Below are 288,358 nucleotides of genomic sequence, written 5' to 3' on the forward strand. Positions count from 1 at the left end.
TTCCTCTTTTTCCTGAATTCCCTCCACAATTTACAGTTAGTGAGATGCCCTGCCCGCTTTTTCCCACACATACACATTTGATGTAAAGCTATGGAAAACTTCAGTGTTCAAATATAGGCTCTCCTTTCTTCACATTGGAAAGAAGTTGGTATGTATTTTGTGATCCAATATCCTTCCAAGATGTTCTGATTTTATTTTGTTTGCTATCAAAATTTTAAAATGACAATCTATCTGAATTATATAGTCCTATTCATGCTGGCACTTAGTAAACCATACAGAAACAAATGAATCCAAAGTCTTTCGTGAAATTTTTTTTATACAGTAGCAATTTTCACTGCTACCCATTGAGAGAGGAGGTTGTTGCTTTTTTTTTTCATTCATTTAAAAGAAAAAAAGCTTCATTGGACAGTTCTATTCACAAATGTAGAACACAATAATAAAAATTTAATTTGAAAAATTTAATATACAAATATTTTACATGAGAGTGTTCAGTTATCTCTTCCTTGCCTGACAACTGTCCGTTATTGATTATGTAAATGGGTCTGAATTACAACCAAGGATCTGAACAGTTTCAGCCTGTGATAAGTTGACAGGCATGCTTGAATTTTAATGCATATGTCCTATATTTCTCCAGTAAGCTTCATCAAAGCTAAGATACAACCAGCAAATTTTCCAAATTTTAATAAGCTAAGACAATTTGTGATAATTTCATCAGTGCTTGGTACCTTAATGCCCAGTGGCTTCATAGTTCTAGAATTATGACATTATGTGTCATCTCTGAAGGTAAGAGGACCTGATTTTGCCAGCATGTGAAAAGAAAAATATAGCTTACTTAACAGTGAACATATACTGCGTGGAAAATCTACCTATTTTGTCTGTGTTATTTCCATAATATTTTTTCAAAGATCAGATAATTAAGGGAAAATGCAGAAGCTTTTATCCAATCAGTTTAATTTCACCTATCTTTTAAATAGGTATATTAGATATCTAGATGAAGCTCCTCCTGTAGTCAGTGGACAGAACTCAGTGGTCCCAAAAAACAACTAACCATCTTCCAATGGCCAGCGTAATTGTCGTAAATCTCCTGCGTGTGCCTGGTTCTTTCCATCGATTTTAGAATACCCAGAGTTTAATTCTGAGAGATTAATCTCATCCTCAGCCTAATAAGTGGAATCTCCTGCAGTCAGATGACCAAATTGGTACAAAAATCTATTCTAACAGTATCACTGAGATTAGAAGAAATTATACAATGAAACAATTTACAAAATAAAAAAATGTTTACAGATATGGTGTGACCACAACCATTTAACTCAGTCCTTCTGTCTCTCCTCCCATGCCTCTCCCTTCCCTACCCCCATGGAGAAGGAAATCTTTTTTTGCAGAAAGAAAGCCCAATGGAGTAGAACAAAATAAATGCAAACACACACACACATTTTCAGAGCAAAGGGGCTCATTGCAGTCAATAACGCATAGGCAACAGAAAGCACACACTACTAGAGTTGAGTACATACAGACACAATCTGGTGTTCTAGTTGCCCATCATATTTGTTTTCCTATCCACATGCATAGTAGACTCATGAGAGCACAGCATTCAAAAATCCATTTTTATCTATCACTATCTCATGGTAGATTAGATATAACTACCATAAGGTGACCATATTTTTTCTCTTTAAATAGGAAGTCTTTTTCCAGAGGCTCTTCTGATGTGTTTATCACCATTCTATATGAATTCCTCACAAACAGCAACAGGTTTATGCTCATAATATCTCTGTGAAATATAAATAAAAATGTTGCTAGCAGGAGCAGATGTTGACAAAGTCTAATTGACATCAGTACAGAGACTTCTATGTCTTTCAAGGGGACAATGAACCTGGTAGCCCTTATCAAGTAGGCATTTGCAATTGCACACTGAAGTCTCATCGACTATAGAGAGATTTGAGAATACACTTACACATGTATGTAAGCACTTTGCTGAATGCAGATGCATGTCACAGAAGATTGGAAAAGATAAAAGATTCCCAAATGAATATCTCAGTGACAGAGTCATTCCTCTGACTGCTCTATCTGTTAGCTCTCTAATACAAAGCTTAGGATTAAAAAAACCAAATCCCCTAACCCAACAAGTACTGTATATGCTGGCAGAAATATTTTGTCTGACTAAAAATGTGAGTTCATCAGTTGCTACTGCCATTTCTTGTAGTCTAAATCCATGTTAATCATTCACAATGTAATGAAAAAGCCCAACAAAACCTTTCTACCTTTTCAGTCAATATGTGATGTGAAAAAAATAACATTTTCTATTAATTCAAAGAAATTTTGCTAAATAGAAAACTTTTATTTACATCTTCCCTTAGTTAATCCATAAAAGATCTTAATCTCTGGTTTGCAACTGAGTCCCATGCTCAGTTGTGAGGGCAGGGAGGGTAGGATAATTGAGATTTTAAGCCCCAAAGAGACATCAGTGTGATGTGTTGACCTATGGTTAAAATGTATCAGCTACTGGAACCGAAATCACTGTATGACAGTTTTCACCTGTGAGGCTTCATATGAGTCAGGGGGGATGCACAGATGTGGACAATAATGTGTGAGATGGAGAAAAGGACAGGGAATGTCCAGCTCCAGTGGCCTGCAGTCACAAAATCAAGGTCTGTGGCTTCTGAAATTTTCAAACCATGACTGTGGTAGATACATTTGGTCCAAGAACCAGACTGTATCTATTCCAAAATAACCCTGTGAAATATGTAAAATACAAATGTGAGGAACTTCAGCACATGCTGTTTTAATCCACCTATTTGCTCTTTTACATTGATTGGTAACGTATAATGTATTAACAGTGTACATTGAAGCCTATAGGAACACAGTGCATATGTATTGGGGAAAAATTAAAAGGTTGTGTCCTTTCAAAGACAGAGTTTCACACAGTGTAGTCTAAGACTTACTAGCAGTTTCTCACCAGCAGCACCACCATACAAACCATCATGCTTTAAAAAAAGGGTCTTCCTGTGCACTGAGTTTTTAACTCTTCTATTAAACAGCAGAGAAATAACAATATCAGAATAAGAGCAGTTATTTTTCTTCTAGAAGGCATAGCTTTATCAATTAGAAATAGTTACTTTTTCAGCCAAATTTTGAACCCGGGTACTAATCTATGAATTAGCTGCCTGTTGTCTGAGGCTATGTATCACTATGCAAATATGCATATTGCTAAATGACCTTTGTGGTTAAATTTAGATTATCACTTAAGGAAAACTGTCAGTTTCATTTAATTTCCCCAAAGTCTTTGTCAGTGCATTTAAGAATCTCAGTCACCCTGGAGTGTTACCCAAGGTACACGAATAATTAAGAAGAGCTTATAATTGAGTATTTTGAAGTAGTTGTTTAAAAATATGCTAAAATGTATTGAAGACATGATTAACAAAACAAACTTGACTAGTTTCCTCTTTCACAGTCGCTGTTGCCTCTTTTTGTTTGAGAGTTGTTCCTTGACTTGTTTTACTTAACAATATGCACTATTAATGCATAACTATTTTATGATAGGTACTGTTTAGTCTGCATTTTCCCCCAGAGACTCCAGTCAAATTTGGGGGCAAATTTTTATGAAGTGGCACCTTCTGAGACAAATGATGATGGGATTTTGTAAAGCTAAACATTCTATTGTAATGAACAGGTTTTACTTCTATATATGTGAAAGGACAATCCTTTCTGGTTTAGAAAAGAGGAAGTCTCAGTAAATGTTTTCATAAGTAATTGAACTTCATTTACCAGGTAGAAATGCACTGCAGCAGTGATATTTACCACATCAGTGATTACAAGGCAATTATAAAATCACACCAGCTTATTAAAATTGATGAGAAATGTTATACCTATACGCAATCTGTTAAAAGTATCACTGTAGCTGATAATTTTACAAAGTATGCAGTGAGAAAATTAACAAGTTATGCTTATAGTAAAACCAGGAACATTTAAATTCTTCAAAACATTTCTTGCTTGCATTTTTTTGAGTGAGAAATCACAGGGAAGAACTTACAGTTAAACTGGTTTTTTTTACTAAAGTTGTAGTAACAGGACCACTTAAGATCAAGGCCTTCCCCGAAAATGATTCTGCATATTTCACATTTCCTTTAACAATTTTGTAACAAAACCAACAATAGTGATTACTTATACTTATCTTTATGGTTTAGACTAAGATTTCAGCTTTTAAAGTGTGCATCTATTTAGGTAGGTTTTCTTAAGAAATTACTTAGGCTCTTCCATGATCTTAAATAAAATTAAATTATTTAGTACTTCAGGTACGTTTACTTAAGGTCTACTGAAGCTCATAGGAATGTTTCTACTGACCTGCACTGGCTTAGGACTTCAGTAAGCAAAGTTTTTGTGGTATTGTAATTGTTAGGGGTTGCCGAATTCGGTAGCCTTACAGGGGTGAGCCTGCTGTAGCTCTGTGTTCCCTGGTCCAGCTCACAGTGAGTCTGAGCATGTGGGTCTGTGAATTTGTATAGCAAGTGTACTGAAAAAAAGATTACTGCTGAAATTTTTATTAAAAAGAACAATATTCAAAGCTATGTCTAAAAATATTCTGAGTTATGTTTCTATAAATGCACAAGTGCTTAGCCAAAGAGCAGAAATATTAGCAGTATTACCTAGCCAGTATCCAGTGTGCAATATTTAAATTTGGAGTAATTGTAATTATTCATAATGTTTATATGAGAAATGTTGTATAAATGTAAATAACTAGCAAATCGAAGGAATTTGAGGTTTGCTCCTAAAATTTCAGAAGCAGAAACAGCAGCTAAACTAAACAGATTATTCTTTATGAGATGTCTGCTCAGATCTAATATGTAGCTAATTCAATTTTCATACCAAAGTAAATAAATTAACTAGAGAAATTAACGTAGAAAGTTCAGGAAAAAGTAGGGAATGATGCTATCTAATAGTTTCCTTTTAAACTTACTGTTAAATTTGCTGTTCATCCTAGAGTTATAAAGGTGACACCTTGTGGTAATAAAGAATACTGCTCCAGTATTCGTTAACAGCCGAAAGGGTGTTTTAAACTGCCTTTTCTATGTATACAAATAGAATAATGTTATAATTGAATCACGGATTTGGCCAGTAATCTTTCACTCTGAAAGATACTCATTATGCATCATATTAATACTATTTTGGATTCAAAGTGTCTTAATTTAAAAAATTTAAACAGTCTTCACTTTTACTTTTTTTTTTTCCTTTTTTTAACCTTGCTCTGGTGCTTTTCTAATAATTTTACATCTTTACAGTACTAAGTAGACTTAAACACTGCTCCTCAGGTTCAGCTGAATGTTACACCTGCTCCTGATTTAGATGAACACAGAAAGCACAGAAAACCTGAGAATCAGATTAATTGCATCTTCCCTATATAGATACCATGTGCACAAATATGCCCCTGAAAGGCAATACAGGGCACAGATCATGTAACTACATCTCCCATACACCCAGGGGCTATACAGTGATATCTATGTGTGTGCCACCTTCCCTTTTTTGTCTATGCACAGTCATTGCAGCAGCTAAAGGGATAGTTCGGTGGTCTTAAATGATGTTGGGAAAAGGGGTAGCCGGGTAGCCAAACTATTGCATGTTTAAAGATGCTCTCCTAGCAAGTGATCACAGCTGGATCATTACAGCTGGAACAGTGCTGAGCCTGAACTGATGAGGTCTCTAATCCTGATATGAGTCAGCTCCTTCTTCTACAAAACATGGTCATAACTTATTTAGTAACCTTATTTAGTAAGAAATCTAATTCTTCAGCCTTCTCATCCTAGCTTTCAGTCCAGCTTTAGCAATACTGATGCTTACTACAGATAAACCTATACATAAACCATCATCCCCTCACTTGGCAGCAGGTCACAGCCTACCCCTCCTGGTCTTGCAGAGCCCTGCAATTAGAATAGCCTCTGCCAAACCCCAGCTATTCCATTAACATTGCATGTTGGCAGGAGTGACCATGTGAGTTTGAAGTAAAGTTCTTCTTATTCCCTTCAATCTTAGCAGTGTGCTTAAATGATATGCTGAGATAACATTTACCATTGGATGTATATTCACTGCCCTGCATAAATTATAAAAGGTATGAATGAAGCAGTATATTCCAACTGCCTTCTCCTCATTAAGCTCAGAGATTAAAGAAGTTGAGGGCTAGTATGAGAAAAAAAGTTGGTAAAAAAAATTTAACAAATGGATGAATTTCCTGGAGTAGGTGGCCAGATATCAGCCAAAACCATATAAATATTAGTGACAGCAGTAGTTAAATGGATTCCATCTTAATGAAATCGCTCACCTGGGAAACAACATGGAAGAATTTAAAATATTGCATGACATCAAGAAATTTATGAAAGGAGTAACTAAAATGTGATGGAATGATAATTGTCATTCTTACTTTTAAAGCCTTTGTTCCACTGGGAGGAAAGATGAAAAATAAAGGTGATGTTGAGTTAAGAACACTGTAACAACCTACTGCAGAAACAAGACAGAAAGGGGTAAAGAAAGATCTTTTAAGGTTAATATAATTTTAGGAAAGGGTAGACAAAAATTTTACTTAAACCTGAGGATTTTTTGTGGTATTCCAGTGCCACATTTGGTTATAATAAATGATTCTGTAGTTCTATTTGAGAAATATTATCAGGCATTTTTATGTTGCAGCATTGCATAGATAGTAGAATTAGTAATGCCTTAGTAGGTGTCCTGGTTTCTCATTTTCTTTCTAGTACCTGGTGTAGTGTTATGTTTTATGTTCAGTATGAGAAGAATGTTGATAACACACTGATGTTTTCAGTTGTTGCTGAGTAGTGTTTAGTCTAAAGTCAAGGATTTTTCAGCTTCTCATGCCCAGCCAGCAAGAAGGCTGGAGGGGCACAAGAAGTTGGCACAGGACACAGCCAGGGCAGCTGACCCAAACTGGCCAAAGGAATATTCCGTACCATGTGATGTCATGCCCAGTATATAAACTGGAGGGAGTTGGCCTGGGGGCGGATCGCTGCTCGGGAACTAACTGGGCATCAGTCGGCAAGTGGTGAGCAATTGCATTGTGCATCACTTGTTTTGTGTATTCCAATCCTTTTATTAGTATTGTCATTTTATTTTTGTTATTATTATCATCACTAGTTTCTTCCTTTCTGTTCCATGAAACTGTTCTTATCTCAACCCATGAGTTTTACCTTTTTTTTCCCAATTCCCTCCCCCATCCCATTGGCCGGGGGGGGAGTGAGCGAGCAGCTGCATGGTGCTTAGTTACTGGCTGGGGTTAAACCATGACAGGAGGTATACATACTGATGACTGTTCTAGCAAAATTCAACATTAAATATCACTTAATTCAATAAGCAGATGTCACAGGATGATATGAATATGATTATGAGTTGATACAAATTACAGTGAAACAGTAAATGAAAGAAGATCTTTAAATGTGACATACAAATTATGGTGCAATGAAGTGAAAACTTGCAAAGTAGTCAATTGTATGTATGGTCACACTTTCAAGTCAGATCAGCTCTTCTTTCAGTGAAGGATTAGGCAGTCATGAGGTTAGTACAGGTGGTTACTGTGGAGCAGCTGACATGCTAGATTTCAGTGCATAATTTATACTTATTTGTATATCCATTCCATGAGGTTTTAATTTCAGAAGGCAACCTTTCATTCATAGAGGGAACCAATTAGTAGAATCAACTAGTTAAAGAAGCTGTACTAGATTATAAAAATTGATAAAACTATGAATAGTCAGCATCTCAAGCAAAAGGGGTGTGGAGAGAACACATACAATTGCAGTCTAACCTGATGAATTATCTTCTGCGAAGTGCCAAACAAGCTGATAACCTACATGGAAGAGAAAAATCATGTGAACAGAGAAAAAATGTTAACTCTCAGAGGTCATATGTATGGGTAATATGAAAATTGCCAAGATTCAAGGAGAATTACATCCTGCCAAGATACTAACATAAAGTAAAAAAGGCTTTTCTATTTTATATTAAAATAAATATAAGCTGTTCACAGCCAGTGCCAAGAGTCCTATTCTTGCTACCCAAGGAGTGTCAAAACTGGCAGGTGTTGCGTAGGACAAAACCAAATAAGTCAAGTCAACTTCCTAACAGCTGGGGGTAGTAGACCATCAACCTCATTGTGAAGTTGTAAAATCTGGCAGAGAGGATAGGGTTCAAGGCTGTTACCATCTTCTCTTTCTCCAGTGAAGAGACTTAGTGCCTCAAATCAATTTTTCAAAGAAAAAAATCCAGCTACACATTTATAGGAGAGCCAGCATATCCACAAAAGGAATAGTCTGCACACCTGCTACTGACCTTTGCTTATCTGAACTCCCAGTCCATTTCAGAAAAACTTCTCTGATTTTCAGGACAACAAAGAAATCGAGTAAATGGCATAATTTACAAGAACCTGTAGTAGATGCTGCCATGGGAGCAAAGAAGCAAAGCAGCATCAAATCTGGACCTCTTTGAAGGTCAGTAAGTAAATAGTGATATAGCACTGTCATAAGGTAGGTCTTAGGGCATATTTTGTATTGACTTTAAGCATTTGACTGATTCAGCGACTATCTCACATCAAGCCTGGCCAGCTGTGCAGCTGGCAGGTGGGAAACTGAATAGACTGGTTGTGCTGTGGATAATAGCAAAGGCTAACACAGAGACACATACATACACACACACACACACAAATCAAACAAGTGTAAATTCCTGAGAATGCAGGCACTTCTTACACTATTCTGTCACCATCACAAGAGCAGTCACCAGTATTTCTTCTGAATAATGATCTTAACATTTCTACTGATGGCTCCAGAATAGAACAGAAAAATTAGAAGTGGACTAATGACAAATACTACTAATAAAACAACACCATCAAGAGCTGGAGAGGACAGAAATAATACAATTGCAGAAATTAGTATAGAGTTTCAAAGTACAAGGTGGTGTACTGGCAGATCAGTGAGGAGCAGCCTTGCCATTAAAACCTCCCAGCTAAGCACAGCAGCCGGAAGCATCTCTGTGCGCTAATTAGTCATGGAGTGACTACTGCTGAGATGCAGCTGCAAAAAAAGAAAGCTTAGATATTTCAAACAGGTGAAGTATTTAGCAGTGCCAGGAAAAATCTAATTAAAGTCAGACAATTTTAAATAGTCTAGGCCTGATAAAATTTACTGCAGGATGCTTAGAGAATGGATGAAGTGCTTTTAATGCAGTTAGAGGATATCCATGAGAATCTTTGCAGGTTGGGAAACGTATCAAAGACTGGAGAAATCATGTTCTCTTTAAAAAGTGAGCGTGGTTGTAGTTGGATAGAAGAAAGAGGGATGGTGTTTGGATTCTAGCTGTTCAAAACCAACAAAATAGCCAAAATTTATAAGCTTTAAGGATTCCATAGGTAACAGATCCATGTTACTTTTCAGGTACAAGTTATGGCAACCTAGCTACTTTTTGTGTTAGGCTAACAGGTTTACTAGACAACTGAATCAAGTATCTCTTGGTTATTTTCTAGTCCAGGTAACAAATGTGGCTTTGGAAGTCCTTTAACAGTTTGTCAGAGAAACTGTATTTTTTCTTCTTGAACACAAGTAACTAGATATTCCATCTTAAAGAAACTGATAATCTTGAGTTAGGCATCAGTGCTCTTTGGGGCTCAGAAGAAAAAGTGTTTCACTGTAGTTTCTAAGAGGTTTCTCTGGAAAAAAGCACACTTTTCTATTTTTCTCTATGAGCTGATTTCTATTTTAGTTTATCAACTGTGAATCATGCCTCCCAGGTGATTTCCAGCGTTTTGTGTACTGTTTGTTCATAGAGCATAGCAGATGCTTGTTTAGACCCTTAGAGGTGTGCTGTTATATGTTGTTCTGCTACAAGATTAAAGTTAGAAATAGTCTTTAAATATCACATTTGTACTTGCTCCTGGGAAAAATTCTCTATCTATGTATGTGGTTCATGCAGCTGGCATGCATGTAGGTTTGAAGCTCAAGATACCAGTAGATCAGTCTGGGGTTCATCTTCTGCATGATTTCCAGCAACTTCAAAAGAACATGGTTAGTCACCTGAGAGAAAAGAACATTGGAAAGTTTTGATTAAATGTATTTATTTAACTTCTTTTGTTGCAAGGCACTTTCTACTTTGTGCTTTTGCTTTTGGAGGTTTTGGCTGCTATATAAAACAGCATGCACACTGCTGTAAAAGCTCTTCCCCAGGGTGCTGTTCAGAGCATTTATAAACAATTCTTTTTCAAATCTGATTTTTAGACAAGAGTATCATAAAGACCTTTAAAAAAAAAAATCTTGGTAAATGCGCATGTGTGGGTAGTTTAATTTTAATCCCTGTAAAATGGGGTAGGGAGGAGGAAAGAGTACTGTGAAACTCAAAATCCAGCTATAAATCACTGGTAATATCCAGCTAAACAGAGAAGGAATTTGTATGGTGCTTGGTAGTAACTTCTCTGTATCTTAATCTTTTAGTTCCTTGTAATTTCCTAATTATTGTACTTGAGCATACCCTGTTTGGCATTAACCTGGCTCAATAGTGAGACCTGCTACCTTAAGTAACGTTGGACTATTGAGCCTGAGTCAACAGAGCTGTCAACAGCTGAGCTGTCTGTCAAAACAAACAGAAAAGTGATCAAAATCCACTGATTGCTTCATTTCCTCCTCCCCAAGTGTATTAACTTAATTAAAATAATCAAAACAGCTAGAATAAAGCTGTAAGTGTGCTGCATCTTGTTCAAATAGCTGTTAGAAGAGGAGGTCGCAAAGTAAAGCCCTGCCAAAATTGGCAAGTTCCAGCATCAAGGCCTTAGCAGAAGCCAACATTGAAAGTGTGCATTACAGTATTGTTTTAAAATAATGCTTGCTATTTTTGCAGTGTACTTGTTCATAGTTCAGTTGTCTCTTAACAAGCAACTATTCTATAGTTCAGCTTATTCATTCTACAGCCCATGAGCCCATGTGTTATTTATCATACATTATTCAACATCTGCCTCTAACGTGGCTATTGTTAGCTTCCTTTTCTATGAATGACTTCACTAGAAACGTGTATTTCTTGAATGATCACATACCATGGTAAAGGAAGAAGGTATTTTATGGCTCTGGATCAAAGACACAAAGGTATTATTGTCAAATTTACTTGGTGAAGGAATACTTAACTTGAGATGTCTAGGATGTAATTTTTTTTTTTCAGAGTATGTGTATTCTGTGAGTCCGAAATGGAAATCTCTTTGGCTTCAGGTGGATTTCTGGCTTTTGAGCAATCCTGCAAACTGAACTATGGGTGTTATTCAGGCAACATAGAAGGAACAGGACCTAGAACAGTCTAGTGTAAATAAACTGCCTAGTATCATGTGAGAACCACTCTCAGATGCAAACAGATTCCAAAACTGCAAGTAAAACATTTTAACCAATGGGTTTATTGTTCTTTTCCAGCAAACTCCCACCTCACAGGGGTTCCCCTATACCTAATACTGCAAAAAAAAAAAATTTACTTCATTGCCAGAAAAGCTCTAGTCCAGGCTGCAGCCTATTCCTTCTCCCAAACAACTTCGACAACTTCTCTCACTGGGTTGATGTTCACAATTCCACTCTAAATTTTAATGTGACATTACTATATCAGCTAAGAACCACTAAGCAACAGTAGACAGTGTCTTCCTCACAGCGAAGCACACGCAGCTAAACTGGGTAATTTGGACCTGCTCTTGGGCTCCCCACAGCTTTAAACATTGATTCCAGCTGCCAGTTAACTACATGTGTTTCCCTTTGTGATTTCATTTCTCACACAGTTTATATCACATGCAATTTCATACCACATTACCATTTTTGTTGGAACAGAAATTTACTTTTTTTGTGTCCAAGACAGAACTCCAAACATTTGAGTTCTCCAAAGCATAGTGATTCCAGACTTCAAAGAAAAGGTCATCACAATTTGTTTTATTCTCTAAATTCTTCAAAATTACAGTTATTTTTGCAATAACAAAAACCCCTCTCGAGTAACTTGGCCAGACAAAATAGAATATGTTCAAATAGTACTAGTCAGTAGCAGAAATCTAACAAGCAAAATGTCAGCTCACACTGATATTTGAAACTTGGCAACTGAGAAGATGAGCTCTTACAATGAAGAGACCTAGGAGAATCTTAATGACAAACAGTGTTATCAGTCCAAACTGTAACTATTCAATGTTACCTCTAGTATTCAGATCCCACCTGCTAATGGAAACACTTTCTAAACTAAGCCCTTTGATGAGAAGCAAATGACAGCTGATAAATGAAGTCATCCTCCTGTGTGTGGCCCTAAACTTTCATTATCTTATGGCTGTCATCAGTCTCATGACCTCAGAAAAATACTATTGCCCTGAAAATAAGATAAAAAGGTAGGAGTTAAGAAAATTAATGAAAATCCTTCACAGGAGACAGGTACAGCTGCATGCTGCAGTTCCCACAGAATCCTTACTCGGGCAAGCTGCCTAAGGTAAAGCTTGTAAAATGGCAGTATAGCTGCTCACCCCTTTGTAAAGCCTAAGGCAACATTTGTGCTGAGTCATGAGTCACTTTAGGAGATCGGTGTCAGGGCCGTGAGTGATTTTTCCTCTGACCTTCCCGGGGGTTCTGCTGCCTGAGCTCAGGCCCAACTTAGAAATAGTACAGCTGAGGGCCTTGAAAGAAAGAGCAAGCAGATGCATCCTTGGAGGCTTGCTCCAAGCAGCTCTGCTAGGAAGACTGAGCTGGGGCTCCCTTTTCCTTCGCTTGGGGCTGCTGAGGTTCTTGTGGTTGAGCCCTGCCTGAGCTATGCTCCAGCCATGTTGCGCCTGTGCCCTGTTGATCCAGATCCTGGCCCACTGACTTGATGTCCCAGCTGGAGCACGACAAGCATCCCTGATGACAGGGGCTGTGGGCTGCCTGCCCCAGCCCTGCTCCCTCACAGGGGGGCAGTGGGACAGGCCCTGGCTGGCAAGACCCTGCCCTGTCAGTGCTGCTCCGTGTATGTGCATGCATCTTCGGGGGAAACTGTGGGGTGAGAGGGGTGTTTGTCATTTTCCAGAAAAGCCTTTAATACTGTGGACACCCAAAATCTCAGTGATTATAAAACCCTTTGCAGTTCCTATTTGTCTTCACAGTTCTGAAATCACATTATGGTATTTCATACTATTTCATACTAAGCAAGCTGTGCTTTCCAAGCACCCTTGAAAAATAAGGTTTTGCTCCAGTTCCTTTAGGTATTTCTATTACATCAATTTCAATAATAATAACAGATTAACTCACTGCTGCAAAATTATTGTTGGGATATATTGCCGAACATCTCCCAGAGCTGTACAACTGCAGTTTTATCAGCTCATGGCTCAACCTCAGCCTGGTGATAGGTTCACTTCCTAGCACATTTCCATGCTCTTGATAAAGTTGTTTCTGTAGTATTCATATGGCTGGAAAATTCCACAGATCTTATGCTAGTACGTTCATCTTCCAATGTTGTTGTCTTCCACTCTGTATGTTGCCTTGTACTGTGATTATATCTCCTAATTCACAGATAATAATTCTAATGGTTTAAGAAAAGCCAAAGTGTTTGTATAAAAGAGTGTATTTGCCTACTTCCCCTTAAAAATAGATCCAGATTGTATTCACGGGTACAGCTTGTGGACATCCTCAAGGACATCTCCCACAGGAGGAGGAATGTCTGGGAAGTGCCATTACAGAGAAAAATAAACTGTTAGCTCTGCTCTGTTCTAGGGACTGAGCTGTGGTGAAACAGAAAGGGGAAGTAAAATTCAGTCATACAGAGAAAATTATCTATGAAACTATTGTTTCCTTTTAAAAAGGGGAACAGTAGTTTCACACAGAATTTTAAAACTGTCTCTTCTACAAAAGAAAATTAATATTACCTTTCTTGAAGAAGTGAATTTCTACCATATGTTTCCATCTCCAATTCCTCAAAAATATGGATGCGGGTGTAGAACTGCAAACTATCTCTTTTCTACTGAGATGTTTCAGCCCTTTAGGAGTGCTTGCAAGCAACAGGATGCACGTCACACTTTCAGAAGGTCCCTTCCAGTCCTATTTTCTTCAGGAAATTTTACTCCCTTTTAAAGTCAAGGGAAGATAACTATATAAAACTGAAACTGAAATATTGAAAAAGTTCTTTTAAAACTCCATTTTTAATTAATAGTGAGACATTTGCCTCCTAGGATCTGGCATTACTTTGTAATCTGGAAATACTCTACCTGTAAGTTTCTCCGAGTTGTTTGTTATTTCTGTCACAAGTAGCTCTACAATATACATAGAAAAATAAGACAAAAAATCTTTTTATAGCTGACTATTCCCAAGAACTTGGAAAGTCTGGAATCATGTTGAGGCTATATTATACGCTGAAGCAAATACATTTTATGTACTCTAACACAATACATTCAGATTGTGTTGCAGTGACTTGTAATGAAACAGTTGGTTTTGTGGACACAAGTATTATTCTATTAATTCTCATGCCTGAAGGTTAAAGTAGGTTCTGACAATTTAGGATGGGATCGCCTCACATAAATGAGCTGGGATAGAACGGAGAGGATAAGATATTTTCTGATCTAGAATATGACAAATATACCTAAAAATGCATATAGAGCAAGGTATTTCTTCGGCTGACAAAAAGGCTCTTTTGGCTCAAAAGGGCTTCTAGTCAGAAGAAACTGTGGCTTCGTGACTTTCTATGTAATGTTGGAATTAGGATTCCAGAACATATTCCTTCAGGTAAAGTAGTTAACTTGAAGTTAAATCAGAGTTTTCTGTGTATATGCAACATTCAGAATGCACTATGATACTCCCCTGCAGTGTTCTCCCAGTAGTTGTTCCAGCGGTTAACCATCCTCACTTGCAAAGACATTTGGTTTTTTGCTCTGAATTTCTCTGTGTTCATCTGTAGTGAATTAAACTGAAGAGCTGTATAAGCACTCTTCTAGCCGCTCAACTTGTCTCCATCCTTTAAGATAAGCTGACAGAGATTCTTGAGGGGTTTTTTCTATAACAAATTTTATGTCTTCTACTGCTATGAGTAATTCTTTTAGTGCTTCATTCATCCGTCATCCTTATAACTGTAATTTCCTTAGAATCAGGGCTCTGAGCTCAGCTTAGTACTATAGCAGCTTCTCCCATGGGATGTGGGAGCATTACAATTGCAGGTTTCCAGCCTCTCAGCCCCATGGAACTGCCCCACAGCACTGGTGGGTCACGTCTTTTCCTTGGCAGTGACCTTTGCACCCCCTTCTGTTACGATCATTGGGACTAGGGTCCAGGTATGTTTCTGTGAACTGCTCTCGTGCACGATGTGTTGAGATCTCTGGGGAAATATTCAGGTGTTCAGGCTGATAGCAAAGGAGAAGAGACTGAGTTGTGCCTCCTTTGCCTGAGTCCTGCCTGGGGAACCTCAAACTCTGTCTTTCATACTGTAAGAATGGCCCCCATCCTCTGCTCCTGAATGCACATATTACCATATTGAATTTTTCCTTCATTGATTGAACCTGCCTTCCTTGATCACTCATTGAGTCAACAACTAAATTTATCAGCATTGACTGAATTATTTTTGTCCTCAGCTCTGTAAAAACATAAGTAAATATAAAATCAGTACCAGAAAAGTATGATGAAAGAAAAATAGCCACTTGGTGATATTCCCTGTTTACATTGCATGTTGAGATCTATTTGTTACTCAGCTGTTAATCCCATTAGTATATGCCTTGAAGATTTTTATCAACTGAATTTATAATTTCATAAAAATGATACCAACTTAATTTGACAAGATCTATTTTCCATGTACCCGTGTTGATTAGCAGTAATTATATTATCCTCCTTTAGTTGCTTATTACTTGAATCCCGTATCAGGCTTTACATAATTACAACAATCTCTTAATACTGCCAGCATGAGACCTTTCACTGATGACACTTAGCTTATCTTCCCCATGATAATGCAAGGTGGTTTTTTTCCTCTAAATATTCCAGATAGATGCTTAAATATCTATTTATCCTGTTCACTAAAATGTTATGATAGTGCGATAGTGCGAACATAATAATGAATAATACCCTGTTTCATGTTTTATTTGGTGAAAGATTTGACCAGAAGGTTCAGGATTGCTTCAGTCTGAGTTGTCGCTTCCCTGGAAACTTGGGGCTTTTCATATTCAAAAATCTTTTTACAAGATTTCAGTACATTAACATTTTTTTCCTAACAAAGGAATACATTCCAAGCCTCATTCTTTATTCCTGAGGATTCTTGCATTGTTGTATTGGAAGTTACAATTTGAAAGAGTCGATGACTAGATTTTACATAGCTTTTATGCAAGCATATATTACATAAGAAACAAAAGAGCCCCACTTACTGCAAGGACTACAATTCAAACTGACCCGTCATGAATGTTTTTCAGATGCACCTCCCAGAAAAAGCAATTGGCCTTAAAGCAGGGTGGTAAGGGAAGGATGGGGGATAGAGGGAATCTTAGTTACCTATCGTCTCCTTCTATCTTTTTTTCCTAAGAATTTAAGGTTTATTATACTTTCACTACTGGACTTCGTACATAGTTTAATATCTTCATGCATTCAGTAGCTAGAACGTACTTTGAAAATTTCATTTTATTTGTCTAAAACGTGTCAGGTCCCTGGTATGTTTTGCCTACAAAATACAGTTCAGTGAACATAGCTGCATCGACTATACATTTAAAATCGAGCATTATCTGTATTTTCACACCTACAGTAAACAGAAAATATTTTTCTGTATCTTTTTGTAAGCAGACATCCATTTCTGACATTCAAAATACCAAAGGCACACCTGTGTAAATAACACAATGAAGAACGAATTCATAAATTAAAGAACAAAGTCAACTGGACATTTTTATCCTTCATGTACTTACTGGGATTAATTTGGTCCAACAATTGTATTGTTTTGTTTCCAATTAGTAAAACAGTTTGCAATAGCCTAGGTCCTCAGATGACTGAAGAACTGATATTCAAGTGAATTTATACTTCTCCTGATTTGGTTTTGCTATGATTTTATTTTAATAATACAATATGATCAATTTTGCTTTGTTTATCACATTGCTTCATTAATTTTAATTAATGAAGTCATAGCATCTTTAATAGTAAGAAGCCTTTGAACAAAGTGGAAAATCAGCATCTATAGGATAAATGAAAGTCTTTGCAAAGTTCAGAGGCTCTAATTAGAAGATTGAATAGAATACATCTCTTTCCCAAAGTGATACTGGATTTTATACATGATTTATAAGATCTGAAAGGCCAAAATAAATGTAAAACACTTAACACTGAGCCTATAGATTGATCTCCCCTGAGTTTTTGAAAAGAGTATCTGAATTTACTTGAATGTATATAAATTATCAGGAACTTTGCTGCTGTTTCTGGAATACTTGTTTCTTTTTCTGAACAAAAACTTTGTTTAAAGTCTTTTGTTTAAAGTTCAGTGAATATTTAATATCCTTTTCTAAGTAGTTTCTTTCCTTTGGAAGATTCTCTTGAAAACTGATGTTTTTTCTGAGGTAGGTCTTAAGTATGTGATTAAAGAAATGAAGGACATCCATACTTCTGTCTTATGGTTATCACTGGCCAAGCTGCTACTCTTTTAATGATAATGATTTTCTCAAATGAAGAAAATAAGTGAGGTTTTGGTACTGCTATCTGGGGCATGATTTGCTGGATTTTTATCTGTAAGAAATAAATGTAATATTTTATATCACCTTTGTATTCACTGAGAAAGAACTTTTTTTAGCATTCTGTATTTCAGTGAAATCTTTGAGAGATACATGTGAACAGGAGCTTGGGGTGACAAATATGTGAGTGCTCTAAGATAATGGTGGTTAATGATTTTGAACTGAGAATGACATGTATTCATGTTTTAATGGTTAATCTTTCTTGATCTTTAGTGGTTTGGTGTCATAGGAAATTAAGTTGGTAGCTAAGTTTCTCACATGCAAAGGCAGAACTCCTGTCTGGTTGTAGATGCAAAAGAGCTACAATTATATGTAGGAAGCAAAATGCAGAGCATATTAAAAAGAAAAAGAGCTGTGGGTTAGATCCTTAGCTACTAGTGGAGCACAGTGATTAATAACAGGTAGGGACATGGTCCTAGATAAAAACCCCTATTTATAAATCTGATAACTGAGTGGGTTTATATTCTCTTAAATATTATTTGGAAAGTTTTTATTTTTCACGTCATTGTTTTCAGAAGATGGTGGGGAGGGGTGTTAATCTTTCTAAATTCCAAATCCAGAGTAGCACATCTATCTGGGATGTTTCCAAAAGGGAAAATAAAAAAGTCTATGCCTGCTAGAGTGTTTCGTATGGAAAAATTGCTATGTAGTGGTTAACACATTATTTTTCTTATTTTTTCCCTGCAAAACTTCTAAAGGGAAAATGACTAGTAGAAAGAAAGAAAATATTTACTGAACTTTTGAAATGGCTGTTAAAATCCAATACTTCAGTTCAAGCTGAACTGTATGTCATTGAATAACCCATGAAGCATCTTGAATCATCTTTCATATGTACCTTGAACATCCGTTTAGTAGGGTGGCAGAATTTGGTGTACAGGGAGGATTCATTCCCTTATCAAGTGTTTGAACACTGTATAAAGATGCAAGGCAACTGCTGCTGAGTCATAGCAGTTCATGCATCTTACTGAATTCAACCAGAGCGTAAAGTGAGTTGGACTGGCCAAGTGACAGCCTCATGCCAAGGAAAAATACCTGTATGTCAACGATGATGTTAAACTTTCCTATGTATAGAAGTAGGTGCTTCTAAGGCATATCACTTACTCTTAGGAAATAGCAGAAGGATGAGCTGCTCAGTGGATATTTTCCAATGTGAATCTTGGCATCCAGGGTAATTGGGACAGTGCTGGGAGATTAGGAGTGTTCAAAATGGAAATATTCTGTGTTTATACTGCAGAACAGTGGGTAATCAGTTCTCTAGACACAAGGTTTAGTTTATACCCTTAAATATCAGCAGTAGGAAGTTAAAAGCAACACTGTAGGAAGAGACATTGTACATGGATGGGACTGCCATCTGGAGAAGGCTTTTTCACTGCAATTTTCAGCAAAGATGCTGAGTTTTCAAAGAGAACATTCCAGGAAGAAGGAATTTGTTTCAGAGGCACAACATTTGTAATCTACAGCAGTGTCATATGATGACTTGCTTACAATTGTCCACCATGTAAACATGTATGTTTAAATGAAGCTTTCAGCTAGTTCCCGGGTCTGGCTTGAACAAGACAATTTGAAGATATGTAAAATAACACTGAAGTCATTGTTACCATCAGAAAGAGGCAGAATTAGCCTTGCTTATGGAATTTTCCATAAAGCAGGTTCTCTTCTGCATGAACAAGGAAACTTATTACCCTAAGTGCTTTTTTCATTTCTCTCAAAAGAGAAGACTATTTTGAGTTGTTCAGGATAAAAACGCAATAGAATTGCTTGCCCTAGATAAGATTTGAAATTTGAAAGGCTTCCTTTCAACATTCAAAAATTAAAATAGCAATAAAAAAAAATTAAATTCTTACGCCTAATCAGCTATTACCCCATTCTTAAAGTTTTGCAGTTTATTTATTTTTCCCAAATCTAACACTTGTGCATTGAATTCCATCATACTTTTTCTAAGGTAATTTTTTTATTCTGATGCTGTGCTTATAACCTTTCCTGTCTTGGTGTCGTACTATTTTTAGAGTGTATCCTTTATTGTGTATTTTACAGCATTAATGAAAGTGTTTAGTAGAATTTGGTCCTTGAGTGTTTTCTCTTCTTGCTCCCTGTCACAATCCATTTGTTTTGTCATCTTCATTGGTATTTATGCTCCTTTAGTTTCCTTCTTGCCTTAGGGATTTTTTCCATGTCGATTATTACCCCTTAGACAGTTCCTTTTCTCCTGGGGACTCTTCTCTTTTTCTGAGCCCTCCTAAACATTTACTGACTCACTAGCTTTACATTAACACCTTACAGTGGATGCTTCTTGCTCCACTTTCTTTAATTACAGTTATTTTTTTATATGGTATATTTAGCATTTCGTGACAAGCATTCAAGCCAGAAGATGACAAAGCTAAGGTTTTACTGTCAGCCTTTACTCTGTTGTTTTAAAACGTATCCAGTATTAAGCAATCCTGATGTGCAAAACCATACTCTTGTTTTTATACTGGTTCTTTGAAGTGCAATGCAGGCAAAATGTTCAGGAAAAAAAAAGTTCAGTGCAGATGTTATGGACCAAGTGCTAAAGGACAGATCTGATGGCATGGCAGATACTATACATCAGTTTATTCCATGAGTAGTATCCCACTTTCCCGAGGGAAATATTGAATTGCATGATAGTATTTGCGTGGTTGTGTAAGAGGATGTACAAAATACAGTGTAGTTCAGCTTTGTTTTTAGAGTGTTTGAACGTACACATTCGCTAAGATTTTTTTGGAACTCAGGAATGTCAGGCATGCAACATAGGACCAATGTCCCTCTGGTCTAATTTGACAATGGCCATAATCTGTTGCTCCGGGAAAGAATTGCTATGGCATGCTGTGATGACATATTTTCCTAATGCAAAGCTGTTAGTGGTACAGTTTGTGCTCTGAAGCATGGCCTAGCTATGTTCTAGGCTATTTGATTTTACCCTAAAGTAACTCTGGATGATGTTCTTATTCATGTGGACATCTTAGGCCTGTAGAGCTTCACTGTTGTCTCTAGCAGAGTCTTAGTATGGCAATTATACTTTAGGGTTTGGTTTTGGTTTTTTTTCCCATCTTCCCCTTAACAAAAAATATCTGTCCTAATATGCTCCCTTCTTACTATCTCTAGTGTCATGAGTACTTAAAAGAAATAAAAATGCTGGTTTACTTCTTGCAGATGCTAAATTTTTCAAGCTTCTAAGCAACGTCATGGGAGTGCAAACAAATATGATTCCAACTTGCACAGGCACATGGAGTTTGCCGAGGCTCCCAGTTACTGTTACAGATTGAGATCTGTATGCATGCTCCACAGTATTACCACTCTTCTGTGAACATGAGGCTTGGATGGACAGTGACCAGAAATGAGCACTTGGTCTCCAAGTACCAAGTGTCTTCAGTGCATTGGAAAATCAAATTCCAGAATCTCTAAATCTCAATTTTCTCAGATGATAGTGTATTTGGGGTTGTTTTGTTTTATTTTGTTTTTAAGGCAAGTCACAAAACCGCTCTCTTGTTTTACAGCTTCAGAGTTGCTGTAATTCTGGCTTTCTAGTAAGACTTAAAGAGAATCATAGAATCATAGAATCATTTAGGTTGGAAAAGACCTTCAAGATCATTGAGTCCAACCATCAACAATGCCCACTAAACCATGTCCTGAAGTACCCTGTCTACTTGCTTTTTGAATACCTCCAGGGATGGTGACTCAACCACTTCCCTGGGCAGCCTATTCCAATGTCTGACAACCCTCTCAGTAAAAAAATTTTTCCTAATATCTAACCTAAATCTCCCTTGCCTCAACTTGAGGCCATTTCCTCTCGTCCTATCTCCACCCACCTGACAGAAGAGACCAACACCCACCTCACTACAACCCCCCTTCAGGTAGTTGTAGAGAGCGATAAGGTGTCCCCTCAGCCTCCTCTTCTCCAGACTAAACAGCCCCAGCTCCCTCAGCCGCTCCTCATAAGACTTGTGCTCCAGGCCCCTCACCAGCTCCGTTGCCCTTCTCTGAACACGCTCCAGCACCTCAATGCCTTTCTTGTAGTGAGGGGCCCAGAGGTTTTGTAGTATTTGAGATCCATCAAATGCTGGTGGTTAAATTGCAAATGTAGCTGACAAAGAGAAACCCACTGCAGAAAATAAAGTTGGCTGCAATTCCATCATAGTTTTGAGTATAGTAAAAGAAGGAAGACTGCAATAGATTTTGAAGTCCCAACAGCACCAATTATGAGCACAAAAAATAAGTCAGGATTATAATTTGGCAGACTACAGAAAATATTGCAAATCTAAAAATTGCCAGAATAAGCCTTCTGCTTTGATTTACAAGCTCATTTGAAAGACTTCACTTGAACTTTTTTGTCTTAGAGGTTACATTCTTAGATGTAAATTGAATTTTTCAGAGAAAAGGGGAGAACTGCATGCTTTAATTGATTTATTTTTTTCTTGATTCAAAGTTTAAAGTTCTTGTGGAAGATAAATTCACCTTCTTTCATATAATACAGACTTTTATGGCAACTTATTGTACATCTCTGTTTTTTCCTCTTGTGCTTCATTTTATAATAAGAAACCCTCCTGTAGCTCAGGGAAGGATTTAGAGGCCTGTGGAGGCACAAGATTTTTAAACTCCTTATTGCAGTGTAATAGTATCATGGCAAAGAGGAAGAAAATAAATACTTCTCATCCACTTGCATGCTATCATTCTTTTTTTATTTTAAAATCATTATAACAACATATGCATACTTGAAGCATCTCATGAAAGCATGTTCTTAAGGCATTTCCATCTGTTACATGTAATCTCTACTCTCCCTGACTATTTCTGGAGTTCAGAAATAGTTGACAGAAATGGATCAATTCTCACGGAAAAAACCTGACTTATCTAATCCAAACTGGATCATGTTTCAGCCAGAGGATGCATGTTCCTGTCCCTTTGGATGTACCAGTGATAATATTTTTTTTTTCTGCTCCTTACATTTCTGCACAAAACTGGTATGGTTAGTTCTTAATCAGAGTTTTCATATCTTTTACACCAGAGTTTGGTCCTGGCCCTGACCCAGGTAAGTAGAGATAACAAAAGGTTTGCAGGTAAATACTGATGTTCCAAGAGGCCCAGCATGAATGCAGTGAACAAGGCATTCAGGGAAAAGGTGAAATTGGTATCTATACCATCAGTTTCTATACTGCTTGTTGATCAAATTAATTTTAGTGATGAAAAGCAATTGAAAGTAGAGAATTATTGGATGGAAGCATGAACAGCTACACAATGGGAAACAGAACAAAAATATGCACATCACGTGTCCCAGGTTGTTCAGAATAAAGTGAAAATGTTTATCTACCTTGAATTTAAACTATGGGAAAAAACATTAATGTAAATGCAAATGCTTTCTCCAAAAACTTGACTTCCCCCTCTCAGTACTCCCCCCCCCCCCCCCCCCCCGGCCCAGGCAATTAACTAAAAGTCTACCTTTATTCCAGTTTTCTATTCATTTTTCCTGCAGAGGTAAACTTTAAATTTATATGGAAATACAAACTCTAGTATAGAGAATCGTGATGTTACTACTATTTGAATGAAGTACAGATGCTAATCTATAAATTAAAAAATGAAGAAGTGATTTTGTATAAAACAGATTTTTATGTCGGTTAAAAGAAGCAAGGGGTTAAAGTATTACCCCAGCTAAATCTATTAAACATAAAATGGCCAGAATAGCTTTGACAAGCTCATTAAAATTAATATGAATATTTCAATGGGACAGACATGCTATTATAAATTATTCAGGAAAAGAAATCATGCCATTCAACAAAGCATGCATTTTTTATTAAAATACAAGCAAAATTTTAACTAGCAGCTAATTTCCATTTCACCCTGAATTACTAGTTTTATCTTCTTGGGATTTCATAACAAAATCAGTTACAATAAACACACCCTGTATCTGTGGTGTGCACTGTGGATCACCTAACTTTATTACATTTTGTAGCCATGGTTACCAGTCACTGAAAAAAAAAAGGAGACAAAGGCTTGACAGCAGGTTATTGTCAGCCAGGAAACCATAAATCAGATTAATTTTATACCTTTTTAGACATGAACTGAGGCTATTAGTTGCCTGTCAGGTTTAGGTGTGTATGTGTATCTGTGCGTGTACACAGTGTGTAATGTGACAAGGAGTGGCAGGAGCCCACTTGCAAGATGAGGTGGATTGAGCAACTGCTATAAAAGATATGTTGATAATTCTTGTCCAGTCTGTATCTATCTGTATAATCTAGGAACACAAAAAGAGACAGAGAATTCCTCTCTTTGTGACATCAGTTCTCCACTGTTGAAGACTGTTGTTATAAAACCTTTCATGAACTTTATAAACTGCATTTTACAATACTTTGGGTATTTTCTCCTATTAATCCTGCTGGAAGGTTGTGATGGTTAGGAAAGTACTTCTAATTCCCAATCTACATTTATGTTTATATTCAGGAACCAGTACTGTGTTTATCTAACTGAAAATAATTTTTCAAATTTTCCTTTCTTCTGGCTAGACAAGCCTTTTTTAGTTTCCTTTCAAGATACCTTCTCCTTTTCCATCATCTTTTAACTATTCCTTTTCTTCAGAAGGGCTCAGCAAAGAGATTCAGCACTTTAAGTTCATTCCTTTTGAACATACGTGAGCAGAACTGTGCATCATGCTGCAGAGGAGGTTTCCTCAACCTCTTCTAAACTGGCATTGACAGATTGCTGCCCCTCTTAGAAAGATTTTCGCAGTATATACTGGGATTATATTTACATTTGGCATGGTAATGATGAGAAAAATGTGAAGCTCTTGAGTAAAACTCACAGTACTTATACAGTATGTAATGAATGAATCAAAAAGACTCCCAAGGAAAGCCTAAGGGCAGAGTAAATTGAGCAGAAATGGTTCAGTAAACCCACAGTAGCTTTGCTGACTTTGCATGCTGAGTCAATGTAGTTTTACCTTGTGTCTCTCCTTGTTTTGTTCTAAACCATTCAGCTCTATGCACAGCTCTTGGTAGCATTTATTTCTGGAAGATTTCAGAAAATGTCCACATAGTTAAAAAAAATAGCGGAAGGCTGTCACTGTTTTACTTGCAGACTAACAAAACTCTTAAGACTTTTAGGAGTTTCTGTGTGCGTAAACAGAGAGATGAGCTAAAGTATTCTTGAAACCATTTGGATTTACTTTTATAAGTACCGTAAAATCTGTTATTGTATCAGCTTAATTCAATGCCTGACAGATGTTCTCAGAAAAACTTCCAGATTTGTGTAGCATCTTGTTTTCTTTAAGGAATGACAATGCATCAAAACTTCATAATAAAAAAAACCAGAGGACATAAATTGGCTATGTCTCTTAGTAATTACTCATTTACCCCCAAAAGTTTGCTAGGTTTTTAAAATGTTTGGAAGTATATGAAACAGTAAACTCTTCTGATACTGAGTTTCTTCAGTACAGAATAATTTCCTCCTTGTTTTTAGGAATAAAAGACTCCAAAATATTTTTACACATTTGATTCTATACTACTTAAATCTTTTCTTATTCCTTTCCTTAATGCCTCAGGCATGGACATGGATCTTAACAAAGTATTACTGTTAACACTTAGAAAGAAAGCATTCCTCTTTCTGTTTGCATAATACCTGCATCTAAAATGATTTGCATCCCTTCACCTCAAAAGACTCTAAAAGGGGGTAACTCATTGAGAGACAAGTGAATAATGCACAGTCTTTCAGGAATTTCTCTTCCATTACCTTAGTGAAGTGACTTTTTACGTGTTGATCTCAGGTTCGAAAAGAGTAGTAATAGTGACTTTGTAGAAGCTCTTCTCCGACATCTGCTGGTTACATTGGCAATTGCAGTTTTAAACTGGCATGTAATCGTCATAATCCCGGCTGGAATCCTTCCAGTTCTACTAAACTCTTTCAGTTTCTGATACGTAATTAGTCTGCTTTGGCCATAATCTGACCAAAGGCCAAAATTAAAACGGGTGATAACATTTCTGGAAGTCATACTATCAAAATTGGACTCCTAAATAGAGTGCAATGATGATAAAGATTATGTATAGAGTATTATAACAAGTTGAGAAGCCACTATTTTTTTCATTTGGGAAGCTACAGCACAAAAGGTCTTAACGGGAACACTGATGTGGTAGGTGCTTAATGGACAAAAAAGGTCAGTGAGATCTAGCCATGTAAGACCCCATATATGGCTTGGGAAAATCTTATGTCGAGGATACATACCCCCTGTGACATAAAGAATTTATATATGTAATGGTGTGTTCAAAAGCATATTTTTTTTTTTAAAGACTAAGAATAGGGTTACAATAGTAATGACAAAGGGTTGTCTTTCACTTAGATAAGGACAAAGTCTTACTCTTGCATATTGTATTATAGAATATTTTTTCTTATATTTATGATACTTTCATTGTTCAGGGCAAAAGGATGAAACATGGAGTCTGCTTTTCTATTCTTGAGAGCTTTACTATGATTTATTACAATATTATAGTAGAGTACTAATTCATAACAAGCCTTTTGTTAACCTCTAATAGTATATGAGAAAATTGTTTTCGTATAAGTCTGTATTAACAATGGGAGCTCTTCAAATTGACAGATTATAACTGAATTTTTATTAAAATAAGACATTAACAAAGTAATAGAAGTACTAAGGCAATGTTTTTCAGTTTATTAGAATCTTGTAATGATGCAGGCTGTTGCAAAAACTGAGTTGGGTATTTGGGGGGGGGGTGTTCGGGAATTTTTTTTTTTTCTGTGCATTATGTGTTGTGACGACCGAGAAAGACTGTTGATTGTGAAATACAATATGAGGAATCAACCTTAAAGTTGCACTTTCTGTTTAGAATTTATCTAGTAATCATATTAATGATTCTTTTTTTCTGAAGAAAAAAGTATGTCTATTCACAAGAAAATTTACCATTAAATTCTTTCAGCTCCATAACATTCATTGTGTACAATATGATTCAACTCAATTTCAGATCAGCTGAAATAGGTGTGTTTGTGCTTTTCTAAATGTCTATGCTATCTAGAATTATTAGGAGACCTCCTAAGTATATTTTCAGAGTGTCATGCAAAGACCTTGTTTTTACTGATATATCAATAATGATTGCATAATTAATGGATAGGCAGAGTCATTAGAGAAAATATTCTAGAATATTAATGGATAAAGAAACTTTGAAGGAGTCTTGGAACAGGCTGGTACCTGGTATTCAGTATTCAGACACATGGTCAAGCTCCTCTACTGCTTAGAATCAGAGGAATTGCAGATAATGCGTTTCTTTGGTTGACAATATTTCTGAGATGCATCAGAGATGCTCAAGGACTTTTTGTTGTGTCTTAGAGTAAAGATTATATGGAAATAAAGGAGTGGTTTCAACTGGGCTATTTTGTGCCAGGTTCCTGAGTGCCCCTGCCCTTTCAGGACTTTAGCTCACTGCACTTAAGACCAGCTCACTGAAATGAGTTATTGAGGGGAGATGGAAGGAGCCTCTACTGAGGCTCCCTTGCCAAAGAGCTCTGCATGTGAGCTCCCTCCCACTTCACTTGGGAGCAGGTTTTAAGCTAAGACTCTCATGCTTGAAGATGACTTTGCTACAGGTAGTTATTTCTATAAAAACTGTACTTCTCCCAGGACTATTGAAAGGATAAAGTAAATCATTTTTGCAAGGGGCTTGGGTGGGATATTGATTATATGCCATCTTAACTTTTTAAAATTAAACCCATCTGTTGTATTCAACAGCTTACTGATCCTGCTTATTGAGCCTGTTTCACTAAGTAAAGAGAATTTGTATTTTAAATGTGAATATGCAAAGTCTGCTTTATACCTTTGCACTTCATCAGTCTCAGATACAGTTGGCAATCCATCCTGTAACAATGCTGCAAAAGGAATACACATGTTTCTTGCTTTCTTTTCTGCTTAACTGTTCAGTATTTACCTAATTAGCTTCCGTATTCAGTCAGCCAAATTATAGTTGTCTAGGTGATTTCTTTATGAGCAACTGGCTTCCTATTTTAGCTCCTTTTCTGTTCAGTTGCCTTCACTGTTTAGCAGAAGTGCGCAGCATCACCTTTTATTTACAGGTAGAAAACATACCCATTGTAAGCAAAAAAGGTCAGATTTTGCTCAGTCCTGCATATTTTTTACAGCCAATAAAAACACATAGCACAGAAACAGATTTGTCCCATGTAGACCGCATTCTTTCCTACATCCTGATTGCAGTTCAATAAGTCTAAATCTCACTGAGGGAACCCTTTAACTTAGGAGACAATATTTGAATGGAAAGCAAATGACAGGTTTGATGCTAGATAAGAAATTGGATTTTCCACAGCAATAGTTCAGTCATATCGGCCTCTGACTGGCATTTGCTATTTGGAAAGAAGCAGAGTAGTCAGGTATTCTTCCTTCTGTAAGGCTTACAGCCACCTCAGTTGACATCCCACTGCTCCTCCCTTTTTGACAAGGTCTCTTTGGATTCTGCTACAGCTTGATTTTGATTTACTTTAGCCATAAAGAGCTACATTTTGGGGTCTCATTGCTGCTGATGTCATTGTTCTGTTGCACAGAAGGCCACATTTTGGACTGAAACCTGTGTTGTTTGGAGGTTTTGTTTACAGCCTACCAACTTTAGAGGGAGAGAATCTCTTCTCTGACAAAAAAATTGGAATAAAAATTGTATCTGTATATAAACCCATTGGTTGAGACCTAACATGAAGTGAAACCCCCCATATTCCCTCCTCCTGCCAGGAGTCCCTGTGTTCAGGGAGATCTAGACAAGGAGGGTTCTTCTGTGGACAGAAGCTCTAGTAGAGCAAAGAAACAAAGTGGGCAGGCATAAGCATGTTTGTTTTGCATGTGTTGTTTATATATTTTTTGTTAAAGTGTACATTTTAAATATGCTTTTCTGTTAAAATAATTTTGTGAGCTGAGAAAGTGTGTGCTCAATGCTACCCATGCTCTTCCAGGAGATGAAATAACAAAAAAGTGGGAACAAAAGCTGTGATGGTTACCTGGAGCAGCTAGCAGGGAAAGCCCCAGCACAAGGCAGAACTGGTGGGAGAGATGAGGAGGAAGAGGAACAGAGGAAAAGCACATCACTGTGGGAGCAGCTCCGAACACCTGGCATTTGTTTTCAAGAGTGACCATTAGAATTTGTTGTGCTGCTTGTTTGCCAAGCCTTGAAGAACTAGTTTTACAAGGTCAGGTTGGAGGATGGTCTTGTGTAGGCCTGGGAAGATATGGCTGAAGACAGTCACGAGTATGTGTATGGAATGTTTTTATCTTTAACTGTTCTGAGGACTGGCAAACATCCCAGCTGAGCCAGATATGCACTCCTGTGTTAGTAGTATTGGCTGTATGCCGTTAGTTCGTTCTAGATCTTTGTTGAAACATATATGAGTTGGATTCTTTTGTGAAATGAAGGGAATCTTGCACAGAGAGCTTGAGTGCTTAATTCAGTCGCCGCACATCACCAGCCAGCTCAGCTTTCCTGGGACACAGCAAGACTGGTTGCAAGTTTCACACTCTAAGTAAGAGTTACTGTAGGAAGAGGAAAGTAACTAGCAGGCCTAAATGTTACCTCCTCAAAGGAGAACATGAATTGTTATATTAAAAATTGTTGTTAATTTTTTAATCTACCTTATTAGTCTTTTTGCAATCTTTAATAAAATATATGGTTTATTTAGTCACTTGATTAGTGTTTGCTACTAATAAAAATGAGCTTTTAACATGAGCAATTTTAATATAATTTTACCATTCAATTAACGTAAAAAATAATCTCAAATTCCTATGAAGAGGAGGCTGAATGCAGTTGCTCCTGTTGTATAGATGCTACTGAAATGCCCACAATTCTCGCTGCTTTGCACTAATGTTAATGATACTGTACAGTGGAGTATCGAGGTCTTTATGGATGGCTTTTAGTTTTTAGTAGCGTTTTAGTCACATATTTTTCAGCATGTGAAATACACGCGTTATGGTTTTGTTAGACACAGAGGCCATCTTGTGGCAGAATGTTGGTAGTTGTATTAAAATACTTTTATTAATAGATGGAAAAATGAAGTCCAATTTGTTGCAATATTTCCAGTATTATTTCTAGTACCATCAGACATTGAAGCATAATCATAATATACATATATTCTGACAATATCTGCTGATTCTGCAGCAGATTATTCATTCCTAAAGAGAAGGCACTGATGGCAAAAGATCTGATGCCAAAGTGTGTTAGGGCACTGAGAAAAGTGTGATAAAGAAGCCAGTTTACATTTAAAAAACATCTTTGTAGAAAAAGTTAAGAAAGGAAAAGATGGTTATGTCACAGTGAAGGGGTTAAATTCCTCATACATTCTGTTTTACAATTAAAAACTGATAATCCTACAGGATGAGACGTTACTGACTAGATGAATCAAACTAATGAATACTATTCCTATTTATCTTTTCTTTTGCAATGCAGTTTTCTCATTTATGGTAGTGATTTAGAAATGTTGCATGACCTCTGAAATAAAAATCCAGACTAGCAATATGTATCACGTTTAAGATTTGTCAGCAAGACATACAGGGCTAGTCTAAATACTAATAAAGTTCAGGTTAATAACTTTTAGATTTAGATTAATATTTAAATTTTATATAATATTATTAAGGGGGTGACACTGAAAGATGAAAATAATTTATGCACTAAATCCAGAAGAATAACAGTAATTAAAAAATAAGTATGCACAGGTGGACTTGAAGAAGGAGCTGCATCTATTGCATATTGCTGGAGCAGTAGGAAAATTGCACAGATGTGACAGCTTGTGTAATCACAAATTGATATTTGTATATGTAAATACCAAGCAGTTTTGAAATTTATTTTCAAAACTGTGTGATTCGCTGGTTCTTGCCAGCTACTTTAAGCCTTTAACAGAAATGTCAAAGTTTAGCATTTAGAGAAATTTTTGGTGTGTTATATGAGCTGGATTGAAACATAGCAGCAAGTAACAGAGGAGAGTAAATTAGAATATTATTTCAGTCAAAACACAGTTATAAGAGCCCAACCCTGCTATTGCTCTGACTTTCAAAAATTAGGTTAGGCTTACTTAGCATTCTGGAATGAAATGAGGTTTTAGAGATTAAAATACATGGCTAAGGAATGGCACAAATACACCTGGTTTACTAACTGTACCTTCAATACAAGAACTCAGGATAATGAATAAATTTCAAAACAATACATTTTAAAACTTGTGTGAAGAAATACCCCTTTTTCCAAATTTGATGGTAACCTGAAAAAAAACATTACCATGATAGATGAAAGTGAGGCAACAAATCCAGTAAATTCCGGAAATAGATTAGATATTCACATGTGGTAACACTGAAATATGCTATGACATTCACAAGGATAAAAAACATTCACTGAGAATATAAAAGTCAGGGTTAATTACTAGCAAACCTGAAAGTGAGAAGAAATTTCCTCTGTCTGTGCTTAGTAATGATGTAGTATGCTTTTGTCTGAAGAATCTGGTGGCTATTATTACTGGATGTAGAGTAATCCATATATCATGGAATGATTTATAAGATTTTGATAAATTATAGTGAATAATTCCTAGTGCTTAAAGTATGTAGAAATATGATTCTATGTCAAGTGAGTACGGTATGTACAAACAATTTAAGTCCTTAGAAACCTATGCAGACCAGTCTGTAATTCTTCATACCTATATTTTCAATATCTCACTTTTCCACAGAAGAAATGTTCACTTTCAGCAAGCGAGGGCATTGCTATTATACTTTGCTTCAGAAAAGAGGTTGCAAAGTAACAAATAAATGAGCACTCTGATCCCTGACTGGTATCCCTGTCACTTGTTCATCCAAAGATAACACGGAAATATTCACACCTTTCAACAAGAAAGAGAAATTGGGCTGTTAGTTGCCAGTGATTCTGTCAAGTGAACACTTTATTTTGCCACTTAAAACGAAGTTCTTCTGAAAGATCACTTCTGCCACTCTTCCGCAAATAGCGAGACAGGAGCTGCTGTTTATCAGCTGACCTTGGAAGGGTCTTTTTCCAGCAGCAAAGCAGCTCATAGATCTGGTGTGTTAAATTATCAGGGCACTTCAGTCTAACAAGCTGAAGTACACTCCGCCGAACAGGTAAGCATAAAGCAAGCAATGATGTATTATCTTCTGCAAGCTCTTCTGCAAGCCAATATAGCAAGTTGTCCCACAGGGCCTCTGAAGGGCAAAAATTAGTAAATTAAGAGCATTATTCTTCTGCTATGTAAATCTTTCCTTTGAAAAGCTTTCTAAAGTTGGAGGCTCAGTGGGTGAACTCCCCAACTAAATATGGTTTATTTTTCACTTTAACAGAAAAATCATCACTTCTTATTTCTAAGGCAATTTTTGGTAACTGCACCATGACATGAAGTGAATTTAATCAAGAGCAGATGATCTATAACTTATGGAACTGCATGGGGAAAGCTAGCAATAAAATAAAAGGGTTTGGGCATTTCTTATAACTGATACATCAGTTATACTGCAGCTTTCCAGTACAAACTGAATCTCCTTATACAGAAAATTATATGCTGTTCATGCACCCCACCACAACATTATCTTACCAGAGCTTTTGCATTTCTTGGTAAACAGATCACTTTTTTTTTGTCTATGAATATCTTTTAAGAATCTTTTAACACATTAACTACTCTGGTTCCTAAATATGGCATTTTAAAATGTCAGTTACAGCTGAAACAAATCTTGGCATTTAAAAAAAGTAAATAGCAAATATAACTATTATTTATATTGATATTAATATATTGTGTATGTGTTCTTACCCAGTGAATCAGAAGAAATTCTTTTTGTGCTTCGTGGACGGTTGATCAACTTTTCATGCTATCAAAGAAAATGTGTTGAGGAAAGAGAAATGACTGAATGAGTAAGGGATGAGGTACAGGATATGGGAGTGGATTGCAGTAAATCAGCATTTAAGATTGGTTCTACCTGCATAGAGGATTTGTGTCATTATTGAAAACCAGTTAATACCATCGGCAGGTATAAATCAGTATACAGCTATTAAAGTAATGAAACTAAGTCTTTTTACACCAAATGGATGTTTATTGCATCTTATTAAGAAGTTTATAACTTATGCAATTTTGCAAATGTTTCATCAGTAGCATTATGTCATGACTGGTGTATAGAAAATCAGTATGGAACCTTCGTACATGAAATGGATTTTAATTTTGAATACTGCATTAACTTTGCCTTGCTGTCTCTGTGTTATTACAACTGTGTACATACCATACTGTTTCAAGGAAAATAACAGTGTCTAGATATGCAGTAGCTGTTGTTAGGTCTAAAAATCATATTGTGTTTGAACTATTGTATGTATGTATGTACTGTTCATTTTACATAGTTCAACTTTTAATTATAAATCACTAAAAATCATCAGAATTCAAAAGACAAGTTCCATTAGAAAGTACAGAGTTCTCCCTCTTTCTTCCTCTGAACACTGCAGAGAAAGAAAAAAATACTATGTCCATTTTCCCTATGACTGAGAAAGAGTAAAGTCTTGTGGGCTTTACTGTGGTTTCCTACTCCATATAGAACAAAAAATTACTTACATAAGCACTGACCACAAGAAGAGATTAATTTGTATCAAGTGAAGTTCAGCTCTTTTTTTGTTAAAAGCTGTAATTGTCCTCTTTTAGTGCCCATATTGCTTTTGTCACACACATTCAGTTGTATTACCTGACTCTTTATGCACAGCTTTCCCTGTGAGACTTGCTCCAGGTTTATTCATTGAGCTTCTGTTTTCCATTTGTGAATTAAGAGCATGAAACTCTGACTGGATAAATTATGCTCCTTTTCCTGCTGGGCATATTGAGCCAGAGCCTTGCTGAGCTTATCTCAAATACTCTTATAATACAGGCTTTATATATTGTTCAATATTTGGAGTGTTTCATATGTACTGAGCTACCCATCCAAAAGGTCAATATAATCATAACTGTTACCTATTCACCTGTGAATTAAACACATTTTCATCAGGCCTGTACTCAGTCATCTTGTTAGAGGGTTTCAGTGTGCACAGGATACACACAGTATGCACTGCTTGGCAGTGCAAAACCATCCTGTGCTGTACTCATCTTGAGATCTGAATCTGCTTGTCCTGCATGCTTCTACAGCAATTCTGTCACTGGACGTGCCCTAGTGTGAAAGTAGCTTATCATGGCTAAAAAAAAGCCCTCAGAATAAAGGGAATATAAAGCTCTTCCAGAAGGGGGCATTGTTTTTCTTCCAAGTCTCAGCTTTCTTTGGCTTCGTTTAATTATGCATTTCTATTTAAACTTATTTTCATTCATTAATGAGAATTTAGCACCTCAAAGGTCTGTATGAGATTTTCAAAGTTATTGTAGATGAACTCAATTACCCATGCATTGACTTTAATCTGAACCACTTTATGCTACTTAATGTTAAAATAGTAGTAAAAATGGTAAGAATTGAAAATGAGTACTGTCTAGAAATAGTGTAATAATATACAATGCATTAGATCTAAAACATTAAAACTGCCTTTAAAGATTAAATATCTGTGGTGAAGCGCTAAATTCACCCACGGTTCAGCTGCACTGGCATGTGGTCCCACTGTTCTGGTTGACAGCGTAAGTAAAATACTCTTAGCGGTCAAAGCAGTTTTCTAGTCTGGAAGGCCCTTCAATTAGCTAAGCAACTGCCTTTCTGAAGCAGAGGATCACATGCTCTTTTGCTGTTAGACAGTCATTAGACATAAAACTCCAGCAGAACAGTAATTTGATAATGCTTGTATGTATTACAACCATCTCTTTTTGCAAAGCGTTCTGATTTCAGCCAGTAAGACTAAAGTGCTCTGTCAAATGGACCTCTCAGACATGACCAGACTCTAGTAGCATATCAAACAGGACAGACAGAAAAGGAGAAATTAACCTTTTAAACTCTTTAGCCCAGTTTCATGTAAATACAACTGCTTTGAAATCAGTAGAAATATTACTGATATGCACACACATACTTGACATCAGGACATAACCCACTGTATTTAACTTGTGTTGAAAATAACAGGTTTGACCAACCAGTGTTTTCTAATGCTGAGGAAATGAAAGCTCCATAAATAGGAATTGTTAGTGAAGACCAGCTTACATCTGTACAAGTGTAGCATGTTTAAACTAAAAACTGATGTGAGTGATTGCATACAAAGTAAACAACTGCTGCTTTGACCACTGTCAGAAATATATTTGTAAGAGAGTGGATAGTGTGGGCACATACATATAAAAATGGCTTATAATCTATATAGTTACTGTCTTGTCTCCACAATTCAAGAGAAATTTATGAAGGAATTTTACAGAAATAAGTGAAAATGTAGTCAGAATTGTTGCCTTAAAAAGATTCCATCTGCCTTTGTCACAACCAAAACCAGGCATTGTGGGTGGTTCTAACTTTATCACCTGGGGAAAAAAAAAAAAAAAAGAAAAACCCCAAACTTCATTTCATTTTGGTGAGAAAATTTCTATTGTTACTGGCAACACTGAGTGTTTGTGATCTCATGTGTATTAAAACTAATCCCTTAACATGGTTAAAGTAAACTTAAGACATTAACAAAGTAGCAGAAATGTAAATAGTTTTTGCTGTTCTTGCCCTGCATTTACTGCTGTTTGGGAGATTTTATTCCCAAACCATGAAAGACTCCCCCAGCATACTGAGAGCAAGTGAGAAGTCCATCAACAACGCTGCAACTTAGAGTCAACTAGTTCACAACCAAGACATGAGAGCCTTACTGTGACAACTGGAATTCTGTAAGCAGGTGTGTTAGTGTGAGCAATGCTATGAACAACCCAGCATTATCAATAGGTCAGATATGAACACTGAGCATTATGTTTTGATATGCTTGCGAGATCTGTGGCAGCTTAATTGCTGTATTGTAGTAGTATACATATGATAGAAACTAGAAAAATTTGTAAGTTGAGTGTATGTCTACACACACAAATGCGGTCAGATAGTTCTAGGTGCTTTGGCAATATATATTAATAGCATCAGCATACGACTAATTATGGACAGTGCCAATCTCGGTTCATATTATGTGAACATTAACACAAGACTTGTACTTTAATGAAGTGGTAAATAACAGTTGCATTTGACAGATGGCTGATGTAGTTGTTTATATAATTAGTGCATTAAATTTCTCCCTAACTGTCTTTTTTCATCCGATTTTAACTATTTCGTTCTATTTCTTTTATTTATTAGAAAGCCCACCTAAATGTGAAGATATATCTGATTCAAATATGTTGCTCAGATCATGGACAGTAAAACCAGGATATAAGTTCTTATGTTAATTTTTCCTGTCAGTGTTTTCATCACTGTTAATAATTTTAGAACACATGGTAAGATATGGTAAGTAATTAGAATTTCCTTTTCATTGCTCTGGCATTTAATTGCATCTGGATCATTATGTTTAATATATGGTTCTGTCTCTTCCAGTCAATTCCTTTTCTAGCTCAAACACATTTTTAACTGCAGCAAATATCCTGTGAAAATGAGTTCACCTTTTGATTACTTTTGCATGTATAAAGTATGTTCTTTTGTATTACTTGTTACACGTGCCACTTACCAATATCATTGTTCTTATATCCTCTGAAAGGGGATATAATCATTCCTTTTTCACTTCCTCCATAATATTCGTAAGTGTATACAATATTTCAACTTCTGTTGAAACTGCCTGAAGTATTGTCATCCATGTCTCTCTACCTAGAACCACTCTATGTTTCTGATCACCTTCTTTCTTTCCTCTTCTTCCAAATCCTCTGAGTTCTGTGACCAGAACTGCAGACTGCAGTCATGATGTGGATGCCTCATAGATATATGGCATAATCTTGTTTTAAGTTTTGCTCTCTAATAACCGGGAACATTCTGCTTACCTTTTTATTTGCTGCTGAATGCTCTGGAAGTTTTCAGAGAGCAAAATGACCAATTATTTTTTTTTTTTTGAGTGGTGATAGGTAATTTAGAGTCTATCAGCATAAAATTAGATATGTTCTTCCACCCCAGCTAAACACTTATTGACATCTAATTTATCTAGTTTATTTTCTAGTCGCTCAGTATCATCATATTCTGTGATTCTTCACAGACAACTTTAGTGCTCTAAGTATTTTGTACTGTCATCAGACTTTTCACTTAATTATTCAAAAGTTTCTGATGAATATGTTAGCATGGACCTATGCAGGACATTATTAGTAATCATCTTCCCTTGAGAAAATGAGCTGCTTTTTCCAACTCCTTTTATTCCTATCTTTCAGCCAGCAAACAAGCCAAAAGAGAATATTTTTTGTTCTTAAAATTTCTGTGAGTTTGTTTAGTGTGGAATTCAAGATTTACTTGACTGGAAGAAGGTATGAAGAGCAAAAGAGTGAACAACGTTATAACTTCGTGTTAATGGATGTTACGTACCACTAGATAGCGGTGTGGGTGAAATTCCCATTTGCCTTGTGTATTTTTATATCAACAGGAAGGTATGTTGTATTTAATTTACTAATTATTCACTAAAGTCAAATGATCAGCTTCATTGATGTTTTATATTTCTTCAAAAAGATAACTGAACTAGCTAAATTATTAAGGAATATTTCTTCTCTATTAAAAAAACTGACTTTAGGCATTATCAGTTTTAAATTATTACACTGAATGGATGGAGGATAGATCAAAAAGTAGGATGGTTCACCAACTATAGCAAAGTGTAACATTTTGTGTACTAAGATGACTTACAACATAAGGGAAGATGTTATTTTGATGCTGTTTTTCATTCTATAGATTGGTATTTCATTCTGTGTAAGACAGAAAATACAAATCATGTAATGGAAAAGTTATCAATATAAAGTTTTTGAGCATTTTGATCCCTTTTTTGGCTTAATATTTGCATTTAATGAAGATTCTGACTGCTTTGAAATACACCTCTTAAAATATATTTACCAGAAACAAAAGAAAAATTATTTGCAAGGTGCTGCAACACTGATTTTCTGAAGTGATAACTTTGCCTTCTCTAAGCAGACTTTTCATGCATCAAACTTGGGTCCTCTGAGCTTGAACCGATTCAGTTGAAAGTAGAGCCATTACTCAAAAAATAGACATAGAGAAAATATTCCCAAAGGCTATCACAATTCCTGAGGTTTGACTTCATTTCTAATTTCTAATTTACCAGCAATGATCATGTTATACAGTTCCTCTGTTTATTTCCATTTTAATGATTAGGCTGCTTGGGTGCTACTGTCTACCCACATATATATTCTTACACACTTACACAGACTGACCAGACTTCAAGATCTCAGCCACTCTGGGAAAGACGAAACTTAAATTTAGTAGGAGAAAAGAGGTAGTCAGAAATATTTGTTTTGAAAAGTCTGACCAGAACATTTAAGGACTAATATGTATAGCAGAAGACCATATATGCCAACCCAAATCTAAGCCACTTGATAATTACCTTTGTGGTTTAATACAAATGCAGTTCAATCCTTTAAATCTTGTTCTTATTACCCAATAAGATTAAATAAAGTGGAACAATGGGATGGAAGCTAGGCAGGTGGATGGAAGAAAACTAACAGATGCCTAGGGTGTGCCACAGATTTTTATTTTTTTATCTTTTTTTTAATCATCCCACTGGACCTCAAGAGTGTGTGTTTCCCTCTCTGTGAATACTGCACATGGAATGCTAGCCCTGTGGAACAGCAAAGTGCTTGAAAGCATCTGATTCTCAAAAGAAAACTTACATTTTATATGGAGATTGTCACTAAAAGAGATCTCTCAAAATCTCCTGCAGTTAACTGTTCTTAATTTTTACTTGGGAGAATGAAGATGAGAGAGAAATCAAGAAATATGCTTATGAAATAAAAGATATATTTGCAGGTGATAGCTTAAGGAAGAGTGAAGTCAATTAAATTCAAAAAGAGACAGACGCTACTGCTTGTCACCAGAGATTTAGACCAAGTGTTACTGTACATATTTTGATATGAAAATGTATGAAAATTTGATAGCAGTAGTCTAGTGGCAGCTTTTTGTACAATATAGGGTACTGACACCTAGGCTCTTTGAAAAGATTACAATGAGATTTCATTGCAGGAATATTAAAGATTAATTTATGTAGCAATAACTTTCGCCAGAGATGAAGATAGTTGCCCACATGGCTGTATTGCAGAGGCTTATCAGGCATAATAGGAGAATCAGGTGATAGGAGAAAGATAGGTTACATGAACCATTTTAATGCCCCTACAATTTGCAATTCTGCACTCCCAAGACAAGGATACAAGTATATAACTGAAACTTTAGTAATAATTTCTCAGGGACATACCATTTGGGGAGAGCAAATGGGTGAAAAACTCCTGCTAAACATTTTTTTCCATGCTTGTGTTTGGATGAGGGTCCCTCCCACCTGCTAAGAGAAATTCTGAGGGTGTTTGTACATTGCTGATGGATCAGAACTGCTCCATCAGTGGTTCCTGTGTGTATCTGTAAAGCAAAAATCATACCAAGATCCTTTTGCCTAATAAATATGTGGTAAGGGGAAAAGGGAAAGATCTCTAACATTATCAAGTGAGAAACCCACCTTTGGTAACGTTAGGGCTAATTTACACAGTGGAGACTGGTGTTGATATTCACCATATGGCAATGGTTGTTCCCAGTTTTTGGTTATCATCTCTCTGGTAATTTTATAAAACACTGCTGTTCCTTTGTAATGAGGTGAACTGTGGTTACCGAACTCATCCACTTCTTTAATTTGGAGGTCCAGCCTGGGTTTTCTTTGTGAATGAAAAATCAGCCTGTAGGCTTTTCCAAAATCTTTCCCATTCTCTGCAGTCCACACCAAAAAAAAAAAAAAAAAAAATTTTTTTTTTTTTTACACTGTATTTAGATGTGTGGCATCTAAAAGAATTCATTAGGGTGAGTCAAATAGAGCTAATCACATACCATTCGGTTGTTCGTTATCATTATTACTACTTTATATTGAACATCTGAGGTTCAAACACTCCTGCCAGCTGTCTGAGCCCCTGAATCGTTGGCATAAGGAATAAGTGATGAAGGCTGTGCTACAAGTTGAAAAGTAAGGAACATGGAAGAGGATAAAGTACATAACACAGACAGAAATAAAAACAAAAGTGTTGTGAATGGAATTATAAATATACGCTTTCTGGTTAATCGGGATGGATATCTGTCTATCTGTAACAACAAAATTAATGGAGGCAGAGAGGTAGGTGCCTCCATTTTTAGGATTTGTAATTCCATTTTATTTGATGCATCTATATACACTATCCTTTGCATATATGAGCAGGCATTCCTTGGGGGCTAGAGACTTCTCTTTTTGAAGAATAATCCTTTCTTTAGGGTAAATGGAGCTTTCAGTGTAACAGTTTATGTACAAAATGTCCAGAGGACCAAATATATATCTATATGTTCTTTCCAAAACTGACAGAAGAGCCTATACTTAATTCTGGGTGAAAACTTTACTGAGGGTTCTTATCTCTTTTCCCTTTAAGCAAATCTCCGAACAGTGGCAGCCACTGCATGGAATTTTCAAGGCTGCTGATGAAAACAGTGTAACTCTCTCTCATCACCTCAATTCATAGTGCAACTCACAAAAAGCAACATTTTGCCCTGGCTTTCTGTGTTTAATCTTGCTCACTTTAAGTGAATTTACACAGGTAAAATAGCAGACTGTTTCTTTTTGTTTGCAATCTGTTTAATTCCTATCAAATGTTCTTTATAGTAAAAAGCCATTGATGGAATTCTGCCCTTTTGAAATAAAAGCTAAAATAAATGTTTCCGAGGGACCATGTTTTACAGAATGGCAGAGGTTGGAGGAGGTCTCTGAAGATCACCTTGTCTAACCCCCCTGCTCAAAGCATGGTCACCTAAAGAAGGTTGCTCAAGATCTTGTTCAACTAGCACATTTTATTTTCCAGTTGGAGCAGTTTCCCATATAGTTCCATGCGCCTATCATTTACAAGAAATAAAACACTGAAATAAGTAAATGTGCTATGACTAACCACAGTCTGCTAGTGTTCACATACAGTATTTCTGAATAGCTGAGGTGATTGATAATGTTCATCCAGAAGCATGAATTAATTACCTTACCCGAAGCAAAAATATTGCCTCTAAATCTAAAATGAATCTGCTCTCCTTCTCTTAATGGGAACTGCTGCGTAGGTTCTGGGGGACCAAAGTAGCCCTCCTCATGGAGATTTTGAAGTTTGCAGGTCAATTCTTTGGATGCAGATAGCAAAACTACTATGTTATATGGGTTTTCTCTTTTCCGATACAGTATCACATTAGCCATTGTGCTACAAAGAGCTTCTTCTAGAGCCTGAGCAAAAAGGAGAAGATACGTGTTTTCCAAGAAGAACGAAAGGCGAATGATGACAAAGCTGTATTAAAAAAAGAGGCAAGAAGATAAATAGCTCTATCTTAAATCATGTCATCAACTGCTAACAATTTATTATGCAAAATAATACAGCGCTCAGTCTCCAATGGACCTTTTGCTATCTCCTTTTCATTCTTGTTTCCAACACATGAAAGGGTAGAAATTTGCCTGTTTCTGTAGTGCAGAGTATATTGACTCTGTATCTATGAATTCAAATACATACAAATTGTAGGTGAAAGTAAGAGAGTATTTCCTAATGAGAAATTCCAAAAAATATTATCGTTTAGTAGTTAGAGAGCTAAATAACATTTTCAAATTAAGATTAATATCTGCATTTCTTGTTTCAAGTTTCTTACATATTATATCGTGTACACTCTGTAGATGAAAAAATATTTAAACAAATTTATATTTTCTGTAATTATGAGTAACAAATCGAAATGATCTTATACTGCAAAGTGGAAGGCAGAGATGCTGGCAAGTTAATAATTAATAGCGGATGACTTCTGAATGCTACTAATTTCCATTGATCTATATACTTGGAAGTAAATATTTTAGTAAATAAGATTTTATTAAATTATTCATACATTACCTTTCTAAATGCTCATTTAGTTCAAATGATACAAGCCCATTCCGTGCATTCCGGATAGCAACATCATCAAACACCTTCCACCCCTCTTCTTTGTTTCTGTGACCTAATAATTTCAAAGTATCACTGAGATTCTCCCCATTTTTTCTCACAGAAGCACTCACAGCCCTGGAAAGCCAAGGAATTATAGGAAAAAAAATAATGAAAAATAGATCCTGTAGAAAGATTAAGCTTGTATTTGTAGCTCTGCTTTCCCTTCTGTTTTCCCTGATGACTACACGTGTTTTTCCCACCTTGCTGAAAATCTACATCTGGAACTATACTCTGAAGTACGTAAGTGATATAATTGTTAAGAGAGTTGTTTTGGTTTTTTTTTTCCAATTCTCCAGAAAGAGGAAAAAAAGCAAAAAGAAAGGTTTCTATCTAAATTAATCTAGTTTAATCTATCATGTAATATTTTGCACAGTAATTATTACGGATTGTTTTTGAGTCATTCATCAAGATTTAGATTCTCTAGAGGTTGATATCTGAAAAAAACACCAAACAACCCACCTTTTATTCCAGAGCAAATACTACTTGCTAAGCACAAAGGAATTTAGAAAGTAAGACATGACTGCTATCCATTATCTCTTTCAACAGAGAAAATAAAAGCACTTTCTCTTCAAATCAGGTGATTACTTTGATATCACACTCAGAATCAAACAACTGTGATACAACATGCTCTGGCTAATTTATTCTAATGAATGAAACATGAGGGGTTTTTTTGCAGAAGCCCATAACTCTCCTCTCACACACACCTCTTCTTATCAGTTTTTTAAAAGTGGATGTGAATAACCCATTCACCACAAATGCACACCCTATGTACAATCCAAAAAAGAAAATACTCAAGACAGCCTAAGCATTTCCCAAGCATACAGCCTCAGCCTATGTGCAAATACAGGAAAAAGTTGGCATCATTTTTTAAGGAATTTGTATAGAAATAAGCAATCAAGCCATGGTCTTTTCATGAATGTGCTTTGACTGAGAATCTAAACTGCCATTTAGACTGGTATTAAGAACAGACAGATGCCACAAGGGTACTGCCACACAATTGAATGCTTCTGGTAGAGAAAATGAAATTTGAATCTCCTATAAACTGACATGGGCACCCTTCCCAAATCTGAAGTTTGTGATAAAGATGGATGTCTAGTCTAGGAGACCAGTGTGAGTGTAGAGCTCTTTAAAACAAGTTCAGAAATGGAAAGCTAGAATATTGTCTGCCTTCTCCATCTGTACCTTGCTTATCTTCAAGACAATCATAATCTTGGCATGTAGATGAATTTTGAAAAAGGAATAAGCTAACTCTGTAATGACCTAAAGTAGAAGTACTTCAGAGCTGACTCTTGTCCTCAGCTAGTCCCTACCAAGAAATCCCAGTAAGCCTTTCTGAACCTGCAGTTGCCTATGACAGCAGAACTGGATGGACAACAATCAAATGGTAAGTTCAGTTTGATTTTTTTCCTGCATGAGATGGTAAAAACACCATTTATTTTGCTGACTATCAAAACAGATGAGGTTAGCTTTGGCCTTTTTTTCCACCAAAAAGTTTTATCCATATCCTCATATGCATCATGGATAAATTTTATTGAACTGCCAGTTAACAACTAAAATTTAGAGATTTTTTTAGGAGGCCCCATGTTTTAATGCTTTTTTAAGATGTTCCAAAATGTCTAAGTTTCAGAAATTTTGTAGTTAGTGCTTTGGAAAAATGTGGACCTTTGTCTAGTGTGGCAGTTACCACAAAAATGATCTACTCCAAACCATTGTGTCATAAATTTTGAGTCAGGTAGCCATTAGAATGTGTAGAAGTAGAGACCAGAAAATTCAAAGGCCAGGGTAGCCAAACCACCAACTGATAAAATAATGATCACAGGATCTATGTTCAATGTTTGGCTTTGGTCAAAATGGCTGAACACTTCTTACCGAAATCCCCCCCCACATTTTTCACCCTGACTTCTGCTAGAAATATAGTGGTCAGCATATTTAAAGATTATACATCAAATGTTATACGAATTTTCCTGGTGAAGCTATAGCATGAGAACTGTGGTGATTTGCTCTAGTGTTTCTAACAATGTTTTAAAGTATAGCAGACTGTATTAAAAAACTAACGCCTTTTTTATAAAAAAAATTATTAATCAGTAATTGCTAAAATTAATTCAATTTGATGTTTTGAAAATGCTGAATTTGTAGTGAAGTTGTTCTTACCGAGGATGGTATGCCGTAGCAACCCTCTTTACTGTAGCACTAATGGCTCTTGCATGTTCTGTCTCATCTCCTTGCCTTTTTTTTTCTGGGTTTGGAGGACAGGGTAGAGTAATATTGACTGAGCTGTTAAATGGTTGGGCTGAAGGATGCTGGATGTAAACCAGTGCACTAGTAGATACCACCGAGTGGTACATATCGTGTCTTGCTTTCAATGTCGAAACCAATGATGGTTCAATTGGCTGAATCTAAATATGGAAAGCAATTGTACAATTAATTTGTAAATGAATAAATCTTCTCTTACATGCCTGTTTTTTACAAATTGATTTATCTTTTGGAATTGAATCAGACTATCACAGAAGCTTTAGGCTCCTCTCTATAACCCAGGAACAACCCTACCAATGTATCAGCACTTTATACAATGCACAACCAGGTGCTTGAAAGTAATCAAAAACCGGAACCTTTACTGACTAAAATATTTTGATTGGTTTGTTCCTGTTTTCAGTTCAAGTTTTGAAGCCCCTGAGCTCCCTTAGATTTTGACAATTTTCTAAGATTTTTCAAATCTGTATTTTTTTCACTGTTAATTTTAGCTTCTCTGTACCTCAGAATCAATGGTTTTATGGGGGAAGGGAGAAACACATTATAACCGAAGCAAATTTTGAGATTATTCTCAGCCTAAGACTAAGAGGTGACAAAACCTTCTGTTGCACTGCCTAGTACAAATGCCAAAGTCAGGTGAGAAAAATTGTTCCATTAACTTAAACACTGGGCCAAGCAGTTGAAGTTTGGAGTTGGTGCTTATGTCATTATTGGAAACAACTGTAGTTGTTTCTGAAGTATATCAAAGAAAGATAGATGGTTCTTTTTAACTAGAGATGTTGCTGACTACTGACAATATGAAATATTTGGTTTTAACAGAGTTTACAGGAAACCATTTGCTGTATATACAGGATGTGGAACTGCAACCACTTTTCATAGACTTCTAATAACAGAACAGGTTGCCCTTTAACATTATTGGCATCCTTGCTTCAGAACTGATCAGATAACAGACTTATGGAATAAGTATTGCATATTTCAAGCTCACCTTTAACTGGATAGGTGCTGGAGAACTGAATGTTTCTGGATGGTAACAGAAAGAGATTCTAGAATCCACACTCAGCTTTTGTGAGAGTCCTACCTTTGGAACAGTAAATGTTTCTTTCTTTAAGCATGACAACACAGAAAAAACACCCAGCTGATAAATTTTCACTTCCGCAAAGGTTTCCTGCATAAAGAGAATGTGGGGTTAGAGTACATCGGAGGGAAAGGAAACTGTGTTCTGCAACGGATTAGTATTTTGGAAAGGCAAAATTATTTATAGACCAAAGTGTGAAATGAAAATAAATTCAATATTATTGCCACCTGGATGCCTAGTTATCTGGTTATCTCTAGTCATATGTGATGTCATTAGTATCCCAGTGTATGATTGGGGTGAAATGAAATAAGCTTGTAAACTGGGCGATGAATCTGGCCCAATACAATTCTGCGTTATAAAAAATAACCATCCTGTGTTTCTTTGAGATGGAGTTTGGACTCATACACAGCATTGTGTTACTTCTCTGTGACCTGAATGCAAAATAATTCCCTTTAAGCTTTTACTTTTATCAAATAATGCAACGTATTACACTTATTTACAAAAATCATGAACGATTACTCAGTCATTAGTATCGTGGGATCAAGTACTTGCCTTAACATTATGAGTGAAAAAAGGACCTTGTTAAATACTAGGTTTCAAATAGAATTAATTCTTGGAAAAGTAGGAAGAAAAGTTCAGTTTAACCCCACATGACAACTTTACTTGTATAACTCCACAGAGGCTTAACTGGGAACCTGGAATGATGTTTTTACAGTGCTTAGATGAGAGGTTACCAACCTTATGGTTTCCTTGGTGGTATCCCTCCAAAGAAATAGGAGTTAAGTAGTTTGACTGAAAGTTCACATCAGTCACCTTCACCATAATCTCCCGATAATTTCCGCTGAAGCATGATGTAAATGGGATTGCAATGTTGATAGGGAAAGGGATTGTTTTCTCATAATCAGAGCATTCAATACTGATTACATTGCTGACCAGCTCCTCAGAATCATCCACCACCAAGGAACTAGTGTCATTGACTATCTTACACCTCAGATTCTCCAGAGCAGTTGCAGGGGCTTTAATAAAACAAGCTACTTCACGTTCATTCTTACCACTCTCTTCCACTAGAAATCTGGAGAAAAAGAATATAAAATATTATTCTTATTCAGAACAGCTTACAAATTATTACAAAACTGACTAATTGGGGCCCTTTCCTACTGATTTCCAACAATTTGGGAATTATTGACTTTACTAGCTGTGACTCAGTCCCTCTCTGGCATAAAAAAAAATTATGCAATCAAATAGAAAGTTACAGTTTACTTTAGACCAAATGGAAGATCTTCATTGCGCATGCTTAAGTGGTAAACTGCTACTATGTGCATGACCAGCAGCTGTTCAATACATGCATATTGAATTTCTGGGCCCACAGAGGTTTATATATGTGCTAATAAGCAATATTTATGTACATCTGTTCCTAAAAAGAAGAATACATGCTTACTCTTTGTTCATCCAGTGCCTAGATTTTTGTACTTCTTCTGAATCATTCATAGTAGGATTCACAGCAGTAAGATCACATGTTTGTGCTGAAGATGTGAAGGTAATTAGGTCATTCCTACAAATCTCATGATTTGTGTCCATTTTACTGTCTTCCATTTGCTCTGTCAGTCTATGTTCTTCACTTTCTACCCCTTTCAAAGATTCGACTACTGCCTTTTTTTCCTGTCCAAAAACATTTGCGACAGTTCTGCCGTAAATGTCTTTCAATGTCCCAGATAGAGTGCCTTCCCCACTGCTCGTAAGAGCATCTTGAAAAGCCAGTTCTGGAGACTTTTCAGTAACAGAGCTACCTCCATGGGGTTTATCCATTCCATTGCAATCTTTTTTCTCTGTAACAGACTTTGTAAGTAGTCTGTGTTCACCATCTTCCTTTTTCATTGGAGGTTCTCTGCTAACATCCTGTTCTTGAGCACATATGTTTTCAGCTGATGATGCAACATCTTTTTCCACAGTTTTAGCTTCACTTGGCTGGATTTGATTAACATTCTGACTTTCCATCTTGTTCAGGGAAGGAGTTCTTTGGGATTGCTGACTGGGACTAGAAGATGCTTGCACAGACTCTGTTGTTTCTCCTTCAGAACAACAAACATCTGTTTCTCTAGAAGCGTTTTGAGCAGTCTGGATCTGAGAATCATCATCTTGTCTGCAGCTAGCAGCACAAAGTTTATTTTCTGCCTCTTGAAGGTGTGAGACTGTATTTATCAAACAATCCTTTACTTTCTGCAGACAATCTATAATTCCATTGTACTCTGAGGTAAAAAATAGGTAACCAATTGAATTTTGCTATGAAAGCTAGGCAAAAATGTGAAAACTCTTATACACATACCTAATGAATTCCATCTAATTCCATAGTGCCATTCAATACGTGAAGCACAATGTATTTCCTGGCTTCCAATTAATATTTTTGCATTTACTGCTATTCAATTTGAGGCAATTTCTGAAGAAATGAATATGCATGAGTACATTTGTGTACTTGTCCAAGTACAACTGTGTATTTGTCAAAGTACTACTGTGGCAACTGTAATGAACACCTTTCTAAGATCAGACACTAGCTAAATTCTTAATGATAATCAATCTAAAGCATGGAATTGGTAAATAATAGTCAAATCAATTTGGGAGGAACTTTAAAGCTAAACATTAATTATATATATTTTCTAAAGTTGAATCCCGCAAGATTCTGACGAATGGGTCTCTAACAAAGCTGTTATACATTGGCTTAATATTAAACATGCTTAGCAGCTTTGAATTTTTGCTATGGAGAATAGAGGATAACACAAAATCACCAGCACATGTGCAATACTGAAGTTCAGCAGTTTGTAGCATCCAGTTACAGGAATGGTGGAGGTTGCTCTTGCATATAACTAAAAACACTTCATGAAAAATGATGCACAAAAAGCACACAATCACTATGTGCCACTCATGTAAGATTTTATCTTTAACCTATTTATTTTATGATCCCTCATTTTTCTTATCTTACACCTTTTCTTAGAAATCCTTCCAGATATTTTCTCCAAGGATGTCAGATGTATTCCTTTCAGCTTTCCCCTCACCTTATGCTATCAATCTCTATAACTGGAACTGTGTCTTCATTAGTTAGGTATACTGCAAACCTCTCGGAAAATTTCTTGCTTATTACTGGTTGCTGCAAGAGATCCTGGAATGCTTTTTTTTTCAGGTTAAATCCAGTGAAAGTCAATACAAATAAGAAAATTGTACAGAATGAAACACAGTATGGTGTGCTGTCCACTTGTAATGGACAGAGACACACAAGGGAAGGACAATAGGAAGGGCTGATACAAGTCTTACAGGAAACCACTGGCTTACATTCACTTTTTTCAATAACATCATATGAGGTAAATCAGTATCTCAAGGTTTTCAACTTGGAAAATAATTCTATTGAGTAAGAATATCATCACACACCTATGTGTGATGTTATATGATCTCAATAGGCCTTTCACTTTCATCTCTATTTGCATCTGATTAATATAAACCTACAAAGAGTGTAGTTCAGAAAAAAAGTGTTTTTCTTGTTGAACTCAAGTCTAAAAATTACTCCTTTGCAATATTTTCTCAGTTCCCAAATGACTTGTTATTGGATTTTGACTATATCGGGGGGGGGGGGGAAGAAGCAAACACATTTTTAATATCTTTTTTTCCACTGGTCGTTCAAAGAAAAATATAAGTTTCTTCTAAAGTACTGCTGTTTTTCCAGGGGCACTTTTACAGTAGTGAAGAGGAACTTCTAAATAATTTAACAGGGCTGAGAAATAAAACAAACAAATTGGAAATAAAATAGCTTCGCTTGCATAGGAGATTGTAAAAGACCACTTCCCAATCTAGCCGTAAGGCGAAGTTCAAGCTTCAGCAAAACCACCAAAATTAACCTGTTTCCTCCCTGAATTTTGTATTCTTTAAACAAAAAAACCCAAACACATCATACTGCTCTTTAAACTTCCCTAAAATCAAATTTGAAGATAACAGTGTCATTCAAAATAATAGCATTTTTCTATGCTGTGAATGTGACTTTTCTAATACTGCAGTGCTTAAAGCCAAGCAAAGACGCGGCCTTGTAACTTTACACTACCCAACCGTGTTGCATGAAAAGACACTTTTTGTATTCTGTTACAAGATTAACCTCAAAATAAGCCTTCTTTTGTGTTACCCCACCACCACCATTGCTTTTCTAACACTTTGCTTTCTGTGCTTTTTTGGTGTTTGATAACAGGGCTTTAGAATACAGTGGCAGTTTATATGCAACTGTCTTCAAACCTTTTTGCTGACTGTTTTATAGGAAAGTGTCAGATGAGGAAAAGTAGCTTTTTGGAAGGAGAATGATAGTGAGTTCTTAGAAAACTAAAAAAAAAAAAATAAAAATCACATTGGCCATGAGGCCAACAGGGCAAAGTTAGCTTGATCTTGGAGCCTGGAAGTAGGTCCTTTTTTTTACAAAGATGTTCTTTTATTATTGCAGACACTTTATAAACCTGTATAACAAAGACTCATAAATGCAGGCATAGCTGAAGGTTTCTGCCTGGAGTCTCTCTCTCTTTCTCTGTCTATGCATCATGCTGTTAGACCATTATGAAATGCAGAAATGTTAATTTTCTTTTCTTTGATGAATGTTTGTTAAGATGTTGTTTCTGAGGAAAGAGAGTTGTTTCATTTGTCACAAAATGATCCTGCATTTTTACAGGAATACAACCTGGATTTGGTCCTTGCAATAAATAACACTGTTATTATAACCACATCGTTATTATAAATGCAAGAAATTAAATCCCATGTGTTTACTTATGCACTAAGATGGCAAAGTCTTTCTTATTCTGATTGTAATCTTTTAAACTCTGTTGTTATGTGTAGAGGACTGTAGACTATACACATTAGGTTTACTTGGCGAGGTGGTGGCAGTGGGGGGCTGCAGGGGCGGCCTCCGTGAGGAGAGGCCGGGGCTGCCCCGTGCCGGACACAGCCGGTTCCAGCCAGCTCCACAACAGACCTACTGCAGGGCTGATCGGAGCTCGTCAGCGAAGCTGGTGCTGCCTCTGTGAAAAGATATTTAAGAAAGGGCAAGAACACCAGAGAACAGTGAGGAGTGAAGAAAAACGTGTGAGAAACAGCCCTGCGAGCACCAAGGCTGCAGAAGAAGGAAGGGGAGGTACTCCAGGCATGGAGCAGAGATTCCCTTGCAGCCTGTGGGAGACCAAGGCTGGAGCAGATATCCACTCTGCAGCTGATGGAGGACCCCACGCTGGAGCAGGTAGATATTCCCTGAAGGAACTGCAACCCATGGAGAGCCCAGGCTGTGGGAAGGACACACGGTGGAGCATGGAAAAGTGTGAGGAAGAAGGAGTGGCAGAGGGGAACTGTTATGGACTGACTGCTACCCCCCATTCCCTGTCCCCCTGCGCTCCTCGGGAGCGGGAGAAGGTAGAGGGGTTGGGAATGAAGGAGTGACGGTCAGCTTGGAAAAAAAGAGGGGTGGGGGAAAGGTGGTGTTTTAATTTTTTGCCTTTGTTACTCATGATCCAAATTTACTTTGATTTGCAATAAATTAATTTTTTCCCTGAGTCCATTTTCCCCATGACAGTAAGTGGTATGTGATTTCCCTGTCTTTATATTGACGCATGAGCTCTTCCATCTTATTTTCTCCCCCTGTCCTGTTAGGGAGGGGAGTAAGTTGCTGGGTGGCCATCTGGTGTCTGGCCAAGATAAACCCACCAAAGTACAATATACATAAAACTTTGAAACAATTCTGTTTAGTTAATTTTATTTTTATTTTTTTTTCTCACATAGTGAGAATTATGAATCTCATACTGAATCTCATGTAATAGACTCAAAACCAGCATGATACAATTGTTTAAATATGAATTAATTTGGTCTAATGAATGACCAAGTACTGAAATACTAACAAATGAAAAGTAAGGTCCCCCAGCATCATCACACAGCAGAACTTAGCATCCAATATACCCAGTCCATTCTGTTTGCAGGTAAGTCCCTCCATACTTGCCTGGAATTGCAGTCAATTCCTTGTATTTGTCATGGAGAGCACTCAGCAAGTGGCAGGTGTCTTGAATACTTTCTGTAACATTCTCCAGCTGCTGACTGAGAGACCTGCTCAGCTCTTTTGTTAAAGAGATCAATCTAAGCACATACTCCAGTATACCCTCATTATCCGGATCACTTTTTAGAAGCACATCTCTTGCTAGCAAGTTCATATGCCAGATTTTTTCCAGGAGTTGGCCTGATTTGCCTGCAGGTGTAATCTTACCTTCAGCCATTTCCATTTTATGTTCAGAACATACTACTACAATTTTTCTTCTGCTCAAACACTTCCACAAGGTGTTGTCCTTGTTTAGTTCTTTGTAGCCTAAACAACCGTTTAAAAAGGTACTGTATTCCACACACACAGAGAAATCAAACTCTAGCTCAGAAACTGTTGAGTTGATGTTGACTATTGAAAAGTTACTAGGTGACAGAAAGGAGTGACTCTTCTGTAACTATGGGCAGGGATTGCCAAGAGATGCCAATGTACACCATGCACCTTTAAGGGAGGTTATGTAACTCAGTTATGTAGCAGTGACCGAAATTTCAGGAGCTCTAAGCAATTTCTCACTTCAGTGGCTGTAAATGATCAGTACCTATGAAATCAAGCTTAATTGTGAATTCATAATTATATAGTCACCAACAACGAGGAATTGTCTTCATTGCAAGCTAACATTAAATGCTGTGGGTCACTTGACACCATTTTGTGACAACCATCTTTTATTTGTTGTTCAGAGACATCAAATAGGTGGGACAGGTCCAAGCTGCTATGCAGTCTGGATGATGCATTTGGATTATACTTAGCTTTCAGCAATACAAGAATCTACAAATCTAATTTTGTGATTAGCAAAAATACTTATTAGCAATAGACATTTAAAGAAACTTGCAATGTTTTCTGGGGTGTGTTTTATAACGGGAAGAAATGTAAAGAAAAAGCAGTAACAGCTAAAAGTTCAAGTAACTAATGACTGAAACGTTGTTTGACACTTTTGAAGTTGAGAAGCAAACTTACCAGAAAAACATGAGCTCACTAAAGTTAACTGTGGCATCAAGAATCGACTGTGGCATTCATGGGGAAAAAGCACTGTCCTCGAGTACCCCCATGATAGCGGGCAGCACATGTGCTCCTGAAGGCAACCTGGGAGGAAGCAGGGAGTGCCAGACAGGGCTCCTGTGCTGCTCATTGTCTTCAGTGGGTGAAATTTGAGCACGTACACCTCAGTGATAGTATTTGCAATGATTTCCGTTTCACCTAGCAAGCTCAGGAAGAGAAGTCTCACCAGGACAGCAATGAAAACAGAGGAACAGCACCGACATTCTCTTACTGATGCTAGTTCACATCATGCTGTGCTAGGGGAGGACAGGCCTGAAACTCTCATTAGCAGAGTTCAGTACTGGGCTAAATCTGAAGTATCACATGGACAAAAATATTTTATAGTTTAAGAAATGTACTACACAAATTGTTGGTACAGTGGTTTTCCTACTAAACATTCCTTTTTATGGCCCATTATAAATATAATTAATGTAGCTTTAAATAGCAATTAAAATGGGACTGTGATAAAAAAGCACACTGAAAATTGCATCTAAGCATTGCAAGAACTAATAAGGTAATGTCAGCAAAGTGCTTTGAAGATGTAAAGCACTGTGTAAATGTTAAAATAACAATGAAAGATATAAAGTGTCTTTAATCAAACATGAGCTGAAACCATCTGTAATTAAATTCAAAAGGAAAGTTCCTTTTGACTCATTATAGTCTGCTTGATCACACTAGAAGTGTACTGCACAGTAACACAAAAAGGTATGAGAATCATTAACCTATTTACCATTTCTGATGGTCCAGCATCTCTACATTTTCCCAAATTTTTCCTAGTAAAAAGGGAATTCTGAAAAGAACATGTACTTTCATGTACAGGAAGTGAAAAATGTCATGTTCCTACCCAGAATTTTTGGGATGTGTAAGTGAAAAAAAAGATGGGCAAAAATGCATTATTATATGTTTACTGTATAGTATTGCATAGACCAACTTCTTGGTGTGAATCCATATCAACCCCCTAACCATAGTATAGCTGGATTCATCGGCTCCTGATCTTTTCCAATATATGTATTTGCCTAGATTACTTCAGAGTAAATCAATCAGTGATGTGCAGATATGAGTTACCAAAAACAGACATTAGTTTGAATAAAGGTAGAAGAAGATCTGATTTTTAAAAAGTAACATGTGAAATAGACAATAATAAATGGACTTGTTAGCAGAATATGCTATTCATTGAATGTTGTAGAGCTTACGAGAAGCTACTACAACACACTGTTACAAACAGTTTTAGAAGATATGACAAGAACTGATCTATATTCATGTTCTTTGCCATAAGCAAACTGTTTTGTTTTGCGTTTTTTGTCAAAAAATTATATATATAACTTCTGCTTCAGTTAATACATGCTATCTGTATAAAATGTCTATGCATATTTGACAGAAGACAGTTTAGAAAATACATTTGTCTAAAACATATTCAATAGGAGAAGAGAAACTATTCTGATTTTTTAATAGGTAGTTGAAACAATTTCAAGCCTTAGAGATAAAAAATTTTTATTGGTCATCTCTGTAAACATGAGTGAAACATGCAGAAAACCAAGCTTTTGTAAAAATATGAAGTACTATATGGTATAAGGGTCTGCGATTATAGATGGTCTGTATAAAAATTTATTGTAGAGGCAGTTAGGTAAGCTACATTCTGACTGAAACGGTTACTAACAAGCACTGCTATGGGGGGACATTTGAATTTAAACACATAATTATATATCAGATCTCATGACAGAAAATGAGGCAGTAATGGCCATTCAAATTACAGTTGACTCTTCCAGATTTTTACTCTTCAGCAGTAGTAAAGAGAATGTAGGTTGTCTGACGATCAACATTTGAAGGTCTTTAAATTCAGCTATTTATATAACAAAACATAGTTTTAGTTAAACAAAAATAGGTCCCCCACCCTATTTTAATTTCCCAGTGTTGGACTGTGAAAACCTGTTATTTTTGATATTTTGTTACTAATTCACTGTTTCTCCTTACTTGAAGAATGGAGATAAACTATGTAAGTGGAATTTCTTAATCTTTGATGCTATTTAGTGGATAGTCTTATGATTTAAGTCTTGTGTTTATGTACGATACTGGCAGGTATTAGACAACATAACTATAAAATCTGGGAACAATCATACATTTTTACTTGACATAAACACTTGCCCAAATTGATCCAATTGTAGTAGTAGCTTTCAGGGCCCTGCATGCACCCATAGGCCTTCATGGCCCAGACCAGCCTCACCTGGTGAGTGCAGGTGATTAGCTGGGCCATGTTTGAAGCTTTCTGAACACTGCAGATTGTAAAAGTAAATGTTGTGGAAATGAGTAAAATATAACCGGAAAACATGAAGGGTAAAGAAAGTAGAGAACATGAGTCATTCAGAAATATTACAGAAAAGTGAGTGTATACTCTCTGAAAATATACGACTCCCTATATTAATATATAGTACAGAGTATACTGAAGAAAATAAGATACTGTAATAGATGACACATGTGAAAGGAAGTCCTTTCAATGCAATATGATAAAGAATGTAGTACAAAGGTTATTTAAATAGAATTTATATCATACAGTTAATGCTCGAGTTTTACAATCACATTAAGCTTGTACTTCTGTGAAGTTAAATTCAGCCTGGATTAGTTGTCTGAGATGGTTTACTATACAGCACACCAGCTACAAAGAGGAGGTTGGGACAGTAGGAATAAGCAGACTTGATAAGGGCAATATTACTCCATTCCCCAGCAGAGTCAACTTTAACAGTGAAACTATAGTTTGATCTTTCAGCTTTTATTACAAAATCCAGAGCAGAAGAAAAAAAGACACACACACACACATACACACACACACAAAAAAAAGAAACACAAAGAAAACCATTTCTGGGATATTGTATCAGAAGAAACTCACAGATTTGGCCACTGTGGATCCCCAGCCTCACTGGAAATCCCTGCCTAAAATACAGTCTTTAACTGAGAAAGTATCAGGTGCATAGATGACGACACCAGCTATCATGTTTACTATTACGTATGGACACCAGCTCATTAGTCTTACAATAACAGGCTGACAGGAAAAGAGACATGGGTGTCCTGCAACCCAATTGCCAAAATAGGGCCCTATGCCTGGGAAGGTAATATAATATACAGGGAAAAAATGAAATTGATTAAGAGACAACATGTAAGAAAAAAGTTGAAAAACAATTGTGATAGATGTAGAATTGTTACTAGATTGTATCTTTTCCAGTCTTGGGTTGTTTTCTATTTATTTATTTTGTGTGAAAGAACTACTAACAAAAGAGCTGTGCGCTCATCCTCAGAGCTTAGTTCTCCATTGAATTTCACCTTTCTGAAGAACAATCCTACAGCAAAAATACATCAGCAAAAAAACAAAGTGGAAAATTGGCTCTGTGCTCGGTTTTGTTTTGAAACAATTCCTATCCCTGGGTTACTTTTACTTTTAACTATATTCTCTAACTATTCAAAGAGTCCTTAAAAAAGACAGCTTTCACATTCATATTAAATAGTGGCCTTGGATGTAGGAGGAACAAAATACCAAATTTAGAAAAACAGGGATCAAAGTATATGTTTAAATTGTTAAATTTTAGCAGATGTACATGTTCTTTTCAGAATACCTTAACACCGTTGCATAGTTGATAACAAAGGAAGTGGACTTTGTTCTGCTAGGAAAAGAGATTAGATTGTATGATGCAGACCCAGTAAGTTCTATCTTTATACCTGTGTATAATGCAAAGTTCAGTGTGTGACAATAAATGCATTTTTTGGCATTTATTGATCTATTAATATTTGAAAATGTGTAATGGTTTTTCTTACTCTCTGGTATTCTAAGGCCCAAGTGAGAAAACAATAATAGTGTATGAAAAACAAAGTGCTATAGATGTACCCTGTCATAGAAATAACATTATATGCTCATATGAATGGTTCATCTAGCGCTATAACATAGTGACCAGTGCTGGATGTTTTGAAGATAGTCATAATCCCCTTGAAATACATAATTATGAAATGACATGGTTAGAAAAGGTGTATCACTCCTAGTGTAGTAACAGTACTTGACATTAAGCCATCTTAACCATGAATCAGTGTGCATGAGCCTCACATTAGGAAAGGCAAAGCTCCAGAGTATAGGAGGGAATAAAGTCTGAGCCTGTGCTAAACCCTGGTGTAGGGCCACCTATGTACCTATATTCACTTAAATGGAGCATGGTGGTGTTGGCCTGAATTTGCCCTTATATTAGCTTCTGTGGAGGTTTCAGGCAACCAATATTGAGAAAACAAGCCATGCTCAGCTGTGCTGGGCTAGAGCTAACACACAGAACATGGGATCAGTGTGCTAACTGTGTTTTTCTCATTTCTAAGCCTGATCTATGCCAAACTGCATAGGTACAGCCTTTGGTTAACTTTGTGATCTGGGGAGGGGGAAAGCAGCTTATATTCTTTATATGTTCTCTTCTAGTTTAATTGTTGATAACTATTTGTAAGTAGTCTGAATAATATTCCATGGGAACAAATAATCATCTATGTACTGATCAAAGACAAAGAGATTGCAGACTAGGACATTATGAGTCCTCATCTTTGGAATGGCAAGAGGAACTTCTAGCCCATTTAATCTGTCCTTTACTACTTGAGCACAAACCTACAAAATATAGCAAGAATGTAGGGGAAGATAAAATTATCAATATATACTCTCAAATCCATACACCATATTATCCTATATACATTCTTCTACAGGAGATGACTTAGCTGAAAATCTACTCTGCCTGAAATCCAGTTTGAACTGTAATACACATTTCCTATACCTCCCTTTTGTGAAAGAAATAATACAAACCACTTTTACTGATGCTTCTCTTACAATGGACAATTCCTTGCAGGCACAAGAGAAGTGAGCTTTGATGACAGATATGAACAAAAAGTGGCCTTTCCCTAGCCAATGAAATACCCTAATCAGTTTTCATTACATTTTTTTCATGCTCATTTAGACCATTGGTGCACCGTAGAAATGGCAATGAATGGTTTTAGTGCATTAATTTAAACTAGAATTTCCTTTATTTTTAAATTTATTTCCTTTTAATTTTGTTCTGTATGCAAGAACTATAAAGGCCTCCAGGATTCTGAACATTCATGAACAAGCGGTAAGTTTTGTATTGCAGTAGCTGAGCAGAGTATGTAATTTGAAGTCCGTAGCACTGTGCATAAAGCAAAAAGATTTAGTCAAGGTTTTGGTCTTGCATAGGTTTTTTTTCTTTGTGCATACAAAATTGAATTATCTTGAATTAAGCCTTTGTGTGATACATTGGCCTTCCAATTATTTTGTAAGGAAAGGACAAGAATACCACAGTGTCTCTGAAAGGTCAGAAGCTTGATTAACTGTTTACCTGGAGAAGATCATAATTTCCACAGCCTCTCTGCTGTTTTGTCTCATTTTATAAGATTAAGTAATAACTTACTTAATTATAACCTTTGGGAAAAACTAATTCTTGGAACAGAAATGCCTTTTGATGTGATCAGCAATAGTATTTTGTAGTTGTTAAGCATAATTGATGTTGGTTTAATGTTAGTGTTTAATTACATAAGAAAAAAGTGCAGGCTTAGATAGAACTTTATTCTATCCAATATTGAAGTGACACTTATTTAATTGCAATTTTAATTAAATTTTAGAAAGGGAGAGGCTGTAGAAACATGACATGAAAGTGATGTTTTCACTTGATGGTATTTCTTTTCCTAATGACAAAGTCCTAATCTCAGTTATACTGCTGTTCTCAATAACAGAGTTAAAACTTCATTGCTCTTAAGAGATACCCTTGGCACAAAACAATCCTTGAAGGAAGTATGAAATTTTCTCAGTAGAAGAAGGTGAAAAAGATAGCGAGAACTATAACTAGCTGGATATAGAATGGTGTGGTATGACCAATTTCAACAGAGCTTGTAACATAAGCCAAATATTTGAATAAGATTTCTTAAATGGCAATCTAATTCAAAATTGTAGGCAGAATACTTATGCCATCCTTTGTTTACCTAAAATAACTAAGGTTACTGGTACTTCCAGTACCACCTGGTACTCCCCAGGTGGCTTGTCTGCTTTTAACTTTTCTTTTAGCATTTTACGTTTGAGGCTGTTTCTCAATTTATTATTTAGAAAAGAGATTGAAAACTAAGGAAACTGTATGTGAAATGGGATATATGTGGTAAAACTTCAAAGACTTGATACTTCTCAGCTTCTAACTTAACCTAGTAACTTCACAAGAAATCATTCATGGACAGATGGGGTATATTCATTATGAGTTTCCTGTTAAAGTGTTATTTGTATATACAGTAAGCCTCCAGTTTAGTCGCTTTAATAGCATCAGAATCCTGAGGAGTGAGCCAATTATCATGAATTGCTTTTTTTGGTTGGGCAGAAAGCAATGAGGAAAACAGAAAAACAGAAGGGAGATAATGTGTTTCACCAGACCTAAATAATAGTGTGAAACTATATTGAATGATATACAATCTTAACTGTGGTCGTACTTTGGAAATTTTTTCCTCTAAAAATAGTTCTGTGACATCTATTATGTTTCATTACTTTCCATACCAAATTTGCTCAAGCAACAAGTAAAATGAAAGAGGGAAGGAGGTATCTGAGATGGTGACCTTTAAAAGTAATAGCACCTTTAAATGTGTCATATGTGGTTTCTGTAGAAATTGGCAAGCAAGCCAATGCTGTGTGGATAAAACCTTAATGATGTGTGATTCATTACAATTCAATGAACTGTGCAAAAGATGAATATGGGAAAAATTTAGCACTTTGATGTGCAGGAAAGTTCCTCAGAGGGATTTATTTTCAAATAAGTTTAAGAATGCTCCATTAAACTTCTCAAAGATGACAGGAAGTTACGCCAAGGTAACTAGGTCCCCTAAATGAGAGCAATAGCAAAGAAATTAAAAGGAACTTACCACATGCTTTGAAGCTGTATTGGTATTCAAAAACAACTTGAAAACCTTTAAATATAAATGAGAGACAGAAGTGCTGGGATAAGGTCCCACACTGAACACAGGTACTCTGAAAAGAAAGTATTGAAGACACCCCTCTCGATTTTCTAGTGACAGATTTCTTGGAGAAACCCTAAGCAGCAGCTAGAATGAGAGATTGATGCCAGGTATTTTTTAATTATTTTTTTTTTCTTGTTTAAGTGCCTTTCATTTGAAGCAAGAGCTTAACCCCCCTGTCTTGCTAGAGTAAATTTGCTGTTTTCATTTCTAGGCATGTGAACTCAGGTGAATCTTATACGTAGGACTTGCTTTTACGTCCCCATAAGCAATGAATTCAAATAAAGCAGCACTGCAGACAAAATTATCAGGTTGTCTGCAGATTGAAACGCGTATCAATGTATATGAAAGTGGGGGATCACCAGCCCATAGGGCTGTATGAACAGGGTCGGGTGCTGGCTCAAGACAGGACATGGAACGGGTTAGTCCAGGGAAGTACTGTACTGTGTGCAAAAGGCAGTAGATAGACCCTACTTAATTTCCAGAAACCTTACGTTGTCCCAGGGATGTATTTTGAATAGCCATCTTTACAGACTCTGATTGAGAGTGAGGTCAAGTTCCACTTTTCTGACTCACCCATGACCACTAAACGAGAGGTGCTTTTAGAGCAAATGTTACTATTGGTTTTAAAGTGTTTTTATTCTCAGAAGGAGTATTTCAGTTAATCTGAAAAACTTTTGCCTATAGAGGATTTTGCATGTGCAGTTGAGTGCAATACACAATACATAAGCCAGAAAATTCACTCTGATTTAACTGTCACCAGAATTGGTAAGGGAAAGAAAAAAAATCGGTATATTGTAAAAGTAATCAGTAAACAGTATATCACCCTGTTACACCAGCTTTATGTCATTTGTTTCAAAAGTCATATATCAATATCAAAATAGCTTAAAGAGACTACCTCATGAGTCCATCAGTACCTTTAAGAAAACAGAGACTGCATTAAGGTCAAACATGTAACCATTAAAGGAAATAAGATGACAAAAGCCACAAACGTTATGTTGTCATACCTGTAAAGAAGAACATTAACTACTTTATAAAGTGATAGTCTAAAAAATACAAATCCATCATATGGTACAGGGAACTATCTTATGATGCTTCTTGGAAATCAGACAGGCTATGATACAATTACATTAAAATATTGGGTATGGGTCAAAGTGGCTTACAGATCTGAGTAAAAACGTAGGTTGGTGTCAAGTGAGACATGCAAAAGTAACTGAGGTATAATGCACTGAGTAACTGGCTGAGAGGAATCCCAGGGTCACATAAACAGTTGACAGCAAATGCAAAACCTGAACCTGGTATCTCAACTTTTGTGCTTATTCTTAACTACAGCCCTATCATTTTTCTGAAGCTTTGCAGCATTTTTGTCTTACCGAGTGAAATATGTTACCTCATGCTAGAACTCTGCTTGTGAAAATTGTAATGCATGATTTAATTTCCAAGGTTAGTTTTCCTGATATTTTACTAACAATAATATCGGCGCTATACTATAACAGTAGTGAAGCTCAAATCATAAAAGGCCTAGATACTCACCTGCTCGTTGTTTGAGATGTAGCTAACGTTTCATTTTTTATAATGCTTCACAAGCTCCAAAACCAAAATACATTTAACCTTCTCAACACCTTGAGGAGACTGGTGGATGAATTTTATTACTTCTGTTTTACAGAAGAGCAAATGAGACTGAAAAGATTGCAGAAGACCAAGTTTAGAACTTGCTACCTAGCTTGGACTGTGTTCAATGGGAATATGTGCTATTTTTACAGCAGAGAGAGAAATAATCTCATTACAAGTCACAAATAAACTCAGTTCTTCTGTGTATTTTTAGATAGCTGAAAAACTTGGTGTAAATATCAGAGCTACTTGTAGGCCATCCATAAAGGAAGGAGTAGCAGTTGTTTCCCCCAGTTTATCTTATCACTTTGCTGTTTGTGCAGCTAGTTTTGGAGCTCTTAAATACAATAAATATGCAGCAAGTAGAACTGATCCATAGTTTTAAAGACATACACATCCAAAAATTACAATATTTGAAAATTGGAAAATGGCCGACTAGTTTGAATCGGTTACATTACTAGCTTACTGAACAATAAAAAATGTGGCAAACATCTACTTCGACTTATGACAAACCACATGGATAGAGTGTGGAAATCTGGGGTAGATTCATATTCTAAGGATCAGTTCCTGTACAGTTTAGATAATATTATTCAATCTTCAGTTGAACACAGACTTACATGGTTATTCTTGTGGACTGATAATATTAAAAATTATCAGGCCAATACCATTACTGGAAAACAAGGTTATTTTAAAGGTTTTTGTAACCATAAATCTGAGCTGGAAGGCAATCTTAGCATGTTCACTATGAATGACTTTCTTGTATGGTCAAATGTATTTTAGGACACAAAAAGCCCTAATGTCTTTCAGAGGATATAGCAAAAGTCTTGCAACTTTTTTTATAATTTATTTCTAAACTGAAATTTTATCTTCACTTACTAAAAAAACTTTACCTACCTAACATTTTTTCATGATAGTAATACAGAAACTCCAGGGAAGAGGGAATTCTCAGATAATAAAATCTCTGCAGTTTTCAAGCCTGTCAGCAGATTTTCAAAACTCAGCAATATCAACAAGCCATAGAATAGTAGCGTGCCTTATGTCATATCTGAATTACATCAGAATTAGTAAGATGCAATTTCCTTTTAGATTTTTGTAAGGGTTTTTTTTACCATGCTGGTAGAAAGCTGCCATTCCATGTTCTGACAGAGAACTAACTATGTGCTGTAGATAAATCAGACACCTGAGAGCTTCTTTGAATCTGATAAATTACACTATTTCTAACAAAGAGTAAAACAGCATATAGGTTTACCTGATACTGATAATGTCATTTAGACATACACAAAAAGACAAGAAAAACCCCTAAACCCCCAAACACAACATGGCTTAAAATGAACTTGTGTCTACTGCAGTTTCTTTGGACATAACGCAAACAGAAGTATATAAACACAACTGAGTAGGTGTTTCAGACATTTAGCGCTTATTTCTCTCATTCCTTGCCCCCTCCCCCCCAAAAAAACCCTCCCAACCCTAGAAACAAAAAATAGATCTTGTGGTCTCGTGTTGTGGTCAAGAAAAATAGGTAAGTATAATTCTGGTTGAGGCACAGTGTGTCAGGGTGCAGTGTCACATTATGCTCTGAGGGGAGATGCTACTACTGCACAAGTGTAAATGTGCTGAAGCCAATCTCTTGTTCCATGTGAGACTGACATCTCTTTTAAAGACAAACACTGAAGGGACTGTTATCTGTAGTCTCTGCTGCTGGCCCACTTGCATGGGCAGATCACATGGGTTGGTCTCCTGGAAGAGAAAGAAAGGTGGACTTTATAGAAGGACTTAGGAATTTCTTGACAGAGAAGAGAGAAGAGCTCAAGGGTATTAATCAATGACCATACCTTAAGACTTGGAGGAAAAAGAAGTTCAGCCCAGCATAAACTGCTAACTAATTGGGGTTTTGCATGGTAGGGTAAACCTTACAAAGGGGGCAGGTCTTTTGTTGTTTACAAGACCTGAATCTTTCAAATATTTTAAGTTACTGTGGTTGAAATTCCCTTTCTAAGTCAGCATTCTTACTGTTCTGAAAGGAAGCTAGGCTTAGCTGGAAATCTTAGGCAAATCTGTGATCGGATGACTCTGAGTCATTAGGTTACAATCCAGAAAGGCTATGACCAAAAAGGGTGTTAGTATACTTACCTGAATCACATCTGTGCACTAAGTTGGTTCAGAAACATATGGGTCCCTTTGCAAGTAATTGGGAATGAACTAAGCCAGATGCAGCAAAAGCATTAATAAAAAGTCAAGCAAGAACATAATGAATTTCTTTAGGTTATCTAAAAAGGCAAACCCAAAAGTTTGCACTGGAGTGGGACTTTCTTGCCACAAGATTGGCTTGCACAATGCAAGTTTAGGAGGTAAAATTAACCACATTTTTTTGGTACACTGGTATTTAGGCATCTAATAATTAGGAGTTGCAGCAGGATATTCAGAAGTGCTTGGGCACTGGTGGAATTGGTTCTGTAATGCTGACCTTCAAACTTCTAATTGTTTTGACTGGAAGCTGGAGAGTGAAAAAGTTGTTTACATTCAAAATTGTGATCCTGAAACCTCATTTTATTACTACCATGGCACCAACAGTTTTTAACAGCCTTACTATTAGTAAGTCTATTTAGTAAGGCTGTATTTAGCATGTAGCAAGCAGTCTTTGAAGCAGGAAAAAGAACCCAGGTTTACTTGCTCCTAAATGAACACTTTAATTACTGGCCTCTGTTTCTCAATAAAATCTTTGCTTCTTTTCTGCTTCAACCGAGTGGCAGGCCTCAGATTTCAGCTACAACAGTGTGAGCCTCCTGGTCCGTTCTTGGATTTGATCAGAAAAAATCAGAACTGATACATCAAGAGGAAGATGCATATGTGCACCGATGGAGTGTATGAAGGTACTTTTCAGTCTCGTTTTGTGTAACAGAAAGCTAGTTTCAGCTGGGTGACAGTAATTCACAGATGTAGGCGAGTTCCTAGAAGTGGGGAAGTTATGTGCATTACTGAAAGCTTAGTGATTTGATTGATCGATTTATTTATTTAAAGCAAGTGGTCACGCAACAGCTGTGCCACGACTGTAAGGCAATACTGCTTCCTCGCACCTGCAGCGCCCGCCCTGAGCGTGGCTCCGTGTGCTGCCGGAGGTGATGGCGGGAAGAAGCCCTTTGCTCGCTGGCCGGGCTGCCGGCTGCCTCGTAGGGAGGGAGCCCCGACGCCACCCCAGCCCCGGCTGCGGGCCGCGGGCGCCTGTGAAGCGATGGGCTGGGGCAGCAAGCGCTCCCAGAGCCGAAGCCCGCGGCTGCGAGCGGGCTTCCTCCTGACTCCTCAGGAAATATGCTGCCCGGCGAGCACGCCCTGAGCGCCCGCCCCGGCGGCCCGGGCGGGGAGCGGCAGGCGCTCCCCGCCCGCGCCTAGGTGCGGCCGCCTTCTGCGGGAGCGCAGGAGGGAGGGAAGGAGGGAGGGAGCGAGCGAGCGAGCTCCGCGCCGCGGGCGCGGCTTGCGGCTTGCCGGGGAGCAGCGCGGGGGTGGGGTGTGGGGGCAGGAAGGAAGGAAGGAAGGAAAGAAAGAGAAAGCAAGCAAGAAAGCGAGCGAGCGGAGAGCCGGAGAGAGAAAAGAAAGCTGAAGCGATCTAAAGTCCTGCTCTTCCTTACCTCTGCCCCCTTCCCCCGCTGCTTTTTGCCAGAGGTAAGCCAGCCTCGGCGGGCTGCGGAGTTTGCGAGGTGGAGGGCAAGGACTGCCCGCCTGCTGCCCTGTGCGCGGCGGCCTGCGCCCCGGGCCGGGCCGGGCCGGGTCGGGCAGGGCCCCTGGCGGCACGGAGCTTCTCCGTGGGCCGCTGCTGGGATGCTGGAGGTCCCGGTCCCGGTCCTGGTCCCGGTCCCGCCGGCGGCACCGCCGCGGCCGGCGAAAACCGCCCTGCCGGAGAGCAGCTTTGAAGTTGCCGGCGAGTTCAGGGGCGAGGCCGAGTGGTTCGGTACAGGGCATGCCTCAGATAAGTGTCAGATACCGAAGTTGGAATCTGACAAGAAATAGCTTGTAGGCAGGTAGAAAATAAGGCGTGTATTTATCTTTTTTCCTCCTGTTTTCTTTTTAGCTTATATTATTTTAACGGTCTGTATGTAAATGTCATACTAAGGAGCAGTGCTTTACTCTTGCGTGTTTATTTACTCTATGAGTTGTTTTTGTGAAGTTAGACACAAACAGACTTCTTGTTAGCTGCCAGTATATTTCTGGAAATTTTATCAGAAAACACATGAAGTTCATCTTGAGAAAGTCAAAGAGCCACTAGGAAGTCCTAGACGGAAAAGACAAAGTGAATGAGACAGCACCCGAGTGTTGGCACAGCAACTTGCTAAAGTGTACTCAACCAATTCCACCTTTAGCTTGCTTATTCCTGCCATGCAGCTCCTAACTCTGGAGACTCTGCAAGTTGTTCCACTGGAATTTCTCGCGGTATGAGGTTTGACTCCAAGATAGCGAAGGTGGCTGAACTTTTCTCTGAAAGAGAACTGTTCTGAAATAAAAAAAAACAGAGAAACATTTTGACAGAGGATGTGATTAAAGGTATTTCGTAATTACCCCTACGTTGAACTACACTTAGTAACTTCCTTGCATTTGGAAGGGGAACAGTTCTATCAGAATTGTTGCAATCGGTTATCTTGCTCTGGGTTGACCCAAATGTTAATGAATTAAGTAACCACTTTACAAAGGTCTTTTGAGATTTTTTTTTTCTTTTTTTTTTTTTTTTTGAGCATGCAGTCAGTACACAGATTGCATTATGTAAATTTTTTGAAAGATCTTTAATGATCTACAGCGTTTTCTAGGCCTGTTAATCTTGTCAGTTTGTATGCAGTTAAGTACAATGGGAAGAAGATTAAATTCACTACTGGCAGATTTCATTCTGCACCGTGGTAAGTCCTGTTGTACTGTTTTTTTGTTTTGTTTTGGGTTTTTTACCTCTTAGTTTGGATCTTAATCTAGTAGTGGTTTAGCAGAAGCTGGGAGCAAGCCTGAACTTGCTGGTATTTGTTGAACTGATTGCTTAAAGTGTGATTATCTTGCCATGCACTTCTAAAGGTTTGACGCTTTCTTCAGGCTAATAGCTGTAGTGATCTTAAAAAGGAAAAAAGTCTCACTTGAGCGTTTCTATATTCAGCTATGTCTTACTGCTTGCGCATTTCATTATTAAAAGTTGGATTGCTTGCTTGCTTCAACATAGGTTTGTCTATCTTCCAATCAATGTTGTCCTGAAGACTTTTCAACTTGAAAATCATAGAATGGAAGAATCATAGAATCAACTGATACAGTTTTTCAGAATGTTAGATGCAGGTACTTATCCTCCATGTGAGGAAAGGTCCTGAAAGTTACGTATGTTTTTCTGTGCCAGTGTTGTCATTTTTCGTTGGTTCTATTTCACTGTCACTTTTAGTAAAACAAAAAGAACTGTTATGCCACTCTGAGTTGTTGTACCTCCTTGTCTAAGCCCCTTCCATAAGATGTGAAAAGACAGAACGTGAAAATCAGTTTGAAAAGAAGTGTGAGAAACATCATCTTCTGTGAAAGAAACTTGGATGATCCCATATAAGGCTTGGGATATGCAACACAAATTGCAATTCGTGCCCTGCCAAAACATATTTTCTTGGAAAAAAAGCCCAGATGGTTTCCTTTGTATTGTTTTTTCCACGTAGCAATTTAGATGTTTTACCCTTATTTCTATAAAATTGAATGGTCAAGTGTCTTCCAAGAAGCTTGATTTTTGTATAAACGCTACAGCATTTTCCTGTTTTTAGTAACCATGTTGAATGATGACTTTTGTCTTAGTTACTCTATATTAGAGAATGAGATAGTACAGCAAGAATCAGTTTTATTTAAGCAAGGCCAAATTCCCCTTGGTTTTTTTTTTTCTTTTCTTTTTTTGATATTTATTTCTATCAAAAACTGTAGGAAAAATCTATTTTGCCTTGCTGCTGAGAGGAAAAGTTTTGTTTTGCAGGATGTATGCAACCATGTGCACTGATGTTGAAGACTATTGTTTACTGAAACTTGTTGTGGTACAAATATGGATGTGAAAATCAATGTATGCATATAAATGTGTATATATCATATATATATATGTACCACATACCTAATGCTGTACAAACATTCCTTAGGGTTTGTTATGACTTATTCGGCAATTAAAGCTATGGAGGAGATTAAATTCTTTTTTAATTGATATTAATTACATTGAAATAGATTAATATACTGGATAAGGTGGTCCTTGAGTTCTGCTTTTCTGTATGGTTCTTGAACTTAAGCCTTTAGTAAGGATAAAACATTGTAAGAAACCATTCAGTGTTTCTCTTCTAGCCTGCGATGCAAACATTCATGAGTGTGTGTAGATTTGTTTAGCTGTTTGTTACTTGAATCTTTGGCTGAGTAGTCAAACTAAAACAGGTGTCAGTATAACCCTTTGCTCAGACCCACAAAATAGGTGTGACTGTGAACTTACTGGCATCTAACCAGCTGTATAGCTAGGCCAGATCTATAACATGTTTTTGTAAATCTTGATGGATGCATTGACAGTTTCTATCCCAGCTGAAACCCGGACAGTATAGAAACAGAAAATGGCTTGGGCTTCAGCTTCTAGCAGTGTTGGCATTTTGTGGTCAAACTGCCTTCTCAGCAGGCAGTTTCTTCCTTTCTTGGTCTACTGCATGTTTCGTTTATAAAGTACACTGCAAATTTGGAAACAAAGTTTGTTCTGTGCTAGGTAATCCTCTGCATTGTTATGTGGTTTATACAGAGATGGGTTGGGATCCAAATAACTGATAATACATGGCTATTTGAGTTCTTGAAGTAACAACACTGGAGGTGTTCCAGAATAAGGTGTAGGCAAGTTACCGCATGTAGAACAAACAGTATTTAGATACTGAAAAGAGTGTGTGGGGGTATAAATATATGTGTGGGGGTATAAATATATATGTTTATATAAAAATATATATTTATTTATGAATATATAACTAAAAGCTACTTTCCTAAGTGTCTTTTTTGTTACTGCTGAAGGTGGAGGGATTGAGAAAATGATACTGTCTGAAAATAAATACTAACACCTCAGGGGAAAAAAATACCCAAACACCACCATGAAACCCAGAACTGCCAAGGAAGGTGGAAGTGGCTGAGAACCAATTGCAACTCCAACTTTAAAATGCTTAGACTGATATGCTAACCTTGTAGAGGTTTTATACACTTGAACATGTGGTGGTTGGTTTTTTTTTTTTTTTTTTTTTTTTTCCCCATTAATGGGTACATGAAAGACTATTCTCTGGCACAAACAGTGCCTGCCTGATGCTTTTTGCTCACTTTAGTAGTTTCTGTACTAATTATTTCTCATTCTATACTCAGAATATATATTCAACTTCTTAAGAGACTATGTATTTATATTTGTATTTTTCAGGGTTTAGAGATGGGTGGAGGCCATACTGTTGAATTTTATCTTTTGTGGCTAGAGGCTTACATGAAAAGCTTGAGGAAATGTTGATGTCTGAAATTTTTAAAGGAACGATGAGTGTTTAGATAAGTACGCAGGTTGGGAAAGGACGAAGTTAAATCTAAAAGCTGATTGTTAATCACTTTAGCTCAATGCAAGGCTCTTTGAATTTAAATGACTTGGGAATCTTTTAGTGAGGGTTAACTCCCTAACAAACTTCATCTCTCTTGAGAGGTTGGTATCTGATTGGCCTGTAGAGTTCTCGCTGTAAAAAGTTTTAATTGTATGAATTTCATATTCAGGATAATAAGACACTTCTCAGACTTGTGGACAGTGATCAAAGCTGATAAAAAATACTGCCCCCAAAATGAAGTTAAAGAGATTAGCAAGAATCCAAAGACGTATTTTAAATAATAGAACATTTATAGTAAGTGTGCTGCATTGATTTTTACATCTCCCAGAAAAATGTGGGTTTGTTAATCTTTTTTTCTTCTTATTATGTCACATTATATATATATGTATGGTGTAAGGATGAAGAGGTTTGGTTTTTACCTGATTTTGATTACCACTTTTTGCAAGTGTGGGAGTAATAGTTATTCACAAAATTTTGCAAGAAAAGACTTCTAGTGATAGAGTTAGTGATTTTATAATTTATTTCATAATCATAATAAAGTGCAATTGCCAATAGCAGTGATAACAGTTGTGCTCCATTCAGTACAGGATTTTAAACTTATATTTATTTGTATGTGGCTTTGGGGAATGAGGTGTGGTGTAAAGATTTATTTATGACTGCTTTTCTGAATAATAACTTAGTTATTCAAAAGACATTGGGGAAATCTTACAGGAAGAGGTTTTGCCCTTTATTGGAGGAATTGATACAGTACAAAAGTAGGCAATCTTTTAAGCTTCAATTCTAGATCATAAGTAGTGCCCTTTTTGTCAGGAAATACTTTGAAGAATAAGGTATCAATACCTACTACCATGGATATATTCTGGGCATATGATTTCTTTTCTTTCTAATTGCTACTTAAGTCTTACGCCATTCTACTGAAGCTGTTCTTTCTTTTCCAGGCTGCTTAAGGCTAGTACCTGCACGCCAGGACAACTGCTACAGTCAGCAGGTTTCCCTAAGGCCAATTTACTCTTTATACAGGAAGAGGGAGGTGAAAAAACCTGTTGACTGCTGTTGATCAGAAACCTTCTTTAAAGAAATGTGATTTCAGGCTGTCTCAAACACCTTCAGAATGGTAGGTTCTCCGTCCGCTTTGGATTCTGTAAATCGTGAATTTGGATATGGCCCATGAAAGAAGAACTCAGGTGGAATCTGGAGAGTGCAAGAGCTGAGTTGGAAAATACTGAGGCAAAACTGTCATGGGCACTTGAGATATCAAATGTCCCTAGCATGGAGGCCAGAACTTGCCTATGGGGTTATGCCTCTGCTACTGTTTGTAGCCAAGGGAAAAATGCTTCCTTGACAGAGTTGAAAAGCTAGTAGTTACCTGTTTCCCCTCGTGACAGTTCTTTGAAGGGCCTGATCTGCAAGATGTATCTTGATCACCTCCATAGCTTTCTGACTGTGGTTATTTAAACAGTTAAGGCGCTTTGCCCCTGCCCCCCCACATACTCAGAAGTGATTCTACCTTTGTAAAGTATTTTATTGGTTATGGTACTTGTTCAGTTGGATTCTGAATTGAAGAGGGCTTGAACCCGCAGTTCACATAGAATGTTCTAGCCAGTCATTTTTCCTTTTTCCCATTGAAAGTGTGTTTCTGTGCCAAAAAGAGTTTAAAGCTCAGAACATAAGGAAGTAGAAGCCCTATGCTGTAGTTAACTGGTGCTAGCGTGGGAATAGGAAAGCTTTGGGTGCCAGCTCTGGTCTTAGATCACTTTTTCTCCCTCTTATATCCAAGTACTGTGTAATAAGAGAGTGTGTATGTAGATAAGTGGTTCATCTCTTAGCTGTTCATTTTAATGTAACTACTAGGATTATATGTTTTCAGACTGTATTCCTTGTGCTAAGACTTTGATTTCTCTATTCTCTTTATACAGGCTGAGATAAAAGGACGGAAAGATAAAAGGATGGAGAGGTTATGCTGTTTACCCTCCTTGAAATTTTCATATATAAGCAATTTAAAAATGTTACTGTAGAAATCACAGGGAGCCTTTTGAAATTTTATCCAAGATTAATGTGAATTCAGCTGGGAATTTTTTTTTAATGCCCTTTTTCTTTTCCATAGGTTTGCAGTCTTTAAAAAAATCAGTTTGAACTGAAGAAACTCGAAGAAGTGTCTTGAAGAAACTGATATTCTCCATTGGTTGGGTGACACCAAATTTAGAGAGCTTTGTTGCTAGTGAATATGCACACATCCTGACTATATTTCTACATGACTGTGCGGGGCAGTATTCGGAATGAAGCTGCCATCATGTCATCCACAGGCAATGACACTGATATTGAAGAATTCTTGGTCAATATTAACTTGGGGCAGTATCTTCCTAACTTTAAAGAATATGGCTATAACATTGTGACAGATTGCGTGGGAATAAATAACAGCGTGCTTCAGCAAATGGGAGTGTTGCCTACAGGGCACCGCAGAAGGATTCTCAAGCAATTAGGCACCACTCTTTCAAAAATGCAAGGAAATTCTCTTTTCCGTGAAAATCTAAAATTCAAAGACTTGAAAGGTTTGGAAGAGAAGCAGTATTCGTCCTCGGATCAGGAGTCTCCAATAAGCAATTCCAGTGTAGATGAGACTAGCTTGATACCTGCAACATTGTCAGAACAGCTTCTTAATAAACCTTACATTGATAAAGAAAGGTTTGAACTTGCAGAGCAAAACTTATTGGAGGCAAATGATGATAGCTTTACAAATTTGGATTTTTCTAGTCTATACCAGAATTCAGACAGCATACTAAAAGCTGTCAATCCAAGTGGAAGTATTAAGATGAATACTCAGCCAGATACATCACTGGAAGAAGCTGCTGCATACCAAGCTGATGAGCACTTGGCTTGCTGTTTGGCATTTCATGATCCTCCTTCTTCATTTGCTCATTCATGTGAGACAAACTACAATGAAAACAAACATCTGATGTTCGCAGTTGAGGATGATTTATCTGATAGTGAGTCAAATTCTCCATTCTTTAAGTTTAAAGGAGAAATGATAGACAATGACTTATATTATTCTTATACGCAAAACTGCATGAAAGTATTTCCAAGAGCAAGCCGGTCTTTTATATTAAGGCATCGACCTGTACCAGAAATTCCTGAATCAAGTAAAGTTCAAGCTTCATCAAGGTAACTGCTGTTTCTTTCTGATGAAGAATCGCTATCATTGTAGAAATTAGGTTTGGGGTTTCTCACTGTTTTTTTATGTCATTTTTTTGTGGATTTTTTTAATATGTGCTGTAAATACACTGGATCTGGTATGAATGTTGCCAAATTAACTGAAGGAGGATTAAGGTTCAATACAAATTAAAAGTGCAAATGAGAGTATAAAAGGAAATTTTAGAATAGTGTTTCCTTATAAGCTCCCCAATCATCTCTGTGTCTACATATTTTCAAATAAAGGAATCTTTATTGCTTTAGATATAACCCTTGTTAAAAACAACTATATCAAGCATTTTTTAAACTTAATCTGTATGCTGTTAAGACAGGGAAGAATGAAAATGCACAAGTGTTACAAAACCAGGATTGAAAAGTAACAGAAAAAGCTGTTGAATCTATTCCAAACTAAAACGTTGCTAATGATATTAATTAGACCTTAGCTCTAGTGTTTCTGATGAAATCCTGATTCATCACAGGAAAATGGTGACAAAATGATGATTTCAACAAGGCTAAAAATTCACCCTTAATTATAAAAATCTTTTTTTATGATGAGACAACAATTACTGTGAAACACAAGTATTTGGGTTGTATCTACCTTTCAAGAGAAACTGTTCTTGGAAAATACAAGTTTATTATTTTATATATGTAACTTACAAGAAAGATCTAGGAAGTTTTATATACCTACACATATTAATGTAGTTTTATCTAAAAAGTGGGGCGAAATTTAGAAAATCCTTCTTGTCCGTTTTGTGCATTGTATGCTGTAGCCACCCTGTAAACAAAGCAGGATATATCTGATATGATTGCACGCATAGGCATAACAAGACGATTACATGAGACTCTTAAATCTTAGCCTTAAAGCACATAAAATTTATATGTAAATATAAATATGTACATTTTTGTTTTAAATTAGAATAGGATATTTTGTGGAGGAGGAAATTACGTTATACTGTGGGTCTAAAGCAAGGACTTTCTTCAGGATGGCTCTTAGATTAATTTCTAAACTGGTTGTAGTTTAACTGTTAACTCAGAGAATGAATGCAACCAGTTTGCTGCATTAGGTGTTGGCTTTTGCTGGTTTCTCACAATAACAAAACCTTAGCTTTTAATGATGCTTGTAGTATAAAAATATTTTTGAGGCATTCCAGCAGGAAAAAAGAAGTGGAAAAAGGGAAAGAAAAAAAAAAATTGGATGTGGCAGGTTTTCAGAATTATGGAATCTTTGTAAGGATAGTTCTGTGCATCATTGGTAAGGATAATATTGGATAGTGTCCAATAAAGTTTGGTACGATAAATTGCATAGGAGAGTTTGAATTTGTTTCAAAATATTCATGTGATGTGGGTGTGGGTTTTTCTGCCTTCAAAATGGTTGAGTTCATAATTTGAATCCACAAATTAGTGAGTAGCACTTATTGTCTTGAATTAGTATTAGTTGTAGCTTGTCTTGCAAAAATATGAAGGAATGTAGAGGAAAAGGTCTGATGTTAGAACTTAACTCCAGGCCTATCTTAATAAAAGTAATATTGTTTGAATGTTAAAAATAATAGGCACTGAATGTGCAGTTGATCACAATATTACAGTCTGTGTAAACCAAGAATATCTCCCCACAGATTAATTTGTGATATTTTTGGTTTCTAACTATAAGTGTCTGAAACAGAAGAAAAATTCATGCAAAGGCATATGCAAAGTTTTGTCGGTGTAGTCATATCCAAATCATTAGGTTGCACTTTTTTTAGTCAATTTTCTTTTTTTTTTTTTTCTTAAACCACTAGCTATCCCTGGAAGGGACATGTCTGAGAATGCTTTGTATTTATCTTGTCTTTTTCATCTGTGTATCTCAGCAGTTAGAAACATTATTGGTGAGTTTATACATGCCCTAAATGCAGTTTTCCCAGCATTTATAAGTTTCTTTTAGATTATCGAAAGAAGCCAATATTAAATGTTGTAATACAATTGTTTGATTGAACAGATGGAGAGGCAAAGATTCTTTGCAAAAATTAAGAGATTTTTGTGTGCCTTAAAAAATGTTTCATCAGTACCTTCTAAATCACCAAAAAATTGTGCTTATTTAAACTTAAGTATAAACATTTTTTGGTGGGGAGTAGCTTTACATTAACTTTTGTGGAGTGATTATCCCTACTTCATATAATAAAGCTATTCCTGCTGAGCTGAAATGGGAATTTCATCCTAAAAGATAACAATAACTAGCTACTAAAATAGTACTGTTAATGTCTTATGAGAAACAATCATCCAGTAGAGAGAATATGCTATATTTGTAGTCTTACCACCATTAGAAGTAAATCCTCCAAATCCCAATCTATTAGTGATTGATATGTGACTGTGTCACTAACTTCATTACCCACCATTTTAATTTGTGAGCTCCAGCTTTTCTTCATCTTTATGCTCCAGTTATAACAATAGGGAAGTCCTGAAGGACAAGTAGCAGTTTGTCTGAGGAAGATCAAAGCTAAACCAGAACTTCAAAACGGAACTTAAACTTCATAGAAACATTCTTGATAACCTTGCTGGTTATTTTTTTAGAGGCAAAGAATTAATACAGAACTCTAAAATGGCAGCTTGCAGCGTCTTTAACCTCAGGAAAGATAGTGTCTGTCTTACAGAATTGCATAGACAAACACTCTCAACTGACTTTTATTGATAGATGCTGGTTTCATCCTTATTACATTGTGTGAAGGCTTTACCATAGAGGCAGAGAAATCCTGCTGAAATCTGGGAAACACAACATTTCCTTCTAGTTGCTCATGGATATTAGTCATTAAATTTTTATGTAAGGAAATGCTTTTCTCATGGTCTCCTATGTGCCTTCTGGCACGAAAAGTTCATACAGTGGACCTCCTTGTGGCTGTGACCATGTCACTTTTTATTACTAATAATGTGCTTGCCTCTCCTGCAATTATATCTGTTTTCCCTGTGCCTCACTTGTGCTCCTGGCTTTTGCCTGTAACGAAAACATGCTGTCAGCTGGTAAGACACCATAGCGTTTTAGAAGTTGGAAATACTTTGGTTTTCTTTCTTCTTTGAAGTATATGTGGCATCACTGTAGTACTGAGGGGTGCAGAATTTAAAAAAAAAAAAAAAAAGGAACAATTACACAGTGTTCTTGATAGTGGGGTTATTGTGCAGTTTTTAGCAGAGTTTTTGGTTGATCAGTATTGGAAGTGATGTGTAGTTATGCTAGATTCTCATCAGCTAGACTTTTCCTTCTTACCATAACATTATGAGCTCTGTTGGTACAGAATTAGTAAAGGTCACTCAAAAGTTTAAAAGCACTGGAATTGTTAAGGGGATTGCAAATAATCTTATAATCTGCATCCAAAACATCTTTGTTAGACAAAGTTGTCACTCTTTCTGAGACCCTGCATCCTATATTTAAGTGAGAAGTCTTAAAATTTTAATAAGGTTCCCCAGTCATGTTGTGGAACAGAAGAAAGGGTTAAACACAGTGGATTGGAAGTTTCATAGTCTCTCTTGATACTTTTGGTTTAAGTGACTTCTTCCATACAGACATGAGTGAAAAATTGAGGCTTTTGTAAGACAGAATAGTGAAAGTAATGCAATGGATGGAGATAGCCACTGACATGCCTTTAGCACAAGGTTAAAGATAGTAAGTGTAGAGATAGTTTTAGAGGCTTTGGATCATGTCATTTAGCAGTCACTCTTAGGTGAAGTAGCTAGTGTTGCATCATTCAGAGCAGCAATTTGTTCAAAGAAAAAGCTTAAGAAGATTTATAACATGGTAGACCTGTTTGTTGTACAGAATGCTACACAGATAAAATTTCAGGCTGACGAACTCTATATACTTTTAGATCTTTTCATATCCCCCAACTTTGTTACTTGTTGTCCTGGTTTCAGCTGGGATAGAGTTAATTGTCTTCCTAGTAGCTGGTACAGTGCTATGTTTTGAGTTCAGTATGAGAAGAATGTTGATAACACACTGATGTTTTCAGTTGTTGCTCAGTAGTGTGTAGTCTAAAGTCAAGGATTTTTCAGCTTCTGATGCCCAGCCAGCAAGAAGGCTGGAGGGGCACAAGAAGTTGGGAGGGGACACAGCCAGGGCAGCTGACCCAAAGTGGCCAAAGGAATATTCCATACCATGTGACATCACATCTAGTATATAAACTGGGGGGAGTGGGGGCGGCGGGATTGCTGCTCAGGGACTAACTGGGCGTCGGCTGGCAGGTGATGAGCAATTGCACTGTGCATCATTTGTATATTCCAATCCTTTTATTATTACTGTTGTCATTTTATTAGTGTTATTATTATCATTATTAGTTTCTTCTTTTCTGTTCTATTAAACTGTTCTTATCTCAACCCACGAGTTTTACTTCTTTTCCCAATTTTCTCCCCCATCCCACTGGGCGGGGAGGGAGGTGAGTGAGCGGCTGCGTGGTGTTCAGTTGCTGGCTGGGGTTAAACCATGACACTTGTATTGTTCAGCAGTGGGTTTGCTCTGATTCTTTATTAAGAGAAAGAAGAAGAAATAGACCAAAAGTAGTTGTGGGAAACATGTTGTGTTTGGAGGAGAATGGAAATAAATAGATAATGGTGCTTGGCCTGAGCAGGCACTATTCATTTTCTGCAGCTGGCAGATCCTGTGGTTGAAACTTCTTGTTTGGTGCTGATATTCTTTAGACTCCATTTCTTAACATGTAAGTGGTCAAGATTGCTAATGAGACGCCCAAGCTGGGGCTACTGTTACTCTCTACTCTGTGTTCTGTCACACAAAGCAATTTTTTTAGGAAGGAGAAGCTGCTCCCTCTTGTTTCCTATGGTCAAGCCTCACCATTAATTTACCTCTGCAAGCAGTCTGTGAACCCCAAAGCTCTAACACAGTGTGCTGGAGTGCTTTTGATGTGTTTGCATTATGGGAGTGTTAGGTCTTGAGATAGAAAAGAAAACATTTGAAATGCAGAAAAGAAAATGCATTTGAAAACAAAAGCTTCATTCATTTAAAACACTCAGCAGATGAATGCCAGTAAAGGCTGAAGCACTGACAGCTTGCACTGACCTCTCTCCCTCACTTTATTTGCGAGGTGACAGGAGTATATTGAATAAAACAGCTCAGCTCAGCCCAGTGTGAAGCTCTCACCTTTCCAGTCTCTCAGCCTTCAGCAAGACTAGTTGCTGCCTCATCACACCCTTTCATCCTGTTTATGCATAAGGAAAGGGTGGTGGGGAAGACTATGCAGCCTGAGCCGCATCCGGTACCTCTTAATATATGAAAATGGTGGGTCTTAATCTCCACAGTTGTAACAAAGTGATAATTTAATTGATATTATTATTATATCTTTGTAAAATTGGCCCATTTTGTGATTGGCAGACTGCTTGCACTAACCTTCCTTTAAAGAGCAAAATAAAGATGATCATTCATCTGAAGAGGTATTAAATTTGGAAATGGTTAAGGGAAGCCATAGATTGGTGTAGTTATAAGTTGTTTGGTTTTTTTTTTTTTAATCTTATTTGCCCCCAAAGAAGTCTTCAGTATTTTTCTGTCTTTTAATCCAGGTATTCAATTTGTATAATAACTAGCTAACTATTCTATTGAGCATTGACAAATTATTATAATTTTATAGCTTGCACTGTATGTTGTTTGTTATACATAATCTTTCAAGCAGATATTCAAAGTAAACTTGTTTCATTCATTTTATATCTTGAGATAGTTTTTTACCTGACATAAGTTAGAACTTCTTTTTTTCCGAAAATGATAAAAAGGTTTTATTTTTGATTGCTGGAAAAAAAGGCTATAGTTTGCTTATTAGCAGATTTTCTTGCCGTGTATGCATACATGTGGGTACATAATTAAAAAAAAGAAATACACAAGTCCTGAAAAATATATGAATTAAAAAAATGCAGGTCTTTGTAAGCTGATTTGTTATTTTTCATTTCCTGGTGAATTTATCTTCATTCATTGCCATTACTATTACCCACTTTTAAATCCATCCACCCTGAAATTAAGCCAATGACTCACAGTTTTACCTAAGGAAGAAAACCATAATTTTAAAAGCTCTTTGAGTCAAAGCTGCATCTCTGTATCTCTAATTTATTTTAATCCTATTAATGCCCTTAAAAAAACCCAACCTAACAATAGAAAATCTGGTCTGTGTTGAAAAAGTTGGTTTTTGGTTTTTTTTGTTGTTGTTTTTTTTTGGTAAGCATACCAGGTTCTTTAAAATTAGGTTAGTACAAATGCATGAAGTTAGTTTGCTAATGTAGGTTCAGAAGATGTAACTGCATGAATTCTAGTAAAATATATGAAGAAACACAGACTTTAAAAGTACTTGCTGTGTATTTTTTGTAATTATAGCTTGGGGGAGTAAACAGTTATGTATGGGAGCTAGGCCATGATCCACCTTCACTGGCCAAACTCACCCTGTGTTTTCTAAAACCAGGATTTTACATAATATCTTTGAGGAACTTAATTGTTATAACCTGGATAACATTTGAAGTGTCAAGTAACTTCGTAAGGTGTGGCTTCTGTCTTGAATTTAATAATTTGTTTGTGGCAGATTTAGGCATGGGTTAAAAATGATACAAAACAGTGGTTCATAAATGTATGCCTTCTGTCATAAAGAAACATCAGCCTGTAATATGGAGTAATTCAATTTGGACTTCATGGGACAGTATTTCTAAAGGTTTGAATATAGCTGATCTTAAAAGAATAAAATTTCTCAATATGTCAAGTGGGGAAGTGGGGAAGCAAAAATTAGGAATATTGATATTTTTAGTAAAACATACTTGCCTTTGGCTTTGAAGGATGGAGGACCTGCAAACTGTTAGGAAAACTTCAAGGATCTTGTATGGCATTTATCAGTCACTGAATATTCTATAAGGATGCACGAGGATCTGCATCACTGTTATTTCAAGCAGAGAAAACGAAATTAAGAGGAAAAATTACTAATTATTCATGTTAACAGGAGAAATCAGAGCGTGGCTGAAAACAGCTCTAACACAGACTGCTAGAGTAGTGAAGATGGGTTAGAAATGTACGAATTCAGGCATATTTGTTCCTGTGTTGTTATTCTAAAGCTTCTGTCTCAGCCTGAAATATCAATAATAATAATTAAAAAAATGTGGTCTTTAGCAGCATGATGAGTGCCACTATACATGAAATTTCTGAAAAACTTAGGGGCCAGCACAACACCAGTAATAAAATAATTTTTCTGTTGTGTATGAGGATACATTCTTACCTATCTACAAAATGTGCAGTGGTAGTCACAGGCAGTTGCAATGCAATGTTGTTTATGTCTCAGATTTGAAAACTTTCTGGGAAAAAAATTCACCTGAGGAAATCAAAACTTTACAGCAATTTTTTTTAGCGGTTGAGAGCATGTTTTGTCTGGATTCCCATGCTCAGGCTCCCTTTGAGCTTAATGTTAAATTAGACTTTCACATCACATCCTTCTTTAAATATTGTCCTTGGTAATCAGTGTGAAGGAGAAGGAAAGGTAAAGGATGGGGGAGGAGTGGGTGATCTCCATGCTTCCCAGCAATCTAAATGTATCATAAAATCAATTCAAAACAAAACAAAAAAAGCAAATTCAGGATGTGGTCTAGGATTAGAGAAGTATTCAGTGTCATAAAGGGAGGAAAACACGTTGTTGGGTAACTTTTAAATTAAATCAGAAATTTTCCCAAGACTTCAAATTGACTATTCTGTATTTCTATAATGTTAATAGTTTAACTGCATAAGATGTTTTTGCTCCATTTCTGGGAAATTTCACTTAATGTTTTCATTTTGTGCTTTGTTTTGTTCAAGTTCCCTTCAGAAAAGAAGAAATGTGGATCTTGTAAATATTTCTTACACTGGGAGGCAAATTTCACAAAACAGTGAGTTAAGCACGCTGATATTTAATCTTGAATATTGAGGAAAAAGAAACCTCAGACCAGAAGTTGTCTAAAATGAGTATTGACTTGCTTATCTTAAGAAATACTGGGCGTCTGGAAGAATTGATGTATATAATAACAGAGCATTTAACCACTTCTGTGTTTTTCCTTAGTTTTTGTTTGTGAACTAATAAAATGAAAATTATAAAATCCAGTCTTTAAACCTCATTTATTTTAATATACTTATTAGACTCAGTATTTTGAGTTTCTAAGATTCGATCCAGATATTTTTAAGCAGAATTAGCTTTTTCTTAAAAGATGCAAGGAGCGTATTCCTGACTAATGCTGCTTAATTTGTTAAGTCAGTGCTCATAGCTCCAGGAAATAACAGGAAATTAATTGTATTAAATGGTTTACTGGAAGAGTCTATCGTCTTGTGCAGTCAGTTGTAAACAAAAGTTCTTTCATATTTTAGAGGTATGTCTTGTTTGAAGTTATGCATATTAATTTCAAGCAGATACTTGGTGGCAAAGTGAAGATTGTGCACAAATGAGTTTTTATGTGGGTTTTTTTTTTTTTTTTTTAAATCAGAATAAAGGACACTTTGGAGCTATTGCTCCTAAGAGGATGGAATAAAATGTTTTGTTTTTTTTAACTTGATGCAGGGTAGGAAAGAAGAAAATGCCTGTGTGCAAGTTATATCCAAATTATGTAGTAATAGCAGTGTCTGAGGCGGGGGAAAGTGTCTGGAGTTCAGAAATGCAAAATTGTTTCTTGTTCTTCAAAATTTTTTCTGAGAAGGACAGAGAAATCACAAGCAGAAAAATCTGTGTCCCTTGTTGATTTTATTAGTACTTTAGTAGAGCATTGCACTGTATGACTGTATTTATTTATTTTTTTGCTTTAAGAAACTTTCACAGAAGAAAAGCCACCCATCATCTCTCCATATGGGGAAACCTTTATTTGTGACAACTCTAAAGATGCTGAAGTAAGTTGAGAAGTCTGGACATAAATGGTCTATCTTCACTTTAATCCTCATGTTAAGTATTTTATATTACCCTTAATTCTTTTTTCCTCTGCTTTTTCAGTTCCTGGTACCTTCTCTGTCTTTTTAGGTACATGCAGAAGGTTTATAGTGTAAATACTTGTGGACTAGTGACTTTTCTTAATCTCGAGATACACTTTGTACTCTTCAATAGTAGTAAGAAACTGTAGTGTGTGTTGGTTGGGGGTTTTTTAAACAACACAGGACAGATAACTGACTTTTTTTTTTTTAAAGCATAGAGCTGCCGTATCAAATGCAAAACTGTCATTACAGGCAATTGCAGACTACCTTGATGCCTTCCTTTTACTCTCGTAGGTACAGTGGTATAGTGTAATACTTTGTGCCTAATTGAGGTTAAGTGGTGGGTAATCGTTAGAATTGACTAGTAAAGGTAAAAGTGGCTTTTCTCTCTTCTGATAATTGCAGATCAAGACTGGGCATCTCTACACAGGCTTGTGTATATCCTATGACAATAGCTTACATGTTAGCTTAGATGATCTAATGGTCGCTTTTGGCCATACCCTTTTTTAATTCCTGTATATGAAAATTCTCAGGACTTCTGGTATTTTTCATGCATCCCCTAAACTTGCTGCATACCCAGAAAGTCACTTTCGTTGTAGGATTCTCTGAAGTGAACGTTTTTGTTGGGGTCAGTAATTGACGGTGTGAGTGCCATAGGTGGTGTGTGGACAGACTTCTGAATCATGTAGAGATCTGGGGGGTGAATTAGCTTAGTGAGGCATCCACCAAATGCCGTGAATCCCAGCTCCTGCTTCTGTCTCAGCAGGATGCAGACCAGAAATTGTTGATTCTGTGATTGCATATACTTGTCCCAGCTGATCTCAAGCCACAGAGTTAGAGAAAACAGTAAATTATTCTTAGTTTCTGTCCTGGTCTTCACTCTAATGTTTTACTTTTTAAACTATTGACTAAAATGAAAGCTATTCAAACGGATGCCTAGGATTTTTTTTCCCCAGTTTTAATTTCTTAAGAATTGGTTAGTGAAAACAAATGATTCAAATTTCATTTTCTAATGGGAGTGGTTTTAGAAGCATAAAAATGATCTCTATTTTTGGTGTGTAATTCCTTTTCCTTGGAAATATGTTGTGCTTTTTTTTTTTTGTTGGCTTTCTAAGGAGGTACACATAAATTCATGTCTTCTTTCTCCTAGTTCTTGTTACCTGCACACAAAAGTAACTTTTGAGCTTTTGTTTTCCTTCCTTGTGTACAACATCTTGTCTGTGCCAGTTATTGTCTGTGCCAATGTCTTTAAAAATTCAAAATTTAACTTTGTAATTAGTTCAATGGCATAAGCAGGTTTTCTAGAAAAAGTTTCCTAGCCTTCTTGTTACTTCTTAGCATTATTCTGTACCTTTCATTGAAATGGTTGGATAAAAAAAAGCATAACCAGGAAGGTTGTCAGCAATATTTCTTATCTTACAAAGGCACCAAATACAAAAATACCATGCTGTTAAACTGGATTAACTGCTTGAAATAAAATTGCTGTTTCTGCTGGTTGTAGAATCATGATTAATGCAGTACATTATAACATACTTTCCCTGATCTGAAGATTTGGTTTTTAATTATCACTTTCATGTAAGTGAACAGTTTTTTGAATTATATTTATCATATGCCTGTTGGAAACTTCATAGTTAATTTTAGTTCCATTAGAACTTAATTGCAGACAAAGGTCATAAAGAACAGCTATAAAACAAAGGTCCTAAGATACATTTCACTTTCAGATTTTTTCAGTAGTTATCAAGTATCCAAGGAACAAATAAGAAAGTTTAGATAACACTGTAAAGTATCTGAGATTTTAGAGCTTGTAACTGCTGCTTCATTTTAAAGGATAATCTCGCATAAGAATATAGTTTTGTCTACATAAAAGAAAATGTAGCAAATTATTATACTGACTGACTGGAGTTTGTTCTCAGGGCTTGTAAGTTGGCCATTACCCTTTTTCCTGTTTCATTGGTGTAAAGAAGCAAAGGTTTCTATAGGCTTTTATAAAGGGAGTGTCTGTAGCAATAGGTAATGAGTCACTACAGTCTGGAGGTAAGTGAGCGTGAGAGAACAGGTAATTAAGGTTGTAAAGAAAATATGCCTTTGACTTGGGTCAGGAAGAAAGACAACTAGAAGCAGAAACCTCTAAAGGGCAACCTGAAGAAGGAACTTCTTTTTTAATATTGATTTATAAATAACATAAATAAAAATCCAGATGTTTTAGAGCAGATTTACTGTTGTGTCCAACTGATGAGTCAAGTATATTAGAATCCTTCACAGAAAAACTGAATTCTAATGAGTTCGGGCCTCTAGAGTGAAGTATTGGCTTTATTTCTTGCTCTAGACTGTCAGACTAAATTAAACATGCATATTGAGTTCAGTAAACTATGTGAGCTCCTAAGTGTTGTGATGCTGTGGAATGCTGGCCAGACTGCAAATCTTACCACTTTAAAATAAGAATGCTTAATATATTAAAAGGAGGAATTTATCTTTATGGGCTTGTTACAAAATTTTATTGCCAAACCATGATTCAAGAATCAACCTGAGGAGAACTGTGTGACATTAGCTTTAATAGCAGATCAAGGTAGTACCTCTTAAGGAAGATGCCTGTCTGGAATGGCATTGAGTCTTTGTTTAATGTAGCCTCAGTCCCGATACTCTTCGTTCAGTCTGTGTTTTAGCATTCAGGTTTCCTGACTTCCTGTTGTGATCAGCAAGACTACCTGTTAGAAAAAGCTAAAACCAAAAATGTATCTGAATTACTTCCTGATTGAAAATAGGGGATTTTTATACAGGGCTGCAAGTAGGCAGTTCCATCTCTCTGGGATCCAGAAGCCAGATTTCTTCCTTAAGGGTAGATGCTTCCTATCCATAAGAACAGTACATATTTAGAGACAGTTTCTGTGTAATATATATACACCTATCTTTTAAGATATACTTCTCCCTATAAAGTTGTCTGTAGGAGAAAATGCTGTTGCTAACTACCTTTGTATAATACCTCAGGGATTTGCAGGAGGTGGGAGATGGGAGTTTTTTCTTGTCTTAGGTCTGAGCATCTTGCTCTTGTAATTCTGTAAACAACACACTGGAAATGCTTGGGTTTTAATTTGGGTGAAATATATCTCTTTGTGAGCAAATAGAACTCCCTGTCCCCACAACCTGCCTTCATTTGTGGACTTCTACATTTTAAAATCTACTGGCAATAGAAATGCATTTCTTGATTACTGCTTGGAAGTTCTCAGGCTCCCTGAATTCACTTGTCTAAGTGCTGAAGATTGCAGAGTGGGCACGAGCAGGACATAGAACTGTTATTGTAATGGTTCATGAGGGAGGAAGAGGTACTACCACATAGCTTCAGTGGGGATGGTTTGTGGTTGGTTGCACCCTGATAAGCAAATGAGGATAGAAGATACTGACCATTTGTACTCTGAAAACGTTTCCTGGGTGATGGTATTAGCCTCTTTACTGTTGTGTAGAAGTGGGACACTGGCATTTCCCCTCCTTTTGTGAGATTCCAGGCAATCCAAGCATTTGATAAGCACGGGACAGGTTGCTTTTGAGTTTTGTGTTTAGTTTGTTTGCGAGGTTTATGGATGTTTTGTTTTTTAATTTTTTTTTTTTTTTTTGTCTAATCCTTGGTGCTACAACATAGTTAATAGTGTGGTGTGTGGGTGGTGGTGGTTGTTGGTTTTTGGTGGTGGTGGTTTTTTTTTTTTTTATGATGGATCTAGCTGGCAGAGGAAGGCAGACTGTTCACCTAGGTTTATCCCAGTAGCAGCCTGCGATTTGCACAATTTTTGCTGCAGTGTATACATACTCAGCTTTGGACTATGTGCTTTTTTTAAGCTTGCCTTTTCAAGCTGCCAAGGTACAGCCCTCAAGTACAAGATGAGGTACTGCTGCTCAGAACAAAAATGGCAACTGTTGTGAAAGCTTATTCACTTTTTTCTGCCACCCTTCAGCTTTGTGACATACATATCAAAGCTTAAATGAGTAAATTAAAATGCTTCCATCAGAAAGAATGAAGATGTTCATTTTAGGTTTTGGTTTTTTTTTTTTTTTTTAAAGGAAGAAAGATGAGTAATGAGAAGCTTGGTAATGCAGTATGATTGTCAGATCAAGTTTAGGAAGTGTGAAATGTAACGTTCTTGAACAGTGTTAACCATGACATTTCGTACACTGCAAGCAGTTTGTGATTAAAAATTTCTAAACAAACATTAATAAATGTGCCTTTTAGGAAGAAGATCTTGGCAAGAAAATGTGAAATATTTCCGATATGGCTGACTACAGTGTTACTGTAGGAATTTGAATTTACCTTTATTTTATCTTTAGTGTACTGTGAAGGCTGTACATTTAATTCAGGGAAGAAATATTGATGTGACAGGCTAGCAGTGGCAAATCATAAATGGTATAGTTCATCCCTATGCAACATGTGGCTCTTGAGGTTAGAAAATTTCAAGGTAAAAATAATATTCAGTTGTACTTCAAGAAAAATCAGAGCACTGATATTTCTGTGCACTGGATTTCTTCATCTAATTGGTTTGTATCAGGTATTTTGGACTATGCTCAAATAAGTATTATTTAAAATGAAAATATTTAAAGTAACATTTCTTAGAATACTTTTAAAAATATGATCTTTCAAATGCATGTTTGAAAATGTGGCAAAGAATAGCTTTGCTAATTAGACTGTTGTTTGTGATCTATGTCTACAGTAATTTAAACATCACTTACTACTTCAGTGCAAGTGTTGCTTACAATATATTTCTTTTCTAGGAACTTCATGGAAATGAATTCCTGGCTTGTGGAAATAAATTGGATCTGGGAATGAATGAAGAGTATTCTTCTTACAAGAATCTATGGTATTAAATAAGAGTTATAGAGAAATGCAAAATGTAAAGAGGAAAGAGTTATTTACTGATATCACAAGTAGATCTCTACCTCTGAAGGCACAACCATGACTGTATTTATTTATTTTTTTTCTCCTATTTGAGCCTTTACCCCATGCTATAGGAGGCGAAGTTTGGCTCTGTGGCTGTCCTAAGGCTCTCTAACCCAGGTTTCAGGATCTTTTGTGGATTTGGAAGATGTCCCTCTTTTCCCCAGTCAGAACAAGGAAGACAAGTTTTATTTTTGCATGTCCCCTAGCTAACCATGTCTGAGTACTGTCATACTGACCTCTTCATTAGAAAAAAAACAAACACAAAACTAAACCCCATTCTCTAATCCTGTCATGAGGCAGTGGCCAGTGGTTTGATGAAATGGGAGCTAATGTGCTCCTTAAGTCTTCAGTCTATACCTGGCTTCTATTGAGATGGGAGAAGGAAGAGAGAGGTCATACCGCAAGTCCAATGAGTGAAGCTATTCTTCTGAGGAAGGAAAATCAATTTTAAATTTCTTTTCAGGCTTCTAAAGGAACCAGCAAGTGTTACCTTGCTACCAGACCTGTTGAATGGAGAAAGCAGGATTCAGTATAGTCATAATTAAAAGATAACATTGTGTTTAGCATGTCTGTAGTTATCACAATAATTAAACAAGTTACAAATATATTTGTAATATGTTTTACCAATATTTGTTCTAATTGATAATTTTATGTATTTGTGCATTGTAGCAATATATTAAGAGTAAAATGCACTTTTTCTTTCTAGTTCCTTTAATAATCAGGAAGAGAAGACAAAGGAATTTACAAAAAATGAATCCCTGTCTCAGGAAAACAAGTTATTAGCACCAGAAGAATCTGAAAGTGAATCTGTATATTCTATTGTGGAACAATGTTCTTTACCTTTAAAGAAAAAGAAAAATAAAGCCAAAACACACTCAGCATCTTGTAGTAAGATACAAAGTGGAGATTCAGACCACTTGGTCAGTGAACAAATGCCTTTTCGGCAATTTGATGGAGATCAAACTTCGACTGAAAATGAATCAATAACACCGTATGCTTGTTTTTATGGACCATCAGTAAAGAAGGTTAAAGCAGGATGGCTGGATAAATTATCCCCTCAAGGGTATGGTATTTGCAGTGATTACTGTATAATTGTGAAGATGTATGTTTGCATGAAAAATGTTAAGTTTGTATTTGGTCACTTTACTATTTGTGGTGGGAAAGGAAATGGAACTGTTTTTGTCGCAAGAGCATAGGGCTCTTCTGAATTCTTAAGTTTTTAATGACGTTACCTATTCTAGAGTTTATTTAGGAGGTGCACTCAGGAAAAATGTGTTTATTAATAATGTTGATCACCACTCTTGAACTGTAGCAGAAAAATACAGAATTAATTTGTACCAATATTTCCAATATGTATGTACAATTTTGCTGATTTTCTGTGGGCCACAAAGTAAGTGAGAACAAACTCTGATTCTGAAATACTACTTTACCAATTTAGCTGTAGATGTATAAATCAATAATTAGTGTGACTGGAGATCCTGTTGGTTTCAGAATTGTGCATATAAGTTGAGCTTTGAGTTTAGAAATGCATCTAGGGTGAATTGTCTGCTAGTTTAATTTATTGATGTGCCTAAAGTTTGATGGGAGGAGTCTGAGCCCAGGTCTTGCTTTAAGATTTCAAATAATGAAGAGGAGAGAGGAACACAATAGAAAGAGAATAAACTCTTTGCCACATTTGTAGGTAAAAAATAAAAACAAACCACCCCCCAAAATCTTATGGTTAATTTCTGTTATTTTTTAAAGTTTTTGTAATTGTTTTGTTTTAACCTACTTTAAATTCTAGCTCTTCTTAGGTTGTTTTACACTAAAGAGCACTCTATTATCAGATCTTCCCTTCATAATACTTGCAAACTCTGATGAAATTCTTCTAACCTCCTCTTTAATAAACTGAATAGACTATTCTTCATTTTAAATTGTAGTTTCCAGTTCTCCAGTTGTTCTTATGACTTTTTTCTAAATTCCTTTTTGTATTGAAAGTGGCACAATTCTACTTTTTAAGTCTATTTCCGATCTTCACTAGTACTTAGGATCTAGAAATTAAAGCTGTTGTCCTGGTTGGTGCTGTAATACATCTACTTTACTGTACTCCTGCTCAAGCCTTAGTAGTTCTTCGTTCTTTGTTCTTAGGACTGTATGTTTACCTACACTGAAAGGTGATATTAAACTGTTTGGCCTTTTCTTTCATTATTTGGGGCTATAATAATCATCACTATTCATCAACTAGTACAGCAATTAAAATTTTTTTCAGTTTAGTGACAAAGTTATTGAATTAAAATGGTTGAGAATACAATCTGGTTTGAGCCCACTGGAAGGAGCTCTATTGTATAGCAATTTCCATTTTTTTTGTTGTTCCTTTTTAAGAGTTCTGATTTAGCAAGTTCTAATTTTTTGGATTTTGGCTTTATTTGTGTTGGTACAGTGATACACTGTCGAAGCTGAATAGCAAGAAGGAATAAACCTGGTTTAACAAACCTATTTTACCATCACAGAATTTCAATCTGCTCAAACTTTTTTTTTTATTTTAAATTATTTCAAAAGTTTCATTCATACTTAGGGATTGTCATTGTTTACTTTTGCTAAGGAATCAAAGAATAATTATACACAGAGTCAAAAGGCCTTTTCCCAGTATCATATACATTTGCACATCTTTTCTTCAGAATTGTTAGTGTGTTGACTTCTCGGAGAGCTGCAGGTAGCTTTAACTTTTGTTTTATTTCAATTTTTTTTTTTTCTTTAAACAACGTTTTTGGCAGTTAGCTAATAGAGTGATTGAAAAGTATAGTTCTTGGTTCCCGTTGACTTATCTTGTGCTTTTTGAAGGAACAGAGTTGTGAACAAAGTGTGAAGGCTTTTGATAAAGTACTGCGTGATAATATATTCTTTGAAAAAGATAATGAGTTAACCACAAAATTAGTACTGGTTAGGACTGAGTGAGAACAGTTGCAGGGTCATTAGCCTTGAACCAGTGATATTCCTTCGCTAAATTTCAAGGACTTTCTTAAACGTGGTTTAATGAATGCTACATTTTTTTGATTCCCTTTCTTACAGTACCATTTCTCAAATATCTGAAGACTTAGAGAAACCAACCAAAGGAAAAAAAAAAAACCAAACAATTATTTTTTTTTTTTTGTCCCTTGAAGCACTGTCATTTTTTATTTCAGTCCCTGCCAACTGAATGTTTCTTTCTGTTCTACGCCGCCCCCCCTCCCCTCCTTTTTATAGTGCTCCCATTTACACCTGACACTTTGTGTCTCTTCAGGGGAATGAATATATACTGTTTTCTTAAACTGCTGCAAATCAGGCATTTAAAGTACAGCTTCTCTTTTTAGTTAACTCACTATAAATTGTAAAACCATTCAGTTTACTCACATTGTATGTGGTACTTAGGTTCAGTTTTTCTTCCCTGCATCATCTTGAAGTTTATTGACATTTTAATGGAAAATAGATTTTACATTGGCCTTTCCAGGTTATGAAAAATGATGATTTATTGTAGCCATATAATACAAGTTAATTAAGCCAGAGCTGCTATTTGATTAAAGTTTTGATAAACTATCACAGTCTACTAATCCTAAAGCCGAGCACTCATTTAGCAGGAAAGGAGATAATGTTGGGAAAAGAGATGTTAGAGTGGGGTCTTGTTCTTGCTTAATTAACTTGTTTAATAGATTTTAGAATTGAAACTTTTATAGATGATAACTAATAGGCTGTCAACCTTTTTAATGAGAATAACAGACTACTTCAGGTTCATGTAAAAATAATTTTTTTAGGAGGTCCTTATAGGTTCTCAGCTTTCCTTTTTGGATAGTATCTTACGGAACTTGTAACACTTAAAGGTATACTCTGTGTTCAGAATATTCCTTTGCCTCCAGTAAAAACAGTCAGTTCTTGTCCTTGTTAGTTTCAAGCAAAATTACATTTTTGAAAGTTCTTTTTCTTCTATCACTTCAGCAGTGATATAGAGCACATGGGGAGGAAATAGAAAGAAAACTGAACTGATTAAAAACATGAAGATACTGATTTATAAAAGAAGTCCAGTAATACTCTGCTTCTTGTTTCCAGGTATTTTTATTACATCTGAAATCAGCATCCTCCGTTTGAAAAGATATGATAGGGCTAAGATACGTTTTAATTTTCAAAATGTTTAGGCCCACACACAGGAAGCTAAACATGATTTGACCTTTCTATAATTTGTGCTTGAGACATTCTTAAAAGCCGGTGTTAACTTGTGTTTATAATTTCAATTGTATTAATTTTTGATTCACAGCAAATGTGTGTTTCAGAAGCGCTGGGTTAAATTTGATGGAGACAGCATTTCTTACTACAATAATGAAAGGGTAAGTGGCATGTTTTGGTCATGTTTGGGACAAAATTGCATCGGTGTAATACACACGTTACCATGAAGAAATTCAGAAATAATTACAAATGAATATTCATCTTAAATTCATTTTCAATTGCAAAGTACTAGGATGAGACATTATTAAATATTTTAAGGTGTCCTTGAGATCTTCATATATTGTTCATCCTCTTGTTTCCTAGAAGGGCTTGTATTCCTGACCTTTTCAGGTAGATATTGTCAGAACTTCTTACTTTATTGGAAGAGTGACACTGCTGCATTCTGCAAAACAGAACAGGATCATGCAAAACACATTTAAGAGATCCAGTGTTATTTTGATGGTGGTTGCAAAGTGTCTTGTCATGGGAACCCAGCTTGCTGGAGATTTTGAGAGAAATATTAAATATGTGGCATAGAAGACCTTTTAAAAACCCCAAACGCCATACACTTGTTTACTCTTTAATCAAAAGAAAGTCTCTTCCCTGTTTGTCTTCTAGGAATAATCACATATTATCGGGCTAGGTTATGTTTGAGTGGGTCTCTTTAAAAATCAGCGTAGTACTGCCATGTCAGTGGCTGTTCTTTGGTTCTGTACCTAAGGATCGAGTCTTAGTGAAACATTTCCAGACTCGTGAGTTGTTTTGATTAAAGTAGTTCACTTCTGATACGTGATACAAAAATGGATTTGTAAATCATGGTTTTCGACAAAATGTGTATTCCTTTTGTGAAATGGAGATGTACAAAAGACTTATATAACCTTTTGATACTACTTTTTCACAATAGAAACTACATTTTTTTTAAGGCCTGTTTTAAACGTGGCTTTTTTTTGAAAGATTTCTTTTTGTATTTTTTTTTTTTTATTTAATACACTTTAGACCACTAAAAATTTCTTTTTCTTTCACTCTGTGATTAATTAATTTCTCCTCTTAGAAGAAATGAAGAAGTTCTTAAACTTAAAAGTGACAGATATTTGTGATTGTATAATATGCGTGTTTGGTGGAGATGAGGTTATATGCATGTGTGTTATTTGAAATGCTGGAAAGCCTTTCCTGTTGAAGATGCATATTAAATTAGGAACAAAATACTATTTCAGGTAAAAGTTCCCAAGCAGTGTGCTGGGTGGTGGTAATCAATAAGAATCCTATAGATGCTTTATAATATGCACACTGTTATCCCTATTTTACCAGATTATGAGGGGGGTAGAACTGAAGTAGAAAAAGACTGTTTATTTCCTGAGGAGCCAGAGAAATTAAGAACAAGCTCAAAAAATTATTTACATTGATCTTTATGCCTACTGATTAGGAACATGAAACAATCTGGTTTTACTTGCTTACTTTGCTTCAGTCACAGTAGAAGACATGATTTTGTAGCTGAAGGGAACAATGGAATAACATTTGGATTGCAGTGACAAAAAATATTACCCCTTTATGGTATTCATCCCAGGGCTTCAGAGGAGCAGAAAAGCAGGGTTAGTCATTAAGAAGGACTTGAAAAATACAGCGTTGGGATTTGCTTAACACTGTCTGTAGCATAATTAGGGAAAGAAATGCTAATACAGAATTTTAAATCCTGTATCTGCACTGGGGATGTTTTTTGTTTTTTGAAGGTCACTGAAAAAGTTACTTGGAGATCAATTGCTCTAGAATAGTACATGTTATACATTCGTCTGTCATAGGAGATTCCAGGAATCTTCCTTTCTGCTCAGGGGAATATTTAGCGAGTCACACGATGCATAGAAGGCTGCCAACTCTCCATCCTCCACTGAAAAGGTCTCTCTGATAGATTAGACTATCAGGAGCTTGCAAAAGGCTTGGTCTGAAGCCTCTTTCTCTTGCTTTTCCTGGAATCTGAGTACAAAACCTCACTCCTGGGATCAAAAGAGGTGCTGGTTGGTCTGTGTGTGTATACAGTTTGACCAGATCTGGGTGTCTGTCTTGTTAACTCGATGAGTCACATATGCTAAGAACTTCATATATCTGAGAACTGCGAGGCCTGAAGCAAATTCTGGGAACTGAGGATTTGGTGAAACTCTTGGACTAGCTTGCAGATAGGAGGAGAACATAGTTGGCTACCAGTAGTTCTCAGTGCACAGTGGGATTGTGTTGGGTGAACAGTGGTGTCACTGGGGAACGTGAGTTTTTAGTACAGTGGTCTCTGCTGGATCACTGCTCCCACACCCAGAGTATTCATACTGCCTGCTAGATGGATACCAGCATGTTCCTGCTGTTGCTTGTGGGTTGTTACCTTGACATCGTAAGCAACTATGTGCAGACCCGTCAAGACCTGCATGCAGGTCAGGAGCCGGTTCTGGTAAAAGACAGGGATAGTTACACAGTTTGTTGCAAGGCAGTCTAGCTATATATATTTAAACAGGGAAGTTGTTGTTTTAACTTTAGATCTTAATGACAAGTTCTGTCTATTCTAATGTGTGTTTGTCCAAGGATGTTCCTACACAGGCAAGCAGGTTAAAAGGAATTATACTTTTGGTTTCACATATCAATTAAAAGTGGTTCTCAAAAGGGAACCAATCCATACTCTGATATTTTTCTATTACAAGCAGAGAAGGGTAGACTCAGTGGAATGAAACTGTTTATTTTATCCAGAAACACTACCAATATTAAATAGCTCTATTTGTCATTCAAATTAGGAGTTTGAAAAGAGCAAGGTTCCCAAGAAAGGGAAGTGTACTACATGGCTAATGAAGAGTGAAACAAGTGGAGGGTGGGGGTGGGAAGACATAGAGGGTAGTATTCCTGAAAATGTGTACTTAGCCCATCTAAACGCTTCTCTGAACGATTTAACCTCAATTTTCTAAATGTTTCTCTAATCTTGATCTAGTTGTGCATCAATTCTTATCGATAGAGATCTCTTTTTTACTTTATATCTGCATATATGGAAAAAAAAAGTTTAGTTTTCTACAAACAGCATCTGACCTAGGAACGGTTTTTGTTTGAATCTGTGATGCTGCTCATTTCTTCTATGTTTGTGGACCTGAGCAAGTTGATGTGGTCAGAGCAACATCCCGTGTGGTTTTTGTCTTAACAGAATGTGGTGAACTGAAGTGAGAGCAAACTGAAGAGGGGAAGGTAGAATTTGAGAATTCTTTTCAGCTACCCAATATGCACAGGTTTTGTTTCAAATTTCTTCCTACTTTTGGCAGGAGAACTCTGGTGCTCTAACACGCACTTCGTAGTAAGGCAAAACCTGCTGGTTATGTTGAAAATTTTTATATAAAACCAGCTTAGGGTCCCTGACAAATACATTAATGATTTAGGAAAAAGTCTTGCCTTTTCATGTGGAGAACTTCAATATTTTGTTGTGTTATGTTGCATGTGAGCATAACAAAGAACAAAATTCACTGCAAAACAGGTGAATCATTGTCATTCTTGAAATAGGTCATATTTAATCTGTTGTGGAAGGAAAGCCAAAGCAGTGCGAAATGGTGTTTTCTGGGATCTTTTAGACCAACTCTGAAATACAACTGTCAAGGAGTGACTTTGGGCTGTATTTGAAAATAAAAGTTTTCATCAAAGCAGTTGATATATAAAAAAAAAAAATTTCATTTGCCACTGGAAGATTTTCTGTCAGAGAATTTTTTAGCAGCCTTAAAACTAGTGTATGTCTCTCAGTAACAGAAGAAGTATCTGTGAGGTTCTTGGCTGTGTGTGTTTGTGTTTTCTATATTCTTAAATAATTTCTAGTCTGGAGTATTTCAAAGAGAGAAATTGTATCTTGATCAACAAGAGCTTTTTAACAGTAGGCATTATTTCTTGCACGTGAAGGAGAAGCTGCTGCAGAAAAAAGATTGAGTAATTATTATGGCTTAAACTGTATTTGAAAATATGTATGCCTTGGAGAACAAAGCTTTAAAAAGGATGATTTTTTAAATAGCAAAACCAAAACTATGCTCAGCTTAAAAGGAAACGGACTATTTTTTTTTTAAGCAAATAAAATAAAATAGCTGTGACTTCCAGCAGTCTAAATTATTCTCTTACAGTACCAAATACAGCCAGTAGATGCCTGCAAACACCGTGATATAATGATATCTGAACACCTTTAGAAATAGCATGTGTAATAAGTTTGCTTTGCTATTGTGAATGATCAGTAGTTAACGTAATATCCAACCTTATTAACAAATATGTTAAAATCTCTCTTCTAACAAATATAATGAAAATAGATATGCAATACTAAGACCATTCTGAGTGACTGTAGTTCTTGTGTGTAATTACAGTAACATGTTCACTTCAGCTGTACTTTGATATTTCTATTTATTTATTTGCTAAACTGCATTCACTGTTGTGTATTAGTACCTAGAAGTGAAACAACATATGAGTGTGAATTTGGTGAAAATCAGTAGTATGTTAAACTCAGTAAACAAAAAAATGATCCTGTGTATCCTTCATGCTTAGCATTCACAGTGATTCCTTAAGTCCTTGTATAAAGTCTATTATAATAATTTATACTTTGGGAGGAAAGTTATTGCAGTACAGATTCTTTATGGGGAGCTCACTCTTGGACTATTACTGCATCTGGATCATAAATCTTAGCAGTATTTCTAAATTGTCTTAGTCAGAAAACCAATTGATCAAAGCATAGTGGAGACAAGAGCAGCAGCATTAACTCTGGAATCCAGGAATCATGCAGAAGTATTTCTGAAGTGTTGCAAGTCTGAGCTTTCGTCCCCCCACCCCACCCCGGAATACTTAGGTTAATTAGGTTAGAAGATGAAGCTACTTGGAGAAAGTACTCGTAGCAATTCCTTTTTCCCATCTGGCTTTTGTCTTCAGTTCAGTTGTCCCAATTCCTAGTTGGAAATGAGCAAATTCTGGGAAAACTTGCTCTGATGCCAAATCATGTTTTTGAGGGATTGTTCTCCTCCTGTCTCATATAGCAGAAAAGTAAATACCTGATCCAAGCTAGAGGATTTTTGTTAGTAATGACAGGGCAATGGATTTTTCCAGAAAGTGATGAGCCCCTTTGAGTTCAAAATTAGGGATAAAATCAGTGAATTTACTGTTCTTATTGTTTAGTCACTGAAGGAGTCAGGAAGGAACAGAAGAATTCTTTGGAATATTCTCTCTGGAGAAGACACAATTTTTTCCCTTGTCTGATTCTATTTTACAAGTGTAATAATTACGTATTTTTTTAATTATGGTTCTGTGAGATAGTCAATGTAATTTACTTTGGCATAAAATCATAAATTTAAGAGAATATGATATTTTGCAATATTAGTGCCATGAGACAATTTATGAAGTGGTATCTCAGATATATGCATTCTAGCTCACCATGGGATTTTATTCTATTTTAGAAGGCAGTAGGTATGCATAGACCCAGAACTGTGAAGTTGGTGATGTGTATGTAGGTAGTGAAGTGGTTTACTGACTGATGCAGTTTTATTAATAGTGTGGTGAACTTTTAGGAGCACAGCCTGTGTATGTGAACTTCCTAAACATCAGGCAAGTAGTATTACCTGAGAGATCTTTAACATTTCATGAGTGTTATTAACTATTTCTATTTCATTTTTATTATAGGAAGTGTTCTCAAAGGGAATAATACTGCTCTCTGCTATAGCAACAGTAAGAGTTCATGGGGAGAATAAATTTGAAGTTGTCACATCCCATAGGACTTTTGTCTTCCGTGTGGATAAAGAAGGTAAGTAGAACGTGTCTAATTCTAATGATTGCCAAAAAGCCATGTAATCACTGCTGATAAATTGTATTTGTGAAATATAACTTGTTCTATTACCTGGAATATTTCTGGAATCCAGCTGTTTTGGGCTCATAAAGTGAAACTGGAGATAACTGTAAGCTTTGTAAGAACAACGGAAATTGTTGGGGAATGGCTTTTAAAAATATCAAAATGAGAGTACTATTTTCCAACTCTTCTGCCTCCTCCCCCATCCTTCCCAAAGATGAATTTGTCTGGATGTTCCTCAGGTTTCACTAGCAGCTCTTACAGCCTGTATGCTCTCAGCCATCTGCTCCGAGTCACTGATTGATATAAAATTGACAAAGAGCAGCAATGAAGTTGATGGCTTGAATGTGATGCTGTGATCAAAGGAAATCTGGGTTTTTCTGTGTGTCTGTATTTACTGCCTTATACAGTATTTTCAGCCATGTATTAATAGAGAATACAAATGTAAATTGTAGTAGGGAAGTTAGTAAGCCTTCTAATTTAATGCTTTATCAACCTACAGCTGTAATATGTGGAATCAATATCAGTGCATGTATGACTTACTTATGGAAACAATTAAATGAAACGGAATACCTAGGAAAAAAAAGATATGCAATATGTATTTACAGCAGTACATGCCAGACCCATTAGAGCTAAGGGTCTCTCAGCACTTCCATTATCAAATCCCATTTTTATGGGTTATAGCTTGGTTGTAAACATTCACTGCAGGCTGTAACAGGAGTGCAGCATCAGTGAACAAATCCTTCTTACCAGGTTTGGCTCAAATCATTTCAGGCATTTTTATGCTCTTAGCTGAGTTAAAAAGTATGTCTATTTTTATTATTTTTACAATTCTCTTCCAAATTTATTTTTTTATTTTTTTTATAAATTAGAATATAGTCATCTTAGCGCAATGCATTTTGTAGGGCTGTAATTTGCTTTATGGACCATTGCCTTTGAATACTATAAAAATGTTAACAATTTATCGTGACTTATAAAGTATATTCAGAGCAACCACTTGTTATACGTGAAATTGTGTTTTCATTTAGTATGTAACCATCTTTGGACATAGTGGCCTGTCTGTAAAGCTGTTCACTTAAGGTTAGAAATGTGCGTTGTACAAGTAACTTGGTCCTTCCTGTATCCAGAGCTGGATGATGTATTCGTAGTAAATTATGTAAATAACCCTGCTTGCTTTCTGTTAAGCACACAAACTGTTACTTGATGCTATTCCTTCTGTGGATTTGTGGTTGGGAATTGTTCTGGGACCATTTGAAGGGTACTTAACTTCTTTTCAAAGATTTTGAAATGGAACTTCTATACATATTTCATCCTGTGGACCATCTTTATTAACTTCCCTTTCTTTCTGCTGGAGTAGCAAAATAAAGAATGCTATCATTGTCTTCATTGACCTGTGTCCCAATGTTGGTATGCAATCAGTGGATTATAGTGCTTGTTTTGTTTGCTTTCAGTGCTCTGATTTATTATTTTTTTGTATATTAAAAATACACTATTTTTGGATTGATTTAAATATCTAGAAGGAAGAACTATATATAATGAATTGGAAAGTTTAGGGGCATTTGGGGGCAAAAAATTAAGTAGTCAAGGGATAGCAATGAATTGGAGAATAATCTGCTCAGATGCAGTGCGATTTTGTTTAATTGGAGTGAAATACCATTAAAAAAAAGACTTCTAGAGGAAATTGATGCCCTCAACTGTACTGAAATATTCCATTGATCTTTTCAAAGTACGTTAAAAGAGCGTGTATTAAAACAAAACTTCTAAGAGGAGCACTTGGATCACCTTCCCTGTGCTAGTCTGTCCAGCTATCTTCCTCTTCAGACTATTTTCTGATGCTTAAATTCATGTATTTGTTCCTTCTTGTTGCACACATGACACAAAGTAAGCATGTTACTGTTCTAACGGTGCTCTTTGCAGTGTTCAGCACTGATTGTGTCAACATTATATATACTGTGGATAGAACTTTCCTTCCCTCCTTGCCCACCCCCAATATATTTTATGACCTGAATCTCTCAGAGCAAAGAGTTGAAATATTCATGATGTTCCAATCGCATGAGGTAAGTCTAATTCATTCAGAGTATTCAGCACTGAAGTATATTGATCTTAGTCTGGTGAAATATCTGAACGTAGTGAATGAGACTGAGTGGAACTTTATTACTTCACCTACTTGTGTTCATGTATTTGTAAGATGTTAAATTAATAATGCATGCAAAGATATTAAAACATGCATTTTCTTGATTACTCAGTACCCTTGACAATATCAAGCTTATCCACTACACCTTAATGGAATAGATTGTAAATTGCCAAATGTTTTTGCTTAAAAGCATGGCCAAACATATAATAGCACTGGCGATGGCTTGCGTCTTTAGTGACAGATGATATTTAGGCTCCCTGTTTTTTGCTGCATAACTTCTGGAGTTCTTTCCCATTGATCTGGCTTCCAGAAGGTGAACATGCCACCTGTCTACCACCTCAGTCTTCAAGCTGTCTGGAATTAAGCATCTTGGAACTGGTAGTTACGATTTTAAGAGTCTTGATCATCAGTTTGTATAACTTTCAATTTGTGTGTTGATTGTTGGGGGTTAATTGAATGGTTGTCTTTGCTAACATCTCCACTGATACAGACTCTCATGTTATTTTTATTTATACCTTGTCTTCAAAGCGGATGTTCTCTCTGGAGTGGTATAGCTATACCATCAACCAGCATAGCATAGTAGGAAGAAGAGGAAAACCAATATGTAGAGAAGAATGGAGTTGCTGCTTAACCATATGTCTTTGTCTATTTTTTCTTCTTGTTTAGAAGAAAGGAATGACTGGGTTAATACGGTGTTCAATGCCTTGAAATCGCAGTCTGATAATAACTCTCAGTCTCGAACTTCTGTCACCCCTGAGAAAAGTGGGTATCTTGAGCTGAAAGGATACAAAGCCAAAATCTTTATTCTACTTCAGGGGAATACTGTATGGATCTGCAAAAATGAGCAGGTAAATTTTTCATATGCTTTTTGTGAATGAATGCTTATAAAGATAGTTTAACTAGTGAGTTGGAAATTGATGGCTCTTTGTGAATAGGTGCATTTCAATATAAATGCATATCTCTTTTTATGTAGTACTTTATTGCTGCAATTCTCAGAAGGCTTCAAAAAGCAGGTGAAGTATCATTATGTCTATTGTACAGTGGAAAAAATGAATATGTAGTGAGGTGAGCTGAAAAGCCCTGAGTGTCACAACAGGTTAGTGGCAGAGCTGGGATTAATTCACTCTTAACATGTGTGCCATAAGCACTCTGCTAAATCAGAAGGCTTATTTTGTGCACAGGTTTCACTGTCCTATAATACAGTGCTCTGGAAAGTGTCCTATACAGAAGTAGATTGTGGTATTTAAATGATACTTCAGCTAAGTGTTCAAAACTGATGTTCTTTGTGTTTTTAAGAACCTAGATTGGCCAGTTTCTGTTGTGCACTGTAATATTTTAAACAAATCCAGTATTAAAAAACATGAAGTAGGCCTCTCATTTCAACTCCCAAAATCTAAGGGTTTTTGTTTTGTTTTTGGCATGACTATATTATGATATAAAATAGTTAGCTGTGGAACTCTTCAGGATGCTGTAGATATGGGATAAGTGGGGATAATTGGGTGCAATGACTGACTGTGTGAACTAGTGGAAGAAAAATATATTGTAGGACATTAAGTGGAAGATATTATTTCTGTGTGAGGAAATTGACTCACAAGTAGCTGGAACCTGGAAGGGCATTTGAGGGAGTTGTTGTTACATGCTTGCCTTGTTCTTATTTTCTTTCAAATTTGTGTATAGGCAAACTCCTGTTTCAAATGTGAATGGTCTCTCAGTAAGACTTTTCATTTTGGAGTTGATCTCGTTTCTTCTCCTGTTATCCTTTTAAGTGTGAAATTATTTAGATGGGCTTGAGGGACCACATAATGTTCAATATTAGATCTTACTATTCTTTCCCAGGGTATGGCAGGAAATTTGAGACTGAGAAAGACCTTTTTTCCCCCCCCCCCTTCTAATTACCATGCTCCAAAGCAGTTTTACTTGTCAGGTACATTCTTTGAGGTCAGTCAACGACCAACTAATCAAAAACATGATGCAATTTATGGATTTATACTGTTCTATTGTAGCTATAACAAAACTCCACAAATGATTTAGACGTGTAATATTTCACCAAAAGTGGCTACATGTCATTTGAATTTAAGCCTGCAAGATGTGTTTTGCTGATTGAGCACCATGGAGAGAAATTGGTCTTCACAGTTGAGCACAGTACTCTCTTTAGCTATACCGAAATCCTCAGTCTTGATTATTGTGATGAATAGGTGACCTGCCAGTTAGTTTAAGTAAAGTTTACAGGTAAATGTCTTTAAGGAGGAACAAAACCAAAACGCAAACACCACCCCCTCACCCTAAGACCCTGTAGTTCACTGAGTTTCTCTTACATCATTCCAATAGAAAGAATGAAGTTGACCAACTTACTTTACAGTCTCTGCCTGTGGGATGACCCACACTGTGCTGCAGTGCTCAATGTTACTACTCCATCGTGGGGTTTCCAGGTATTTCATCAGTGAGAATCCTTGGAATGCATTCTCATCAATGAGAGTCCTCTCTTGTGTGGATGTTCGTTGTAATGAGCCACTTTTACCTTCAGAATTAATACTGTATTCATCTTATGCCCCTGAATACTTTTGAGTGCTCTCTTATGGATGCTCTGAGCTTCTTGGTTAAGGGACAAATGTGGTACTTCAATGAGGTATACAGACTTGTGGAGGAATTTCTCTTCCAGAGTGATAGGTCATTAGAAACTAGCTATGTCCCCCTTGAAAGTCTCAGTACCAGGCATCCATTTTTTGCTTGCTTTCTTCTTCCTTACTCTACCTGCATATAACCGTTGGGAGCATCTTTCTTGCCTCCAGTAGTCCTTTGATCTTTCTCTGTTGATATGGGGCACTCCCAGCTCTGCCCACTATTGCTGAGTCAGTTTTTCTGACTGTATATGTTGATACAAAACTGTTCCAGAGCCAATTCACTGTTGAAGGGCTCTTGATTGCTCTGTTACACGTTTTCAGGGTGCAGATTATGACTAAGGTAATCTAAGACTGCCCCCCCCCCCTTAAATTTCCTTTCTTACAGATTTTTTAAATTACTATTTTGTGTGTGTATGTGTGTGTTGGTTCTGTTGTTTGTGCGGCTGTGTGGTATCAGCTTTGCCCTTTCAACATCATTGATTTCAGATTTGCTGTAGCTGATCATGAAAGCACACCCTTATACAGCCTTTGTACTAGATGTTTATTCCCTTCTACTACATGGATGCTCTGCAGAGATCACTGACTGCAGTGCAGCAGAAGGCAAACCAAAATCAAGCCCTGAAACAGAATGAAGGTTAGACATGCTGCCAGCCTCTCAGCTCCTTCTGTGTGTATAAATATTAGAAACAGTGGTGCAAAACCAGCTTCTTCCCAAAGCTTATTGTGATGGGTTAACCCTGGCTGGATGCCAGGTGCCCACCAGAGCTGTTCTATCACTCCCCCTCCTTCTCAACTGGACAGGGGAGAGAAAATATAACAAAGAGCTTGTGGGTCGAGATAAGGATAGGAGAGATCACTCACCAATTACCGTCACGGGCAAAACAGACTCAGTTTGGGGAAAAATTAACTTGATTTATTACAAATCAACCGGAGTAGGGTAATGAGAAATAAAACCAAATCTCAGAACACCTTCCCTCCACCCCTCCCTTCTTCCCGGGCACAACTTAACTCCCAGATTCTCTACCACCCCCCCCCAGCGGCACAGGGGGACGGGGATGGGGTTTACGGTCAGTTCATCACACGTTATTTTCTGCCGCTTCATCCTCCTCAGGGGGAGGACTCATCACACTCTTCCCCTGCTCCAGCGTGGGGTCCCTCCCACAGGAGACAGTCCTCCATGAACTTCTCCAACGTGGGTCCTTCCCACGGGCTGCAGTTCTTCACGAACTGCTCCAGCATGGGTCCTTTCCACGGTGTGCAGTCCTTCAGGCACAGACTGCTCCAGCGTGGGCCCCCCACGGGGTCACAAGTCCTGCCAGAAAATCTGCTCTGTGGGCTCCTCTCTCCACAGATCCGCAGGTCCTGCCAGGAGCCTGCTCCAGCGCGGGGTTCCCACGGGGTCACAGCCTCCTTCGGGAACCCACCTGCTCTGGCGTGGGGTCCTCCACGGGCTGCAGGTGGATATCTGCTCCACCGTGGACCTCCATGGACTGCAGGGGGACAGCCTGCCTCACCACGGTCTTCACCACGGGCTGCAGGGGAATCTCTGCTCCGGTGCCTGGAGCATCTCCTCCCCCTCCTTCTTCACTGACCTTGGTGTCCGCAGGGTTGTTTCTCTTACATGTTCTCACTCCTCTCTCCGGCTGCCGAATACCGCCGTCCCAACTTTTTTTCCTTCTTAAAAATGTTATCACAGAGGCGTTACCACTATCGCTGATTGGCTCGGCCTTGGCCGGCGGCGGGTCCGTCTTAGAGCCAGCTGGTATGGGCTCTGTCGAACACAGGGGAAGCTTCCAGCAGCTTCTTACAGAAGCCACCCCTGTAACCCCACCCGCTACCAAAACCTTGCCACACAAAACCAATACACTTATTTACTTAAAACCAAAAATATCAAATGGTCCTAAGAGATTTCTTTTTAGAGCCTCCATTTGAACAATGTCTCTTTCTTTATGTGATTTCTGACTATTTGGGAATCAGAATAAATAGTTTCTGTCCTTAAGCTTTCATAGTCTGTAATTCTTCTCTCAGTACCTCTTGCATTTTGTTTTCAAGTTGAAAACCGAATTATTTTTACTGCAGCGCTGAAGAAAAACCCAGTAATACAGCATTAATCCATTAGAGGGCTCTGTTGTTCTAAAAATCTTTCCCTGTCTCAAGTTTGTGCTTTAGCCAGTAATTACCAGGCAAATACGTCCAGGGATGTCCTCAAATCTTGTTCATATTGGAATTCGCATCCATACTAGAATGACTCCCAGAGAGACTTAGAGGGGTTTATTATAACTGCAGTGCTAAAAGACACCTATTTAGACTTCTTTTAATGTTGAAATGAGATTGGGTCAAACTGATTCATTGATTTCTATTAAACTTGTTAGAGGAGGGTCCAGTGTTACTTTAAGATTTTTCTTCGTTGTTAAAAGTGGAGAAGATCCTAAGCCAAATGCCAAATCCTAACATAACCACCACGAACTTCGTGAAGTTCAGATTGAGATCAGAACATCATGTCTCAGGCCCATTTCTAGTTTAAAAAGTGATTGGTTTAGCTTGAGCTTCTGGCAGTGATATAGTGCTAGTATGAAACCATCAATTTCTTTGACTCTCCATGTAGTGTGAATTTCTTAAGCTTCCTCTCTGGAGCAAAAGTGAAAAACAGATTGTACAGAATCAATTTGTTCAACCTGCAACTTGCCGAAATTCCCATTTCTATTTCAAAATCATTCGTGCTTAAATAAAAGCATGTCATCTGATCCTTCATGACAGCTCAAACGTTGTCTTGGAATGTCAGTCTACTGTGGTGGTGCCAGTGATAACCTCCCCTCTATGACCATCAGAAGGGCTCTGACAGATGCTTGCCTGGCCTGCTAGAACATACCCCCTTTTTTAGGGTGTATTTAAGACTCACTGGTATCTAAAGTCAGGGAGGGACTAGGTGTCACAGTGTTTGCACTTGAATTTGGCTTTGATAAAGAGAATTCAGGATCCTCTTTGTTACTGCTTTGGGTGGTTCTGAAATAGATGTAATTACCTGGGATATTTGAGGAAACTTTGCCGAATATAAAGACTGGGAAATGGTATGTATGGCTGTGTGCCATAATTACTTTTGACTTTTTTTTTCCTCCGTGCTTGACTCCAAGTTAAAGCTGGAATAGTGATGAGTATTCTTTCTGTTATGTACAAGCAATACTATCCATTTCTCATCGAAAACCTCTTGTTTCATTTTGGCTCAATGCTCTTACTGATTTCAGAGGGGTTTTTGTTTTGTTGAAGATTAAAATGATTTGCTCTGTGGCAGATGGAAATGTTTATTCATGTTGAGTGAACCAGTAAGAGAGTGCCTAGTAATTTTCATTTCCTCTCTAATGCTAATGGTACATGTAAAGGAAAACTGGACAACACCAAAAGATGTGTTACAGGGAATTATATTAAACAGGTAGAAGATGCCAAAGGATACAATAATGTAGAGAACTGATAAGGGCATACAAGGACAAGTCAAAGATGGTGCTTGAGACTGGTGTTCTGAAAGAGAAGAAGCGATGCGAATGTCAGTGGAAGGAAGTGAAATGGATGTGTGCTTAAGAACAGAGATGTGTTCTTATCTCTGTTAAGAAACACAGGCTTAAAGGGAAGTGCTTTGAGCAACCTGATCTAGTGAAAGATGTCCCTGTCCACACAGGGGAGTTGGACTAGATGATCTTTAAAGGTCCCTTCCAACCCAAACCATTCTATGATTCTGTGAACTGTGTTCAGTTTTGGGCCCCTCACTACAAGAAAGACATTAAGGTGCTGGAGCGTGTCCAAAGAAGGGCAACGAAGCTGGTGAAGGTTCTAGAGAACCAGTCTTATTAGGAGCGGCTGGGGGAACTGGGGTGGTTTAGTCTGGAGAAGAGGAGGCTGAGGGGAGACCTTATTGCTCTCTACAACTACTTGAAAGGAGGTTGTAGTGAGGTGGGTGCTGGTCTCTTCTATCAAGTAACTAGTGATAGGGCAAGAGGAAATGGCCTCAAGTTGCGCCAGGGGAGGTTTAGATTGCATATTAGAAAAAATTTCTTTACTGAAAGAGTTGTCAGGCATTGGAACAGGCTGCCCAGGGAAGTGGTGGAGTCACCATTCCTTGAGGTGTTCAAAAAGTGTGTAGATGTGGCACTTCAGGACATGGTTTAGTGGGCAGGGTGGTGTTGGGTTGAAGGTTGGACTCGATGATCTTAAAGGTCTTTTCCAACCTAAACAATTCTATGATTCTATGAAATGCAGTGCCAGAGACGATGTGGTTGGGATTCAGGGGCAGACATAGAAGTCTGTGACTTTTTCGTATATAGAGATGGGAATTTATAATGATCCTCTGCAAAGGGATTGTTTGTTAGGAAATGTTCTCTTTTTCCCTGGAGAAAATGTAATCCTGATTAATAATCATGAACATGATGGATGAGAAAGAGAAACCCTTAAAAAAAAAATACAGGATCTATTAAGTACAGTAGAAAGTGTCTAACAATGGAAGGCGAACAGAGACGAGTAGTTAAATGAAGTCCTAAAGATGAGTAGTAATGATTGTTTGTCATGCTAAAGCAGTAGGAGAAAGCCTTTTTAATGTATTTAGATTCTTCTTTGTATCATCGTGATAACATTTGCGAATATGAAATGAGTCCAAGGTGATGGCAACAGCAATATGAAAGAAGAGTTGGGGAGAGGCGTTGACTATAAGTTGACTAGAAAGCAAAATAGTTGCTTAAAGATTTTGAGATCTAATGAGGAACCCTGAGCAAAGCAACTGACAGTTTGGGAAAGGCAGCTAGGGAAAAAGGTAGGGATTAAAGGCAACAAAAGAAAGCAGGAGGAGGAATGGGAAGACCTTTCAGATAGTTGATTGGTGGTAAGTCAGAGGAGAGAGAAATGCCTGATATGCAATGGGGTGGAGCAGCGGAAGGTGGAAATATCAAGAATGGGAAAACATGAAACAGTGTCATCCATGTTATTGTGTTCCCCTGTCCCCCATCCTCATCCTCCTTGCCCCAAGAACACGTGTCCTTTTGGAGATTTTGTGGTGATAAGCTGTTATTTGTAATAATAACTGGGAAGCTCTCTAAAGAAAGAGTTCTCTACTTGATTGCTAGTGCAGACTGTGATCAAATATGTTTACAAACATTTGAATGAGCCTGGCCTGGAATGCCTTAAATAGGTGGAGGTGACAGGAAAACAAATGAACATTTGTCCTCCTTTGTCCTTGTTTGATTCATTCAGACTTTACTCTATTTCAGAACAATACAAATCTGTAGCAAGATGTTAAAAAACAAAACCAAAACAACCCAAGAATATACCAAATATATTGGAGGGGGAAAGATTAACATGAAGAAGTGTTTTAATATCAACTATACTGATACATTGGTGACTTGAAGTGGAAGCAAACAATCCAGCCTCTTTTAAATGTAGTTGTTTGCATGAATCTGTAGCTGCTGGGGTGATAGATTAAGGTCATATTCCTAATTTTCTAGCAGTTCCTTGGCAAGAAATTCATTCCAGTCTTCCATGCTCAAAACCATGGCAAAGATCAATTACTGTGTGTGACATCAGAAACAACTAAACAGGAAGTAACTTGAATTCTGTAAGAAAACTTAAAAACTTTTTTGCTTGTTGTGCAATACAAAATGAATGGTTACAGGAAGTTTTGTTGAGTGGGTGAAAGGTTTATTGTTGTTCTGACCATTACTTCTTCAGTTTTAAACTAATTGCAACTCTACTCCAAAAAAGATTAAAAAATGGATTTAAAATAATATGCTATTAAAGTAAGGTGGTTGAATCAGACATGATAAATGTGTCAGTGACCACCTTTACGAGGAAGATCTGCATTGTACATTCAAAAATAATTTTGTGGGATGTTGTTCTATGTCGCTGAAGATATTATTAAAGAACATGGAGAAGGGCATAAACAGGAATTCTGTCAAAGAAAAATAAAAAAGTTAATATTAATCTCTAATATGTGCAGTTAAACTTTGGCCTGATGAGGATTTTATTTTTCTTGTTCATTTGTTTCTATGCTATTAAGATCTCATTGAGATGTAAGTACACCTAAAGCAATCATGAAATGTGGTGGAAAGCCTAATGCTTCCACAACGATCAAAAGCTTCATGATTAGTTTGATTTGGGGTGGAGAGTAGGGAAGGAAGAAGGAAAAAGACAAAGTTATCAGCTTCTCAGTAGGGCTCAGTCAAGCTTTCTGGATGACTAATACATATACAGCCAGCTACCTTGATCGTGTAAAAATTAACAGTGAAGAAAAGTAGAATTTGTTTGAATATTATGAAGAAAAAAGATTTTACAGAGTGGCACAGCATGTGTAAACAATTGAAGAAGGTTTTATGTCTACTTGTCATAAGGTTATAACATTATTAATGAAGTATTGGGGAAATCTATTTTCCTCTAAGAGTACTGGAATTACCTGAGAGCATTATCCGTCACTGTACATGTTATTTGCATTTAAGAACTACTAGCTTGGCTTCAAACCCCAAGGTAAAATAATCTATTGGATCAAAAGCCCTACATATAGGAAGCAGAGCATCATTGTGTGTACTTTCATTTATAATGGTAGACCAGGTCTGCATTTATTTATTTATTTTAAATCACATGAACAAGTAAATCTGTGTGTGTGCGTATATATGTATATATACACTCCAGTAATGGATAGTTTTCTTTTTTTTGTGGGTGCAACAAGAAGGTTTGAGATGACAATGAAACTGAAAAAATAAGTATTTTTCAAGACTAGTTACATCTCTCTCCTTTCAATAGCTCAATATACTGTGGAATTAAATGCAGCTAGAATGTTGTTTTGCACCTAGCTGATTCCTGTTTAATTGTAAACATGTAAGTCAGATCTCACAGGAGACATGCTGAAAAACTACTCGGAAGCTTTGGTTTGCTTTTTCTCCTTTAAATTGAGGTCAATGTAAAACACATTTTTCCTATCCATCTGTTAGTTCTATGGATTTGCCGTGTTTGGGACAGAAGTAACTTTAAAAATACCATTGGCAACACTGATTACTTTTTTTTCCCTCAGCCTGCATCCTTTACTTCAGGTATTTAATTAGTATAGCTGAAATATTAATATTTGTGTGAAGTTGCAAAGCGGTTACAACAGTGAAGAGCAGAGCATTTCTGAGGCAGTGTAGACAACATATCCTCACTGAAGTGTTCTAGCCACAAACTTAAAGATAGGTACAAACATATGTTATGATGGTGTATGTGAATTTCACTTCCTAATTAGTTAAAAATGCCATGATATGCCATTGCAAATTTTTAATTATTTAGCATATATCTTCTGTTATCGACTCGCTATTTTTGAAATCTGTTACAACTCAATTAACTAAATGCAGTTTATGAATTTAATCTTTAATTGGTGTGGCAGAGCTCGGACAATTAATGTCACAAAAGAATATTTTTTTTTTTTTGGTACATTGCCTATATGATAAAGAGCTAAGTTGTATGGATATCCTTCTGTGAAAGCTAAACTTTAACAGAGAGGTGAGACTATTCTTTTGGCCAGTCTGAAGTGGAAAAGCAATGGTCTTGAAGACCTTAGGATTTGCCTAATCTATGATGAGTATGATCAGATGACCACTGGCAGTCACATTATGATGATTGAAATGTTCTCCTTGGTTGCAATACTAAATAAAATGGATTAGCATGTACCAGCAGGAGACCAAAGAGTATGCCTGCAATTCATTCATGTGCCTTGTAACTGACACTGTAATGTCTAGAACCCTAAGCACTTAAAAGCAGGTGATTGATCATAATGCCTTTAGCTTGCAGTAGCTGAACAAGCAGGAAAAGCAGTGTTCATAAAGAAAACTGTTTTGGCATTCATAGATTTCTGTTGTTACTTCATGATGATTTTCAAGATTGGGTGGTCTCACTTCAATCTCTGTTGGAGTTCATCAGGGTAAGGATCATTGGAATTTAAGATGCCCAGAATATGTAGTCATTCCTCCCCCACCCCCCTTCTTTTTTCCTTCATACTCTTTCACTCCTCACCCTTTTTTGTTACAAACAGTTAATCAAACAGTGGATTTTGAATTAATCAGACTCCAGAACTGTTGTCTTCTGCACAGTGTGCACTGGACATGTGAAAAGTATCTTTGCTGGCAGTGGAGAGAGAGCAGGTTGGAGTTGCTATTGGACTACTAAAAAAATTAGGCCCTTTGAATTTTCATCAGTTATGCAAAGTGGATGATCTAAAATAAGAATTATAAAGATGATCCTTAAAATACTGAGAACTTCATTGTAGCTTAAGTGACGATTTAATCTTTTGGACCTTAGATAAATTGTTTTTCATTTCTGCTGGTTTCTTTATGTTGTTTGGAGCAGTATGGCATTGTTCAGATAATAACAAATCATTATTTTCTTTACTCCACTATCTTATATCTAAAAATTTTATTCTAAATAAATGCACCATCCTTACAGCAAAAGGAAGGAAATTTATGATTTACAGCGTAGTAAGAATGTGGGGAATACCCCAGTGTGCTTTCTCAGCAATAATTTCTGTCTGTGCTTAATAAATTGCTAGGCCAACAAATTTGAACTTAATCAGTTCAAACTGAGTTATTGCCTCATGAAACACTTCAATGCCATTGTTATTAAATGAAATTCTTCCTCTTAAATATTTTGCATGCAAAATAATACCTTGTTAGAGATGGCATGTTTTAAAACTCATTCATTAAAAATCAGTATCTTACAGATATTTCCAGAAAACTTCACGCAAGTTATTTCCATCCCAGCACGTTGGTCAGACCCCCCCCGCCCCCCCGAGATCAACCAGAATGATTGATTGATATCTAACACTTTAAAAGAAACATTTGAAAAAATGTTACATGCACTGAATTGTAGCAAAAATCAAGCTTTGTTACCTTCACTTAATGTGGAAGGTTGCTAAAACAATTGGTAGTGGGCAGCTGGAGGACCATGTGAACAGGCCTGGATAGCGGTTGAGAAGGAAAATATATTCAGCTTAATAACAGAAGATGGAAAGCAATGATTCAGGAAATAAAAGGTGGAAATAATCTTGTTTGTATTTTAAGTGATGCCAAGTGACATTAGTATGTTTTGAGCATTTCAAACAACATCTATTCAGTTGGGGATTTTTTGTCTTTTTGGGGTTGTACTTCTGCAGTTTTTCCAATAAAAGTTGCTTCGGGGAAAAAAAAATGTTGAGCCAAAGAAAGCAATGGCCGATGACTGTGTATTACTCATGGAGATAAACACTTTAATTATTGACTTTGCCAATCCTTTGGGGGATTCTGATATCTAATATTTAATTGAGTATTACAGCTCCTGTCCATTTCTTTGTTTAAGGTAAGTTAGGCTATTAAAAAACAAAACAAAAAAACCAACCTACTGTCCATTGGATATGACTCCATTTTGATTATGGCAAAATTATTGTCTCTGTCTTGTACTGTCCGATGTTTTCAGATTGTGCGGGTTTCTATACGCCGCATCTAGGCAGAGAAGAGTCTATATCCACTATACTGCATTTGTCGACATTTATACATGTCTACAGTCTAAGTCTAGTATGCAGAGCTGTGTTAGAGATACATGAGTGAGGTTTGAAAAAGGTCTTGAAGCAGTGTGGCTGCATTGGTATAATTAATATGGCTTTGTATACTGCTTCCTGTTCCACTATCAGCCTGTCTGGCACTTGTTTGAGAGGCTCTGCAGGATGTTGTGTGATGATGAGAGGTGTGATGTTTTTTCCAGCCAAGGGCTGTAATTCCTTGCCATGGGGTCATAAAGAAGTTCAAAGGCAGATAAAATGACAGCAGTCAGCAACAGCAGCTCAGTTCCTGCAACACAGGAGTAATTGCAGCCCATTATTACAATTGACTCTGGCTTCTCTCCCCTGAAGGAACTGAGCAGCTGCCAATTTACTGGGCTGCAAGAAAACTGATGAGCCAGGAGATGGAGGTCATAACAAAAGTTGAGAAACTGATCAAGGCAAAATTCATTAGTCCTGAGTAGCCATGAGAAGGAGACAGTGCTGACTGGTCATCACTGATGCCCAGGCGGGAGATGGATCTGACTTCCAGGTTGGTTTGTTTCACCTTGCACTTCTTTTTTCACAAAGAGAAGGGAGGGGGATTCTAGCATCTTTTGTCTTATTTTGTTTAAAACAAACCAACCACACAGCAGAGTTACCTGCCATTTTTTTGTGACTTATCTAGAAAGGGCTTATTTCACCCTGAATAAATACATCAGCTGTTTCTCTGTGTGTTTTCTGTGTGTAAGCATTCCTGTGCATTAGGTATTTACAGGTTTCTCACTTTCCTTCTGCAGCTAAAAAAGGATGATATGTAACTTGCTTTGTCTTTTCTATTTTATTTAATGACAATGTGCAGTAAGTAAAACTTAGAAGCCTGATTTGAAGGTGATCTTAGGTACTTGCACTTGCTTACGGTAAATGTGCACAATTAGCAGTTTAGATGTGAAAGTTGTGTGTCTTATTGGTGTTCTCAGCAATAAATGCTAATGTGGAAATAAAAGGGTCAAATCTATACAAAGCTCTGTTGTGGAGGCTCTGTTGCGGAGGCTCTGTTTCTTCATTCTTCTCTCACTGATGAAGTATGGAACATCAGAAACATATCTCAACATATGCATGTGGAGCTGTACTGGAATTTTACAGGGAGAAGAAAAAAGAAAGGTTAATAGAGTGCACTGTAGGTACAAAACCAGAAGATGTTATCTCATCACAGTTCTGCATGATTCTGTGGTGTTGGCTGTTCAGGTCTTCTAATTGTGCAGGTCTTTCATCTGCAGACCTAAATTTCATTCTCCTACACTGCATGCAGATATAATTTAAAATTAACCTTAAGATGCCTGCGCAGATTTTGTTCTAGGCTGCTCGTCCTTCTAAATTGGAAAGTTAAAGATGCATTTTCAGTATATGCAGGGCAGTTTAAGGAAAGCTGTTGCTTGTAGGTTCTAAACACGGATACCTGGGGTGATTCTCCAGCTCTGTGAATGTCAGTTGGAGCTTTGCCATTAATGTCAGAGTTGCCAGTTTTTCATTTTAGTCCAGCATTTTGTTTCATTCCTGAATTCTTGCTTGTCCTAGTTTCTTAAATGGCATGGTCATGCTGGGAAAATATACCTTCCTGTAACTTCAGTGTGTTTGCAGATTGCAGCTGCTCATTCTTGCTAATACAGAAAGATTTTTTTGGAAGACTTTCTGTTCTCAAAAATCATTGTAGCATGTTACAAGCCTCCCCACCCACAATTGGTACAAAATGCTGCTGCTGGGTTTCTGAATATCCTGAAATGGAGCAATTTTATAATTCTAATTCTAGTTCTATTTTACTGTTTGTGAGATTGTCTTTTACAGTGTTATCTTGACCAAGCATTTGCAATTTTGATGCAACTTCTGTGTGATGAGATGCACCTGCATACCTTCAGGTATGAGCCAGAACAGCTTTTTCATAGCTGTACTTCACCATGACATGAAGTGGGTTCAGTTTGCTGGTGTCTAGGTCAGGATGTTGCTGTTAGATCAGCCTATAAATCAGTGCTTCACTTTTTTTTGTCACTTTCTATGAACAAATTGCCACTGTAGGTGCTGTTCTTTACTAATCTCTGATTTGTAAGGCATCTTAGCTTATCTGAACATAGTAATATGTGTGTGCTTCAGAATAATTTTTATTTTTTATTATTGCATGATTTTGACAGCTGTTCTAATAGAACACAGAGAAGACAAATTTGTAAACTTGCAAAATGTGAAAGTTAAGCTTCTATTTGCTAAATTACTCAGAGTTTCTTAATGGGTTTAGAATAGCAGTTTAAGTAGTGATCAAGGCCTGTTGCCCCACCCCAAGAATGTGCTCTGAAACAGAGTTAACATTGCTGTTGGCAAGATTTGCTTTTTCAGTCTCTCATTAAATTCAGATGAACAAGATTTATTTCTTTCTCGTGTAAGGAGATGGATGGGAGTGAGAGACCTGAGAAGTGAAAAGAATGCAGGAGACAGGTAGAATCATTACGCTACAAGGGAGCCATGTGTCTGTAGTTTATTCTGGGTCCTACAAGACTTTCCTGTATTGTTCATTGTGTGACAATAGGAAGCTCAGTGAAACAAACAGGAGATAAATGTAGAAATGGTAAATGGAGATAATTTGTTAAAGGTCATGTAATTTTTAGTGTTCCTTCTACCAACTAGCTATCTAGTTAATAACACAGACTATGAAGGTTATTCGAAAGGAGTATGTTGTGGTGGTGTTTTTTTTTTAAATGATTTTTTGTTTGTTTGTTTTGGTTTTTAACTTTTAATTTGTCATATTGGTTTCTTTACAGTACGGTTGCTCTGTATTTGTACAAACACTTTATATTTTTCTCTTGGATGTTAGCCTTTGCTTCTCATTAGCAAAAAATAATTTCATTGCAAGCTTGAATTTACTTGATCTTTACATAATATGCTTCTAGCTCATAATTTTTGAGTTTTGGAAAACTGATATTCATAAAAAATTTAGACTGTTATGTTAGTTAAGACAAAGGCATTTTTGTTCAGTAAGGCTATATTAATTCTAGACCCAATCCTGAAACATGAATATAGTGCAGCTGTTTTAGAGCTGGACCCTTGTTTTAGTTTTGACTGTCATGAAAATATTTGAATAGCTTCTCTGGAATTCTATGAGGTTATTCTTTATTTGAGTTCTGAATGCCTTTGGTTAAATTGTGTAGCTGTGATGGTTGCCCTTCTTAGCTTTAATTATTGTAAAATCAAAACTTAAAAAAAAAAATCACTAAAACCAGCTTTTATATGAACTCATAATAAAACTTATTTACGATGGATTTACTAGGAGTTCAGTAAACTCTATTAAGCATTTAATACTCTAGCCATTTCAGTATTTAAGTAGTGAAAAGTAGATTGTTTGTTTGTAAACTGCATTGATTTGTGAAACTCTTTTACATATTTACTTTTATAATAACAGTGCTTTCTTTATGTGGAATCATTACCTTAATGAAAAAAAGCCTAGGCAAATATGAAAGTGAATAGCTGCTAAGCAGTAGCTGTACATGTGTCCATTAGCAATTTTGCTTTACAAAAAATCAAAATACTTCTGTGCATTCAGCAGCTATCTTCATCTTTGTTTGTCTCATAAAGACAGATGAGTATCTGTGAATCCAAAGCCAGCAGAAGAAAATATTTTCTTAAAAAAACAACAACAAAAAAAGAAAAAACAAACACACCCCCTCCCCCCCAAAAAACCCCATTCTATTTTTGGCTGAATTAAATGTAAGGAGGATGTCTTCCCAGGAGAGAAAATGCTGAAATGACTGACTGAGTTAGGAAAGATTCCTGCTTATCAAAAGCCACTGTGCAGAGTTGCTGTTGTCATGGCATCAGCCCTCTCTTGGTCTAGGCACAGAAGAATGTATGGCAAAACTGTTGGTGCTGCTGTCCCTTCACTGTTTTAAAATAAATATTACAGAAAAATTCACAAATCATAGTTTGGTGTCCTTAGGTTTTTGATTCTAGGTGTTAGTGGGGAGTTGCTGCCTTACACTGGCTTCCAGAAAATGTCTGTACCTCCATGGGGTCTGAGGCACATTCTTCAAAATTATTGGGCATGCATGCATACGCTCAAAGTACAGTTCTTCTACTAACTATGTGTTTGTCTTTCATAAGAAGAAAATTTATTTTGTTATTTTGGTTCAGATATTTCAAAAGTTTCCAAATTTCAAATTTTAAGCAAATCTGAAGTTTGATGGGTTTTAATGTCTCTTTTCTGCTAGGGTGAATATTTCTCAAACAGGTGAGAATTTATACTATCTGTCCAAAAGCTTTTCTGTGGGTCTGTACTTTCCTTAGCTTATTTTTTTCCTCTTAAATTGAAGATCATAATGTCACTTGTTAAAGTGAAACTTTTCTTTTCACAGCTCTGTGAGCGGCAGGTATCTAATATCTCCCTAGCTGGAAAAAGTACTGTTAGCTCAATGCAGAGCTCTCCGTATTTCATTAAAATACTCCTAATAAGGTTTTTCTGTGTGTTTTGTTGCAATTTGCATCATCTCAGAAGGGCCATTCGGTTTGATAGGATCAGAAATCTGAACTGTTAGTTTTATTAACATCAGTAGGAAAATCCCATAGTGATCCAGTTACGATAAAATGGGGTATGTTTGGAATGCAGGGTATTTGGAAAGCCACAGATACTTTCTTTTTAAGATGTGAAAATGTCCATCATAGTTAATCCTATTTGGATGGCACTTTAATAAGTGTTGAAACGTTTTCTTTTATTTTCTTTTTTTCTTTTTGTTTTTTAATTAATTGTCCTTTGTAAATATTTTGAATTTTGCAGATTACTTGGAGATTAGATTCACGAGTGAAAAAAGCTTTGGAAAACTTTCTCCATCAGGAAATGTTACTTTTGCCAATGCTTATGGAAGGAGAAATTATGAATTATTTTTACTTGTGAAATACGATATCATAAAATTAAATTTTATCTTACTAAAGTAGGAGGTAGTAAATAAAATAAGTTTTTATATATACAGTGAGGACCAATTGTCTTAGCACCCTGCTGTTTGCAGTCAATAAGTAAAAGCATTGTGCTTGGTCACTGATACTTTTTACTGGTCAGTCATACTTGTTTATCTCCACAGGTAAATTTGGAGGAAAGCAGGAACTCCATTATTTGGAGATTTTCTTGGTTCATTAGGGGATCTTTGCCGATGGGGGTATCATACCAGTTTTCTCTATTGTCCAGTGACAACTGTACAAAAAGGTGTATAAAGAGGTTCATCAATTTTGCACGACCACGTTCTGGATTTTAAAATATCACAAAAACATTCACAATCTGTCCTTCCTTGTCCTGGTTTCAGCTGGCATAGAGTTAACTGTCTTCCTAGTTGCTGGTACAGTGCTATGTTTTGAGTTCAGTATGAGAAGAATGTTGATAACACACTGATGTTTTCAGTTGTTGCTCAGTAGTGTTTAGACTAAAGTGAAGGATTTTTCAGCTTCTCATGCCCAGCCAGTGAGAAAGCTGGAGGGGCACAAGAAGTTGGCACAGGACACAGCCAGGGCAGCTGACCCAAACTGGCCAACGGGGTATTCCATATCATGTGATGTCCCATCCAGTATAGGAACTGGGGGTAGTGGGGGCGGGGGGATCGCCGCTCGGGGACTAGCTGGGTGTCGGTCGGCGGGTGGTGAGCAATTGCACTGCGCATCATTTGTACATTCCAATCGTTTCATTATTACTGTTGTCATTTTATTAGTGTTATCATTATCATTATTAGTTTCTTCTTTTCTGTTCTATTAAACCATTCTTATCTCAGCCCATGGGTTTTGCTTCTTTTCCCGATTTTCTCCCCCATTCCACTGGGTCGGGGGGGAGTGAGTGAGTGGCTGCGTGGTGTTTAGTTGCTGGCTGGGGTTAAACCACGACATTCCTCTAGGAGTTCAAACACTTTGTTAGCAGTTTGGCTGGATTATGAATACATAAGAAGATTTTTGCTGTGTGTGTAAAGCTACAGCAAGAAAATTATAAAGATGTGAATTCAGAAAACCATAACTGTACATGGTACTTTTAAAACACACAGATCCTTCTGGTCTCCAGAGAACAGTCTTGATGAATCTTCCAAGAAGATTTCCAGTTGTGAAGCACTTTCAAAGAAGAGTCCAGATGGCTACTTAAGATTTTAATAGTAATAGCTATGTTCAAAAATGTCCTTGTATCAACAAGAGGTGCTGTGGGTGCTCATCACAGGGGAAGTGTTGAAAACTATGTGTGAGTTTGAGATGGTGGCTATAGGGATACCTATTTCAGCTAAATGAAAAACAAACAAAAAAAATCTTAGGCAGGTGGAAGGGGTCAAACAATAAAAGTGAGGAAAATTGAGGAATTTCCAGGTAATAATAGGTTTCGCATATGTTAAACTGGCATTCCTTTGGGATGAAAAATGTGCGAAACGAGTAGCAAGAAATGAACTCTGAAATGGAATGAATTTCTGTGTGTTATGAGTTGTGTATCTTAAGGAACACGATTGTCTCTTTTAATATGAGGCAATGTTATAAATAGCTATTGGAATAAGAATAGAGGTGAAAGCCTTGAATATAAGCTGTACTTGCTCATGACAGGCTTTGAATTTTATTTACGTGTTTATTTAGCTGTGCTGTCTTTATGTCATCTCATGATGTTTCATGAAGCAGCAAAAGTAAAGATCATAGACCAGGCAGGCTGCAGTTGCTTCAGCCTCTCTAGCTAGTAAGATGCTGATTTCCGAATGAGCTCCATGCTGCAGAAGGAGCCCTGTTGGAAGGGAGTTCCATAATTGTTCAAATTGGAGGTTTGTCTGCACTTGTCTTTTACGTGGAGGCGGTGGGGTTGGCAACAAAGAGACCAGTTTTGTCTCTCTTGCTTGGTATCTGTCAGGGTATTTGGGAAGATAGCAAGGCAGGTTTTGTATGCAGTGCTACCAGCTTGCTTTTGGTGCTTGGTTCTGTCTTGTGTGCCTCAGATGTGAGACTGTTGCTTTCCTAGTATTTTGAGTGACAGGAAAAAGAAAGCATGTGCGTGCAGAATGGAGTATGGTCTGAATCACACTTCTGTACCTCAGGTGTACTCTGAATTGTAGAATAGTTGAAGAATTCAGTCCTTTCAGTGTTTTTCTAAAGCAGCAAAATGCAAATGACTATGGTACCTTTACGTCACAAACTCTGCTTTCCACTAGTAGCTTTAAATTGCTTTGTGTTAAATGTACAACTTCATGTAGAATTCAGTTCCTTACCTTGATGCAACAGCTCACACAAATTGTTTCAGAAATAACAAAAAGGTTATTGGACCATCACTAAATGACATAGCATACAAATTATTTGTAATGGCAAGGTGTGGTTGCAGCATGGATATATTTTTTTTTTAATATTTTTTTTCCCCCTGTCCTTTCAGCATGTTTCTGCACAAGTGAGAAACTTGTGAATATTTGGAACTGTAACGTTCCCTCTCCTCTCTGTTGTCATCTTCTTGCTTTGTTTTTGAGGACTAAGAAATTGAAGCTTTTAATTTATGTATGTATTTGTTTGTAGCAGTTGTCTTTGAACATCACTCTCCAGGTTGTATCATCTTGTCTTAATTCACTGTGACCATACACTAAAGCCTTTCCTTCTGGGACTGGAGAGGATGGGAGTACGGAAACTTAGAGTCCATGTTCTCTGCTCTGACTTAACACTCCTTAAATCTTGCTAAGACCCGAGGTATTCAGTGGCTGCTATCATGTTGAATTTGATGGAAGCCAAGCATGTATCTAGAGTAAAAACTTACTTAGGGTTAGGTAGGGAGACAGATGCGCCTGTCATTATGTAAGCTTCATTTCTGGGGAGAACTTAGCTAAAAACCTGTGAAAATTCAAAGAAGATCTGTCTGAAATAACATTACCACGATTACAGGTTTGTCACCCGCTCTGAATGTGGGAAAACTGGGCGTATTTCTAAAACCTTAATTTAATCCAATTAAATCCATACAATTTAATGTTGTGCAGTATATACTACAGTATGCTATTTTCTTCCACAGGATCACTACCTCATTCAGTGCATTGTTCACTTGGTAGCTGTTTGATAATTTTAATTTCTTTTCATGGAGTAACCTGTGCCTTTTTTATTGCACGCTGTTGAAAAGTGCCTTACAGAAAATCCTTCACCAGTAAAGGAACGTTCTGTGAGGAAATGATCACTAATTGCTGTGTTTGGCTATTTGAGGAACAATGATTAATTTATTTTTTATCAGTTCCTGTTAGGTAAAGGAACATGATTGTCTCCTCCATATGACCACCCAGGTCTGCAAAACAGTATGAATGATTCAAATATCCATATATTTTGCATTCTCAGTTTTCTATGTCTTTTATGGCGGGTCGGAAAGGAATAGTTTTCTGTCAAACTATACCTGCTCAAAATACTGCTTTCATAAGTGTCGGCTGAAGTTCCAGTTGCTCAGCAGTTCTGCAAATCAAACCCTAGAGCATAGAGTCAGGTACTAGGAAATGAAAAATGTACAGTGAAATGACTGTATGCTAAGGCTTTTGATTTACACTGAGTAGAATTGGCAAAGCCAAAGATAAGAGCTGATTCTCCAGGATAGTATTTAGTCACTTTAATTACGTGATCCTCCTTTTTTTTTTTTTTTGTATTTTTCAGCCTATATAGGAAGGTGGCTTTCATCTTCATGTGTCCTAGATCCATCCCATACAACAAGCAAGGCATGTGCCTGATGGTGCATAATCAAGTGATTTAAAGTTGTATTGATACTGCAAAATACGCACACATAGCTGCTGAAGTGAGGATTCTGAATTACTTCTGTAGTAAGTGAATAGAGAGATTTGTAACTTATATGAAAAGTTACATCTAAGGTTGTAACTACCTTAGAGTGTTGGTCAGGAATGCATTTTTGAAACAAATCTCTTAGTTGTCCCCACTTCTTATGTATTGGCCTTCATCATAGAGCCATCTCAAAGTACATGTACTAGATTTCTTTGTAATGTAGTGATGTGGAGCGGGATGTGCTCCAGTAGCATATCCAATATACTCCACTGCAAATAAGCCTGCTGCATGGCACTGACTAGAGCTAATCTAAGTGGCCCTTCTCACCTTTTGCTCTCTTTCTTCTTTTTAACCTCCAAAATTATGGATGTCAGGTTGTCGTTACAAAATGTTTTGCGATAATAGCTTGAATCATTTTCAAGCGGTTCTGTTATGGGACACGGGAATTTTGCTTAGCTAAGAACTTAAAATTGATGATGCGACTACTTCGCATATCATGACAGATGAGCACGAAGCTACAGAGTTAACGTGTAGACAACTTGAATTCTAGCATCTCCTTGCTCATCAGGCTTGAGTTGGCAAACTTCATGTTCTTTTAACATAATTTTTTCATGTGTAATTATATACTGTATGCTTCACTGTGGTTTCATTTTGAGATCTCATTAGGAAAACTGTAAGAGAGAGTACATATGTCTTTACTCATGGCGGTTTTTATTCCAATCCATGATATGTAACTATCACCTAAAATCTATATTAAAAGATTTTAGGCTGTGTTGAGGGATTTAAGTCTCTAAAGATTTGAAAAGCCTGATGAAAGGTAACTGGGGAGGCTAAGCCTAAGTGTAGTTTAAAAGGAGAGGAAATCAATATAAACCTGTGGAGAAGAATTAATATTATCAAAGCAATTTCTGCATTACTAGTCACTCTAATACATAAATATGTCTTAATTTTTCATTAACATGGAAACAAATTTTTCCCACCTTTCTGTTGCAGAAATTAGCCTTCCTTAATAGCTGGAAAGGCTGAAATATATACCTCCAATTAAGGAGGAGAGGAGAGAAACTATGGTTGCTTTATCTGAAGGATTCTAGTTACTGGCTTTTAATCTTTCTGGAATAATTTGGTTGTTTGAAGGGAATCAAATGCCATGGGGCTAGAATGAAGGAAAAGTCTAAATCTTGTTAAATCGTTAAGGGAATTCTCAGATCTTTCAGAAATAAGTCTTAGTCTAATTGTCACAAACTTTGTGGTAGTTTCCCCAAAGTAAACGTAAAGAGCTATTGCAAATAGCAAAGGTAAATTCAAGGAAACATTTAAGGTCGTATTTTGGAACTCTGATCAGAGATACTGTGATTAAAGGTTAAGACCCTTCCGTGTATGGGCAGTAGGACAAGAGTAGTGTCAGAAGTATGGATGGGCCTTTTGTAAATTAGTGGTAGGATGGTAAGAAAGATGGATGTTAAAAGAAAAAAACAAAATGTGTGCATATATAAACACATGCATATACATACGTGTGTGTATATATATGTTTATATGTCGTATATTCTTCTTGTATTATCTGGTACCTCTCACCATTATTGGAGCCTTATTATATAGGTATGTGTGCGCACACCCTTAGATACTGCATGACCTCAAGATCTGACAGCCAAACACAAAAACAGCAAAGGGACCATGATCTCTTAATTCACAGGAAGGAAACTGATGTGCAGTGACAATACTCAGTTGATGTAGCAATTTCTGAAAGTGCTATGCTCCCATCATACACTAGTACTATTTCTGTACTTCAGGATTCTGTACTTTTGTACTTTCTTTACTTCAAAATATGCTACAAATGTATATTTACATAAGTATGTATGTGCGTGTGTGTATGTGGAAATATATTCTCGTGAAATCATGGCAGCAATTTTCCTTTTTCTCTGCTGTTGCTGTTATCCCCTTAGTCCTCCAGCAAAAAACTGAGATAAAAATATGGACTGATATTTCTAATGTGAATATAATAAGAGTTAGTTAACCTTTAAAATAAAACTTGGAATTTATTTATTTATTTATTTCCAAGGATTATGTGCGGGGTAAGGACAAACTTATAATTGTGGTTGGGTTTTTCTGAGATGTTTTCCTGAGACAACATATTTATTTTTAATCAACTTTATGTATTGTGGAAATAATGTTAGATTCATAAAAGACAGCACATCAAAAGACATGATTATAACTTCTAAAACGGTAAAAGTTGAGGAACACAAGCAGCAGCTCTAGAACTCCTGTGTTCAGATGAATTTTGGTTTGACTAAACCAAAAAGAATGCCAGCCCAAGTGTTACTAGTGTAAAACTGAGTGGAAGGGAAAAAATAAAAAAAAAAAGAAAAAGTATTATACTTTCCGGGGAGAAGAAGAGTAATTTTGTAGAGAAGGTCTATTCATTTAACTGAAAGCCACAAGATTCGGCCTCTCATTACAGATTTGTTTAAGAATTCCAGAGAGAAAGATGTCTAGGCCTTTCTTTTTAAGTCAACATACCAGAAGTTATGTGTTCAGCAATTCCGAAAATTAGATGTGTTTAGATGTAGCTGCATGATTTTATTCATACATGTACTTAAGTTTTCCTTAACCTTGGTTTTTATTTCTGTGTCCGTAAAACAGTGGTGATATATTAGAAAAGGTACAAGACTAATTTTGAAGCTCCTTTAATTTCATCCATAACAGAATTGAAGAAAGGTTAGCACAGCCTGTCTCAGGGTAGCTTTTGCCTATGGAAAGATACTACATAATAGAGAAAGCAATTTTGTACACTGATAAACAGTTTATAGATTCATGTTAAAGGTAGAAGTTATATAATTTCACAGTTTCTATACAGATAACAGGTTTTCATAGGTTATGTCTTTTTCAGACAGGGGTGATAGTGACAGCAGGACTCAGACATTATTATCATTCCTCCTTCAGGAAGGAAGAACAGCTTATCAGAAAGCAAATACTCATCTCATAGTTAACTACTTTCCCCATTAGTATTTTTAGCCTTCAGTTAACTGTGCTGTTTAGTGAATACTTTTGTTCTATTATATCTGTAAAGAAATTTTTTTTAAAAGCTCTTATGGTCAACCCGTTTTTCAGCCTTTCTTCAAGTTCGTGAAGGTAGTAAAAATATAGACATTTAAGACATATGTATATTTACAAAAAAACCCAACCCTCAGCTTTGTGCATTTTTGAATCTTCTTAAACTTTTCTTCGTTTGTCAGAAAGTCTAACACAGTTTAATCTATCTGAAACAATAAGCCTTCAGTCTGTAGAACCAAGACAATTCTTATTCTGAAAAGATATTGCTTGGTCTTGCCATCAGTACATTTTTGTATAGTGCTTGAATGGCCCTATTGTCCTCTTGTGTGCTCAAAGTGAATGAATTTATCTTTCGAAGTGGAGAATTTCTTTCTTCCCTGTACCAATTCCCACTTCTCTTTCTGAAGGAGAGAACAAGACTGCACTCCTGAAAGCATATAATTCTGAACCTTGAAAATTAGATTCCAGTGTACCTGTTTCTCACAAAGCCTGGTTTATTCCAAGTGTTGTACAGTTACTGTAAAGAGTTTGTTTGGATCATTACAGAAATAACTTCACTCTAATGTACCAATGAAATTGGTTAATTTGCCACAATCTTCGGTTCTGAAAAGTGTATTCCTCACTTCTAATTTCTTAACCTTTCTGACATTCCTCACACTGAAATTCAGTACTGCAAGTTCCTATGCACTTGCTGAATTTAAAACATAATAGTTATTCTCTCTTCAGTGGGACTGTTCATACACTGCATATGTGTGCAAATTTTGGAGGGTTGGTGCTCCAGCTAAAGGTAAAGACTTTCAAATTAATGCATTTCATTTCTAGAGTGCTTTCTTAATTCTGCATTGTTAAGTTCAGTACGACAAAGTTTGGTGTCTGTTCTCACAGACATAAATGTGTGCGATCCTGGCCTGCAGGGTGCTTCCATGCAGCCTGCTCCCTTTTTGCTCCAAGAAAAGTGGGTGCAGCTAGCTGCTTGAAGGCATAAAAAAGAAGAGACTGAAGGGAATATAGCATAGAGATTTTCAAGAAGTAACAGTATGGAATAGGTAGATGAATAAAGTTCAGTTACCGTTCATTTTCTTTAACGTCATTTAATGAAATTCTCAGTTATCAGGCAGAAAAACCCTAACATACGTGCACAAAAGGAACTACTTTTTTGTGCAATTAGTATTTGGGAAATCTATGAAGTAGGTTGCTGTGGAGGCCTCAAAGCATGAATTTGTTTAAATTCCTTGAGGATGTGGCGTCTATGGCTAGTAAGTATGATGGCTTTGCTGCAACTGTTTGTTCAGGGACTTTATGAGCTGGAAGTCCTTAGACTGCTGGAAGCTTATTTGGGAAGATGACAATGTACCTTTTCTTATTTACATTCTTTTTATGACAGTTGCCTCTAGTGAGTGCTTAAAGGGAAGCTACTGCACCAGGTGAACTTTTGATCTGGGTCAATATGGTAGTTATTATTTCAGTTGTCTTCATTACTCATCATTTACCTTAAGTAAACTCTAATCTGGACCTAAGAGTATATTGAACTGTTATTAACCATGGCTTCTGGCAGTCATTTAGCTGTTATTTAATAAACAAAGAATGCATTGCACTGTTGTTCAGGTACAAGTATAGTCTTGTTACCTGTCCTTTAAAAATCAGGACTTCTTAAGGCCAATTATTTGAAATAATTGAAACCTGCATCCAGTTTACATCTTAGAAGTGTAAACCACTTAATTCTAGAAAGGTAAAGGTTTGGGTTGTTTGTTTTTTTTTTTCCTTTTGCCCATTTGATTTAAGACACTGCTGCTAATAGAAATAAAAATTTAGTATTTTTCTATCCTCATTCTTTTTTTTACTGTGTATTTCATGCTTCTGTTTTTCTCACTGGTGATGTCTGACTTTAAGAATGCTTCACTGTTACAGAGCATGCTGTCAAGTTAATACTCAAAAAGATTATTCTGCCCACTCCTTTCCTATAGAACTGATCTTTGAGGATGAATTAGGGACTGTAGGCTTCACAGAACTCTCTGCTGTCTTCTAAGGCAGATGTGTCAGTGGGTCTGAAGATGAGGGTAGAGAATAAAAATGTCTATGTTACAGGATATGAGGGTAGAAGAAAGGTAGAAATATTAAAAAAATATACTGTATGAGGAATGGCTAAGCCAGGGTACTTGTTGAAAAGTTACTACTTTTTATAAAGGTTTGTGCTGAAATCCACACCTGGGTTCCACACCATTACTGTCAAAGGTAATGGAAGGTAAAAAAAAAAAAAAAATTCTTAATGAGAAGTCTGGCAAGGAAACGCTAGCTGACTTATCCCATACTATGTTTAATTAGTGGAAATTATAGCGTTTTAAAAATCTTATCTTAAAATGGACTCTATAATGCCTTTCAGGGCATAATTCTCTCCAGCGCTTCATGTGATAAAATTAGTACTTCCACTTGTGCGTAGACCCATATGCGTGTTTTATGTCAGATTTAGCCTTATCGGTCATGGCTAAAATAATATTTTTATTTGCTCATACCTGAAATAGGGGAATGAAGCGAAAAGAGTTTTGTGCAGTTTTGGTGGGTTGACCCTGGCTGGATGCCAGGTGCCCACCAAAGCCGCTCTATCACTCCCCTCCTCAGCTGGACAGGGGAGAGAAAATATAACAAAAGGCTCATGGGTTGAGATAAGGACAGGGAGATCACTTGGCAATTACCTTCATGGGGAAATTAGTATAATTTATTACCAATCAAATCAGAGTAGGGTATTGAGAAAATAAAACCAAATCTTAAAACACCTTCCGCCCACCCCTCCCCCCTTCCTGGATTTCTCTACCTCCTCCCCCACCAGCAGCGCAGGGGGACAGGGAATGGGGGTTGGGGTCAGTTCGTCACACATTGTCTCTGCTGCTCCTTCCTCCTCAGGGGCAGGACTCCTCACTCTCTTCCCCTGCTCCAGCGTGGGGTCCCTCCCATGGGAGACAGTCCTCCACAAACTGCTCCAGCATGGGTCCCTTCCCGGGCTGCCGTCCTTCAGGCACAGACTGCTCCAGCGTGGGTCCCCTGCGGGGTCACATGTCCTGCCAGAAAACCTGCTCCAGCGTGGGCTCCTCTCTCCATGGGTCCACAGGTCCTGCCAGGAGCCTGCGCTAGCTTGGGCTTCCAATGGGGTCACAGCCTCCTTTGGGGGCATCCACCCGCTCTGGGGTCCTCCACAGGCTGCAGGTGGATATCTGCTCCACCGTGGACCTCCATGGGCTGCAGGAGGACAGCTTGCCTCACCGTGGTCTTCCCCATGGGCTGCAGGGGAATCTCTGCACCGGCGCCTAGAGCACCTCCTCCCCCTCCTGCTTCACGGACCCGGGGGTCTGCAGGGTTGTTTCTCCCACATATTCTCACTCCTCTTGCCAGCTGCAATTGCTGTTGCGCAGTAACTTTTCCCCTCCCAGGGGTGCTACCACCGTCACTGATGGGCTCGGCCTTGGCCCGCGGCGGGTTCATCGTGGAGCCGGCTGGCATCAGCTCTGTTGGACATAGGGGAAGCTTCTAGCAGCTTCTCACAGAAGCCACCCCTGTAGCCCCCATGCTACCAAAACCTTGCCACACAAACTCAATACAGACATACCTTCTCCATATGAGCTTTATTGGTCACAAAATTTGAAAATCTTACAAAGAGAAACTTGTTAGTGATGCAGGTTTAAATACGTGTTTACTAGAAAAACAATCCCCTCTGCTCAGGCAGGTAACTCTGAAGCTTTTCCCCTCCAGGGCTCATACATTTATCAGCCCATACCCAACCACATGTTATGTGAGAGGTAACTTAGTGAACATCTTGCAGATGGTAAGGTATGTGGATTTGGCTTTTTGCTTGGGTGATGCAGTTTGTTTTTGTTTCTGACGCAGTTACTGTTTCCAAGAAGTATGCTAATATTACCAGAAATTAAACTTCTGGAAGTGACTACCATTAGATGAACATCTAAATCAGTTGAAGGAGGAGATACTGATGGTGTTCCGAATAGATGAGAAATAACATATGTGCCTATCAGTGTTTCCAAAATGCATGCATTTGAGAGAGCCTCACAAGAGCTCACTGAACGTTTTATTTCCCAACTGTGTTAATGTGAGATTGATTTTTATTTTAAGTATGTTATTCCGTGCAGGGGAAAAAAAATAATTTCTCTTGGTTTAAGGCAAAAATGCTTAGCATTTCTAATAATTGAGCCACAGATAACCCTTTGTCTATTTTAGCTGCTGTATAGTACTTTTTTTCAAGGACGTTTGGCATATTTAGTTCTTGTAATACATCAGAAGCATGAGCAACCAAAGGTTTAAGAAAGAATTTCATACATAATATATTTTATTTTGTTAAAACAGTCTGTTTAAAAGCAGGCAAAAGTGCTGTCAACAAGAAGGATTTAGATTTATAAAAATTACTTAGTCACTAAAGCACTATCTAAGCTAGATACTTCCATAGTTTTGGATCCACATTTTAATGCAATCTATTTAACCTTTTTTTTTTTTTCCTTTATTAATAGCTACAGTGTGCATTTTTTCTCCCACTAACAATCAAGTAAGGTTATTCTAGCAATTAGAAGCACAGTGTTTGGACAAAATTTGGTATAGGTTTATTTATCTGTTAATGAATTAGAAGGAGCTTGCATGTTGTGGCCAAAATGTGTATTACTGACCTTGGATTTTTGGACCATGCTGATTTAATTGTTCTATACATTTTTGATTCTTGAATGATAAAACCCTGAACTCTTATTGTCTTTTCCCTAGGATTTTAAGACAGGATTTGGTATCACTATAATCCCTATGAACGTGGCAAATGTAAAACAAGTGGATCGGACTGCAAAGCAATCTTTTGAAATAATTACTCCTTACAAAAGCTTTAGGTGAGAACTTTAATATTATACATTACAAAATATGCAAATAACTAGTGCACTAAAGAAATACTTGCTTCATACTACAGTGACGTACCTAGTTTGGATGAAAAGGTAATGTTTTTATTAAGAATGCCCAGCATTTAAAAAAAAAAACAGAAGGATTTTCTTTCTTTTGTTTAGCTGTGTGCTTCATCTGTTACCTGCCTGACTAGACATCTGTGCCCACAGATTCGTATTTTTATGTAGCTGCCTTTGTTCATTCTGTGCAAGGGCAGAAGAAAAAAAAGGTCAGTTTAACAACTTGACTCCATCTTAAAAGAATAATAAACTGCAGTAGTGAAATAATGCTGCATCCATTTAATATTAAGCATTTTATTCAAAAAGAAAAGAATCACTCATGCCATCCCTTGTAGAAATCCTTTATTGAAATCAGTAGAAAGTTTCACTTTGGCTGATGCTGTGACGTGTAATGATTTTTAAGAAAATAAAAGCATATGCTAATAAAAGCCTTTTGTTAGGTGTTGTAGTGTTTCTTAAATGAAATCTCAGTAACGCAGCAGAAGAAGAAATCACTTTGTTCTCCTGGGCTTGCTAAATGTTAGCAAAGATTATACTTTCATTCTCAGTAGACTAGAGGAGCAGGTAAATTAGTCTTGATCAGTGATTTGAATCTGTGGCTAGTTGGTAGATAGCTAGTTCTTTGACTTTCTCTAAGCTATCACCATTTTGGTGCTTGCTTATTGTTATTTATATTTTTCAAAAAGATCAATTTAAACAAAAAGCATTTTTTGGATGTTGTAGTTAGCAAGTCCATTTTTACTCATCAGTAAGTCTCCCTGTTTCCTTTGGTCATTCTATGCTTTTGTTAAAGTTCAGGCTTTAAGTTTGGTATGTGGTAACACAAAAAGATTGAAAGTAACTCAGGAACGTAACTTGAACGTTACCAAAGCTGTGTAGCTCATGCTAGTAGTGGTTTTGTTGAAACCTGAACACAAAAATACAGGGAGTTTTCATTGACTAAAACCACAAAATAACACATTTCATCTTAGTGTTTATATCTGTGTAGGGGAAGATTTTTTTGACCGTGATTTTGAGTGTAAATGTAATAAATAAGAGAGACTACAGACTATGTTTAATTGGGCTTTAAAATAAAGATCAATAACACAGAAAAGTCAATTGTTTCAGCTTTACAGCAGAGTCGGAAAGAGAGAAACAGGACTGGATTGAAGCACTGCAGCAATCGATAGCAGAAACTCTGTCTGATTATGAAGTAGCTGAGAAGATTTGGTTCAATGAGTCCAACAGGAGCTGTGCTGACTGTAAAGCTCCCAGTCCTGACTGGGCATCCATCAATCTCTGTGTTGTCATTTGTAAGAAGTGCGCAGGTAGAGTAATTAATGACAGGCTGTGTGGGTTCTACAAAATGTCATATTTGCATATCTGTGTATGTCCTTGAATTGGCTTTTTTCATTTTTACAGTGCCATCCTTGTGAAAGTTTTGACAAACAAAAAGTGAACATAACTTTTTTTTTTTTTTTTTAAAATAATACACCAAGGTCATTTTATTCTAAAGCACTTCCATGCATAAATGACAGGTCTGTAAGGTGATTGGTTTCCCTCAGATGAATAATCCTTCACAATTAGTGGAAATTAAGACACACTAGCACTTTGTGGGAAATGGCTGGCTTTTGCAAGGCTGGATGCCAAAGGATAACAATTTTCAGTGTTTAATTTTGGGGTATTAATTCTGTTATATCAGGGCATATTTTACTGCTAATAGGGATATCTTTTTCAGATACTACTAGAAATCTAGTTCTATCATGCTTTATATTTAAATATGTGCTTAAGCAGTAGATTCAGGGAAATAGTTTATAACCCTAGGCTTTCTTTCAAAACAAACCCTCCCAAAAGTATTTTACATCAGACAGCCTACTTTGCTTATTTATTACTATCAAATGTAATCCACTTGTTTGTTGTGTTGTGGTTTGGTTTTTTTTTTTATATATTTGGGGTTTTTTTGCTGCTTTTATTTTATATTCAAATTTCAAACCCAGCCTTTTTAAAAAACAGCAATTAGAATAAATCTGTCTTCGTTAATTTTTTTTGTTACCTCAGCAGAAGAGAAACCAAGTTTAAGTGCTTTAGTTCAGTAAAAATACTCTTGGAATTTCAGGGCAGCACAGATCTTTAGGACCAAGAGATTCAAAGGTCCGGAGTCTAAAAATGGATGCTAGCATTTGGAGCAATGAACTTATTGAGGTATGTTGTGATATTCTAGGTCTTTGTTCCATCTTGAAAACTGCTGTATCACTAGGAGTTAATTATTGCTTTAGTCACAAGAAAACTGAACATATAGCAGCTAAATAACATGCTGCTGTTAGAGTAAACTTGATGTTTCCAGGAATAATGTACCTCTGTGTCATTCAAAATACTCATTTTGATAACCATCTGTACAATTTCTTTTAGTATTTCTCCAAGCATCTAGTTTTTTGGGAGGAAAAGAAATTAAAAGCTTTTGGAGAGCAATCATGATGGGCAATATTGGGAAGGAGAAAAGAAAGGAAACTTCTCACTGTCAATGTAGTTGCTTGAGGTGTTAAAAAGTGGTGCTGATTGGGAGGGTTGAGTCGTCAGTGTTTTCTTTAAAACATATGCTAGTCTTTTCTGATGTTTTACTTGTATTTTCTAATATGAATTGAAATGTTATAACTGGTTAGCATTGTAAAGCTTAGTTGCTATTGATGGCAAATGATGACTACAGACTTTATTATTAACTTATAGATGACCATAGGCAGTGACTGAGAAGGGCTTCCGTCTCCTGCAGGCAATTTTCTTTTCTTTAATAACTTTCAACTTTCAGCAGCTGAAAACTATTTAGAGGATAGCTTCATATCCTTCATGCTATTTTCCTTATTTTTTTTCTTGCACCTCATCCAGCTCTTCATCATCATTGGAAATAAGAGGGCAAACAGTTTTTGGGCAGGAAATCTTCCTCCAGATGAAGAGCTGCATATGGATGCCCCTGCAGAAAAAAGGGTAGCATTCATTACACAAAAATACAAAGAGGGAAAATTCAGGAAAGCACCTTTTCCCTACAAAACCAAGGAACAGTTGAATAAGGTAATACTAGAATGGGTAAGCCCATACCATACATTTTGCATTTTATTGTATCTGTGTGCAATTTCGTCATCTTGTTAAACTAGTGAGAAATAAATTCAGAATCCAGAGTAAGGTTCTCACAGTGCTGAATAAGGCTTGTTTTGGAGCCTTTGCAGGAGTCATTTTGTGATTTCTTAGTTTCTAAGTTTTTTCCAGTTAGTTTGTTTGTGGAAGGTTATGGTATCTACATGGTGTCTGTGATACGTCTTCCAGAGCCATCAATGAGTATGGATCTTTATTTTTCTTCAAATGCACGCTCTAGGAATGCAAATTCCCACTTCTTTAGATTCCTTCTTTACGTGTTTTTGATATCTTGTATGTCTGACATCTAACATTCCAGTACATTCGATGATTCAGTGTTATGGTGAAAGTAGCTCATGCACACTTACGTAGTAGCTTGTAGCTAATTGAAAATGAAACAAGCTAAAATTCATGATGAAAAATGTGTGTTCTCAGTGTTTCCTTTTACACAGATAACACAAATTCATTACAGTTACAAAGTGGAAAATGCTAATTATAATTATCAATTTCTGTGCAGTTTTTGATATCTGTTGATTTCAGAGTCATGATTGTTTAGGGTTTATGAATACAGAAGACTTTAAATGCATATATATTGCAATGCTAACGCATTCAATTACATGAGTCAAATTGTCTCAAAGGGTATGCAGAGATTGTGGGGAGGCAGTAACATTTAGAAGTTACTGTGGCTTGAACTTGAGAGGTCTCATTTGTTCAGTGGTTATTGTGTTTTCCGTATGTTTTATAAGTCGTATGTTAGTTATACACATAAGAAGTTAAAATAAGGGCATATAAAGAATAGTTGCATTAAAACACCTCTAGCCAAAGTATAGAACCATCTCACTGTATAGTTTGAATTTAGTTTTTCTGAAGTTATTGGAATTGGGAAACATTTTTGAGCTTCATGGGGAGCTCTTTATGTCTTTGCAAAATAAAACATTTGGTTTGTTTTCTATTTATTGGTAGCAGCTGTGCAAGAGACTTGACTTAACACTGTAACTGAGGACCACAGAAAATAACTTGGTGTTTTACAGGCTTGATTTTTCTGAAGTCTGTATTTTTTGTTGGTGGAGGGGGGAAGGGTGTCTGTCAGTTAATCATTTCACCACTGGGAAAAAAATATCAGATGTAATGGTCAAATTCTTTATAGAGACGTGAAATTGCAGTGTAGTAAGGTGGTCATTGCTGAGCAATTCTAGAATTTTTACTGAACTGTCTGCCCTGTCATCTCATGCTTACTGGATGCTTGTATGTTTATTAAAACAGCTGAATTTTAGAGTAGTATTCTTGTGTTGAGTGACTTTTTCCTTAATCATTTCAGAAAAATGCATTCATTAAATAATTTAAATACATATTAAATCATAGAAATTGTTATGGAGTTGATTGCTGTAATTGTGGAGCTACTCCTAGTTTTAAGGTTTTGGACCAACTTTTTGAAAGAAAGTTAAAAAAAAAGGTTTGTTATGTTCATTATGTTTTTGGGTTTTCTTTTGTTGTTGTTGCTGCGTTTTTCTAGATTCAGACCATACTTCATGATTCCTGCTACTTCTTAATGTTTATGGTCTTTGAAAATGCAGGGGAACTATATTGGAGGTGAAAGGATTTGCATCTAAATTACATGTACTTGTTGCCAATAACTTTCTAATTTGAACAGACTTCTTATTTTCCCTCTCCATGATAAGGCCCTGTGTGCTGCCGTGGTTAAACAAGATGTGCTAGAAACTCTGATGTTGCTGTTTAGTGGGGCTGATGCTATGTGTGCCACTGGAGACCCTGTTTACAGTACTCCATACTTACTAGCCAAGAAAGCTGGACAAAGACTGCAAATGGAATTCCTGTACCATAATAAGTTCTCAGGTAGGATACAATGTCTTTGTTTTGATCTTCTAATTTTATATTGAGCAAAAGGGAAGGAAGGAAGGAAGGAATTCAGAAGAAAAATTGGCATTGAGTTGAACATCAGTGGTATAGCGGAGGGGGGGTTGTGATGCCATTAACTGTATTTCAGCAGACAGTGTATGTAATTGTGTACAAGTTACTTTTATTTTGCTCAGAAATCAAGTTTAGGACTTTAAAGAAATAATAAAAAAGCCAGTGATAACTCATAGGCCTTATACCCTTATTTATAACACAGATGAAAAATGTCATCTGCTCTGCCAGTATTATCAGGCTTTTACTGGAAAAAATGGGTATATACAGTTAACATGTATCTAAAGTATTTGTCTGGGGATTTGTTTTTTCTTAAAAATTATTTAATTTGATATCTGCCCGTACTGCACACAGACTTCCCTGTCTTTTCACAAACTCTCCTCCCCTAAAAAACCTCACTTCTTGAACCTGTAATATGATCTATCCCAGGAAACTATTTTTTTTTTTCAGATCACAACTTCTGTAACAGCTTGGAGCACATGATAAACTTCAGCCTTGAAAGTCAACAGTTCTGGCTGCAGTGTGTGACATTTATGAGGCTCTTGAAAACAGAAAGCTATTCTTAAAAATAAATAAATAAATTGTAGAGTACGGATGTGCCTGAGCTTACCTTTTAAAAGGGCTGTACAGCATATGAAGCAGTCTGGGAATGAAAGTTCACATGCAAATTTACACTGGAAAAAATTATCTATGCTATACTGCAGCCAGTGTTGTGGACATACTCCTGGACCAGCTTTCCATTGTCTTATGCCACTCTGCAAAGTAACACTGCATAGGCTGAACAGCAAAAGTTTTAGTGGGAAACGCAGGAATGATTTAGGGCTTCCTAGAGCAAACACAGTGCTTTAAGTTGTGCCTGAGCATTGCTGTGTCACAGGTGCCAGGCACTGGATTGTAGGATGTTGAGCTCAGTCACGTGCAAACATACAGCTATGGTTTGTGGTTTTTTTTTTTTTTTTTTTTTTTGCTGGCTATGCTCTCAAGTGGTCCTAAGGCTATAGAGAGGTTTGCTTGTCTTGGCTCTGTCTTTTCTACTTTTAGCCTGCCAGCCAAGGCAGCATCACCATGTGCTGTTGCTAGTGTTTATTCTTGTCTTCAGGGAAAGGGAGGTCATTGCAGGTTGACAGTTATTCTCCGAATCATTGTCTGTCTGCTGCCAGAATTGGTGGTAAACTTCTAGATAAGCCCTCAAGAGAAACAATTCCCTTCTGTTGAAGTGTGTTACATAAGGGATGAAAATAAAAGCTTAGTACACCAGAAAACTGTGTTTTAGATTACATTGGCAAGCAGTGGTAGACAACGGCAATGTTGTAACAAATGTGAACCAATTTTTTTTTATGAATACGTAAGAATTTTACTCTAATTATAAAAATAAATCAGTAAGATGTATCTGTGTTGTAGTAAAAATATTACAGAGCAACTACATATCTACAGATACGCAGTTAGAAAGACCTGTGGAGAAATGGTTATAACTGATATAACTGAAGTTCTGTATGTTACTTACTCCTTTTGTCTTTTAATAGATTTCCCAAACTATGATACTTGTTTTGAAAGTGGCTTCTCTGAAGATTCCTCACATTCCACCTTTCTTTGTGAATTCTTATACAAAGTTTCTTCTAATACTGCTAAGGTTCTTACAGAGAAGAAATTAAAAGAAGGTATTTCACTTTTACTTTGTATGTATGTATTTGAATAATACAGGAATATGTATGGTTTGGATGAATTTGATTCTTTTTAACTTCTTGCATTACCTTTTAAAAAGATAAAAGGTCTGTGATATGATATATCCTCGTTTGATTTGGTAGACCTCTTTCAGATAAAGAAAATACTGATTGTCTTGTTCTCTTTATGCAGTGGTTGACAGTAGAAGAAAACTGAACAACTGAAAAATTACTCAGTTAACAACAGTTACTGCTAAATAAAAAACACTTAGAAATACTTCTCAGTTTAATTATATATAGATGGATGCTACTAACTGCCAAAAAGTAGTTTCCATCTAAAATGATAATATTCCAGAAATCATTTAAAAGTTTCACTGACTTCTTAGTAAGAGTCCAAGTGGCTAACACCTAGGATATTTCTCAAGCTCACAAATTTTAAAAGTATACTAAGTAGAAATGAGTACTTCCAACAACTTTACAACAAATTGAGTTTTGTAGGGTGAAAATGTGTGTATGTCACAGTAGATATACATGGTCTTCTGTGTATATCGGTCTTCTGTGATTTCTTTTTTTTTTTGAGAGATGTTAACAGATAATTTTCTTAGCTTTTTTTTTTTTCCTTTTTCTCCCTAGTTTTGTTCCTATATTTTTCTTCCATCTAAACAAACAAATTATGTGGATTTTTAAAATCCAGGCTGAGTCATGGTTGAGTTTATTACTCCTAAAATCTTGACACAGCATCCTGTGTTGGTATATACGTATTTTTGTATGATTATGTCCATATTCTTATGGTGTATGCTTTTAAGACCTTTAGTGGAGATTAAAGCATGTTAAAGCACATAACTTCTATTTAAATATGCTTTTGAAGAATCTATATGTTAGTGTGGGTCGAAATTCTTGAAAGCATCAGGTGATAAACAGAACTAATCCCTGATCACAGGCATTTCCCATCAACTTTGCAGTTGTTAACAAAGACACCTGTTGTGGCAGAGGACTGCTGCTAGACAGGACTTGCTTGAGGATTGTTCTGAAACTGCACTGAGCTTATTCAGGAAAGAAAGGAATAACTGCAAACCTCACTACTAAAGTAGTCCAGACCTTGTCTTCTGCATTGTGGGTATCTATATCTATATTAGTAAAAAAACTTTAAAAAAAAAAAAAAAAAAAAAAAGACCCCCCAAGGCAATACTACTGGTCTCTTCTAACACAATGGTATGCTAGAAGTACAGTATAAGTTTGTAAATACCTGTATAGATTGAAGATTTAGCTATAAATGCTCACAGAATGTCTTCTGTAGTGCTTTTTGGGGAGATGCAGTGGGAGTGAGCATCATTAGTAGGATGCCTTAACAATATTTATGAAGAAACCCCTCAGACAAGAAACACCTGAATTTTGACTGTCTTCCATAAGTTTTTAGTGGACAGAAATGAATCTGCTTTGAAAGCTTGTAGTCAATTGCTTAGCATTGCACTGAGTACTTGGAGGAACATACAGTAAGTGGAAAGGAACCAGATTTCATTCCGCTCAGGTTTTGGCCTCTGAAATTGTGATGGTGTCTTGTAGATAGTAGATGTTCTGTGGTTTGGTTTTTGGGGGGATTTTTTGGGGGGGTGTTTGTTGGCTTTGTTTTTGCATTAATGTTGAATTACCCATGTGTTTGTCAGGACTGATGTTTTTGGGATGGTGCTTTACAGATACTTAGGAAGATAGCTTTCCCTGACCATTTGCAGTTCAAGAAGACAAATGACAAATGGGACAAGGGAGGAAGGTGTAATAATAATATCCTTTCAACAACAACAAAAACCCTGTGCAATTTTGAATTAGAAGCTGCTCTTGCTTGAGGGCTCTTGCTTGAGGGCTCTAATATATCTCAGCCATGTGTAAGAAGTATTATGACAAAAGGGTTTTTTTGCTATTTAAAATATAAAACACATGATCTTTTTTTTCCCTTCTGTATTAATTTTTTGCCCTACATCAAGAGCTGTTTCTACCTTTATAAAATCTCATTAACATGAAATAATATGGGATATGCATATCACGGATTGTTGGGATTAGGTGGCAATATTTTTTTTTTTTCCTTCTTACTGTCTTTAGAAAATAACGTGATGGTTAGAGTACTAATGTGTGGGAGATACAGTTTCAGTTCCCTCTTCTGCCTGTAAAGATCCAAATAAGAAGGTCACATTACCCCCAAAAATGACCTAGCTGTTTAGTTGTAGAGAAAAGAAATAAGCTTTCCTGTTGAAGCAGTTCTGACTTGCTGCGAACTAACTGGGCCAGAGAGGGAGCCACCATTCTCTCACTGGGGATTACAGCACTTGTCTAAATTTTGGGCCCAGTCCCAAAGCGCATTGGGCTTTTGAACTACTGATTTATTTTTTTTTTTTAATGCTGTTTGTGGAAAGGGCTGCAAGCCAGAATCCTGTTAAGCTGTCTAACCATTAAACTACCGTTAAGTTCTTCCTCAGTGTTACGAATCTCTGAGGCAGTTGTCAGCCTTGCCTTTAGTGCCAAAGGCTGAAAATTAAGCGCTGTGTTTGTTGTCACAGAAAACTGTTATCCCTTTGTGGGCTGAGCCCTAATGGTAAAAGGATACTCAAGAAATCATTCAGTGCTGTGAATTGAACCCAGGTTTTATAACAAGCAGGTGGAACACCTGGCAATATGGTCTAGTTTTTCATTATGTTTCAGATAATGCAGGAGAAAGAGTAAGCCAGCTTCGTGTGTACTTATCATTATAGCAGCATCAGTGGTTTCAGCAGGCGTGCATAACTTTTGAGGAAGGTTGTTGTTAATTAATAGCTGTTGATGATCAGCAGGAAGAGAGCTCAAACATTGGTGCTATTTTGATGTAGTGGATCCAAAAGTAAAGGTTAGAGGTTTAGTGGCTCAGGTTGATTTTTTTTTTTTTTTTTGCTTCTGTTTTTAGTGTAAAAGGTTTTATGGATCCCTGTTAAAAGCCTTGAGGTTCCAAAATCATCCTTGGGCGTTGTAACAGTTTAATGAATATTGAAGCAGTGAGCTATTTTGTAGAATAGGCTTTGCGGGATGGGAGGGGGGAAAGCTGGGGGACGAAAAAACCTAAACAATCAAAACCTCTGTAAACCTATACATTTTCAAATGCTTTATCTTTTGTTTATTTTAGTATTTAAAATGTGTATTTAGACAGAATATAGATAGAACTAGATAGCAAATAGCATGATGCAAATAAATACTAATGAAATAGTACTGAGATATTTATAAAACATGTATAAATCACATAGCAAACAACAGAAAAACTAATTGGATGAAATATCAGATAACATACTAAGTATTGGCTAACTACAACTGCAGTTTGGTTTTTTTGTTTGATTTTTTAAATTTTTTTTTCCAGAGCTATTTTACCAAATTCTCACAAATACTTTACCAGAATCTTTGCAGCTGTATAGGAATTTTAAGACTGTAGAAATGAACAGAGTATTTTCTCTTAGGACCTGCTTCTCTGCAGTGGTGGGAATAGATGCACCTCAAATTATATTCTGAGAACTAGATGTAAGCTAGAATGAATGCATGAATATTTTGAGTAGCAGATAGTCATTAATATGCTATGTCATGTGCTGTATTCATATTTTAGGTTCATAAGAGGAGTAGACATTTGGTCTTAATTAAATATGCCAAATAATACTTTTAAGTTGCTCTGCAGATTTTTTCCGCTCCACCTTGGTTGGTTTTGGGGGGGAGGGGGGGGTTGGTTTTTGGTTTTTTTGTTTGTTTGTTTGTTTGTTTGTTCTTTTTAAAACTGCAGAAGGCAATTACTGGATACTCCAATATATCTAATTCAAAGTTATTTGAAGGTAGAATTCTTAACTAGGTAATTTAACCATGCTCAGCAACTGTAAATTGTTACATGTTGAAAGCACCCTACAAATGTTAGCATTCCGTAAACGACAGTGTTGCTAAATGAATTTACCCTTGCCAGCTATATATGTGAATAGCAACAAGAGAGATCTCCAATTCATTACAATGTGAACATGCCATCCTGAAATGGCTATAGCTACCGCCTGTCTACAATGCATCCATTTATCTCCCCCAGTATACAGTAATAAATTCTGTACAATTTCATTACTATCTGACACTTGGGCCTGCAGTAGGAGAGAATTGAGCTCAACCACTGATGTACCTAGAAAGGGTTGTTCTGTTAGTTTTTCTGTTCTTCAGTTTGTCATCCTGGTAGCATATTTTTAAAAAAAAAATTAATCATGTTAAATAACACAGCTTCTGATAGTGTTGCCCTTGTGTTTTCTAGTAGTGTGCAATGGATACAAGTTCTGGCATGTCTGACATTATTTTTTCTAGACTATTTGAAAGGCTTAAATTGTTTTCCTTGATCTTGTGACAGTGAGTGGACACCCAAGCATTACCAAACAATGGAAGACAGGTTGACTTGGTTTTGGCCTCTAGCTCCAGTAACATGAAAGAAAGAGTAGCCCTTTTTTGCTACTGCATACCATGATTCACTCACTCATTTTGCTATCAACTCTTGTCAGAATATATTGTTCTTGTAGCTTTTAGTGTTTCGAACTTTGTAGCATGATTTCTTTTTGCTTCTTTAACTCTCTTCTGCTAAACATGGTAAGATGGTATTGTGTACTAGCTTTTCCTCCATCAGGTTCCACAGCAAGTGAAGTAAGAGCCCTATACAATGGTAAAGTTAACTTATGAAGCCATTTAATATACTTGTGCAGTAAAAATAAGTGTTCTATTCTTAAATTACCATGTGCTAGAGTTTCTGTAGGTTAAGTAGTATCAGGACAGACATTGAATTCCTGGCGCACTGAAGTCAATGAGACTGAGGTTGCATCATAATTGTATTACTGTTACAATAGAGCTATGCATCCTGTGAGGCAGCTTCTATAGGAAGAGGTAATTTTTATTATTATGCCAACTAACTGTTCTCTTACTACTTTAATCGCAGATTGCAACAAAAGATGGTGCACTTTGGAAAGTGGCTTTCTGAGCTACTATGAAAATGATAAAACTACCACTCCTAATGGTATGATTGATGTCAATGAAGTTATCTGTCTTGTACTGCACAAGTCAGGCTCCTTTTTAAATAGAGGGTAGGTTCCTATATTAATATTTCATTAAACAAACTCAGGTATTTCAAAGATTTTATTCTGGGTTTTCAGAATTGTTCATTTGTTCCTGTATTTTGAACATGCAATTTAGAAAAAAAGCTGAGTTGTTTTATGTTGACTTCAAGAAATAAGTGCAAAGTGGTATTTGGGGATTTTTTAATTGTTTTTTTTTTTCATAGTGATATAATGAAAATGTTAGGGTAATTTAAAAGAGCAGCATAAATTAGATACATCTGTTTCTTATTAGAACTGTAATGCATATTCTCAGTGCTTAAAAGGTTACATGATGATAAATTGAACACTTAATACTCATTTTTCTTTCTGGGATTGACCTCTGCCTCAAGTCAAAATGCTTGCTTTGTTTCTTACTGATAATAATGCAGCAGATTAGAGTTCGCCACAATGCTTTTGGTTTTGGTCACAGATCTATTGGTCTTTGAAACCCATTCTTTGTTCTGCGGCTGAGGACAACAGTGTAACTGTTGAACATTGTGTTAGTTTGAAGATAACTTTTTTGTGGTCTTGTTTTTCTTGTATAACTCTCTCACATCCCATTTGTGCATTAAAAACATCACGTGGAGATTCACCTAAATCTGAGTTGCATCCCAGTGATACTTGATTTCTTTAGGGCAACATTTTTATTTATACTTTGGATCTGTGTAACAAACTCCATAACACTTCCTTTCAAATTTCTTTATGTGTGTGTGTATGTAAAATAACAAGACCTTTCTACAGTATAATACTGTAATACTTGTAATTACAAAGCAAATGTGTCTGCAAAGAAAACAGAGTCTATTCAGTAAGCTTCTGGAAAAGATAATGGGAAGAAAGGACTTTAGCTACTATAGAGGTAAAGGGCTTTCAGAGGGGAGATACCCTGAAACGTGGCGATGCCTCAACATGCTGTAAAATACAGTGGAGATGGCCTTCACTGTTCTGCAGTAGCATAGCTTTGTGGTATCCAGAAAAAAGAAAAATACCACTTTCTTCTTCTGTCATTGAATCTAACCTATTGCTTGCTACAGCTCCAAATGGTTCCACTTCAGGCTAATACCTAAATTAAAAACATGTTGGCTGAATATTTCACTTTCAGGGAATGACTAACCTCCTGCTGTACTTTACCTGTAATTGGGTAGTTTTATGAGAAACTTCCCTAAATTTGATATTTCGTGTAGTGAAATAATCAGTCCGTAAAATGTCTACTCTATTAGTCAGAATTAAGTATTTACATATAATTTTCAAAGTGGTTATTGAAAATGAGAGAACTGACTCATGTTCAGTTCTCCAGATGTAGACAAATCTCAGTCTTCAGCACTGAAAGGAAAAAGCATACTCCATCTATTTGGATTCTAGGGAGAGGTCACAAACGAAATCATACTATAAATTGGTGAACCATGATTTATAAGTTAAAGACTGACCCTAAGTCCAACAAGACATTTATTTCTTGAATTCCACACCAATTTCAGCTGGTTCGCTTTTTCTTCTTTTACTTTCCTTATTATTTGTCAGTTAAAAATGGGAAAACAGGATCCATCTGTTTAAATAATGATAGACTTTTTAAAAAGAAAAAAACCCAAGAAACACCCACCCAAAACCTTGAAGAACTTCTTGAGCTACAGCAAATTCAAAGCATAGTCATAAAGACAACAGAACCAAACTCTTCTTGGTGGTGGCAGGCATTACAACAAGTGGCAGTGACCACGCATTTCACCCTAGGAGGTTCAGGCTGGATGATAGGAAAAGCCTCTTCATTAGAAGGGTGGTAGAGAACAGGAAGAGGTTGCTGAGAGAAATAGTAGTCTCCATCCTTGAAGGTTTTCAAGGCTTTTTATTGCTGTTCGATGGTTAGTGATAGTCCCGCTTTGAGCAGATTAGACCAAGTGACATCTAAAAGTCCCTTTGAACCAACATTTCTATGATTCTGTGGTAGCTTACAACTTCCCATTCAATGAGTTGGTCTGCTTATATTAAACCTTAACAAAATGTTTTGAATGCATCATAAAAATATACTTGCTGAAATCACATGAACTTGCAAAAGCAAAAAATTCCCGTGAATTTTAATGACTATATGTGAACATTTTCATTAATTTCAGAATTACTGAAAAAACTATTATACAGTAGCCTCTAAACACGTATTATTGACCTGAAAAGCACTTTGATTGTGTTGTGTTATAAAATACTCTGTTATTAGCTGGGTTGTGCTTTTAAGATTGGAGGAGAAATGCAGATGGATTCCATTCCGTAGGTATAAAATAATGAAAAAAGAGAGAGAGAAATGGGACTTGTGTGTGTCTACTGTTATGAAGACTAAATACAGCTGCCTTTTTCCTCTTGCTTGCTTTAGGGACATCTTTACCTTTGAAATCTACTTAATGTCAGAACGTGTTTTTCTATTTGGAGCTGAAACTGCATATTCACAAAGAAAATGGACTTGGGCAATAGCTAAGGTAATACTGATAATTATCTTTTCCAGTTAGGCCAGGAGCCTTTGCACAAAGAATAAAGTGTCATTGTTAGCTTAAAATCCTCTGAGAAGCCATTCTTGATGAATACTGATCTATCGTGTGTGTAAAGGTTTCTTGTGCAGCAGGAAGAAATAACTTCTGTGATTTAATGTTTGAAACGATAATAAAATAAAACGGAAAAAGAATTGAAGCAACATTTTAATGCCGACCTTAAGAATATATTAAAGGTGCTCTAGTATAAAGACATACACTATATGAATTTATTTCAGCCACGTTGTTTATGGTTGCAATTCTATTCCTTTATTTGCTGAAACAGAATTCATAAAGCAGTACTGTATTTTATACAGTACCAAATGCTAATAGTCCCATTACTAATTAAATCAATTGTAGTTTAAAAAGCAAAAATGGTTGAATTGTAGAGTATGAATGGAAAAAATGTTATACTTGATTTTATAATTTAAATTTAGTGTATATATGGGTTTATGAATGATAAATCTGAAAGTCTTTATTTTTTTTATTTTTTTTTTTTAACTGTGGCTTTCATCCTTGAATCTTATAGATTTGCAATATCTTGATTTGTTTTTTTTTTAGGGGAAGAGGGTTTTTTTTCTTCATCTGACTCACCCCATTTTCTTTGGTAGCATTTTGTTCCTCCTGTGGCTGAATGCTTATTAGAGAGAGACTGTGACCTGATTGGCCAGCTGTACTACAAAGATTGCCATAACCTGGATCAGTGGAGAAAAGGCTGGTTTGCTATAGAGAAGTCGAGCCTTTATTTTTGTCTTGAAATGGAGAATGCTGAAGAAGACTCCATATATCTAAGGAGGTTGCAAGAACTAAGTAAGAATTTTGCTTAACATCTAGAATTCAGGAAATACTCTACGTAATTAATTCACTGTTAAGGACATTTCTGTTACATTTTAAAGTCATAAACATTAGGGAGCTCAGTAACCATTTGCATGAGCCAGATGCTCTTCCAATTCTCATCTATAATATGGAGTTGGTAAAGTTCTGTCTTGGATTTTTTTCCCTACTTAGTGGCACACGTTAGAGAGATTTTTCACAGCTTCATAATGAATGAAGACAATTTTTGTTCCAGTTGCAGCACTGTCTTTCTTACAAGAGTATAGAATTGAATAATAATATATAACCTTTTGGGATTATTGTCTCATATTTTTGACAGGGCAGAAATACTCACTGCAGAACGTATTCTTGAGGTGATTGACAGGCCTACTTTTAAAATACTGAAATGTACTAGAAAAATTATAATTCTCTTGGAAAACTATTTCACAGACTAATAGACTTCTTTTTTTCTGATACTAAAAATATTCTTTGCTCAATATCATGACGTGGAAAGATAAGAATATTTATACAAATGGTCTTCTATGACCAATTTTATATCATTGTCTGTAATTATGCTCTGGATCCTCTTTAAGCATATCTGCCCTACTTGGTTTTATATTGAACAAGACACTATGTTATGTAGGAAAGTAAAAATAATATGAGATTTTATGTTAAAGTAACATAGAGAAGATAGTTTATGTCTTTATTGATGATCCTCTTTGTAAATGCTGTCAGATTGCAGACTGTTTTGCAGGAACTTGCCTAAATGCCATTGGGCTTTCTACTGTTTATTTACTGCCAGCTTACATTTGCTGTGAATAACACCATGAAGGTGGTTTTTAATCAGGAATATTTTTATGCCTCTAGCTATCTTTTAAGTTGTAAATACTTTTTGATCTTGATTCAAAATTAAAAGGTTAGGCAGTAGGAGAACTGTTCTGATATTAATTTTTATAATGCAACTGTAATTGCTCCTACCCTAATCATATAAGCATCCAAAAACTGTGTGTATCTCAAGTATAGAAATGAAACACACTTTTAGCTTTTGGTTGAAAATAGTTTTCGCTTGGGTTTTGATTTTTAAATATTAGTTGTATAACAGAGTTGTATTTCTTGGAAATATTATATATCCATACTCCTATCTTTTCTTTGATTTCTGGTTTCCCCTAAATAAATCTGTTCCACTATTAAGACTGAATCATATAAATGAAACTTGCCAAATAATGAATCATGAGTGGAAGTATGGTCACTTACCTTCTTGATATTTGACTCAGTAAATGCAAATGAGGCCAGGATTATGTGTGATACAAAAAAATCATATAATATGCATCAGAATAGGTTTATTGAGCTTCATTGATATTCAGGGCTTTACTGTCTCTGGGAATTAGTTGAGATAAGACGTGGATTATATATAAGACCTAAACTTTGAAAGAATTAACTTTTCAGAATTTTAAATTAGTAAACAGGTTACATTTAATTTACTGTTTGTAGTGTAGTATAGTGCACAATATAGTTTTATAAGCACTGTTACTGGAAACTATCCAGATGTATTTTCTGTATTATGTAAAATGTAGGTGTTTTGCAGGGTGCTTTTTTTAGCAGGAATAGCATAATGCAACATAAAGAAGGGTGGCAGTGATCTTCACAGTATAATATAACGTTATGTTATTGTAAATGTCTGCAGCCATTAGGGTACAAGTAGATTAATGGATTAAAAAATTCAGCTTACTTCTGAATCTTTGTCTTCTAAAACTTGTAAATACAAGTTTAATTTTAATATAAAAAAGCACTGTAGCATGTTTTCACACTTAAAGTACGTGTTTAACCTTTCTTTATAATTTTCTGTATTATTTTTTCTTGTAAATGTGAGTGTATTGTGGTGTTTTGTGGAGTACTGTTTCTATTGTCAGCAGCATTCTTTATTTGTAATGTTTAAGAATTTCATGTTCCTTTTGTCACTGAAGAACATTTTGAAAAAACATATCTATATGTGTATGCATGTGTTTGTCTATATATATGTGTCTGTGTAGATCATATGAATGTGTATGTGTTCTGTTTTCAGCAATCAGTACTGTGATGCAAAATGGAGAGAAAATAGATGTCCTGCTGCTCGTTGAAAAAGGAAGGTAAGGTTCCCATCTGAATAAAGCTTTGATCTGCTTTTACATTGATGTCTTAGAATTCTTGCTGATCAGTCATGGAGCTTTTTCACTTGTGGTTGCTAGAGAGAGTAAATTTGCAGACTTTTTAAAGGAGGGAAAGTCTTTGTGTATTAATTACATTTTATGTCTGTGTCAGGAAATGCTAACAAGTACTGCTTAATTAAAAGCAGTTTTCCCACTGAGAAAATTATTCCCAGTCAGATTAGTCTGCCAATAATGGTTTCTTCAAAAGGACCTAACTTCTTTTACTCTGTAAAGAAAGAGTACCTCTTTGGAGCATTTACCACTTCTCAATTTTTTTATCACTCTTATGTCCCAGAATTCTGTGTCTCCATCTGTGTAGGTCAGGATTGAAAGGGTATGTATGAGTCCCCTGGTTAGTCTTATTGTAATGTCTGATCTCAGTTAACAACATACTAGTAGAAAAAACCATACTTGTGAAGCAAACGTATCTGCTTCCAAGTAGGTAATATTCTGATGAGATGACTCTGTCAAATATAGTGATATGGGAGGTTGAAACCTGAAGTGAGGTAGGATATTTCTGCCTCATATAGGGGTACAAATTTAAAGATGAAAATAATTCTTATTTTGTAATAGTTTGGTTTTTTTTTTTTATTTCGGGGATAGATTATTGGGCAAACGTCTGGGTAAGAAGTGGTGCAGTGTTTACACAGTCTTCTGAACAACCAGTAATAGGTTAATAAAGGACGATTGTTTTTCTCTTTGTTGGGGTAACAAAAAAACCCACAGATAACTTTGACATCTATTCAGAGTTGGAGAAACTTGGAGAAACTCATTGTAACTTGTGTGTTCTGAATTTTAACTCTTCCTAAGATACTGTTCTGGAATTCAGTAAAGTGATGCAGATCAGAAACAAACACTTTATCCTGTTGGGTTTTTTTCAAAGAAGAATATTGAAAGATTCAGCATTAAGTAAGCTGCATAGACCAACAGGGAACCAGAGGTATCCTATTCAAGGTGCAGTCCAATAGATGAATCAAACTGTGCAGCTAATTTCATATGTACCAGTGCTGAGCAAAACTTCTAGCTCCAAGTCAGCTTTTATTATTTCTTTCATTATAATATTTCTGTCAAGTGAGGGTAAGTTTTCCCTGAACTGCTTTAATGGTTTAATGGAAATTCTGAATTATTTTAAAATAATTTCAACAGGGGCAGTGGCTGATTTATGGTGGCTATGAATATATTTAATTTTTCTTCACTGAAGTCTGCCATAAAGAATTTAAATGCATAGTGTTCACATTATCTTAACCATTAAAAGCCATATGGGTGTATAAGCTTTGGCATAGTGATTCTTGCTTAGGATATTACTCCAAAAGTATCCAGGTGTTCAGCCAGTTGCACGATACTGCATCTTGCAGTGATAAGAAGTTTAATGTGTGAATGGGGAAAATGATTAAGTATAAAATCACCTTTATCTTTAGACTCAATTATTGTAAATGGAAACAAAACCAGCAGTCCTCCTTCTGCCCCTCCAAACCCTAGATAAATTAATTAATACCCTTGAGATGTCGTCAGCAGCAACTAAATGAGATACCATACTTTCTAGGTTTTCCTATTTTGTGTGTTTTATAGCAGTGCTTGTCTAATGCCAACTTTGGCACAGATTGATCACTTGGAAGGGACCCTATATACTGATCTATTGACAGCTTTCATGTTAATTTTTTAGTCACTTAAACACAGGTTAAATGATAAAATCTGAAAAAAACCAGTATTGCAAGAATGAAACAAAACAAGGAAGATTTTTCCAGAATTAAGTTGGGAAAAAACCAAAATAATGCCCCCCTTTTCTGCATAAAGAAATAAATGTGGTTGATGTCTTACAGCATCTTGCTAAATTTTATTAGAAGAAACGATGAAAATACCTTGAGTATTTTCCTACTGAAACTCATACTGTTCTTCTGTTGTTTTTGTTACTGACTTCAAACTAACTTCCCATTACTTACAAATACACCTTTTTTTTCAAGTCTCAGTCATTGTGTTGATTAATTAGGGAAAATCATACATTACATGTATCATATACCTTTTTCTTTGACACTTTTTCATATGTCTACTCTAGGCGAAAGAATTTCTTAAGTTGTTACAAATGGACTTCTCACTTAAGAGTGATTGCATACGCAAGTAAACAGTTTCAGAACTATAAAAACTTCAACTCTTACTGCTGAAATAATTATAATGTAACAAATCTATGAATTCTGGACTTTTTAAAAATACTTAGTAAATTTATGTGTATGTTAAATTCTTGGGGTACATAAATTTAACATTCATCTGATCCATAACTACTGAGAGGAAGAGTTTACATTGATTTTTGGGATGCACGGTGCATAACACTTTCCTGTATGCATAACACTGTATAAAATACAAGAATTCAGAGAGAATACTACCAAAAGGCATGTGAGATTTTTCTGAAGTGTTTTAGGTATGAATACAATCCAGTCCCCCCCCTTTTTCCCCCCTCTTCCTCTACCCTGTTTTTTACTTAGCACCTTGCTGTTCAGTTAATTCTCTATCTGACATGTTCAGCGAATGAAGACTACCAGCTCAGAAATACGAAGTGGTAATTATATTATACATTGCAAAGTAATAGCATATTATGAGAGGCTGAACCAGGCTAAAACATTTTCAAAGCAACAAGACTGTTTCTCTTTTGAAGATTGTTGCTGTTTTTGAAGCTCAGTGTACTTCCTTAATTTTCACAATAATCCTAGACTTTTTATAATTCTAGATTTTTTTTTTTTCAGATCTCAAAGATGTTTCGTGTTTGTCTTTGGGTATCTTTGCTAAAGTAAATTAGAGAGGAACACACTCCCTTTTATAGCACCTATTGAAATTTTATTGCACTCTGATCTCTGTTGGAACATATTGTCCCAACTATCTCCAACCCAGCTGGAAATCCTGTCTTTCACAACACTGTTTCTTTATGCCATAATCAGGTGGTCATTCACCTTGTCTTATGTTCCGCTTTCATAGTTAAGATGCTTCTTGACTTCTTGCTAGAAGTGGCAAACCATTTTCCAAATTTCTGTGTCTGACAGTTCCCTCTGTCACACAGAGATGTCCTCTGGTTTGCTCCATACTCAGTCTGCGTTTTTTTTTCCCCTTTATCTCTGCTATTTGTAAAATTCATGAAGTGACTGGTGATACTCGATCTCTTGTTGCCATCCAGATAGAAGTTGCATAGTAAATAAGTGAAGAAGCTACTCCTGTGTAGCTCAAAAGAGGTCAACAGAGAAGTCTGTACATTGAAGAGAGGAAAGGTGTCTGAAAACAGCTGTATACAGTAATTTTAAAATACATCTTCTATATATAATGTAATGTAAAATCTCTAATGCCATACTTTAAGGAAAAACAGTTGTGCAGACAATTCAGTTTCAAATGTTTCTTTTTTTCTGTAATCATTTAAGCGCTCTCTTAGGTGTCAGTGAATGTTTTCAGACCATAATGTAATCCAGATGGTGCTTTTTTTTTTCCTGTTATGCTTCTTTTGTAGTTGGCTCTTTCTTATTATAGATAGTAAACCTTCCCTGCATACTGGCACAATTTCTTTATGCTGATGGTTCATTAATCACAATGCTTTCTTCTTAACCCTTTGATGATAGTAGTAAGATTTCTTGTAAAATGCAGTTATGAGCACAAAATTCTAGAATCCAGAAATAATCTAAGACTCAGATGAGTGAAAGGACTTGTGCTTCCAGTATGAAGTGCTGGATGTAAGACCCTTAATATCCTTTGAAGAAGTATTGCTGACCTTTGTTATATATCTGTAATTATTAGTGGAATTTCTATGCTTTAGTTGCAGTTTGATTATTCCAACACAATTTCATAGCAATGCATAGCTTCTTAGTACCTCTGTTTTCAGACACATAGATTATTAGAATCACTTGAAAGTTGCCGGAGGGCACTGAGTTGTGGTGATGTCTGTTTCTCGCCCTTCTTCCCCACAAACCTTACCCAGAATCACTTAGTATCACTGCTTTCCCAGTGCAGAGTTGTGCAACAAAGCATACAGACATAGCTAAAGCTAGTGGACTTTGCAAGATGGGGTAAAGGTAAGCGTTTGCACTGTTGTGGATGAAGTGTGCTCACATATGCTGTTTGTCTGACTGTTGGTGCAGAAGGATGTGATGGTAGTCCATGATAGAGTTGAAAAGCTTAACAGTAACTTCCTTCATGTTGAGACTAAGTGATCATGGACTGCTACAGTCATATGTGCCAATTCAGTTGCCTCAATTCACTAAGGCAGAAATCTACACTGGTGGGCCTTCTTGTTTGTTTGAGTACTTAAATTATTAATTTTTTGGGTGTGGACTGTATGTGCTTCACACTTAGCAGAGCAAAAAATGTGCCAGTATTCACCATATAGTCACTATTGCTATTTGTTATGAAGTGTGTGCTATTTATCAATTTTTTGAACTGGAAGAAGTTGCACATGTATAAACATACTGTAGAAGGCACTGAATTTATATTGTAGGAATGCATTTCAGTTCAGAGTCTGCAAAGTAGTCAGTCTGCATGATAGCTAAATCTTTGTAAACATTACAGTAAAAATTCTTTCAAACATGAGTACTTCTATAAGCTTAGAAATATTCTTGACATTAAGTTGCTCAGTTTTGTGGTACATGGGACATCAGTACACTTCGCCTGTGTTTATATGCTTAGTCTTAAGCCTTGCATTTAATAGAACTTTATATTTTGGTAATTTGTTCAGTGAGAAATACATGTATTTGTTATTACTTGTTACTACTGTCTCTTGAAAACTGTGTGGAAGAGATGATGACATTGGCACGAAAAGCAGAAGCTAGATCTGCAGAGCTGTGTCTTACCTCATGAAATTCTGTAGCACTTCTGCTGTGCTTTGAGGACAGTTCTGCTTAATGCCACCTTCCAGGTTCATGGTGATCAACAAATGGTTTCCAAGTAGGAAAAAAAACCTTTAAGTTTGGCTGAAAGTGTTAAAATTCGAAGGAATGCTTAAACTTCTTATTTGTACATTGTTGTATGTTTTAGTGATTTAAATGTATCCTAGGCGTGCTCGCTCTCTACCAAAAATACTGTGGTTTGAGATGAGCTTTCTAAGCCACTTCCACAGTAAATTGACTGAATTCTGAATTGTCTGGTACTGGTTTCATTTCCTTTTCTCCCTTCTCTTTTATGGTGTTGTAGTATATGCTGAAATTGTTTCTCTGACTTGTCTAGCTTTCTTAGGTGACTGCTCTGGAGACTTTTGACTAGGCGAAGTTAATAATTTTTTGGAAATTAATTAGTTGCCTTCCATGAAAAATGCAAGTTCTACAGTAGCAAGATTTTTCACATTTATACTTTTTACCAGCAACTTCTCTTTCGTGACTGTGTTGGTGCTCTAGGACTGCTATTTAAACAGATACCCCATTTTCTTTGTTAATTATTAAGTAACCTCTTCTTCTGTAATTTTAATTTAACTCAACAGCTTTTGAAATTTTAGAAAACAATGAGTGCATCATTTCTTGGTAGTTCCGATACCTTTTTTTTTTTTTTTTTTTTTTTTTTCTCTCATGTGATTCATTGAGGGCAAGATCCATAGAATACCAGCTGGTCTTTTTAACATAGTTCAGGTAATTCATATATCACAACAGTTGATTGACAGGCACATGATTTAGACTTTCATGTATCTGTGAAAAAATACAGATAAGTTTAAATTACCTTTGAAGTTCAATACACTACTGTATTTCCTCTGTCCTCCTCTAGTACCGATTCACTGATATACAGCAGTTGCCCTTTTCTTGTTTAGAAGTAATAATATTTTCACTTTACATATCATAATTCTTTAGATAACAAAAAATAACCTGTTGGGACTACCATTTATCCTTTTGCATAATACCTTAATGCGAATACTGCTGTTCTGAAGGGAAAATAAAACCACAGTACTATGCATACATGTGTGCATCTCTTGTGTTGGGAAGCACCATGAATGTTTTATAAATCATAGTCCTAACATCTGATGAACTGTGAATAATAGTACTAAAGGAATAGTGTAACATACACTGTCAGACTCTTTTCCATTTGGTTCAGACTTTTTCATTTCCTCTTATATATGGCTACAGCAATACCGGAGGATGTCAGTGTGATATGTTGTTTGGAAGCCATTGGTTGAGAGCCACCCATGGGCTGGATATCTGTTCTGACAGGTCTTCAGAAAATGCTTGAAAGTATTGAATTAGGCACACTCATTTTGCTGTAAAAAAAATTTGAGAGCTGTATGCAAATTGTTGATTTTTCTTAATGGAAGAGAGAGGCATGTGTGGTGGTTAATATGACTTTCGAAGTCATGAAGTAGAGACTTTTTAAAAAGAGGCTTCAGTAAGATGAAAAGTTTTAATGTCTTCTACTCTGCTGCTGAATGGCTAAGTCTGTATGGTGGATCCTGAGAATACTGCAGATCCTGGATCTGTGTGCGTACATTGATTGCATCCTCACTTCCTGTCGAGATAGGAATGCTAGAATGGAAATTTTCTAAAAGCAAAATTGAAAGATGCTAATTAAAGAAATTTGAAATGAAATATTCCATCATTATATAAAATGCGTTGGGTTTTTTCCTAAATAAAATAATCAACATGAATGTTTGTTTAGATTTTGATGGAAGTATTTTCATAGAAGTTCAGTAGAACATTTTAACTTTTCCTAATCAGCAAATAAATTGTCATTAAAGAAAATGAATCTCTTAAATTTCTTTAGTGGGAGACAAAGAGTATGTCTGTAGAAAAGTTTGCTTGCTATTTTAACACTTGAAACAGTCGTTTATTACATACATACACATGGGTGGACGTACACCCTTAAACTCTTCAATTTTGGAATTGTCTCTTAGAAGCTAGCTTGTCAGAGGTAAACAGAGATTACTGTAGCATGTTTAAATAATAAGATCAGAACAGGGCCATGCTTTGAGATAAACAGATAATTGAAGTGTTGCATTAACTTATTCTACCTCAACTCTTAGTTTTTTCATACATGTTCCTTAGCTCTGTGATTTTCTGAGGGTGATCATTTTGATAGATTTGAAGGAGGGAAGTTCAATGTCTCAGCTCCTCTACAGAAATGTGGGTGGGTGAGGAATAGAAAAGAAGGAAAGCTTTTTCCAGTATTGAAAGTTATCTCCAAATCTCTGTTTCCTGCTTAACTGTGACTTGGCCTTATGAATGCATAGTGTGGGAGCAAGATTGAAGAAGAGGAATTAAAATGTTGGTCAGGTCCTTTCAAAGGCCTGTGACAGTGTTTGTGGATCTTCTTTCATTTATTGTGACACTGCTAGTACAAATGTAGTTGGAAAAAACCAAGATGCCGTAACAATAGGCCACCACCACAGCTTTATGGGGTGGAAGGTGCCCTGATGTTTTATTCTAAGTATTTCTTATTTTTCATGGACATCTGCTGTGTTGCTGTAGTACAATAACATCAGTTTTCTTTTCCTTTCCTGCATTCAAAATATTTTTATACTTTTCAGAACTCTGTACATCCATGGCCATACGAAGCTGGATTTCATGGTCTGGTATACTGCAATTGAAAAAGCAGCAGGTACAGATGGTAATGCATTACAAGATCAGCAGCTCAGCAAAAATGATGTTCCTATAATAGTGAACAGCTGTATAGCATTTGTTACACAGTATGGTAAGTACAGTGGATTTTATTCAAACTAAGATCATTTGTATAATACCTAAGGCCCCACACCATCAGATCTTATTGAGTGAGTTTATATATTATCTAAAGTAAACCCATACCCCTCGTTAGCCTCACCACTCTTTGATGTGATGGTGAAGTACACTGCCACACATCTGAGAATGGGCAGTTTGGGGAAATACAACTTGTTAGATGCCCTTTATAGACACCTTCCTATTTTAGAAATTGACTTGTTTGCCTGATGTAGCTCAGCCTTGGGGTCCAGTGCCTTGGTGCAGAACACTTCAGCCCTGAAAATAAGCTGTGTGAACTAGGAAAGGCTATGGCCTGGACTGGTCAGCACATCTTCTGGGAAACTGATATTAACTGTGGAGCTGAGTTTGGTCTTAAGGCTGCTGTTTTTTCAGCATAATAACCTAAGGACATATAGTCAATTACTGCTTGTTTAAGTAAATTTTGCCAGTGTAACTTTCTGTAGCATTACATCATACGCAGATGATGTCTGTGTCCTTTTTACTACTGCAAATTCATCCGTTTTCTTGTGAAATGCTGAATGCGTATCAATGCTGTACAAATCTGTCTTCAGCAAAAATGTGTCTGTAACCTCCGTCAGTATGAGAGAGCCTAATTTATATTTCAGTGACCGAAGTTTAAGTGAATAACTTTTGAATATGGCAACACTGCATTATCGTCAATAATTGTGTCTGGGTTACAACTATTGCCTAAAAACAGGATGAAAAACATGTTTTTGCTAAATTATTTTTTAATCATTAGCAATAGGAATTATTCTAAGTATAGTTTACACTTTCATGCACTGAAATGTTAAAGCAGCGTAATTATGTCCGCCACTCAGAACAATCGCTCGTGTGTGTTCTAAATTAAAATTCAATTTCCTGCTGCCTTTTAAATAAGAAGTTAGATCTTTATTGAAAAATATATTTTTTTCAAGATCAGCATTACTGGGTGTTTAAATGCTCATGTGAAAGCTGAAGGAATTATTTGTATGCATTACCTGTATGCATACAAGTTTTTGTGTTATCATGGTAGAGGTTCTGTTTTCAGTTGTGGTCTACAGGTAACAGACACTATCGGGTCCCACAGCTGTTCCTGACAGTAACAACACAAAGGCAGTGCTTGTGGGCATTACAGGAAAAGTGAATTGCAAGAACATAAGACATGATTCCATAGGTTTTGACAGAGTGCTTAATTTGACAGGTACAGAAGAAAAGCAGGGTTTCGTATAAAATACAATTCAAGAAATGTGGGGAATGTGGGAAACACCTCTGCAAAGAGAAACAGGACTGCACATCTATGCCAAACTTCCAGGAGTTTAAAAAAAAAAAAAAAAAAGTTTTGGCTACTTTAATATGCAGTAATTGGAGGTAGTCTTGACTGTGTTTTAGACTATGAATTTTCTTTTAAGTTGGCTTTGGGCTTTGGTGGTGTTAGTTGTTAAATACAAGAATAGTGGCTGCCTGATGTCTTCCTGAACGTGAGAAAAATCAGAAAAAAGGGAATACTTTCTTCTAATCTTGAGGCTTTTAAGAGTGAAATGTTTCAGGTTGGATGAATAGAATCATACTTTACTGAGTCCTAAGCTGAGCTGATCAGTAGGGTAATAAAATAGTGGGAGTTTTGCTCATGAAAGCAGGTGCTTTTTATGTGTAATACAATAGCAGTCATCAGAACTTTTTTCCTTTACTGTGCCTTCTGAAACTATTATTTTAGGAAGTTCTGAAGAGATATGGGGATTTGAATTGCCTGTAAAGTATTCCTGAAATTGTGATCCCAGGCTTGCTTAATATTATGATGTGTATTTTTGCAAAGAGGTCTGGTTGGGTGTAAGCAGGCTTTGCAGTGTTTTTACTGACAAAGTGAGTATGTCCAAAAGGTCAGAGAGATTTTAGTAGGAGATATGATATGTTTGACAGCCAGATATGCTTTTCATATAATAACGTTTGGAATTTTTAAAAGAATACTTGATTTTACATTTGTTTATTTTTCTGTCCTGTATTTCTGTAACATAGGTTTAGGTAGCAAGCACATCTACCTTAAGAATGGCGATTCTTCCAATGTGGTTGAACTGCTGGAAAGCTTCAAAAAAGATGCAAGGAATGTTAAACTAAGAGCAGGAAAACATCAGCTTGAAGATGTGACTGATGTATTGAAGAGTTTTCTTTCTCAGATAGATGATGCACTTCTCACTAAAGAACTTTACCCATTCTGGATCTCTGCGTTAGGTAATGTATTCAGTAACACTCAATACAAGAAAGGTTGTATGTACATTTTCAGTATCAAATTTGAGGGGGTTGTTAATTACTTGCCCTGTGTCAACCTATGTTATTTGATAATTGGCAAAACAATTGTAGTGAGGAAGAAAAAATGTTTAGAGCTTGGCTGCAATATACTTAACGTTAATCAGAGATGATTTTATTGCCTTTAAGTGAACCAAAATAATAATAACAAATAGCGATGTTTCCTTGTAACAGTAGACCAGTATTGCACTGTGTTGTAGTTGGATCAGCCAAGGTAAGAAGTGATGATTAATATTTTACTGAAGCATTGATGGCAGAATTCAAGAAGTAGATAAATGTTAGAGTAGGAAAAAAGTGTGTACTCTGTCTTTTGACCATATGTAGAAGTTTATGCCACTTTTGAACTAATGTTAATGCTATCATCTGCATGATAGTTAAATGACAGTCTTGCTGCTTAAATTCTTCAAATATCTTTTATGAACATTCACACAAAGTTATGTATATTAACAATATAAACTTGTTACCAACAGTTACTTGTTTTTTGTGTCCTTAGAAATATTGATTTAATTTGAAAGAAAAATTAAGTAACTTCAACCCAAACTGGAACTTACATATTTAAAACATGAGGATGTGTGTCTATATGGTTGAAAACAGAACCACGAGATTACTAATAAATTACTCATTACATAAATTGTGATGTTTTTTATAGTGTTCATACAAACCAGCTATGTTTCTATTGGTTTCTATATTGCAGTATTTACAGACTGCAAGAAAGAAACTCTTTCCATCCAAAACTGTGCCATAAAATTGCAGATGATGCATAGCAATAAGAGATGCACAGGAAAAGCTAAGACAGAACAGTAATTTCTGCATTAATGCATTGAAATCATATAGGCTTGCTTAGTGTGGTGAGTTTTGTCTTTAAAAAAGATATTAAAAGCATATTTCTCTCTGATTTTGCTTAAGTTCAAACTTACGGAAGTTGCTTTAATGTGAACCACTAGAAATTTGGGAAATTCAAGTATCAATATTACACATTTTTTAACTTTAACCTCAATTTGAACAAACTAGAGGAAAGAATATTAAGAATTTATTCACTTACCACAAGATTGATCTGATCTTATCATAAGTCAAAAAAAAGTTGTATCGGTAGCAGTTTAGATTTAGGTTAGCTCTTTTGTGAATAGAGGTGTTACATAATGGTGTTACAGTGATTTAACTTCCTGATTTTTACGCGGGGTTAAAATTCTGCTTCAGTTTTACAGCAGAGAATCCTGTCCTGTTATAATTAAGTGACACTGAAAGTACTTGTGGGAAGACTAAAACACTCAGGAAGATCTAGTAGAAGACCTTTAAACTGTTTTTTTTGTTTGTTTATTTTTTCTTCCAATTACCAAAGAAGTCATAACACAGTGCAGTAGTTAGTGGAGAGTGCTAGCAATCAGCTGGAAGAGATGAGAGTTCTTATGTGCTTTTTCTTTTCAGAAACTTGAGCGAAGCAAGGGACTGAGAAGAAAAAGCTAAATAAATAAAATTTACATTAACTTTGCTCATGCCCTGAGCAGGATTATGCTCTGTAGTATCTATGCAGCACAGGGAGGCAGGCTTAACTTGAAGGTAGAGAGCTGTGACTGTCTCATACTGCGATTCCGAAGACTGGAAGTCCTCTCATCGGCTCTGCCACTGTCCAGCTATGTAACTTTGTACAACTTATTCACCACTCCTTCCCCTTTGCTCTTCTCTTACCAGTCTTATATATTTGGATCTTTAAACTACTTTGGGCCTTGAGACACTTTACCAATAAAAATTAAAAAGATGAAAAGGTCTTTTCCTTTCTCATCTCTGGGAACTCTTAGAAGTACATTTGCACATGTGTATACACGGATGCACTCACACATATACACACACAAACTACAGGCTAAACAACCTTTGAGAAGAAAAACAATTGCTATCCTGGGATTTAGTCTTAAACTGTAGCAAATGGCGCTTGAATATAGAACTGTCCTTCTTTATTGCTGATACTGTTTCCCTGAACTGGTGTACAATAATAGACTTTGTTAATAGTAGATTGTCAGTATTGCCTTTATGAAGAAGAGGTTGATTGGGTAAATTGTAATTTTAAATGACTAGGTGATGCCAATATAGTTAATGAGAACTGCTGTTGATTTTTAGTGTGCATTGTTATTAACGCTCAATGATTATTATTTTCCGGCAGATACACAGAATGAAAAGGAGCGCGTGAGGAAGTATGGAGCTTTTATTCGGACGCTTCCACCAGTCAATAGGGCAACTTTGGCTGCTTTAATTGAACATCTTTACAGGTCAATGCAAATGATGCACTGTAGCAGAGAAATTCTTGTAATGTGTTCTCAGTATAACTCTACCATAGATGAAATGTGGCTTGTTTCATTAACTAGTAAGCATCAAAAGGTTACCTAGTTGTGGCGATTAATTATATTTGATTCCTTTTAATTTATAATGTGTTTTTTCTTTGGTTGTATTTTTAGCAGTAGGTATCCATAAATATTAATGGGATGGAACAGCCTTACAGCGAGAGGGCTGCCAGTGTATGTGTCCAAGTAGGGTAATTTTTGAGGTAGCTTCTTTATACAAGCTCATTTTACCCCAGTCTGCTAGTCTTCCAGAGGATTATTGCAAATGGTTCTTGAAATTAAAAGACTTTTCAGGGAAAATGTCCTTCTCCACAATCTGTATTGCACTTAATAACTTTGAGAATTAGCTACCCTTTCTGTTTTTCATCAATGCTTCATTTTGCAGCTGAGGTAGCGGTAGACAATATCCAAAATATAAACTTGTTTAAGCAACAAAGGTCATGTCTTATTCCTAGATCAAATAAGCAGCAGCAAATGTATAAAAAATGTGTGACTTGGTGTCCTGGTTTCGGCTGGGATAGATTTAATTTTCTTTCTAGTAGCTGGTATAGTGTTATATCTTGGATTCAGTATGAGGAGAATGTTGATAACACACTGATGTTTTCAGTTGTTGCTGAGTAGTGTTTAGACTAAGTCAAGGATTTTTCAGCTTCTCGTGACCAGCCAGCGAGAAAGCTGGAGGGGCACAAGAAGTTGGGAGGGGACACAGCCAGGGCAGCTTACCCAAACTGGCCAACAGGGTATTCCATACCATGTGATGTCATGCCCCGTATATAAACTGGGGGGAGTTGGCCAGGAGGGATGGATCACTGCTCAGGAGCAAATTGTGCATCAGTTGGCCAGTGGTGAGCAATTGCATTGTGCATCACTTGTTTTGTATATTCCAATCCTTTTATTATTATTGTCATTTTATTACTGTTGTTATTATCATTATTAGTTTCTTCCTTTCTGTTCTATTAAACTGTTCTTATCTCAACCCACAAGTTTTCCTTTTTTTCCCTAATTCTCTCCCCCATCCCACTGGGGGTGGGGGGAGTGATTGAGCAGCTGCATAGTGCTTAGTTGCTGGCTGGGGTTAAACCACAACACTTGGATGATTCTGCAGTGTCATGGTTAAATATATATTATCTATTGAACAAGTCAGATTATGTTCCTGGTAAATTGTAGTGAGTAGAGAATGTGTAGAACCTTTTCTGTACAGGATGTTGTGTTCAGAAATTACATTACATAGCCAGGTCCATAGCAGATGTCCTTTAAAAACTATTTATGTGATTATTAAATTGATTGGTGCCATTGTTGGGATAAAGGTTATAGTAAGTATTGTGTTTAACGATGTTTCTAAGCATATCCAGTTCAGATATATTAATATGCTGTTATATCTGTTCTGAAAGTAGTTTGAATTCGTGTGTAACAGCCAGAATTCTGTGTGATACTTCGAAGTGTTTGATTCTAAAAGAGGATACATGATGTAAACAACAGAATTGATATGAAAACTTTACCATAACTGTAGAAACTAAGAAGGATCTAATTTCTTTCCACTTTTTTTTTCATCTTAGATCATAAGTTTGTAGGATATACTTATGTAACTTAATATAGTGAAGCTGTAATTAGCATTGTTGCAGCCTCACCCCGAGTACTGTGTGCAGTTCTGGGCCCCACAATTTAAGAAAGGTGCTAAGATCCTTGAATGCATCCAGAGGAGGGCAGCAAAGCTGGTGAAAGGCCTGGAAGAAATGTCCTATGGGGAGTAGCTAAAGACTTTGGGCTTGTCTGGTTTGGAGAAAAGGAGGCTGAGGGACGACCTCATGGCTTTGTACATCGTCCTGAGGAGGAGAAGTGGAGAGGGGAGGTGCTGAGCACTTTTCCCTGGGATCCAGTGATAGGACATGTGGGAATGGTTCAAAGCTGCACCTGGGGAGGTTCAGACTTAATATTAGGAAACATTTCTTTACCAAGAGGGTGGCCAAATACTTGAACAGGCTTCCTAGAGAGGTGGTCGATGCTCCAAGCCTGTCTGTGTTTAAGAGGCATTTAGACAATGCCCTTAATAACATTCTTCAACTTTTGGTCAGCCCTTAAATGATCAGGCAGTTGGACTAGATGATTGTTGTAAGTCCCTTCCAACTGAACTATTCTATTTTTATTCTGTTCTAAATAATTTTGATATCACTTGAGATGGAGATAGAAAGTATAAGTTTTCATTTCCGTAATGAGATGTGAGGTAAAGAATATAAAGAAACAAATATAAAAAGAAATAAATAATATTAGATTTTTTCATTGCATTTAATGTAGTTATTCTTTTTGAAAAGCACTGCATATTCTGTAGAGGAGCCTAAGACAATTAAAGGAGCAATGAAACCTTCTAAATATGTTTATTTTTCCTTCAACAGGGTGCAGAAGTGTTCTGAAACCAATCATATGAACCCTCACAATCTAGCCATGGTGTTTTCCTCATGCTTATTTCAAACTAAGGGTCAAACTAGTGAAGAAGTCAATGTAATTGAAGATCTAATTAAAAATTATGTGCAACTTTTTGATGTAGGTATCTTTATATAAAGTGTCCTAATTGCTCAGCTGTTAGACATGCTAAAATATAGAAGTCTTTTTAAAGATGATCTTGCTATTAGTTACACTGCCTGAGGATTTGCAGGGTTTTGAACTCTTAATTCAGTGGACATTGGTTTTTGTCTGCTTTAAATTTTATTTCCCAGCTAGCTTAGTCTGTGTAGGAAAGACTGTATTTATAGGGTTGCTGTGATCTCCTGTTTTCCAAAACGGTGCACATTCTTCTTGCTTGACACCAGCATACCAATTTTAAGAAAACATTAAGATTATGACTATTGAAAATAATACTTCTATGCAGATTTTATGGGCCTGATCAGAACTGAAGCATGGAAGAATTCTGTGTTCTTAGTCTCTGAGCTGTGGTTACAATAAAGACTAGAGCAAGTGTTTGGTTCCTTAGGCCTAGAAAGAACATTAAATCCAACTGGGTAGAAAAGATACTACTAGCAGCAGTTCGTATTAGCCGTTTTGGTTTAGAGTTTACTGTGCCACTATAACATTGTTTGGCAGTTTTTCTTGGAGTCCTCTCTTCTAATATGTATTTGGTAAAGTTTATAGTAACGAATCCCATCAATGAAGTGCTGTTACTGACTGATAGAATATTTTGCATAGCTGCTTCTATAAGAACGCAATTAACACTATGGTTAATTGTAACAATATTTATTATTGTTGCATTATTATTAATTATTTACTAATTTTAGATGTAAGCATTGCTCTATATTTATATCTGTATTTATCTTAGTTTATTATATTAAATTAGTGTTTGCTAGTTTATGTTGTAATTTTTATACTAGCTCCCTTATACTTATTAATTGATCAAAAATGATCCATTTTAAACAGATAAATGAAGACCAGGTCAAACAAATGGATATAGAGAACAGCTTTATTACCAGGTGGAAAGACACTCAGGTAAGTGGGAAATATCAACTGGTACGAAAACAATTTTACCAAAGACTATTTTGTTGTTTACAGGTTTTTATACCTAGATTTCTAAATGTAAATTACTGAGTTTGTATAGTGACCAGTGTTTTTTACGGCGCTGAGGGAAATAAAATTAAATAAAAGAGGAGGCATAAACTGATAAAGGAAAGCAGTTCTGTGTAAAGCATACTGTGGAATTGTGTTCTGGCCTGAGCACTGGGATAACGTACAGGTTGTTACATGCTTTTACTATACTTCATAAATTGTACTAGAAGGAAATGGTCAACATTTGCAAGTGTGAAAGTGATGACCTGTCCTTTTTTAATTTTAAACATGCATATTAAGTACCTTCAAGTGTATATTAATACTTTTATTATTTCATAAGCTTTGGGTATACGTGGTCCCTCTTCATTAGAGTTTCACTATCCCTTTGAGTTTAAAGCGTCCGAATCTTTAGCCGCATCCTGTTTTGTGACCATTTTTAGAACCCCAAACCACAAACATTATTTGGGGAAGCTTCAGACACATACTAACAGTCAAACTGAACTTCAGGATACAATATAAGAAAATGGGAGATCTTATGCCACTTATTATCATCTTGAGTTCCAGTCTACCTGTAACAACTTTTGAATAGCTTCAGAGTGGTAAGAAACAGCAAAGTGACAGCATGTTTCACTGTCTGAATGGTATTTTTGTACAGTCCTAATTAAAGCAAAAATTGGTAAGTTTCATAACACTACCAAGGTGGTTGAATTAAGAAGGGTAAAAGGAAATGCAAGGAGCTTAAAAGCTTTTTCGGAAATCTAAAGTAGTGGAGGAGAAGCTTTGAGCGGTTTTGGAGCTTATAGGGCTTTAGAAACTAAGCTAGCAGAAAAAAAAAATCTATAATGCTTTGTCTGTTGCTTGCCTTCCGCCTTCCAGCAACAGTTTTGTGGTACCTTGGAAGCCATCATTAAGAAGACAGGGTCTTGCAAATACATGTTGAAATTGTATGTTCTGTGAATTGCTATCTAGAGTCTTACTTTTATCTCATATTCCCTTATTGTCTGGGTCAGAGTGGCATGAAGCTTTCTGACCATAATGACCTACTGTGAATGTGCATATAGAAGGTAGAATGCCTATTTCCTCCTTTTGGTGCCCAGTGGGGAGTGACCAAGTCACTGGGAAGCAATTTAAAGTTTATTTCTAGTGTCTATCTTGCAGAATGGAAACATCTGCCTTCTGGCAACCCCCCCCCCCCCCCCCCCGATTTGATATCCCTAAGAGCATTCTGCAAGGCAGGGGTTGAAGTATCTTTAATGGAACTTATTAATTCTGGGGACCATGAAAAGGACCTTATTGAGATTAGAGAATAAAATTTTGAAGCCTGAGACAGTGAAAATGCATAGACTTTTAAATACATTCTTTTCTGTGGTTTTAGAACCAAAAAAATGCATGTTACAGCTGGTTACACTATTAACATTTTCCAAGCGACTCTGGGAAGCTGTGATGGTTAAATATTTGTAATACCTTCTGGAAAAATTAGGGGGATATGAGAGGAGTTTCATGAATAGAGAAGGAGGTAGTGGAATCATTTTGATTAGATAGGGAGGAAGAAGAGAAAGGAAACTGAAAGGCTGTTGATGGATTGAATAACACACTAGCAACTGCTGTCTAGGTAGGTTTGTCTAAAACTGAAGCTGTGAGGAATATAGAGAAGACCCAAATAAAATGGTTTTGTTCTGTATTTTTTCCACCCCAGATACCACTACTAAATGACCTTTATGAGGTATTATATTTACAAGAAAAAGAGACTTGCTTTTTGTTCTTTAAAATAAAAGCCTAGGCTTTCTAAAATTGTTAAGATTTTTATTAAAAAGCTTCCAGCACCTGAAAAGCTAGTCTTCCACATTATAAACTTTATAATCAAACTGGAACCTTGATGAATAATTGGGCCTGTTTGGACTGGTTTCCCTGGGACTCTCCAGATTGTTGGGAGGCAGAATTATAGAAAGATTGAACTGGGATTTTAACTGTTCTTATTTTGCTTGCAGCAAAGTCTCTAGCATTAATAATCAGCTTTCTAAACTGATGGTTACACCTACTGTGTTAACAGACTCTGGCTTGATTCTCATAACACACATGGCTAAGCTTTAAATTCTTTACAAAAAATAGTAATACCACTTTAACCTTAAAAATGACACAAAATCTGCTACCTAATCACAGAATTATCATAGAATCATACAATATCTCAGGTTGGAAGGGACTCATAAGGATCAACCAGTCCCAATTCCCTGCTCCTCGCAGGACTACCAAAAAGTAAACCATATGACTAAAAGCGTCGTCCAGATGCTTCTTGAACTCTGGCAGGCGTGGTGCTGTGACCACTTCCCTGGGGAGCCTGTTCCAGTGTGCGACCACTCTCTCAGTGAAGAACCTTTTCCTAATGGCCAATCTGAGCTTCCTCTGATGCAGCTTTATTCTAGTTGTCTAGGTTGGAAGGAACCTGTTGAGATCATCTAGTCTGATTACACTGCTGCTCAAGCATGGCTTCTTAGAGCAGGTTGCCTAGGACTGTGTCCTGTCAGATTGTGAATATCTCCAAGGATGGAACCTCTCTGAGCAACCTCTTCCAGTGTTTGCCCACCCTCACAGTATAATTGTTTTCTTGTGTTCAGATTGAATTTTGCGTGGTTTTAATTTGTGCTCATTGTGACGTGCGGAAACACACTCCACAATCAGTGAGATTGTAAAGTAGGTATGTTCATTCAGCGCTGGGCTGCACGGGGGGTAGTCCCACCAAAGTCGTGCGTGCCTGACTCGGCAGTTTGCTTTAAATTTATACAGTCAAGTGTTACATATACATAGAGTTTCGCAATATGCCTATACATAGGCATGACCTATCCCTGCTTCATATTAAAATTAGGTCCAGGAAGTCATTTCCATAGTCTCCTCTCAACTGCGCTTGCGCAGTGCCTCCTTATGGTGGTCATCTGGTGGTCGTGAAGATGAAGGCTGTATGTCTTCTTCGCAGTGAACTCTTAACCTTCTGTCCCTGCGCAGACTCAGTTGCTCCTTGGCATTTATCCAAATCACAAGGCCGGTCTTGGCTGGTTCTTGGGGTTGACTTCTGTTTCTTATCAGGGACTATCTCCTGCCCCAGCCAGCCTCAACAATGCAAACGTTAAACATCACTTCTCATCCCCTTGGGCCATGTCTACCTCTATTGAAATTTCTTTAACTTCATTATAAGCTAGATAATTATTAAACAGTTCCTATCTACATCCATGTATCTACTGTATCTACTAAGGTTCCTTTGGCTCCCTGTCTCAATTGCCTCTTGCCATGTCGCTGAGAAGAGTATCTCAGTTTTCTTCATTCTCTCCCATCAGATATTTGTACATGTTGATAAGATTCCCCCTCAAGCCTTCTCTTCTGCAGGCTGAACAGTCTCAACTCTTTTAGCTTCTTCTTATATGAAAGATGCTACAGTCCCTTCATCATCTTGGTGATTCTTCACTGGACTCTCTCCAGTAGTACCATATCTTTCTTGTACTGAGGAGCCCAGCAGTGGACACAGTACTCCAGGTGTGGCCTCACCAGTGCTGAATAGAAGGGAAGAATCACCTCTCTCAACCCGCTGATAGTGCTTTGCCTAATGTAGCCCAGGGAGGCAGTTGGCATTCTTTTCTATGAGGGCACATTGTTGGCTCATGATCAGCTGCATGTATACTAGGTCATCAAGGTCCTTCTCGGCAAAGCTGCTTTCCAGCTGGTCATCCCCCAGTATGTACTGATACCTGGGATTACTCCTCCCAAGGTGCAAGACTTGGATTTCCCCTTGTTGAACTTCATGGGGTTCCTGTCTGCCCAGTTCTCCAGCCTGTTGAGGTCCTTGTGAATGTATCAACCACTCCTCTGAGTTTAGTATCATCTGCAAACTTCTTGAGGATGTGCTCTGTCCCATTATCCAGGTCATTGATGAAGATTAATGGTCTCCATGCTGTTCAGCCAGTTTTCAATCCATATTACTGTCTCCTTACCTAATCTGTATTTTGTGAGCTTGTCGATGATGATGCTATGGGAGATACTGTCGAAGACTTTACTAAAACTGAGGTAAACAACATCTGCTGCTATCTTTTCGTCCACAAGTATCCTCATTGTAGAGGACTATTGGTTTGGTTAAGCTTAATTTCCCCTTTGTAAATCCATGCTGACTAATCCCAATCACCTTGTTCTCATTCATATGTTTGGAAATGCTTTCCAGGAGGTTTTTCTCCATTACCTTCCCAGGAACTGAGGTGACGTTGACCAGCCTGTAGCTCCCCAGATCTTCTTTCTTGCCCTTCTTGAAGATGGGATCAATACTTGTGCTCTTCCAGTCTTTGGGAACCTCTCCCAGTCATCATGACTCTTCAGAGATAATTGAGACTGACTTTACAGTGACATCAGTGAGATTCCTCAGCACTCGTGGGTACTACTTGTCAGGCTCCATGGACTTATGTACATCTAATTTATTTAAGTGCTCCTTAACCTGGTCTTCCTCCACTGAGGGTAATCTTCCTTGCTCCAGACCTCCCCTCTGGTTTCAGGGGCCTGGGATTTCTGAAAGTCAGTCTTACCAGTAAAGACTGAGACAAAGAAGGCATTGAGTACCTTGGCCTCTTCTGTGTCATTTGTCACCTGGTCGCCTGCCCTATTCAGCAGCGGGCCCATGTTTTCTATAGGCTCCCTTTTGCAGTTTATGTACCTGTAGAATCCTTTCCTGTTGCCCTTTGCATCCCTTGCAAACTTCAACTTGGGGTTGGCCTTGGTTTCTCTAACCTCATCCCTGCACATTGGGACAGAACCTCTGTGCTTTTCTTGGGTCACCTGCCCCTGCTTCCAGCTCTTCCACGCTTTCTTTGTTCATCTGAGTTCAGCCAGGAGCTCTTTGCTCATCCATCCAGGCCTTATAAATAGTAAGGGATGATTTGCAGTGCTTTATAGTACTTAAAATTTGGAAGGCAGCAGTGAAAGGGATTCTTATTTTATTAGGTAGTGTGCTACTGTCAAATTTGTTATCATTCATTCTTAACATATCGGTAGAAATGACTACTTTCAGTTTCAGAGAGAATTCTTGTTCAAGTAGAACTTACAAAATTGAAGAAAATGGCACTTCTCTCCCTTTAAACTAAAGTAGGAAGGGGCTAAAAAGAAGTGCATTAGAAATTGTATTTAAATGTATACATTTGAAAATCTATTTTTTTCATCCCATGGGAAAAAAAGTTTTCCAAAGAATGTGGTAAATAAGCGCTAAATACTTAGATATGATGTGTGAGAGAATCTCAGCTGGACTACAGAGTCTGCCTGCTGAGTCTCCTAGATACGACATGTCACTGATACTAAATTTCACTGAATCGTGTTACCACCTGGGTTTATCTGTAAATTTTTGCTGTATTCATTAAGTGCTTTCTCAGGTAATTTCCAGAGTAGCTGTTATACCACAGCTATGTTTTCCATCTCAGCGTTGCCTTTTTTTTTTTTTTTTCTTTTCTTCCCCTGGCAACTGGCCTTGTGTTTGTGTACCACGAAGAGTTGTGAAAGTCCAAAGGCCTCAGGTGCATGAGGGCTAACCTTACCTGAGGTGTAGAAGCACTCCTTAGCTTGCTCTCTGATCTTGGGACCCCAGCTGCTCAGGGCAGAGGCCTGACCAGGGTGTGCCCTGGTTCTTTCCAGGCCCATGCTGTTAGGTTTCTGGTGGCATGAACTCAGGCATTGCGTCATGGAAGGAACAGTATTTCCATTTAAGAATTTAGTGCAAGGCTCCTGGATCCCACATGTGCTGTTCTGTCCCAGATTAAGCACTTAAGTTATTTGTGAAATGGGTAGGGAAGGGAGACTTGGAGTCTTAACAGTCAACACACTGCATAAGAAGCCTACTGACCTAGCCTGTAGCTGGGATGCTGAAGGAAGGGAGCCTCTTAAATTCTCCCTTTCTTGCATGCCTGAACATGTGTGTGTCAGATGCTGATTCACAGACCCAAACCATCATCTTAAGATACTTTCTAAAGGAGAACTTGAACGTTTTCTTCCATTTTAATATGCAGATGAGGAATGAGGAGGCTAAATACTTCCTTGAGCAAGGTAAGGGCTGACCTGAATGCATTTTTCCTTCTCTTTACTTATCTGTGGTTACCATGTGGTACAGCTTTATAAGCTGCAGTGGAGTGTATTATTTCCTTTGTATCTGATTCCACCCCTTCACAATCCTTCCACAACTTTACAATCACCTGGAATAATTTAGAGCCTGTCTGTTATGGCACTGTCTTGGAAATGTGAATTCAAATTATTGGGTTTGGCAGTGCGTGCATTCAGAGTGTATCCTGGATGAGTTTAATGGTTAGATGGATTGAGCTCCTCGGCTTTACCAAGGTGCACCAGTCCTTAGTAAGAAAAGAAACTTTAGGTACCAAGAATGTTTTAATAGAAAAGGCTAATTTGTTGGGTACCCATGTACATGAGTGATTGTTTTGAGGATTGCTATTGGGAAATTAAACACAGAAAAATCTGTTTAGTCTTGTTTTGTGTTGTTCAAGACCTTACATGGCCAAACACTTTGGATTTCCATATGAACTGCTACATAAAGAAAGGAAAACGAGATCAGAAATGTCTGTGTGCTAGAAAATCTCAACGTGAAAAGGAGATGGGAAAATTGATTATTAATGAAAAACTATTGCAGTATAGTACCACCTTTTTCACTTTCTTCTAGAAATATTTTACTATTAAGACCTAATCAAATATTTTATGCTATATTATTTGTATTGTGTGGGCAAAATGGATTTGCACTATAAATTGTGTATATTGTTTTATGGATTTATTCTTTAATATAGACTTGAATGGCATAAAATGGAAAATAGTATACAGAATAATCTACTTCCCTGTTTCCCAAACAGGGCAATGATCTCAAAGCTGTAGTTGATGTTCTCCCTATAAAGAAAATAAGTAATGCAAAATTCCTAGAACAGACTTGGTCACTGGGGTATTTTAAAATTGCGTATCTGAAGTGATTCCAGATTCCTGCTTGGAAAACATGAATTCTTAATATTCAGTACATGTTTTCACAACCTGTTATGAGGAAAATAGTAACTGAGCTGCTGGATTTTATTAATTTATCTCCGTCAATACTGTATCTGAAGACATCATGGAATGCTGAGTTTGAGTTAGAAAATGGTTTCGGATCTTATCAAATCGTTGGTATCTTTACTCTGTATGGCATTTCCTGGAAAAAGAGCCACCAGAAGTCGAGATAGCAGATATGAACTCAGGAGACCTCAGTTGTCTGGGAGCACTTGCCCCAGAGATAGCAGCCTTTTTCTTTTAGCTTTCTAAACAAGCAATGGACATTGGAACAAGACTTCTACCATGGATGATAAATTGAAGTTTGAACTGCTTTTAAGGATAGGGACTTCATTCTCTCTGTTATGTGAGCCTATTACCCCTTGAATATAACAACTGGGGAGTGGAGTTCTCAAGATCCTGACTGTCATTTGTGGCAATTTGATTGTGACTGTGAACATTTTTCCCCTCTGAATTAAACTGTGGAACGTTTTTTGCCAGTTGCCAATTTTTCTGTAGCAGACATGATTAATGTAACTACTGTTTCAATTTAAAAATACCTTTTTTCTGAAACTGCATAAGTATGTAACATGTGAAATGCATGGATGTCTAATGCTGGGGACCACTTCAATGCAGAAGGGAGTAATTCTCATCAAAGATTGTGCACTTGCTGTTATTTCAAAGTATTTACTGCCTGAAGCCCACTGATTAAAGAAGCTTTTTCTAGGTGGTTACAAGGATGTTTTGAGATTTTATATATAGCTTTTTCTCTAGAAGAATTCAACATTTCCCTAACTATGCATGGTGTTGTCCACAGGTGGGGGAATACCTTAGAGCCAAACCCGGACTAACACTAAGTGCTTTTGAAAAAGATTGACCTTCCTCTTTGTTGTATTTTTACATTTATAATTTCTATCATGAGTATAAAGTGCAAATTACTCATGATTTTGGAAGACTAGATTGTATGGATAACTACACTTTATATTTTACCAGGCTTGGCCATATAAACTTCTTTTAAACTGCTGTTGTTAAGTCCAACTTAGCATTTGATGCTTTCATTAACACTATAAAAAGAATAACCAGACCCTAGCCATTTGTCATGAGCTGTATTTGCCAGTGCAGACCTGAAATGGGATAAACATTTTCAGAATAGGAACAGCGGTTAGTTAGAATGGTGTAGCTTTAACTTGATATCTTTCATTATTTCAGTGAAAGAAAAGGGTATGCTATGCTGAAACATTCTTTTTCAGCTGCTCTACTTCCTCTGTCAGTAGCTACCATCATTCAGCCTGTAAGCAGTTTCTGAGACAATGCATATGGAAGACTTGCATATGCAGACCATGTAGCATGGAGATTGGACTCAAGGCTCATGCAGGAGAGGTAGCTCTTTGGAACTTTTTTGGATGGGCTTCCAGTTACTGTTAAAACTGATGACATGGTGCAGATCGAGTGATGTAACAGCACGGGTGATTGGCAACTTAGACCTCAAGCAGCTGCAATTAAGAATTGTGCATAAGAATCCCTTCCATTTAACGTCTGATAGTGTGACATTATTGCATCAAAACATGCGCATATTTGTGGGAAAATCGGTGGTGCGGATACCTAATACATTTGAGTATATAGGTTGCTATAGTAGTTTTATCTCTGGGCTGGTGATGCAGAGTGTTCAAAGAACAACTGAACCAAATTTCTGCTGAAGGCCTGGAAGTTCTCATGTCTTGAAATGTCACTGAAGTTCCGTTCCAGGTGGCACTTCATTAGCTGCTCTTCATTTTCTGTCCACCATATACTTAGGCCAGCTGTTTCTGTTTGCTGCTGTAATTTACATACATTTTCTCCATACGGTTGTTTACATGAGCCCAGTGGAAATCAAATGTCAGCTTCATTCTTATTTCCAACCTTTTTCTGTAATATCATCTGAAAAGCAAATTTTACAACTAAATGAGCTTTTTTGAGTCTGTACCACTATAATTAAGTAGCTTTCTTCAAAGTAGCTTTGTAATGTTTTTCCTCACAAATGTTTCCATTAGTTTTCTATTCTCAGAGGCTAAACTAACTTTAAAGTCACCGTTTTTCAGAATGTTAATGTTCTCTAAAATTGAGTTCTGCCATTTTTCTATAGAAATGTAGTTTTAGGTTCTGTAAATTAGTCAAAATGTATCTCAAAGCTCGCCTGTTGCTATCATTTTCTCCGTATCTTATTCTGTATGTGATGCAGCTTTTTTACTGTTCTTAAACTCTTCCTCTGTTTGTAGTAATATATAAATAAGTAGCATCACTATGAATAGTGTTCTGCAAATGAAGACACAAATTGTCATTCTTAATGTTAATTTGATTATTAAATCGGCTTATTAATAAAAGGGTACACCTCCTGAAAGGTCCAGTTTTCTGCCGTATTTTTTCTTCCTATGCTCTGATCATCACGATATATTTAGTTTTAGAAACTGGGATGAATTACAATCTTTTGACGATGCTTATGTCTATACCGCAAGGGAATTAGAGCAGGCAAGATGGGAGACATTTTTAACTGTAGAAAAGTAAAGTAATTTCTCATCCACAAAGATAATTTTATTGCCATAGATGAGCAAATCTAGTAACAATGGAAAATACTAAATTCCTTGTCATGAATCAGATTTTTCTCCTTGATCATAAAATTACTGACTTTCCAATTTCTTTGTAAGTTTCATATTGTTAGGCATTCTTAAATTATGTTTGTTGGTATTGAGTAATTAAACTATTATATATTATGTCATACATTTGTTTTACCATCTAATTTTTCCACGTTAGCATTGTATGTAAAGTTTAGCTATCTCTCCAACAAATTTGAAGAGCTATATTTAACAGAGGTTGATACCAGGAGCATTTGTTTTGATTCCTTTTTTTAAATTCTTAATGACACATTTTCATTGTGATTAATAATCATAAATGTAGTCTTTGTAGTAATGAATTTTGATTATCCAGATATGTACACATGGCTATATGACTGAAATATTCTCTTATTTGTAATTTTTCCTCTCATTTTTAACTAACTCATTTTAGTTTGGGGTTCCTGTCCTGTATTTTTTCATGGTTTTAAATTCTGGTCATCTGTTTTGGCTCTGAAGTGAGCCTGGCTAACCCCTAAATCAGAGTTATGGTTCTGGCTGTTTAAGATACTAAGGTACACTCATGTCTTAGACTTTGCAGTCTTAAGTGGAAATTTTAAATTTATATTTATTTCATGTCCTCTAGTTTTCCTGCTCTTGAATGGTATTTGTAACATGTGTTCATTTTGTTTGATATGATTCTGTTGGATTTAGTCAGGGTTTGCATTTTCCTCCTGAATTTGTGAATAGGGTTTTTTTTCCTTACACTAGTCAAATAAAAGTGAATGTAGTGCAGGTTTTCCCATTAGAGTCAACATTTGGACTATTTGTATAGATAAGTTGGTGGAAAAAAAAGTTTGAGTTCAGAAGGTTCTAGCACATCTACTAGATAATAATTGAACTTTCCCTATTTAAAAGTATATTTAAAATATTTTTAAGACAGTCTAATTTTTTTTAATTGTTTTGTTTTAGGTTTCCCAGGCTGGAGATTTGCTGATTGAAGTTTACGTGGAAAGAAAGGAGCCAGACTGTAGTATTATAATCAGGGTTAGTGTATACAAGTGATACAGTGTTTTTACTAAGCACTTTCTCATTAAGTATACCAAATTGATTTTCATACATGTTTTTATATAATTACATAATGAAAGTAAAAATGCATATCTATCACTATTCTTTTAAATATTTTTTTTTTTTAAATTTTCTGTGTTACCTAGATTTTGTAAAGACTGATTATTATGCATTTTTAAGGAGAATTTTATGATACAATTTTAAAGGAGAGACGTCCTCCTTTGGTTTTACTGCAGTATACAGTGGTATAATTTCTTGCAGCTCTGTGGGTGCAACACACAAAAACATTAACAAGTACACAGTGAATGCTGGTTTTATTTAATAGTACAAGGCCATTTAAATGACCTTCCTCCTGATTTTTCTTTTTGCCGGTGGCTATCTGTTTTCCTTGAGCGCTAAGAAGCCAAAGCTTGTTGCTTACTAGAATTGCGATTTTTCAGCCTGGTATCTGATAGTGTATTTTAAACACGCTTGTCTCCATGTAGTAGTGCTCTATTGTTTGGATGCTGAGGAAAAAAAAATTCATTTGTGTAATGACAAAGGACAGATATTGTTAAGAAGGAAGTAGAAAGTTTAGGGAAATGCGTTTTTTTTGTTTTTTTTTTTTTTAATGTTATACCTCTCTGTTTCTGTTTCCTTTCTGTTCTGTTCAGCATATGACTCTCAAACACTTAGTTTGTACATATATGTGGTATGTGGTATATGTAGATACACGCATACATACATACATGCATGCAAGACATGCTTTTTTTAATTGGAATAAAAAAATGGGAAATGCATTGCTAAAATAAAAAAATTGTACTTCTGTAATATTTACCTTCCCATACCGAAGAAAAAATATCAAAGCTTTTTTTCCCCCCCCCCTAATTTTTCAGAGAAAAGGAATTTCAAGTTACCAAGTTATCAGTCAGCTAAAAATTATAACTTTGATTTCATGGAACAAAATAAGGAAAGCATGCTGGATCCTGACAAATAATTTATGGGTTTCCAACTCAGTGTATCTGCTTTTTTTTTTTTTTTTTTTTTAAATGTCAATTGCAAGGAGGAAGATTTTGAAAAAATAAATCAGAAGTCGGTAATTGTAATATATTATAAACTGACTCAATTTGTATTACAGGTATCACCTTTGATGGAAGCAGAGGAGTTAACTAATGATGTTTTAGGAATCAAAAATATTATTCCCAACAAAGATGATATCTGGGCTGCTTTTGAAGTACTTGAAAATGGAGAACTAGGTTAGTGACATTTAAATTTATGGGTGTTCATCAAATTTTATTATTTTTATTTTTCAATACTTAACATAATCAAAAGCTTAGTTAAAGAGTTACTGAAAAGTTTATAGAAACAAAACAAAAATTAGCCTTTATGCCATTGTTTTACATTTGGTTACTGGGGCATCTGCATGATTTCTTTCTACGCTTTGCCAGAAATAATATGATGAATTGTTTTAAAATGCTTATAAATCAGGGTTTGAAAAAATGTTCTTTATATTACCCTGCTTCACAGTTCATTAGTCATCAGCTATAGAAAAGTAGGTCTTACCAATAAGTCTAAAAGAAGAAACTTATTTTCATTAGAATGTTAGCAGTTGATTTTATAAGGAATAATGTTTTTCAGAAAATGAAATGAGAAAATACATGTAATACTTCGGGAAAGGATCTTTTTTATTTAGTCAATTATTTTATGTGTGTGGATGAAAAAGGAGGCATAAAGTGTGTAATCCTGTGTTTATGGCAAGTGGCATTATGGTGTATGGAGCAGACTCTTGAAACATTTGTTTTAAATATAGTTCTGCTGCCAACGAGCAAATGTCACATGGTCAACAGTATTCATGAGCTGTAAAGAGGTTTTAACATTGGGAGTGCTTCATGCATGCTGGAGCTTGCACTTTATTATTGGAGATACTTAAAATAACATAAAGTAATAGAGATTTTTTTAAAATTAAAACATTGTATTTTGATGAATATTCACTAATGTCATCTGATTTTTGAAGAAGGGGGACAGAAATACGCTTTTAGTAAAAGGAACGTCTGTTTGCACTTCATTAGTAAGTTGCTGCTCTTATTTTCATGTTACAGAAGTGGACTGTGGATTAGTTTATTTCTGTAGTGAAGATACCTATTTTCAAGTTAAGGAAAAAGAAAAGTATAAAAAAATTGAGAAAACTAAGATTACTAAATATTCCAAGATTGTTTGAATAGGTTTTTTGTACTCAGTTTTCAGATGTGCTTACAATAATGTCTTCAAATTTACTAATATTCCTGATACATCAGTCTTGACCTTGGCAGTATCAGTAATGAGAATGGAAGTGCAGTCTCCCTTTTGACTTAAAATAAACGATCCTGATGGCTCTTTGCATTTTGCAGTCTTGTGGTGATGCTGTGTAGAGTTGTTACGAGTTCAATTCCAGATTCATAGATGTGGGTGTCAACTGACAAAGAATGCTAGCATCTGTTATCTTTAGAAGAGTCCTGATAACTCGTACAAGTACTGTAGAAATCCTGTTTCTTTGGACTGAGTAATGGAAAAATTTGAAGAGGGGATTTTATTTTCTTAAACTTGATATATAACACTTACAGGCAAATGAAAGCTAAACTAGATATGGCCAAGAGAACATAAAAGTAAGTACAAAAGATAGTTCCCACAGCAGCTTCTTGAGATATTTGGGTGCAACAACTAGTATTTTAGTGTGGGCTAGAAATGTCTGAGCTGATGACTATGGAAAATGAGCAAAATTAATCTTAGAGTGAGACACTACAGGCCCTATATAGGGCAATAAATATTGGCAAGGGATTAGAGTGTATCCCATTGAAACAAGAGTTTACAGTGGAAAGTAGAAATGGCATACAAGTGTTTTAAAACCAAAACAAACAAGCGAAAAACAAACTGAAGTCCTAATTCAGCACCTGGCTCCAATCAGTAGAGACTGTGTTGATGAAATGTCTGCTTCATGGACTCCTTTCTGGAAGAATCTGTACTTCAGAACAGGCAAACTGAATTAATAATGTTGAAAAATAAAAATAATGCATGTAGTAAGAGGCACTTAGGAAGACTTCTGTGGTGCTATGGCTGAATCTAGCAGATTTTCAAAAGACTGAAACATAGAGAAAATAACAGAGAAAAATAGTCCTGTTCGGTCTTTGGTCCAAAAGTGACACTAAAGAACTAAAAAACTACTTGAGTCTTTGCTGCTGTAAGTTGATCTTACTAGCATTATCTAACAATCGCCATTGAACATTATGTAATCTAAGGCATTTACAAATAAATTGAGATTATGACCTGTCATGACAGTAACAAAGCTTGCTTATTTGTTTCAAATGTACATTAATGATCACAGTGTCTTTCTGACAGAAATTAATTTTCTGCTTGTGTTCCTGCCCTGGTCTGGTACCTGTCCAGTGCGTGGTCATATTCAGTTTGTTACACTCAATCCTGAAGTTTTATGAGAGTTATTTTACTTTTTAAGATATACTGCCCTGAGAACGAACCCTGAGAAGGCAAGAAAATTAGAATCTTACATTTTTCTAAAAAGTAATTTTCTCCTGATAGTTAACGTTGTTTAGGGTGAAAATGACTGTTTTTGGATATTTACCAGCTTATGATGACCTAAGTAAAAGGGTAATTGGACGTATGTGTTGACTGCTTGCTGTTCAAAATACTAAAATTGCAATATTAAAAATCAACTAAATTATTTGCATATAGAAAAGTTGAAATAATTGATAATTTTATCTAACCTAATGCAGAATGTTCAATGCCATATGCTTTTACAAAATAGGGTGTATTTTTTTTTTTTTTTTGGTAATTTGTGCTTGATGGATAGTTTGTAAATGAGGTGTGTTGCCAGTAAAATAGCTAATGCATTTCAGCATGATGATTTATGTACCGTGTAATCCATGATGACAGATGGTCTTAAATGTAACTATAAATAAAACAGTAGGTGTTTACTCTGGGAGTGCTGGTGTTCTAGGAAGATGTGGTGATTTACCAGTGTTTCCTGCCTTTGATTTGTAAAGTTCTTCTCCTTAAAATGGATTTTTCTCTCTTGTACAAAGGCAACAAGTTGATTTAACTTTAACACATCAGAGTCCAGTTTCCCAAAAGTTGAAAAGAAATTTTAGAAGTTTGACCATTTAAAACAAAAGGGCCACAAGAAAGGGTGTTACAAAGTAGGGATCGAGCTGCTGTCTACAGAATGGTATTGTTGTTAAGCTGTTTTGTTGTCATGTCTGAATACTAAAATCTTTATATAAGCGGTATAACAAGTCTACAGGTAAAGTATTTTTTTTGCATCCCAAAGCAGCGGTAGTTTTTTCTGTTGCTTAAGTGTGTTATTTGTAGCTGCTGCTTTCTGAAGCTCTGGTGTTCAGGAAAACATGTTCTGCTTGAGTGTAGTGCTGGACAGTCCCAAAGCAGCTGTTGACATTTCATATTCATCTACCCTAGCAGAAATGAAAAATGAGATTATGGCGGCATGCTTTACCCTTCAGTACACAAGAGACACAGGGCTAGACTGCCTGACCCAACATGACAGTGTCACACAGTTGTGACTTTCCAGGAGCTGTACCCAGCTCCTCTCAAGGCCTGACCCACATAAGTTGGTATGCAAATGGGAACTCAGAACTTTTGGGGAAAAAAATCTCTCTTTGGAGATAAAATGACACTTGGATCCACTGGTCTAAGTTGTAGCCCGCAAAGCCATCGTTAAGGTTTTTGTGCTTTCATGAATTATAGTAGGTGCTTACTGCTGAGCAGGTGAAAGCCTTCAGGTGTGTATGTGTGGAGGAAGAATTAATGGAGAGGGAAACTGTACGGTCTCCCTCCATCCACATCAGCGTTGCCTTGTATCATACCTCAGTCTGTGTTGCAGTAAATGTCACACTCAGATTTGTGCTGGATCTGGTAATGCAGATTTAGGGACTATTTGCAAGATCTTCCCTACTTTCATTTGCTATATGAACTGGTGTTTGTATGGGGTACTGGCTGGACTCATCACTGCAGTTTTTCAATCCTGTGAAAGGGTCTCAGAGTTTCTCTTTTAGGATGGATGTTACCTATCAACAAATGTATGTTTGAGCAACTGGTGTTGCACACACACAGTCTAGTCACACCTTCATCTGTTGGTATTTTAATGTTGCTGTTCTCTTCGTATGAACGTGGTATATAAAAGTGCAAGTCTGGAAATTCCCCGACCACAGCAACAGGGAGAAGACCTAGTAAGACCACATACTTTTTCTTCTAGTAAAATGAATGTAATGAAACCAAGAGTCTGTCTCAGTCTGTTTTGATCATTAACAGGCAATATAATCTATACCAGGTTTGGTTTTGGTTTTTTTCACTGTAACTGCCCCAAAGCCTTTGGGTTTTGATAGCAGAGACTTGATAACTGTGATGATTCGTTTTTGTATTGAGCCTAGACCAATGAGGCCCAGTCTAGCTGTAGGTCTCGATTCTGTTTGATCATATTTAGGTATGCCCTGTGATAGTTCCTAACTTTTGTATTTAATGTGAAAGCAGTGTTTTAGTGTCTTTACATAAGCAAATATTCATAACTAAATACAAAAGAGTCACTGAACGTTTGACTACTGCTTGTTTAACTTGATATTCATTACATATGCAAACCCTGCCAGCAAAGGTGTTGCTGCAGAAAGTCAATGAAGTGCCTAATTGTCTTATTTTGAAAGCAGTGTTTTTCTTCTATAGCTGCAAGTGAGACAGTGTTGTGTATAAGCATGTGTAACTTCTAAGGGCCTCCAAACTTGTTTTTTGGTTTTTTTGGAGGTTTTTTGCTTTGTTTTTGTTTTTGTTTTTTTTTTAATTTCAATGTTGTTTGTTTTGTTTTGTTTTGTGTTTTTCTCCGGTATTTTTCAGAACGTCCTCTGCATTATACAGAGAATGTACTAGAACAAGTTCTTCACTGGAGTTCACTACCAGAGCCTGGCACTGCATATCTGATAATAAAGAGATTTCTAACAGCAGACATGATAAAACTCTACAGTGGTACGTATCTTTTTTAGACCTTAGATACTTCATGTGGGGACATGAGGATGGTAATTCCTTTATAGCTGTTTCATTGGGGCAAAGTGTCCCAGAACATCTGAATTACTACTACTTTATAAAAATTACTGATTTACTGAGAGTTGTGCTGACTTCCTTTTAAAACATAAAAATTATGGATGTTCTTGTTTCTATAAAATGTAAGTTCTCCCATTTGAACATAAAGTATACAGAAACTCCGCATTCACTTCACAGTCTGTGAACTTCTGCTGTGAAGCTTGAGACTGCTCTTTTATCCATAGTACAGTGCTGCATAGTCCATCCACATACATACTACACTATACTCTCTCTGTGGACTGTATATCTTGTATATATAATGTTTACATTATATATAAAACATGTAGCTTACATATAATTATGTAAGTATGTTATACACTAATAATTTCTGTTATACAATCTGATGCCTCCGAACTACAAAGCTAATTTGAATGACATACTCAAGCAGCTGAAAGACTTAGAGTATGTGGCCTTTAAAAAGGATGAGGAATTTAGATCTGACCCTTGAAAGGAAATATAGCTCAAATACTTAGTGGAAAAATATGATTTACAATCTGACACAGTTTTGTGGGTTTTTTTGTTTGTTTTTTTTTTTTTTGACATAATACCTGGGTTTAAGTCTCCCGTATAATAATATGTAGTATTTGCTTTGAGGGAAGCAGGAGTTTAGAAGTTAAGCATGTCCAAAAATTACTATCCTGTTTTCAAGCAGTTGAAAACCTGTATGCTGTCACTGTAAAACATGTGATGGTGACACATGATGCCTGGTTTAATGCCCATCTGATGTTATCTAATGACCTACTCAAATATGTAATCTTATCTTTTCCTCTCTTCCCCATACACAGAGGTATTGATCTCTCCATCTATATATCTCTTCTGTCTTGATTTCAAGAAGTTATGCTATTATGCTTATTCTTCTGAAAGTAATAGCCTTCTCTCATCATCTTTTATTCCTGTAAAAGCATATGACACAAATATAAACCAACCTTAACAAGTGTGCTGTTCATGACTTTTATGTTTGAGTTTCACTATCTCTAAACGTGTCATAGCAGAGAGTGAATAGAGAAATGGCCTACTTCATTAAAAGCTTGATATATGAACTCCCATCACCTCACTTGGTATGTGTTGAGGTATAATCAGAAAAGGGAATAGGTCATAAGGACTATGTGAACCACTGCTCTGAGAACACGTAAGGATTAGGCTAGTGTCAATTTACAAAATGTACTATTTAAAGGGGAGAACTGCCATTTGCCTGCCTTCCTTCTCTCCTAATTTCTACATCCGTTTGTTCTCCCAATCCACCACAATAATTGTTTGCATCAATTCTATTCAGTTTGACCTTAGTGTAGACACACTGGCTTTTGATTGAATGTTTACATTTCCTGGCGCTTGTGTGTGTGTGTGTATGTGTTAAAATAATTAAAACTTTATTCAATAAATTATATTGATTTTCTTAGTGGTTTGAGGGGAAAAATCTCTGCCACATTGCAGACTTATAGTGTTGACCTCTGCAAGTTCTACATGGCAGAGTAATCTCATGTATTACAAAATCTTTTCTTGAGAGTGGAATTGCCATTTTAAGGAGCTTTTACATGGTGAACATACTTTAATTTCTAAAACGTTACTTTTCCTAACTGGATCTTGTTATAATAAAATAACGTTTAAAATAAATACAGTATCAGAATTTTTGAGTCCACTTTTAGCTTATAAATTTACTCTGAAACATTAGCAATACCGAGGAGCAAGTTCATTAGCTTCAGCAAAACAGCGTATATATTAAGTGTAGGCAAAGATGCACAGAAAGTCTTCACCATTCATCCACATCTTGTAGTTGCAGGAATCTATGTGTTTATGTTTGTATTTCTAATCTTGCATGTGTACGCACGGTTAAAACAAGTAAACAGCTATTTCAGGACAAAAAGATACCTTTTTTTTTTCTTTTAGATAAACGTTGTACTTGTGTCACTAGATAGTGTCAGAGTGAGAAAAGATGTAGGATGAGGTCATTGGGAAAGGGATGCTCCCAGTGTCTAGAGGAGGAGGCGGTTCTGGTTGTGCTGGGGCTCTCCATCTAAAAGTACACAAGAAGAAACTGCTGACTTGAAGGAAAAAGGGGAGACCTTAATCTTTTCAGTCTTTTATGCTCTTTATGTGGATAATTCTTCCTCACTGAGTAGTAGAGCCGAGGCCAGATGTCCAACCATTACTATTTGAAGTATGTTTTTTAACAGTGGATTCAGCCCATACAAATGGACAACTGGGTAGATGGATGGCCTCCTCCTTCGCAGTAAAATTAATAGGGCTGTGATCATATTATAATTGAATTCCATGAATTTTCTGTGGTTCCCTGATTTATGTTAGAATCTTACAGACTAAATTATGATATTCCTTACCTTTTTTCTATTAATGTTACCTCAGAGCTTTGTGTCATCAGCACTTTTCTCCTTTTTCTTCCAGAGACTTTAATGACGTTTGAAATAATGTTGGTTCAATGGTGAGCCTAAAGAAACAACTCTATTAGCCTCATTTCATCTTGGCAACCTACCATTGTCTTCCCTGTCAGTGCAGCTTTTCCCATGTTCCTTATACATAGTACATTCTCCTTTTTCATAATTATTATACTCATTTTGTCCATTCTAAACTAATTTCTCATGTTGTGCAATATCAAACATTGTGTTGAGGTCTAGATGTGTATTTTCTCTTGTCTAGAAATCAACTTTCCTTTTCAAGGAGAAAAAAGTGTTAGTTTGTTTGTATTGATATGTTTCAGTAAATTCATGGTGAGTTTTCAACTTTCCTCCAGATCTTTAGTTACTCTTTCTTGACAATTTATTCTATAGCTTTTCATGCTTGTTGCAGGAGCACAGTTTCAAGTGCTGTTCAGAAGGGCAAGGTGCGCATTATATTTTGGTATAAGAGATACTCAGTACAGCTATTTCAAGACCCTTTTTCTTCTCCTTACCTGAAAATTTCCCACATTAAAGTTTTATTTATTAGAAAAATATGAGGGAATAGATTCACTATGAAGTGTGTGTATATAGGTCCTTGAAATTTTACCAGTAAGCCTTGTATAATTTGAGTGGGAAGTACTGATTTCTGAGAACAGGGCCTATTATTCAGAGATATTCTTTGAAACACAAACTTCTAAACCATAGGTGGATCAATCCTGAATGGCTTGCGTGCATCTAGTTCCTAGTACTTGCAAAGTTCTAGGAAGTTTTGCATGTTTTGTAAAGTTCATATCTGAAAAATTATTCTGATTAGGACACATCCTGATCATTTTAGATTTACTTCATGAAACACTGGATTCTAAAGAATACTGAATATCATCAATTTAGAGGATTATTATTCTTTCTCCTTCAGGCTTTTCTGAGATCCTTGTAAGTATCAAGTGTTTGATAGATTTGCTGTGGTGGGAATGCTGTGAAGTTTAGAATGAGTTTTTGTCATGTCAAGAGGTGTGTGCAGAAATTGAAAATCTTCCAGTTTGGTACAGAAGTGGAAGTATTCTGCTACTCTCATTTGGTATGGTTTAAAAAAAAAAAAGCTTATGATTGCATAAATAAAGATTGATATTCTATTCTGAACATGAAATAAATATTCTTATTGGCAAAGAGGGAATATTTTAGCGCCTTTTTTAACTGTGTGTGTATATTTGCACTTATAATTGAGTCAATCCAAGTAAATTCTGATTTTAATTGTTGAAATGTATTGATTCTGGCTTTAGATTCCATCTTAAACTCTAATGAAAATACTGGGAAATTTTCTTTTGAGATTTTCCTTTCATGGCAAGCATGCTGATTAGAATGTTGTTGGTTTTATTCAATGAAATCAAAGAATTTTATTATCTTTTTAATTTCCATTATATTTTTAAATGTTTTTCATAACTTCAGCTTGTACTAAGATATAAAGTAAGAGGGAATTAGATTCACAATTGTTAATTATCTTCTTTTTGCAAATAATTAGGGTTAGTAGGAGGAATAATTTAATTCTGACTCTTTAAACAGCTGTTTTTGAGCCAGTATGAAAGATGGGATTGAGATACAACTTTTCAAGTTAGTCCCAAAGTCTCTCTACACCATACAAATGATGGTAGAATCTGACTCTTGAGTTTTGAAATACAACCTAACTGTTTTTTTTGTATGCACTTTAAAGTTTATTTGCATAATTGGGTGTTTGAGACTGGATATCACTCCCGTACTTTTTGTGCATGCACAACCGTGCATCTAATGCATTAATACATTCTAATGCGTTAATACATTTTTCACTATTAAAATGTTGGGGATCTTCCTAAATAGTCACGCATGGAATAACTGTCTACAGGTTCTTTAAAAGAAGAGAAAAAAACATAATACTGAAGTACAGGTAGTTGCAAACTACCATGCAATATATTTCTGTTAGACCCTGCATTTTATCGTCAGTAGTGACGTTTTATGCAAATTCTTAATTCTCCCTCGTCACCTCTCATACTTGCTTTGTGCATGTGATGCAGTACTTGAAGATATTGACTGCTCATTTAACAGAACGTATGAAGATCGAAGAAATACGTAATTTTGATTAGTACATATTACAGCAAGTGTCGCTTCCAAAGCACGACTATTTGTGTAGTTAGCTGTGGCTGTGTAATACCGCTCTTCACAAATAGAAAAAATTATGCAAACAATGAAAGTTGGTCTTTTGTGTATTCCTGTCCTTCCCGACTAAATGAAAATTTATTTTATTTTACTTTTTATTGTTGATTTATTTAAAACATTTTATTCTTATTTTTTGAGATTATTATGTGCTGCTTCTTAATAATGAGTTCTGATATCAGATGCTCAAATCCTAAGTGGAATTTTTATGGAAAAAGCCAGTTGAGCAGTTGGGTAAGGGTGCTATTCTCCATACACCAAGTACTCCTTTTACACCACAGTTTTATTAACTATCTTGAAATTAATATATTATAAAACCAGTGATATTATTCTGGGACTCCTAAACAAGTTTATTCAGTGTTTCCTAAGTGAGTGAGTGACTTACGGGAAATACCTATATTTAGCAAAAGAAAATAGGTGGTGAAAGCCAAAATATGGCATAAGTAGTAGGCTTGTAGTGTTTTCAGTTAAAGGAATTATTAGCCCTGTTAGTATGGCTCCCTCTTCAAGGTGAAATGGTGTTGACTGGAATGGAGAAGAGTTCATCTCCTGCCTAGCTGCTCTCTCTTCACTCTGGCAGTCTGCTTCCAGCACTAGTTACCTCAAGGGGAAATGAACATGTCAGAATTCTGCTGAAGTCTGTGCTCTTTCATAAAGTCTTGATAAGATGCAAGTAGGAATTTTTTTTTTTTTCTTGTGTTGTTGCTTACTTTGTTCAAGTGCTGTTTTGGTTTGAGTTTACATGCATGAGTCATATCAGCATGGTAATTACTGTAATTAGTGGTCAGAAGTTTTTGCTATTTGAAAGTAGCATTGCTGGGAAAAGCTGATAAACTAGTTAACACCCAACACCCCCCCCCCCCCCCCCCCCCCGAAAAAATATATATTGGGCAGAATAGGAAAACCAAAAACATCTAGAAGTGGTGGTACAGTAGTTTACACGTACTAGTAATACTTTTTTATATTATTTTATTTATAATTTTAAATTGCTGGGAATGTACTGAAAAATCAAGTCTCTACCATTGAAAACCTTCAATGGTTCTGGTATTTTTTATTTTAAAAAAAAGCTTTTTCAGTACTAATTTAAATGCTTTATGAAGCTGACTGCAAAGCTGTGGTTTGGGTTTGGTTTGGGTTTTTTTGTGCGAGGATTGTTTGGGGTTTTTTATTAAGTTTACGAAATATACGTGTTTGTGTGTATTTTGACTCAGAAAAATGTAGACAGACTCATGACAAAAGCAGATCTTTATGGAAAATTTTTGTATCTCTGAAGCACAGAGATTGAAAGTATTCATGTCATACTTTTGGACTTAACTGCACATTCTAGTCTGAAAAGATTCTTTTAATTAAAGTGTTGGTGGATTCTTTCCATGTTATCCTAGAAGTGAAATGGAGGAGACTTTTTTCCCCCAGTAATTAAAATCATAATGGCATCAATATTTAAGAATACCTTTCTTCTTAATAGATAATATATATTAATATATATTTAAATGTAATACATAATTATATATTTATATATGTAATTATTTTTATTTTTTTTATATATATATAACATAATAACAAATCAGTGGAATTGTAATTTTAGTCTTTCGATAAACAGTAGTACTAAGGGCACTTAAAAACTAGCAGCTTCCAGTGTTGTAAAGTCTTCTAACAAAATGCTTTTTTATTTTCTTGATAGAGAAAAGTGAGAAAGGTAGCATGAAAGCAGGCAATCTGAAGTACAAAGAAGAACCATCAAAACTACTGTCCGGAAACAAATTTCAAGAGCGTTATTTTGTGTTACGGGAAGGAAACTTGCTTCTTTATAAGGATATGAAGGTACAACAGACAAATTCTGCACCAAACTCTTAAGCACTCGCTTAAACTTTCTTTTTCGTTCAAAAAAGAGAAGGCGAACAGATCAACATTTCTGATATTAAATGGCAACTTCTAGAGACTGGGGTTGAAGTACAAGATTTTTATCTTACTTTTTCACAGATGCTTTAGTGAAAGGAGTTTGTGTCAGTTGCTTATTTAGCTACTGTAATTATGCATTACTAAAAGCTTTAAAAAAAACCAAAACAAAAAAAAAACCCCAAAACCAAACAATGTTTAGGAATGCCTGTGCTGTGACTTAAGTTTTTTGAAAACCTACTGTAGAGAGCAGTAGTAGAAGTAATATGAGCTGCATGCTGTTTATTCTTGGTATCTTCCACAAAGCCTTTAGAAAGTACAAGCAACAGGGTTCTTATACCTACAAGTGTCATGATAAAAGAGAGTATAGGAAACAATAACTCTCAATACACTAGCAAAATATTCCCCTGCTTCCTAACAACAGTTTTCGGATGTATTCTCAGTCCTCTAAAACCTAGTATTGATAATTAGATATACCTCAGAATTCCACAGAAGCAAATTTAGGCATACTTAATAGCATGGTGGGTTCAGTTTTAAATATTTCATGGGAGTTTTCTTTAAAGAGTGTTTTTGGGTGTACACAGCTTGTATTAAAGTATAAAACTAAATATGCATCATGAACTATGTTTTCATTTTAGTTTTGGTAGTTTCTGGTTTAAAAAAAAGAAAAAAAAAAGAAAAAAAACCTCTTAAAGTTTGAAGTGCTTTTATTTTTGCTGACTGCTGGTTTTGTCTATGCAGCAAATATAGATGTATACTTGCTGACCTTCATAAAATACTTTTTTCTGAAGACAGATCCATTGCTCAAGTAAGCTAATGCAAAAGAAATATTGTGTCGTCTTGTGATACTGTGGATATAATCTTAATTAGAATGACCCCAGAATGTCAAAAATAGTGTCTCATAATTTAGTGCTAAAACTCAAATTGGCACATATGTGAGAATAAATTAATATGCCCGTAAAACCTTAATTAGTGTCTTGGAAAGAGTTTATGATAGGATTGTTGTACTACTTTATAATCTGCTTTTTTAAGCCATTCTGATTTACAAAATATTAAATTCCCCAACTCCAGTGGAGTTTTGAACAGTGTTACTTTTAAATGGCTTTACATTTGTTTTTTAAAAAAGCAAATGGAAGTACCATTCTGACAAAATAGTGTATATCAGTTTGTTTTATTTTTTTTTTGAGAGAGAGATGTTCATCTACCACTCTTGGTTTAATTTTAGTCGTATTTAGAAATGAATCATAGGAAAACTTGACATTGCATATGAAAAATTGTATTTAATAAGACTGCATGTACTAATTAATTTACAAAATCTTATTTACAGCAAATTAAGTTTGTATATGCAGGTGGAGATACATTCAGTTAAGTGTTTCTCTTGTTCAAGAGCAATTATCAAAAAGTGAAAAGTTTCCATGATACTGTCTGTTAATTACAATGTTGTGCTAATTGACTGAAATAACATACCACTTTAATGTACTGTTTTTAAGAGATAGGCTCACACACAGACAAATGGCTACTTTAAGGTACATTTTTGTGAAAAGTGTACTGTTGTTTAACTAAATAGCATGTTTTGTAGGAGTGCTTTTTCATACTCACGGTACCGTTGCTTTGAGTAGGAAGTTACACAAGAACACCAACAATAAAACTGTTGTGTGTTTTTTTGTTTTCTTAAATGTTTATGCTATCTGAGATTTTGTCTCTTTTTCCCCACACTGGAGTGTTAGAGATTAAAAGCTGTAGAAGGAGAAATTGAGAGTCCAAGACAGTAAACACTATGGAGTAGCTTCATGTACTGGGATTATAAGATCTATTAAGTATTTTTTTTTTCTAAATAGAGGGCTAAAACCCCTGACCTAAAAGTACTAAAGGGATGTTAGTGTGTTGTGTTAGATGTTAGTTGTGTTCTGTAGTAGAATAGTGTACATGAGAACTTGTTTCCTTTCAGCATTTCATCCTCCAGGCACATTCAGTTTTCATACCTAGTGTGAGTATATGTCTGTTGTAGGTTGGCTAAAGGTAGTTTGTTCAAGAAGGAGCAAGGAGGGAAGGAACCTCAGGAGATCTCTAGTCCAACTTCCTGTTCACAGCAAGGTTAGCAACTGAGGTCAGAACAGGTTGCTCAGGGCTTGATGCAGTTAAGTCTTGAAAACCCCAGAGGATGGAGACTGTACAACCTCTCTGGGCAGCCTGTTGCAGTACCTGACTGTCCTCATGGGAAAAAGTTTGTCCTTATATCTAGTTGTCATCTTACAATGTGAAGAGCCTCACTCGGTCTTCCTGATAACTTCCCTGTAGATGCTGAGGGGGCTGCTGTTAGGTCAGCCTCTCCTTACAGGGCAAGTGCTCCAGCCCCCAGCCAGTCTGGTGGGCCTCTGCTGAACTCACTCCAGAATATGGATTCTCTGTTTTTCTATTGGGGGGGCCCAAAACTGGATGCAGGACTGCAGATGCAGTCTCAGAAGTGCTGAGGAGAGGGGGAAAAATCACTCTCTTTAACCTATCAGCTGTGCTGCTTCTAACACAGCCCAGGAGACCTTCTTTGCTGCCAGGACACACTGCTGGCTTGTGCCCAGCTTGCCATCTACCAGCATCCTCTGGCCCTTCTCAGCAGAGCTCCTTCCCCATCTGTGTCATTGCAGGGTTTTTTTTCCTTCCCCGGTGCAGGACTTGGTATTTATCATTGTTGAATTTCATAAGATTCCTGTTGACCCATTTCTTTGCCCTCTATAGGTCCCTCTGGCAGTCAGCCCTGCCCCAAAGCGTATTGGCTGATTCTCTGGGTTGTTGTGCAGACTGGATGGTTGACTCCTCCAGGCCATTGATGAAGATGTTAAAAAGGACAGGTCCCAGGATAGACCCCTGCAGTACTTCCCTTGTCATAGGTCAGCAATTTAGAGTATGTCTGATTAACTGTCACCCTCTGAGTCTGATTGTGCAACTAGCTTTTTATTGATACAGATGTCCACCCATCCAGGCTGTTAACATCCCAACTTGGGTAGAAGAATATTGTGGGAGACAGTGTGAGAAGTCTTGAGGTAAATGACATCCATTACTCCCCCCTCATCCACAAATCTAGTCATGTTGTTGTAGAAGTTAATCACATTGGTCATGCTCCGTGCTCCCAGTAGCACCTTCTCTTCCACATGCTCAGAAACATGCTCCAAGAAAACTCACTCCAGGATTTCCCCAGCGACAAATGAGGCTGGCAGGCAACTAGTTCTTCAAGTTCTCTTTTCAGCCTTTATTGAGGATGGATGCAATGTTTTCCTTTTTTCAGTTACCAGTCATTGCCCCTGATCTCTGACACTTCCAAGATGACACAGAGCAGCCTTTCAAGGATGTCAGCCAGCACACTCAGAACCCTTGGATGCAGTCTGATCCAATGGACTTGCATGACTTAAATTCTCTCAAGCCTTTCCTGACTCGATCCAGTGCTCCTCTGGTGCAGTTGTAATTCTCGTTCTTGAACGCTGTCTGTAAGCATAGAGGCCTAGGAGACCTGGCTGGTGTGAAGACCGATGCAAAGAAGATACTGAGTTACCTTAACCTTACCTGTGTCTGCTGTTGCTAATTCACCCTCTCTGTTCAGGATTGGTTCTACATTTTCCTTATTCAGCCTTTTACTACTAAGGTACCGGTGTAGAAGCTCTACATGTTGCCCTTAATGTCCATAGCAGGTCTCAATTCCAAATGAGTTTTGACTTTCCTAACACCATATCTACATGTCCTGGGCAGTGTTTCTAAATTTCTTTCTTCACAGTCTCTCCCTGCTTCCACCTCCTATATACTGCCTTTGCAGTGGAGCTCCACCATGAGCTACCTATTTGCCTGGGCTTGTCTCCTGATAAATCTACTTGTTTTCCTGAGTATTGGGATGAACTATTCTTGTTCTTGGAGGATGCTGTCCTTAAAGACCTGACAGCTTTCCTGAGCTCCTTTACCCATCAGAGTTGCCTCCTCCTGTGCACACCCACCTATCAATTCCTTCAGTAAGCCAAATGTTGCTCTTCTAATCTCCATGATCTGTCCTCTGCTAACTTGTCATCTTTTTTATCCTCATGATCTTCAGCTGTACTATTCTATGTAACTATGGCCAATACTACCATTGATTATCATCTTCCTGACCAGTTCTTCCTTGTCTGTGAATAGCAGATCCAGCTGTGCATCACCCCTTGTTGGCCCATCCAGAACTGGTGTCAAGAAGTTAACCCTGACACCTTCCAGAAATCAGCTGGATTGCTGTGTTGCCCTTCCAGAAGATACCAGGGAGAGAAAAGCCCTGCCTTCCCCATCAGAGTCAGGATCTGTTACCGAGAGACTTTCTTGGGTTGTTTAAAGACTTCATCTGCATTTTTTTAATCCTGATTGGGTAATCTGAAGCAAATACTCACTGTGATACTGTCCATCCCATAGAAGAGCTCCTTTAACAGAGGGCAGCCCCACTCCTTATTTTCCCTGACTGTGTCTCTCAAAGAGCTTGTGTCCATATGTTGCAGCATGCCACTTTTGTGAATTGTACCACCGCATCTTCATTATTCCAGTTGTGTTACAGTTTTGTGACTTCACGTGGACCTCAAGTTCTTAATTAGTCTGCTTCCAGTAATAGTGATTGGCACACCTTGTTAATGGGAAAGAAGGAGAGAAAAACCATAATGATCTGTTAGAAAAGAGGGGTGCAGCCCATGAAAGAAGCCTAACTGTGAAGACAGTCATGTGGCATTTTCTCTTTTGCACATTCCTGATACAATAATTAGAATCTTATTTTATTTGCAGGCTAGCAAACCTGAAAAAGTGTTGCCTGTCAATTCCCTGAAGCTTTATCTTGGTGTGAAAAAGAAAATGAAGCCACCAACAAAGTAAGAATAGAAAAGAAAATAAGTTAAACACTGTGTAGCAAGGTACTTGTAGCATCGTCAAGAAAGGAGAACATAAAACATTGTGGAACAAGGAAAAGTCAAGAAGCCAACTGAAGTATCCTGAATTAAATTACCCTCTATAATATTATTTGTTCTGTTTCTATCTCTGTTTTTGTGTTCCATGTTAACTCTTCTGTGCTAGGAAATTATTGATTGGCTTTTCTTAATCTTAAGTGTATTATCTCTTGTGAATATGTTTGCTGCTAGCTCACTTAGTTTTGTAGTATGTGTCCTGCATGTCATTGGTGGACACACCTTCTTCGCACCAAGAAAAAAAGAGAGAAGAGAAAACCAGTCATGGCCTTTAGTGACAGTTCTTGTTGTTCAGTAGAGGATTTTCCTTTTTCAGGATCCTTATTATTTTGATGTTTTTTCTAGCTGAAGACTACAGTGCCCTTTACAAACATCAGTACCTGTGTCTCTGGAAAAGAGCAGTGAAAAATGACACCTGTTTTTCTCAGATGTTTCCAGTACTTCTTCAGTCAAAGCTTTGAGACACTGAGACAATGTACATAGGATCCTATACCAAGGGGATTCTAAGTTGGCTGTAGCCTTTAAACAGATCTGCTTGAACTTTTCCTTTATAGTTGGCACATCAAAACTCCCCCAAAAGGTCTGTAAATTTCAAAGCTTAGTTGTGTTAGAGAAAAAGTTGGTGGGTTTTTTTTTTTTTTTGAGCTAAGTGCAGAATGAGTAGGAGATTAGTACAAAATAGGAATACAAAGATTATGTAAATGAGTCTTTGCAGGTGGGTTCTTTGCTTGAGGTTTATTTTCAGTCTGCTTTCAAAAGCAGACTTTGCAAAATCTCTTCTGGATCTCCAGGAGTGCCTGTGTTTCTTTCACCTTGGAGGCTTCAATGTGCATCTACTCCTCCTTTTTTTTTTTTTTTTTTTTTTCTTCAGCAATTTTAAAATCTCTGTAAACTCATGTGATTCCTTCTGTTTATAGTGCAAGTATACCTCTCTTCCCTCTGTGACTTCCATACTGTAGTGGACTCTTTGCTGGGCACCATATTAGCAGTTCTACTTCCAGCAGCTTTCAGAAAAGTACAGCCACAGCCCAAATGAGGCAAGTAGTTAGCCGTCATCTGCAGGGTTTGGCTATACCCTTTGTCCAGAACAGAATGTTCATTACCTGCAAATCAGCTGTGAGAAAATCAGTAAAATCCATCATCAAACCCACAATTTCATTCTAGATTTGCAGTGCACACTTAAACTTTGTAAATTACTCCCCCCCCACACACACACACTCTTACACTTAAAAGCACTATATCAAGGTAATGAATCTCTGCAGTTTGAGCAATATGTCCCTGTCCTGAGTTTCTGGAACTAATTTTTGAAAAATTTTTGTTTCAGCTGGGGACTTGCAGTATTTTCTGAAAAGCACCAGTGGTAAGTAAACGTGAAACACGTGATTGGTTTAACTTCAGTGTTTAATATTTGTTGAAATGTTCAATTTCAAAAGAAACATGTTTGAATACGAAGAGTCATTATTTTGCTTGTATGCTGACATTTTGCTATGTTTTTCTTAATTAACTAAACAGTCTTAATTCATATGTTTTGGTAGCCTTTTGGGATTAGGTGTCTGTCTCCCTTCTGAGGCCATAAAGCAAACAATTTTCATAAATTTAGAATGATAGATTTTAAACCTATGCACATGCTTTAAATGAGGCATGTGCCTTGTCTTCAGACTAGCATAAAGTGATAATTTGAAGTATTTGTATTTCCCTATCTTCTTATGGGAGTGTTAATAACTATAGACAGCATTCATAAATGAATGTGAGCACGGTTTGAAGTTGTTTAGAAGCCTGTTCTTTAATGTGTTTAACTGCAACAGGAGTTTTTGTTGGTTTTGTTGTTAATTATATATTGTGTTCTAGGTATATATGTTGTGATGGTCAAGATACACAGATGGAGTGGATGATCAGCATTTTTACTGCACAGGTACTAATCTGATCAGAGAAATGTAACTTTTACTGCTGTTATGAAAATCCCATTAAACAATGATATGTATGTGTTATGGATATGTTATAGATAAAGTTGCAATGCCATTAAAGTTTCTGTAATACTCAGTGTAATAAAACTGCAAAAAGATGGGTCTTAGTCTATGAAGACTATTATTTATAATGTCATTTTCATATGAAAGCTGAGTGCTTTGAGAGCAAGGGAGAAGAATATTACATTCTGGCATCTTTTTTTTTTTTTTTCCCCCCTGCTCTGTTGTCGAGAAGCTGGTTAAAGAAAGACAACTCCTTTCCTTTGCAGTAATAAACCTCTTCTGTGTGAAATTCTGGCCATTGACCTAAAGGTTATGTCTGTGTGCCACAATGCCTCAGTGCTATTTCTCTGCTCACTAGTTTGGATGCTGCATGCAAAGTAGTCATGAAAGAAGGGTGTCTTGTTTAAAAACATAGTGGTGTGAACTAGCCCTGTTGAAGAGCTGTGCCAATACAGCTGTATTTCTCTGGTATCCATGTTAGCTTAGTTAACACTGATAATTAATTTTGTTGTATAGGCATTATCCTAAATTAAGTAATCTGCTTGTTACTAGATTGTGAGTAAGGAGGGTATACGTTTGAGTGCCATATAATGCATCCTTGCAAATGGAGTTTAATATTTACATAGGAGGAAGTGGGAGTAAGAGAGATGGGAAGAATTCAACCTGACAGGAGACTGGAACATAGTTTAAGGTTTTAAAAGGATTTTGTATTTGTGTCAGATTTTTTCTTGTCTTTCCTGTGATGTTCAAGGAACTTTGGGGAATATCACTGTGAATAAACATCACTAGATTTATGATTACCTGTGAGCTTTATGTATTACATGAAGTGGAGTAGGCACAAGACTGTTGCAATACATACTTCTTAGAGGCTTTCTAAAACACAATCTGACCTTCATAGATAGTAGTGCTAGAAGTATAATGCATGCCTTGTAAGTAAGACTTCCAAATTTTTGCCTTATTCAGCTCCCTTAACTGAAGTAACTATTGTAGTTTCTATGGAAACAGCCACTGGTCCTACCATACATCTCATGGGCATAACATGAGCAGTGTCACAACAAATAGGCTCAGAGGTTATTGATATAGGCTACTTAGAAATAACTCATAGAAGCTTGGTAACTGTTGAAGTCCTTTTGATGTAAAATCACAAGAAGGGCAATCTGTTAGGATTCTGATCGGGTGGTGTGGGATGTCGAATGTTCCTCTGACAATATAGATAAAAAACTGAGAGGCACTGCTCAATGTTCAGGATATTTTTTCTAACAAAAAAAATTAAATCATTTCATGTGCATTTAAAAAAAAACCTGCTGTGAATTAATACTATTTTTTTTTTAAACTTCTTTCTAATGAAGGAACAGTACAATGAATTAGCAGTACTAATGAGCTACATTGGGAGGGGTTTGGGTTTTTTTAGTGTTTTTTTTTTCTGTGGTGTTTGTTTTTTGGTTTTTTTAATCAGCATTCTGAAAAGCAAAAATGTTTTCAGTCTTTGAATTACATGAGAAATTAAGTGCTGACAATACAGATTTGCTGTATTGTTCTTATTATAATCTAGTGCTTTAAATATAGTTTACAGCAAAAATCTTCTTGAGAATGCAATGGCTTATGTTGCTAAAGCATACTATAAGATCTGCAAATGTTTTGTATCATGCAGCAGCAGACATCATCCTATTTCTAAACCAGAAAACTGTAAATGTCAGCTGAGGTTATTTCTAGTTAAAATTTTCAAATTGAGGCCATCTTTAGGGAAGATAGCTTGTCTTTTACCTTATCTGTTATCACAGTATTTGAACACCTTTATGTTAGAGAGACTGCAAGGCAGCACATTTTATTTGTTAGTGGAATAGCTTAGATTACAAATTGAAAAATATTGTAAAGTAGGTTTTGAAGTGTTAAGACACTGACATTTAATGATCCAGTGCAATTAGGAGGGAGATAAATCTGTTACTGTGCCTCTTAGTGCTTAAGCAGAATGAGACTTTATTGGTAATTAATATCGGTAAGATAGTACTATTGTTACCCTTTTTTTCCCCCTGTGTTCTGATAATGTTTATTCCTGTGGTATAAATAGTGCAGAGAATATAAATAGCAAAGTGCACGTACCACTGTAATCTAGTAACAAAAGTACTTTTGATACAGAAAATCAAGTTAGCCTGGAGGTTATTAATCTTGTACTTCAAGCTGGTAAATACTAAGAGGGTTTGAAGGAGGATGATTGTTTCTTTCAGTTCTATGCAAAATCATCCTGAAAAGTATGGCTAAAACTTGATTCTTGAATTCTATAATAGTTTTGTACAAAATCACTTAATAGCATATATAGTGTGCAGCTGGAAGTAATTAATTGATATGAAGATGGATACAATAATATTATTCCAGTTCCATTGCCTTTGATCAACTAGAGAGAGGCACATTATATTACCATGAGGTGCAGTTGAGCAGATAGGTCAAAACTATGAATAAATACATTTGTTATGTGGCCTAATACGTTGCTGGTATTTCTGATGTACTTTCACAGACTTCTATTTTAAGAAATGTTATAGACACAGAAGAGAAATCAGGCTGCTTAACTGACAGGGATAGTTTCCTTAAGCTTGCTGAGAATTAAGGGAGGCAGTTTCCTTCCTCAGTCACTTTCTGAATTACATCTGTGTCTTGTATCTTGGTCCACAATAAACTGATTTTGGTTGGCAAGACCTGCCCTTTCAGATAATACCTTCTCAATGTTTCATTGGAAGAAAATGTTCTTAGTGTTCACTGGGGAGAACTCTTACAAGACTTTTACATCACCCTGGTCAGCACCACGTGTGAGAATTTTTTACTCCATAAAGATGTGAATCTATAAAATGTTTTTTCTAAATTTGGAATTGGGGCTTCTGATTTCTAGACTACTATTCTAAGTCAATAATCACTGATTCTGATGGCTTTTTAGTAGTAATGTTGTTTTTACGTGCAGACCATCTGCAAGTATGATCACAGCTCCACAACTGGATTTTTGTATACAGTCTTGAAGAGACTTTTTACTTCATGGATTTGGAAGATTGAATACCATTAAAAAAAATAAAGGACACTGAAGATCCTGACACCTGTGAAAAGAAATCTGTTACAGATTTGGACAGTGTCACAGAATTGTTTAACTTGGAAGGGACCTCTGGGGATCATCTAGTCAAATCCCTCTGTTCAAAGCAGGGTCAGCTAGAGCAGGTTGCTCAGGGCAGTGTCTAGTCAGGTTTGAAAAACTGGAGACTCCACAACCTCTCTGGGCAATTTGTTCCAGTGTTTAACCACTCCCACAGTAAAAAAGGGTTGTTTTTTTCTTATGTTCAGACAGAATTTCTTGTTTCCTATTTATTATAACTGATGCTTTGGATTAGTATTTTGCCAATATTTATACAAAGCATTCATGGCTTTCATTAGGGTTACTTTACAGTTGCCAGTTTCCTTTGGAGTTGTGCTGATTTAGCTTTGTGTGCTCATCTCCGAGCTTTAGAAACTATTCTTCTGTAAGCCTCCTACATCCTCTTTGATTCACAGAATCTTATGTTGAAGCTTTTTCAGGAAAATACTCTTACACTACCTTGTTCTCAGAGCTATCTTTCTGGTTACCATTAACATCACCAGAGGACTCTGTGAGCTTCAAGCACATGTGCTCAAATTTCTACATGTGAAATTCTACATGATCTGCTAATGAAAGTTTGTTATAGACCTCTTACAGAAAGAGTTTTTAACATTTTATTTGAAATATTCAGTTAATGATTATTTTTTTTCTTCCCTTCTCTTCCCAGTCATGTTTTTCATTCTGAAGCTTCTGAAGTTTTTCACACTTTGGAGTTCTCCCCAAAACTGACCTGTTTCAGTAAAGCTAAAGCAAAGACTATCATTGAAGCCATTTGTAGATTGTGGTTTTGGAGCATTCAGAATGTAAAGCCATTTCCTTTTGCATAACACATGTTGTTACTGTAGGTTAAGCAATTATTTTCTCCTAAACTATTAATATAAATTTTGAAACACTTGTTTGCAAATTGGGGTAATTTAATTTTATTTCAGAAACTTTTGTTGGGACTCCTGAAAGCGTTTTTATGTGGAATTTTGAAATTGTGAATCAAGACAATATGTGTTCCTTGTTTGATGATATTTTCTATTTTTAGAAGATAATTGGAATAATAATATGGAGGGAAGATGTTTGATACATGGAAATTCTATAGAGACATTTTGGTTCTATTCACTCAATATTGTGCAGCACTTACAAAATATTAACATAATTTTAAGCATTGTAGTGTTTTCCCCCTTCTCCTACAGGAGGAGGGCATGGTTTTGTAGAGTAGATAGCTTTTTCCAAGGGAGTTTTAAATACAAAAGAATGTTGTGTATTTATGAAATTCCACACCAAAAATAAGGAATCATTTTGTTCTTCAGCATGCTGATACCTGGCCACCTGCTGGAAAAGCAAGAAAACAGTCTATAACTAAAAGTCCAAAGATCGGAGGCTTACCACTAATTCCTATTCATCAGGAGAAGAACACTTGTAAAATCAGAGGGAGTATAGAAGTAAGTGGGATTTAAACTTGGTGTAGAACTTCTAACCACAATGCTGTAATGTTAAATAGTCCAGTAATAATGAATTCCCTAGAGCTGGATAAATATGAAATGTAGATGCTCTTGTTATCAATATCCTTTTCATTGTTTTGTCATTAAAGGAACGGTTAGGACGATTTAATGTAAAAAAACATTGTGACCTAAATTTGTGTCACCTCTTTGGCTGTTCAGTAAATCAATAGTGGATTTTTATTTGCGTTTGGAGTTTTTTTCCAGCAATGATTGTTCATTAGAAGTAAATAGGACTTTTACCTGGAAATATAATTACATTATTACAGTGCACTTTATTACAGTTTTATTTTAATAAGGTCCTTGAAAACTGTCCTGCATGCCTATTCTACCATATCTTTTCTTCTGTCTAAAATAACTGCACTGTTTTAGTTATCTGCTCTGTGAATGTAATGGAAAAGCTCAGATGGAGCTAACTGTAAAATATTTAGGTTGTAATATTATTAGTCTCAAAGAAGAACAAGAGGCTTTAGTTACAACTCTTTGCAGAGACTGAGCTGTGTCACTGCATTACATGCACTAGTGATATGTCTCAGCCTTAGCATATTAGCTTGAGATAAATTTCTGGGATCCACATAGAGATACTGATGCCTGTGGGGAGGACTTACTTGCCTTACTTGCAGCAGAGAAGAAGCAGTGCACTGGTAGTGCAGTGGTATAATAGTGGTAACTAATCTGAATGCAGCAGAGAATAAGTGTGGAAACAAAACAGCTTGGTCCTTTGACTGTATGCAGTATTATTTCTTACATGTTTTAGAAGATTTTGAAGGGAAGGTAGATAATATGGTATGTGTTATCAGTACTTACAGAGACAGTGGTTCAGGTACAGATTGGTGAAGCTGACTTGGTTCCATAGCAAACTAAAAGCAAAGGTAGTAGTGCTTTATCTAGAAGGCAACTCCACCTTTCTTTTGTTACACTTTCTTCGGGCATTTCTGCTTTGCCTTACTAAATGAGTATAATACAGTATGAATGCAATTATGGTTTTCCTATTTTGTTTAATTTGTCCTTTCGTTTTAACCTTCTCTCAGAAAATGTTTTTGCAATCCTTTGATAAGTTCCTTCTAATGTTTGCATTTTTAAACTTTTTTGATAAAAGTAAATCATTGGTCTTGTCATTCAAAAAACCCTCTCTTACCTGTCCTTTGTGCAGGTACAGTAGAGATCTCTAATACATTCGTTGAGATGGCTACAAATTCAGACATTCTAGGATAAAGGTTTTATTGGATTTTGAACTTCATTATTTAAATTCCTTAATACCTTATCGTACTAGGATTATTTTATTATTTTTGATGATAATGTGCCTCATTAGGAAGGAGTCTAATGTTTTGTACTGCAACTTAGAGGAAGTCTGCATTTAAACTTAAAAGTAGAAGATCACAGTCTTCATTATTTATGCCATGACTAGATCTAGAGAAGTTTTATGCAAAAAGGGTATTTGCATACTTTAGGAAGGTTAACACAAGATTATATAATGGAAAATAAAAACTAACACTTTTTTTACATGGAAAGCCAAAACTGGAATGAACAGTAAAATAGTGGTGGAAAGTAAGTATACGATATTATTTATTAAGGAGAAATATTGTACAGCAGTGTAGTCAGTAAAGCAATACATAGCCATTTGGAGACCACACCTTCAGTCTTTTCATGGATTTGTAGTACTTATCCAACAAGCAAAAATATCTCCCATTTTAAAGCATTAGAGAGTAATAACAGGAACAAGCATTTTCTGAAAGACGCTGGTTTATGAAAAGTGGAGGTCTGTTTACAGACCAATGCGTATACTTGTAGTAGAAATTTGAGCAAAGTTATCTTCATATAGGCGGGAAAAGAGACTGAAAGTTTTCCAAACAGTGAAAAAAGTAACATCTTTGTGATGTGAAGATAAGTGGGGGGAAAAAACCCAAACCAACTCAAAGATACCCAGAAACCGTTAAGTTTGATATTAATTTCTGTGCTAAAGAGTATTCATTGAATGTCTTCTTTTTTCCCATTATTGGAAGTAGTTTTACTGTGTGCTAACAAGATAAATATATAATACCGGAAGTTTGAAAGCACTGTATAACTAAGAATCCTTCTAATAACAGACAGAATCATAAGATTTCCATTATTTCTGCACCAATTGTTGCATACATGGATAGTGCATTTAAATTATGCATAGTTCTCATATAGAATCATTTAACTGAAATACAAATACATTGCTATATATCTGCATTAAGTCTGTAATTTTATTTCAAAATACAGGAAGATTGAGGAATGAGGAAAAACTTTCTTTCAAGCCATGGTCAAATACCACACTGACTTATAATAGGTTATACCTGTGTAGTGTTTTGAAAGGAACAGTATGTCACAGGGATAATGGAGGATGCAAATAGAGCTGCTCCATATTTTTTTGCTGGCATTGTGCAGAAAAAGAAAAATGTAGTTAGATGTACATATTATTATCAATTTATTCACCAATTACTTGATTAAGGGGCTGAAATTTAGAGGCAAACAGCTGCTTCTAACATGAAAGTGTTGCTTTTTACATTAGGTGTTACTGGGAGAACAGTATGGAGCAGTGTAATTTATAGCATGTGACTAACAGTGGGCAGTGGATCAAATACTAAGAAATAATATTAAGAAATTGGATGTGGCGGTTTTGTTCACACATCATTTTGGTATGTTATTTATAAGGGAAACTGTTTATAATTCTAACTGTTAGTGCTCTAATTTGAATAACAGAATTTGGCTCCATCACTTGAATATTCTTACTATGCAAATGTCTGGGGATTAGGATTTCTTTATATACTGAATCTGCTTTAATAGTTGAAAATGTTGAGTAGTAGTCTGTGTTAAGGGGCTACGTGCCAATATACAAGACTGTTTCACGGAAGTAGGCAACCTTTAGGTTTGAGTGCTGTATTTGATCTGTTCCTACTTTCATAATATAAAGGGCTCCTGCTATACCCAGTTTAGCAGGAGAACTATACTGATTTCAGAAGTGTAGTTGGTATTTTTCTTCTCGAAAGATGCAAAACTGAAACATGATGTAAAAAATTCTGTAAATAGATAATTGTTGCTCCTGACTGAATTTCACCTGTAATTCATATCTTAGTTGCTGAGTAACAGTGAATAGCTTGGAGTATGTTACTGTGTTTTCTGAAAGGTACTGCATGACAATTTACATTTCACATATTGCATGGATGTTATCACAGATAGTTGTTTTATTATTAGTTTATTAATTGAACATGAATCACTGGTGATAATCTCACTGTTTTCTTGTTCATGCAAGAGCATTATTTTAAATGGAAAGAAATTATTTTAAATGGAAAATTATAGCTTTTTCAAATATTTGGCAGAACAGAACTCCCCACATTCATGAGTCATTGGGACAGTTCCTCAGTCGCCTTGAACTTTTTTTTCACTGAATATAGCTGAACATGTTAAATATTAGGATGCTTCTTGCTAGCTTAGGTGATAACAGGAGATTCTAAACTGGTAGCAGTTGTTACTGATGGCAGTAGAATTAAAAGAGTCTTCAGGGAAGCTAAAATCTGCTCCATAGCATGCACCAGTGGTAACCCATGTAGCAGTGTGAACTCTGCGTGCATTGTTGTTGTGTGACTGATTATTTTTTGTGTATCGTGGCCACTTGTACTTCATTATTAATGGGTAGTTTTCATTGTTGCTCAATGCAACTAGAAATACCAGCCTCCTTTTATCACTGCTAAAAGTGATATCAATAAAATAACTCCTTTGTCTGCTCTTTTAAAAATTGTGATTTATATCATCTAAATGTTTATGTCTTGTATTGTTGAACACGTACTAGCTCAGGTGAAATTTCAAGAGACTGCAAAAATTTAGACTTTGTTTTATAGCTTAGATCTCTTCAATGTAGACTCATTTAATATTTACTGGTTTTCTTCCTACACAGCAACTAATTTGCTGCATCAACACTCATTTTTTGTAATGGGCTTATGTTTGCTGTCCTCATGAAGAAAGAAATGTCACTGTAAAATAAGAATGGTAGAGGAATTTGCTGTATTCTATCTGCTCAGTTGGTGTGGCAGTAAGCAGATCATTCCTTTTGTGGAAGAGCCTTATAGTTCTCAAAGAAAATGAGGTCTTGGAATTCTTCTTTCATATATGATATCTTTGTTGACTACTAGAAGATGCTCAAAGCTGAGGGAGACTTTGATTCTTTTTGTCTTTCCTGTGTGGCACTTGTTCAGTTTGGCTGGATTTTTATGGAGTTATTAATGCGTAGCATATGAGCAGGTTGTCTCATCAAATCTTGGTATCTCATATATGTTAATGCAAACATGAAAAAATATTCAAACACTAGAGAGGAGCTAGTTTAGATACATCTACATGAGTGTTCTAGTTAGGATCTGGAGTACACTTAAGGAGCAAATCTTCTAGTTGTTCCCATTTACTGTGTTTTGTTTCGTATTGTGGAGTGGTTCTGGAGCATGTGAACTTGGATTGCTTTCAGATGAAACTGAAGTTGAAGATGTTCTGCAGGAGCATATCTAATGCACTGCAGTCAAAAATAGGCCTTCTGCCAGTAGGAGAAAGCTAAAGCTAGTCTGAAGTGTATTCAAAAAAAAAAAAAAAAGGGTAAGGGCCCTGAAATAGTGTTAGTGTGGATGTCGGGTTCTCAGCACTTTCTTTGACTGTACAGATGTGCTCTTAATGGGCCACACCAGTTGCGAATTTAGATGCAGCATTTGATTTGCCTTTCATTTACTACAGCTTAAGAACTTGAAACAGCCCACCAATATGGAACAGTTGCATTGCCATCAGTTTGTTCTTTTATCTGAGTTCCCAGTATATTACTTAAAATTGCTAGCCAAAATTTGAAAAAGCAGACAATCTTTATAATTTCTCAGGTAGTACTGAACAGCTGCTGAAAATGTTTATGTGATCATGTAAAATTATCTTTTTTATATTCATGTAGCTCAGTCATTAAGTTATTAAAATTGCAACATTCTCAGTTGTATTTGTTCAATTTAAAAATTCTGAGTTTTTAAGAATATGTGGATCTCCTGTAAAACATTACAATTTAGTCTACTGTGGTAGAATGAAAAATCAAACTGTGAATATATGAAAATTAATGTCTTCGTTGTCACGGTGCATTTAACTGAGATTTATGTAATTTCCGGAAGTATCACTGATTGAGAAAATATGCTCACTTAAAATGCTTACTAAATGATAATAGCATAAATTGTGGGAATTTAAAACTACTAACTGTGCTGTCTTGGCTCTTCAGTAAAATTGATTTTTCTTTTAAACTGTTATGTGAAATTAATGAGCAAAAATTGCAATCTAAATATTATTCAATATTGTGTGAATGCGAATGATCTTCTTTCTCTTTACTTGTTTGCTCAGAATATGGAACTGCAATCTGGGAAACCAAAATTCAGTGAGCATCATGAAAATGACTTTCTGGAAGAAAGAAAAAACTTGAAAGAAAAAGCATCTATTGTGGCACAGTGTTTGGAATGGAAGGAGGAGAAAGTGCGAAATCATGCAAAAACACATCGGAGCTTGATCTCTGTTGAGGATGTAGGTGCAGGGATGACTGACCTACACCAAAACCGACATAAGGCACTGAAGAAAAATAAGAACAAACCAAACAAAACTATTTCGGAATTAGATAACAAATTACCATCAAATGTGATTCAGGAACTAAATACAGTGCTGCAGAAGCACAGAACACTTCATGATGAAACCTCCAGCTGATTTCCTGAGTTTGAAGTTTAATATATGCGTGTGTGTATTTTCTGAGCAAAAGTAGTCTTTTTTTGATGTCTGTAGTTTATACAGTGCAGAGGAAATATGTTTGTTTATATGCAGTTGTTGATCTTGTATATGCATATGCCACCTGTTATAATTTAAGACTGAACCGAGAAAAGTGATTATGTAAAACTCCTGAAATTTGGAAGTTTTCCTGTGCAGTGCAATGACACCAGGGTTTTGACTATTATTTTTTTGTTGCAGATTTTGTTTGATATAATAATTCTAAGCACTATAAAAACCTTTTGCTCTGTTTATATTCTGTGCCATCTTGTAAGTACTGGAGAGATATTTTTGGAAGGAAGACAAGATATACACTGAAATTCATACTGTTGGCCTGCAATATTTTTAATTGTCTAACACTAGAAAAATGAGAAACATCTGCTTTAAAAAGAAATTTTTGCGTGGGGTTGTTTTTTTGTATTTAAGAATAAATTTAGTATCTGCTTCCATAGATTTGTCTTCTGACAGAGCAGCATGTGAAAGAATCAAAAGGGAGAAGAATGTAGTAGATAGAACATATTAGTTCTTGTATCTCAAAACTGTGTCTATATGGTGTACATCTGATTATGACATCTAAGCAATGAGAGAGAATACTGAGGATGGCAAAAAAGTCTTCAAAGCAACATGTAATTTAAAAGGGTATATGAATTGGAAGAGTAGCATCATCTCTTTTTGCTCAACAGGCTGGAGTAATTATATAAACAGACCCTGGTTAGCTCAGGGTGACAAAGGCAGACTTTTCTATCACTGTTTGGATAGAGCTTGCTTGGTGCTGACAAGGTTGCTGGCATCTGATGAATACTTAGTAGTCACATAAGAAATTAATTTCCTTAAGAAAAAAATGGTCCCCACACAAACATATCTATCAGAAGGGTACTAACTCACTCAAATAAGAAGTACCAGTTACTAAATGGGTGAGGAGATTAACCTTTCACTTTACCATGAGGACAAAGGTGAACAGTATGCTGTTTGCAGGGACTAAGAAATGCTTGTGCTACAACTGTAGCACAGCTCTTCTGAGTGCGAGGAGACGTCCCAAGGTTAAGACAACAGCCTCCTGTGCTGCATTCTGAGTATGTATGTAGCAGTTCCTGAAGATACATGATGTACTACCCTGCAGCTACTTTGGTTTTTAAGCCCCGAGTTCCTTAAATTTAAAAATCGGAATCTGGCTTCAAAACAAAACCTATGTGAGCAATGAAATTATTTGGTTTTCTTTCAGTTTTGTGGATCTCACCTTCACTTATCCCATGGGATTGCCTCCCTCCTCTCTCATGGCATATCCCAGTTTTTACTTTGTCCTGTAACAGCTGGATGGGCAAAAGGCACTGCTGTGCTGAGGCTGTTTCCAGGTGTTGCAGATGCTGTCTGGTTAAGCAGCAGGACCAACAGAGCAGAGAGCTAATGAGATCACTTTGCACCTTTGCTTCAAGGGAGGCATTAATAACAGCATCTGCTTTATTTTGCTGCTGTCCCTTTTGTGGTCTGATTAGCCACACCGCCACAGATTTTCACCAGCCTCTTAAAAGCTTACCGATGCCTGCCTTTAGTGTTCCTCAAGTTTGATTAGAATTGGCCAGACTTCTTAGGGTAGAAGTGAGAATTTTAAACTATTTCTTGTTTATTGGAAATGGTTTTAAATAGTCTCTTAATTCCTTAAAATTTCAGAGGAAAAATTCAATTTAATCAGCATCAATGACATTTGATTTTTATTAATGGATAGTTTTGAGGATGCTTTATCTTGCTACTGAATTTCTTCCCATACAGAAGCAGTATGCTCACTTATACCCTCTTCTATTTTTGGTAGTCACAGGTGCCATAACATTTTTCACATCATTTACTTCTATTCTTGATTGCATTGAGCAGCTTAATTGGAAAAATAATTTGTTTGATTGAAGAAATTAGACAAATGACTCAAATAATGTACCTGGCAACTCTGCTAGGAAGTATGGGGAAAATGAGATCAAACTCAAATATTTTATAGCATTTTGTATTTATTCTTCTGGAATGTAGCACTGACAAAGCAAGTTTAGTCTGAAAGACTTTGCACTTGCCATATTTGACCAGTTGTTAGAACTGAAATGACTTTGTAGATTTTAATTTTCCCAGTCCACTATTGAGTGTTTTGCTACCTTTAATTTGTAATTGAGCCTCTTCTAATCATTGAGGCCCTGGCTCAAGAAAGCATATAAGCCTGAACTTAAATTGTATTGACTAAAGCCAGTGCTTAATGTTAATAAGCACATTCTTAAATGCCGATTTGAATTGGGGCCTAATCTCATCAGGAGAAATTACTTTCTGTCTGAGGCTGGACCTGAATGTACTGTTTACAGTTGTACTTTTATTTGGAAATATTTCTCAGTATTGAGTTATGGTTGCGGTATTGTTTATCTTTTTATTGGATTCTTAAAAACAACATTCACGTCACTGCTGAAAGCCTCATGCATCATTTAAGCCCCTACACTAATGGAATAAATGGAGCAATGGAAGGGTTTTGTGCATTGAAGTGAATATGTCCGTGAAGAAAATGTTTTGTGTATTTTTATTGGTTCTAAGGTCTACGGAAATATTTGTTCTATTTCAAAAGCATATCACACATAAAGTAGCTGTATGGCTGCTGTTAAAAGGCCCTAAAAATCAAGAAGAAAAGATGTTTACTAAAATATGTTTAAATTTGGGTTTGTATGTGTATGTACACAAATACACTATATATGTGTATATGTGCATACAGTTACATGCGCATCCACAGAGAGACACTGAATGGTGACATTGTTAACCCAAGGAAAATTTAATTGGGAAAGTAGAAATTAAATTTGCAATGAAGTATTCCAAATAAGTGTCAAAGTTTTGTACCGATTATCTGACATATCATTGTTGCACTACACATTTCAGACTGATTTAAGACCTGCAGAATGAATGTGTTTTGTTGCAATATCTTAATGGCTGCTGATGTTTTATTGTTCCTGTGCCATGTTGTGGAATGGTAAAGGAAGTGTAGTTTTCAGAGAATAAATGGTAATTATTTGAATAAATGCTATTTCTGTAAAATAGGTGATGGGTTTTGTTTTTTGGTTTTTTTCAGGAAAAAATCAATTAAAATGGTTTTTTAAAAAAAAGAAAGACTTCTGTATGCCTTTCCATATGAAAGCTGTTGAATAACCTGGTGCTAACCTTTTGGTCTGTAAAATGAAGTTAAATGAGACACAGATATTTGATGTATGGGTTTATCGCAGTGGAAAGACTAGGATTAAAATCTCAGTAAATCTCAGGTTCATCATTCCCTTGTTAGACTTCTGCAACCATCGTAGGTGTAAAGCTGACATGTAAGCATTGTTTATGCTAATTGTTTTAACATAATGCCTGTTTTCTGTTTGTGTGGTTTTTTCACATTAGGATGGGGGAGAGAAACAACCCAAAACCTGAAGGAAAATACGAGCTGGAATCTCTTTATTCTCTTTCTTCCTGTAGCTGAGCTGAATATTGGCTACTATTTTGGAATTTTTCTTTGAAACAGGTCTTTTTCTGAGATACTTTTTTGGGCTATCAGTTCAAAAGAGCAGTTTGACTAATGGGTTTTGTGCCTCAGCAGAGACTGCTTTAGTGTAGGGTCGATTTGACCAGCTGAGATCTAGAGTGCGTTCAGGCAGAGCTTACATTTACTGTGTGGGTCAGATTGAGACACAATTTCTGCATTATAAGGTTTTGCAAATGTTATCCACGAATCTGTCCAGTGGGGGAAGGATATCCCCAAAGATTTCTTCAGTTAACAGGGAGGGCTTGGCCATATAGTTGCTTTTTGTTTCTTTGTTGTGAAGAGCTCTGGGCTGTTGTGCCTGAAGCGAGTTGTTAGGATGCCACTGGCTCTGTCTGCCAGAGGCACCCCTGGGGTCCCTTCCACCGTCATGTACGGGGATAGTTTTGGACTGCTCTGCAGATACAGGTTTATCAGAGAGTAAAAGTTACGGGACTTTTATCTCACTGCTATGATTCTTCTCTCCCCTGATACAGTGCTGACACCGTTTGTGTTCATATGAGTGCTGCCATGTTACCACCACCTCCACATCTCAAGTTCCAGATTAAGGAGTCTGGGAAAAAACTTACACGCTCTGCTGGGGATGGTGGTGGTGCCTGCAGGAGTCAGGAGGTGGGGGGGGTGTCTTACTGGCTGAGACACTTCATTATGAGCCTACGCTGTCATACCACCTTTCTGACTTTTAAATCCTGTTTTCTAGTACAAGCTGTTTCAGTGGGAGAGAATCAGTTATTAGACCATTGCTGGCATCCGAATTAGAACAACTTCAGTTGTGCCTGAGTCCAAATGGAAACTGAGCCACCCCCCCCCCCACCCCCACCCCCCCCAAAAAAAAGTGCTGGCTCAAGTCCTTGTTGTGAGCATAGCATGTTCTAAAAACCACATTCTATTTGGGCTACTTAAGGCAAATCTGCAGTTTCAATATGTTACTTGAGGAAACCTGAACTATATTATGTGTGGGGTAGAAACAGATTACCTTGATGGATGGATAGAACGTATTCCAAGTTGAATTGTTCGAAAAAATATGTACTAAATTGCAAAACTGAGCCTATTGCAGGAAGATTGACTGGGAAGATTCAGAATGCTTGGATGTGGTCTATTCCTGCTTCTGACCCACCAGAAATACTCTCTGTGCTGTCAAAAAAGAAGTATTTGTCAAACTCGGTGGTTTCTGAGGTTAGATCTTTCTCTGTAAAAAAGGCAGGAAGACTTGCAAAGTTTTCTTCATGATTCATACTAGGTCCATCTGCAGCTCAGTAAAGGGGAAAAACAGTCCTGCTATTTTAGTTCTTACCACTGTTGTAGCTTAACTGTCTAGTTACTGTCTTTACTGAAACTTCTTTAAGAATATTCCTGTTATGCTTTGCTGCTTGTGATTTACTAGAAAATCATGGCAATCTGTGATACTGAAGAGAAAGAAGGATATGGACGTTAATGCCACAGTTTCAGTAGGCAGTTGTATCTTCCTATGCACCTATACTCTTGCACTGCAGTACGCCTTTTTGGGATGCTTTGGTACTTGCTTAGCCTACCTGACCTTACTTTGAGCCCTTCTTGCTTTTTGTTCTAGACCCTATTCTGTGTCATAGACTCTGGAACATTCTAATCTTTAGGTTGTCTTCCATCAGCACTCCCATTCTACTCATTGACTTGATGTGGTTTTGCTCTGCTTTTCTAATTTATGACTCGAATTTTAGCTGTGCTTTCTGTTTAGATCCCATGACATCTCTGACTATTCACTTTGGCTTGGTTTGCAGGTGGTATGTGCATTATTGTCAAGCCCAGTATATCAAACTTGCCTTAACCATTATCTTAAATCCTGGTAGAGATCTTCTCAGTGTTTCCCTATAGAGAAAGGGATTTCACTGAACTGGCCAAGAGAGAGAGGTTTAGATGTTGACGAATAGGTGTTGCAAAGTTCTGTAACCCATTTCTATAAATGCCCCTGAAGGTCTTCTACATATTTACCTTTGTAGTCCTCAGCAAATCAGAAGACAAACTAAAGCAAATGTACTCTGTTTGCCTTTTAAAATTATTTTAGTTCAGTGCCTTAATGATCCTATAATATGTGTTGTGCCTGGTAATAAAGAATGCAATGTCTTGCAAATTATACCTTCGGTTACATGAACAGTAAAGCCTTTTCTTTCAAAATTTAATTAGCATTGGTTTGTCCAGTACTGCAGACTGCTTAATAGGTCTGAATAAATTGAGGTTTGCCGTATGTATGAGTTCTATAAGTTGTCATTTTCTCCCCTATCCACTTTTCCAGTATGTTCTATTTAAAAGCTAATAATGTGTTTTTATTTGACTAGTTTTGCTTTATATGTCTTATTTAAATTACACCATGATCGAAACATAATTTCTTCAAATACACTTTAGCCATTAGCCTTTAGTTTATTGTATTTTAGTAGTTTACACCTGTGATTAGTGTCTAGCACTTAAGTTTGTTTTCAGGATGGTTTTTTTTCTGCTGTTTACTCATTCATCTTATGCATTGGAACTGTTCAAGCTCATTGGAGGATAAATATCATAAACTGCATATAACAATCCTAAGGTCTTCCCAGCCTGTTATAGGTAGAACATTTTTCACATGAGGATCCTTACAGGCATTCCTTCCAGGGGAGACCAGGTTTCATGGGAGACTATACAACTTGCAAGTAGGAAAATTTGTCTTCAAATCTTGGTTAAATCACTGGGTACATTTTATCCATATCCTGGAGATTGCTGGTTTAGTTCCCTTTCTGTCACTTTTTGGTCTTGTATAGCACAGCTTAGACAGGTAAATGAGTTTTTAAAGTGTTGGTATAGAATCTGTTCTAAGGACTAGTTATGGAAAAAATAAATATGAAATATCTGTAAAATAGCAAGAAATCCCACTATTAGCTTAGGAAAGTTTCTTTTTTACTCTTCAAATAGCAAAATAGAAATAAACTGAGAGTCACTGTTTTTTCCTCCCAGCTTTTAAAGAAAAGTTCTCACTAGCTTGATGAACTTTCTATGAATTTTCAATATTAGTAACTGAGTTTCATTTAGAAAGCTTATCTTCCAAGACCTTTTATGAAGGTTTGGTTTCCTACAAACTAGCTACATCACAGCAGCATTAACTTGTTTAGTTCTCTCTGAATAGTAGTTCTGGGATAAATACATATCCTGTGATGATTATTCATCTTTTTTAATGTCAGTCATGAAAAAAATTCAAAAGTTTCCCATATATGACTGAATTCATAAAAAATGCAAATTTAGGATATTTACTATTTACTATTGGAATTTGTCAAAACAACCTGACAACATTAGGCAAAATATTGCTATTGAAATTCAACAGCCATGAATATGTTGCTTACTTGAATAATACAACCTTGATTTGTTATGGCCAATGATGAGGAAGTAGTTACATGGAGTGTGACATTTCTGCAGTTAGCAGTTAATTTATCTCCAGTTGAGTCTCTTGTGGCCACCTCCTCTTTCTCCAAACTCCTTGGGTTTCAAAAAAAAGGCGTTAATTCAGAATTCCAAATGTACAGCCAGAGATCCATCTTGAAAATTCTATTTAAAAAAAACAACCCACAAAAAATTACCCTGTTCCTTAATGTGTTTGCATAAGCTTCCTATATTAAATGATTTTTGAGTGGCATGTAACAAAACAGAGGGATGACTCCCATGCGGAAACACAAATCAGTTCTGCAATAGGTAAATGCTGTTTGCCTTAGAATAGTTCTTTCTCCATCAGGTGGGTTAGGGTGATCAAGCAAATATTTCAAATGGCATGAAACAAGGTCAGAAGTCATTGGCAAGAAATTGCACCTGTGTCTTGCTGAGGACTTCAGAGATAAATGTTCTTTCCATGGTTTCATCAACTTTTTCAGTTATAGAAAGGCCTCAAATGTAGCTCAAGGAAGTGGAATGTAGGAGTTTCTCTGATTCCCTGCCAGCTTGTGGACAGTGTAGTCCAGACTTGTTGGTATGCATCTGATCATGCAATATTTACTGATTGTTGCTAATTACTTCTCTGCTGTATCTTTTGGAAATTTCATTTTATAGGACTCAGCTGATCTGCAGAGTTCTACAATTTGTCTTGCATGCCTAGAACACACAACTAGGACAAGAAAGGTGAAAACCCCTGATCTATAAAGAACAAAGTGTTTTTTCCACCTTTGAGCATATGCTCTGGCCTGTACCTGAGATTTGTGCTCTTGAGAGGTATCAAAAAGCATATTTATCATGGTCTAACCCCAGCCAGCAGCTAAGCACCACACAGCCGCTCACTCACTCCCCTCCATCCCTGGTGCGATGGAGGAGAAAAATCAGGGGAAAAAAGTAAAACTCATGGGTTGAGATAAGAACAGTTTAATAGGACAGAAAGGAAGAAACTAGTAATGATAATAATAACAATAATAAAATGGCAATAATAATAGAAGTGGAATATACAAAACAAGTGATGCACAATGCAATTGTTCACTGACTGATGCCCAATTTGCTCCCAAGCAGCGATCTGCCCCCCTCAGGCCAACTCCCTCCAGTTTAGATACTGGGCATGATGTCACATGGTCTGGAATATTCCTTTGGCCAGTTAGGGTCAGCCGCCCTGGCTGTGTCCCCTCCCAACTTGTGCCCCTTCAGCCTTCTTGCTGACTGGGCATGAGAAGCTGAAAAATCCTTGACTTAGTATGAACACTACTGAGCAACAACGGAAAACATCAGCGTGTTATCAACATTCTTCTCATACTGAACCCAAAACATAGCACTATCCCAGCTACTAGAAAGAAAATTAACTCTATCCCAGCTGAAACCAGGACAATATCTTATTTGTAAATGCTCTTTTTTCTTGTGACGCTGGACTTTTTAGGGAAGACTAATGAAATCTATAGCTAAATAACATTTTTGTGGAACGAACCTGATTTCTTTCCTTGATATATTCTGAAATGAGCGGTCACACTTTAAATGGACAGTGTACAGTCAGAATTTAGTTAACTGTAATAGAATATTAGGGTGAATACTCTTTTTGGATGTTTACATTAAATAGAATCTTCCTCTTCACAGGTACTGGAGGTTTCATGTGATTTGGGTTTTTTGACTAGTCAAACAATGGAAGTCATGGAGCCAAGTGTTGGATCTCTGGTAGAACATAACCTGCAATGATTGAAGGTATGTAACAAAACAAAAAAAGTTGTTAAAGCATGCAGTCAGTAGTATCACACATTTGTCACTGATCACTAACCTTTTTTGATAATGCACTTACATCGCTTTGGCTTTCATAGTAAATCTTTCATTACAAATAAACTAATTCAAAGATGTTTTACAAATAAAGTAACATTATTTCATTCAAGTTTTTCTTTCAAGCTTTTGTTTGGGCTTTTTAAGCAGATATTTTAATAGACAGTTACAACACTCAGGGTTTTTTCCCGATTGCCCTAAGTAAAAGCAATGAATAGACATGAACTAGCATTGTTGTATATACCTTATTCTACCCTATCCAGCATCTGCTTCCTCGCTACCTTTGAAGGTATATTTTTGTTATTTATTAAATAAAGAGCAGTCAAATTGTGTTCTGTTGCACTCACACTCCCTTGTTTTTACTTAACACCTATGATGAGAATCTTCTTTAGCCTTGCCTTTTGTCAGCTGTTCAGAGCTGAAAAATAAGGAGTAAAAATTAAAGACAGGCCAGGCACCTTGTTGCCTCCAAAAGTACAGTATGTGGCCCATTCTTACAAATGTTTTCAGCTTCTTAGCTATTAATGTCCACCTTTATATTCCCTGGTGTATCATTAGTGAGAAGAACACATGAAAGTGTATCCCATCCTCGTGGCCGTACAGGACACTATCATAAAATGACAAATTTTTTTTTTTTTTCTCCTTTGAAGTTATCTCTTCACAATTAATGAACTGTGACAAGAAATTGCACAGTAAAAGGATACTATCTATGCAGCTGTATTTATGATTAGATCTTAAACGGAGGGCCGGTTTATATGCTACTTGGATTGCAGAAATCACTTTCTCCTATTTTTTTTTTTTATTATTATTATCAAGATAAAATGTCTACTAGGCCAACAGGAGGAAAAATTCTGAATGCAAGCAAAACTATTATAGGCTTTACTCTGAGAAAAAAAAACTTATTAACATTCCTATTTATATACTCCATTTTCAGACAATAACTTTAGTTTTATTAAGAGGCTAGAGTCTATGTCACTATCTGCTTTTAATAACAACTTCTGAACTACTGGGTACACCTGAAACTGTTTTCTTTTCCAGAATCAGAACTCTTTGCTATAGATTTCTTGGAACAAACTTTAGTATCTGGATTTATATTTTTTAATTATTTAAGTTCTTTTGCAATCAATTAACTCAAGTTAATTGACAATTGACTGAATCATGAGAAAGCTTTACCATGCAGTCTAAGATACGTAGCACATTGTGTGCCTTACATTTTATGCTATTGAAAAAAGTGTCATGTGGCCACTTTTTATGTTCCTTTTTCAGACCAAACATTTGCTCTTGTGTGCCCTGACATTAGCGTGCACTTTATTTTCAGTTGCAGAACTTGAGGTTCCAGTGGAAAAGAAAAATTTTTTATCAATTTATTGGGCGTTGCCCTAAACATTTACAGGTAAAGGAGGCATGCCTCTTAAGAGAGGTTTCAGAATAAGGTGGTCAACTGGTTTGACAGCAACAAAAGTTCCCCAAAAAGTCACATCGGCGCCTTCATGGAAGGAGTAAGGTCGTTTTACTCTGATCTACAATTTGGTTCAGGCCCCCAAAGGTTAATGTCCAGTACATTAGGCATGTTATAATTGAACTGTTGAGAAACAAATTAAAACGTTAATGAACTGTCTTCCCTTTGGAAGTAAACTCTAGGTTTCTTATTACCAGCACTGCCAGCATTCTTGATCTTATTGTCTAATCGACACTTAATGGCTCTCTCTTGGTGTCTCTAACTTTACATAATTAATGTGCATGTAAAATGAACCTTGTAAATATTTTGTGCTTATATACCACATGCTGAATAATGTAAGCAAGCTATTATAAGTTGCTTATGTTTGCCCCTTGTAGTTTTCTTGATCTCAGAACTTTGCATTAACATGGAGCTGTGAGGGAGAAATGTACCAGGCAGCTCACCTCGCTGAAGCATGTAACCCAGAAACAATGAAAATATTTTAAAGAGCAAAAAGATCAACTAGGTTCTTTTTGTTTGTTTGTCCCATACGAAAGCAGTCTAGTGAATAACAGATTGCAGAATTTTCAACTGATCTGTTAGCCTGTTTTACAAACATACCTCTCTAAACTGATTATGTTCTTAACATCTAAATGCCTTGCAGATGGCCTTCATGGCTATTTGTCAAGGCAAAATTTGTCCACACTTGTAAATAATACCTAAAGGAATTATGAAGTATAGGATATAAGATTAAAAATAAGGAAAAGTTTTCTAGCTTGTTGAAATTATATTGAGGGACTCTTGTTTTAAGTATGGGCTGAGTTTCCAGAAGATGAAATATTAGGTTACTAACCAGAAATTTGTTGTACGTTAGTGAATCAAAAATTTCTTTTTTCATCTTTTCTACCAGTCTTTACTCTAGAGTGCAGAATGCTGGCCTGAAACTATTGTATTTGATAACAGTGATTAAATAAATAAAGATTTTCTCACCTTTTTATTTTGCTGCTATTATTTTGTATTTAATCCTGCTCTCCTTGTGAGCTTTAGTGAGTTGAAAGAACTTTCAGTGAGACAGGTCACGGAGGGTCAGCCCTCACAGAAAATAGATACCATAAGAGTGTCGTCTTTTAACAGTTAGTTTTTAATAAGCTCTTTTCCAGCTGTTGCTTGTAATATACAGTCTGTTTCATGGAAATCAGATAGAGACTTCATTTTTTCTCGTTGAAGTTAGAAAGGACTTGCTCATCGGAATTCTGTAACAGTTCTCTTTTTCCGTCTCTTCATTTATCACCTGCCACTGGAAATTACATGGAGGTTGAATCTAGGTCCATGCAACAATCTGGCAGGTAGGATGCCTTATTTTGATACATTTTTCCACACTGATTTAAATAAAAAAGATTTTTAAAAAAGAGAAAAACTCAAATAAATAAATATGGATTCAGCTTAATTGAAAGAAAACTTATGGAGTCCTGACTACAACAAAGCTGTCTGTAAGTGTAAATAAATGGCAGTCTACTGTTATATGTACATTATAAAATTGAAGAAAATGGTCTACCAGACTGGTGACACACACTTTTGTGCTTGTACATGCATACTTGTGAGTGAAAATATTTAGTCATTGCACTTCCCTTTGCAGTTCATCAAGTATCTCTCTAATGCTACTGCCTTTGCTGCTACTGTTAGTTGGTATGCATGTGTGTACTAAATATACTTCAAAGCTGCTGTCATGACCTTGTGGTTAACCTGATGGCAGGTTTGTTGTCCAAGCCAAGTGGATTGCGTTCCCATGGCATGCCAACCCGATCTTCAGTAGTGGCTCCATTTTCCCCTTTCCCCAGGCTCTACCTTCCTATGCTTCATAGGAGTACAGGGAGAGAGGTCCCTGCAGTCCCATTGACCCATTTCTACTGTCAGAGTAAATTAGGAGCTCTCTATTGTACTCAGACTGGGAAGTGGTCACACAGCTGAGTTAACAAAACGTTAGTGGGAACATTATGGCGGACAAACATTAGCAGTGATATTTTTAAAACGGTAATGCAGGGATGAGTTACAAGTGCCTTCACTGTCTTTTAATAGTATGTTGAATTTCTTCAACATACTATGAGTCAAGGATATAACTCATGTTTTCAGTCCACATGTTGCCCCCCCCCCCCCCCCCCCCCAATTTCCCTGCCTGCAAAAAGCAGTGGCTGTTTGTGAAACACTTTAAAAGAAATTTTGTTCTACAGAAATTTGGTCTCAATTCTCCATCCATGAGTATTAAGTCCTGTCTTAAAGTGTTGTAGAAGAATTATTAATCAGTTAGTAGTTGAACACAATTATTTCAATATTTTCCAAATTATAATTTAATATTTAAAGTTCAATGAAATGAATATTTAAGTAATTTGCTAAAAATGTGCATTTTCAAGGTGTTTTCTTCAAATGGGTAAATTGGCACAGGTCAGACCTTAAATCTAAATGAAAGTCCAATATTATTGTTATTTAACAAAACAAAATCACATTGTAGTTGTAGATATACATGTGTTAAATAATTTCATGTTCACCAAAAAAACCTTTGTATCTTAAATTACAGAAAATTACACTAGCATCCTATTAAAATCAGTTCAAGAGAAAAATTATACGGATGTCCTGGTTTCAGCTGGGATAGAGTTAATTGTCTTCCTAGTACCTGGTATAGTGCTACGTTTTTGAGTTAGGTATGAGAAGAATGTTGATAGCACACTGATGTTTCCAGTTGATGCTAAGTAATGTTTAGTCTAAAGTCAAGGATTTTTCAGCTTCTCATGCCCAGCCAGCAAGAAGGCTGGGGGGGCACAAGAAGTTGGCACAGGACACAGCCAGGGCAGCTGACCCAAAATGGCATTCCATACCGTGTGACGTCATGCCCAGTATACAAACTGGGAGAGTGGGGACAGGGGAGGTGGCCGCTGGGGGACTAACTGGGTGTTGGTCGGTGGGTGGTGAGCAATTGCATTGTGCATCACTTGTATATTCCAATCCTTCTATTATTACTGTTGTAATTTTATTAGTGTTATCATTATTAGTTTCTTCTTTTCTGTTCTGTTCAACCGTTCTTATCTCAACCCCTGAGTTTTACTTCTTTTCCTGATTTTCCCCCCATCCCACTGCGGGGTGAGGGGGAAGTGAGTGAGAGGCTGCATAGTGTTTAGTTGCTGGCTGGGGTTAAACCATGGCAATGGAATTCCTAGGTAAACCTTTTTTACTTCATCCCAGCAATGTAATTTGAAGACCTGGTGATAATGTATTTTAAGGTGGAAAGTTGATACTTTTTTTTTTTACTGTATTATAGTTGCCCTAGGGCACATTCATCTCTTCTGTTGCCTTACAGTGGCCTAATATGAGTGAGGTCTGAATGTAGAAAAATCTAGATGGGAAACAATACTTCAGCAGGGAAAAAAAATGTGACTTAGCCTTTGGAAGGCATTATAGTGACAGACTGAAGCTGATGCATATTGCTATATGCTGCTTATGTGATGAGTATTTTCTTCTTTGTCTGCAAATTCCTAACCTTAAAGGAAGGCTTATGGAAAATTATGAAAGGCTGTTGCCACTATATGTAGTTACTGCCAAGAATCAATTGATTTTATGGTGAAGGGTTATTTTAAATTTTCTTAACTTTGTACTGCAGAGGTGGAGTTCAGGATAATTGAGACACTTGGAAATTTAGGCTTTCAAACAGTTCCTTTCTTTTATACTGAATGTCCCGGTTTTAACTCCAGCTAAGAAATATTTTCTAGACTTGGAATATGGGCAATCTACTCCTGTAGAGCAGAAGATAATTTTATTTCCTAGATTTCTCTGCTGTAATATAAACAATAACAAACACACATAAGTGGAGGTCGCCTGCGGCTAGTGTGAGCAATGTAGAGTTTATCCATTTTCCACAGCTGATCTGGATGCTAAACAGAGTTGTTATTTTCTTTCTCTGTTTTTTCTTTAATACTGCACCACTATTGTAGGTAAATACCTTTCTCAACTACTGAAGTTCTTTGTCACAAAAAGGGTTAATGGATGAGATGATTCTGTCAGGTTTTGAACTGGAGGGGATTCAGCTGTTACAAAACCAAGTAATATTATCCTCCTCACTCCCCCCTTGACCAAATCATTAAGTACAAAAACAGTGTAATACTCTATATTAAAATTGATAGCACAGGTGTTTAAAATATTTTAGAAAAAATATGCCTAGACTTATTCTTTTATATTAACACCGTATTGCTTCACATGTAATCTCTTCATTCCACATACATTGGCAAATATTCCTTAAGTGCAAAGAAGGTCTGTAAACCTCTCGAAATAGTGGTGCATAAAATATTTTCAGATAATTATAGCGCAACTGCTTGCAGATTTCCAGTTACAGATTGCAATGTACATTCGGGCTATGGTCATATTTAATACATCACAGGCATAAAATTTGTATTTTGCTAAGCCTTATAGACAAAGAGGTTTTCATCTAGTTTTACTTTATAAGTAATGAATGAAGGTGAGATAATGATGTCCTACCGTGATTAGGTGTGCTGGCAAGGGTGACTCATCAATCCTAACTCACCCCTGTAGAAAATAGCGTCTTGGATAATTTCAGAGTCAAAGAGAAACATTACACTATGTACAGTCTTTCAGCACATTTCCATTTTAATATTACTTTCAATACAAATTTAAAAAGGAGACTTTTTTGGCAAATGAACAGTTTTGCCTTATTAATGCTGAGTGGAAAAGAGAGGAAAAACAGCTATTGACAAGTGAAGATACGTATCCCACCATATGGATTCTAACGCTTTAATTATATTGTTCTCTTTCTTTTTATGGCAACTTTTAGTGATAATAATTTTTCAACTAATTAAAGACCAGCTGCTACTTAGCAAGCTAGGCACCTAATTAGGAATCCAGAACCTGGTAAACAACCTTTACTGCCAGCCAGCTAGTTGAATCACCTCCTGTCACTGGCATGGAAGTCTTTTTGTAGTTGTTGTTTTGTAAATGCACATTTTAGTCATATTGACTGGCTCTGCTGAATGCTCTTCCTTGAGACTAGCACAAGAATCCAACATCATGTTCACTTATTTTTTTTCAGGGTAGCCTGCAATACCTTGTGGTTTTCTACTTTTTTTTTTTTTTTTTTTTTTTTTAAGTTTCCTGGTAATTAAAAGACTTTTTTTAGGAAAAGGTTTACTGAGCAGAAAACCAGGTATATTTCCTGGATGCAGAAAGCAGTCTGCCTGCCTACAGCAACTTCCTGCTATTTAATGATATTTAGAGAAATTATGTTGTTATTTCAGATTGAAGTCTAGTTTTTCCATGCAGTGTACAGTCTGTACAAATGCAGCCCATGTTTAGTCTGCCTAGTGTTATGGAGTAAATAAATAATCCATATCTGTATTGTCTTGACTTTGTCTATAAAAAGTAATCACCACAGAACTCTTTAGGACCAGCAGCCATGAAAAAGAAATCTGTGAAACTTGTTCTGACTGTTTTTGTTTGCTGATCACTCTGAAATACACGTTTATTTACGTATTTACTGGCAGAGACAATGGGAAAAGGGAAGGAAATCGGCAGACGACAGAATCACTTAGGTTAACCAAAGCTAGAAAAAGCTGAGTGTAAGTTCGGGTGCACAGTTTTGGACAAATGTAAGGTGAGTCATACTGAAAGGAATAGTTTGAATGATTCATATGTATTGCAGCAAGCCACCTTCTAGGCTACTCAGGAAACAGATTTGGTTATTGTAGTAAGAATAATAAGCTTCCATTTAATATATGCCCTTGCTCAAAAAGACAAAAATGTTAGTATGTATCAAAATAAAATGAAAAAATCAGTAGCTACAAAATGAAGCTGACAGCTCTTCCATGGATCTAGTGCTTGCTTAACTAATACTGAGGAAGAAAGCATCATTAACAGGGCTAAGGGAAGAGTATAGGCATTTTACAAGCATGAAACAGACATTGAGAAGTCTTGGGCTATCTAGTTAAAAAGGAAGCAAAGGAAAGCTTTTGTAAAGGAACAGCAAAATTTTCATAGACTTGATATATGAAGATTTATATTTTATAGTTTTAGTGATGAGAAATTAGTCATGTTTTCACAGCAGACTGACAACTCCAGGTGTTAGAGAAAGTTTCCTAACCAAATGATAGCCAGTTCTTGTGGCAGCCTCTGCTTTTTTGCCTTTGTTCTGGCTTTGCAGGTCTGTTAGCACAGGAGAAGAAAGGTAAGCTTCAGTCCCATGGAATGAAAAGTAGATCTTTCAATAGAAATATAACACAGTAAGTTTTGAAATTATTTAGAAAAACAAAACAAAAGTTGTATGTATTTCTTAACAACATGAGAACTCTGCCGAAAGGAGTGGCTCAGATGAAGATTTTAAAAGGAATAGAAGGTTTTATGAACTACGGAACCATCTGGTTTTTTTTCAAGAGAGAGAAAGAATGGAGTTACTTTGGAGAACAATATAGATACTCTTGTGTGTTTTTTACTGGAAGTTGTAGATTCTAGTGACAGGATTAAGAAAAGTCACAAAGTTGCAGGGCTAGTGATGAAAATCACAGCCGCAAGTGTGAGATCAGGCAAGCTTCCCAGGCTCAGATTTTCAGCTAAATGCCCTTCTTACCACTGATTACCATCATCTTACGCCACAGTCTACATCCATTCCTTCCTCCTAAATTAGCTCAAGAAGATTCAAGATCATCTGCTGTAATATTTCCTCCCTGCTCCTGCCACGTGTGAATGGTTAATTTTGCACTGCTCTACCCATGTCTTCTGCTAGTCTTGATCGAAGTGACAGAATTGCAAGCAGAATAACTCCAGTTGTGCTTCTCAGAAACCACCTGGAACCAAGGATTCTCTTTTGCTGTTTATAAGAGCTAGGTTGTCGGCACCCTGCAACAAACAGTTCCCTATTCCTTACACCAACTGAGCCGGTAGTTATTTTAGCCTATGCCTGTGCTGAAAGCCCAAGCTTTTATTATGCTGCTGAGTTTTCTTGGAACCTTGTTTAATAACAACAGAAAGAAAAAAAACCCCAACAAATCCAAAACAAAACAAAACAAAACCCGTGGTAGAAAACTGGTATTGGGACTATAGTTTTCCCTTTGTGCTTTAAGTTGTTTCCATGAATCTGGGATAGCAGAGGTGGTGATATTAATGAGGGAGCATACCCCCAGCATTACACTAACTTCATGAAGTTGCATTGAAGATGACCTGCTAGTTAGAAGGTATATTTTTCATAGTTAGGATTAGATTAAAACTGAAATCAAGGTATACTTGTCAGAGCTGGGTTTGAAGCTTCTCAGAGGCATTTTGACAGCATTCTTTTCTGAACGGCTTTTGCAAATGACGTTCTTTTAACCCAAATAAAAGTATTCTGAGCTTTTGTGAGACTTTCATAGCATTAGTAGTACTGGGTATTGTGAATACTAAGCAGGTGTTTTGCAAAGTTAAATAACTGGCCATTTCCTAATTTTTTTTCAAAGAATTGGTGAGCTTAGTGTACTTTATGGATGGTCTGCCAGTAACATTTAATTTTGTTCCTTTTCTTTTCCTTCTGTTAAGCCCAATGAAAATAAGTTTAAAACTGTATCCAAGTTGTATGCTTTCACTTTGAAGAGGTGGTAAAAAGAACATATAAGCATTAGATATTTCAATGTATTGTTGACTGATTACAAATAAAATTGATTTATCTTATTCCTGTCTATCCAAAGTGACCATATAAGATTGAAAGTGTGCATTAGTTTGCCTCTGACAGCCAGTGTTTTATTTTGTTGTTTTATCTATGGGTAGTCATTCTACTTAGGAGTAGAATTTATTTTTATTATTAGTTACATTGTGGCTTTACCCAGAAATGTCAGTCTTAGTGTTCTAGAATATGTGCAAGTACATGGTCTGGGGGTGGGGGGTGGTGATGGTGGTGGTGGTGGAAAAATCAGCAGTAATGTATATTGAAAGGCGAATTTGGCATTACAGAAATGCTAAAGTTGCTCTCTGATAGAGGGAAAACTAGTCAAGTCACATGCAGTCACTTTACTGCTATTAAGACAGTTAACTCCTATTGATTTTTAAATACCTCTAACATGGGACTGTAGAACTGGAAGGGGCCTCCTGCATCACCGTGTCCAGCCTCCTAAAATTACTCTTGGGAAAAAAAAAACAAAACAACCCCAAAAACCCAAACCAACAAAAGACCCCCCCCCAGTGCAAACCAAAACACCTTCTCCTCCTCCTGTGCTCACACTAGAGGTCACACACTGGCCACACTATGTGGTAAACCAAAGACCAGTGCTGCTTAAGCAAAAGTAGCAATTTAATGGGATCAGGGAAGAGAAAGGAAATGAAATGTGTTACCAATTGATCACATGCTGAGCTGACTGTGGGAGGTATAATGTACCAGGTCTGGCCAAGAGAGATTTAAAACTCCTTTTTTTCTGAGATGGAGGAAAAATTTTTCCAGACTAAAATTTTAAATAACAAAAAAATTTCAGTAATGACCTAGAGATCTTAAAACCACCAGTAGCACCGTGCATCTTGACCTGCCTTTAGCTATAGGCAATCTCCAGTGCTTCATGAGAAGTTTTTTCTCTTGGAGGAGAGCAAGAAGAGGAGGGGAATCCTTCCTGCAGTGCAAGCAGTTATCTTCTGGCATTACACAGAAAAGAGATTAATCCTCATGCTGCAAAAACAAATGAGACAGCACAACTTTCCTTGGCTGATTTCAGCCTTCCCCCATCCTTTCAAATACACATGTACGGGGATTTACGTCTGTGGGCAGATTAGTGTGGAAACAGAGGTTTGTGGTCAAACTGCTTGCACAGCTTTGGTTTTGTTTTCCTACATCTGATAGAAATCATTATACAAATTATAGAAATTGTATTTCATTTGCGGAATAGAAAAAAAAATGCAGAACAGTATTTGTCCAGAGATTTGCCTTAATTTCTTGTTCAATGTCTTATGCATCTTTTTTTAGGTGGCAACTAGGATTGCCTTTTTTTTTTTTTTTTTTTTTTTTTTTTTTTTTTTTTTCCCCCCCAGTTCTGGCTATAAGCAGTCAGAAGGCCTGGTTGCCCATGCTGGGAATGAAGGGTCTACAGTTTCATTTGGAGCCCCAAATGCTAATTTTTTGTCAACATTATTAGTATTTGCTTTGTTCTTTGAGACAGATCTTGGTGAATACACAAGTACCTTTATTCATTATTTTTACAGAAGAGAGCAGGGATTACCAGCCTGCAACAGGTGAGGAAGACAGCCTGTGTAAGATTCTGGAAGTATGTTATTAGTGCTCATTTTTTTCTTGAAGGTAACAGGACACAAGATTGGCTTTAGACCCTCAGAGAGGGTGTTTGAAAACATCAGTTATTTAGACCTAATGCTTGCTGCTGCTTCTTGATGTAGTGAACGCTTCACTAGGAAATGCCTTCTTAGGAACTCTTCTTGAAGGACCTCTTAACCTAAGTTGCAATTTGGGTGTAACAGTTCTGGGCAGATAAGCTCCCTTTCTTTTTACCAGAATGCTGAAGACTGTTTGCAAAATGTACAATATTGTTCCTTTGCTCAAGTACAAGTATTGTTATTATTTCCAAGACTAAAGTATCTTCACTTATTTTAGGTGTTTAGTTTGGATGATGTAATTTTCATTCTTACTGTATTTCAATGGGAACAAAGCTAAGTCAGCAATCAGTACTTCATGGTGCATCTCCCAGAATTAGAATAACCTGCAAATAATTTAAAGTAGAAGAATAGAATACAAAAATCATAATTTATAGCTAGGAATTCAAGGATGATGCTTGAATATCTTCATTGCTTTTATATTGTCACATTATTTTTGTCATTTATGTTATTTTTCCACAGAAGAAAAGTATATTTGATTTTCTTATGATAACAGTGACTTAATCTATTCATCTTTGATTTTCCAATAATAAAATGTAATGTTTTATTTTCAATTTCAAATAAAGTTTTATATTCCACTTTTATAAAAAAAACCACAGCAACAACAAAACTTCTAAAGAATGTTAAATCATTAGGAAAATAAAAGAACCATGGTCTACCAAGAGAATTGTTCTCCTGTTGCAAAGTATGTCTATTCCAGAAAAATTAAAGGGAAAGAAGTTCTAACTTAAGGCTTGGTGGAAGGTCAACATTTGCCTTTTAATAGGAATATTTTAGCAAGAATTCCTTCATTATGAGATCATAAACTCTGTGCATTTTGATATCAAGATAGAATGAAGGCATAAAAGGAGCTATGGGTTCCTGGAATGTGAAAAGGTGTAATACATTTGTGATTCTTTCTCCATATATCAGTGGTACCAGAAGTTCATACCTGGTGTAAAGCAAATAAAACACCCAAGCAAATTACTAAACAAAAAAAGAATTCTTCTGCTTTGACATGTATTAGTCAGGAGAAATTATCTCTTTTTAGTTGTTGCTTTTTTAACACATGCAAGTGACAAGTGTTTAGTACATCTGTTCAGCTGACAATAGAGCTTTGTCACTGTGATGACAAATGAAAAAGGACTGGATTAATTTAGTTATAAAGAGATTTACATTTTGCTTCTTTTAACTTGTTTCCACAAGACTGATGAATTAGAAATAGTAATTCCTTCTAAAGCCACCATTGTAGAATGAGGTAGAAAAATTCCACTCACTGAAATATGTATCATATATCTGGCAGGTAAACCCAAAGAAAATTCCTTCTGTTATTAACAAAACTCACAGGAGAGAACAGGGTTTGTAAGATGTATGGCCTTATTATGTTGCTGGAGCACGGGAACTCTACTATGCTGTTGAGCACAATACCTTCACCGTTTTTTTTCTCTGATATGCTTTGGCACATTTAGTGGTGGAAGTGTTGATGTTGCGATCAGTGTAAGATTCCTCAAGTTTTCATGTTTTTAGGATAATATAGAGGGATATAATTCGAGCTTTTTACAAAGTACTCTAAACAGTGGCAAACTGATTCATTTGTTTTCTTAACTGTTGCTTTTGATGTAATATGCATTTACTAGTTTATAATCTGGATTTTATGTAGTATCATACTTATGCAAAATTAACTGGTACACAAGCTTAGTGGTAACCTGAATGTCTGATGGATCATTTCCTAAACACTCAGAAAACACTAAAAGATCAACATAACAACTGAAAAGTGAGTTCTAGGACACAGGATCTGAAGAGAAGAAAGGAGGAAAGTATTTCAGAAGCATAAAGTCGTCACTGAAACAAAATGATGACAAAGGCTAGTGGAAATAAAACTGGCAGTTTCCAAATGTACTGATAACTGTGAAATATCTCCTTGTGCTTTCCAAAGATGGTCAGATGTGACAGAGCAATTAAATGACAATCAGAAATTTTCACCTCCTGGCTTTACTCTCTGAGTCAAATTCTACCTGCAGAAACCCACACACTTATCAGACATTAAGACAGCATACCAGTCTCAAAATGGCACGCTATATTAAAAAAAGTTCAGAGCTTCAAGAAATGATACTTTTAATGGTTGTTTAAAAAAACCCCAACAAACAAACCCCCAAAGGTCAATTAGCTTCAGCAATATAAATATAACTGACTCCTGTTTCAAGTTCTCTGACATGTTTGCACTTTTATCTATGGTATGTTTTTGTCAAATAGCAGCATTTTTATCTCTTACTGCAATGCAGTTGGTCTTTCAACAATATACAATAATTGCACAGCTGGCTCCCCAAATTATTGTGCTTGGTAAAAATATGCAAGCATCACAGCCTTGGTTGTGTATGTGTTGTGGTGCTGACTGACAGCCTTAAAAGCACAGCATGCAGTAAGTACCTCCAGAGGGCTCCCAAGATATTTAAAGAGTTATGACCCTATTACTTTTCCTTAAATGTTATTTTTCTCTGACAGTCTTTTTCTTCTGAGTTTCTTATTTCCCTTCCTTCATTTTTTTATTATTGAATGCCACCATTTTTATCTCTTATTAAATATTTCCATGCTTATTTATATACTTTTCATTAAAATTTCCTCCTATATTTTTTTTGCTTCCTTTCTGACTCCTTTTGAATATACACCTAAAGTTCAGTCTCTACTGTCGTTGTCTTAAAAGCAAAACCTGAGATCTGTTTGCTCCCATGTGAAGAACAGTGGGCGTGTCTCATGCGTTCACACATAGTCCCATCCTTTGTATGTCTTGCTGTTTGCTGGCTGGTTTAGTTTCTTCATACTGTCCAGTGAGTTAAATCATAAGCCTCGTTGGAGGTATTTCCTTAGGTTTCCAAAATCATAGCTGTTGAGCCCTGTCTTGCTCTTTCCCAACACTGAGTCTCGCTGTTGTCAGTGTGCAGTGGGAACTGGTACTTCAAACTTAAACTTTAAAGGAATTGATACCTATTCTGGCATGCAAGTGCTTTGGTGTTTGTGGGAGGGAAGAAAGATTAAGTACAGGTGATGTGATGCAAACTAGGAGTATTTTTTCTTTTCCTGTGAGATGTAACTCTATGCTACTTTGCATGTGTGTAGTAACCAACATTGTAGCAATCATATAGGCAGAACACCATAATGAGAAAACATAGGTGTTGTCCGTGTTCCTCTCAAGAAACAGTTAAATGAAAGTATAGTTTAGTTCATCTGTACCTGCCAGTTTTCAGAGATGAAAGGCAACAGAAGTCTGAATGTGGTCCTTTGGGATGAAACCCTGGTTCCACTGAAGGTGGTTGAAGTTTATGAATTGACCTAACCAGGGGCCTGATTTTGACTTCTATTTTATATGTGTCCAGGAAGAGTAAGGTGAAGAGTAAAAAAGTAGTTTCAGTCTAATCTGTGCCATCAGAAAGTGTACTGTATTTTCTGCAGCTGGAATAAACCACAAATAGAAAGAAAGTGTGAAAGGACTAATCAGGAGGATAAGTTAATGAATGTGGCATGTGTCATAGCAGTACAATATGATGATGTAGTTTACATGAATGTATGGTATGAACAAAGGCCACAGAGAGCCCTTTTCAATTGCTTCTTCAGCTATATCGTAAGGAAATACCTAAGAATAGAGAAAATGTCTTTGCAGGGCTTTACTGAAGCTTCTTCAGTATTCACATGAAATGTATGGCAAACGAGTTGGCCAGCAGTATTCAATGTTGATAATGAGAATATTGAATCAAACTTAAAGTTCGTTAAACACAACTGTACATTTGCAATGACTTAATATATCTATTTTATATATACACACACATATATACACATGTATATACATATGTATACATATACACATATATACACACACATACCCCTCAAAAAAAAAAAAAAAAAAATCCAAAAACCCCTTACAGTGCCGAAGCCACCTCTGTACACCAAAGCATGTGGTTAAGTTTTGTTGGCATGGTAAAACCCCTCGTGGAAGAACTGAAAGTTAAATTGCTTACTTGTTCATTCTTAACCTCTCATTTGTTGAAGCAGGGTGGCCTTAATCTGAAGAAAATATGATTTTCTTTAATCTTCAGCTTTTTGAAAGCAAGACAGTTGTTTCAAGCATACACATTTGCTTTAAGAGATGAAAATGCAGACTGAGTCAACGAAGAAGGTAAGGGGAAAGAAATTTACTATTATTCTTTCAAGTGAGTGATGAGAATATTACAGGGACAGTACATTTCAGTATGGTGTTTCCCCCTGCTACAGGCCATTACATTGTCAAAATGTGATGCTGACTTATATTAAGCTTATGACCCAATGCAACTTCCCCGTCCTTTTCTACAGGATGTTTTTTTGGCTTGTCATTTCCCATTTGGTGTGAAAGTTTTAAAAATACAGGCACTGTTTATCTTCAAGAAAGGACTGAGCAGGACATTAACTGTCTCAAAATACCAACACAGCTACTGCAAAGGTATAAAGAAAAATCTGTTATTTCCATTTATGACAGAACAAGAAATATTGAGCTAAACTGAAGCATGTACAATTCAGTTCAGAGGTCAGAAAATTTAACAGACACTCATGAGGCACCACAACATGTTGCCTGATGAGTTTATGGAGTCTCTGACTACACATTTAACATGGTCTGTCAGGAATGAAATAGCTAAGGCTGATCCTGCATTGGAGAGCCGCTAGGTTACCTTTCCAGCTCCATTCTGGTGCTATGTATGGACGTAATGTTGCTATTATATACCATGCTCTAAAGATGAACAGAGTGCTTCAGTGGTGCTCAAGTCCAAAATGAAGCATAACTATAGTGTGCAGCAAACGACAAAATGCCTATTTACTTGTACTTTTGGCTCATTTCATATTAAGTTTAACACCACGGAGAATGAGGTAGAGAAAGAGAATTGCCAAAGGAAACATTTAGCTTTAGATATAGAATACCAGCAAAAATAGATGCATAATAAAATACATTGATAAAAACAATAAGTTTTGACAATTTGACAATAAGTAGTGTATTATTTTCTCCTGTATTTAAAATTATTCCTTTAATAATTTTTACACATAATTCATGAGGTAAAATTTGTTTGTGAGCATTTTTCTAATATTCAAAACTCGAGAGCTTCTGGCTTGCTTTGGTGGGGTACATAGGTCATGTACTTTCTTTTGTTTTGAATTAGCTTAACTCTAAGAATCAGAATTTTTTCATGCCATTCATGGCATTTTTCATGCAATTTTCACCATAATCTTCATGCCAAAGCCAAGATTTGTTCTTGTCAATGATTTTTTCATTTATGTGTAAAATTACCTGTCCTTTACTACTACTGCTGTGAACTTGAGCATATGGGCGAAGGCTAACAGTAAAGGAAATTTCACATTTATTTCAGTAAAAGTTCTTAGGAAAACTTTCTCATATGTCTTTAGGTGCTTAAAAAAGCTCATAAGTTGTTGGGTTTTTTTTTGCTAAACTTTGCTGCACTTGAAAAAATTGAACTTAGCTTTCAGTTAGAAGAAAATGACTTTATTGCTTTATATGAGAGAGTTCTCATTTTAATTTGGGTTTTTGGCTTGTACAATAAAAATTGTGTTAATAGTATTTATAAAACACTGTCTTACTGATTTTGTAAGGATTAGTACTCTTTTGAAAGTAATGAATTTAAACAGAGCTATATTTACATCCGCTTTTCTAAATATTTATACCATATTTATCATCTCATTCACTGAGTGCTTGCAAATAGATCTGCCAAGCACCAAACATCAGAAATGATAGATGAGACACCTTTTAAGATCTAACCAACAGACATGAGTTCAGTGATGCTACTGATTAAATTAAAAACAACAAAAACAAAAAAACCCCAAACCCACAAGGCATAGCAGTAGTAAGGATCATATAACAACCAGAGTAATGGATAGAGTATAACTAATTTCTCTTTCTCCCAGTAGAGGTGTAAAACTATTAACCCATTTATACAGATGATCCTCTTGAACAAAGACTAATTTCTGGTCATGATCTTCTCAGATACTACTTCAAAACTGCTAGAAAACATGATGATTTGAAACAAAATTAAGTCAGCATTTCAGTATGGGCTAACCTGCTTTTAGAAGTTTTATTATTACCAGCAAGGAGAGGTTTATTTTCATGTGTCATGTTTTCCTGAAAAATGGCAAAACAGAAGAGAAAATGGCAAAGTAAGCATAGGTTTATACTGAGAAACTAAAATAAAACAAACTGTCTCTGCTGCTTCTTTCTCCTCACGCTGTTCCCTTGCTCCACGTGGGGTCCCATCCATGGGAGACAGGCCCTCACGAACTGCTCCAGCATGGGTCCTTTCTACAGGGTACAGTCCACCTGCTCTGGCGTGGGGTCCTCTACAGGGTGCAGGTGGATATCTGCTCCACCGTGGACCTCCATGGGCTGCTGGGGGACAGCCTGCCTCACCATGGTCTTCACCACGGGCTGCAGGGGAATCTGCGCCGGCGCCTGGAGCACCTCTTCCCCCTCCTGCTTCACGGACCTTGGGGTCTGCAGGGCTGTTTCTCAGTTTTCTCACTCCTCTCTCTCACAGCTGCCATGCAGTGTTTTTTGCCCTTTCTTAAATATGTTTTCACAGGGGCACCACCAACTTGTTTGAGGGGCTCAGCCGTGCCCTGCGGTGGGTCGGTTGGAACCAGCTGTAACCGGCTGTGTCCGGCACAGGGCAGCTCCGGCCTCTCCTCACAGAAGCCTCCCCCGCAGCCCCCGCTGCCACCACCTGGGCACCCGCACATGGTAAGTACACCTGAATTCACAAAGGCTAACGTCTGTAGTCTAGGCTAAAATGCCACTGCCTACAAGAATATCCTCCCTAGGAAGGAATGAGTCCGCGTCCCACTAACCTTAAGCTCTGAAATGACAAATCCCCAGTTGCTTTTGGTGACTATACGTCGGACAGATAAACATACAGGTATGTTTATTCATACAGTTTATTCTTGTGTAATTCCCTGTTTTCATTGGGGTTGCTTAAATATTTAATGTTAAAATATGTTTATTATTTCACAGTGGGACCTTCATTTTTTCATCTGTTGCTCAAGACCGTATAATGCCATGGAGAGGTGAGAGGGCTGCCATGCTTCCTCACCAGTGTGGTTTCTTCAGCGCTTGCAGACTGCTAGTTTGTTCCCTGGTCAAATCTTAGCTAGGTGCTAAAACATCTTGCTACCAGCCTGGCTGAGTGTAGACTGCCTCTTGAGAAATGAGAGGATGTGGAGTCCTTTTCCAACACCTGAGGTTATTCTGTTCCCATTGAATTGGGATTATACTTAGTATTCTATTGTTTCATTATAATTTTATACTGAATAGCTTACAGGTTCAGCACAGTATTACCAGGACATGCTGAAAACTAGTGTTTCCAATTCATAATTAGAGGAGAATGTGAACTACAGTAAGAGATTTGAATAAATTATTTGGAAGGTGCTGCATTGCAATGTCTGTGAAATCACTTTCAGACTCTTTAAAAGCAGGTTTTTCACTGAGTTTCTGTTTGGATTTCATGCAAAGCATGTTCATTTACCTACAAATGAATCCTAATGAGGAGCCTTTCAGGTTTTGTGATGTGCAAAAGATTTCTGCAGACACTGAAGCCCCTCACATATAAATCCTTTCTTACCTTGTTTCAGTGGTGGCTCCTCTGATACCAGAAATGAATTTTTCACATCTGACTCCTCAAAGCAGTTGCTAGCTTAGTAATAACGTTTCAGCACCTGCAAATGCCTTATTAGAAACACTTTCATGATTCCCCCGCACCCTTGCACCAAGACTCACTTGCTGCAAAAATCTTCAGGATTTTCTCTGCAGTCAATTTTACACTATGTAACCCAATCTATCTAGAATATTCCCATTTCTATAACAATATAGCCCTGGATTTTCTGTAAGTTTTAAAATATCTATAGGGATCAAAATAAAGTTATATTATTTGTACGGTAAGAAATGATATTCCCAAGTGTATTTAACAAACAGCACCATTTCTTTCAATAGGAGTGAGCGTATTTATTTTGACTCGTGCTATATTTGCACCTACTTTTGCACTTTTGAAAAGGTTGTTCATATTTTATTTAATGGTGCTATGGCAATGTAAGAATTCAGATGAACAGGAAGAGAGACATGACTATTATTTCTATAGATTTAATTGATACTATAAATCAAGTTTAACTTTTTATTAGTTTATATCAGACTTATTTCCATCATAGTCCAAGTATTTGCATGATTCCTGATATATTTTTCATATGTTTGATGCCATCTTGAGAAATTTGACTCGTGTGTTTCATTAAATACAAGAAAACCAAAGCCTATTGGCTTCCACTGGGTACGGCAACAAACAGAAATGGAACCCCCCCCCAACATATTCATAAATGTCGTTCCTTTCCCCTACAGACATACACCATCAATCTAGGTGCTAAAATTCTGTAATACAAATCCTAGTGTAGATATGTAATTCCTGCTAAAACAAGTTTCATTGTGTAAACAAAGTAACTGTCTCAAAATAGAATTTCATGGACTGGTTAACTAACTTGGAAAAAAAGACAAAAAATATTGTGTGAGGTACAGATCAAAAATGTTTTGTTGTGTGCAGTTTAGCTAGTACAAAAACATTTTCTCTGTATCTGCCAAATCAAATACTTTACTGAAGGTATTTGAATTTTAAATGGAATTCTATCATTAACAAAGCAGAGAAACCTAGTAGCCCTGAAATAAGATATCTGCCATCTTACTTAATGGAAATTGTTTGGGGTTTTTTTTAGTGCAAAGAGAGTAGGTATGTAAGTACTTGTGTGATTCAAAACCCAGGAAGTCCACTTTCCTTTTAAAAGATTTCTTCTAATATATTAATATTTCTGTATTGAATTATAATTACCACTGTACACTTGTTGTTGATGTCATTTACTTTAAGGTAGAAAGTTCAACTCCCTCTAGGGTGAAAAGCAATTCAGATTATCCTCTTTTCAGGCAAAAATTAGCGGCAAATAAAATTATTTGTATCACCACTCTTCCGGACCTGAATTGAGGTACCTTTGTGCTGCTTTCATATGGTGCTGAAGCTATACACAGCATTAGGATTTCGGATGAACAGCTGTTTCTAACATTTCCAGTTTGGCTAGCAAGAAGTACTTTTATCAGTGTATAGGTCACTTCAGATTATATTTGTGGTGTCCAAGCTTATGCTGAATATTGCTATAGCAAGGATCATTCCCCATTGTCATGGATGAGTGTTTAGATCACTTAAAGAATTTGTAAAAGTGCAACTTAACAGAGTTCAATGGCGAGGTTCACTCTATTACTTACTACGTGGGAGAAACATACAAAGGAAAATCGAGTTAGAATTGATTTTCCATGATTTGCACAGGGACTGGAGATGCAAAAAGTTAAGGGAGATCCTCCTGTTGAGCCACGAGGTTCAGAATGGACCCCCTTGCTTTCTGAACTCCTAATGGAGCTTAGGTGCAGCTAGATCCAAACATAGTCTCAGACCTGGTCAATTGTTTATCTCTAAGAGAGTCAAAGGGTAAGGAAAACCTCCCATTGAGTTGTGAGGTTCAGAATGAACTCCCTTGCTTTCTAAACTTCTCAGAGAGGAGTCTAGGTGCAGCTGGATCCAGACATAGTCTCAGACTTGGTCAACAGTTTATGTCTAAAAGATTATATGTGCACAATCAATCCTTTATATCACTTAGTTAGGATTTCAAAGTTTAGCATGCTATTAATTACCTTCTGCCCAGGTGTCCAGTGTTAGTTTGCTCTGCAATTTGAGCCCTAGGTTTCCCAAAACAGTCTCAGGCATTGAATCTTACAAAAGTAAATAATTTAATAGATTGGTACAGCAGCAGGATTGGCTTGAGTTGGGTGCCTCTGGGGAGGGACCGACCCAAACAAAGAAATCCCTGGGCAATTATACCCTTACAGACTATTCACCCACCCCTCACACACTCTTCACACTCTCTTCACGTGCCTTCCATGAGCCCTTTGGTCCAATAGTGATTCTGGTTTGAGATCTTCTGACCCCTTATTGGATTCCTTCACTGTCTCCACACAGGCTGTTGTCTTGTCAAGTTCCAGCTGCTGTTGATGGTTGTAGCCTTGAAACCTCCTTATTTTCTGATTTACACTGATTCTGGAGGCCCCTGTTTTGACTAAGTAAGTACATGTTCAGTACAAGTTCAGCAAATCTAGCTACTCATGCAAAGTAAAGCTAAGCAAACAGCATACTAAATCACACAACATTATAACTCTAAGTGATACTTATTTAAGATAAATGACTAATATCTCTTAACATTGAGAGGCATCCCTGCTCAAGGGGAGAGTTGCCTGGTGTGCAGTCCAGTTGCTGTCCAGGGAGAACTCAAATTGGGCTCATCCAACAATCTGTCATTGGTAAAGGATCTCGCTGCTTTGAGAAGCAACCTTGAGAGGCATCCCACCTCAAGGGAAGATCACCGCCATACAGCCACGCTGCCTAGCAGGGAGAGCTCAAAGGCGGCTCACTTAGGCTGTCATATTTATTGGATAAAGGGGTTGGCTCGTAGTCAAATTGCATACAATGGGAGAGGTATGCAGGAGACTCCTTGTACCCACAACTTTCTTTGTTCTCACTGTGTTGATCTGCTCCTTTGTGGATTTCCTAGAAGAGTTCTTGGCCCGGCTATGGCTCAGGCCTTTACCTCCTTTGGAGCCTGTACCAAACTACTGCTGGTCTGGTTAAGGGGGGGTCGAGTGCGTCCGTCACCCATCTCCAAAGCCCAGGTGCAGCCACTGTCTTGTAGCTTCATTACATTTCCTTGTCAGAAGGAGACCTGGGAATGGTTATGCCACTTGCTTCTCTACTTCTGTACAAAAAGCCTTCTAAGAACAGGAGCAGTCACGTGCTCTATAGAAGTGGTAGTCTGCATGATCTGTAAACTGCTGTGTTGAAGTGCTCATCAGAAGGCGAGATAGATGCAGCCTAACTCTCCCTGGGCACTGCAGATTGCCCTTATGCATCTCAGGGTTTTAATCCTAGAGTCCTCCTAGAGCTGGACTGCTGGTAATATACTGTGCTGACTAATTTTTTGGCATTTATGTTATTTCATGCATCTATTTCTCTGCCATTTGACCATATCGCAGGCTACAGCAGAGTTAGGATTCCTACCTGAATTTTTAAGAATAAGAACTCTAAACTACAAATATCCATTTTGTATGTGTTATTTGTGCATGTATGGGGGGGGGTCCTTTTAAAAACAAAAAACAAAAAACAAAAAAATCCTCCCATTGCCTATACCTCTACAGATAGCCTTGTTCATCCAAAGCTGAATGACAAATCTCTGAGCCTGCTGCTTGGTAGATTTGAGTTTACTGTTAAGTAAAGTAGCCACTTCTTAATAGATGCTTTTTTAGTCAAGGTGAGGGAGAGCTCAGCACTGGTAGAGGAGAATCTTTGCACAAAAAATAATAACTTTTTGAGGAAATTATTACCCACCAATTCTAAAATCAAGTTACTGTTCATACATGGTATTTTGGCTTACAGACTGAAAAATTACATAGCCAGTAGAGAAAAAAATACTAATAATTGGCAAGTTTATGTGCTGAAGAGAAGTTACAGAGGTATAGAAGTAGTCAAATTATTTCCAAGGTGACGAGTCCTATCAATTTTAATTAAACTGAAATAATAAATGACATAATAAGCTGTGAAAAACAGCCTAGTCATCCCATTGTGTACCTTTTACACTTTAAATAGGCCCGTAACATAGTAGTTTCTGCAGCTTTGAGAAGATCATTACTGAGTATAGTAAGATGATTTAAATATTGATCTGATCTGTTACTTAGCTGAGTGCGCAGCACCCAACAGAGCTTTCAGAGCTGAAGTGCTCTTTTTGACTAGGTGACAGGAGAAGAGATAACATTAATATTTTCAGCTCAGCTCTTCAGCTTCTGCAGTAATGACACTGAGTATCTGTCAGTTAGTTGTGTTTGTTTTCTACAAGACCTTAACTCTGACTGGATTAACGTGTTTTTGTTTTAAGTGGCACAGGAGGAAGAGAAGGCAAAATCACTTTTTTATCTATGAGAGCTGGTAGGATAAAGTGAGGTAAGCCATTAGGTCTTAGAGACAGAAGCATACAGCTTCATTTTTGCTCTTGTTTCTCTGTCAAATAAAAAAAAAAAATCCTCCAATCTTTCCTACTCTGATTAATATAAAGAACTTATATGAATAGTTTGCAAATACACTAGAGGGGGTTACACTTTAGAAGTGGTGTGCATGCATGTCAAGGACTTGGAGATCTAAGTTCTAAGGTGAATAAATATAAAATACAAATTGTTCATTGTAGAATAAGCTGTGAATACAGCAAGGCTGGTGAACACTGCAAATAGTAAAGGGAAAGTATAGAAACATAAAGGATTTCTGCAAGCCTTACAAGCTAAGGACTTCTTTTTAATCTTTGAGAATATTTTGTATTGCTGGAGTGATTGTTCTCTGGGTGCCTCTGCTTGATGAATTGACTGAGCACATCCCAACTATCATCCTTCTTTTTTCTACACACTCAATCCTAATAGATTTGCATTAGTAACTGCAGATTTTTTGGTGTTAGTTGTGCTTGGAAAGGGCAGTTTAGGAGAGGATCACATTCCAGAGCATGGCCTATGGCATATGGTAACTGGGTAATAAAGCATGGGCCTGTCAGTAGGAATATAAATACCGTCAGACATAATTGCCATTCCCAGTTCTTGTAGTCCTTCAGTAAGCCTGTGGAAGTGGAGCAGCTAATATGCTTCAGAAAAAGCTTCTTTTTTAATGTACATCATTATTTTTCTACATTTTATAGTGCTTAATTGGGGACTGTTAGGTGGTTCCTTAAAGTATCCCCTGGTCCTGTGGAAGGATAGAAGTAAGATGGCTGTTTTTATTTAGGTCTAAATGTCACAGTTTCTCATAGCCGATATTTTATATGCTGGATGTACATCTACACAGCCATTCACATATGAGCCTCTCCTCCAATGATCAGGTGTGAGTCCTAACATATAAACCATGCTTCAAAGTGGAACCCTTAAACAAATAACTTAGTAGACATTAAATAAAAATTCCATGAGTCAATAATTGCGACGAGCGAGGGAAGTCAAGCAGTCGACTCAATGTGAGTGATAAAGCAAGCTTCAGCTTTACTGCAAAACCTTCACATATTTATAACACAAAGTTACCTCTTATACATACTTGTCTTACAATCATTGGCTTAGCTCTAAAAGTTACATTATCATACTCCTCCTACTTGCAGTTACTGCCTTCGTGCCTGGGCCCGCGTTCCATCCTGTTTTTCTCATACAGTACCTCCTTATCTACACAATACAAGGTCAGTATGACCTTCTTTTCTTCCTTGTCAGCATGACTCGGAATTTTCCATCGCGGCCTAGTCTGGTTTTATGTCCAGATTGGTAGAACAAAACTCCTCCATGGAGCCATGACCGCGCTCCCTCAGCCATTCTCCAACAAATAATAACCCAAGTCAGCAACAACAATTGAGTAAAAAAATAACAATTCCATGAATTCAACAATTCCAAACTAGCAAACCTCAGCTTCTTAGCAATTTGTATCTTCTGTACTTCCCACACTCCCAACATGATATAGCCAGCTCTCTCCAGGTCCACAATATATTTAATCTTCCTCGTTGATTCCCTCTGGTAGTATTTCTGGATCCTGCTCATGTTCTTTGGCCCACCTCACTGAATCACCAGTCACTTGCTGCTCCTTACAGGGCAGAGAACAGGAGCTTTTCTTCACCATTGGGGAAGAGGATGATGTCCAGCTGGATGTCATGTGGCCATGTGAGTGAGCAGCTGGGCCGTGCTCAGGTATGTAGATCCTCTAGTTTGGATAAAGTCTTTGAGACTCCTTTGTCAAACAGTCAGTCCTGGAAAACAAGATCCAAAATGTGTGAAGAGGAGAGGGAAAGAAAAGAAAGAGTGATATCACAAGAACTTAATCTCCTGAGGAAACAAGGTTAAAACATAGACCGTGCATCACCTTTGTATTAGGTTTACTTGATGTTCTGTAAGATTTCTTTTCAAGAAACTGGTCAAAAATGAAAAGTAGGGCTGAAAAGTTTCTGTATGAGAGCACTTTCAAAGACTATCTCTTAAACATTGATGAAGAGAAACCAAGAGACTGCACAGAAAATTCACACTGTGAAATTCTGCATCAACAGACTATTTTCAGAAGAAGAGAAATGTCTCAGTGTACTCTCAATTCAGAATATGATCTCCTTTTCATAATCACTATCAGGTTTCCCCATAATGCCTATTTCAGGCTTTTTCTGAAGAATATCACAAGGCACATAACCAAGAAAAACATTTATACATAATAAATTACCTGATAAGGTATCCCTTTGGGGTAGCGACCGAAAGGGAATCATCAGATGATACTGTAAGTAGCAAACTTAGTAAATAGTACAGTAAGTAGAAAATTTAACTTTTACTATTGCCAGGTATTTTAAAACTATTTTAGGGGAGAAATAAACAAGACCCTGATGTTCATATTTACAACACTAGAGAATGTCCTCTATATCTCCACAACACTAGGTGATGCCCATTTAAAATTTGCTTAGTCTGTATAGTAGAAAGTCATTTACCAGTATCAACTTGGTTTCAATAATAGATATTAAAAACACAAACACAATAGCATTTTATATTGTATGAAACTGTTCCTATCTGATCAATAATGTATTCCTTCTTAATTATTCAATATTATTTAGTGAAATTTTTATGCCTACTGGAATATTAATATGATATAACAACTGTAAATACCCCCATTTTAATTAAAATACTTTAGCAAAAGTTGGGTGAGAAAGTTTTGATGCATTGATAGTCATGGCAAAGCAAAGTAATCCACTGAAGTGCAAAATAAAGACAAGGAATTATAAAACTCCTAAGGAATTGCAGGAAAATTATCTTTATAAATCATATAGTTTATTTTTTGCTTTCAAACTCTATTGTATATACAAATGATATAACTAAAATGTTATAAAATAATCTGTTTTTCTATTTATTTTTCATGTGCTGTGTATAACTTTTCTAACTCCGGGAGCTTTTAGGAGTAGAAGATCCTCCTATTTAGTGCTAGAGAATGGATATGTTTCATGTAAGAGTGATGGCATCACTAAGCAGACAACCTTCACAGTATGGAGGTGCTTCACACCTATTGTAGGCTTCAGGCTGTGGCTGCAGTCCTGGATTCACTGATCTTGATAGCAAAAGATCTCTGAGGAGATCTCATTGCAGGGCTGTGCAGGGAGGGGATCTCATTGTATGTCGCCTCTACTGTAGGTGGCTGACTATGATACCTAGGCAAACATGGAGCAAGGAAAGGAGAAAAGAAATGGCAAAGAAATTCTCCAGAAGGAGCCATGAAAATGTTTGCAGAACTTTTTAAAATTTCACTTCATGATAACATCGTTGTGTACATACTTGGCAATAAAAAAAAAGGAAAAACAAAACAACCTCTTTCTCTCCCCAAAAACTAACTAAATAACACTGCAGCGTGAGAGATAAGGGACGTTTACAAGATAAAGAGACCTGAGATATTTTATGAATACTGTTAAATGTGTGAACTTGTACTGTCCTTGGAGTAATAATCTCAGACAAATTGGAAATTTATTTGGTCAAGTGATGCTTTCAATAAGGTATAAAGCTAACTAAAGCATACTGAATCTGTACCTCCCAGTACTGGGGCTGCCTCTGAGGACTACCTCAGGTAGTGCCACATCACATCATATCATCCCACATTGACTTTAGCACTGCGTGGGGCTGTTCTCAGGGTTAATGCATATGCCTAAGTTACTTTGCTCAATGAGACCTACAGCAATATGAAAATATGAAAAGAGAAGGAAGAGATAAATTCATTAGAAAGGAGATAATCACAGAAACAAAAGCAAGGGAAAAAAAATGGATTGTACTATATTTCCCCTTTCACTATTTGAATATATTGCTGTTCCATTGCTAGAAATGGCCCTTTTCACTATAGCAGCACCTTATCTTCACAGCTTCATGTTTCAAACTGTCAAAATGTAATAGGCCTTACTAAACTGCTAGTGGTGGATAAGAGATGATGCTTAAAAACCAGAACAAAATAAAGCAAACAGAAAATGGATATTCCTTTCTCACAGACACAATGTTAGGAGTAAAGGCAAAAGCCAAACCAACTTAAATAGCACAGGGTATGAACAATGCTGTAAACTGTTCAGAGATATCCTAAGTAAGGCAGGATGAACTATCCCAAGCATGGGATACCCTCTGTCAGGCTGCATACCTTGCATATGCCCACACTTAGACAGGGGTTTGTTTGCTGATTCAGATCTGTCCTTAATTTGTTACAACATTTCATACAATTTCTTTCTAATTTTTACCCCAGATATCTTTTTGTTCTTCAAGATATGCATAAAACTGAAGTATTGGAAAAACATAAAAAGCTATGAGAAGATAGCTGTACAGGACACCAGCCTACTAAGTCAGACCAATGGTCTGTCTAGCCTGCCTCTTGCAGTGGCAAAAATGTGATGTTATTTAGAGAACAAAGACAGTACCCACAGTCATCCCCAGGGGACATCCTTCTGGCTCTTCTCTATCCCAGACAGAAACTATTAAGTCTTAACCCCTTGTTTCCTATTTTATAGCCAGCTTTCAATTCATAAAATGACCCTTCCTACATTCAAAGACTATGAGCATGGCAGCTTTGTTCCTGTCAAAGCTTTTAGTGTGGAATCTTCTCAAAAGCTTCCGAAAAAGCCAAATACTTTATGTCCACTGAATCCTCTTTATCCATGCATGTATTTATATGCTCATAAAATGCTGGGAGGTTAGTGATACAGTGTTGTCCTTTACAAAATCCATACTGATTCTAGAACTTTTCTTCTTTATAGATTCTTCCCTTTTACCAGAGATGGCAGTCAGAGTCACCAGTTTATAGTTTCCAGAAACCCCATCCAGATCTTGAGAAAGGAAAAATTGCTGCAAACCATTCCTTTTCATTTATTTTTTTATTTTTTCAGGAAAGATTTAACAATATTTAAGGGTTTTCCTCAGTGTTTCCATGTATTGCATAGAAGTCTCTCTAAGCACCCCTACATCTGAGGTGAGAAGGGGAAACAAGGAGATGGGGAAAGGGGAAAAAAAAAAAAAATCTCTAATACCCTCTGAACGTTCCCCCATTTTTAATACATGCTTATAGAAAAACTAAAAGTGACATCTCTAGTGCAAGAGCAGTGGAGCTGCTGTGTTTGTTGTCATTAAGGTTTAAATTCATAAATACTATAATTATAGTTAGCAGTAAGCGATATGAGCAGGAAGCATATTCACTTGCTCAAATCCTGCAGTGTTTGCCTATGTGGGAAACCCTGAGAATTCTAATTTAAGGCTTTGAGTCACCTCTAAGATAGGGAAGTAGAGTTGTTTGTTATAAAGGGAGGCACAATACTGTAATTACTTTTTATGCCGGTGTCAGCATCTTTAATAAGTATCTGCACTCTCCTCAGCATGTGTACTAAACCTTGATGCAGTCAGCGTAGAATAAAATTGGCACTTCTTTGTCCTGCTTTGTCCTTCCTGTTAAAGTTGTACAGCTAAAACTGAGATAAAGATGCTATTTTCTAACTAATGAATAGAAAATATGCTTATTTTATTTATTTGTGGCATTACTGCATACTTAACACAAGATCCATCAGGAACAGATTTTGGTTTTTTGTAGACTGCTTATCTAGTAGTCCTGCACAGTAGGGGAAATATAACCTTGGACCTAATGTTTCTTTTCTGTTCTTCTGATACTTGGTAAAATCCTGCCTGTTCTATAGGTGTTGACCTCCTTTTTCCTTTCAAACTATATAAATGAATAACATAATAAGTTAAACTCGGAATAACTATTCCTCACTTCAGTCTCAGAATTTGTTTCTTCTGTTTCAACCTGTAGAATCACTTATGTGGCCCTAATCTTGTCTCCTTGTTCCTGTTTCCCCTTTTCATTTAACCTTCTCAGAAAAATCTCATCTTTTAAGCCTTGCTTTCTCTTGAGTCTTAGGCTGTCAGAACTCAAGCAGCATTACAACCTCAATAGCCATGGTAGTTAGATGGCAAAACCAGTAGCAGTTCATTTGAAGGAGTTTCTGAATAAGTGATCAGATACATTCACACTTTGATCATTTGGTTTCTCCTTTTCAGAGTATAGGACATAGGTCATCCTCAACTTTCCACCTGCAGTGAAACATACATTTTAGAAAATAGTCAGTCTTGATTTTTAAATTGCCAACAGAAACCTATGTAACCTCTACTAATTACTTCCCCTCACAGTTAAAAATGTGTATGTGATTAAAAGGCTGAGTTTGTCTAACATCAGCTGCCAGCCATAGGGTCTTGTTATACTGCCAGCTGCTAGGCTGAAAGCCCATTATCAATACCATTATCAGTTTAATTGATCTTTTGCTGCTGCTTCACAATTAAGCTCTTAACTGGCATTTCTAACTATGCTGTTAAGTCATGTGAAACATTACTCGCTGCAGCCAGTCATTTGGGGCATGACTGTCCCCCAACATTTACTTGGAAAACTGGATGTGCAAGAAGTGCAACTAGAATGAGGATGGTCTGCTAGTGAGTAACTCCTACATTGTTCATGCTTCACACAAGTGTGAATAAATAAATCTTTGTTTACTGAACAGAACTCACTACAGGACTTGTTTGAATAATTTCCTCAGTTCTTCCAAAAGACAAAATTATTTTAATCCACTTCTGATACTGGAAGAATGCTATTAACCATCAAAAACTGGTCTTTAGAACAGTCTTGTCTAAAATTTTGGTGCTTGCTTGCTTTCTGTGCTCCCGCAGTGTACAATCTTATCTCTTTAGGTCATTGCTTTCATTCACTGAGGTGCTGGAAGTAGAACACGTAGCACTGCTTGGATAGATAAAACACATTCTCAGTACCTCTGTTAAAATATTAGGACTGCTGGTCAGGAGTGCTCAGACTTGTTCAGGAATTTTCAGTTCACAGATGAAAGTACAAACTATTTGATATTGGTGCACATGGTGACATCTTTGATGGGTACAATAAAGTCTTTCTGCTACGCTTGTGAGTAGCTGCAGGACTATATTTGCAGCTCAGTGACTGAATGTGCAAATCTGTTTCTCTTTCCATTTACAGCATGAAAAGTGGTGTAATATTTGTTTCTGTTTTAAGAAGTCAATGGTCTGATAAACATCTATTTCCTTTCAAGTGGGAATAAAGAGAGCAGAAGATGTTCCCTAAATATCTATTTTAGAGAAACCTAAATTGCATCTGATTAGCTTTTTATCAAATTAATAGGAGGCCATCCTTTGTGAAGTAGACAAGTTTATAGCCTTGTAAAATGTGGGGATGAGATATTTCTCTAATTTGCCCTTTAGCTCTTCTGTCGTGGAAATCTATTTTTCACTGCCTGGAGATTTTAAATATTTCCCAGGTCTATTTTAGAAACCGGACAGACCTCATTGTCTTCCTCTTGAATTTTCTACTCTGAAACTAGCTCTGGTGATGAACAAATGTACTTTGTATGCTCTTGGCACTGCCAGTAACAGCTTCAAACCAGAAATTAATTTTTAAACACCAGGCTTCTGTGACCACTGCACTGCTATTAAGCTCTCTGGCACAGTCTTTAGTTTTACTCAGTCACAGTTGATGATAGCGCTTTTTTTTTTCTTTTTTTTCTTTTTTTTTAAGCTCTATTTTATGGTGCATGCTACCTTTTCCCCCAAATTAATATTTAACTCAAAGTATATTGGAAAATAAAAAAACCAGGCATATTAAAGGTGCATATGCCTGGTCAAGTCAGAGATTTCACTTTATCTGCAAATAATAGAATTTCAGTTTGCCTCAGCTGTTTACACCTTGGTGGAAAAACACTATAGCGACAATTTTCTGTTCCTTTCAGTGTCTGTCGTGCTGTAAAAAAGCCTACAAAAGAGGCAGGCCCAGCAATCTGAAACCTTTTAAAAGAAATACTTGAAAAGGCAAAGCCAGCTGTCTCTCCCAAAGTTTGCCCCTTGGCTGTCTGAAAGAGAATGAGCTGGAACATCCATTGCCAGCCTAGCCATTCTAGTCACCTTCTAAAATGACCCTTGGGGTCACAACTATCTCGACTGACATCAAAATACAGGTGAAGATCTCTGATATGTAGTAGAAGAGGGATGAAGCTGATGAAGCTCAGAAGGGAATTGGGAAGCATACACTTCTAATGTACACCTTTCCATCCCTCTAGGACCAGTGCTGAATAGGGTTCAGAATACCTGAGAATCAAGATTAAAATTTGGTTTGCATCTTAAACTCATCATGTCTGAAAGAAAAAAGAATCTAACACTTCCCTTATGATTCCAGAGGGCAAAAGCCTAATGCTTATAGCAAGCAAAGTAATCATGCAAATAATTATTTTTTTTTACTCTTTTTTTAAAGTGTGGTGTTATTATTTCAGCTGCTACAAATTATACCACTAGACTGAACGAACATGATGTAACTGGAGATTTAAATACGAACCTGGGCTGATTAAACTGCATGTTTATGTGGAAAGAGCAGGTGCTATCAGTAACATACTGAACTTACTTAAATCAGTGTTCTACAAACTTTGTGGTTACATAGCCTAACAAGGACTGTGCTGTTACTAAAAATATTCATCTCTCTCAGCCTTCTTGATTTTAACTTTTCAAATCTCCTGTGGGTGCAAGGGTGTTCTCTGTAAGTCATGGCTTGCTTTAAAAGTCTAAATTACAATGCTCATTTATATTTCGTGTAAATATGCAGAAAAAAGCTCCTTGTAACTTGGAATACTAAGGGATGAATGAAATTCTGTCGCTGCTGAAATCAACAATTTCTGTTCTGCTTCTGAGAGTAGTCTGGGTCAGATTTCATACTTGTCAATGAAAACAGAAGTTGCTTTCTTTGACTTCACAAGACTCCAAAAATTAAGAAAGCTATGTACAAAAATCCTCTCTGCTTTGATTTTGGGATTCCAGGGCATTTACCTTGTTTAGCATAAGTTTGGATGGGGTCATTATTTTCAGAAAATAAACAAAACTGGAATCTGTAAGTGAAAATACAGAGCACACAAAATAACCTTTAAGGAATTTTTGGAGGTGTTGTTATGGGAGCACAAATATTTCTATTTTGTTGTCTTCCTTCTGAGTACTGGCCTTTAATGGCAGCAAATACTTTGCTACTAGTAAAGCAAGGTAATTCCTATATGTTATTATTGTTTCTTCTGGAGAGTAAGTAAACAACAGCATGACACTGTAGCAGCTGTGATATGCTCTAGATATTTCATATATATTCTAATTATTCTATAAGGACTTTTTTTTAATACCAGTATACCAGGTAAAATATTCATCTGGTGCGATATTAAAATAAAGAGGTATCTTATTTCTTTATTTCTGTAGTGTCAGATGACCCTTCATTTTGTATATTTAAATTTCTTGTCCTTCCATAATGTAGGTTTTTTTAATATGTAACAACAACTTTCAAGAAGATTTTGCCTTTATGTTGCTGATATAGACTGTCAGATTAATTTTTTTGTAAGGAATTTATATGAAATTTATATACTTATATATAGTAATAACAAAACTAGAAAAGTGTCATTGACCTTATGGTATTGTATTGATACTACTTTTAATGCTAAAGCAGGTTCCAGAGTTTTTTAGGCCAGGTTTTATCGTCTTGAATATTTTATTCCAACACCAACACTGAAGGAAGGTTTAGTTCGCACACGTCAATGGTTTTAATGCAGCAACCTTTTCAACTGGATCTAAGACATAAAAATTCTTTAGCTTGCTTGGGAGGCTTATTCAACACTGTGAACTTGAGCTCAGCTGAATCACAATGTGACAATGCAAAGCAGCCTACAGAAAACTAAATTAAAAATATAAATAAAAAATTCAGAGCTGAAGCCATCATGGAAAGTTTTCCCTATGTAGAAACAGAATGTTGGAATGCCTGAATAAGTTATTGTTGCATGAAGAATATCATATTTTCCTTTTCCAATTTATTCTGAAATTTAATGAAAGCCAAAAAATTTTGAGCCTACTGTTTTTCTGGGATAAGACTAAAAGAATGCAATTGTGAACTCCTGGGGTTCTTCCTTTGCGCTATCATTGATTTGCCAGGAGGTCACTCAGTCTCCTGAGTTTATGTATCTTGTGATCAGGGCATGAGAACCATTATATTTGAGAAGCAATTCATTATTGTGTGTGTGTTTATTTTTCTATCTTGCCTATCATTTAATGATGATTACAGCGCCTTCCAAGCATTGAACAACACTTCCTTAAAAACGTGTGTCATAACAATATTTAAGTCTTTATTTCCAGGCATAAAGCCATTTTTTTTAATAGATTAATCTACAGTACATGGATTAACTGGGCTGGAGGGCTGGAGAAAGAGTATGACTCACCAAGAGGCCAGGAGAGGAGGTACTTGCTCCAATGAATACACAGCTATTACTGAAGTTGTGAAGTATTCTCTGTAGCCACCTTCTTGACGCTCGTATCCCTTGTTCCAGAAGGAGGGTTTAGTGTACAACACTGTATTTCATAGTGATGCAAGTACCAGAACTGTAGGTTCCACTAAATGGCTGACAGGCAAAGGGAGAAATGGTCACAGTGAAAGGTATGCCCCACTGGGTGACACCAATGTGTCTGCTCCCTGAAATACCACCTGAAAGGGAGAGACAACGTATAGTGTTTTATAAAAGAGTCAGTCATCTGGCAAAAAATCAGCTGGGAACAGAATTTGGAAGCTCTAAGAAAGAAGTATAAAGACCATGATTACTACAATAGCACTTTCTAAAATTTTCCCTACACAGGACAATGGAGGAGATAGCACTGCAGGGCTATGAAATGAGAGCAGACACCTCCTATTCTCCACTCATAGATCCTCCCTCCTCAAACTAAACATCTTCTGTAGTGTCTGAGGAAGAAGAAATTTATCCTGAGCAAAAAGTCCATCTGTTTTCTTCCCACTGGCATAAGTAAATGGGTATAAAGAGTAGGTTTTGTTGGAATATTATAACACACGTTTTGGTTGGTTGTGTGTTTATGCCCAGAAACTAAGACTTCCCTATAGATCATGTCAATAAGTTGTATTGAGTTACCGGAAATGAAATACTGTTTTCAGTTAAAACCTGCATGTTTTTACTTAATGCATGGCACTGAGACAAACTCTAGTATAGAATTTGCTCTATTGTACCAAAATGGCATAGTTAAATGATACTAAATATCAGTGGTAAAATGTCTTCTATTGTGGGTAAAAAGACTTGTCAAGTGGGTGATGACAAAAATAAGATAGCTGAGTATATAAGAATGCCTCCCTGAGGATTGCATTAAGTGGTATTTGTTGTAAAATAAGACTGAATTGCAGTTCCTTGGTCCAGCAAATAAGGCAGTATGTTCCTCTGATATAGCTGTTATAGAACAGTATTAATTGCAATAAGTTTGTTGGTTAATGAAAAACTTGTCTGAAGCACGGGAATAACACGTACAAACGAACTCCTCCTAATTTTATATATGTAATACCTATAGCACAAATAACAGTGTATATGCAAATACTCATGTTCTTGTTATAAAACAATCTCTCTACAAAACAGAAGAATTTCTCTTGTTCCTTTTTTTAAAATATTTTCTTTAATCTCCATTTTACATTTAAAGTTATTGTAATTAAAATATTGTGCTGTAATGAATGGTTCATTGTTTTGAGGATCTGACTCTGCTTTTGCATTTTTTTAATAAATGTTTTCTTACTAAATTTATGCAAAAATTCCTGAACTGATCCTCAAACCAATCTCAGATGGCCTTCATTTACTGAAACATGGGGAGCAAGATTTAAGGTCCACTCATACTGAACTATCCCATTGTGGTTGTTTTATTACTTTTACATCTTTCTTTCTCATAAGAGCTAATAATGAGCCCTATTCATTGTTCCCCATTTGTATTTGTATAAAGTGTAATTTTTCTAGTGTAATTGGTTATGAACTGAAATGTAAACTGCTTCTTTCTAGTTTGCAGAGGAAATGTGCTATGGGTAAATACTTTGTTTATAGCAAATACCAGCTAGCTGCTAGATTTTTATTTGCCAGTAATAACTGGGACAACAGTGTTTCTGGGGTGACCAACTACAGCTGTTGAATATTCTTTTGGAAGAAGTGATCACATTTCTCACCATGGAAAACCATAATATAAAGTCAAGGAGGTTTCAAAAGGTCGTGGATGCTGTTTCACTAAGCTACAAAGGAGCTGATAAAGCAGAGTGTTGGTCTAACAGAAATACTTCCCAGAGGGAAGTGTTAATCAGACTATCCTTGGCAGGTAGAAGGGCAGTGGAGAGAATACTTGGAGGAGAATGTCTCCTTGGAATAGTAACATCATAAACCCTTTTGTTTTTAAAGTTTTAAGTATGAAAGCAACTAGCCTTTTTGTAGAAAATACTTTGGAATATATGTCTTTTAATAGAGATTTGTGGACTGTTAGATGTTTTAATTAAGAAACCATACAGATTTTAATCTTATATCCATGCTATAGAATTCTGTTCTTACCTTCTGTCAAGCAGTAATAGATTCTGAGCTCTTGCAAGTCATTTTTTTGTTGGAAGAATCTGGATATTTTCTTAGCCTCCCTTGCTATATTGATATTCCCACTTCTGAAAAAAAAAGGAATACAAAATACGCAGGCAACCCTACTTTTTAGGAATCTCAGCTAGAACACTAGAATCTGCTTCATAGAAAGCAGTGGTACCTCCAAAACTGACTGATGTAGAGAGAAAAAGGCAGACAGCATTTTTTTCAAATTTCAAAACCGTCTTTTTTAAGTAGTTAATACTTCATTTAGACAGGGGTACTATACTGTTTTCTAAAAAAAAAAAAGACTGCATGACTAAACTTGAAAATCCCACTGGAAGAGAATATTTATAGGAAAACGTTAGAAAACCTCTTGGAAAGCTTTCCTTAGCATCAGCTTATTAAAAAAGCTACAGTTAGAAGAAAACAAGATTTTTTTTTTTTTTCCCATTTTCAAATGCAGCTGTATTTTTTAGAAAACCTAATTTATCTGTGGATTAGGCCACCTGCTCTGCAGTTTTAATCCTTCCAGTAGCAGACTTATGTGTTTTTTCACTTCCAGTTCAAAGTTTGACTCCTGGTTTTCAGCACTCTGGATTTTCAGTTATGATTTTTATGCTTTACCATCAATGCTACACTAAATAATTGCATATGAGGGCAGTGATTCAACAATACTGTTCATCAGTCTGAGCAGGATAGTGTTTACATTCTTTGGATAATAAATGATCCAAGGAGAGTAAAACATGTTTATACATATACTTATATAGTGATTTGTATATATATATCACTAGTCCTGTGGTAAAGAAGTGATTAACTTCAACTTCAATGAAATAAATAGACTGTGTTGTCATATAGCAAGTGAAAGTCCTATCCACAACATCAGGCAGGAAAAAAATCCTAGTAATGATTAGCCTGAAAACTGCAGGTAGAGTAATTTAGAAATTATTCCTTCCCTCTTATACCATATGGGCACACACTTTAGTTAGCCATACCCTATCACTTCGAAAGAAAAGTATAAAATTTAAATGTAAATGCTTTTTCTTTTCCTTCTATTTCAGTTAATCCTGCCTACAAACGTTAAGACACAGCTTGTGCCTGGAAGAATTTGCAGTCATTTTCTTTTGATTCACTGGCAAGATCAGGGCTTAAGAAGAAGAAATGTGAGTGCAACCATATAGATAATTGCTTACTAGAAGTAACGTGTGTGCTTATTTTTAGAGAATGGAATCTTCCTAAAGTATTAATATTATAATATTAATATAATATTAATTAAAGTCAGTATAATTTTGTGTTACAAGTAAGCACTCCTTAAAATTAAAGACTTTTACAGTATTAGGCCAAGATGCCATTTTGTCTTTATTAATTGCCTTAATTTTTCTTTTACTTTGGCTGTGTATGTTACTTTTAGCATTAACTATTTAAAGTCTGTCTTAAACCTATATAAAACTGATATTTGCAAACATCATGCACTGCATACTGTTCATAATATTAAAAGACATTAGTAAAAGAAAAAAAACCCCACCAAACAATATTTGGCTTAATCATATTAAACCAGAATTGCTTGAGTTATTCATTCATTACATGCAGAAAGCACACTAGACAAAGTAGGGAAATGCGGCTTTAGTAAACGCAGCGCTGTGGCAAAAGCATTGACCACTGGGTGTCACTGTTGAACCATACAGTTTGATACAAACGACGTTCTTTGGCAGTACAAATGTTTCTCGCCCCATGAACAGCAGGTGCTCTCTTAAACTGTTTGAACATCCTTACAGAGAAGAAGAGTGTCTGATTATGGAAAAAGACTCCTTCCCTCCTTCCCTCCTTCCCTCCTTCCCTCCTTCCCTCCTTCCCTCCTTCCCTCCTTCCCTCCTTCCCTCCTTCCCTCCTTCCCTCCTTCCCTCCTTCCTTTCTTTTTTAAGTCTTTCCCTGGTGAAAGCGCTCTCTCTTCCCCACCTTCACTGTTAGTTAACCTCACAGAAGACATATACAAGAATGGAAAACTGGAACTGAGTTTAAAACTGGGGTTACTAGGTGTTTTGCGTAGAGGTTGCATGGATGGTGATCTGCTGAATTTCAAATCTAGTAGAGTCAAAGCTAAAAAGGAAAGAGTTTTTTATATATTATACACTGTGATAACAGTGTTTGCTAAGTTTTGTGGTACTGCAAACACATGACCTAATTTTACCAGACTTTTTTCTGCTGCTGTTTGGAGTGTGGTGTACACAAACAGCAGAGGAAACTGAGAACAGTGAAATTGCCCATATATGAAATAACATTGAATATGTGAAGTACTATGTAAAAATGGAGAAACATACTCTTCCTTTTTCCCTGGATTTTTTTAACGCAATGAGTAATTATTTATTGTTCCCTTGCAAGACTGAAAACAAGAAAAAGCAGAATGAATACTGTGAAGTTACTTCAGTGGAAGATGTCAAATATACTTCCTATTTTGACCTTTCTCAATGACTTTGACATTTTCTCCGTAATCAGACTTCTGGGAAATTGTCCTGGTTCACGTATCATATTTCCAAGTTAAAGTTTTCTATTTGTGTCCTCAGGATAACTCAAAATGTTAATGATTTTTATATTCCTGCAAATTGGAAGGTTGATTTTCAGGGTTCTGTTACAGAATTCAAATGTCATAAATTCATAAAAGAACACACAGCAAACAACTGAATATTCAGTGGCATTCACTTTATTTAGGGCTTTGCATTTAAAATCTTCACCAAGGCATAACACAATCTTTTCCAGATGAGCCTAGGATTCGTGGCAAGTAGAAAAAAGATGCATGTTCAGAAGGTCAATAAACCAATGCTATAAATATTCAACAAATTTGACATCTAGGAACAATTCAAGCAAATGATATCCTTACCTCTTTTGCACCTAGTTATCTGCTAACTTGATCAGATCAAAAAGGCACTAAAACCGTATGTGAAGAGAGGACTGATTTTTATGAAATAACTGTTAAATACTTTAAGAATGCTAAAGGACATATCTCAGAAACCTGTACACATCAACTCTTTGAACAGGCAATTTGTTTATATATGTCCTGTTCCTTTCAGCACTATAATGTGCACTAAACAGGACAATACATTGGGGCTAGGTTATGAACTCTTACATTCCTTTTGCAGCGTACTTACTGCTAAGAAGAAATAACACAACTAACATTCTTCCAATCTAATAGAACTCTTTTTCCGTCCCCTTTTCCTGTCCCCCACCTGCATCCCAGGTTTGTACATCATTTATTGCTTTACATTCTGTGTCATTTTTTTAAAGACATGGAAGCCTAAACAATAGAATTCTAAATGTGATTTTAAAACCAAAAATATTTCTTTCTTTTGTTCTTTCTCTTTCTTTCAGTCTTTTCCTTTCTCTCTCTTTCTCTCTTTTTCTTCATTAATTTTTTAAGCACCAGAGCATTGGAGCACTGTATAATCTCTACAAATACTAATCCATCTTCTTAATATGAATAATAATAGGTAGAACTTTACAAGAGAGTATGAGCTGTTCTGAAGATAAGACTGACCATTTCATCTCATCCATGGGACTTGATGAAATGCATCCATGGATCCTGGGGGAACTGGTGGATGGAGTGGCTAAGCCACTATCCATCATATTTGAAAAGCTGTGGCAGTCTGGGAAAGTTCCCACTGACTGAAAAAGGGGAAGTATAACCCCCATTTTTGAAAAGGGAAAAAAGGAACAGCCGGGGAAGTACAGGCCAGTCAGTCATGCTGCTGTGCCTGTCAAGATCATGGAGCAGATCCTCCTGGAAACTATGCTAAGGCACATGGAAAAGCGAGAGGTGACTGGTGACAGCCAACATGGTTTCACTAAGGGCAAATTGTGCCTGACAAATCTTGAGGCCTTCTATGATAGGGTTACAGCATTGGTGGATAAGGGAAGAGCAATATATGTCATCTACCTGGACTTGTGCAAAGCATTTGATACTGTCCCGCATGACATCCTTGTCTCTAAATTGGAGAGACATGGATTTGACGGATGGACCACTCAGTGGATAATGAATTCGCTGGATGGTTGCACTCAAAAGAGTTGCAATCAACTGCTCAATGTCCAGGTGCAGACCAATGATGAGTGGCATTCCTCAGAGGTTGGTTTTGGGACCAGCGCTGTTTAACATCTTTGTTGGTGACATGGACAGTGGAATTGAGTGCACCCTCAACCAGTTTGCTGATGACACCAAGCTGAGTGGTGTGGTTGATACTCTAGAGGGAAGAGATGCCATCCAGAGGGACGTTGACAAGCTTGAGAAGCTTATGCAAACCTCATGAAGTTCAACAAGGCCAAGTGCAAGGTCCTGCACACAGGTCAGGGCAATCCCAAGCACAAATATAGGCTTGGCAGAGAACAGATTGAGAGCAGCCCTGAGGAGAAGGACTTGGGGGTATTGGTGGATGAAAAACTGAGTATGAGCCACCAACGTGCGCTCATAGCCCAGAAAGCCAGTCGCATTCTGGGCTGCATCAAAAGAAGTATGGCTAGCAGGTCGAGGGAGGTGATTCTTGACTCCATTCTCGTGAGACCCCACCTTGAGTACTGTATTCAGCTCTGGGGCCACAAACATAAGAAAGTCATAGGCCCACTGAGGGAGTCCAGAGGAGGGCCATGAAGATGATCGGGGGCTGGAGCACATCCCCTATGAGGACAGGCTGAGAGAGTTGAGGTTGTTTAGCCCAGAGGAGAGAAGGCTCCAGGGAGACCTTATAGCAGCCTTCCAGTACTTAAAGGGGGCCCACAGGAAAGATGGGGAGGGACTCTTTATCAGGGAGTGTAGTGATAGGACAAGGGGTAACGGTTTTAAACTGAAAGAGGGTAGATTTAGATTGGATATTAGGAAGAACTTCTTTACTCTGAGGGTGGTGAGACACTGGAACAGGTTGCCCAGAGTAGTTGTGGATGCCCCCACCCCGGAAGTGTTCAAGGCCAGGTTGGATGGGGCTTTGAGCAACCTGGTCTAGTGGAAGGTGTCCCTGCCCATGGCAGTGGCGTTTGGAACTAGATGATCTTTAAAGATTCCTTCCAACCCAAACCATTGTATGATTCTATGTTCCTTATCTTATGTCTAAGAAATGGAACAGCCTGTGAAATGAGCAAAAAGTTGTTTTATTCTCCTTGAAAACTTCAGATATCAGGGAGACAATAGCAGATAGCTAGAAACATGATTCCTATTTCATATGAAGTTAATTTACTGGTGTTTGGACTGTATGAATTGGAATTTGGCAATGAGATTTTAAGATTTTAATTACTTCATGGTTTCGTGTTGTTTGGTTCATGCACACACACAAGGTCGTAGGAAAGATGTTAAATTGATTAGGCTCTTGGAATAGGAAAAAAAAATCTTAATGCTAAAAATTTACCAAAATTGCAAGTAGACTATCCTTTTCTAATATACCTTTTGGTTATCTTTTTTTCTATGGCAAAATAATAAATAATGCTTTTGTATTTGTCTACCAGTTCACTCTCTAATTGCATTGCAGGATAAGGTCTAAAATACAGGAAAATATATTAAGCAGACAAAAAAAAAAAAGATATAAACTTTCAAACCCTAGAAATTGGTAACTGGAAATATGTTCTGTCTGAATACCTACATATTATTTGGATGGTGGAAGAAATTAGATTTTAAATGATGCAAGATTTTAGTATTTTACCACTGCAACTAGATCAATATCAGGGAAGGGTAAGGCTTTGGGATAAGTAAATGCTACAGTTTCAATCTGAGCAGTCCCAGAAGCTATCTGTTAATGAAAAATACGATCTATACCTAACCTGATGTGAAGGAAAGGAGATTTTATAGAATGTGAAAAAATAACTCACATGGAAACACACACAGGAAACATTTTTTTTTCTCATTGTTAATAGAAGAAAAATTACTGTATTTCTGCAAGTTAAAAATGTAACAATTGTCAAATTACTAACTAGGTTAGAAAATTTTCAATATTCTCTTTCTCTGGGTTGAAAATAAGTTTGATAAGACTCTGCACTATTCTCTGTGCTTTTGTTGTTTATTATGCACAGGTATGGATTTTCTGATTGGGAAGAAGAGGTGCACATGGAACAAATAGCTGGACAATTGCAGCACTATTGCTCTCTTGATATTCTCTTTAAAATCCACCCCAAATAAAAGTACAAAAATAATTTGCTATTAGTAATAAACCACCTTAATTTTTCTGCATGTGTCTTCTTAAAACATGCCAGTATTAGCAATACAATTGATATACAGGAACCTAAAATTTGTATGAAAATTTTATCAGCCCTTGTGAATTATATAAAATTGCTATTTAACTGTGTTGTAGACTTAAAATTTTGCAAATTCCACATTTTTAAAAACATAATTAATGCATTGCAAGTATATTGATCCAAGTTTATAAATCCAGATGTTGATTAAAAACCTACGCCACTGAATTTCCGTGGTACAGAGATAATGGTGGTTGCAGATGAGGACCCATAGGCCTGCAATGGAAAGTCTCACTGATTTGTGATTGTTTTGTTGTCTCCAATGATATTACAATCTTTGCTAAAAATGAGTAATGATATGTCAGGAATGCTGTGATCCCTGAAGAATTTGGGGGAGCAAAAAGGCAGTTTCTGAAGATCTCTCTCTCATTGATGCTGAAATAGTTTCTAAATCACAGAAAATTACATGAGGTCTTGCAGGAGATCCATCCATCCACTTTAGACATATTATGTTTGTTTTGTGAATTTGGTTGTGTACTTGGTCAACTGCTTCTTTCTGTTCCATTGGTATAAAGTCTGTTTTCTCCTTACGCTTTTGTCCTAAATAAATAATTTAAGCAATATTCATTGTTCCATGTTGTGACCCTAAGTCAAGGTTGCTCCAATGAAAACCAGTGTATTGCATTTAAGTGTAGGAGAATCGCACAATGTCATTTCAAAACAGATTTGCTAGTTAGGCCTGTAAGAGGTAATGTCTGAAGGATGTAGGAGGGATGGGAGGTCAGTCTGGATACTGTCACAGGTAGAAATTTCAACTGCTCTGTAAATTTAGAATTGCTCTATAAGATTTTTTCTCTCCAGAAGAAGAATTACATTTTTAATGTTTGTTCCACATTAAAAGGAACATCCAGTCTTCTATAAGATTTCAGTTTATTAGGGAGTCAACACTGGTACTAATTCCAGATTCTCTCTCATTCATCTATAAGTTTCTTCTTTAACTCTAGGCAAAATGAATGAAGGCTCAAAGCATAAGGGTTCTTAGACCACTGGTCAAACTGAAAGTTGGAAATACTATTCCACAAGATAGGTGGTGCTGAAATCTCCCCTTCTTCAAAATCTCCAAACTCATAATTTCCTTCAGTCTAAAATCTAATTCTACTTTCAAGAAAACTGTCAGAAAAGTCTTCCCTTACCTTAGGCAGTGAAAATTTCAAAGCAGCTATTCAGAATATTAGTATAAAATACTTGTTGAACTGAACTGTCCAAAACTCAACTATTGACATATTGCAGTTCCATCTTTCTTAGCATATCCAAGCAAATGCATAAAGTGTCAAATTACCTCAACCCCAAATTAAAGTTTAACTGGGGAAATAAAAATGAGCCACTTTTTTCTGAATTCTGAAACATGGCAATGCTTGCACCTTAAAAAATGGCTGTCAGTCACTACCCAGTAGTAATCAATCACCAGAGATTTCTGCAAATAATGTGGGAACACCTTATTTTACCCATAACTCATTTATTCACATGTAGTAACCCCCACTGACCTGGCCAAGACATTTTCCTTTTGAACTATATCATCAATGCTTAGATATGCTTCTGTCAGATAAGTATTTATAATTTAATCACTGGGACCTTATTTCAATATTTCTGTTGACACTAAAACCCCCACTTTTCTGAAATCTAAGTGCTTCATGGCATTCTCTTCAGCCTATCAGCCTAAACTATCTGAGAGACCATACGCCTTTGCTCTGTCTGCAGTGTCTATTAACTTCAGTTGAAGCAGTGTTAGGCCAATGCTTGGTGGTTTTGAAAATCCCTTTTGAAAGGAATTTCATTCCACCTGATCGATCCAGCTTTATGACAAAGGACCAGCTTCAAACACTGTATTTAGCTCTCTTCAGTTGTACACATGACCACTGAAACAATTATTATACTTTGATGTAGAGAAAGCATTTGACTCCACTGAATGGTCCTGTATTTTTTTCTTGCTTTAACAGGTTCTGTTTTGGAGTGAATAAGATTAACTATATAAAAGTCCTGTATATTTGAAAGCATAGTTTATATCAGCTATGCTTTTTCTAACAAAACCAGTTACCATACTTTGCTTCAGCTGCTATAAAATTTCTTTCTGAGTATCTGTCAGAACAAAAGATTCAAAGGGCTTCAGTTTGCTGATACTGCCAACCATACTTTTCTACAAACTGATAATCCACTCAGCTGCTACCCCAACAAACCCTGACCCTTCACAAATGCACCTACTTGATCGGTAGAATGATTTGTTAACTGATGCAACATGCAAAAGCCACTTATTGCCTGCTTTCCTCCTAAATTAAACAGATTTTGTAGGTAGGATATATTAATAGTAATATTGTTGATAGGTAGCTATGCTATCTGAGGTTTCTTTGCAAAAACTTTGTCATTACAGAGCATGTTCTGCCACTATCACTTTCTGTAATGCTCCTCTTAAGTCATTGTTTGCCTAAAAACAGAGGCTGTGGGGTGCGGGCAAGGAGAATTTTGTCTGATTTGGGGAGAGTGGTACAGAACATGGAGGATGAAAAGAAGTGATGAACATGAGGAGAAAAAGGAAAGCACAGAAAGATCAACCAAAAGAAAAAACAAGCATAAAGCATTTCGCTACCTGAATATCACTGTCACAGAAGCTTGATATAATACAGAAACAGTTGTTTATGCTAGCAGAGGCCACAGCAGCAATGAGGAAAGCTCAAGTGTTCTGGGGAAAAAAACTTTCAACCATCTGGGGAAGTCATGAAGACTGAAACGTCTTTGAGGTCTATCGAGAAGTACTTTTTTCTTTCCAAATTTGTGGGCAAAATTTTTGGTGACTGCCATTGTAATTTGCTGTGCTAACACCATAGAATGGCCAGGGGACAGGGCCATTAATCTTGTGCACTGAAAAAAAAAAAAAATTTCTTATGGGTATGCGAGTCATTATTTTTTCTTTTTCGCAGCATTAATGGTAATATTTTTTTTTCTGAAGGAGTTGGCAATAACTTTTGCCATATAAGGATAAAATGAACTTAGAAAAAATAAACTCTTGAAATAAACAATTTCCTCATGAGTTAAAACTGCAATTTATTTAAAATTTAATGAAATGTTTTTCTAATGTATTTGTTGTATTTTGTCACAGCAGCAAGGGTATACATAATTTATATCTTGTTTATAAGCCTAACAAATGTGTTTTCCAGAGATAAGGGGTCTGTTTCTAATACCAGTTATTCTTTGCATAGAAGAACTTTTCTAAAAGGTTTGTGAACATTACTTATGATTATTTGTTGATGCTGCTGCTTGTTTTAATTGTAGCCCCTGCCTTGCATGCCAGAAATCCTAATGCTTATTCACTTCACTTGATGATCAGTGAAGATCAGCTTCCCTTCAGATAATTCCAGACCAGCAGGGAATTCAGCATCCTGACACTGGCCTGTAGATGTACAACTCTGTTAAGTAAGAAACACTAATACTTAATTACTATTTACAGATGTTTAGGTATCAAAAGCCTGGGTACAAGATACTTGTCACTGAATTTACCCTGACATTTTTAGCTTCGTATCCCAGTAGACTGCAATCTAATCTCACATATTACAAATCCAAATGCCAAAAGACTTTCATCAAATTGAACTACGTGGGCTATTTTAGCTAGGTTTTTCTAAAGGGCTTAATATCTTCTTAAGCATTGCAATGAAGTGCCATATTTTAAGGAGAACCAGCAATGAGAACTGAGGTCTTGAAAACATACATACTAGTGCTTGTTGTACAGATTAAACAGGGTAAATCATGAATGAAATCTTGGCCCCGCTGAATTTAGCAGCAAAAATACTCTTGATTTCAGTGAAGTCAGGGTGGAAGTATTTTTAAAAACTCTGAAGTTCAGTCTCTGCCTTTTATGGAGAGAAACAAGTTGCTGATTATTATAGCGTCATCCTTTTTTCTTTCGTTCTCTGCTCAGCAGTGAAATAACACTCACTGGTGGCAAAATAGGTTTTAGAATTATCACTCGGGGAGATGAATGGAGGACTTGCGTACTTCACTCCTAGATCTACTTTTGTTACCGGCTGAACTGTCAGCTCTCACAGGCACCATGGTGTGCATTTCCTTTTGCAGTGTTTTGTTCACCACGATAGATTCCCAAGTGTAGATTTTTCTTCCAAATGAGAGCTTATACTTCAGTTACGTGGACAGGATCTGATTTACCACACTGCTGGGAGCTAAGTTGAAGTGACCCCAGCTTGCAAGACGCCCTCTTGGTAATCTGCAAATTTGAACCTCTAAAGAGCCAAGTGGCCTTGAGAACAGATATGAAGTTTGTCTGTGTTCCCTCTTATCTTTCAGGTTTCTGTGTACAGAGCTGGTTTAGCGGTCTGCCTCCTAGTCCCTGATGATTATAAACAAGCCTCTGTGTATGCCTCCAGGTGATTTTTCCTTGAACAGAGCTGATACCATTATAACAAGTTATGCTTTGCGGCTGAGAGAGTAGAGTATTGGATTTGGACCCAGAAGGGGAGAAAAATGTTATTTTTCCTCTTTTGTCACTGAGCTCCTTTGTGAACTTGGGCAAATTAGTTCACCTCAATAATTTCCCCAATGTGTAGAAAGGGAATAATGCTGCTTTTTAAAAAGAACTGCTGGTTCTTAGGTTACCTCAAGTAGAGCTGTGACAGAACATGTTCTGGCTGAAACACTGAAGTATATAGGCGGAGAAGTGACAGTTCTTGGAGACAGTGGTAACAGAGGAGACGTAGAGGTAGCAGTTCTTGTCCTTGTCACTGACTCTGCAGATAACCCTGTGAAAGTCACACATTCTCTTTTTGTTTTAGTTTCCAGGACCCTTCCTCTATTAAACAATGGTGTTCTAAGGACAAATTAATTAACTTTTGTGAGACGTTCATCTACTGCAGAGATTGAAAGTAGGAGATTTCTCTTTTGCTTTCACAAAGCAGAGGTATGTTGTGGGAGAATCTGGCCTATGAAGTAAGGTGCAGTACAAGTGAGAAGCAGGGCAAGGGTTCTCTTAACATCATCGCTCTCTTACAGAGTGGTCCACCATATGCTAAATTTCCTTCAGAAATTATAGCTGGAAATGAACTGCCCCAATAAATATGAAGTTACTATCTAGGGTAGAAGAACATGTATCCAGGCTTCTTTGAGAAACTGGGCTTTGTTTTTAAAATAGTCATGAGTTACATAAAGATCTGATTTACATGAGAAATCTGCAGCTATTCTGATATTTTAAAAATTGTAATGGAAAATAAAAGCATATTTCCAATGGAAAGTAAATGATCAGCAAAAGAAGAAATAATGAAAATTCATGGAAATAATGGAAATGTATAAATAATGGATCTCAAAGATTAGCTAGGGAGCTAATTTTTACATGATGTAATTATATTTTTGAGCCAATTACCAAAATTTGTGGTCTGTTAGTTGTTTCATTTAAGAGGATAAATTCATGATGCAAACCTGTACATATACAATGAAAGCATACACATTTGTGGTTTTCTGTACACAGTAGGAATCAAACAGCAGCAGAAATGTTTTTGTTTAAAATTTCAAATGTCTTTTATCTAGTCAGGCCACTGTTTCACAAGCTTGGTTTGTCTGTTTCTATCATTCACTGAATGTAAGTTTCTTTGTGTTTCTGCTGGTTTTCGCCTTTGGCATTATTGTAAAATTGCAATCCAGTTAATTAACCACCTAGGGTCTTATTATTAATATCTAACTATTAAGGCATTATTAGAGTGCTAGGAAACCCACCACCCAATTCTGCACAGGCTCTAGGCTGGTTGTCCCCACAGTGGCCTGCTAGCGCATGCTACAATATGAAGAGCATATGAAAGGATCTGGATCTCATGAGCTGTGTTTTCGTTATGTACTGCTTGTAGGTTGTTCTAATTCAAAGCACAGGGCAGTACCTGGGTAAAGCCTGCCTCCAGGTCAGGGGTGGATGGGATACTGCCCCATGTACTTGTTTAATGCATTCAGCCTTCATGAGCCAGCAATGCTGCTCCAGCATGGTCCAGAGCATGGGTGACACACACATCTGAATGTGTGGTGGTGCATTAACAGTGTTTATCATGGGTGAATTTGGACTTGAGAAGGGACCTAGACAGCTGTTTAAATGGGGATTTAGACTGACCTTGTCCTGTCACAAATGCCGTTGCTTGGATGCTAGTGCTGCAGCAAAAAATTGTGTGTGCGGGGAGGCTGTCAGCAGAAGAGGACCTGTGCCAGGTTACCTTGTTCTGTTGGAGGTGGTCAGAGCTGTGCTGCCTGCAGACACCCCCTCCTTGTCCAGGCAGCTCTGACAACGCTGTGCGGGGCTGAGGCCATGGGTACTGCAGCAGGGCTGTGTGCGTGGTGCCGGCTGTCTCCAATTCAGCGCTGGCTGACCCCTGGCACGTTTGCATTTTTTCAGTTATCACTGCAAGAAGGAGCATCAAATCGCTCCCCTATTTAACTGAGGAGGACCATCGTGTTCAAAATCTTCTGTAAACACCATAACAATCCAGAACAGAAATACTTCAAGGCTGCAATAGTGCAATACAAAAATATTATTTACCCATTTATTTTCCCAGAAGGTTTATGTGAAAAAGTTGTGTGGCTGTAGCAGTTTCTCAAATGACTCTTGATTTAGTAAGGTTACATTACTGATGTTTGAATAAAAAGGTTTTAAAACACAATGGAGGATTTTAGACATTCTGTTAATTTTTTCTTAGTATTACGCTCAACAACATAAATCTTCTGTTAAGACTGCCTGTGCTTTCCCCTGGCTGCAGAAGGTTGCTTAGCAACCTCCTTGGTTTAGTCATGTGATAAAAGTACTGGGATGCCAAAAAAAGTTCACATTAAAATTATTTTTAAAAAGGGGGGGGTGGGGGTGGATGGGTGTACTTTTCACTTACAGAGTATACTTTTTAAAATGACTGACTAGGTAAAAAGAAAACTAGATTTGAATAACCTGAAAATTTGTTTTAACTTTGCTCAGATACTTGAGGTGCAAACACTCACTGAACCCCAAATTCCAAGCAATTAGTTTTGAATTTTTTACACACAAATCCACTCCAGACTCCCTGTGTTCAGAAGAACACTCCACTGGTTGCACTACAGTGCAATCCCCCTTGGTAACAGGATAAAATTGCATGTCTCTGCAAAGAGAATTAATGGCATTATGACATTTACCGAACACATAAAGTACTTAAACGCATCAGAAAATATGTGACTTTGTAAAGGACTTCAATTTTTAAATGTCAAACTGTCTTTAAAGTAGAAAGATTTTCGAAAGCCTGTTTGGATTCCTAATACAAAACTTAGTACAATCGCTATCTGTTTTTTTTAAACAGTTTTTTTCTTCAGGGAGTTGGTGCAGCCTCCATCACAGAAATTTTGAGCCAGTGTTATTGCCTGTCAGATGTAATCCCACAGAATTTCAGCCAGCAAGGGTATAATAAGGTAAGTTTTGGTTTCCAAGCTCCCATCAGATGAATAATTTGTGATGCTTTTTTGTTTTTACTATGTTAAATATTTAGCTTTTTTTTCATAGAAAGTTAAATTCACATTTTTATGAAGAACTTGGTTAAAAATTCTCATGTTAGTGTAGATAATGATGTTTTAGTGTAGACAGAGACAGAAAAAGGAAAACACATTAACATAAAAGGTCTGACTCAAACTTCTTTTGCTGAAAAAACCTAAATTTTAATGGAGATTCTGAGCAAGAGGATGATATTTACATTTGAAGTGGTTCAAACATGTAGTTTCAGAAATCAAATTCATATTAAAGAATTAAAGAACTATTGTTTTTCTTTTTTTTTTTTTACTATATTTTGGCTAGGTACAGCCACATTGTGACTTCTTCCTGTTTTGGGGAAAATGCCTTCTCCATTTGGAGATATCAACAAAATAAAAAAGACTCTGACGGACATGTTGATTTGCAGTTACAGCTGTATGAACTTTTAAAATGGAAATTCATGTTGCTAGGCTGGTGCGTCCATTACTTTATACAATTTCATTGTTAATTTAGAGATGTTGTCTTATTCTCTTCTGTTTCCTAACCCCACTCACTGAGCTGTTCATCAGTGCTTCTGGCTTGTGCTGATACCTGTTCTGTTGGAAGCAGACTGCAATCATTGCCTTGCTCTGCCTTGTGGGAATATTTTTCCTTTCCTTACCTTCATTACTCTGTTAGTCGGTCAGTTGCCTTTGTGCTTGGTTCTGCCACCTCTCTGTTGGAGTAAGAATGTATTTTCCTGGCTTCTGAAGGGGTGTGGATTGCTGTCCTAACCAATGCCTTACACCTGCCTGCTGAGCCTACTCTGAATTTCCAGATAGGTATGTATTTTCCAGATACATATAATCTCTTATTTAATGGGATAATACAGCATCACTATGTTCCCCTTGCATGTGTCTGCAAATGTACATTTGTGCTTTTTAAAAATTTAACATCAAGAGCTCCTTTTGCAAAATATCTAATCTCTGAAATCTGTGAGAGGCAACTGTGATAAACAGGAAGACAAAGTGAAAGCTGACAACCAGGTTTTATAAACATATGCATTTATTTGTTATTTCAGGCAAGGAGGACTAGTTACAAGGCAGGAATATCCCAGCAGCTTTATGAGATACTGTTTTCTTTTTGCTTTTCATGGCTGAGAACAACAGTCCACTTAGATGAACTGGGGTCAAGATAATTGACAGAAAAAAGTACTATAGAAAGACCCCTCTGAGTTGCTCTGCAGAATTAAATATGATGATAACTGAAGATAGGAAATCCCTTGACTTCTTATTTCTTTCTCATACTTTAAATAGGCAAGGTATGGCATGGATAGTAAGATGATTATCTGTGATTTAGGAACACTGAGGAAAATACATATTTCTTAAAAGCTTTATGCCACCTGAGATTCAAACAATACGTTTTGTTTAGTTAGAGTAATAATGATGAGTGGAATTTTAGTGGTCTGCAGAACATGGAAAACTTTTATTAAGACTGCCTAAAGCTGTAATGTGAATTGCTACCAGTTAGTTCACCTTTATCCTTCACATAAACATTCAGGAGAAATGAATGAGTGTTTAAAAGGGCAGGACTTGTTTGTTGTCTCACAATCCAGTGAAGACGTACCTGTGAGGAAATTACGTGAGAGCAGACCCAGCTTTTCAATTTATGAAGTTAAAGAAAGCTTTGTCAGAACAGTGTGGAATTTCATAACACTCCATTGAATATATTGGAAAGGGCTGAAGGGGAAGGAGGGAAGAGCATATACATCACTGACATACTTCATCACTTCACATACAGACGTCACATTCAATTAAGTATAGAGCTCTCTGTCAACAAACTTGACACATACATCTAGGGAATGACACCAACCCCCCAACCAAAATCAATATTCAAGCTATGATGGACTGACAGCTTACCAGCTGAGCGAGTGTCCGCTGATTTTACCTATTTTTGCTTCAGAACAATGCAAAGTCCTTGTAGCATGAACAAACAGACTTAATTAACTAAGGGATATGGCTGAGTACAAACCAAGAGTCAACAATTCATATGACATTAAAAAACCCCAAACTGCTTAATGACATTCAGATCATCAAGAAACTAAAATATAATGCTGTTAAGGAATCTGAAAATACAAATTCTCAATATCCTAGGAAGTTAAAGCTGCATTTTTATATAATTTATCCAGATGAATACAACTTTCTATGTAGAATTAAATCACTATAGAACTGGGGAAGAGTTTAGCAGTGCTGCCATGTTATTACCATTTTTCTTTTTCTGATATATGAGAACATAAAGGCACTGTAACCATAGCAGAAAAGACCAATGGGGTAGATAGTTTGAAAATTGCATCTTTGACAATGGCCAATATTATATGAATGAGATGAAGGTTAAACGTGCTACCTCTGAAACACTACTCTTTATAAGTATAGCTCAATAGGTGTACAGGATATCTGTAAAAGGAGAAGAATATATAACTTGTCATTTATAATGTTAATTCTGCCACTGCTCTAGAATGTTTTAGGGGATGACAGCCTTATTATGCTCAGGACTCTTCACACTATGTGAGTAGTCTAATGGAAGGGTGTATATAGGGATCTTGTTTATGCTGAATAGAATAAACTGGCCTCTAAAAATTGAGTATTTTTTTGTGAAGATAAGCTCCAGAATGAGTTTGTCCTTATGGATCCTTATTTTGGCAACTTGGTCCTACTTGAAAATACACATCAGTAATAGCAATTATTTTGATTTGGCAAGTCTGAAAATGTAATATTGGGTATTTCTGCTGTCATATGACTGACCCATTTAACAGGAGCTTTGGTATTTAAATACAATTTCAGTGTTTTCATGGAAGATGCACAAAAGAGCACAAAAGCATACAGTAACACACAAAGGTCTGATATGTGTTATTTATCATCTTTACACTACAAATGGCTCAGGTATAACACCTACTGCCTTAAAAATATTGCCCTGTAAAAGGGCTATTCACAAAATCACTGAAGGGTTGAGGCTGGAAGGGACCTCTTGAGATCATTTAGTCTAAACTCCCTACTCAAGCTAGAGCAGGTTGCCCAGAAACTTGTCCAGATGGCTTTTGAATATCTTCACAGATGGAGACTTCACAACTTCTCTGGGCAACCTGTCCCAGCGTTTGACCACCCTCACAGTAAAAAAGTGTTTCAGGAGAGGCTTTCTTTGAGAGTAAACTAATAATGTCTCCATGACAGTGATTGTAACTATTGGATAAGTGAAAGAGGAATCCTTCAAACTACTTTCAGAGTCTTCTGCAAATAACATGCTACTTAAACATCTAACTTTTATAGACCTCTCCCACATGTTCTATACGTGAAGTAAATGTGATGCCAGGTTCAAGAGTTATTGGACTAAGTTCAGCCATCCAGACATAATTTTGGACTGAGAAAGAAAGGTAATATTCAGAGATGTTAATATTTGGTTTCTGATCAGGCATCCACTTTAAACCCATTAGAAGCAGGAAAAACCTAGTGGATATGCAAAAGTGCAAAGTACGCAGGAGCAATAAAGCAAAATGAAGTGACAATTTCTTGATATACTGGCATTTGGTTATCAAGAACTATTTCAAATACTGTTTTTCAATAATATGGCATGTAGAATAGTTTATTATTTTCCTTTGTATTTTAGTAATTTTAATTTCTTGTAACTGTTTGCCATAAAGTGGCTAATCATTAATTTTCACCTTCATGTACTAAGTAGAATTTTGCTGTTGCTTATTGCTACACTGTTGAACTGAGACTGCAGCTTCTTTCATTAATGCATCACATAGCCTTTGTTGTTTACATGGACTCATGATGAAGATCCAAATGTCTATATGTATATACAAGGTGATATATAGAATATACCTGTATTCATTTTCTAATGCAGATTTTAATGAGAAAATAGCACAAAGAAACATCTGCTTACCATAAGTATTATTACAGCCTTTAATAAACTGACATGTGTTACATTTGTCACCTACAGAGGAATAAAACCTATATTTGATTGTCTCCAGGAAAGTCTTTAAAGGCAAATATTTTTCTTGTACTGTTCTAGGATCCTGCTAATGTAGCAGCCAGAAAGAGTTTTATGGTTTGAAAAGATGCAAGCATATTTACTAGAGAGACTTCAGGAACACAAATTTGCAAGCATTTTGTACTCACTTAAGCTTAGAAGGAACGAAATGTACTCTAGCAAATAAAGCTTTTAAAATGTTCATTGAACGCAGCTCCTTTAAATTTTCAATAAGGCTGCTGCTCCAATATAATATTCAAACAGACAGAATAAGTCAGATGTACTGAATGCTAGTTTAAATTGAGAGTAAAGAATGGAGATTTTATTCTTATTATGAAGTTAAAGACAGGTACACAAAATAACTTTTCAAGGTCAAAGTGAATAGCTGAACTGGGCACAAAGTCCAGATTTCCTGCTATGCAGTCTTGTGTATCATCTAATAAATCACAGCAAACCTTTTCCCAAAGCTGAGGTCATTAGTTTGGAATTATTAGTGCTTTTACTAATAAAATCTACTTCACTTTTGGGTCAAGATGTGAAGGTTGACATTGTGATGGAAAGTTTGTTTCAGACAACTTGATCAGGATGAAAAATCAGATTAAGTCTTCTTTAAACAACTCAGAAGTCTCTGGCTCTTACAATGGGGCTGTGCTCTCCCTGGAAGGGCAACACAGCAAGACATAAGGAATCCAGAAGATTTCTGGAGGATGTCAGGGATAGTTTCTCAACACAGACACTGGATAGGCTAAGGGGTGATGCACAGATGGATCTACTATTCACAGGCAGGGAAGAAGTGATCAGGGATAGAATAAATAATGGTAGCATTGGCTATAGTGACCATGAAATAGTGGAGTTAAAGATCCTGAGGTGAATGAAGAAAACAAGTAACAGAGGACTGACCCTGAAATTTAGGAAAGCAACTTTCAGATTATTCATGGAACTTCCCTTCCCCTTCGCCTTCCCCTCTTCCATCTTCCCTCTTCCCTCTCCTCTCTCCCCTTTCCTCTCTCCCCTTCCCCCCCCCCCCCCCCCCCCCCCCCCCCCCGAACTGGCTCCACACCGTGAGTGGAGGTAGCTGGAACTACATGGCAGGAGTAAGGCTGGAATACTGATAACTGAGACTAGCAAACCAGGGAATCTGAGGCTGCATAGGATCCTTTCCAGACACTTGTTTTTTAACATCTGCTTCCTCTGGTACTGTGTTTAGTTTAATCTCATTTGATGGTTTCATCTGATGAAATGTAGATTGTTTATACTTGATTTAGTGTTTGAGTTTCTGTTTGTACTGGAGACTTCTATAGACACTCTAAAGCACAGTTCATATGACTAATACAGACCAGATACTTTATGCCTTAAATGTGCCTATTCTTGTCATTGACTAAAGGAGGATAACACAATAAGCTTAGAATACAGGTATCTAATATTAGGTGAGATAAATCCCATCACTATAATATAAAATTAAGCTAGGCTTGGGTAATTTTTTTAAAGTCTGTGAATGGTACAGTTTATACACTTAAAGGTTAGATCCTCAAACATTCTTGTAATAAATACTGTATTTAAACTTTGATGATAGTTTATATAGGAAGCCAAACTCTCAGTACCTCCTGAGGGTGCTCCTTTGTAACAGTGCATATTGTGCCTAGTATTTCTTTGCTGCAATCCCATCTCAGTCATGCTTTATAAGGACCATGTTCCTTCTCATACCAAAGCATCCTCATAGGAAGTGGTAACACATCATTTCCTACCTGTGGGAGACTGAAAGTATTAATGTCTCAAATATCGTGGTGGGGCAAGTTTTGCATAATGGCGAACTCTGTGTAACAACAAACCCTGGAGAAGCTGGTCAGCAACAGGGCGCGGAGGGAGTGCAGGAGAAGTTACCCCCCAAATGACCCGCAAGCCCACCGACCCATTTCCTGAAGGTTCTGGAAGCACAAACCACACGTGACACCTAATTAGCCTAAAAAGTTCGAGTACCCGCCTGAAAGAGGGGCAAGGACATGATAAAAGGACACAAACTGAAGCCCCCTGTGCCCGTGCCCACTGGAACTGGACCCCTCGCCTGACTGGACCAACGCTGGACCCAGGACTGGTGAAATCTTTCTCTTCTCTCTTTCTCTCTCTCTGTCTTCCATAATCCCTACACCTCATCCCTTTAGAAATAAGCCATTGACCAAGTATGGGACTAGGAGTGGATCCAGCCACCCCTGGGCTCCTCTCTGAGGAGGAGTCTAGAAAGCAAGGGGGTCTGCTCTGAACCTCGTGACTCAACGGGAGGGATCTCCCTATTTTCTTTGCTGAGCTGATCCCCAAATAAGCAAGGCTTGTAGTATATGTTTGGTGGTATATGGTTAGCACGTTACACAGTTTACAGATGTAGTTTCATGCCAGTTCTTGTTGTGAGCAAATAAAAGTTGAGTTTTGTGAGTTAAAAGTTCCCTGGTGTCATTTCAGCTTAATCCCAACCTGGGAATCGGCAAGCCTGAGGCGTTGTCCCGAGAAATTGGCACGTGACGCTACCACACAGGTGGAAGAAAGTGGTGAGCTAGGAAAATAATATGAACCCAATCGTAGGGTAAAGGAGAGTTGGCAAATCCAAGTTAGTCTTGCCTAAACCCAAAAGTAGAAGCAAATAGCATCATACCTACATCAGATATGTCTTGTATTCTGCTCTGTCTCCATTTATAGCTTCCAGAAGCAAGCTACAGGCTGTTGAGAACTGCATAGAGCACATCTGGAATATGTGATCATTGTTTTTTAACTTTTTTTAACTGGTACCTTCTTTCAGACTTTGAAAATACATGTGTGGAGGCAAAACAACCTTTTTCTTCCATGTGGACCCACATGAAGACTGGCATAATCAAAGCCAGGAATGGCTTTTCTGTATTCTGTAGTTGCCAATTTGCATAACAGCAGTGGCTGTATGGAAGTCTTGACACAAAAAAAAAATCCATTCATTAACATTCAGAATACACCTGCACGCTGCTTGAGTTAATTTTTTTTTTTCTCTAATGCTGCACCTGTACATACACTACTTTCTTTTTCACCAGCAGCTTTTTGGCATAATAGCAAAGCAATGGAAATGTTACCTTTGTCATAGAAAATGAGTGGACACTGTATATTTTGTCAAAGCCAGAAAATACTGGCCCTGTGGTAGGAGACAAGAAAAAAAGAATTACAACATAGTGAAACAGTAGGTTCCAACTCATTGGAGCTCACTGTGTTATGTGCTTGAAAGGCTTTAGGAATACTAAAAAAAAATAAACATAACCATGTTTGGGAAACTCAGAATAGGAACAGCTGATGTCCTTATCACCTCTCATTTAAATCCCTGGAGGCAGTACTGTTTAGTTCCTTGCCAATAATTTGTTTATTTCCAGGCATTTTTATATTTGTGGGGTTTTTTCCCCCAAAATGTAAATGTTTGTAAAGAAATATCACTGATGGATGGTGAATGGGTCACACAGCAATGAGTTTTCAGTCCTCGCTCTTTCGTCATGTTTTGTTTAACTAGAGAAACCTAAATTCATCTTCCTGCTGTGAACAAATGTTTCTGCTCATATTGCTTGAATTTTGGCAGTGATCTTATGAAACAGGAGACAGGTCAAATGCAGAAATGATGCAAGAGCCTCTTAGGCTCTCTTTAATGGTCTGGCTTAAAAGCAGTAACCTCTTATATCTTTTGCCAGTTCCGAAGCATGGAAGTTAGAACAAATAGCACTCCCGTGAATTGGAGTTCAATTTCTGCAAAAGCCTCATTTACATGCGGATTTAGCCATGAGGGTTACTGCAACATTTGCTGTATTTTGCACCTCTTCTGAACTGTGACTTCACCATTTAAATGGGATGCCAAAAAAATTTCTTCCTTCATCTAAATGAGATCAGTAACTTCACTAAAAAGTGAGAGCATGTAGTGGGAGAGAGAGAGAGAGAGAGAGAGGATGTAAGATCATGTTACTGTAAAAATCCAGAGAGTAGTTGATGCACTTGAGTCATATCTGGTAATAAACTATGCATTGGCTGTACAAAAATTAGTAGAATATGTGGGTAATATATAGAGAGGTGAGTGATATGTATATGGGAGAAAAGTTTAAGTGGAGTCTGACTCATTTGGAGGCAGTCATAAAACTCTTAAGGCAGCAACACCAAAGGTACAAAATCATATAGTTTATTTAATACAACATTAAATTAAAAGCCCAACTAGAGAAGGATGTGGCAGTTCTAATGCATTAAGCAAATTGTTTTTTTCCCCAAGAAATAACCAAGTGAGTTTCCACTTGAGTCACAAATAACTTTATTTACATTTGGTTTATGGGTCTCAGACAAAAACTTGCCAGAACTGAGGACAGCAACTGATCAAGATGCTCAGCTATACACAGTGCTGGAAGCTTACATTTGTCAGTTAAGTGCATTCTTCAGCTGCAGAGGTCTCCAGTGTCTGCCAAGAAAGAAGGCCACAGGCCGGGTGCCTGCACAGGTGGTGGATTGTAGTTACAGCAGTAGATTGCGGTGAGGGTGTCTCTATTATACATTGCTGGTACTGGCTTGGTGGTGTAACCTCACTGGTGAAAGCAGTCCCAGAGTGAGGATTTCACTACGTAATCATATGAAATTATGTAATCTAACAGGGATCTTTTGAGACTTGAGGAATCCGTGACTAAGACTCCTGGCTATTGCAACTCCATTAGAAACTATTAGGTAGGAACTAGCGCTGACATTATTGGTGAAATCAACACAAGAAAGACTGCTTACTTGGGATAAACAGAATTAATGGATAAAAAAGTGGTTGTGCAGGGGCAGGGTTAGGCTGTTTATGTCAAGATGAAGTGTGGGTTCACCAGGCTGAAAGAATTTTAATTGTAAACCGACAAGCTTTTTCTGTTTTACAGCTTAAAAAAGAAGGTGTGACTTTTGCAGGTTTTGCTTTTTGCTGGTTTTCTTAGAGAATTTGCTGGCTTGCTTATAGGAAATACATACCCTTAAAATTATTTCCTTTCCCCTTCCAAGCAATTTGTGACATGATCAAAAAAAGGTGCTTGATTTGTAACATGTCTTTACAATGCACTTTTGCTAGCAGTGATTTTGGGGGTGATTCAGCTCGCACTGGATAGCAACTATAAACAGGTGCCCAACTAGCTAGGAAGAAGGCTGCTCTATGTATGTGGGGAGCTGGTCTTACAAGGCTGTTTTTAACATGAAAGCAGTCGAGGATATTCTGCCTGTGGCAAGGTCATGCAATGGCATTGAATTTCTTTTCTGTGATAAGGGAAGACATTTATTGAGCATTAGAACAAGTGGATGAAGGGTGGGGGGATAGTTTGACAGACACTTTCAGGCATATTTAGATTTCATGCCTGCAAAGATTTGCAATAGCTGAATGATACATCTAGAGAGTATCCATACAGAAACTAAATCACTTAGAGTCAACAGTGGCCAGGTCCCCAATGTCAAAATATCAGGCAAGAATTCTTGGATGTTTGCATGTATTTTAGGTTTAGGGGTTGTTTAAAACAGTATAGGATGGAAGCTGGCTTACAACAGGACAAAAAGCCTTACAAAAAGTGAAGTAAAACAGAGGAAGTAGAAGACACATATTAGGGAGATGTAGAGAAACACGTGGAGGAGACAGGCAGTTTCCTTCATTTAATACGTTGAAGGAAGGTCAGTATATTACACATAGGGTGGTAATAGGTCATGGTATAATACCAGGAATGAGCTTGACTTAGGCAGAGTACAGGCTTGTTAAGCATTGTTTATTTCTAAAATCACTGTTATATTGGATTTATGGAAGTGAACTAAGAATATTTCTTTTGCTGTGCAGAGGCTTGTCTTGTGGAATCAGCAGTGTCTTTGACACTAAAGAAGAATTCTGACAAGTACCCTTTATCTCTACAGAATGCATTAGGAGACTAGATTTGAGGAAAAGGAAGGAGGGATGTCATGATTTTTCTCATGCCTCTGTTGTCATGATCACGTTGTAAATGCTGACTATGAGATTACTAAGTGAACTTCCATTACTACTTTGTCCTTCTTAAGGCAGAGTAGGAGTTAGGCCGCCATTTGTTTGTGTTCCTGTTCTATTGGCTGTGACATATTAAAGGCACTAATACAAAAATGAAACTGGTTTTGTCAGATATTTTTACAATTGTATTTGTGGAGTTGTTTGGTTGCTGTCTGCAGCTGAAGTACAGCAGAGGCATTGCTCCTCATTATAACCAGTCATAGTCTGAATTGGGTCATTCTGAATGCTGATGGGCTACATGGACTATTGAGCAGAGTAAAATACTGCTAAATCTGATCGGGAAGGATAGAATAAATGGGTTGTGTATTTTTTGACTTATAGGTTGCAAGTGTGTATACAGGCCTAAATACAAGCAATGAACTCTTAGTAAAGTCTTTTTACACTGACTTTCTATGTAGCTTATGATATCTCACTGTGCATCTCGATTACCTTTATCTCACTTTTGAAATTGGTTTAGAAATAAGGAAAGGAAGACAAAAGCAGAGTTGGTGGAATGTTTGTGGCTGGATTCATAAAGTGGTCTAATTGCAGTGATGCTACTTCAGATAAAATCTAAAAAATGAAGAACTTTGAGCATCCTACAGAATGCGTGAATAGAGATGTAACTGCCTAAGACTGGGATCAACCTAGACAGTCTTCATAAGGTGGAAGAAAAAAGATAAGTAGGTTGTCTAATGGTGGCCAACAGAAAATACTGAGAATACAGTTGGGTCTGTGTTCTCCAAAGGTCAGACATTCGGTAGAGTCAAGATTGACTCCATGGCGTTTCCTCACCAAGCAAACAAACAAAATTCCAAAATCCAGGCAGGAAACAATTCTTTTGGGTTTATTACTAATGCTTGGCTAACTTACCTCGGAGGAAACAGGACTGGGTTTCTAGAATCTGTTTGTGCATTTCAAAAGAAGTCCTTTGTAGTTTGGTTGACTTTATCTTCCAAGAAACTGCCCTAGTCATTCAGTTACACTTCTTCTCAGTCTCTTCTCTGTCAATGAATTCTGAATTCTTTTATGTGTAATAGAAGGGATTGAGATTGTTTTTTTCTTCCTTTCCGGAAACTGCCTATTGCTTTGTTGCTAAGGCATATAAGTGGGGTTTAGGATTTTATCTTCTTTGTGAAAGCAATTTGATCTGGGTTTCCCACAACATACATGATTCTACAAAGCATAGGACTATGAAAGAAAGGACTTAGACCATACTGCCAGGCTGCTCTCAGAGAAAATAACAGTTTCTATCACTGTTTAGGAATTTCTTTTCAAGGTATCCTGAACAGGTAGGCATGCTTTGAGAGCCTTTGCTTCGTTACTTTGCTCAGGATTCACCTGGAGGACTGTTTAATTTCAGGATGCCGGTGTTTTGTTCTATCAATAGTGAAATGGTTCTACATATCTATGCACAGAGGCAGAGTTTCAGGCAGCAGAACAGCTTCAAGAAAAAAGTTGAGTAGTATGCACTGCTAAGCTGTAGTTTGGTTAGATATTAGTCAGTGAGAAATGGATCATGATTCTGATCCAAAATCTTTTGTCAGGGTCATAATTGCTATTATTCTTCTGAATATCAGAGAAAATATTACCCACTAGTTTGGCTTCTGCAATTTTATTTTTTCAGGATCTCTCCATTTTGGGGAGTTTCTCCCTTTCGACAACCTTAATGTTAGTTCAGGTAAAAACAGATAAAGTAAATATTGTTTTATCGTTCCTCAATGCTTATCCAATAATAATGAGATGCTGAATCCAGAAAGATGTTGGCTTTCATAGCATTGAACACAAATGGCAAAGTCGTCTTTGTTACTACTGAGTCTGCTGCAAATGTTACCCAAACCCTGGAGCTGGTCCTCTGACTCTAGTACTTAACGATTGTAGGCTCCCCTTAAAGGATATGGTACACCATTAAGAAAGTATTTCAGATTTTTTTGTTACTGTTAGCTGGTTTTGGAAGACTCTGATTGGCATAAAATTGCTGGATGTAGCAAGTATTATGTATTTGGATAATTAATTTAGCTTGACTAATTAACAGTCTTCAGAATGTATTACTAAAACAAAGGGATCTAAATGTCACACACACTCCATAATAAGAAGAAAGTGTCAAAGTGTGTTATCACAGCCAAGCTGTTTCTTGGACTTACTTCAGGAAATAGAAGTTAGATTAAGTTCCTTTTGGTTACAAGGCAGTATTTTTAATATTGTTGCTCAGACAAAGAAAAGGTTAGGTAAGAGGGAGGGTACCTCATTGACAGATTTCAGCAGGGGCCAGGTCTGATCCTGGGATCAGTAAGGGTAACTATGGCATTAATGGCTAGGAAAAGTGGGATTACTTTCCAAGGTTGAGATCTACGTTTTCCATGTCTGTTTTGAGTCTTGAAGATCCCTCATTAACCTGAGCTTTAAAAGCCATTTGTTCTTCTATGTAACAACTACTAACATTTCACTTATCTGTCCATCTGTAATAGAAACAATCAGAGATATGTGCCACATCCCTTAAAAAAAAGGGGGGGGGGAGGGGGGGGGGGGAGGAGATGAACAAACAAACCTACCCAAGTGGATTTTCCATTGGGAGATATTTTCAGTAAGGTATACATTACTGCAGTTTTCCCATATAAAGCCACTTTATTTTTCTAAATGTTGATCTGTAGTCTCTCATAATACAAGATTAGAAATCTGTAGGGGAGTGGGAACTCCTTCTTTTATAATTTTATCTCTAGCAAAGTGTGTTTATCTCCAATGTAGGCTTCTAATCACTACCATACCTTAATTAATCTTTGAATACTTACAATATTGGCAGGTCCAAGACTGCAATGGATTTACTATATAAAGATGCTGGCTTCCTCTCAGAAGCCTGTGAATTAAAAAGCAATAGATCCGAGTCCAAACGGGAAGCTACTAAGAGTAATCTGCCATCAAGATTGATCAAAATTGTCATTTAATATCTGAAGTGCCTTATTCCATGTTAATTTATTCTGAATTTTTTAAATAATGTGAGTTTTAACTGAATGTAATTGTTTACCTTCAGGTAGGTTAAGCTGATCTAGCAAATAGAACATTGGTGCTGTTTATAGTATTCTTATTAGACTGTAGCAGGAAAAAAATGCTAAAAGACATTTCATAAGCTAAGAAACCCTTAACAATTTTATCAAATTTTAAGAAAACATGCATAAGAAGTTTTTCAACTATTTCATATCCCATTATTTGGGCTTTCCACAAGGAATGCAGTAATTAAAGACCCGTATCATTCTATCTTCAGTATATGACAATTGAACCACAAAACCTTCAGAATCTTGAATGAACTCGTCATGGAAGGCATGACACTATTATTAGTAATTACAGGTCTTCAATATTCTATGTGTCAGAGTAGGTTCAGCACAGTTAGTAACTGTGTGGTAATGAAAAACAAGAATTTACGCTTCCTTGGTAATTTTTTTCTCCTTTCTAATGCTCACATGACAGTGTCAACATACACTGACTGAACCTAAGAAGCAGCTAACTATTCTAGTAGCTGGGCTCTTCCATGATTATTCATTGCAATGACTGTCCTCAAAAGCACTGGTAGGATCCAGCAGGTAGCACCCCTGAATTACTTGTAGGCATTGGTAACGGTCCATTGCTAAGGTTTTTCCAACAGTGCCACAGAAAAATCTGAGGGTTTTGTTATATATTTGTGCTTGTTCTCCAACATTCATACAAGAGTAAAAATGCAAATTACATGCAATTAATGTGTTTGAAGGAAAACATAAATCCAGAAGTCAGGCCTATGATACTTCAGACAAATGCTGTGTAAGTTTTTCTAGGTTTGTATGTTTCTCTCTGTGTTTTTTTAACTTTGGAACATGATAAATTAAATCTCTAAGCTGTGTATAGAGCATAGAGTTTATTTACTGGGTATTATGCAGTGTAGCCACTATTAATTACCATCCACAGTAAATCTGACTAATGCTATTTGTTCTCTGACTCAAGTTCTACTTAAGAGTTTGTTTTTTAAAAGTTTAAAATATCAAGCCCTAAAATATTTTAAATTGAAGAATATAACTTTCATGGTTGAACTATCTTTTGAAACCCTTCAAACCATATGATTTTTTTATTTTTTTTCAAAAAGGCCAATATATGATTAGGATTTGCAGCAACTCTGCAGAAGTATGTAGTCTGCTAGCATTTATGAATGCACTATGAACAGCAGATAGAAATGATGCATGCTGACAACATAGTCTTGCAATTACCCTGAATTTGTATCAAAATTTATTTCCAAATTTGTTACATGTAGAAGTGGCAAAAAGGAAGGAATTGGAATTTAACTTTATAGGTTTAGATTAATAATGTTTGACTATCTCTTTTCATCTGTCTTTACAAGAAAATCACATCCTCAATGCCGACATACTGCTTTCCTTGCTTTGAAAAGATATTTCAGACCAACAGCTGCACGTGTTACAGAAGGTAAAACATTCCACACAGTAGCAACTGACTGGACCTGGGAAATGTTAATCTTTGCTGAGAGGGCAGTTAAATTTCCCTAAAGAATAGGGAACCTTCTCATTCACGAGAAGAGGCTCCCTGAGGTTGTGGTTGAGGTACAAGTTCGAACACGTTAACAAGGCTTGTATGCCACTGCCTATTCAAAGGAGGTTACCTTTTCCTCTGCTTCTTGCTACAAAGGGTTCACACACACAGCCTGATGGATTTTAAGTTATATATTTTGTTATGATTTCTGAGCAGGATCAAAGTAAAGGTCATAGAAAAATAATTTAAAATTCACCTATACATGTATAAAATATTTCAATGATCCTTCACAGGAAAAAAAAACCCAACAAACATAACACATTTTGAAAATGCAGTTTCCTTCCTGGATTCCTGTCTTCATTTGCTTTTCCTCTCAAACTCCTTCTCTTTTAACCATGAGTGCTTTCTCCATTTGTTGTGTCCTTCAACCTCAGGTGGCTGGAAAAGTCCTTTTAATGCTCTCTGTGACAGTTTCTTTTTCCTACTAATCCCAGGCTGCTTCTTGGCTCGTCTAACAACTCATCATACATCTGTTACTTCAGTTCTTTATTGATTCCAGGATGTTGCTTTCATTGTACTCTTTCTGGCATGGTCATTGAATTGAAGAACTAGCCTGTGTCTCTTGCATGATGCTTTTTTTGGCACAGGCCTGCTAAGTCTTGACACACGCTGGCTCCAGAATCTCTCCATTCAGTGGTAGGTAGGAAGGATGACTGGAGGAAGAACAGTTGTTGAATGAGAACAAAAAGCTACTTCTCATTACCACATAGTCTTGGGAAATTGGCTAAGATATTGATTTACTGGGACAGTAGTGGACTTGAGCAGATCTGAACTATTGGCAGCATGAAAGAATGACTGTCTGGAAGGAGTGACTGGGGACAGAAAGTGGAACAGACAGGATTGTAATACTGTAAGATGAGTTTGTTAAAACATATAATAGTATTCCTGAGAGGACATCTGTGTCCAGAACAATAAATTGTGGACACAAGGACATCGAGGGACATCGAAGGAAAAATGGGATTGGATTTAATGTTATTAATTCCACCCAGGAGGTGTCACCTCCCTTTAGCTATATGGAGTTACATGGAAAATGAAGTATTCTGCTTCTTTAGGCCTCAATTCAGCAAAGTACTTGAACATATCCGTAACTCCAAGAGAATTCCAGTTGTACACAATGGGATTTAGGTATGTAATTCAAGTTAAGGATATAGTTAATTGTTTCCAGAATAGACATGGAATTGTGTCTCATCAAGTTCTTTTCATTTCAGTTCAATGCATTCAAGACAATTTATTTCTGTTCCTTTTTATGTTCCCAGCTCCATTTTAATATTAGTCCTTGTTTGCTTTGTTATTTCAGAGCTGCCAACTGTCCCAAACCAGCCAGGACCATCCACATTAAAAAAAAAAAAAAAAAAAAAAAAGACTAACAATTTTCTCAGGGAATGGAGTTTTCTGTGAATCTTTTAGGCCTGTGTGTCTGCAGAAGGCAGCTTCCCTTTTTTTCTGTATTCTAATTGGAGGAACCCACACTTTGCAGCTGCTTTATAAACACTTAAGATTTTGAATAAGAAAAGTATATGTGGCCAATGGAGACAATAGCATTCTCAGGACCAACATAAAACACTTAGGCTTCCAGCCAATCTAGTTAGGAAACTGCTTACTCTGGAGACATAAATTGTGTTTGGCCACATCTACAGTTTCAATTGTCTCATCTGTGTTTTCCTGTGAAGTAATATTGGTTCTAGATTCATTATAAAACTCTGTTGATCTTTCTCTTAAGCTAATAGAGTTTTCCTCTAGTTTTGCTGTTATTGAAGCTTCTGGATTTTTTGTTTCTTTATAATGCTAAATTAATATCACAGATTAGAAATAAATATTATGAAAGCATGCAATAGGGCTTCTGCTGTTGCTTGTGGGTCACAGATGTTTTTCTTCCTTGCTGCTTCTAGAATTTTTGTTTGGTTGGTTTTCCCTGAACCATGGCATTTGGACCTTCCTCTGAATGTTACAGAAGTGGCAGTCTTGGCAGGATGTGTTGCAGGGATTTAAAAGAACAGATATCCATGATCTTACCCGATCTCTTTCAGTGGCATTATTAATTGTGATTTTTGGACTTACACTGTGTCTTAAGCTTGTTAAAAGTTGCTGGGAATTGTCCTATAACTAAACTTCTTCTTCATTATCAAGGACTAGACCAAGTAGTGATGTCAATTCCTTCCAATCCTATGGTCCTAATTCTGATATCTTCCAACATCTATTATTTGAGTTAGAAAGGTCAGTTTGCTTCTTGTGTTGAAAGCTGGGGGACCTAAAGTTGTTTCATATTTGGCAGACTTATTTGGCAGACTCCCACACTGTTCTTTCATAAAAATCTTAAATTTTGGTAGGGAAAATTTTCTCTACAAATAGCAGGAAAAATTGTTGCCTTTTGATGCACATAGAATTTTTTTTGAAGTAGTCTTGGTTGTAATTTACTGAGACTCATATATACTTCGAATAAATCTTACTGTAGTCCACTTCAGCAAATTATTGAAGAAATTTCCCCAAGGTAAAATTCAATTGTGGTACGATACGTGAAAATTAAAATACTGTTAATGCTCATTTATAAATTGGTACCTCATTTTAGGGAGCTAATGTTCAGGCAAAAAGGGTATACCAATTTTCCAGGTAAGCTACTAAAATTAACACTTGAATAATATCCATAGTAAAATTATTTTAGTTGTCCTTAAGAATTTTATAAACATGTTAATGTTGTCTAAAAATAATCTTCTGTAAATATCAATAAATACATTATAAAAAGACAAATTGTTGTAAGGTTTGCATTAGACACTACATAAATAACTTGAATATTCTAATAGCTAAAGACTTCTCAAAATAATAACAGGCTTTATTATATGTGTCCTAGACCAACATAAAAGGCTTGGTCCATCATAAACTCTAGTCTGTAATCCAGGATACATATGATCTGCTTCCTGTCATCTGCTAGCTCAGATAATGACACAGAATCAGTATCTGAAATAACATACAAGCCTCACATACATACACAAAAGTATTAAGAAGTGTTTGGACATATAAGGTGATACCCCTCAAAGATGGGTTGTTCAGTGTTTTTCCCAACTGTATTTTTTCTTCAAACCCAAATGCAATTTGTTCTTTTGCTTAAAATATTCATTGAAAGGTAAAAAGCAAATCCAGCTATGTAACTACCTAAAAGAAATAGACATATTCAAGGATGTTTCAATGTGTGTTTGTTTTTCTGGCTCAGGTGAAGAATCATCTGCCAGGTTTTTCTTAGAATTTGTCAGAAAACCAATTCCCACTGCTGTTCTGGCACAGCATAAACCCAATGTATGTTTCAGCAATAGCAAGAGGTGAATTACTTACACAGAAGTTAAACCTTAGTTTGCTGGATTAGAAATTCTTCCATCTTATCTCAGTGAAGAGCAAATAAATACTAACCAGCAACAAGCAGAGAAAGTCTCTTATTTTAGAAGGTTTATGTTAAAGAAATACCTTGAAAACTCAGGCTTTAGCGCAAGAATTTGGTCTTATCAATGGGACAAAATCACAAATGCATTGCAGTAGCTGTTTATGTTTTAAAACTGCCTTTGAAACTTCTGATGAGAAAACAAGTTGTAAAATGAATTAAGTGTTGGTAAGCATTGTGAATGGATAGATGCCTTGCAAGTGACCAGACAAAGAGTCGGTCTTTAACTGGAATGACCAAGATCCAGGAGAATCACAGGGAGGACGCAAGTATTATGGAGACGGTATTTGTAAACAGGAAGAAAGACATAATCATCCTTTCAGGAAAACATCAGCAGTAGAGACTTTTCAATACTTTCCAGTAAGTGAGACAGAAGATGTAGGTGCAGAGTTAGTCCTTTGGTGGACACCAAACAAAATAGTGGTGGAGAACAGTAATAAAGGAAGAACCATTCAAGGACGTTATCAGGAGCAGGTTTACCCTAAGATGATCCTGAGACATTTGAATGTAGTGTAATGAAGATTCACTTTGCAGGTGGTGAAGTAAAAATAAACCAACCAATTTGTAAGGACTTAGCTGAATGACAGAGTCACTGGAAAACTTTATCTGACCATAAAGAGCAGTTCAGCAATCCTCCCTCACAAAATAGAATGACATGATTAATTTACCAAGCCCAGAAAACAAAGAGATATTTAAAAATGAATTGATACTATTTCACAAATCAAATCTAATCTATTGATTAGGTTTTTTAGGAGCACTTGTGAAAAAGAGGCATATGATGGCTGGATGTGGAGTTACTCTGATGGTTCAGGGGTAGTGGAGGCATGCATTTACAAACATTAGTGATGCTCTTTAAATAGCAACTGAATCACCTTTTAAATTCTCTATTTTTGTAATATCTGCAATGGTTGGGATTTATTTCTCTTATTGCATTTGCATTATACTGTCTGTACTAAATGTTAATTTGTGGTTTTTAGTAAAGGGACTAGCAGATTCATTAAAATGCATTTTTGTCATACTTGATAATTGCAGCCTAAATACCATATTAATTCCTAAATATGATTTCCTCATTGCATCTTCTTCTACTATTCCTTTAATCTGAACAATTCTTTTTACAAGACCTTGACCAAAATTAAATATGGGTTGATACCATGGTTTTTGCCAGGAATAATTTCCCTTTGCAAAACTATATTTTATACTGTTACAGTAATTACAGCTGTCTGAAACGCTTTCTTGTTTTTAATGGATTCTGCCCCAAACCATTTACTGTTTGTGTACTTTCATCTGCCCCACTCCAGATCCACTTTAAAAATGTCCAGACATAAACTGACTAGAGTTCAATAAACTATAATTGAATTTAATGGGCATAGGATTGCTAAGAGGATGTTGGCTAGGAAATGAAAAGCTTCTTAGAGACAATGCTAGCCATTAACTAACAGTTCATTCAGGAAATCTATACTCAGTTTCTTGGCCTATATTTTAAGGTATGACTACAATTTCCAGCTCTGTATGTTCTACAAACAGGCTTTTCATTTTGGCAAGAGTGCTACCTGGTCCTGTCATTCAAGCATCCCTATACTGGAGAGAAGAATTCCAGAATAATCTCAATGACATAGACATTGCATTATTTGGAATGGTGTTTTCAGAAGTGAAATCATAAAAAAATATTAAAACCAAATGGTGATTAGTCTCATTTGTCTGTTTATTTTGTCAATATTGTGTTACTTAAACTTCCATGTCCAATGTATGTTGCATGTACCATTTTCTCTCAATAGAAAGTAAGGTTAAGACCAAATATTTTTATTTTATGGATAATTTTCAGATCTATGTTGTACATGTAAGAAAACATATCACATTTATTAGTGCTGATGAACATTTTCATATTACTTGGCAGTCAGTGTGTGAAAGATTATCCATATGACATATCAGGCCTCAAATTCTGATTTACACATGCATATATATGTGTGTATATATATATATGTTCATATTCATATTTATTTGTGTATATATAGTTTCTTGGTATTAAGAAACACCATTCATTCACTGGAAGGTACACAAACATATATAAAAGTTTATATATAAGGTTTATACATATATATAAAAAGTTTTAAAAATATTTTTTATATAAGGTTTTGTAGTGAAGTTTTATAATAATGACAGACTTTGAAAGAATCTTCTGCTGCCAGTCAAGCATCAAAGCTTCTGATCCAAAACTGCATCAAAGCTAGTTTTGAATGTTGTACCGAACATCCTGAAACTTTTAAGTTCAGCCAAGCATTGACGAAGCTCAAAAACAGAAGCCTTGTCACACAAGACTCCCAATCGTATGGAATAAATACATTTTTAGAGCACTTCTGAAGCTACCAAAAAAGTTTACCCATTCCATAATTATACTTCACTGTAACAACTTTTTGTTGAATTTCTTCTGCACCTAAATAGTACAAGAATTTGTCTTCTATGCATAGAAGATGAGTGCACTGCCACAGAATATAGCATCCAAGTAAAACTACAAATTAATATTACAAAGAAATAGGTGAAACATACATCTGTCAGTGGAGTTCCTTCACATTTTACTGAGGTTTCTATTTTTGTTTTCAACATAAGTAACTTGTATGGTATTTTTCAAGTATTTACATAGGTACTGTCATATGTGAGAGCAAAGTGATCTTTTATAAACCACGTAATATTTGAAACTCCAAATAATATAATATAAACATGTCCATCACATAAAACATAATATAAACTCCATCATATTTGAAAAGTCATGTCAGTCAAGTAAAGTCATCAGTGACTGGAAAAGGAAACATTGCACCCATTTTTAAAAAGGGTAAAAAGGAGGATCCTGGGAACTACTGGCCAGTCAGCCTCACTTCAGTGCCTGGAAAGATCACGGAACGGATCCTCCTGAAAGACATGTTGAAACACATGGAAGACAGGGAGGTGATTAGAGACAACCAACATGGCTTCATCAAGGGCAAATCATTCCTGACTAATCTAGTGGCCTTCTACGGTGGAGTGACTGCATCAGTGGACAAGGGAAGAGCTACAGGTGTCATCTACCTGGACTTCTGTAAGGCCTTTGATATGGTCCTCCACAACATTCTTGCTGCAAAATTGGAGAGATATGGGTTTGGTGGATGGACTATTTGATGCATAAGGAATTGGCTGAATGGCTGCATCCAAAGAGTTGCAGTCATCGGCTCAATGTCCAAATGGAAACCAGTAACAAGTGGTGTCCCTCAGGGGTCCATATAGGGACAAGTAGTGTTCAATATCTTTATTAATGACATAGACAGTGGGATTGAATGCACCCACAGCAAATCTGCAGATGACACCAAGACGAGTGGTGCAGTTGATACACTAGAGGGCAGGGACGCCATTCAGAGGGACCTTGACAGGCTTGAGAAGTGGGCCAGTGTGAACCTCATGAAGTTCAACAAGACCAAGTGCAAGGTCCTGCACCTGGACGGGGGCAATCTTCAGTATCAGTACAGGCTGGGTGATGAATGGACTGGGAGCAGCCCTGTGGAGAAGGGCTTGGGGATATTGGCAGATGAAAATTGGATGTGGGCTGGCAATGTGCGCTTGCAGCCCAGAAAGCCAACCGTATCCTGGGCTGCATAACAAAAAGCATGGCCAGCAGGTTGAAGGAGTTGATTCTGCCCCTCTACTCCACTGTCATGAGATTCCACCTGGAGTACTGCATCCAGCTTTGGGGGCTCCCAGAACAAGACAGACATGGACCTGTTAGAGTGCATCCAGAGGAGGGCCACAAAAATGGTCAGAGAGCTGGAACACTTCTCCTATGAAGAAAGGCTGAGAGAGCTGGTATTATTTAGTCTGGAGAAGAGAAGACTCTGGGAAGACCTTATTACAGCCTTTCAATATATAAAGGGGATTTATAGGAAAGATGGAGCAAGACTTCTTACCAGAGTCTGTAGTGATAGGACAAGAGGTAATGGTTTTAAACTGAAAAAGGGTACAATTAGATTGGATGTAAGGAAGAAAATTTTTATGAGGAGGGTGGTGAGACACTGGAAGAGATTGCTCAGAGAAGTTGTGGATGCCCCATCCCTGGAAGTGTTCAAGGTCAGGGCAGACAGAGCTTTGAGCAACCTGATCTAGTGAAAGAAGTCTCTACCCATGGCAGGGGGTATTGGACTAGATAACCTTTAAAGGTCCCTTCCAACCCAAACCATTCTATGATTCTAATACCCTGTTTGGATCTGTGGCTTTCCATTGCAAACATTTACATCATTTCAGGAGCTGGTGGTAATTTCCACATACCCCAATCAGTGAAGCAGGGCTCAACATCTCTGTCCATCATTTCTAAAGAGCTAGTATTCTTTAATTTACAGTGAACACACTTTCAGAAGGTGGCAACTCATTCTTCATCAGAGTTGTTCCATGGTGTTGTAATGTCAAACATGCATTAGTGTTATACTCTGCCCCTTTTCACATCTGGTTCTCTTTTCAACATTGTTTTTCTTCACACACTGGTTAGGGAGATTACTGGCATTCTGTCACTAACTATGTGGTGTTTAAAACACAACTCCTACTATTAACGTTCAAGAAATTATATTCCATTGTCAAATGCTACCATGATGGTTATGCCATACCTGGTGAAAATGGATTAGGCAGCTGTGATTACCTGCAAATCTTACTATCTTATAGGAAGGCTAGTTCAAGGAAGTGAGAATTCTAGTCTAGGCTTAATCAATTGCTTTTTTCTCAGCCAAGATGAACAATTCTCTGTCTCTAAGGTCTATTCTCTAACGTCCGATGTTCTCTTTTCTGTGGGTGTTTTATATGCTTGATTTGATCTACATTTCTGACATGTGCAATAAACTATGTTGCAGCTTCCAAAGTGATACTGTTCACTTTGGGTGAGGATTTAAAATCTCTGATCTGTTCTTTTTATTTTCATTCCATAAATTAAATATTACTTTAAAAATATATTTCTGTCTTTATCACCCACTCATTGATTTAAACAAGACTTGGTTTGATAACAACATTTGTATTAAGTCAGAAATAGTGTTTGGGAATAGTTCTACTACTACACTGACAGCCTCAACTAATTTTCCTTTTCCCTGTCTTACTAATACTATTACTATTGGTATTGCTAACGCTAGTTTGCCTTTTCCTGAGCAATACTTCTGCTAATCATAGCTTATATTTCCTCTCTGGATAGACTTTTGTAAATAATAATTAATATATACATCATTGTGTTCTGGAGTTCACCTTGCTGATTTTTGTTTAATGTTCAAGACATTGTATCTGCATAATCTAGTATTTTTCTTTATTCAATCTGCAAATACTGGAAAATACTTTGGGGAAACTCAGTTCTGTATTTCTGAGTTGAAGGAAGTAAATTGTAAAGGTCTTTAAAAATGGTAATAAGTGATTCATGGTCAGTTTCAGATTCCATTTTCCTCCCATAAGTGAAGAGAAATATAAGCCTTATTATGGCTTTTCTATTCAACTCACTCTGCCAGCAATTTGCCTTTGCAGAAAAGAAGGCTAACTAAAAGATGGAGCCAGGCTCTTTTCAGTGGTGCCCAGTGACAGGACTGAAGGCAACATGTACAAACTGAAACACAGGAGGTTCTGTCTGAACATCAGGAAACACTTTTTCACTGCGAAGATGACCAAGCACTGGCACAGGTTGCTCAGGGAGCTTTTGGAGTCTCCATCCTTGGAGATATTCAAGAGCTGTCTGGGCATGGTCCTGGGTAACTGGCTCTTGGCGGCCCTGCTTGAGCAGGGCAGTTGGACCAGATGACCTCTAGGGACGCCTTCCAACCGCAATCATTCTGTGCAATTCTGTTAATGTCTCATTGCATGTATTCTGTCCTACTGTTTCTCCATGGAGCAAAATCACTTCTCTGTAGGTCTTAGTGCTGTCTTTGCCAGTTGTTTTCAAACTGTTTTGAGGGAGCCATTATAGGGTGTAAAATTTACCAGCTCTCCAGTTCCATAAGGTGAGTCTAATGGCCAAAGAAATTTGAGGACTGACTTTTGAGAAGTTTTGGAATTTTTTCTCCACAGCATCAAAACAAAGTTATATTCTTCCATTTTTATTGGGGTTACTGAACACAGCCCAATAAGCAGTCTGTTGTTACAAATGCGCACAAAATATACTCTGTTTTTCTAACAATTATAATCTCTACTAGCATATCAAACATAGATTTTTATTTATTTATTTATTTTTGGCTTTCAAGAACTTCTTAAAATTGTTCATCTTTTAAGACCTAGAAAAAGTTCTTTATATAGTTAGCTAAATTGGGGGCTTTTCATATAAATAGAAAATCTAGAAAATCTATCTTTCCTTTCCTATTTTGGACCAACTAGTGTATGCATCCTGTTGTTTCCTCAACTTGATATAAATTTGTTTAGTTTACACTTTCACCATAGAAGAAACTATTCTTACCATATTGGTAAGAATTACTCCATCCCTTAAAAACCATTTTTGTTCCTTCCTCAATTATTTTGATTCCTTTTTCCTCAAAAGACCACTCAGGATTAGAAAACTGTGCATAACACAATGCAGTTATAAACTGCTTTTTTTCCCAAGTTACATCAACAAATATTTAACAACTATAGTCCTTGACTGATTTTAGATCTCCCTGTTTTAGGCAGATAATCACAATGATGAAATTAGGAACTAACTTGCCCAAGGCTGTTTCTATTTCCATTGCAAAAAGATGGGTATTCTGAAAGGAAAGTCAAATCTCAGGAGTTTGTAAATGCCCTCTAAAAACATTTGCATCTCCTCAGCAACTACAGAGAATGCTTTGGGCAGCTGTATATCTAAATTAAGTGTCTCAGTACAGTGTCTAACACTAGCTTAGATGAATCCAGACATGCTCTGTCTTTGGACATAGATTCAATGACTGTAGCCAGATCTGTGTTTTACTGGTTTATCTTCCAAACCCTGGCCTTTATATTATTTTATATTGTTCAGTAGTAATATTACTACATGTAGCATTACTCCACTTTGTGCACCAACATTGGTGAAAATTAAGCTGTGTCCGATTTGCTTTTAGGCCAATAGTTCATTCATCATCTTCTGCAACTTTGTCCCATTAAAAATTCCTCTGGACTGTGATGGTATTGTCACTGACTTTGTCTGTGTGGTATATTACACTTGTAAAGAGTAATTTTTAGAAAGTCATTCATTGTTTCCTCCAAGCTTGAAATACTACTGGCTTCTTTGTGACTCTGGACTTTGGCTTCCAGGACTCCTTCCTTCTATAAATGTGTATTGGCTTTGTGTGGCAAGGTTTTGGTAGCGGGGGGGTTACAGGGGTGGCTTCTGTAAGAAGCTGCTGGAAGCTTCCCCTGTGTTCGAGAGACCAGTGCCAGCAGGCTCTAAGACGGACCCGCCGCTGGCCAAGGCCGAGCCAATCAGCGATAGTGGTAACGCCTCTGTGATAACATTTTTAAGAAGGAAAAAAAAGTTGGGACAGACGGTAAACGGCAGCCAGAGAGAGGAGTGAGAACATGTAAGAGAAACAACCCTGTGGACACCAAGGTCACTGAAGAAGGAGGGGGAGGAGATGCTCCAGGCGCCGGAGCAGAGATTCCCCTGCAGCCCGTGGTGAAGACCATGGTGAGGCAGGCTGTCCCCCTGCAGTCCATGGAGGTCCACAGTGGAGCAGATATCCACCTGCAGCCTGGGGAGGACCCCACGCCGGAGCAGGTGGGTTCCCGAAGGAGGCTGTGATCCCGTGGGAACCCCACGCTGGAGCAGGCTCCTGGCAGGACCTGCGGATCTGTGGAGAGAGGAGCCCACGGAGCAGGTTTTCTGGCAGGACTTGTGACCCCGTGGGGGACCCACGCTGGAGCAGGCTGTGCCTGAAGGACTGCACACCGTGGAAAGGACCCATGCTGGAGCAGTTCGTGAAGAACTGCAGCCCGTGGGAAGGAGCCACGTTGGAGAAGTTCGTGGAGGACTGTCTCCTGTGGGAGGGACCCCACGCTGGAGCAGGGGAAGAGTGTGATGAGTCCTGCCCCTGAGGAGGATGAAGGGCAGAGATAACGTGTGATGAACTGACTGTAAACCCCATTCCCTGTCCCCCTGTGCCGCTGGGGGGGGTAGGTAGAGAATCTGGGAGTTAAGTTGTGCCTGGGAAGAAGGGAGGGGTGGAGGGAAGGTGTTCTGAGATTTGGTTTTATTTCTCATTACCCTACTCTGGTTGATTGGTAATAAATTGAGTTAATTTTCCTCAAGTTGAGTCTGGTTTGCCTGTGACAGTAATCGGTGAGTGATCGCTCCTGTCCTTATCTCGACCCATGAGCCCTTTGTTATATTTTCTCTCCCCTGTCCAGCTGAGGAGGGGGAGTGATAGAACGGCTTTGGTGGGCACCTGGCGTCCAGCCAGGGTCAACCCATCATAAAATGTTAAACTATCATGATGATGGAATCAGAGCAGTGTCCATCTTCAATCTCTTGCTGTCTAAACTATGTTTATCGGACCTGAAAGTGGCTGGAAATGGGTGACATGGTGGATGCTGTTTTCAAACTGGGAAATCTGCCCCTGGGATGAGGATCTAACCTCAGTTTTCTGTTGTTTGGTGAATTCAGACTCTGAAACTGAAATATATTTGACTTCGTTAAGAGCATGGCCATTTATCTTTGTGCACCATCAATTAATGTACTTATCATCACAACTTTTGGTGTATAAAAATTCAAAACCATTTTGAAAATATGTTCTCATAAAAATCTAATAAACACTTTGAGTAAAGCAAAAGAGACAACATTATTTCAAATTCTGAAATAAATGCATTTCAGGAAGATATAAGTGATAAGGTAAATTACTGACTTAGCAGAATGTCACTAGTACACAGCTAGAAGGTAAAAAGAATATAAAACTTGTGTGACGATAGACCAAAGCTTATCAACTGGAAATCAAAACTTTTTCTACTCTTCTTCTTTGAGAAGAAGAAAAAACTTAAAAATACCCAGCAGGAGAGCAAAGCTACAAAAGGACTCTAAAGAACTAAGTTTCTACAAGAAAAAGCAAATAGTTCTTCATGAAACTTGAAACACAAATGAGTGACAACATAGTAGAAAAATATGAGAGAGTTCAAAATAAGTCGGGGGACAAATTGCTTTGAGGTATAGAAATCTCACAGGGCAACAGAAGGACCATTTGTTCCAGTAAATTGACATAGCAAGTTCTACTCCAGAAAAATCACAACCACTTAAAAATAGATCAAGGACACAGCGGAATTCAAGAAAAACTAGAGACTAAGGATTCTAAGACCTCTTTGGAAAATGAAATAAACTCTACTGAATCCATTTTGTGTAATGGATATTGTTCCCTCTGTGGAAACTAACATCTTGTAAAACTCTGCTAATTTTCCAAGAAGTTTTGTTTGTTGGTTGGTTTGTTGGTTTTTTTTTTTTTTTTTAATTGCTGGGGGTTTTGTTTTTAAAGTCTGGCAGGACTAGTTCAGGAATACTAACTGTAAGAATGATGAGCCAAGACTCCCGAGTCACAGTTTATTAGGCAGACTGCAACTTATCACACATCATTTATGTGACTCACAATTCAAAACTATCTGACCACAGCAATGGTCTGTAACGGTGACACAGAGATGCACTCTGCTTGTGCTCCTGGAGATACTCTGCCTGCTTAGTTACTTGCATAGCTAATATTTGAAACAATGAAGCAACTGGGTTAGATATAGTAGATCTATGCCTCAAGGAATGTGTTAAACTGGAATCGTATTCAGATTCACATAACCAAGGACTGAGAGACCTCTTACACTCTCATTTAAGTTAATTATAGTTTTGCCACGGCTTTTAAGGACAGAAAAATCAGGTCAATGGAAAATACTCTTATGCTTCATGCAATGGCACTGGTTTTATGTAGATTATGGTGCATGGTTGGCAAAGACAGTGTCGTTACAATTGAGGAGAGTTAAGATGGCTGATCAAATGTGGATTAAAGCTTCAAGATCATGTGGTTGCTTGCATGTCATGCAAACAGTAGCTACTGCCATTGGAATTGAGTTGCAATCATTATAGTTTGAATAATGTTAAACTGTGGGTGGAAATGTATGAGTTTATCATGCCCTCAATAGATCAGTCAGAGCCATATTCAGAACCATGACTAAAAACTGCCAAACACCATACATTTATTAAAAGGACCCTCAAATTATCATCACCCTTCGTATATTTTTAAAAATATTTGCATATTAGTATATTTTAAAAGTATCTGCTTTGGTTAAATAGGAACAGGGTGCCATGAGTTTTCAGGATAATTTTAAACTTTGGAAAATTTTAATTTAATGAATGAATAAAATCTCCTAGGATGTTATTTTACATTAACAGGAATGTAACACGAGGATAGTCCCTCCATAATAACGTGGTTTTCTGCCTTGTGTAGGAGAGGTGTTCTAAAATCTGATGGATCATGCTATTTACAATTATAAGTGTGCAGATCAGTTATTATCTCTGTTGTTTAATTTATATTTTAAAAAAGCAGATATTTTGTTTGTGTGTATTTACAGAGCAGATGGTTTCTTTAGTATTTAAAATGACAGTAGGAGTATTGATGCTGCCAGTAGAAACTAGGAAAAGAAAAACAAGAACCTGAGTTTTTGTACTTGATTGAAATGTCACTCTCGGATTTTATTTTTTGTTTGGGTTTTTTGTTGTTGTTTTTAAAGAAGAGAAAAAACAAGGCAGCATCTTCCAAAAGCTGCTGTAAGCTACAAATAAAAATGTGGGTTTTTTCACTGTAAATATCTAACTTTGTTATATCATCTAAATCTCTATGGCTTGGTCAGGAAAGGGAATAAGGCACCTCAACTCAGATTTCAGGAAGCTGAGCTGGAGCAGATTATGAAGTGCACCCTCATCAAGTTTGCAGGTGACATCAAAGTGGGAGGATAATCTGTCATTCAGAAGGGTGTAGGAGGCTGGGCAAATGGGCCAACGGGAACCTCCCGAAATTCAGCAAAGACAAATACCAAATGTTGCACCTGGGAAGGAAGGGCCCCTTGCAATGATACAGACTGGAGCCTGCCTGGCTGGGGAGCAGCTCTGCTGGGAAGGACCTGGGGGCTGCTGGTAGCTAGCAAGCTGGGCAGGAGCCAGCAGTGTGCCCTGGCATCAAAGACAAGGAGCAACCAGGGCTGTACTAACTAACAGGAGCACGTGTAGGAGGTCTAGGGGAGTGATTATCCCCCTCTCCACTGTACTTGTAAGATCGCATCTGGAGTCCTGTAACCGGTTTTGGGTGCCCCAATACAAGAAAGGTGTTGATCACCTCGTTTCCAGACATGGATTAGCATAGCTAATTGAAAAGGTGATAAAAATAATTCTCAGAGTTACAGTAACATTTGTTGTGCCTGTAGCTAAGGGAATAGTGAAATTTGTCTTAAATGTGAAGCTTCTATAGTTGGTTTTGATGCTGATCATGTATCAGTGCCACCAGTATTCATTTTGCTAGACTGAATACTAAACTGAGAATGAGTTGTATTTTAATTTTTGTATTTCCGAGATACCTAAGTGCTTTAGTCAGCACTATGAACCAATGCCACCAGCCCTTTCTCCTTTTTGTAATTTGGAAATCATCTTGGTCAGGAAGTACCTGATTTCTTTCTAGCAAGAATTCTGTAAAGGCCATTTTTCTTTAAAAATTTAAATTGTCTTTCAACATTTCTGATACTGTAGCCTATAATATATAACCTTTCCCTACGCTGAATTTCAGTTCCCTGCTCTCCCAACGTGAGTTCAAACCTGTAGCCCTGATCTTGTCAGTGAATAGGGAAGATAGTAAAATGTTCTCAGCATTAAAGTATGATTTAGTGAGGACTGATTTGGTGAGGTTGTAGTCAATGTCTTCTATTGAAGCTTTTTCCCTTATGGAATATAATTCCAGAAACAATGGTAAGGAAAAAGAGCTGATGTGATTTGTTCAAGAATTTATCAAGAGAGAAGCCTATTGTAGCCACAAAGGTAGTGGCTTGGCTAAGATTGTATCCAAATAAAAAGGCAAACAGTGGGACAAAGAGGACTAAACGTCAAGAAAGCCAGAGCTTCTCTGTTTTAGTGATGTTCTGTGTCCTTGGTCTTTCTTATTTCAAAATTTATTGTTTGAGTGGTAGAATGGACTGTACAAACCTCTTAGTACTAATGCAGCATTGACACATTACGCTTTTTATTTATTTTAATTGCAATGTTTAAAAGCCAGGTATATCAAGTAATCTGTAATAGATTTGCAACTGTTCTGTAATTTATGAATACTGTTAGTCTGGTGACTGGGATGTCGTACTGTGTGAATAAATTACTTAAGTTTAATAGGAAGCTGACAGAAAAAAAATGGTTTAGGATAAATCACCATTCAGAAAGTAT

At 36.7% G+C, this 288,358-nt stretch overlaps 2 protein-coding genes across 4 annotated transcripts; one reads left to right on the plus strand and one right to left on the minus strand.

The window, feature by feature from the left end:
* Window positions 1-31,556: 31,556 nt before the first annotated feature.
* Window positions 31,557-51,328, minus strand: DTHD1 (death domain containing 1). Its single transcript, XM_052781018.1, is given in 11 exon segments — window positions 31,557-31,868; window positions 32,465-32,522; window positions 39,241-39,485; window positions 40,767-41,056; window positions 41,642-41,806; window positions 43,883-44,127; window positions 44,967-45,146; window positions 45,795-46,128; window positions 46,495-47,314; window positions 47,317-47,345; window positions 51,018-51,328. Coding segments are annotated over 11 exon segments (2,967 nt in total). The 3' UTR covers window positions 31,557-31,578.
* Window positions 51,329-70,495: 19,167 nt separating this feature from the next.
* Window positions 70,496-203,177, plus strand: ARAP2 (ArfGAP with RhoGAP domain, ankyrin repeat and PH domain 2). Of its 3 annotated transcripts, XM_052780283.1 has the most exons (32): window positions 70,496-71,534; window positions 79,342-79,412; window positions 80,318-80,397; window positions 85,231-85,316; window positions 86,103-86,459; window positions 89,661-89,730; window positions 95,261-95,381; window positions 98,224-98,405; window positions 126,256-126,371; window positions 127,548-127,747; window positions 128,536-128,621; window positions 129,300-129,482; window positions 131,222-131,396; window positions 132,992-133,126; window positions 138,084-138,228; window positions 140,591-140,693; window positions 141,353-141,551; window positions 143,617-143,680; window positions 151,209-151,372; window positions 153,409-153,621; window positions 155,852-155,957; window positions 158,420-158,567; window positions 159,435-159,503; window positions 170,150-170,224; window positions 171,363-171,480; window positions 176,114-176,242; window positions 182,609-182,748; window positions 187,600-187,682; window positions 189,100-189,135; window positions 189,624-189,687; window positions 194,153-194,284; window positions 199,715-203,177. In XM_052780283.1, the coding sequence occupies exons 1-32, from the start codon at window positions 70,627-70,629 to the stop codon at window positions 200,066-200,068; spliced, it is 5,112 nt and encodes a 1,703-aa protein (XP_052636243.1). In that variant the 5' UTR covers window positions 70,496-70,626; the 3' UTR covers window positions 200,069-203,177. The 3 variants fall into 3 exon arrangements, with proteins under 3 accessions (XP_052636243.1, XP_052636244.1, XP_052636245.1); XM_052780284.1 differs by lacking the exons at window positions 194,153-194,284; window positions 199,715-203,177 and adding an exon at window positions 192,693-193,530; XM_052780285.1 differs by lacking the exons at window positions 189,100-189,135; window positions 189,624-189,687; window positions 194,153-194,284; window positions 199,715-203,177 and adding an exon at window positions 188,693-189,086.
* The last annotated feature ends 85,181 nt before the right edge of the window (window positions 203,178-288,358 follow it).

Source organism: Harpia harpyja, chromosome 2 (assembly GCF_026419915.1).
Source record: "Harpia harpyja isolate bHarHar1 chromosome 2, bHarHar1 primary haplotype, whole genome shotgun sequence".
In the NCBI taxonomy this organism is placed as follows: domain Eukaryota; kingdom Metazoa; phylum Chordata; class Aves; order Accipitriformes; family Accipitridae; genus Harpia; species Harpia harpyja.

Bases quoted from the DNA above. Each gene is read 5' to 3' on its own strand.
- ARAP2 (XM_052780283.1), top strand. From the start codon at position 70,627: ATGACTGTGCGGGGCAGTATTCGGAATGAAGCTGCCATCATGTCATCC. The intron at 80,398-85,230 runs GTAAGTTGAGAA...TTTCTTTTCTAG, and splicing joins ACAACTCTAAAGATGCTGAA to GAACTTCATGGAAATGAATT. The intron at 189,136-189,623 runs GTAAGTAAACGT...ATTGTGTTCTAG, and splicing joins TTTTCTGAAAAGCACCAGTG to GTATATATGTTGTGATGGTC.